The following is a 288,358-nucleotide window of genomic DNA, read 5'->3' as shown; positions in this document are numbered from 1 at the left end:
TATCTCAAAACAATAAAGGCCATAGCTGACAAGCCCACAGGTATCATCATACTGAATGGGGAAAAACTGAAAGGTTTTTCTCCGAGATCTGGAAGAAAGCAAGGATGTTCACGTTCTCCACTTTTATTCATCATAGTACTGGAAGTTCTAGCCAAAACAATTAGGGAAGAGAAAGAAATTGGAAAGGAAGAAGTCAAATTATTCTGGTTCGTAGACAACAGGATTCTAGATTTAGAAAAACCTAAATATTCCATCAAAGAATGGTTAGAGCTGATAAATGAGTTCAGTGAAGTTGTAGAACACAAAAATATCAATGTACAAAATTACTAGCATTTATACACTCCAACAGTGAACAATCTGAAAAAAAAAAAAAAGAATACATCCTGTCTGATGTATAGTTTGTGAATATTTTCTCCCATTTGCAGGTTGTCTGTTCATTTAGTTGAATATTTCTTTTGCTGTGCAGATGATTTTTAGTTTAATTAAATCACATTTGTCTATTTTTGTTTTTCTTGCTTATATTTTTGAGGTCTTAGTCAAGAATTGTTTGCCGAGACCAATATCTGGAAGAAATTTTCCTAAATTTTCTTCTAGGATTTTTATAGTTTCAGGCCTTACATTTAATTGTTTAATAGATCTTGAGTTGATTATTGTACATAGTGAGAGATTTAGGTTCAGTTTCATATTTCTGCTTGTGCCAATCCAATTTTCCCAGCACTATTCATTGAAAAAGTTGTCCTTACCCTGTCTATGTTCTTGTCAACCTTGTCAAAGATCAGTTAGCTGTAGATATGTGGCTTTATTTCTGGTCTCTCTGTTCTGTTCCATTCATCTGTGTGTCTATTTCTGTACCAGAACCAGGCTGTGGTAAATAGCTTCGTAATATAATTTGAAGTCAGGTAATATAATGCCTACAGCGTCAATCTTTTTGTTTATGATTGCTTTGGCTATTTGGGCTCTTCTGGTTCCATATGAATCTTAGGATTATAATTTTCTAATTCTGTGGAAAATGACATTGGTATTTTAATAGGAATTGCATTCAATCTGTAAATAGCTTTGGTCAGTATAGTCATTTTAAAAATACTAATTCTTCTAATTCAGGAGTATGGGATTTTTTTTCATTCGTTTGTGTTCTCTTCAATTTTTTTCATCAGTGTTTTGTAATTTTCCTTGCAGAGATCTTTTACCTCCTTGGTTAAGTTTATTCCTAAATATTTTATTTTTTAGGTAGGTACCATAAATGAGATTGCATTCTTGAATTTCTTTCTTGGCTAGATCATTAGTGGTGTATAGAAACACTACTGATTTTTGTATGCTGATATTGTATCCTAAAACATTACTGACTTTATCAAATCTGTTTTGCTAGACATAAGAATATATTATCAGCAAAGAAGAACAATTTGACTTCTTCTTTTCCAATTTGAATAATTTTTTGTTTGTTTGTTTGTTTGTTTGAGCCAGAATTGCTCTGTCGCCCAGGCTGGAGTGCAGTGGCGCGATCTCGGCTCACTGCAAGCTCAGCCTCCTGGGTTCATGCCATTCTCCTGCCTCAGTCTCCCAAGTAGCTGGGACTACAGGCGTCCCCACCACACCCAGCTAATTCTTGTATTTTTAGTAGAGATGGGTTTCACCGTGTTAGCCAGGATGGTCTCGATCTCTTGACCTCGTGATCTGCCCACCTTGGCCTCCCAAAGTGCTGGGATTACAGGCGTGAGCCATTGCGCCCGGCCTTGAATACATTTTTATGCTTTCTTTTTCCTGATAGCTCTGGCCTAAGACTTTAGTACTATGTTAAATTGGAGTGGTGAAAGTGGGTATTCATGTCTTGTTCTAGTTCTGCCAGAAAAGGCTTTCAACTTTTTCCCATTCAGTATGACATTTGCTATGGGTTTTCCATATACAGTCTTTAATACTGTTATTCCTTATGTGCCTACTTTATTGAGAGTTTTGAACGTGAAAGGATGTTGAATTTTATCAAATGCTTTTTCCCCATCTATTGAGATGATCATATGGTTTTTGTCTTTCATTATGTTAATGTAATGTATCACATTTATTGGTTTGTATATGTTGAACCATCCCTAGTATAAATCCCACCTGATGGTGATGTATTGTCTTTTTGGTGTGCTGGAATGAAGTTTTTTAGTATTTTGTTGAAGATGTTTGCATCTATGTTTATCAGGGTAATCAGTCTGTAGTTTTTGTTGCTGCTGCTGTTGTATCTTTGGTTTTGGTATCAGTGTAATAATGCTGACAGAATGGGTTAGGAAGAATTCTCTCCTTTTCAATTTTTTTGAATAGTTTCAGGAGGATTAGTGTTAGTTCTTTGTATCTTTGGTAGACTTTGGCTATGCATCCATCCAGTCCTAGGCTTTTCTTTCATAGGAGGATTTTTATTACTGTTTCAATCTTGATACTTGTTATGGTATATTCAGAGTTTTGGTTTTTCCTGACTTAATCTTGGCAGTTTCATATTTCCATAAATGTATCCATTATCCAATTTCTCCAGTTCTTCAGCATATAGTTGTTCAAAATAATCTCTCAAAAACATTGGTATTTCTGTGATATTAGCTGTAGTATCTCCTTTTTCATTTCTGATTTTGCTTATTTGGGTCTTCTCTTTTCTATTCTTGGCTAGTGATTTATCAACTTTGTTTATCTTTTCAAAGAACAAGCTTTCGGTTTAGTTGACCCTTATAATTTTTGTCTCTATTTCATTTAGCTCTGTTCAAATCTTTGTGACTTATTTTTTTTCTTTTTTTTTTTGCTGCTGTTAATTTTGGTTTTGGTCTTTTCTTGCTTTTCTAGTTCCTTGAGATACACTGTTAGATTGTTGATTTGTAAACTTTCTACTTTTTGGATATAGACACTTATTGCTATAACCTTCTCTCTTAACAGTGCTTTTGCTGTATCCCACAGATTTTGGCATGTTATGTATTCATTTTCACTTTTTTCAAGAAACTTTTAAATCTGTGACTTAATTTTTTTTGACCCAATAATCATTCATGATCATGTTGTTTAATTTCCTTGTATTTATATCATTTTCTGAGTTTCTCTTGATATCAATTTCTAGTTTAATTTTATTGTGGACTGAGAAAATACTTTACATTATTTATTTATTTTAATTTTTATTTATTTATTTTGAGACAGAGTCTTGCTCTGTCACCCAGGCTGGAGTGCGGTGGTGTGATCTCGGCTCACTGCAATCTCTGCCTCCTGGGTTCAAGCCATTCTCCTGCCTCAGCCTTCTGTGTAGTTGGGATTACAGGTGCACGACACCACCCCCAGCTAGTTTTTGTGTTTTTAGTAGAGACGGGGTTTTACCATGCTGGTCAGGCTGGTCTCAAACTCCTGACATCGTGATCCACCCACCTCGGACTCCCAGAGTGCTGGGTTTACAGGTGTGAGCCATCGCACCTGGCCTATCTTATTTCATTCAAAAACATATATATTTGAAACTTGTTTTGTGGCCTAACATGTGGTCTGTCCTGGAGATTGCTTCAATTGCTGATTAAAAGAATGTATATACTACAGTTGTCGGACACAGTGTTCTATAAGTGTCTGTTAGGATCATTTGGTCTAAACTCCAATTTAAACCCAATGTTTCTTTTCTGATTTTCTCTCTAGAGAGTCTATCTAATGCTGAGAGTAGGATGTTGAATTCTGTCACTCTTATGGTATTGCAGTCAATCTCTTAATTTAGATATAGCAATAAATGCTTTATGAATCTAAGTGCTCTGGTGTTAGACACATATATATTTAGAATTCTTATATTGTAAGAATTTAGATATTCTTTGCTAGATTAATCCATTTATCATTACATAATTGACCTCCTTTGTCATTTTTTACTGTTCTTGACTTAAAGTGTGTTTTATCTGATATAAATATAGCTACTTCTGCTTACTTTTCATTTCTGTTTGCATGGATTATTTTTTTCATCCCTTATTTTCAGTTTATATGTGTCTTTACTGGTAACATGAGTTTCTCATTAGCAGCATATACTTCAATCATATATTTTAACATCCAATTTCTCATTCTATATCCCTTAAAAGGAAAATTTAATCCATTTGTAGTTAAGGTTATTATTGATATGTCAGGCTTTGCTCCTGTCACATTGTTGTTCTCTGGTTGCTGTATATATTCTTTGTTTCTCTCTTTTTCTCTTGTAGTTTGTCATTGTGGTTTGGTGGATTTCTGTAATGGTACCATTCGAGTCCTTTCTCATTCTCCTTTGCTTTACTGGTGAGGTTTATAATTTCATGTGTTTTTTCCTTATTGTAAATATTGTCCTTTCACTTCCAGGTTTAGGACTGCCTTGATTTCTTGTAGGACTGGTCCCATGGTAACAAATTCTCACAGCATCTGTTTGCCTAGAAATTACTTTATTTCTTCATGATTTTTGAAGGAAAATTTTGCTAACTATAATATACTTGGGTGGCAGTTTTCTTCTTTTGACACTCTGAGTATATTATCCCATTATATTCTGGTCTTTAAGGTTTCAGCTGAGAAATCCACTGTTAGTCTGATGGGGTTTTCTTTATAGGGGACTAGATGCTTTTCTCTTGCTGTTTCTAGTATTTGCTGTTTAACATTGATTTTAGATAATCTGATTATAATGTGCTGTGGCGAAAACATTTTGGTGGTGTATCTTCCTGGGGATCGCTGAGCCTCTTGTATATGAATGAGTAAATCTCTTGCTAAAGTTGGGTAGTTTTTATTTATTATTATGTTAAATAGGTTTTCTAATCGTTTCTTTTTTTCACCCTGCAGTATACCAATAATCCATAAGTTCAGTCACTTTATGTCATTCCAAATGTCATTATTTTTCATTTTTATTTGTTTTTGTCTTACTAGATAATTTGAAAAGACCCGAGAATATTCCTTCTGCCTGATCTAGTGTATTGTTGAAATTGTCAAATGTATTTTGTATTTCCTTTAATGACTTCCCCAGTTCTAGAACTTCTATTTGGTTCTTTGAAAAAAATCTATCCTTTTGGTAAGTTTCTCATTTACATCCTGAATCGTTATTCTGATTTTTTGTTTTTTTTGTTTTTAGAATTTGATTGTATCTCACTGAGCTTCTTTAAAATTAACATTTTGAATTATTTATCTGAGATTTCAAAAATTTCTTTTTGATTTTGATCTATTACTAGAGATTTATTGTGTTCCTTTGGAGGTGTCATATTTTCTTGCTTTTTCATGATTGCTGTGTACTTAGAAGATATCTGTTTATCTGGTGTAACAGTCACTTCCTCCTATTTTTGAACTTCCTTTTATAGGGGAGAACTTTTTCCTGCAGATGTATCTATGGTGTTGGTTGGGTAGGGTACTTTGGCGTTGATTCTGGGTGCATGCAGTAGCTTAGTCTCTGTATAATTTCTTTGGCTTTAAAAAGCTTTGATGATCTCTACTATTTCCTAGGTGGGTGAGGCTACGGTTATTAGTGGAAACTGTGGTGAAATTGTGCTAAGAGACTAGGATGGCAGGTTGGCTGCTAGTCTTTAGGACCCAGTAGGAGCATTGGTGGACTGACCATGCCTATCTTTGTGCCCCAGGAAAGTGCTTGCTACCACTTGTGTTGGTAGTTATTGGTGAGTTGATTCTTGGCCTTCTAGGTGGTTTGCACAGATTCCAATAGTGGCAGTGGTGGATCAGATCGGTGGAAGGGTCGTCAGGCCTCTGGGTGATGGGTGCTGGCAGTAGCAATGGTCAGATGATTCTCTTGGTCTCAAGCAGTATGCATTAACATTGGCAGTAGTTGTGATGGGCTGGGCACAGGGTCTCTACGCCCACAGGTGGCTCTTACAGCTGAGGTGTTAGTGGTAGGAGTTTAGGCACAAACTCAGATCCCCAGGAAGTGTGCCCAGGTGCCCATGGTAGAGGATTATATTGGGCAATCTCCAAGACCCTGGGCTTTGTGCGCAGTCTCAAAGGAAAGGGCAAAGATGGTCCAGGTGGGCTTGTGCTCAATCCCCACAATGGTGAAAGTAGGAACCATTCATGGTGCGTGGGAGTGGGGCAGTCCTTAAACCCCAGGTGGGGTTTTCAAGTGAGGGATGGTAGCATCCATGCTGAAGAGGTGTTTCTCATTGAGATAAGGGAAGAATGAACATGTATTTATCATTGAGATAATGGAAGAAAGACACTGAGGGCATTTTGGAGATTATCAGGGTAGCCCCTCCCATCATAAGCACAGAAAGTCAGGGTTTAAGGGACAAAATGATTTCAAAAGAGGGCCCAAAGGCACATGAGGAACTTTAGCACACACTACCCCGTGCTGTCTCAAGACTCTGATCCCCATATTTTGACACAGCACTACTCACCTACCCCAGGTTTTGCTCTAGCTAGCCCACATACAGCAGCAACCTCAGTGACCACTTCTCTAATGGCACACACAGTACATTAGCCATGGGGATGTAGCTACCTTCACCTAGATTTCCAAGGATAAAGTCGCCAAAAGCCTTGGGTGCATCGCCACCATGAGAGCAGAGCTACCACAGAAAGACCCCACTAGTGCAATGCTGATGGTGCCATGAGAATGAGGCCACCCTTGAGACCCCAAACCATCAGAGCATCCTAGTGTGTGATTTCAGTTTGAGTGAGCTACAGGCAGGTGACTCCAACCCATGAGAGCTGCAGTGGAGGGACTATTATTTGATCAACTTCTAATATACCAAATAATTTTATGAATGGAGACCTCATTATATTTATAGAAATATAAGCTAACAAATTGTAGACTATCTTACATATGAAAATCCTTTGGAGGCTTGGGGGAAAATGCCAAAACATTTTATCTTATTTGCATCCTAGAAAAAAATGTCTAAATTGTCTGCTCAAATTTCCCAAACCAAAATAAATAATAAATTCTTGCAAAATGTAGTGACCTGCTTCACCAATGTAAACCAAAATAGAATTATAAACCCCTGAACCAACTAAAGAACACTTCCCTTAGCCAAGAGCATTCCAAAGTTAACCTGAAAAATTAGTTCAGGCCATGATGGGAAGTAGGGGTCGAACATGCATTATTATGCCCCCCTCCCTTTGGAATTTAGAAACAGCTGACCAGCATTAACATTAAAACAGGAACCTTAAGACTGATAGAACAGACTCTTTAAGTCTGATAGGAAACATTTACAATATATTCTCTCTGAAGCCTGCTACCTGGAGGCTTCATCTGCATAATAAAACCTTGGTTTCCACAACTTCTTATTTTAATTCAGACATTCCTCTCCATTGATTCCAGGTCTTTAGATAATAACTCTTCCAACCAAGTGTCCTTCAGAAAATCTTTGAATCCACCTATGACCTGGAAGCCCCCACTTCCAGTTCTACCAACTTTCCAGACAAAATCCATGTTCATCTTACATGTATTAATTGATTCCTTATATCTCCTAAAATGTGTAAAACCAAACTGTCACCCAACTGCCTTGGGCACATGTTCTCAGGACCTGTTGGGGTCTGTGTCATGGGCCATTGGTCACTCAAATTTGGCTCAGAATAAATCATCTTTAAATGTTTCATGGAGTGTTAGTCTTTTCATCAACACCAGGTTGTTTAAATAAATTAATAAATGGTTAAATACTAATAAAAATATAAATTACTTTAGAATGCCACATAGTAATAAAAAGGCACAAATAAGATGAAGATAGAATTAAATAGACAAAAACCACTTCTGCAATCAGAATAAACTAAAGACAGGCTTAAAAAGACCACACAGATTTCTATCTTCAGTATATAAATTATGGTACATCACAGGATATATGTTCAAACTGAAATCAAATCAATCTTATTAAAACATTTCTTTAAAAAGGCGCTGAAGAGATTGTAGGAGCAAGAAAGATCACTGTCCTGTGGTTTTTGAATTAATGACATCTTTAATTTACACTTCTCAAAGCTGCTTATTTTTTCTCATAGAACAGCCTTAAAGTTTTTGGATCCAAAAGGAAAATCAATTATATCTTCACAAACTCACTTCTTTGTGATTAAAAAAAAAAAAATTCTTTGTGGGTTAGAAAAAGTAATAAACTCTCTAATTTCCCATGAACAAGGAATGTATTTCTTAATTCCTTCTCCATAGCCTCTTCTCCTCTAGTCCTGAAATCTGTAGATTTTTTTTACTTTGTTTACTCAACCTTAATCACAAAGTTAAAACTTTGTTATTTGTTATAAAATATTTTGAATACATCTTCATGCAAAACTCCTTATCCTGAATGTTCTGTAAGTCACTGAGAAGTTATTTCTTTCTTTCTTTTTCTCTTTTTAATTTTTTAAAAAAGACAAGGTCTCACTGTCCCAGGTTGGAGTGCTGTGGCATGATCATGGTTCACCATAACCTCGAACTCCTGGGCTCAAGTGATCCTCCTGCCTCAGCCTCCTAAGAGCTAGAACAGCAAGTGTGTGCCACCATGCCCAGCTAGTTTTTGTTTTTGTTTGTTTTTTTTTTTTTTTATGTTTTGTAGAGATATGTTCTTGCCATGTTTCCCCAGCTGGTCTTGAACTCCTAGACTCAAACAATCCTCCTGTCTCAGCCACCCAAAGTGCTGAGACTATAGGTGTGCCCAGCCAGTTGTTATTTCTATTAAAATAATAATGACATAGATTTAAGACTGGTTCTGGTGATTATTTGTTAAAATGGCTACTCTAGGGGCCAAGGGAAAGCTTTCTCTTCATCCTCTGAAGTTTCACTGAAAAAAAAAAAAAACTCACAAAAGGCAGATAAATAGGAGAAATGACATACAAATTAATTATTGTGCAAAGAAAGAACCTCAGAGTGATTACTCCAACTCCCAATGGAGTACAAAACCTTGTATACCACCTTGAGGTTATAGAAAGAATGGGGGCTTGGATCTTGGTCAAAACCAGGTTATGGAAGTAAGTCAAGTCATAGTAACAAAACAGGTTATAAGAGAGAGAAACGAGGAGGCATGGCTAGCAAAGGGGTCTTGTTACCTCACAAGTAGCAGCCCTCAGAGAGAATAGGTGGTAAATGTTTCTTTCAGACCTTTAAGGTGTCAGTCTCTCAATTAATTTTTCCTAAATCTGGACAAGGGAGGGTCTCAGAGAAAACCTGATTGCATCAGTGCCAGATTCTCTCTCTTTTTTTTTTAATTTTATTTTTTATTTTTTGAGACGGAGCCTCACTCTTGTCACCCAGGCTGGAGTGCAATGGCGCAATCTCAGCTCACTGCCACCTCTGCCTCCCAGATTCAAGTGATTCTCCTACTTCAGCCTTCCGAGTAGCTGGGATTACAGGCACACGTCACCATGCCCAGCTAATTTTTGTATTTTTAGTAGAGATGGGGTTTCACCATGTTGGCCAGGATGGTCTCAATCTCTTGACCTCGTGATCTGTCCGCCTCAGCCTCCCAGAGTGCTGGGATTACAGGCGTGAGCCACCGCACGCTGGTTCTCTGAATAACCATCTCAAAATATGTCAAAGAACTACATTTTGGGATGAAATATTATCATTTCCTTCACCATAGAAAAATTAATCTTTTTCTAGAACCACAAATAACCAGAAGAGCACATCTTAAATGTATTTAATAAATCAGCAATGGTCATACTACAATAAACCTGAATCTCATAGCAGCCAATTAACAACATTCTCTTCTGAGTTACCACATTTCTAAAGCTGGCATTAGCTCACTCCTACCTTTGAAAATTTACCATTCCCTCCACACTATGCATCCCCCAAAGTCCTGTGTAAGATTAATTATCTGCTTTGCTTGAGAAGACTTTGCTGGACTCTCATAACTATTGTTTACCTAAGTAAGCAATAAATTCAGCTTTGCATTTTATTTGCATTATTGGTTGGTGGGCTCATCCATTGATATAATTATGGTTTTATTTAGTTTGTTTGTTTTTGAGATGAAGTCTTGCCCTGTCACCCAGGCTGGAGTACAGTGGCATGATCTCAGCTTACTGCAACCTCTGCCTCCCGGGTTCAAGCGATTCTCCTGCCTCAGCCTCCTGAGTAGCTGGGATTACAGGTACCTGCCACCACGCCCAGCTAATTTTTGTATTTTAGTAGAGAGGAGATTTCACCATGTTGTCCAGGCTGGTCTCAAACTCATGACCTCAGGTAAGCCACCCACCTGGGCCTCCCAAAGTGCTGGGATTACAGGGGTGAGACACCGTGCCCGGCCAATATGACTATGTTTTGTTTTGTTTGAGATGGATGGAATCTCACTCTGTCACTCAGGCTGGAGTGCAGTGGCACAATCTCGGCTCACTACAACCTCCGCCTCCTGGGTTCAAGCGATTCTCCTGCCTCAGCCTCCTGAGTAGCTGGGACTACAGGTGCATGCCACCACACCTGGCTAATTTTTTGTATTTTTAGTAGCAACAAGTTTCACCACGTTAGCCAGGATGGTCTTGATCTCCTGACCTTGTGATCCACCCACCTTGGCCTCCCAAAGTGCTGGGATTACAGGCGTGAGCCACCACACCCGGCCATGATTATGTTTTAACAAGTGTACTAACCTAGAAAAATAACCTTGACTCTGGTCCTTCTTTTCACAATTTTCTTCAATACAATCTGGATATTTTTAGCAGTATTACCTTTATTATCCTTTGCCATATTTTTTTTTTCTTGAAGAATATATAATGGCCATCTCATATTTCTATAGTCAGTAAAACTTCTTTTGACATTCGTGTCTCCATATAGGTTGGTTTCTATATACACAACTTGTCAGATCAACCAATGCAGATAGGAGCTTCCAATTAGTATTTCATTTTTATGAAATTGCTTCACTGTCTTACTGGTCAAAATTCATTTGCTATCAAGCAAAAAAAAAAAAAAAAAATCACATTCTAGAATAATATTTTTAACTCATTTTAAAAATTGAACATTTATTCAACTAAATTGAATACAGTAACTTAATTGAACTTAGTAAAATATATTTAAAATATTTTACATTAGCTAAAATTTGCAGGATTTTATCTTTGAAATAGAAACAAGGAGGGAAAATCAGATTTTATCATCAAATTCTGCTTAACTTCACACTCTTCGAAATGACTCTCAACTATTTCTCTGAAAGTAAAGCCTTTATAAGTGTGACAGTGTTCTCCATGGTACAGTTAATATTGAACTATTAAAAAATAGAATGACAAAATGAATAGATCAATTTATTCACTTATATATTAGAAAAAATAAAATTGACATTTTCCCCATTGTTGCCCATAGACCCAGGCAAAAGGAATCTTTGATCAGGGTCATAAGTTTTAGAGAGTCTCACATATCATAAATATCATTTATTTAAAAAAAAAAGGGTTCTGAATCTCAGAATTCAACACTCAGTGCTAATAACAGAATCTATAACCCTAACCCTAAACATCAGCATCAACTCTTGTGCCTAATAATTGTTCAGGCCCCAAGAAAAAGCTTTTAAACATTTCTTGCCCATGTCCTCCAAAACAAAAGGTGATTGCATCCAACTGCCAGAAAGTGTGTGAATTCTATAGCTTCCCTATCTGACACAAACACAGCTTGAGAGAGAGGAGGATATGAATAGCAGAGGTGCTTAAATAGGAGAAAAACCAATATAATTAACTAGTCAATTTCTTCTTGTCGGCATGAATACAATACATTCTCACGGAGCAAAAAAATTCCCATTCTACATACAACCCTAACAGTCATAGAAGGTAGACATGACAAATTTATTATATTAAACAATTCTCATTACTAGGTCTAGACTTAACATCATATGAATACTTCACTTTCATGTAATATGTAAAAGAGCATTATTTTATTAAATGTTTAATAGGATTTAATTAAATGAGAACATTAAATTAAAATGTTCAGTTGAATACAATGATTTGAAATATTTTTTGAAAATTATAATGTATAAGTTATATTTTGCATTTTAATTTCAAGATAAAACTTTTTGGAAAATAAGTTTTAGTTATTTTTACATTAATATATTTTGGGGAAAATGTAATTTCTTATACTGGGAAAACAATTACAGTCTTTCAGATGATTGAAAGTGAGTTTCACTTTTATGTCATAGTAGTATACATAAAAGTGAAGAGCCAAACAAGTTGAAAAAATAAACTCTTTAGAATGGTAATTTGTTTATTTTTATTTAAGTGAAAAAAATGAAAGAAACTATATTTTACTTAAACATGACCAAGCTAAGTTTAGCATACAGGATACTACAAATGATTAATTTAATGAAGATTTATTTTTTAATCAAAATAATGAAAATGAGAAAAAAAGTATCTCCTCAAATTCAGAACTTGATCAGATGAAAATCCTGCAATTTCACTTAATCATTCTTGATTAAAAGAACATTAAATGTGTCACGTGCATACAAAAAGGAGCATGTGTGTTTATTAGAACAGAAAGAAAACTGAATAAACAGCAATTTATCGTGTTCAACAATGATAAGAAAATGCCTATACAGAATATCAGTTTGAAGTTATTTAAATAATAAAATTATTTGTTCATTCTTGCCAAGTGTGACATTGATTTTGTACACAATATTTACAGAAAACAAAAAAAAAATTAGATTTTGTAGAAATGATCTTAAAAAGTGATGTGACATTAAACATGTAAACCTGATATAAATAATAAAATGAATAATCACTAGGCATAAGGAATATTTCCTGTCCCAATGCAAAAGCAAACACCACTTAGGACCATTTAGCAACACTAGGATTCTTGGCTTTGGTTCCTAATAAATATGTTAAATATACCACTAATTATTTCTGGGTTTGCCTTTCCAATCCACCAAAGTCAAATTCTCTAAGCTGGACTACTCACAGACATCCTCCTATACACTTCACTGTTTTCACTACACAGAGGAGAAGCACAGGTAACTTCAGGTATGCATCCCTGAAAATGTTCTCCCTACTGCCCTTCCCAAGGGATTCCAAGTGATACTTGACAGCAGTGCCCTGATAAGTAGAGCTCACTGACCCTGGACGCCCCACCCCTGGCAGGCCACTGTTTCTGAAATTGCACAGGTTTCTGTAGGTAGAGTATAACATTAGCAACAGAGCCCCCCTATAATCCTGTCATCCAGAACCACCTTGTAGGGTACAACTCCTAGTAAAAAGTCCCTTTGGTATTTGACTTACTGTAGGTACCTTTAAATGAGGTTCAGACTACCTGGCCATGAAGAATTCTGGTTTATCTTGTAGCAAGGGTGCATCTGCTTGTGCTTAAAAATACACAGAATGAATCTCAGCCATGAAAAAACAGGTAAACTTGCTCTATTTTACTTTTTGAGCATCTGTTTCCATCAGCAGGTAGAAGAGGCCATTTTAAATTGCAGGTTCAGTAAAATGCTGAGAAGCCAACAGACATCTCAAGACAAACTTAAAAGTGTTTTCTCAGCTTTTGCCTATTAGTAACCCAGTCTTCTGAGCCTAGAATGTCCATGGAAGAGAGGGCCAGTGAATCAAAATTCTCTCATCCCTTCTGTAAGTTCTGCTATTTAAAACAATGCAAATCAACATTATTCACAACAGCTAAAACTTGGGAGCAGTCCGAGTGCTCACTGATGGCTGGCTGGCTGGCTGGATGGATGGATGGATATGCAAAATGTGGTCCATTCACACAATGAAATATTATTCAGCCTTAAAAAGGAAGAAAATTCTGACAGATGCCACAACATGGATGAACCTTGAGAACATAATCTGCAGTGAAATAATTGAACCCTTTACCATTAAGTAATGCTCATCTTTCTCTTTTTTAAATCTTTGTTGGTTTAAAATCTATCTCGCCTGAAATTGGAATAGCAACTCCTGCTGCGTTGTGTTTTCAAATTGCTTTGTAGATTTTTCTCCGTCTCTTTACTGTGAGCTTAAGGGTGTCATTGCATAAGAAATGGTTTCTTGAAAACAGCATACCATTCAGTCTTGCTTCTTTATCCAGCTTGCCACTCTGTGCCCTTTAATTTGGGCATGTAGCCCATTTACATTCAAGATTAATATTGATATGTGCAGAATTGACCCTGTCTCAGTAAAAATACAAATGCTTCATGAATTTTTGTGTCATCCTTGCACAGGAACCATGTTAATCTTCTCAATATTGTTCCAGTTTTAGTACATGTGCTGCCAAAGTGAGCATGAAATATGAATATTTTGCCTTTCAGAATTGCCCTGTGAGTCTTCCCTGTGAAAGACAATGTTCTGTTTTAACTCCAAACTGGTTGGTTTTCTATCCTCCTGAGAGGGTTCTGATGATGATTTGATCACCATTTCTCTTACCCATACCAATAAGTCTATTGGAAACAGTAGAGGAAGGCTTCATCTCTCACAGCTTCCTCATACAACATTTGTCAATACTTCTTTCCCACACCCATGCTTATAGCTATATCTCTGATGCTCTATGGAGCCAATGGTGACCTTGCAGAACCAGAAAAATTGGCCAAATTGCCTCAAGACACTTTCTCCAAGAACAAGAATTAGACTCAGCTCTTCAGAATGAAGTAGGAGTTACAGCAGATGGTGGGGAGACCCTGTGAGGGACATTGTCAATCAGTATCTCCTGAGTAACATAGGTCCCACATGGGGGATTCGTGAAATTATAAACAACACTTTCTTTTCAAGAATCTATATCCACTCTTGGGATGGTACTTTTATGCCATTATTAACTTTAGCCCCTCCTGAAACTATGGTACAGCTGCCACTTTCTCATGTAAAGCCAAAATTCTGCTGTGGGCAGGATAAATATGCCATTTCCACTTGACAAGAGAGGCTTATTGAGTACACCTTGTCTTTTTAATCAAGACATGGACTTGACTTTTTAGTCAAAATGGACTCTGTATTAGTCCATTTTCTCACTGCTATAAAGAGTACCTGAGACTGGATAATGTATAAAGGAAATAGGTTTAATTGACCCACAGTCATGGCTGGGGAGGCCTCAGAAAACGTATAATCATGGCAAAAGGCAAAGGGGATACTTTATTCCCCATTCCAATACCAGAAGAAAAGCTGTCTACTCAACAGCCCAAGGAGTCCTCACATAGCTGAGATTTCTCAAAATACCTGAACCTGATTTACTGGCACTGCTAAACTGAAAGCTGATCATGTGTACAAGGCTTCTGCAGGTGTTCACACTCACTGCCACCTGTTCCAAACTCAAAAGAGATGTGGTTGGTCAACTTAGTGAGCAGATCTGAAGCCATTCCCAGGATCAGTCAAATACTGCCCTTGATAAACCTTGCTATACTTTCACTGACTTTTGACCTGTTGCAAAAGGCTAGGGATTTAGCCAGCCACTTGAAAAACTATGGATTAAATTAAAGACACATTTCAGATTAAAGACACATTTCTTTGGTGCCATGTAGTATGAAAACAAATTCAGGCTGCTAATTGAACTATTGCAGTCATTTTTGTAGATGGCAATGCCAAGTGTACATTCCCTGATGAAACCAGCTAGAATTATACTGCTGATCAAGATTGCATTGTCCAAGTAGCCACAATCACTACATGGATTCACCACCTTACTAATTCATGACACATCCATGATCATCAGCTGAACATAAAGGAAAGAATTCTGTTATTGACACAGAGGCCAACCAACACATGCCAGACTTGGGACACTTTCCAAAAGTTGGGCCATTATCCTAAAATGGAAGAAACCAAATTTCATGGTACTTTGTTTCTGCCCAGTCCTTACAGAAACTGTGATGATGTGCAACTTAGGAGTGGTTACGAGGCCTTCAAGTGTTTAAGGGAACTCAGTCTTTAATTGATGTAACTTGTGAGTGATGATTGTGGAAATCTATTCAAACTGGTCACTCTCAATTCCTTAGGGAAACTTCCTGGGGAGATAACTGACCTATTATTCACAAGTATTATGTGGGAAGCTTTACCTATAATGGAAGTCATTCACTTAGAAAAAGTGGTACAAATTTGTGAAATTAAACTAATGTGTGTATAGGATTGCTCATATTTTCATAACCAGCCGGCATGATCTGATACAAGTCACCATAGATTATTCTGTCATTAACATGGTCTTGGCAATCATATAGAGTATATCTGAAAGACGTAAGTACAAATTTCAGATATGCCACTTAAGAAAGGAATGACCTTGGGAAAATCAGAACCCTTCAGTGTTATAGTTTTTTTTTTTTTTACTTCTCTGAAAATGTGGATAATGTTACTGAAATGGACAAATGAAATAAAAATATCTGTCACAATTCCTGGCATTTTATAAAAGTTCTTATAAATAAATTCATTTTTCAGGCTTTACTTAAAATTTTGGATGATACAATTGTAAATTTTGTTGGGGTCCGCATGTTTCCTAAACAAAGGAATGAACACACAAGACAACACAAGACAAGACAAACATGGCGGCCGCCTCGAATGGCACACTCTGCTTTATTATATATAGTCGTTTGTGGAATGTTGCCAAGTCACAAGACACATTGTTTTTCTGACCTTTCCCTGACTTTCTGGATTTTCAAGATGTTTACACATAAACAAGGCCCCAGGGTCTGCTGTTTACAGCTGGCTCCTTTGTCCTCCCTGTTTGCAGGGGAGGAACGCCCTGCTTCGTTTGCAAGAGCAGGACTTATCGGGAACGTCTCATTTGCGAGCACATAGTCCTCTTCAAAATTTGTTCATTATTTTTCTTTGGTCATTTATTATTTGAAACTTTAAGCTTCTAACTGTCTTTAAGATGAGATAAAAAGGAGAATCTTGCCCATACTACCTTATGTACTGAAAATAAGTTGGACTTTGGAATCTACAATCATAGATACAAATTGAGCATTCAAAACCCTTTATCAGTATAAGGTTAAGTAACCATGTTACTTAAATTTCTGAACCTAAAGAAACGTAGAGATTTGAACTAAATGATCATTACTGTAGCACTGATATTTCTAAAAGAATAAATGTCTTTTTGAATACTGTGTAAGAGATTACCGAAGTATCTTTAAAAGCATTGAAATGTATTATATTTTAAAATATTTGAAAGCAGTATCTTTTAAAAATACATTGCCTATGTTCTTGCCTTCCTAAACAAAGTATTTGGAATACATTTAACCATTTATGGTAAACCAGGATTATCAATTTAGTCATTAAAAATTATAATATGGTACAGTACTAATTTATGCCTCATTATTTTTAGATTTAAAGCTATAGAAATGTAAAAACCCCTTCCAAAATCTGAAAAACATAACTCTCTTACTATTAAAATTAAGTTAGAAAAATAGTTTGCCAAATTTTATTTTTTTTATTCCAAAATATAACTGAGAGTTTATCTTTATGTTAGGTAAAAGACTATGTATTTTTGATAAAATTTCTTATATTTTTACAATTACTTATAGAAATAAAGCACATTATTAATTATTATCAAATGCTAAACTTGGTATTTTTACAAATATAGAGAAGGCAATGGGATTCTTGTTGACAAAATTTCTCATCAAACTGAACTGGAGTCTGTTTGCCCAACACACTGAGACCAGATATCCACACTAGGATTTGCAGTGGGAGAAAAGAAGGCCTTTATTTGCAGGCCATCAAGCAAGGAGGATCAGGCAGCTAATGCTTAAGTCTCAACCTCCCAAATGGCTTTCAGATGGAGGTTTAAAAGGCAGAGATGCAGAGTTTACAGGCAAAGTCATAAATCAAGACATGGAGACTACACACTAATTTGACTTGAAAAGGCGGGACATCTCAAAGGGGTAGAGGGGCACAGTTCATAGGTAGATTCAAAGATTTTCTGATTTGTAATTGGTTAAAAAGGTGATGCTTTGTCTAAAATTTGGGATCAGCAGAAAAGAATAGCTCTGGCTTGTGGGTGGGTGTGCTTTCTCCAGATCCCTCAGGATGAAATTCGTAACAAAGAATGGTGGTCAGAGTTTAGTCATCTGTTCCTCCTTACCTGAGGTCTGCCTCCCAGTGGACCAGTTTGGTGGGGATCTGGATTTCTAAAACACAATTGAAGGAATTGTGTTAAGATGTCGTCTTTAGTTTCTACAGAGAACAAAACATCTCCTGACTCTAACTTCCTTGACTATTGTTTTGAGTTACTATTACCATCTTGTTTATCAAGTTGCTTATTTACTTCCTAGGGCTAGCTAGATATCTGCAATTTCCCTTGGAGAAATTCAAGATTTTTCTTTATTTCTATGCCTGGTGGGGGGATGCCTGGCAGGCCCATAAGAAGGTCTCTGCTCCATCTCAAGCTCTAAGACATGAGGGCTGTGTGAGATTCTGAAAGGTGTTAGGTCCCTGTCAGTGAAGTGAATGTGCTGTAAGCACTGGCCCAGCTCAGGCTCCATATGTAGATTTTCACATATTAATTCCTCCAATCATGAAGTATATTCTGGAAGTTCTTTGCAGATACACAGCCAAAGAGTGAAATTAATTTCTAGGAGCCATGTTAGACCTTCTAGGGGAAAAAAAGATGGGCATTGTATGCTATTTCATTTGAGTCTATTATCACATTGTTTACTTAGTTGTTATTCAGATTTATTCAGAAGCAGATAATCACATTTCTTAAAACGAAACATCTAATTGCCACGAGTGTGGCATTTGAGAGGCTGTGGCAACATCTTTTCCAGATCACAATGAGCTAAACCCTCTTTTGTTTCCTACTTTAATGGCTTGTGGTAGGAGTAAGCCTTGGAATTGTTAAAGAAAGTGGACTTGGTGCGGAAATGATGATTTGAATTATACTCCCTAGATGGAAATGTCTGACTAGCACAAGAAAGACTGTTTTCAAACAGAAAAATTAAATGTAAAAGTGGTAACTAATACTATTTTATTAAGCATTTGAGGCAAGATACAGGCCAATTAATGATCTCTATTTATACCATGTCTTTTTTACAGAGTTCAAGGCATTCCATTGCTCACATCTCCAAGTCACTTAGGTAGAGTCACTGAAGGAATCACCTACTTAAGTAGTCTTCTTGGTTCTATATATTGAGAACTATCATTGTGGCTTCCCAGCTCCCCAACTGTATAAATTAGAACAATTTCTTTATCTAAAGCAGTGAAATAGTGTGCCAATTTTTCCATTATACCAATAAAAAGTAACTAATTTAATTACAGAAGCTCAGGTATTTTCTTATCATTTTGCTGAAAAATGTTCATGTGGGATTTACGTACTCCGAGTTCAAAGGTAGAGGCCACCACTCTCCTTGCCTTCGTAGGGGGTCCAGAGGAAAACACACGGGATTTGTTTAAAGAAGAAGGTCCAGTCAGTATGCAGCTAAGGGCCTTTTTATATAGTTGTGAGAATTGATTAAAACTCTACCTCTTCTGAAAAAGAAGGCTCCTCGCCCCATGTTCAGCTGAACAAAATAAGCCTAAGGATGAAGCTAATAGAGAAAAGAGAGAATCAAAAGCAAAGCAGGTAAAAAGTGTAGAAGTCTCACCCTGTATTTTAGTGAGAAGATTCAGTCCATTTACTTTATCATTTAGATATAGTCTGTGTTAAATTTTCTAATACAGCACCCTATAGAAGTCATTGAAATATTTTAGTTAGAGATGTATTATTATGTCTTATACTTCAGAAAGGCCATTCAAGCCACAGGTATGGAAAGAATTTGAAAAGAAGAAGGTTATAGTCAGATGACTCTCAAAAACCTACTTCAGTATCCCAGATGAGAGATGAGGAAGGCCTCTTGCAGACAATTGATTGAAGAATCAGATACCAGACATAATGAGAAAATTAAACCTATAAGACTTAATGATTTTTGGCCTGGGGAGGAGGGTTCAGCCAAAAAGGAGATTATTATACGGTTATCAATAGATTACAGGGTTTTGGATATAGTGTCTTTGATTAGACAGGAAATTCTAGGGGTCAAATAACCTTCAAGAAGATTTGGCCGTGGCAATTTTGCAGCAAGTGTAAAAAATATAAATGGAGATGTCAAATAATCACTGGATATACTCGAAGTAACCTTGGGGATTAGAACCGTGAATTTGAGAACCATAAATACCTAAAGAGTCATAATAAAAAAAGAATAAAATTCAGAAAGAGAACTAATATTTCATGCATGGGCAGAGGAAAAATTATCCAATAAATGAAATACAGGAAGTTCCCTGGAAAGTAATAGGAGAACTAAAAGGATGCTGTAACAGAAACCAAGGAGGGAAAGAATGACCAGGAGAGAATAAGGATTACCAATAAACAGAAAGCAAGAAAAGACATCAGTCATTCATTTACAAATGTTTATTAAGGTCTGACTCTGTATGAGGTGCTGTTCTGAGGGCTGAGAATACATAGTGCAACAGGCAAAGCTCCTATCTAACAGAGCTCAGAATCTGTATGGGCCATTTCTCACATTTAACAAAGCAGTTTCAGTGCAGTGGTGAGGGCAAAGTCTCAGCATTAGGAATGAAAGGAAGTAAAGACCTCAACTGTAGTGTGAAACATTGAGAATCATGGCCCTGAAGAACAGGATAAGAAAAAGTAAGTCACTCTGGAGAGGCCCGTCTCAAGACATCTTATATTTTTGAGGTGAGAATGATCATGTTTAGGCTGTGCGACAAAAGAACACTAGAGAAAAACCATTTCAAAATACAGGTAAGAAAGACAACAACAAACTTGACTCAGAGGGTTCTAGAGGACTTGGGATAAGTTTGAATCAAGAGCACAAATGGAGAAGTGTGTCCTGAATAGGATATGAAAGAGGTGGTTGACTGTTGTTTTTTTTTTTTTTTTTTTGAGACAGAATCTCACTCTGTCGCCCAGGCTGGAGTGCAGTGGCGCAGTCTCAGTTCACCACAACCTCCACCTCCCAGGTTCAAGCAATTCTCCTGCCTCAGCCTCCAGAGTAGCTGGGACTGCAGGTGCAGGCCACCAAGCCCAGCTAATTTTTGTATCACCTGACCTCAGGTAATCCGCCCGCCTTGGCCTCCCTAAGTGCTGGGATTACAGGCATGAGCCCCCACCCCTGGCTGTGGTTGACTGTTTCTGACCTTCCCAGTCAGACATAGGAGCTCTGCTCCACGGTCTTACTGAACTGTGTTATTTTTAAAGTGTTTTTCTCCCATATGAACTGTAAGCACTGAGCAACCAGCAGCGGTGTATATCACCTGTGCTTCTCCAATAACACAAGCAGTGGCTGAAACACACTACGTACTTAACAAATATGTGCTTGCAAGTGCTCCCAGGGGAGATCCGAACAGTCCCAACTTAGAGGATGATATTATAAATAAAGGTAAAATAACTTGCAAATAACTTCAAATCATTCTTGGTTTATTTCCATGAGACCTCAAGAGCCTATACCATAAAAAAAAACACTTCAGGGTTATCGTAGGGTTATCTTTCTAGCTTTTATTGGGTTTTCTTAGCATTATAGCTATTATACGAATAACATATACCAACAACTCCATATGACCTCAACTTCCACCCATGGCAATTGTCATCTGCTTTAACTGAATAAAGGTCCTTTGAATATGAAGTCTTTCTTTGCAGTTAGCTCTTTAATAAGTGTGAAAAACGCCCATTAACGAGATCTCAAGTTTAACACTACACCTTTGAGTATGCATAGCATTAGCTTTTCCGGATCATAAATAGATATAGAAATCCCATAAAGTCCTTTGTATTGATAATAAAGTTGGAACTGCTTTTCAGTTAAGCAAGATTTCTCTAATGACTCACTTCATCAATATTTTCTGTGAAGGAATGAAATTTAAAACACAAATTGAGTCTTTCCCTTTTTATAAGTAAGTACAAAATTACAGTCATCCTTCTTGCCCTTTGTCTGTTCCTCAAATGTCTCTTAATCATATAAATCACGTAAATAATCATATAAATAAAGAAAAACAGTTCATGACCCAGAACAAGAGTAATAAAATGTCTTACTTTTAAAAATCATATTGCAGGCTGGGCACGGTTGCTCATGCCTGTAATCCAAACACTTTGGGAGGCTGAGGCAGGTAGATCACGAGGTCAGGAGTTTGAGACTAGCCTGGTCAACATAGTGAAACCCTGTCTCTATTAAAACTAAAAAACATAGCCAGGCATGGTGGTGCACACCTGTAGTCCCAGCTACTCAGGAGGCTGAGGCAGAAGAATTGCTTGAACCCAGGAGGAGGAGGTTGTGATGAGCAGAGATCATGCCATTGCACACCAGCCTGGGCAACAGAGTGAGACACTGTCTCAAAACAAACAAACAAACAAACAAACAAAAAATTCATATTGTAGCGAGACCTTGAGTACCTTTGAAGTTCAAGTTACTGAACTTTTCTCACCCTTAGTTAATAAACTTGCTTTTAGTTCTGAAGGCAAGGAAAGTAGGAAAAAAATATATATAAATGTGTAGCCACTACCACTGATCCCTACAGAAGAGATTACACCCTCTATTAAGAATAAATTACTAATATTTTGTACTGCATTTCAAATCCAAATACAAACAAAAATTAATGTGATAAGTAATTATATCCAAGCTCATACCAATGATCCATTTAATTTGTTTGTTAGAAATACAAAATTTGTTCTGCAAGAGTTGCTATTATGTTACCATATTACACCCTCCATTGATCTTTTTGTATATGTGTATGTATTAGAAATGTGTTCCATTATAAGTAACAGAAAACCAAATTTATAATGACTTTCACTAGTAGGGGTTTATTTTTCTCACAGAGTAAGAAATCTGAAAGTAGGAGGTAGCTATAGTTGGCTCCGCAGCTCTATAACATCATCAAATAATTGCTTTTTCTGTCTCTTCTGTTGTGACATCTTTATCATGTGATCTTTTCCTATGAATCCCAGATTATGATCAAAATATATCTCAGACATCCTGTCTGCTTTCAAGGCTAAAAAATATTAGGAAGAATGATGTTGGCCACCACTGTTCTCTATTTAAGAAAGGAAACTCCTAAACATACAATTGTTAAGGTCTCAACGGCCATTCTTAACTTCAAAAAGGACTAGGAAAACAAAGAAGAGGATTCTAGCAACTGGATTAAACCAAACATTATGCATTACTCAGGGCTGTGATGATTGCTCTCCTGAATTCAGAATAGAAGTACAATAATAAAAAATAAGGGAAGACATGGATTTGGGGTAGGTAAGTACCATCTGCCACAGCACAAAATAAAGTCTCTATCGCCTAGCATGTTTAGAAAATGCAATCTTACTTTGTCATACTTTTACTGGTGAACAAAAAAGTTTAGGTAGTAACAATTCTACTATAAGCATCTCAAGAGCAAGGACTGTGATTTCCTCATTATTTTGTTACAACAAAGATACAATAACCAACATGAAGTGGATATGCAAAAACATCTGTGAATGGATAGAAAAATGGACAGATAGATGGATGGATGGATGGATGGATGGATGGATGGATGGATGGATGGATAGATGGATACATGTGAATTACTGATTTTGAAAAACTTGAATGCCATAACATCACTCAGTACTACAATTACATTGAATATAGATAATATTTTATGACATACTATGTAGTCGTGATACTGTCATGCTTTTAACATCTGCAAGGCCATATGAAATTTAAAGGCAGGTTTCTGTCAAAGAAAAGATGCTGAGTTGTTAAACTATCAAATATATTAAGTATGAACAATAGACTAAAGTTTTATGGTCATTGGAAGCAAGGAGGTAGGGAAGTAGGGAGAGATGAGAGGTATAGAGGGGGAGGAGAGAAGGGGAGAGGAAAGGAGGCGAGGAACAGGGAGGGGAGAAGAGAGAAGAGCACTCAAGCTATCAAAAGATTTCCTGAGTTTGGATGGTGGCTAGAGGTCTAAGAGTAAAATGTAAGCATCATCCAAAGTCCTGGGGGGAAGAAAAGGCATAGGTTGATTTAGTTGTGTCTTCTCTAGAATAAAAATAAAACCAGGATTAGATTAGTCTTTGACAATAATGCAAGTATAATGGAAAAGGCTGTTGATTATACTGACATTCTAAGCTCCTTAAATAATAATCAGAATGATATTTCCACCCTTTTAAACAGAATTTCTGCTATTTAAACAGTATGAGTCAGGCCAGAATTTTCTTTTCTCTGTTACTGTTTTTCTCCATTGCCCAACCCTCTCAACTCTTTAGATTCCACAAAAGAAAACCCCTTGATTAGACGGAGAAGAGGCTCCTAGATTGTCCAGCATCAAGCTAAGAGATAATCAATAGGAATGGTAAATAAGAGTTCACGCCATTTTCTAGACGCTATGTGGGCCTGGGATCAGCTAATAATAATATTTTATTTCTGGAAACCATATACTTGTATGACCTTGTAGGTGATACAAATGAGGAGCTACATTTTATTTGCAGTTATCTTTTCAGAGATTTAAATTTTTACAGAAAATAAAGTTTTAAAGTATCCTATAAGCTATTACTCTTAACTACACATGAAAAGACTTGTTAAACTGACAGGACTATGCCCTCCTGGTGTGAGTTTGTTTCAATTGCAAGGCAAATATGTAGGAGGAAACAAAACACCATAAATATCGTGATTCTTTGCAAATGCAAACCATAAAAGTAATGGAGAATTCAATAGTCCCATCAAAATTTAAAGCAGTATTGGACCTCAGAGAACAATTAATCTAATCTCTTCATTTTAATGAAAAATAAACTAATGTCTAAACCTATATAACCAGATGGTGGTCAAACTAAACCTACATATTCAATGGCATGTGTTTAGTCCATTTTATCACACTGTCCATTTTTGGAAAGTACACAACTGTTTCTTGAGTGAGTTTATCATTATGTCCATCAGCTATATAAGCAAATTTATGCATAAAAATGTTAGTTAATCCAAAACCAGCTTGACTGACTTTCACTGACTACTTTGACTTGCCAAATGGCAAACAGGGTTATGAATATTAAAACCGCCCATATTAAATGGGTCGTGTTGGCTTTTATTATGCACACATTATTATTCACATAAGAAATTAATGATGGAAGTTTATATATATACTTACCCATTAAATTCTAATATGCATAGTGTAGACATTTAACCTGGGGTGAAGTCTGGCAGAGGTATACTGCAGCTGGTTAATATCAAAGATACAGCTATTTATCTTCAAGTTAATTGCAAATCACTTTTTTTTTCTGAAACTGGATAGCATTGCTGCAGTTTTGCAGTCATTTTAAATTATTTCAAATTGCATGTGTGGTTGCCATAGACTAGAAAAAATATTTAATATTTCCGATGAAATGTTATGGGCTAATCACGTAAAATGATACGTGTTAATAACAAACATTATCCTAGAATGCTAACCTCCAAATTTGAGTATCAAATATTTTCTTAATTATATGGTACTATATGTGGGGTGACACAGTAAATGTCATGATGTTTTCATTTAATTAGTAATATGCAATTTATTAGAAATCGAGTGGAGATTTTATTGTTGTTCTTTGGAAGGGTATCTCTGTATGTTTTATTTAAAAAATTAGCTGACCAATATTTTATTGAACATATTAAAACAAGTCTCATATAGTTTTTTCTAATGAAAATTAGCCAAACATTATCTTATGAAACATACCAAAGCAAGTCTGATACAGTTTAACCAAACCATAGCTGTTTTTTGTGTGCAAAGTTATAGCCATGTTTTATAAAAATTCAATATTAGATGCTTATATTAGCTTGTATGCCATTCTAAAATTCCTTAAATTATCAGTGTCAATGGCAATAATATACTTCTTTTAAAGTCTTTCATGCTTCAAACATACTTAAAATACTAATTATGAATGAAGAGATAGGAAGCTACACTCTACATTCAGCAGTCTGCATTGTACAAAGAGAAAAACAGATGGTCGGGGCATTTGGTAGAGCAAAGCTGCAACCTAGAGGTACATTGAGTAGATCTACATCATTGTTATCAAGGGGGTGAAAAGAAAGTACATAGTAGGAGAGGAAAATGAGAAAATATGAGTGGGGAAAAAAAAGATGCAGAAAGTGGCACACCAGTGGGAGACCCAGTCACCTTGTCTCCACAGAGAAGATGAGCTTCGTGACAAAGACATACATTTCAGCTCTCAGCATTGTGTGCAGGGAAGAAGGGACAGGGAGAGAAGGTAATTTTGTTTGTATTTCTGTGATGATTTGATTAAACTTCATTTCCTCAGACTCTGTTCAACATTGTGTCCCCAGTCAGGTGTTCAATGACTGGCAAAGAGCTGCTTCTTCATGTTTTGTGGATGACTAAGTGAGTAAGCAAATGTGTTTTAATCACAAAGGAATAGGTTAGTACCTTATACAAAGTGTAGCCCTGAAACCAGCAGCAACATTGCCATCTCCTTCATGCTTGCTAGAAATTCACAATCTCAAGCTTCATCTAAAACTGACCAGATCAGAATCTACACTTTTTTTAAATCTCCCAAATGATTCTTATGCATTTTAAAGAAGCACTGGGCTATATTTTGAATGTCCTCCAGACTTAAGGCAGGCAGATTTTTAGAAGTCCAACAAACATAATTGGCATAATTTTATGAAATGAGCCTCTGGGGTGGAAGAGACTATATGAAAAAAAGAAAATTAGGAAGCTCTAGGAAATAAAATTTGATTGTATATATAATCCAAATGTTGAGTAAGAAGTGTGGTTCTTAACAATAAACAAACAAGCAAAAGTACCAAAATGGTGTTGCACAAGGAGTTCTCTGCAAGTGCAGGTTTTTAAAATAAGTATAATAGTTAATATTTAATGAATTTTCTGTATGCCAGACACTATTCTTGGCTCTTTATATAAAGTAACTTGTTTAATTAATTATGCAAAACCCATGCAATAGGAGGAATGTTGTCTCCATTGCATAGATGCAAACACTGTGGCAAAAAGAAGTCGAATAGTCCAAATTTAAATAGTAGATAAGTTGTGAAGGCAATATTTCAAAATCCAAAGTACCACTTCCCTACGAGTTATGAAACAAGGGAACTGACTTCTAATTATAGCATTTCACAGTCTTAAGACAAAAATGAGGCTTACTACAAGTCTACATAAAAGAAAAAACTATTCTTTTTCTTTTTTTAATTTTCTTTTGAAATGAGTTTAAATGGAATAAGATAAAGAAAGATAGTCTCAGTGTTTAGGACCAAAGGTATAATTGCTGACGAATAAATAAAATAGTAAAACTCCTCAATGGTTATTTTGTTTTTTCTCTGACAGTGGCAATAATCTTTGCAATGAAAACAGTAGAACAAGTATTCTTAGAAATGCATATAAACTCACGATAGGTGAAAGATTTAAAAACATATTCTAAATGAGACACAGATAAATTACATCTTATGGTATTAAGGAAACCTAAAATAAAAACATTAGAAAACTATAAACAATCATTTAGGAAGCATATTAAAAGGGAAAGATTTCTAAAAACTAAAAAATGAGGAAGAAGTGAACTATGTACATTTAAAAATATAATTTACAAATATATTGGCAATAACTCCAAGAAAGATATTAGAAAATTTTATATTAGATAATGAAAAGCCATATATATTATATGAATATTTATTTCAGGTTTATTTATAACAGCAAAAAATTAGAAACAGCCTAAATTTCTAATGATAAGTTCTTATGTAAATTATGTTATTTCTACATTATAAAATTATTTTTAGTCTATGAAGATGAATATGTAAAAAACTACATAACCATGGAATGTTTAAAATATTTAGTAATTCTATGTGTGTTTAGATGTAAATTTATTAAAAACTAAAATGTCAAAAAAAGTTCATTGAAGACAAAATGTATAGAAAATATCTCGTATTTATGGAAGAATTTGTGGGGATTTTTAGCATCTGACTTTTTAAACCTATGCTTCTTGAAACTTATATAATGGACATGTATTATTATCTTTAAATTGTTTAAAATCCTGTAAAGCAACATCTATAGAAGAGATGGTTTGTGAGTAGCCCTCACCACCCTATATGTGCTCACATCCAGTGAGCCCCATAGGTTTCTCTGGGAGTTAACAGATTAGGAGACAGTGGAATCAAGGCAGCCATCGTGAACTTACACCAAATAAGCAAACTAGGAATAGAAAGTAACTTCCTGAACCTAATAAAAGGGATCTCAACTTAGTTTACTGGGACTTTTAATCATAAATGCAGATTTATTTTTATCAAAAGCTTTTCTGCATTTACTGAAATGATCATATTATTTTCTCCTATAACCTGTTACTATGATGGATGACATTATTTTATATTAGAATGTCAAACCAACTTTGCATTATTTCAATAAACACCACTTGCTTATGATGCAGTATCCTCTAAGTATATAATGGAATTTCAAACATTGTCTTAGTATCCTTTTAATATTCTAGAATATGTGGTGATAACTCCTATTTCATTCCTGATATTTGTGATTGTGTTATCTCTTTTTATTTCTTTGATCAGTTTAGTTAGAGGTTTAATAATTTTTAAATATATTCTTACTTTCCTCCATTGTTTGCCTGTTTTTCTTTCTCACTTATTTTTCTCTCTTCTCTTCTTACTTTACCTATTTCCTTCCTTCTACTTTCTTTGGATTTAGCTGCCTGATATAAAACCTCAGCTTACTGATTTTTTATCTTTTTTATTTTTTATATAAACATTTAAACTTAGAGGATATTTCTTCAAAAAAAGCATTAGATATACCACACAATTTTTGATGTGGAACAAATTTTGATGTTATAGTTTAATTATTTTTATTGTCAATTATCAATTATAAGAATCAAGCATTATTGATTTCTAATAGAATTCTGTGGGGTCAGAAGATATTTAAGCATTTTATATTAATTGAGATCTTTGATTTATGGTAGAGAATACTGAAAAGAGTATTATGCTCACTCTTACAACAACAACAAAAAGCTCAGACAATCTTTAAAATTATAACTTGACTGAGATACAATGTATAACTGATGTCACAGAGCAAACAACAAACTCTGAATCTTTGCAAACACAAATAAAGCCAAGGACAAACTGGACACAAGTACTTGCTTACCTGGAGCAGATGCCAGGCACTGAAAGAAGTGACAAAATGCTCCTGGAACAACTAAGCAATTATAGTAAGGTGGCAAGATGCAAAGTTAATATGCAAAAGTTTTGCTATATAACAACAAGTAGTAAGTGGAATTTAAAATGCCATTAATATTAGCACCCAAAACCTAAAATACTAACAAATATGTCTAACAAAATATTACAAGGTCTATATGAGAAAAGCCACAAAACTCTGATAAAAGAAATTAAAGAAGAGCTAAATAAATAGAGACATATTTTATGTTTGTGGATAGGAAGACTCCATGTTGTAACGATTTCAATTCTCCCCAACTTGATCTATATATTCAATGAAATTCCAATCAAAATCCCATCAAATTATTCTGCGGATATCAACAAACTGATTCTAAAGCTTATATAAAGAGGGAAAAGACACATAACAGCCAACACATATTGAAGGAGAAGAACAAAGTGGGAGGACTAATATTACTCACCTTTGAGACTTACTGTAAAGCTATCCAATCAATATGCTATGGCACTGGCAAAAGAAGGGAACAATAGATCAATGGAACAGAAAGAGATTCCTGAAATAGAGACCCACAGGCAGTCAACTGATCTTTGATGAAGGAAGAAAGCAATATAATAGAGCAAAAATAGCCTTTTCAACAAATGATACTGGAACAATTGGATATCCACATACAAAAATAAATAAATAAATCTAGATACTAACCTTACACCACTCACACAAATTAATTCAAATGTATCACAGACCTATATGAAAAACACAAAACTATAAACTTCCTAGATAACAGAACAGGAGAAAATCTAGATGACCTTGGAAACGGTGGTGACTTTTTACATGACCCTAAAGGCATGATTCATGAAAGAAAGAATTTGTCAGCTAGATTTCTGCAAAATTTAAAATATCTGCTGTGTGAAAAGATAATGTCAAAAGAATGAGAAGACAGGTCATAAACTGGGAGAAAATATTTGCAAAAGACATACCTGATGAATAAGTGTTATCCAAAATATACGACGAACTCTTAAAACTCAACAGTAAGGAAAAGAAAAACACAATTAAAAAATGGGCCAAAGACCTTAACAGACACCTCACCAAAGAAGATATACAGATGGCAAATAAGCACATGTAAAGATGTTTCACATCTTACTTTATCAGGACAATGCAAATTAAAACAACAATGAGATACCACCACACATGTATTAGCATGGCCAAATCCAGAACACTAAAACCAAATCTGTCGAGGATGTGGAGCAACAGAAATTCTCATTCATTGCTGGTGGGAATGCAAAATGATACAGCTACTTCAGAAGACAGGATAGTAGTTTCTTATAAAACTAAACATACTCTTCCCATAAGATCCAGCAATTGTTCTCTTTAATATTTGCCCAAAGGAGTTAAAAACTTATGTGTATGCAAAAACCTTCACACAGATGTTTATAGCAGCTTTTCTCACAATTCCATAACTTGGAAGCAAACAAGCGGTCCTTCAGTGGGTGAATGGATAAACTGTGGTACATACAGACAATAGAATATTACTCAGGACTAAGAAGAAATCAGCTATGAAGCCGTGAAAAGATACAAAGGAAACTTTAATGCATATTACTAAGTGGAAAAAGCTAATCTGAAAAGTTTACATACTGTATGATTCCAACTGTATGACATTCTGGAAAAGGCAAAGCAATAGAGTCAGTAAAAAGATCAGAGATGTCCAGGAGTTAGGAAGAAGAGAGAGATGATAAATTGGTAGAGCACAAAGGATTTTTAGGGGAGTGAAACTTCACTGTATGATAGTATAATAATAGATACATGTCATTATATACTTTTCCAAATCCTTAGAACATACTACACTATGAATGAACTCTTGCGTAAACTATGGAATGAACCCTAATGTAAATTATGTTAACTGTATGGGGGCAGGAGATATATAGAAATCTCAGAAACATCCTCTGAATATTGCTATGAACACAAAACTGCTAGGAAAAAAAAATAGTTTTTCAGCAAAGAAACCTCTTGGCTAGGCATGATGGTTCACACCTAAAATCTCAGCATCCCAGTTCTTTGAGAGATAAAGGGAGGAGGATTGCTGGAGACCAAGACCAGCTTGGGCAACATAACAAGACCCTATATATATATATATATATATATATATATATATTTTTTTTTTTTTTTAATTAGCTGGTCATGATGGCACATGACTGTAGACCTGGCTACTCCAGAGACTGAGGCAGGAGGATTGTCTGAGACCAGAAATTTGAGGTTACAGTGAGCTATGATTGCACCACTGCACTCCAGCCTGGGTGACACAGCAAGACCCTGTGTCTGAAAAAGAAGAGAAATCTCTCAACTCATCATCTAAACCCAGCAAGAATGCTTTCATAAAAATAGAGACAAAAGATATTTTACACACATAGAAAAACAGAAAATTCATTGCCAGCAGAAGTATGCCACAAAAAATGTACAACAAAGTTATTCAGATGGTACTGAAACGAGAGGAGTTCCGTTATCCCCCTAGCAGGGGGTGCGACAGGGGTGTGGCTCATGTCTAGGGAGGAGAATGCAGATGGGCGGGTCGTGGGGAGCGTTTTTGGGCTCCGACCCCACGACAGTGTCTAGGAGTGAACGTTCACAGCTCTCGAAGCCCCACTGGGCTTGTGTTATAGTGTGCTTTTTCAGTTTTGCTGTCTGCAGGCGGCGTGTGTTAATCAGCTCAATGAGACCCTCTGCCTTACTGCAAAGACACAGGACTTTCTGTATCCTGGGTTCTCGCCCTAGTGTACTGGAAAAATCGGATCACACGTGGGCTTGGAGGATGGGTGAAAGGTTTTATCGAGTAGTAGAAGTTGTCTCAGCGAGGTAGGTGGGGAACCAGAAGGGGGATGGAGTGAGCAGGTGGTCTTGCGGTGGAGTTGGGCCACTCAGCGGCCGGACTCTCTTCCGACTGTCCCTGACCGAATTCCACGTTGACCCACCGTCGATGGCCTGCGGGCGTCTGTGGTGTCTGTCGGTGTGTTCTGCTCCTTTGCTCCTCTTGATGTCCAGTGCTTGCTTGTGTGCCCGCTACGGTCTCACGGGTGTATATGGCCATAGGGTAGGGGGTGTGGTGGGACAGAGTGGTCTCGGAAAATGCAACATTTGGTTGTGAAAACAGGAGTGCCTGTTCTCACCTAGATCCATGGGCACAAGCCCGAGGGTGGAGCCCTTGCCAGGGACCCCGCCCTTCTCTACCTAGCACTTCCCTGCCCCCCTGCCATATCAGTGCTAGAAACTGTTTTTTTCTTTTTGTTTTTTTGAGAGGGAGTTTCGCTTTTGTCCCCCAGGCAGGAGTACAGTGGCGCTATCTCGGCTCACTGCAACCTCTGACTCCCAGGTTCAAGCAATTCTCCCGCCTCAGCCTCCCGAGTAGCTGGGACTACAGGCGTGCCCCACCACACATGGTTTATTTTTGTATCTTTAGTAGAGATGGGGTTTCGCCACGTTGGCCAGGCTGGTCTCCAACTCCTGACCTCAGGTGATCCACCCACCTCAGTTTCCCAAAGTGCTGAGATTACAGGCCTGAGCCACTGCGCCCAGCCAGTACTAGAAACTTTCTATGAGAAATGGGAAGTGCTCCTCTTTATTCTTTTACAAAAATTGTTCTCATTACCTTATCTAGATTTTCTCCCTCTCATTGTTTCATATTTTATTACTATAGTATCTGCCCCATGTGTTGATTCTTGGGCATCTTCTTTCTCCTGTCATGGCTTTAACACTATCTATTTGCCTGTTGCCCAGAACATTATCCCCATTCTGCACTTCTTCCCTGAACTTCAGAATCTTAGATCTAATGCCTGCTAAACATTGTCAGTTAAATATTCAATAAGTATCTCAAATTTATTCTATCCGGACCTCAAATATTCTTTTAGTTGTCCATGCTAAAACCTTCCATTCAGTCTTGACTTATTCCTTTCTCTCATGTCCTACCTTTAGCAAATCTCAACTCTACTTTCAAAACATATCCAGAGTTCAATTACTTCTCACCCCTCTATTACACATTAATAAAAGATACCAACAATGTTCACATAGATTATGCCATAATCTCCTGCTTGATCTCACTGCTTCCATCCTTGTCTCTCCAGGTCTATTCTCAACACAGTAGCAGTGGTCCTGTTAAAATATGACATTCTCCCAGCACTCTGGGAGGCCGAGGCAGGTGGGTCACAAGGTCAGGAGATCGAGACCCTCCTGGCTAACACAGTGAAACCCCGTCTCTACTAAAAATACAAAAAACTTAGCCGGGCGTGATGGCGGGTGCCTGTAGTCCCAGCTACTGGGGAGGCTGAGGCAGGAGAATGGCGTGAACCTGGGAGGCGGAGCTTGCAGTGAGCCAAGATCATGCCACCGTGCTCCAGCCTGGTCAACAGAGCGAGGCTCTGTCTCAAAAAAAAAAAAAAAAAGACATTCATCTATCTAATAACATTCAGTGTATTTCCAGCTTAGAATAAAAGCCAAAGTCCTAAAATGGCCTGACACACTAAAGTTAACCACTACACCCCCAGACTTTACCTCTCTGACCTCATCTCACCTAACCTCTCCTCCTTTCAGTTCTCTTCAGCAAGACTGTCCTCATTGCTCTTCCTCTAACATACCAGGACTCTTCTAGTCCATCATCTTCGCACTTGCTGTCCACTTGATTGGAGTGCATTTTTCCCAGATAGACACGTGGCTTATTGCCTTACTTTATTTAAAACTTTGTTTATGTTACCTTTTGAGTGAGGCCTTATCCTACTGTCTGTTTAAAATTCCAACCTTTCCCATCATAGTCTGCACTCTCTACTCTTCTTTGACTTTTTTTTCTATAGTATGCTGTACAGGTTTTTTTAAAAATGTGATTTATTTTCTGTATCTTGTGCCAGAGATACTATTGCTCACAAACATTAATGTGCCCCCCTTATTTTGCAGATCATTTGAAGTTAAGCAAGGCCAGTTGGTTATATGGCCTATATTCATGTGACTAGTTCTTCTAGTCAAAATGACATGCACCATGTCCAGGCTAAACATTAAAAGTAGGGTCTCTTCCCATGCTGAAGTATTCAAGGAGGAGGCTATGTGTTCTGGAAGGCACAATTACTGAATAAAGGAGTTTCCATCAACCTGGATTCCTGAGTGACTCATGAATATCATCACCTCTAGAAACCATGATGGACTCGCAGTGTGTCCGTGAGTGAGAAATGAACTTTTGTTGTGTTAAGCCACTGAGCTTAGAGGGTTGCTTGTCACCAAAGCATAATTTAAACTATCTTGATCTTGACAATACATTCCCTCCATGAAAGCAATAATATTTTTTCTTTTTCATTTTTGTTAATGTATGTATTCCCATAACATCAGACAACTACTAACACTTAGTCGCTACATATTTGTTGAATGACTGAATAAATAATAAATGAGTGAATGGTATCCATATATTCATAATATTGTATTCCTTCACAATTCAGTGTACATTAAGCCTGTGTACAAAGGTTTGTTTAATAAGTACTCTGGATTTAGTCTGTAGGCTCACTGAAATAAAATGTGCCCAAATCTAATTAAGAATCTGATGAGAGAGATCAAAAAGTTATAAGGCATGGAAGCATTTTTTCCGGTGTGAGATGGTTCTGCTAACTGCAGAACATCTAGAATCCCAAATGTATTCCATTTGGAATTCTAGTGGTGCCTCTCTCCTTCCCAATGAATAGAATGTCCAAAAATAAAAAATAAAAAAATAAAAAAATAGAAACTCTGAAGAGTGGAACTATCCTTATCTAGAAAACTTGATTTTTGTGAAAATTACTAATAAATTGCAAAAAAAAAAAAAAATTAGCTGTCAGAAGTTTCCTCTAAAGAGAAGGAAAATGTTTTATTTAACAAAATAATTTGAAACACTGTTGGAAAATGATGTTGTAAAAGAAGTTTGATGACCTAGAAAAGGGATTGACAAATTTTTCTCTAAAGCATTTTTAGACTTTGCAGGCCACACATGGTCTCTGTCACATATTTTTCTGGTTTTTAGTTTCGTTTTGTTTTGTTTTTGTATCTTGTTTCTTTTGTCTTATTTTTAACCCTTTAAAAATGAGAAAACCATACTTAGTTCTGGGGGCACACAAAAACAGGCTACAGGCAGAGGGCAGAATTCAGTCTGCAGGCTGGCCAAAGTTTGCCAACCCCTGCCCTAGCTCTCTTCCTTTACACTCTTAAAAGTTTTTGAGGACCCAAACAGCTACTGTTTATATGAGTGGTATAATATTGACATATATAATATCAATATTTACTGTATTCAAAATTAAAGCAGAGAAAGTTCTAAAACATCAATTCCTTTTCCAAAAACCAAAGTGAATTCATTATGTAAGATATAATTAATATGTATTTATGAAAATATATTTTTTCAAAACAAAAAGAAGTATTTTACATTTTTGTAAGTTTATTTAATGTCAAGTACTAGAAGATGAATGGATTCTCATATATGCTTCTGCATTCAAGGTATATGTTGTTTTGGTTTAAATATATGTAGAAAATACAGTCTTATACAGGTATGTAGTAGGAAAAGATAAGAACATTTTAATAGGCTTTTCAGATGATTGTGAATATTATTTTTAAATGCTACATCAATACTCATCATGTCATAGTTTCTCAAAAGGTAGTTGCAATGTAAAATAGGAAACCATGTCAATGAACTTTATAAACTCTGTTACACTAAAATTTATATGCCTCTCTTGGACTTTGAATAGTTCTTTATCCAGTCATAACTTTATAAGACCACGCATTGGTCATTTGGAAAACATTGATTTACTAAGCTATTCATACCTACAAAATGTTGACTCTCTTATTACTCTAAGTTTTTAACAATCCTGTTAATTAATATCACCACCAATTCTATGATAAAAGTCTTTAAGTACTAGAATAACAAAGTGATAGACATTCTAATTTTAATTTAATTTTAGGTTGATATCTCACATCTTATTGTTGAGAGAATATTGCCATTTAATGTCCTTGAAGTGACAAGCCCATTTCATCATTTTTGACAAAAAAGTCTCAAAACTTCAAATCTGAATAAACAAACTTTCTCCATAATTTTTCCAAGTTAAAAAAAAACTTTTATTTCATGAAAGACTTATTTTAGCTTGTAATTTAAACAATGGTACACATGCTTTCTCTCAGAACAACTGTCATATTTTGGTATGTAACAAAAGTGATGACATGGTTAATGGTAGAGATTTAGTAAAATTAATATTTATTGCTTCAAGAAAGATATTCTTAATTAAAACTTGTATTTTTTTTCCTGTGACTGAGTGGTGGTAATGGACAGTGACTATTAATTGAGTTCGATTCCATTGCTTTGATTCATGCCAAGACACCATAGTTTTATCCCCATTGCTATTCCACTGTTGTTGGAAACATCAACACAGTGAAAAAAGTAAAATAACATAACACATTATTATCAAAATAATTATCATTATTATTATTATTATTTTAGCCTGTGGTAAACTTGAAAAGGTCACAGGGACTACTGTGTGTCCACAGATCACTTTAAGAACCGCTGTCTAGAAGTTATAGTTTGCAAGGAGGCAAACCCCTCCCTGCCAATCCTAAGCCTATCTTCCAAATGTTGGTGTAAGAAACTCCACAGACCCTGTCTCCAGTGAAGAAAGCATACCTTTTAAAGAAAGAAAAGTATGTGTGTGTTTGTGTGTATGTCTGCATATGTTTAAAAACTGCAAACTATCCTAAAAGCATACAGCAAATAAAGAAACATTTATTCAAGACAATCTAAATAATCACACAATAAGAAAAAGGAGCATTTGTGACATGTGAACAATGACCCATTTCTTTCCTTTCCCTCCCACCTAAGCATAGTAGAAGCTTCAATCTAGTCAGGAGCAACCAAGAACATAGACTCCCTCTCCCTCCAGCTGCAATATCTCTTAGGAGAATTAAGGTCAATTAAAATCTAGAATATCTCCCAGGAGAGGCAGGCTATCAGCGTTTCTCATGCCACCCAGCTCTCTGTTACAGTAGCCCTATTCCAAGGCAAGAATAACTGACAGTTTCAACTAGCCCCCATTCTAGGACAGAAGCTAAACCCCAGTCACAGGAGTTGCACAATGCTGAGAACTTGTTAACCTTCATCCCAGCTCACCCGTAAGTCTGAGTGAGCTTGTCCATTCCATGCTGGGAGGAACAAACTAAGAAGAACAAAGGTATGCAATCCCCACCAGTTTCCTGCTTGTAAAACAGTGTGTCACTCAAAGACAAGTGAACCAATATCCCTACACTCAGCTTTAGAGCAGTGGTGCACAGATTTTGTTCATGGGAAGAGAAGACAAGAAGAAGAGAGAGCTCTGAAACACTCCCCAAAAGACCTGACTTCATTTGGAAAAGAGTATGGGGAATTTCAAGCTTAGGGACAATCTTGAAAACAAGTAAGAGGATAATGGGAGTTCCATGAGTGTGAGCTAAACAATTTCCCATATAGAAATCTAACAAAGAGAGCTAGAGACAGCGATGGGTAGTAAGAGGGTCCTCTTGGGTTGGAATGAAAACCAAAACTGAGTCTCAAAGACTACCCTGGCAAAGAGTATCAAATTTAAGAAAAAAGAAGAAAAATATCCAAAGAAATAATGGCTGAAAACTTCCCAAATTTTATTTTATTCTTTAACTTATTTTTTAATTTGTATGAATGTAGGGGGTTCAAATGCAGTTTTGTAACACAGATATATTGTGTAGTGGTAAAATCTAGCCTTTTAGTATAATCATCATCCAAATAAAGTACATAAATAATTTCTCACCCTTTACCCTTCTCCCACTGTCCCAACCTTCCAGGTCTCCAATGTCCATTATTCCACATTCTATGTTCATGTGTATACATTATGTAGCTCCCACTTATAATTGACAACATATAGTTTTTTATTGTACTAATTACCTAATCTAGATATTTGCGTAGAGATTGTACTAATTTACATTCCCACCAACAATGTAGAAGTGTTCTCTTTTCTCTGCAGCCTCACATCTGTTGTTTTTCAACTTTTTAATAATGTCCATTCTGACTGGTGTAAGATCATATCTCATTTGGTTTGAGTTTTTATTTTTCTGATTAGTGATGTTGAGTCTTTTCTTATGTTTATTGATAATTTCTATGTCTTTTGAGAAATGTTTGTTCATATAATTTGCCCACTTTTTAATGAGGTTATTTGATTTTTAAAATTGTTATTGAACTGTTTGGATTTCTTATAGATTATGGATATTATTCCCTTGTTGAATACATGTTTTGCAAAAATCGTCTCTTATTCTGTAGGTTGTCTGTTCACTCCATTATTTCTTTTGCTATGCAGAAGCTTTTTAATTTAATAAAATCTCATTTGTTTATTTTTGGTTTTGTTAAATTCATTTTTGAGGTGTTAGTCATGAATTTTTTGCCAAGACCTATGTTCAGAAGAGTTTTTCCCAGGTATTCTTATATTTTTTTTATAGTTTCAGGTCTTATACTTAAGTCATTAATTCATTTTGAATTAATTTTGTATATTGTGAGAGGTAAGAATCCAGTTTAATTCTTCATATAGCAAACCATTTTTTCCAGTACTATTTATTGAATAAGATGTCTTTTCCCCAATGTGTGTTTTTGTTGCCTTTGTCAAAGATCAGTTGGCTTTAGGTATGTGGCTTTATTTCTGGGTTTTCCACTCTGTTCCATTGATCTATTTGTCTATTTTTATACCAGAACCACACTATTTTGGTTATTATAGCCCTGAGGTAATTTGAAGTCATTAATGTAATGCCTCTAGCTTTGATCTTTTTGCTTAGGTGTTCTATGCTGTTTAGGGTCTTTTTTGGTTCCATATGAATTTAGGATTTTTTTCTAATTTTGAGAAAAATGATGTTGATTTTTTGTACAAATTGCATTGATTCTGTAGGTTGCTTTGGGAAGTATGATCATTTTAATGATATTGATTCTTTTGATCCATGAACATGGCATGTTTTTACATTTGCTTGTGTCATCTATGATTTCCTTCATCAATGTTTGCTGTTTTCCTTGTAGAGATCTTTCGTCTTCTTGGTTAAATATATTCCCAAGTATTTTATTTTTTGTAGTGATTGCAAATGGGATTGGTTTCTTGATTTTGTTCTCAGTTTGATGGTTACTAGTGTGTAGAAATTCTACTGATTTTTATACATTGATTTTGTATCCTGAAACTTTAGATTTATCAAATCTAGGCGTCTTCTGGAAGACACTTTAGTGTTTTCCATATGTGAGATTATATCATCAGCAAACAGATAATTTGACTTCCTCTTTTTCAATTTGGTACCTTTTTTTAATCTTGCCTGATTACTCTGGTAATCAGGTTCTTCCAATACTATGTTGAATAGGAGTGGTGAATATGAGCATCCCTGTCTTGCTCTAGTTCTTAAGGGAAATGCTTTCAATTTTTCCCCACTCAATATGATGTTTGCTGAGGGTTTGTCTTATATGGATGTTATTATTTTGAACATCCATATAATTATTCTTGAATTATTCTTGCCTGATTGCTCTGGCAATCATAGTACTTCTGGTACTATGTTGAATAGGAGTGGTGAATATGAGCATCCCTGTCTTGCTCTAGTTCTTAAGGGAAATACTTTCAATTTTTCCCCATTCAATATGATGTTTGCTGAGGGTCTGCCTTATATGGATGTTTTTATTTTGAAGTATGTTTCTTCTATGCCTAGCTTGTTGAGGGTTTATATCAAGAGGATTCTGAATCTTATTAAATGCTTCTTTTGCATCTATTGAGATGATCATATGATTTTTGTTTTCTGTTTATGTGGCAAATCACATTTATTGATATGCATAGGTTAAACTATCCTTGCATCTCTGGAATAAAATCCACTTGATCATGATGAATTATCTTTTCAATACGTTATTGGACTTGCTTTGTTAGTATTAGGTTTGCTAGGATTTTTGCATCTATGTTCATCAGGGATATTGGTCTGGAGTTTTTTCTGTTGTGTTCTTGCCTGGCTTTGGTATCAGGGTAATACTGGCCTCATAGAATGAGTTAGGGAGGAATACCTCCTCCTTGATTATTTGGAAGAGTTTTAGGAGGAAGGGTATCATTTCTTCTTTGGATGTTTGATAGAATTTGGCTGTCAATCCATCTGCTCCTGTGCTTTTTAGAGGGGAAGATTTTTTAAATTACTGATTCAATTTCACTACTTTTATTAGTCTGTTCAGGATTTCTATTTCTTTATCATTCAATCTTGGGAGGTTGTATGTTCCCAGGAATTTATCCATTTCCTCAGGTTTCAAGTTTGTGCATGTATGGTTTTTCACATGCCTCTGATGATTGTTTTTTGCTTTTGTGGTATCAGTTGTAATGTCTCCTTTTTTCATTTCTGAATATGTGTATTTTGGATCTTCTCTTTTCCTGGTTCATCTTGCTAGTGATCTATCAATCTCGTTTATCTTTTCAAAGAAACAACTTTTCATTTCATGGATCTTTCGTATTGTTCTCTTGTTCTCAATTTCACTTAGTTCTGCTCTAATCTTTGTTGTTTCTTTTCTTCTGCTGGCTTTTGGCTTAGTTTTGTTCTTGTTCTTCTAGTTATTTGAGGTAAAATTTTTGGTTGTTAACTTGTGATCTTTTTATTACTTTGATGTAGGCATTTAATGCTATAAAATTCCTTCTTAGCACTGCTTTTGCTGTATCCCAAAAGTTCTGGTATGTTATATCTTGATTTTCATTCATTTAAAAATATTTTAGATTTTTTGTATTTATTTAGCCATTGACCCAAAGATTAATTTAGCCAAAGACCCAAGTGTATGTTGCTTAATTTCCATATATTTGTATCATTTTAAGAGTCCCTCTAGACATTGATTTCTATTTTTATTCCACTATGGTCCAAAAAGATACTTGGCATGATTTTACATTTTTAAATTTTTTAAGACTTGTTTTCTGGCCTAACATATGGTCTGTCTTGGAGAATGATTCATGTGCAGATGAGAAGAATGTATATTCTACAGTTGTATATTCTACAAATATATGTTAGGTCCATTTGTTCTAAAGTCCAATTTAGGTCCAGTGTTCCTTTGATGATTTTCTGTCTTGATGATTTGTCTTACGCTGTCAGTAGGGCATTGAAGTCATCCACTATTATTGTATTGCTGTTTATCTCTTTTTTAGGTCTAATAATTGTTTTATGAATCTGGGCGCTTCAGTGCTGGTGCATATGTATTTAGGATCATTATATCTTCTTGGTGAATTGATGCTTTTATTATCATATAATGACCTTCTTTGTCTTTTTTAAAACTATTATTTATTTGAGGTCTGTTTTATCTACATAAATATAGCCACTACTGCTCACTTTTGCTTTCCATTTTCATGAAATATCTTTTTCCACCTCTTTACATTCCATCTGTAAGTGTTTTTAAAAGTAAGGCAAGTTTCTTGTAAGAATATATAGTTAGTTCCTATTTCTTTATCCATTTCTATAATCTATATCTTTTAGATGGAACATCTAACCTAATTATATACAAGGTTAGCATTGATATGTGAAGTTTTTTTTCCTGTCATAATCTTAACTGTTATCTAGTTGCTTTGTAGATTCTTTGTTTCTTTTTTTTTCTTTTTGTCTTTATGGTTTGGTGTTCAAGTGTGTTGCCATTTTGTTTCTTTCTCTTTCTCCTTTGTGTAATTGTTTTGTGGAACACTATGAGCACCATGCACTTGTGTCAGCAGATGTTGTAATGGGCTGTGCATGTTGACCTGCCAGTCAGTAGGTGGCACTTGTCAGTGAAAGCCAGCTGCAGTGGTAGCAGTCGAGTTTATGCTTGATCTTTGATAACCAGGAGATATACTTGGGTGTCCCAGGTGATGGGCTGGGCCTTGGAACTTCCGGTGTTTCCAATCCTGTGCTCTGCTTCCAAGACGGGGGTGGGTTTGCAAAGCTTGGCAGGACTAGGACAAGCAAGTCTGCACTTGGGTTATGCAATGGCAGGTGCAAGTGCTGGCCCTGATGGGAGTTAGAAGGCAGTTCTGGAGAACTCTCCAGGAAGAAATGGAGCAATTGATGATGTCCTATGAGTTAACATAGGGAAGGAGGGGCAGTTTGGGCTCCAAATGTTAGCATGCAGTAGTGCCTCCATTCCATGCTCTCCACTTAGTGGGCTCCCTCCTGTGGCCTGTTACTGGTAGCAAGCTGAGACAGCCAGGCAAGTCACAAGCAATTTGTCTTCACATCATAAGACTGCTAATGCCATTAAACTCCCTGCCCAGGATAAAACCATAGCTCCCAGGCCACACGCCTCCCAGTCCAGTCCTGTGAAAGGGGAGCACCCAACAACCACACTTACAGCTGGAGCACACATCATACTCACCTCTCAGGTCTGAGTGTGGAGTCTACTCCCTGCTTAAGAATAGATTGCAAATACCCATCTGGAGACCCTCCGAACAAGTGACTGCCTCCTATCCTGGCTGGCAGGCTCCTCTCAGCCCACTCCCCAAATTTTATTAAAAACATAAATCTACATATTCAAAAGTAAAATGAAATCCAAGTAAGATAAATGCAGATCCAACATAGTCCCAAAACTATATGAAGCAAAAACTGACATAGCAGAAAAACAATTCAACAATAAGATTCAAAGAATATATTACCCCCACATTCATTAAGATATGGAACAACGAGGAAAAATATCAGTAAGAAAGGCTTGAGCAACACTATATACCAACTAGACCTGCCCACATCTATAGCACACTCCATTAACAATAGCAGAGTACATATTCTGAAGCACACAAGGAACATTCTTTAGGAGAGACAATATGCTGGGCCATAAAAACAAGCCTTTTTACTTTACAGCTGTTTTTAAATTTATTTTTATTTATTTATTTTTCTATAAGTTATTAGAGTACAGGTGGTATTTGGTTATATGAGTAAGCTGTTTAGGGGTAATTTGTGAGCTTTTGGTGTATCCATCACCCCGAGCAGTATACACCGCACCATATTTATAGTCTTTTACCCATCACCCCGCTACCTCTCTTCCCCCCAAGTCCCCAAAGTCCATTGAATGATTCTTATGCCTTTGTGTCCTCATAGCTTAGCTCCAACGTATCAGTGAGAACATACCATGTTTGGTTATCCATTCCTGAGTTACTTCACTTAGAATAATAGTGAATAAAAACATGCATGTGCAAGTATCTTTTTTGAATAATGACTTCTTTTTCCTCTGGGTAGATACCCAGTAGTGGGATTGCTGGATCAAATGGTAGTACTACTTTCTCGGTTCTTTAAGGAATCTCCACACTGTTTTCCACAGTGGGTGTACTAGTTTACATTCCCACCAGCAGTGTAGAAGTGATCCCTGTTCACCGCACCCATGTCAGCATCTACTGTTTTTTTTTTATTTTTTTCATTATGTCTATTCTTGCAGGAGTAAAGTGGTATCACATTGTGGTTTTCATTTGCATTTCCCTAATTCTTAGTGATGTTGAGCATTTTTTCATATGTTTGTTGGCCATTCATATATCTTGAGAATTGTCTATTCATTAGCCCACTTTCTAAGAGGATTGTTCGGTTTTTTCCTACTGGTTTGTTTGAGTTTGCTTCTACAACAAACTAGATATTAGTCCTTTGTCAGATGTACAGTTGCAAACATTTTCTCCTACTCTGTGGGTTTTCTGTTTACTCTGCTGACTGTTCCTTTTGCTGTGCAAAAGCTCTTTAGTTTAATTAGGTCCCAGCTATCTATCTTTGTTTTTGTTGCATTTGCTTTTGGGTTCTTGGTCATGAAATCCTTGTCTAAGCCAATGTCTAGAAGGGTTTTCTCAATGTTATCTTCTAGAATTTTTATAGTTTCAGGTCTTAAGTTTAAGTCCTTAATCCATTTTGGGTTGACTTTTGTATAAGGTGAGAGAAGAGGGTCCAGTTTCATTCTCCCACAGGTGGCTAGCCAATTAACCCAGCACCATTTGTCGAAAACAGTGTCCTTTCCCCACTTTATATTTTTGTTTGCTTTGTCAATGATCAGTTGGCTGTAAGTATTTGGGTTTATTTCTGGGTTCTCTATCCTGTTCCATTGATCTATGTGCCTATTTTTATATCAGTACCATGCTGTTTTGATAACTATAATCTTATAGTATAGTTTGAAATCAGGTACCGTGATGCCTCCAGATTGGTTCTTTTTGCTTAGTCCTACTGTTGTTATGTGGGCATTTTTTTGGTTTGATATGAATTTTAGAAGTTTTTTTTCTAATTCTGTGAAGAAAGACAGTGGTATTTTGATGGGGACTGCATTGAATTTGTAGATTGCTTTTGGCCATATGGTCATTTTCACAATATTGATTCTACCCGTCTATGAGCATGAGATGTGTTTTCATTTTTTTGTCTCATCCATGATTTCTTTCAGTAGTGTTGCATAGCTTTCCTTGTAGAGGTCTTTTCACTCCTTTGTCAGGTATATCCCTAAGTATATATTTTTTGCAGCTATTGTAAAAGGGGTTGAGTTCTTGATTTGATTTTCCACTTGTTTGCTGTTGATGTATAGAAGAGCTACTGATTTGTGTACATTAATCTTATATCCATAAACTTTGCTGAATTTTTTCTCAGTTCCAGGAGCTTTCTGGAGAAGTTCTTAGGGTTTTCAAGGTAAACAATCAGATATTCAGCAAACAGTGATAATTTGACTTCCTCTTTACCAATTTGGATGCCCTTTATTTCTTTCTCTTGTCTGATTGCTCTGGCTAGAACTTGCAGTACTATGTTGGAGAAGGTTGCTGAGAGTGGGCATCCTTGTCTTGTTCTAGTTCTCAGAGGGAATGTTTTCAGTTTTTCTACTTTCAGTATTATGTTGACTGTGGGTTTGTCATAGATGGCTTTTATTAATTAAGATACGTCCCTTGTATGCCTATTTTGCTGAGAGATTTAATCATAAAGGGAGGCTGAATTTTGTCAAATGTTTTTTCTGCATCTATTGAAATGATCGTGTGATTTTTGTCTTTAATTCTGTTGATGTAGTGTATCACATTTATTGACTTGTGTATGTTAAAACATCCCTAAATCCTTGGTATGAAACCCACTTGATCATGGTGGATTATCTTTTTGATATGTTGTTGGATTCGGTTAGTTAGTATTTTGTTAAGAATTTTAGCATCAATGTTCATCAAAGATATCAGTCTGTAGTTTTCTTTTTTGGTTATGTCCTTTCCTGGTTTTGGTATCAGGGTGATGCTGGCTTCATAAAATACATTCAGGAGAGTTCCTTCTTTCTCTGTCTTGTGGAATGGTGTCAAAAGGAATGGTGCCAATTCTTTGAATGTCTGGCAAAATTATTCTGTGAATCCATCTGCCCTGAACTTTCTTTTTTTGTGTGTGTGTGGTAATTTTTCAATTACCATTTCAATCTCACTGCTTGTTATTGGCCTGTTCAGGGTATCTAATTCTTCCTAATCTAAGCTAGGAGGTTATATTTTTCCAGGAATTTATCCATCTCTTCTAAGTTTTGCAGTTTATGTGTGTAAAGGTGCTCATAGCAGCTTTGAATGATCTTTTGTATTTCAGTGATGTCAGTTGTAATATCTCCTGTTTTGCTTCTTAGTGAGGTTATTTGGATTTTTCTCTCTTCTTAATTAATCTTGCTAATAGTCTATCAATTTTATTTATATTTTCAAATAACCAGCTTTTTGTTTCATTTATGCTTTGTATTGTCTTTTTTGTTTCAATTTTACTTAGTTCTACTCCGATCTTGGAAATTCCCTTTGTGCTGCTGGGTTTGCGTTTTCTTTGTTCTCATTTCTCTAGTTCCTTGAGGTGTGACCTTAGAATGTCAGTTTTTGCTTTTTCAGTCTTTAAGATGTAGATGCTTAGGGCTACGAACTTTCCTTTTAGTATCACCTCTGCTGTATCCCAGATATTTTGATAGGTTTTATCATTACTGTCATTCAGTTCAAAGAATTTTTTTAATTTCCATCTGGATTTCGTTTTTGGCCCAGTGCTCATTCAGGAGCAGGTTATTTAAATTCCATGTATTTCCATGGTTCTGAAAGTTCCTTTTTGAGTGAATTTCCAGTTTTATTCCACTGTGGTCTGAAAGAGTGCTTGATACAATTTCAATTTTCTTAAGCTTATTGAGGCTTGCTTTATGGCCTATCATATGGTCTATCTTGGAGAAAGTTCTATGCACTGTTGAGTAGAATATGTATTCTGCAGTTGTTGGATAAAAATGTTCTGTATACATCTGTGAAGTCCATTTGTTCCAAAGTATAGTTTAAATCCATTGTTTCTTTGTTGACTTTCTGTTTTGGTGAGCTGTCTAGTGCTGTCAGTGGAGTATTGACGTCCCCAACTATTACTGTGTTGCTTGCTGTCTATCTAATTTCTTAGGTCTATTAGTAATTCTTATATAAATTTGAGATCTCTAGTGTTAGATGCATATATGCTTAGGATTGTGATATTTTCCTGTTGGACAAGGCCTTTTACCATTATATAATGTACCTCATTCTCTCTTTTAACTGCTGTTGCTTTAAAGTTTGTTTTGTCTAATATAAGCCTACTCTTTTGGTGTCCATTTGCATGAAATGCATTTTTCTACCCCTTTACTTTAAGTTTATCTGAGTCCTTATGTGTTAGATGAGCCTCCTGAAGGTAGCAGATAGTTGGTTGGTGAGTTCTTATCCATTCTGTGGTTCTGTATCTTTTAAGTGGAGAATTTAGGCCATTTATATTAAATGTTAGTATTGCCATATGAGATACCATTGCATTCATTGTGCTCTTTGTTGCCTGTGTGCTTTTTCTGTTTTTTGTTTTTGCTTTTTACCTTGTATTTTTGTTTCATAGGTCCTGTGTGATTTATGCTTTAAAGAGGTTCTGTTTTGATGTGTTACCAGGACTTGTTTCAAGATTTAGAGCTCCTTTTAGTAGTGATGGGTTGATAATGGCAAATTCTCTCACCATTTGTTTGTCTGAAAAACACTGTATCTTTCCTTCATATATGATGCTTAGTTTTGCTGGATACAAAATTCTTGGCTGATAATAATTTTGTTTGAGGAGGCTGAAGATAGGGACCCAATCCCTTCTAGCTTGTAGGTTTTCTGATGGAGAAATCTGCTATTAATATGATAGGTTTTCCTTTATAGGTTACATGGTGCTTCTGTCTCACAGGTTTTAGAAGCCTTTCCTCCACATTAACTTTGGATAACCTGATGAGCATGTGCCTAGGTGAATATCATTTTGTAATGAATTTCCCAGATGTTCTTTGTGCTTCTTGTGTTTGGATGTCTAGGTCTCTAGCAAGGTCAGAAAAGGTTTCCTCCAATATACTCCTGAATATGTTTTCCAAGCTTTTAGAATTCTTTTCTTCCTCATGAACACTGGTTATTTTAGGTTTGGTCTTTTAACATAATCCCAGACTTCTTGGAGGCTTTGTTCATATTTTCTTATTCTTTTTTCTTTGTTTTTGTTGGATTGGGTTAATTCAAATACCTCGTCTTTGAGCTCTGAATTTCTTCTAGTTATTCAATTCTATAGACAAAGACCTCGTGACTAAAACACCAAAAGTAATGGCAACAGAAGACAAAATTGACAAATGGGAGCTAATTAAACTAAAGACCTTCTGCACAGCAAAAGAAACTATCATCAGAGTTAACAGGCAACCTACTGAATGGGGAAAATTCTTCAATCTATCCATCTGACAAAGGGCTAATATCCAGAATCTACAAGGAACTTAAACAAGTTTACAAGAAAAAAAACAACCCCATCAAAAAGTGGGCAAAGGATATGAAAAGACACTTCTCAAAAGAAGACATTTATGCAGCCCACAAACGTATGAAAAAAAGTTCATCACTAGTCATTAGAGAAATGCAAATCAAACTACAATGAGATACCATCTCACACCAGTTAGAATGGTGATCACTAGAAAGTCAGGAAACAACAGATGCTGGAGTGGATGTGGAGAAATAGGAATGCTTTTACATTGTTGGTGGGAGTGTAAATTAGTTCAACCATTGTGGAAGACCGTGTGGCAATTCCTCAAGGATCTAGAACTAGAAATACCATTTGACCCAACAATCCCATTACTGGGTATATATCCAAAGGATTATAAATCATTCTACTATAAAGACACATACACATGGATGTTTACTGCGGCACTATTCACAATAGCAAAGACTTGGAACCAACCTAAATGATCATCAATGATAGACTGGATAAAGAAAATGTGGCACATATACACCATGGAATACAATGCAGCCATAAAAAAGATGAGTTCGTGTCCTTTACAGGGACATGGATGAAGCTGGAAACCATTGTTCTCAGCAAACCCACACAGGAACAGAAGAACAGAAAACCAAATACTGCATGTTCTCACTCATGAGTGGGATTTGAACAATGAGAACACATGGACACAGGGAGGGGAACATCACATACTGGGGCCTGCCGGGGGTATGGGGCTAAGGGAGAGACAGCATTAGAAGAAATACCTAATGTAGATGACAGGTTGATGGGTGCAGCAAACCACCATGGCACATGTATACTTATGTAACAAACCTGCATGTTCTGCGCATGTATCCCAGAACATAAAGTATAATAAAAAGTACAGATAAAAAAAAATTTAAACTGACTCAAGGTGGAATAGAAAATTTGATTACATCTATAACAAGTAAAGAGATTGAATTTGTAATTAAAAATACTTCCCATAAAGAAAAGCAGAATCTCAAATAGCTTAACTGGTAATTTTTACCAAGCATTTAAGAATTAATACCACTGTGTACAAACTTCTCCACAACCTAAAAAAGTAACGTATCCTAACTTATTCTATGAGGACAGTGTTCTTAATTAAAAAGACCTTACGAGCAAAACACACACATGCACACACACACACACACACACACACACACAAACCTACATACCAATATCTCTTATAAATATTGATACAAAAGTTCTCAACAAAATACTAGAAACACAGAACCCACAACATATAGCAACATATCATTACTGAGTTGGATTTATCACAAAAATGTAAGGTTAGTTTTACCTTCAAAAATTCATTATTACAATACACCTTAATAATATAATAAAGGACGAAAGCCACAAAACCAACACCCATTAGTGAAAAACATTCAGAAAATTAGGAATAAAGTTGAACTTCTTCAATTTGATAAGAAAAAGGATCTATGAAAAGTTTATGGCTACCATCATACTTAATGGTGAAAACTTACATGATTTTTCCTAAGATCAGGGAAAAAAAGAGATATTCTCCTTACCACATCTTTTCAGTGTCATACTAGAGGTGCTGTCCAGGGCAATTAGACAAGAAAATGAAAAAATAAAAAGTAGGCAAACTGAAAAGAAAACGGTAAAACTATAACTGCAGAGCTATATAACCTTATATAAATTTCTAGGATTCTACTCAAAATTTATTAAAATTATTGAAGAAGTTCAGCAAGGTTACAGGTTATAAGATCAATCTAAAAAATTCAGCTGTATTTCTACACACTGGCAATAAATAATCCAAAAAAAAAGAAACAAAAAAAGAATTTCATTTCCAGTAGTATGAAAAATAATAAAATACTTAGAAATAAACTTAATTAAAGAACCATAAAATTTATAGTCTGAAAACCACAAACTAGTGTTGAAAGAAATTAAAAAAGACTTAAATAATTGGAAAGCCATTCCATGTTCAAGGATTGGAAGACAAAAATGGTTAAAATGACAATACTCTCTAAGTTGATCTACAAATTTATCACTATGCCTATCAAAACCCCAGTTGTAAAGAAATTTACAAGGTAATTCTAAAATTCGTTTGAAAATTTTACCATTCTCAGTCTCCAAATTCAAGAGATGGAGAATAGTAAAAATAATCTTGAAAAAGAAGAACAAATTTGGACAACTCACATTTTTCAATTTCAAAACTGATCACAAAGCTACAGTAATCAGGGAAGAGTACTACTGGCATAAGGATAAATATATAGCTCAATGTAATAATATTGAGGGTCAAACAGTAAACCCTTACATTTATGATCAATGGATTTTCAACAGGTATAAAACAATTCAGAAAGAGAATCATCTTTTGAGCAAATAACGCTGGGAGAACTGAATACTCACATTAAAGCTGGATTTCTTCTTCACATTAGATACACAAACTAATCAAAATGTGTCAAATACATGAGTGTAAAAGCTAAAACTCTAAATCTCTTAGAAGAACATATAGGAGTAAATTTTATGACCATGGCTTAGGCAAAGCCTTGTTAGATATGACACAAAAGCACAACACCATAAAAACAGATAAATTGAACTTCATCAAATTTGAAAACTTCACAGTACACTATCTAAGAAAGTTAAAAGACAACCCATGGAAAACGTGACCAGAACAATAATGAGTAAGCAGATTTAATCAGTAATAGGAAGTCTACTATCAAAGAAAAGCCTCAGGCCTAATGGCTTCATTGCCGAATTCCACCACACATTTAAAGAATTAATACCAATCCTTCTTAACTTCCAAAAAATTGATGGTGAGGGAATCCTTTGAAACTTTATTTATGAGGCCAACATTACCCTGTCTTACCAAAGCCAGACAAGGGTATCGTAAAAAAGAAAATCATAGGCCAATATCTTTAATGAACATAGATGAAAAAATTCTCAACAAAATACCAGCAAAATACTAGGAAATGGAATTTGACAACACATTAAAAGGACCATTCACCATGATCAAGTGGAATTGATACCTAGGACACAAATGTGATTTAACACATTATGATTATCACATTAACAGAATGAAGGACAAAAACCATATGAGCATCTCATTAGATGCAGAAAAATCATTTGTCAAAATTCAACATCTTTTCATGATAAAAACTCTCAACAAGTTAGTTATAGAAGGAACGTACCTCAACACAATAAAGATCATATATGATAAAACTACAGGTTACATCACACTAAATGGGGAAAAACTGTAATCCTCTCCTCTGAGATCTGAAACAAGTACAAGAATGCCCGTTTTTGCCACTTCTGTTCAACACAGCATTGAAAGTTCTTGCCAGAGCAATTAGGCAAGAGAAAGAAATAAGGCTTCTAAACAGAAAACGAAGTGGAATTTCCACCGTTCGCTGATTATATGATCTTAGTCAGCAAACATTGCATAATGATGGGAATGTGTTCTAAGAAATACATCCTTAGGCAGTTTTGTCATTGTGTGAACATCATGGTGTGTACTTACACAAACCTATATGGTGTAGTATACTAAACACGTAGGCTGTATGTTATAGCTTATTTCTCTTAAACTACAAACCTGTACAGAATGTTACTATACTAAATACTACTGGCAATGGTAACACAATGAGAAGCATTTGTGTATCTATACATAGAAAAGGTATAATAAGAATATAGTATTACAATCTTGTGGAACCCCCATCATATATGTGATCCATTGTTGACCAAAATGTCCTCATGCACTGCATGACTGTGCATAGAAAACCCTAAAGGTTTGACCAAAAAACTGTTAGAACTCTAATAAGGGAGTACAGTAAAGTTGCAGGATACTCAACTGATACACCCAAATCACTAATATTTCTATACACTAACAACTTACTTTCCAAAAAAGAAATCAAGAAAACAATCCAATTTATAAATGCTATACAAAATAAAATACTTAGAAATAACTTTAACCAAAAAGGTGAGAGACTTATGCACTGAAAACTATAAAATGTTAAGAGAACTTTCAGAAAACACAAATACATGAAAAGATATCTCATGTTCATGAACTGAAAGAATTCGTATGATGAAAATATGAATTGTGAAATGTCTATACTACTGAAAGCAATCCACAAATTCAATGTAATTCCTATCAAAATTCCAATGTCACTTTTCTTAGAAACAGAAAAAAAATCTTAAAATTTGTAAGAATGACAAAAAAATCTGAATAATAAAGACAATTATGAACCAAAAGAACAAAGCTGGAGGCATCACACTATCTAATTTCAAACTACACTACGAAAATACAGTAATTATAACAGCATGGTACTGGCATAAAAATATGCACATTGACCAGTGGAACAGAAGAATAAAGAACGCAGAAATGAACACAGGGATGTACCACCAATTGATTTTTGACAACAGTGCCCAGAATAAACAATGGGAAAATGACAGTCTCTTTAATAAATACTGCTGAGAAAACTGATTATTTAAGTGTGAAAGAATAAATCAGGTATTGTGTATCTTACACCATACACAAAAATCAACTCAAAAGATATTAAAGACTTAAACGTAAGACCTGAGACAATAAAACTACCAAAAGAAAACATAGCAGAAAAACTTCACACAACACTGGTCAGGATGGTGATTTTTTAGATTTGACCCCAAAAGCACAGGAAACAGAAGCAAAACATAGATAAAAGGGATCACATCAAAATAAAAAGCTTCTGCATAACAAAGGAAACAACAGAATGAAGACACAACCTATAGATTGGGAGAAAATATTGGCAAAATACATCTGATAAGGGTCTAATACCTAAAACATATAAGCAACTCAAACAACTCTGTAGAAGAAAAATAAATAATCTGATTAAAAAGTGGGCAAGGATCCTGAATAGACATTTCTCAAAAGCAGACATACAAATGGCCAATGTATATGTAAAATTATGATCAATATCACCAATCGTTAGGAAAATGTATATTAAAATTATAATGAGATATCACCTCCCACCTATTCAGAATGATAATTATCAAAAAGACTAAAGATAACAAGTGTTGGTAAGGATGTGAGGAAAAGGGAACCCTTATACACTGTTGGTGGGAATGTAAATTAGTACAGTCGTTAAGGAAAACTGTATGGAGATTCCCTTAAAAACTAAAAATAGAATTATTATATGATGCAGCCCTCATATTTCTGGACATTTACTCACAAGATTTGAAATCAGTATGCTGAAGATATATTTGTTCACTCATGTTTATTGTAGCACTATACACAACAGCCAAGATATAGAATCAAGCTAAGTGTTTATCCGTAGAAAATGGGTAAAGAAAATGTGGTATATATACACAATGGAACATTATTTAGCCTTACAAAAGAAAGAAATTCTGTAATTTACAACGACATGGTCGGAATTAGAGAAGATTACACTAAATAAGATAAGATAGACACAAAAGAACAAATATTACATGTTCTCACTTTTATGTGGAATCTAAAACAATTGAACTGATAGAAGTAGTGAGTATAATGGTGGTTACCAGAGGCTGAGGGCCGGGGTTAATACAAAGCCTCAGTTAGACAGCAAAAATAAGTTTGGGTTTTCTTTCTTTTCTTGTTTTTGTTTTTGAGTTCTATTGCACAGCATGGTGATAAGAGAATAAATTTCAAATGTTTTCACCACAAAAAACAATAAGTATTTAAGGTGTTAGATATGTTAATTAGCTTGATTTAATTATTCTACATTGTATTCATAAATCATATCATCACCTCATACCCCATAAATATATACTACTATAATTTGAATTAAAAAAATTTTTAAAGACAACCCATAGAATTGGAGAAAAATGTCTGCAAATCATATATCAAATAAAGGACTTGTATCTGGAATATATTAAAAACTCTTACTATTATATAATACAACTAAAAATAGACAAAATATTTGAATAGATATTTCTCAAAAGCTATACAAATGACCAATAAGCACATGAAAATATGCTCAGCATCATTACTCATTAGGGAAATACAAATCGAAACACCAGTGAGGTACCATGTACACCCAGTAGGAAATCTATAATTAAAAAGACACATTTGACAAGGATATGGAGAAATTGAAACCCTCACATTGAATGTTAAATGGTACAGATGCTTTGGAAAACAATCTGGCAGTCCCTGAACAGGTTAAATATAGAGTTACCATATGATCACCAATTCTACTCCTAAGGATAGAGATAAATTAAATACAAATATATGACTATGCAAAAACTTCTGCACAAGTGTGCATGGCATCATTATCCATAACAGTCAAAACTGGAAATAACTCAAATGCCCTCCATCTAATGAGTGGATAAATAAAAATATATGTCATTCCTACAAAAATATGGGATATCCATGCAATTCTACACTAAAACTGAACAAAGTTCTGACACATGCTACAACATAGATGAACCTTGAAAAATATGCTCAGTGAAAGTGGCAAGGTTTCAAAAGACTATAAATTATATGGTTCCAATTATATAAAATGTCCAAAATCGGCAAGTCTATAGAGATAGGAGGTAGATTAGTGGTTGCCTAGGACAAGGGGACAGACCGTGGAGAGTGACTGCTAATGGGTATGGAGTTTCTTGTTGGGATGACAAATATTATCTAAGATTGATTGTGATGTTGGCTGTACAATTCTGAACATATTAAAAGGCACTGAGTTGCAGACTTTAAGTGGGTGTATTTTATAGTATATAAATTACAGTTCAGTAAAGCTGTTATACAAAAAAGACTGTACCTGGGCTATGAGCTTCTACTAGTGAAACAGTAAAGAAGCAGAGAATGGGCAGAAGAAAAAGAACAGGCCTGGGGACAAAGCTGAGCACCAAGGTAAGGGGCTGGGATTTGAGCTGGTAGAATTGTGCTAGAGATTCTATAAAAACAACAACTCAAACTTTAAAATATTAATTGTCCACATAACTACTCTCAGCAGCATTGTTGACTTTAAAATTACATAACTATGCATACTTGTTTTTTATTAATGGTATTTTAGGGGAAAAGTATACTTTGAAATCTGTCATAAGATGGTTTCAATCCAATATATCCCACTTACTAGCTCGTTGACCCTAGGAAAAACCATTTGTAGTGTGTGAAATGGGGACACTAATACTTCTCTCTTACCCTCACAATACATATGAGGTTCCTGTATCTGGCATGGTGTTGGACTCAAATGGTGGCTGTTACTAGAAGTAGTAGTAGTAATCATTATCATACAAAGTGATCATTACTGCCAGTTTGCCATATTCCAGTGAAGCTCTGCCAATAGGATAATTCAAACTGCATTATTTAATAGGATAGTTTTCAACCCCTACTGGAGGATGTAGCTAAAAAAGCTTTTCCTTTCTATTTCATATCAAACAGTTATGAAATGGCAAATATTTTTTATTTTATATACAATATGGGAGCAAGTAAACATAAATAACTGAATTCAAGCCAATGGTAAATCATTACACGGTAACATAATTCTCTCACGGTTCTGTTACCATTTGGAAAAGAAAATAAAGTTTGATGTGTAGAAAACAGGAGACATAGAAATTGAAGTTTCAAAAAGGAGAGGAAGAGCAAGAAAAAACATGCAACTGAAAGCAAATAATTATTACTCTGTCAATATTTTAAATGGAGATTTATAGTCACGACAATAACATAGGAAAAACACACATAAACTATATATGTTGTAATACCATTCTGTGACAGAGCATAGTATACAATATTTCATAATACTTAGGCCCAAATATTTGCCTATCTATTTTACAGAGAGTTTCTCCTTTAACTTTGAAAGGTTAATTAAGCATCATGTTTTTGTGCATTCATCCATAACACCCCTGCTAAAATGGCAGTAAAGAAAGGAAATGACATTAAGCCACAGGAATGAAATAACATGAAAACAGAAAAGACAGTTCTGTATTTTTCTAGGAGATAGAAAAATTGGTAGATAATGAAAGAGAGCAGATAAATGAGTGGTGGTGCACCGTTGAGTACTCATGAAAGGCTTGGCACTAAAAAACACACGGCATCTGAAAAGGTGAGGTGTAGCACAGAGCTGAAAACAGGTTATACGTCTTTTATGCTATGGAAAACCATGGCTGGGTCCCAAGACCATGCTTTGTAGCTAGGCAGTATTTTCTCTAGTCTCATTCCAGGAGAGAAATTGGAGATTTACCAGGTACAAGGCACAGCATAGGTGGGTTAAATAAAGATCTACGTAGTAATAAAGAGTGGAATCTCCAGTTCCATTACTCCTTACTATTCCCAGAATATCTCCAAGAAAAAAAAAAAAAACTAGAAAACTAGAAGATTCTTAACTATAGTAATTGAACAGCCCAGAGAATAGCTTCTCTTTTGCTCACGGAATAACCAGCTCACTAACCAACCAAATTTAATGAAGCCCTGTCTTAAGAAGATGCACCTTGGCACACAGATCTTCTGTGTCCACTGTTGAATATGAATGGACATCCAAAGAACACCAGACATTTGAAGATACTTCCAACATATAAAGCAGAGAGTGGGTAGCTGGGTAGGAGAGGGCTATCTTATGTAACATCATTGGGTGATATTGGAAAAGACTCTTGATAACTCGTACCATTTGTTAAATACTAATTGTTTGGAAAATAGCAGCTGGTATGTCTCACTTAATGTAAAGGTTAAAGATATGTACCTGATACCTTCATTTACCCATGCATTTCAAATATTACTGAGTGACTCTCCTTTCTAGGTACTAGGCAAATTACTAAGGGTAAACAAAGATGAAAAAAACAGTCTCTCCTTAGGGCAGCGAAAACTCTGGAGGAAAAGAGCCATGTACAAACATACACACAGAGATAAAATATAATAAAGTATGACAAATGACAAAATAATAAGATAGGCATAGTGTGAGGCATCATATGGAAAAGATAATTAAATGTTTGGGAGAGTCTTCTTCCCAAAGAAGGATTAAGACATACTTTAAAACTAACTAATGCAATTACACATATAAATATGCACTTTTCAAGATCATATAAGAAAAATTGTATAATTTAGAAATATTGAAAACCTTTTCTCCCTTTGAAAACTAAAAGACTTATATGTAAACTCTATTTCAAAGAAACTTTCTACTTCATCAGATGATCTTAGTAGGACTACAATTGTAACAGTAGAGCACATTCATGTTAATCTACAGCTGGATTGGGCTGTTTCCAACTTTGTGCCATTATGATAAAGGAATTTTAAATGGTTAAAGAATTGGCAATGAGCTTTGAACAAATTGTATTAAAACCCTTCAAGTATTGCATTTAATTAAGCAATAATAATACATCAACAGCTTTAGCAAGCTGTTAGTTAATTTGTCTCATTTCACATTCACCAGAAGAATACATATAAAGATGTAACAAATAGTATTTTCTAAATAATCATATTTTTTTTCCTCCATCAAGGACACATATTAAACAATCTCCTAATTGCTAATGTTTTGGGATAATTGGGTTCCATGTCAAGCACTCAGGGTCTATTCTTTTGTTCTAGTAAAACTCCAGGAGTAGACATTAATTACACTATTTTACACATACTATGAAGAACGGGCAATTATCCAGTATGGGTTTTATCCTGATTTTTCAAAAGCATCTTTATTTTGTTTTGGTATTATCTATATAACTACATAAAAATGACCAGTAGCAATTGTGAAGAGAAGAGGGAAAAACCTGTTTACCTTATATATATATACAACTTTTCTGAATGTTATCATAGGGTACTACAATTGACGGAGTAGCCACTGGTAGAAATGCATACAAGTCACCCTATCTGGTTGTCCTGAAGCTTTATAGTAGCAATTTACATTTCTATGAAATATTTTCCCTTTAAAATTTGCTTTGTGTTGACAGGACAAAATTTTAACCCAAAGATTAGCAGATTCTAAGATACTCCATCAGGTGTTTTTATTGATATTCCAACAAAAGCCAGATGGTTTTGTTATGATTTTATTGTTAGATTCATCACATAAATTTGGTCTTATACTGTGAAATACATTACCCTTTTTACGAAAGTCCATATACTACACTCTGGTATACTCAAGGTAACTTCTGGAGATGGATAGAATTGCCTTATTCTCATATTAAATATCAGGAAGTTGAAATTGAAAGATGTTGAATTGAATTTAAATTAAGTATCTTTTTAAGTCATCAAGCAGGTTAATGGTTAAATGAAATCAACAGCCAATTTAAATCAAGTCTACTGCAAGGGTCCTTTGTGACATTTATGACCAGATTTATCATGAATGCAGAGATATAACTAAAATTTTCTTATTGCCTTACCACATACAGGATAAGTGAGAGATTATGAAATGGTATTGAAAGTATTAAGACTAATACAAACAATGACTCTAGGTAAAATACAACTATGATATAACTGAGAATAACATTAGAATTTTCAAGAGGCATGGATATACTGACATTGACTATGTCTTGAGATAATGGGTTTTTAGCTGGAGAGTTTGATTATATAGTAGTTTAGTATCATTAGTATCTATTTAATGTAAATTTGATCAACTGTTACTTTTCCATCACAGTAGATGCAAATCACATAGTGTTTAACATTTTTGCCCAGCCATATCACTCATTATCATGTGCAAAACGTTGTGCTACAATTCTTTCAGTTCTGGCACCAAGGAACACTGCAGCAACAGATAAGAGATCATTCTGATACTTGTGTTCTTTTGTTCACTACTGACCCACCCAATATTAGAGATGAGCTAACTACAGCCAAAGACAAGATTGTTGCATAATGACCCACCTGGGACCTTCTCATTCAGTCATCTCCTTCACTATCTGTCACATTCCAGACATATTGCATATGTCTGGAAAATAACTCGTAAATTTATCGAACTAGAATGGGAATGTCTATGATTTTTAACATCACTGGTCATTAGGGAAATACAAATCAAAACCACAATGAGATATCATCTCACACCAGTCAGAATGGCAATTATTAAAAAGTCAAGAAATAATAGATGCTGGCGAGGTTGTAAAGAAAAATGAATGTATTTACATTGTTGGTAAGAGTGTAAATTAATTCAACCATTGTGGAAGACCATGGTGATTCTTCAAAGACCTAGAAGCAGTAATACCATTTGACCTAGCAATCATTTTATTACGTAGATACATGCACACACATGTTCATTGAAGCCCTATTCACAAGAACAAAGACATGGAATCAACCCAAATGCCTAGCAATTACAGACTAGATAAAGAAAATGTGGTACATGTATATCATGGAATACTATGCAACCACAAAAAGGAACAAGATTATGTCCTTTGCAGGGACATGAATGGAGCTGGAAGCTGTTATCCTCAGCAAACTAACTCAGGAACAGAAAACCAAATACTGAATGTTCCCATTTATAAGTGGGAGCTGAACGACAAGAGCACATGGACACATGTGGGAGAACAACACACACTGGGGCCTGTCATTTTTAGGGGGCATGCAGGGGGAGGAAGAGCATCAGGAAGAATAGCTAATAGATGCTGGGCTTAATATCTAGGCAATGGGTTGATCTGTGCAGCAAACCACCATGGCACATGTTTACCTGTGTAACAAACCTGCACATCCTGCATATATACCCCAGAACTTAAAATAAGAATTGAAAAAATAAAATAAAATAAAAAATTTAAAAATTTAAAAAATATTTCTATAAAAAATGAATTTAAATGATAAACCCAATTTTTGGTCAGTGCTTTAGATATGATAATATTTTCTAGAGAATAGCCTAGGGATATTTTCTACTTACAAGCAAATAAAGATTATTTCCAATCCAGTCTTAACCTACATATTATGGAATTTTTAAATTATAAGTATATTTATTTAACATTCTCATATCTTTCTATTTGACTTCCTTCCAAAAGGAGAAGTAAGCAATTACCTGAATTTAATGATTGCACACAGTCATCTGACTAATTATAAAAAAAACTAAAATGTTTTTCCCATAAGCCAGGAAGCAGTTGCTTATTTGATTGCTTTTATTTGCATTGCGAATTTTTATTTTATTCTGCAGTATTTTTTTCAAAATACAGTTAAAAGGTACTTAAAATAATGCACCTAAAAATTGACCTTTTGATGTCATGGGATGAGTCAGTATATCTTATGAGATATCTGAAATGAGGTTAGTCTTCCGCAGTTAACCAAATAACTCAAGAAAAACATAAACTATTAAGAGTTATGCTATTTAGGCCTGCACTATTTGTACTAGTTTTGTCTACACTACTTACATCCTTTTACAACTTCTTGGATTTTTTTTCCTTAATTTTACACTTTGTGACTGTTTTTTACAGTTCACAGTCGGCTTAATTGAAAAGAACAAGAGAGATTCAACTTCGTCTTAAACTGAGATCGATATCACCAAATTAGTGCAATTTGTCCTTAATAAAATATCCTTTCTGCCAAAAGCTCAAAGAACAGACAATAAGTGTGTCGCCTATTAAGACATGTCCCTCATTCTGTGTATCTAAAATTAGAAATAAATAAGATCTTAAAAGCACCAGTGTTTTCTGAATCTTTCTCCTAAGCATTCGGAAAGAACTTGTCTGAACTTTAATTCACTTTAAACAACTTAAAAGCAGTGAACTTAAAAGTTAACTGAGATTCTGGCCTCTTTCTCACTGAGAGCGAGGCCTCTAAAATGTAGTCTATCTAAAGCAGCAGCCTACAGTGTTAATTCTATGGCATCCGCTACTCAGAATCCCTTGCTGAGTGCTGTGACTGTGTCCTGCCTGCCAGGTTAAATATCTGTGCACTGAATAGCAAATGGAATACCTCTAGGGCACAATGTCCTGTTGCAGCAGGCAAGGTGCATTTTCATCACCGATACCTAACCACTTTGTTTGCTGCAGCGGCAACAGCAGAAACATCTGAAACCGTATATTCCTTTTGCATCATAGATGGGGTATTTTCCGCACCTTCACTTAACATAACTACTCCCGAGATATATCGTTAAATTGTAAACTCCAACTGTGTAAGTTCAAATATGTCATCTGGAAACATCTTAAAGTTGAGGTCTTCAGTTCTCCAGATTGCAGGTTGGTTCCTATTGGACAACCTGCTGTTTGCACTATAATTGCAGAAACTCTGTGTATAAAGTGGAGATATTCCTAATCTGCTTGTTGACGAAATATAACTTTGGACTTTATCCATGGCTGTCATCTACAAGATTTGTTACAAATTACTTTCAGTTACAAATGTAAAATCAAGGCGGTCAATATCATATCTTCCAGAGAAATTACTGTGTCCTATTATGAAAGTTATAAATCAGGACTTCCTCTGAAATTATTTTCACTGTCCTCTGCTAAGAGTAGCCATAAACACACTGTCATATATTTCTAAGGGACAAACACAAGAACCGGGCAAGTCACGGGATAGGAAATTGAGGCTAAAGAATTATGTGAGAGAATTAAAACATAAAATAAATGCTAATGATAATCTGACATCATTACCCATACTTCTGCTAACATTTCTGAGTACTAAGTGCCAAGCATTATGTTTAGTGTTTGATATACGCTAGCTCGTTTAAATATATGACAACAGAAGAATATCATGGATGACTTCACCAATGGATGGAAGGTGGGCTGGAAAGCACAGGCTTGGTCTATAAGAAAGGCTCATCTAGCTAAGATCAACTTAGAGTTGGGAAATGGGAGAACAGAAAAGACCTCTCGTTAGCAGTAGCTCTCTTCTGGGAATATGAATCTAAGACAATCAATCTCAGAGTAAAACTCAGTCTTGGGAAGGTGCATCTGCGGACTACATAGGCGGTGCTCTGTCCAAAAAAAAAAAAAAAAAAAAAAACTGTCCCATCTTTCTCAGCATTGGAGACCTGCTCCAGTGGTGAAAAATTGCCACTTTCCAAGAAGCATTCAAGTTTCTAAGGTCTTTTAAAGCAGGTTTGGGGAATTCCTGGCAGGCTAACTGGAATCTTTTCAGGCTACCAAACATTAGTCGAAAAAGATTTAAGGCCAGAAACGGAAAAGTTCACATATTCTCTCCGGGTCAAAGCACTACAAGCATATGCTAAAGCATCTCCTGGATAAACCATCAGAGATGCCTGAGAATAAAATTGTGAATAAATCCTGACCCTATTCTCTTGCCTATCTTCCTTCTCATGCTCCAACACCACTTCTTTTTCAGAAAGTGCCTTCTTTATGAAATTGTGGGTAAATTAATTCCTGGGCCCACTCAAGGGCTGTTCACGATCCCACTTCCAAAGCCCGCTACCTATAATTCCCGTTTTGCTTTCTTTATCTGACGTCTCTCATTGTTAGCCACCCAGCTGGATAAAAAGAGTCACTGGGAAGAAGACGCAAAGATGAAAAAATATGAGGCAAAAATCATTTTATTTTAAATGTTTTCGGAAAAGTGATTCACGTCATTTTCAGATGCCATGAACAGATAATCTCCAAGGTACCACTCAAGTTAAAGAGACGGGACTCTTTTTCTCCCCCGCCCTTTTCCACGCATCAGTGAAAGGGGAGGGAGAAGACGGAGGAGCGAAGAGGCAGGGAGGCGAAAAAGTGACAGAAGCAAGAGAGAAAGGGAGAGAGGGGTGTTGAAGGAAGGAAGCGAGGAAGGCAAGAAGAGAGGGGTGCTAGGCGTGCTGGAGAGTCTCGGACCTCCGCTTGCCCGCAGGCGCACGGGACCCGCAAGGGCGGCGCAAGACTTCCCCCGCGCGCAGTCACCGCCGTGGCCCCGAAAGCTGGCGACAGGCGCCGCTGTCCTCCCGCCCCGTGGGGTCGCCCCTGCCCTCCCGCGCCCCGGGGCTGGGGGCGCCACCTTGCCAGCTCCGACTGCTGCAGGGAGCGCCGGGGGTGAGTGTGCGGAACAGCGCTGAGCCCGGGAGTGCGCGTCACGCCCGCAGCTGGCGCGCAGGTGGGGAAGGGGCGTGGGGACATGGGGAGTGGGAGGCTGGACAGCGCCTGCTCTCCACGGAAACGCTGGGAAGCCGGCGCCAAGTCCTTTCCCACACTACTTTGATCCAACAGCGCAGGAATTCAAGAACTGCCCTTTCCTCTTTCTGCCCACAACCCCTGCTCCCTGGGGGCGAAGTTTCGTGGTGCTAGGCGGAGACAGTGGTCAAGGCTGGGAGGGAGGGAGGGGTCTGACCCGGGCCCAAGGGCGAGGGGTGGCAGTCCAAGCCTGCGAGATCCCACTGAGGGCGCAGGCTCCCGGCGCTCCTACCTCGGGGAGCCGCTGGGGTGGAGAGAGACCGGGCACGGGCCAGAATCCAGCAGTGGAAAGAGGGGAGAGTCTTCGAATCCATCTCTCGGTGGGATCTTGGGAGGATTCACGTGGGGGACGGTAAGATAAATGTGAGGAGCTGGAAGAAGCCGTAGATCGGAAATCGCTTGCAGTTTTCCAACTTAATTTCCCGCGGGTACGAACCATTGAGGTAAAAGGGTCGGAGAGAGCTTCCACCTCGCAGCTGCAGCTTGCCTGGCTGCCGCAGGTCTGACTCAAGGTAGGGTTGTTGGCGCCTTCCTGTTTGGAGGGATGATCAAGAAAAAGAGAAAGAGGAATTCGAGAGGCCGGCAGAATGAGGGTTCATCCTCAGGGTTCCAGCCCCTAAAGGGGCTGGGAGACCTCAGGGATGAGGAGAAAAAAATGCAAACGGAGATGGGCATTTGGGGAGATTCCAATGCTGGATTTGATGTTGAGGTTATTTCAGTTTGCATGAAAGAGGTGGCCACTGATGGGGCCCTGGATAAGAGAGCCTTTCCCAAGGACAGGCACTTTGGAAGAAGCCCTAAGGAATAGATTTTGTTTTTCCTGCATGTTAATTACTTCCCAGGCGCCTTGACGATGGTAATATAGTTAAGATGATTTGTTAGGTGAATATTTAAGATGACATAAGCAGGTGGCATTAACTTCTCCCCCATCTTCTGGAACAGATATATAATTATTGCAATTTGATTAAATTTTAGTAGATGTGCTATGCCAAAAAAAAAAAAAGAGAGAGAGAGAGAGAAAACAGGAAAACAGTACAAATTTTAAAATGGGTTTCGCTCTAGTTCCGTTTACATACAAGTCTTTGAAATTTGATTTGATGATCAACAGTCTAATGATGCTTACGTTTGGTGTGCCCCATTTGTCTGTGTGTTTCTTGCGAGAGGTGGAATGGACTCTGGGCTACCTTCCACTGATAAAGTGAGGGTATCCACAGCAGAAGCAAATCTGAGGAAGACTCTGCCATCGCCTGTGGGCTTACAGTCTCTTCCTCTTCCTCCTCTCCATTTTCCCCTCCCAAAACTCATAAACAGGTCCAAGCATCACCACTTCGTGCCCTCCCGAAGGAAAGAGTCGTTCTTGCTTCCCCCCCAACCCCGTTCTAATCTTTGTTTCAAAGTCAGTCTTGAGAATGAAAGTATTTATTCACTGTTTGCCATCAAAAGGGGTTTTCTAAGCTTTGGGAGAGGTGGTTCAATGAAGGAACAAACTCGGATGTTTCTGGAATAAATTTTACACTTGCCTAATATTAACTTAGGAGTTCCTGTGAAAATAACTTATTTTACTAATTTTTAATCCAAGGAAGTCCAGTGTATTTTTCCACACATCTTTCAGTTAGTATGAATCATTTATTCAAGTTTCATCCACGTGGGCTTATTACAGAGCTAATGAGCTTAAGTTATATTAAGGGGTTGTTCCCTTTCAACAACATAAAAATAACTTATTTGTTGGAATGAGGACTTTAAAGAATAATGCACTTTCTGCCATTTTTGCCTCATTAGCCAAATTTTATTATATAAATGGGTGGGATTGAGCAACAGCACATTTGTAAAGTCAATTTGTTCACTTTTTAAAAATGATTGTTTTACTTAACTAGTTATATTAAGGTTTTATTGTTCTTATAAAGACTACTATAAAGCTGTTAATTAAAATTATACACATACTTTTCTTAGAAAATATTTTGTTTTTATTTAAAGTTGGGTGCATATTTTTCCAAAGACTTTCAAAATTATAACTGATTCTTTTTTTTGAGATGGAGCCTCTCTCTGTCACCCAGGCTGGAGTGCAGTTGCGCAATCTCAGCTCATTGCAACCTCTGACTCCCTGGTTCAAGTGATTCTCCTGCCTCAGCCTCCTGAGTAGCTGGGATTACAGGCATGTGCCACCACGCCCAGCTGATTTGTATTTTTAGTAGAGACGGGGTTTCACCACGTTGGCCAGGATGGTCTCGATCTTCTGACCTTGTGATCTGCCCGCCTTGGCCTCCCAAAGTGTTGGAATTACAGGCGTGAGCCACAGCGCCTGGCCAACTTACTTCTTAATCCGAAATAAAAGGAGTGATAGTTTAAATTTTCTTATCTAGCAAATGTGGTCTTTTTTTAATTTGATTAACTTTTACTGGAATCATTTTAAGGATGTTTGAAGGGCACTCTCTGGTACATTAGTAATAACTGGATAATGTAAAACAACATGGACATAGTGATATTTGCAAAACCATGGCAGGATTCTCTTTCTTTTCCTATATGAAAGATGGATGGGATGCTGTTTGAGGCAGGGTAAACAAGATGCTGTGTGTTGCCTTCTGGTTGTTAGCTGAAAGCACTATTAATCTTTTAGTGGCCAGGTCCAGAAACCCCTAGGGAAACATATGTAGTGATCCAACCTAGAACCACAGTTCCTGTGCCCTGGAAGTGGAAACTTTGCTTTTCCATTCCCTCAGCTTTAAATTAGAGAAGAAATACTAATTTCTGATCTAAAAGTGAAGAACCCTTGAAGTGCAGTAGGAAAACTCAAAATTGACATCTGAAACAGACATGATCCTTCCACTTGAAAAGGAACAAAAGGGACATATTTTAGAGCCTAGAAATGAACATAAATAGGCAAAAATTACATCAGTGAGTATGTAAAAGGGGAAACTCTATGAATTTCATAATCTTTCCAATTTCTTTGTGTTATGTCCTTCTCTCAGAAGTAATATGTGTCCATTTAACCTAGGGTACAGAGGTCCTGTTTTCTTCTATGTACAGTGGGAAGATGTGAAAGCATTTCAGCAGGAAACCGTTTCACCAATGACTTCTTGCTATTCTGTGGAGAGTTTCTGTTGGAAGACAAGAGGGGAAGGAAGAAGGCTGTCAGACAGTCACTAGTGTTTGCCAGCCTAGTCTTTAACCAGGATGTATTGTAGAGATGGTGAGAAGTGTGTGAATTCTGGATGTATTTGGAGGCAAAGGTGACAAGACTTGATGATAGATTAGATATGGCTGGTGTTGGAAGGAAAGGAATTGAGGCTCATGTCTAGATTTATGACCAGAGCAACAGGAAAAAAATGCAGTTGTCACCAACTGATAAAAGAAGACTAAGGAATAGTTACATTTTGAGCCGCTTACTAGATATCCAGGTGCAGGCATAACAGGGGTAGATGGGACAGAGCTCAAGGAAAAAGCCAGAGTTGGAGATAAGAATGTGTGAGTCATCATTATATAAATGGCATTTAAAAGAATGGGATTTTATGAAATAATTTCAGGGAAGAATGTATTTAAAGGATCAAGCTGAGAAAAGAGTTCTAGAGCAGTCCAAAATATGGATATTGAAGAGGGTAGGAGCCATAAAAGGAAACTGAGAAGGAGCAGTTAGTGGAATAGGGAAAAATCCAGAAGGGTGTGATATTATGGAAGCCAAAAGAAGAATTTTTTTTTTAAAGAAAAAAGGAAATGATGATCAGCTGTGTCCAATGTTGCTAAAGTACAAAATTATGTAAAGGGAAAGAATTATCTTGGAATTTTACATTACCTTCATAAAAGCTATTTCAGTCAAAATGGTAGTGACAAGATTGATCTTTAAGAGTTGAACATAGATTGGTGACCTAGTGATTCCAGTTCTAGGAATTTATCTTACAGATATGTCTGCACTTAAGTAAAATAATAATAGATGTTCACAGTTACTCTTTGCAGTTTTGTATATAAGCAAACAATTGAAAACAACATAAATACGTATACATAGAACACAAGCCAAATAATCTATATATAGTAGTCCCTCCTTATTCAGTTTCATTTTCCCTAGTTTCAGCTACTGGCAGTCAACTGCAGTCTAAAAATATTAAATGGAAAATCTCAGACATACAAAAATCATGTTGTAAATTGCATGTCATTCTGAGTATTGTTCTAATTGTTCTTTGTTATTAGTTATTGTTGGTAATCTCTTACTGTGCCTAATTTATGAATTAAAGTTTACCATAGGTATGTATGGATAGGGAAAAACATAGTGTATATATAGAGAGTTTGGAGTTATTCATGGTTTGAGGCATTCACTGGGTGGGGTGAGGGGGGCGTGGGCCTATGCCTAATAGATAACTAGGAACAACTGTATATATATTCAATGGAATACTGTCCAGGTGTTAAAATTATTAGGTAGCTTTCCATATGTTAAAATTAAAAGATCTGCAAAGTCTGCTAAGTTAGCAGAAAAAGTTGCAATGCAGTATGTTTGAAATACTTTCATTTATTACAAAACAAAGAAAAATGAGCCTTTATGTGAAAATATATTTTAAAAACAGTAGATAATAGTAGTTTTCTACAAGGAGGGAAACTGGATGGTAGGGTAAAATGATAGAAGGAAGATAAACTCTATTTTTATATACTTTAATACCTTTGAATCATGTGCACATAGATTAGCTATTCAAAACCCTAAATAAAACTTCACACATGAATCTGAAAAAAAAAAATGTAGTTTAAAATATAAAAGAAAATAAAGAATGGGTTATAAGGAAATGAATACTATGTATAACATAACTCTGAAAAAGTTTCAAAAAGAAGATTAAAAGTAGCTGGAGTGGGCCTTGGATACTTGTTTTTAAAATGGGAGTTATTAATGTCAGAAGTAAACCAATGAGGATAAACTACACAGAAGGCAAAGTTGACGGGGGCACAGAAAGGACTACTGTGGGAGCAAATCCTTTAATAAGTGGTAGGGGATGGCATGCCTGGTGCTAGTAAGAGAGGGAACTAGCAGGATGAGGAACAGGGACAGTGCCATTTCCCAGAAACTCCCAGATTTGGATCTGTCCTTTGGCCAGCATCCTACATTCCTAAAGCTAAGTGTGCTTGGGACAGTTGTATGAACGACTGCAGTTGATGGCATCATAAAGTCTCAGGTCTTGTTGTTCAGATCGTCAACCTCTCATCAAGTCTTTCTTACCATGGGTTGCCACTCCCTCCAGTTTCCCACATGCTCCAAACTAACACTGTCTCTGCCCCCCTCTCCCTTCAGTCTCAGGACGGTCCTTTACTGGGACTTCAGAGGTTCTCAGGAATGAATCTCCCTCACCAGTTCCAACTCCTGTATGTCTATCTGCTCAGCTCCTCTGCTTCCCTCCAGGTCTACTGCCATGCTGACCACCCTCTCTGCTCTGGGTCCCACAACTGCCCCCACTCCAATCTGAATTTTGCTTCATAAACAATTCTTTTAACCACCTGCAACTTGAGCCTCTTCTGTATTTCATGACTTTGTTATTTAAAGGTATTAAGATTATATCACTCCCATCCATAAAAACAGCAAAGCTGTCATGACCCTGAGCCCCCACCGCCATAGCTAGAGTCCCATTTGATCTTTGCTCAGCTATCTTCTCTTAAAAAAAAAAAAAAAAAAAGCTAATTTTTATTTCCTGTCACCAGCTCCTCCACTCCCATTAACTCCTCTCCCATCACAGGACGGATTCCACTCCCACCAACCCATGAAACTACTTTGGCAACAGTCACTATATTATTAAATCAGAAGCTACTGATCCCTGAAACCTCAGCTCACTGAACGACTCAGGAACACTGGACAGAGCTAACCATTAATCATTCATGCCTTATTTTTCCTGAGGCTCAGAGATACTTGTCTTTCCTGTGAAATCTCTAACAGCACTCTCTCGGTCCCCTTACTGGTATCTTTGATTTTTACTTCTCCATTCGTTTGGGGATCCTTTTCCATTGCCCATTCTTAGCTCTCTTGTTCATTCACTTCCATTTTACGTTTTGGTCAAAGATCCCTTTGAGAGTCTCAAAACAAAAACAGGAAAAAATGAAAATAAAAACAAACTATGTCATTTCTCCCCAAGGGAAAAATGCACATAGATACAAATATTTGCAGATAATTTTAGACAATTAGCAGACCACTGAAGCCCATCAGTGAGAGCTGGGAATCTTTCCTAGACTTTCTTATACAAAAATTTCATCAGTTACTATAATTTCAGCAACTCCAAATGAGATGATGAATCCTAGTTTGTCCAAATGTGAAGGTGACTCTCAGTTCTAGCATTACCCACTAATAGTCCCCTTTTGCGTATCCAAGTCCTTATACATACTGCCTTCATGATTTTTTTCAGACCCGCACGCAACACTATTTCTTCTTTATATCATTTCTTTAAATTGAATCATATTTTAAAATATCAATAAAAATAAAATTCTTATCAATATTGTTAATGGAAAATGGATACTACTCCAAACATATAAGATGAAATGATAAAAAGAATCTAGCAAACAACATAGTGATACTATGAAATTTTAATTAGGTATTTATTGTCAGCTAAAAGACTTGAGCCTGAGGCTAACATTCTCTTGAAGTAAAAAGTAGATGAGCAAAAGTTAAGAACAAATTTCCACCAAGTTAGAAGTCTTTGAAGTGGTTAATCCAAAGGGAAAGGAAATTGAAAGGAGAATAAAACCGTCACTATCTGATACAACATTATGTAATTCCATGAGCTTGTACAAGTAGTCCACTGAGTAGCACCAGTAGGATACATCCCAGTATTGGGGTAAATTCCCCTCTCTTCTGCATGTCCAGCCCAATCCTCCCTATTAAACTAAAAGCCCTTAAGATGGTGACATGGACAGATGGATGACCTCTATGCTCAGTTAACAGGTTCATAATTAAACTCATCTTTCTCCCCTAAATGTTTAAGCCTCATATAGTCCATACTCTATTAGAGAGACTCTCCCAAATTTCTTTTTTAAAGTTTTCCTCCAGACTCAACTGGATGCAGTCAGTCTACTGTTAGATGGGTGTCTCGAATATACTATACTTTCCTGATCATTCATTACTTATTTAGTCAATATGCTTAGCCTAGACTCTTTTAATACCTTCCAAACTCATCTCCCTGAATCTAACCTTGCCCTCATTATTCATTTTCCCCATACTGCCACCAAATTAATTTTAGGGATTAGTTCTGTCTCATGCTTAAAATCCTTTAGTGGCTCCTCATGTCATTCTGGAAACAAGCCAAGCCCTGTAGCTCATCCTTCCAAGTCCTTCTTCCTCTGAATTCCTGCTCCAACTTTACTTCCAGCCACTCTTCCTTGCCAGCCCACTAGCTATGCTCAGCAATAGGGAACTACTCACACTTCTCTGACAAAGGTTTTCCTTTCTTCTCTCAGCTCTGAATATCCTTCCTTCCACCTGGCAAATTCTTAGTCATTTGCCGAAATTTACATGGATTTGTTTTCCTTCCCAGACTTCTTCCTTTGCTAAAAAGTAATTCACTCCTCTAAACTAGCTGTGAACCTTTTGTAAATATCCATAGTGCATTCACCATGCTATTTGTATTTTATTAATTTACATATCTGTTCTCTCCAGTTAGGCTAGTGAGTACCTGGAAGGCAGAAATGGAGTCGTTTCTGTCTGTATCTTACAGACTGAATGAACTGTAGTGCTCAGCACAAACAGTATCAAAGGGAAACTTCTGTGACTCCCCTGTTGCCTAAGTTAAGAGGAACTGTAAACAAGCCATGTTATGTAACACTTTACAACTACCGTTGAGTAGGAGTGATTTTCTAGAAATCATCTCAAAAAATTGTCTTTCTCTGTTCATTGGTGACTCTGTCTATGGCATTTCTCTCTTTCAAACTTTTTCATAAAAAGACAAAATAAAACCCCAGAGAAGCTTCCTAATGTAATCTTCTGTACCTACAGTCTTTAAGACAGATGGCTGTTTCTCTTATATAACAAAATATCAAGAAATGAAAAGTATATAGCCTCACTCAATAACCCACTTTAAACTGCCTTTATTTTTTGTATACAATATAAATTTACATTACTATAGTTATTTCTATTCCTTTTTTGGAAATGAATATGGGGTTACATTTTCCTTATATCAAACTTTCATCTATTTCAAAACAATGTCAACCAATATTGAACAAAAATATCTGAGTTAAATCTGGAGTTATTAATAAGCACTCATCTTTTGCAGAGGCTTACCTTTCTAGCTTATCTAGGATTCAAAGGTCTTTGGCGCTAATTTAGCTTCAATCTTTCTTTTTCTTTTTGTGTTATCTCCTCATCTTATACCTTATAGTATATCAGTGTAGTAGCATACTTATAGTGAAAAATTAGTGGAATAAAATCTTGTTTGTGTGAACCCAGAAAATCTGAAATAGGTCTCAATTAATTTAGAAAGTTGGTTTTGCCAAGGTTGAGGGTGTGCCTGTGACACAGCCTCAGGAAGTTCTGACGACATGTGCCCAAGCTGGTCAGGGCACCACTTGGTTTTACACATTTTAGGGAGACATGAGCCATCAGTCAATATATGTAAGAAGTACGTTGGTTCAGTCTGGAAAGGCGGGACATCTTGAAGCAAGGGAAGGAAGACTAGTGGGGAGGGACCTTCCAGATCACAGATAGGTGAGACACACACAGTTGCATTCCTTTGAGTTTCTGATTAACCTTTTCAAAGGAGGCTGTCTCAGTGAGCAGAGGGATAACTTTGTATAGAATGGGAGGCAGGTTTGCCCTAAGCAGCTTGCAGCTTGAGTTTTCCTTAGTGATTTTGGGGATCCAAGATATTTTCCTTTCGTATTGGAGATAGATAGTTTATAGAAGTAAAAAGCAGTATATACATTAAACTAGTCGAGATTATATCCAAATACCTAGACATGAAAAGTCCTTATTTTATAATTATGTTTTGATCCTTTAATAGTTTGTTTTTAAGTCATTTGTGATATTTAGGAAAATATATAAAGCATGGCTTTGTTTTTCTTTCTTTCTTTCTTTCTTTCTTTCTTTCTTTCTTTCTCTCTCTCTCTTTCTTTCTTTCTTTCTTTTTCTTTCCTTCCTTCCTTCTTTCCTTTTCTTTATTTTTCTTTCTTTCCCTCCCTCCTTCCCTCCCTCCCTCCTTTGCTCCCTCCCTCCCTCCCTTCTTCTTTCCTTCCTTCCTTCCCTCCCTCCCTTGCTCCCTCCCTCCCTCCCTTCTTCTTTCTTTCCTTCCTTCCCTCCTTCCTTCCTTGCTTCTTTCCTCTTTCTCTCATTCTTCTTTTTTTTTTTTGAGACATGGTCTTGTTTTGTCATCCAGGCTAGAGTGCAGTAGTAGCATGATCACAGCTCACTGCAGCCTTGAAATTTGGGGGCCAAGTGATCTGCCCACCTCAACCTCCAAAGCAGCTAGAACTACAGGCCCACACCACCATGCGAGGCTAATTTTTCCGTTTTCCTTGTGCAGACAGTATGTCATGATATTGCCTAGGCTAGTCTTAAATTCCTGACTTCAAGCAGTCCTCCTGCTTCGGCCCACCCAAACTGCTGGGATTACAGGCATGAGCCATCACTCCTGGCTTGATTTTTTTCTGATTATCATAGGAAGCACAGTTCCTGACCATTGTATTAATAGCTAAGTAACATCAGAAAAAGACAAATTTGGCACATGCTTACAAGCAAGGGGAGATCAGTTTTATGGTACATGTAAAAGTAAATAGGTTAGTTGCATATTTTCATGCCTTTTTATTAAATAATGTTTGAAATAATAAGTCGCAGATTTGGAAAGTGCCCATTGCAACATTCTGTTTATGTTTTATCAAGTGCAGCTACCACAAGACAGCACTAATAATTCAAGGCATCTTTTGGCAGTTTTTTAGAATCTTGGCAGCTGCTTGACAAGCCAAGGAGGACCCTTCTATCTTAGTAATTCTGGTTGAAATAAAAGCAATGGAGCTGTCTATTCTTACCTTTCATAAATAAAGTCTAGATTGTATGATTTGGAGCCTTTCTGTTTTGAGAAAAGGAACCAGGATTTCAAATGCTCCAAAATCCATTTTCTCTCAAATTCATCTGTGAATTTTCCTTTCCCCTCTCTCTCCTGATTAAGTTCACTCAGTCACCATCAATTTTAGAAGATATCTGAAGAGAAAAAATATTATTTATCTTAGTCATAATCCTGGAAAGGGCCTTCAAGTGTATGGATTAAAATCCTTACAAACTTCATTTTTGTCTTAAAGAAGTTTACCAAGATTTAGCTCAATTCTATGCAAACTTCCTTTCTATATATATATTCCCGATTTACCCTCTCACTAAAAGCAGGTGCAATGTCTCATTGAACATCATTGCTATCCTCAGGATCTAAGGGGGGAAATTCTGTCCAGATTGAGGCACTTTTTAAAAAGTATATGAAAGCCAGTATTTTATTGAGGATTTTTGCATTGATGTTCATCAGGGATATTGGTCTAAAATTCTCTTTTTTTGTTGTGTCTCTGCCAGGCTTTGGTATCAGATGATGCTGGCCTCATAAAATGAGCTAGGGAGGATTCCCTCTTTTTCTATTGATTGGAATAGTTTCAGAAGGAATGATACCAGCTCCTTCTTGTACCTCTGGTAGAATTCGGCTGTGAATCCGTCTGGTCCTGGACTTTTTTTTGGTTTGTAGGCTATTAATTATTGCCTCAATTTTAGAGCCTGTTATTGGGCTATTCAGGGATTCAACTTCTTCCTGGTTTAGTCTTGGGAGAGTGTATGTGTCCAGGAATTTATCCATTTCTTCTAGATTTTCTAGTTTATTTGCATAGAGGTGTTTACAGTATTCTCTGTGAGAACACTTGGACACAGGAAGGGGAACATCACACACCGAGGCCTGTCGTGGGGTGGGGGCAGGGGGATGGGATAGCATTAGGAGATATACCTAATGTAAATGACGAGTTAATGGGTGCAGCACACCAACATGTCACATGTATACATATGTAACAAACCTGCACATTGTGCACATGTACCCTAGAACTTAAAGTATGATAAAAGAAAAAAAAAGTTATATCCCAAGTTTCTCAGGTCATGGTTAAAATTAATGAAAAAAAAAAAAAGTATATGAAAGCATCATACTATTGTGAAATTGTAAGTAGACAATTTCACTTCTGCAGTGATATTCAGAAAGGTTACGGTAAAACCAGTGTCATATATGGGAACATTACTCAGAATAAGCATCTAATTTGACATAAGATACAAAATATGTACAATTCGTGTTACAGTAGGGAAGTGCTTTCTGAGTGAATGAATTCTAAAGCATATAAAAGTCAGATCAGATCTTCCAAAATGAAAAGTAGAAGGAACTCTTCTGCCTAGTATACAAACAATTGAGTAGGTAGAAGAATAATATAGAACTATATATAATTCCATGAGTACAATCATGGTAACTTGAGAATAAACTGATTATTTTTACGGTTTCATTTAGATATTTTATTACATGTTATTTTCAAGGGTGGACAAGAAGGATTATCCCCATTTTACAGAAGAGGGAAGTGATTCCCAGAGATGGTTTGTTTTATAGCCAAGAGCAGATAAATGGTGAAACTGGGCACACAAATCCACATTACAACTCAGTCCTATCATTTTCCAGCTATATATTTTGTTGCTCTTTGACCCTAAGTTACTAGACAAAAAACTGTATTCTCCTTTGATTTCATTTATGTGTTTTATCTTTTTATTATTTGTCAGGTTTAAAATAATAATGAACTGCAATATTTACACTTAAAACTAAAAAGTATTTTGTTTCTCATTTCTCACCGTGCAGGTGTTTCTGATATATAAAAATGTGATTTTATTTTAATAACATTTTCTTCATTGTTGAAAACATGCATATATTTATGAAACTTTTTAAATAATAAAATAAAAGCAAGGCCTGGTGGTGCATGCCTGTGGTCCCAGCTATTCGGGAGGCTGAAATGTGAGTAATGCTTGAGCCCAGGTGTTGGGGCAGCCTGGGAAACACAGCAAGACCTCATTGCTCAAAAAAGAAAAAAAATTCTCTAAAATTTTACAACAACATTCTCAAAAAACAATTGAGTATTATTGAGTGGTATATCTTAGCTTTATAAAAAATTTTGCTGAGTTGATAGCCAAAATTATATATCTCAATTCTTGATTTTAGTATATTTCCCATTTGATTATCTAGAAAGTTGAATATCAGTATTTTTCTTATTTTTGTTGTTACCTGAATTCCTCCTTTTTGAGTTATCTGGCAGTGCTTTTTGCTCATATTACTATAGAAGTATTTGTTTTTCCAAAGCTTTGTCTGTTGTATGCTGCAAATTTTCTCCTCCGTTGATGTCTTTGAACTTGTTTCATGGAAATTATTGATGATAAGTAATTTTAAATTTTATGTAGTTTAACATTTCAACTTTTTTACTTTGGTTTGGTTTCAGTTTTCTAAAACCAACAGTAAGCTTGCAACTTTCCATCTAAAGATCTGTTGGGCATTTCTTTATATCTTCTGATTTTTATTACCTTATTTATTTTAATTTAGACTTTTGATGAAGCTGAAATTCATTTTTATGTATCATGTGTGATAAGTTGTTATCATAATCTTTTTTTCTAGAGTCAACACTAATGCCATGTCTTTGAAAGTCATTCTATCCCAACTGTTATGAAACATTAATTTTACCATCTACTGGGTGTTTCTGTTTAACATGATGAGTTCTATTTAATTGCTCCCTTATTTGATTGTTGCAGCAGGAATATATTACTTTTAGTTATTGTAAATTTTATAATATATTAACAACTTGTAGAGCAAGGATTTTTTTTACCACTCTTCTCCAAAATTTTCTTTATTCTCTTCTGTTTGTTCCTCCTTAGTGAGCATGGGCAATTTTGTGAGATAGCAAAAAAGTTAAGATATTTATTAGAATAGCAGTTTGAGTATAGATGAATGTGAAATGACTGACTGGATTTCTCACAGGGAAATACATTGTCTCTCAATTAATTTAGATGTTTCATGTTTGTCAATAAAGTTTTATAATTGACTTCCTGTGAGTTCCACACATTTCTTATTCGGGTTTTTCCTGTGTGTTTCATATCATTTTTTATTTTAAAATTGATGTATAGTATTTTACATATATAGAGAGTACATATAATATTTTGTTGCATGGATAAAATGTGTAATGATCAAGTCAGGCTATTTAGAGTATCTATCAGCTTGGGTATTTATCACTTCCATGTGTTGGGAACATTTCAAATTCTTCTAGCTACTTTGAAATATGAATTAGGGAAAATAGCTAATGCACGCTGGACTTAATACCTAGGTGATGGGTTGATAAATGCAGCAAACCACTATGGCACACATTTACCTGTGTAACAAATCTGCACCTCCTGCATGTGTACCCTGGAACTTAAAAAAATAAAATAAAATAAAAACAGATGTGCTGTACACTGTTGCTAACTATAGTTACCATATTCTGCTATCAGACATTAGAACTTATGCCTTCTAACTAACTGCATGTTTGTACTCATTAACCAAACACTTTTCTTTGCCTCATTTACACGCACATTCATTTCTTTTACGAGATCAACTACTTTTAGCTCACACATATGAGTAAGAATGTATGAAATTTGTCTCTGTGTCTGGCTTATTTCTCTTAACATAATGACCACCAGCTTCATCTATATGATTGCAAATGACATGATTTCATTCTTTTTTATTGGAAAATAGTATTCCATTGTGTATGTATCCCACATTTTCTTTTTCTGTTCATCCACTGATGGACAATTAGGTTGATTCCGTATCTTTGCTATTATGAATAATGCTGCAATAAACATTTAAGTACAGGTATGCTTTGATATACTAATTGCTTTTCCTTTGAATACATATCTGGTAGTAGAGTTGCTGGATTATATTTTTAGTTTTTTGAGAAATCTCCATACTGTTTTCCATAGTGGCTGTACAATTTATATTCCCATCAATGTGTATAAAAGTTCTGTTTCTCTGTTTCCTTATGAGCACCTGTAATTTTTTGTCTTTTTAAAAATAGCCATTTTAACCTGGGTAAAATGATAACTCACTGTGGTTATGATTTACATTTTCCTTGTCCTTTGCCCACTTTTTAATGGAATTATTTGTTTTATTTTTTCTGTTGAGTTCATCATATATTCTAGATATTAGTCCCTCGTCAGATGAAGAGTTTGCAAATATTTTCTCCCATTCATCAGGTTGTCTCTTCACTCTGCTGATTAATGCTTTGCTGTGAAGAAGATTTTTAGTTTAATATAGTCCAATTTTGTTTCTGTTGTCAATGCTTTTGAGGACTTAGCCATAATCTCTTCCTAAACCAATGTCCTGAAGTGCTTTGCCTGTTTTCTTCTAGGAGCTTAATTGTTTTGAATCTTACATTTAAGTCTTTTTTTAAAACTTTTTTTAAACTTTTTTTTGTTATAATTTAAGTTCTAGGGTACATGTGCATAATGTGGTTTGTTACATATGTATACATGTGCTGTGTTGGTTTGCTGTGCCCATTAACTCATTTACATTAGGTATTTCTCCTAATGCTATCCCTCACCAATCCCCCTACCCCATGACAGGCCCTGGTGCATGATGTTCCCTGCCCTGTGTCCAAGTGATCTCATTTTTCAATTCCCACCTATGAGTGAGAACATGTGGTGTTTGCTTTTCTGTCCTTGTGATAGTTTGCTCAGAATGATGGTTTCCAGCTTCATTCATGTCCTTGTAAAGGACATGAACTCATCCTTTATATGGCTGCATAGTATTCCATGGTGTATATGTGCCACATTTTCTTAAGCCAGTTCTATCATTGATGGACATTTGGGTTGGTTCCAAGTCTTTGTTATTGTGAATAGTGCCGCAATAAACATACGTGTGCATGTGTCTTTATAGTAGCATGATTTATAATCCTTTGGGTATATCCCCAGTAATGGGATGTCTGGGTCAAATGGTATTTCTAGTTCTAGATCCTTGAAGAATCACCACACTATCTTCCACAATGGTTGAACTAGTTTACAATCCCACCAACAGTGTAAAAGCGTTTCTATTTCTCCACATGCTCTCCAGCACCTGTTGCTTCCTGACTTTTTAATGATCGCCATTCTAACTGTTGTGAGATGGTATCTCATTGTGGTTTTGATTTGCATTTCTCTGATGACCAGTGCTGATGAGCATTTTTTCATGTGTTTCTTGGCTGCATAGATGTCTTCTTTTGAAAAGTGTCTGTTCGTATGCTTTGCCCACTTTTTGGTGGGTTGTTTGATTTTTTTCTTGTAAATTTGTTTAAGTTATTTGTAGATTCTGGACATTAGCCCTTTGTCAGATGGGTAGATTGCAAAAATTTTCTCCCATTCTATAGGTTGCCTGTTCACTCTGATGGTAGTTTATTTCACTGTGTGGAAGCTCTTTAGTTTAATTAGATCCCATTTGTTTATTTTGGCTTTTGTTGCCATTGCTTTTGGTGTTTTAGTCATGAAGTCCTTGCCCATGCCTATGTCCTGAATGGTATTGCCTAGGTTTTCTTCTAGGGTTTTTATGGTTTTAGGTCTAACCTTTAAGTCTTTAATCCACTTTGAGTTGATTTTGGATATGGTGAGAGAGATTAATTTAGTTTCACTTTCTACATTCAGTTTTCCTAGACCATTTATTGAAGAGACTCTTTCCTCAATGTATGTTCTTGGAACCCTTGACAAAAATCAGTTGGCTGTAAATATGTAGACTTATTTCTGGGTTCTGTATTCTATTCCATTGGTCTCTGTGTCTGTTTTAGTACTATGCTATCTTAGTTACCATAGCCTTGTAATATATTGAGTTCAAGTAGTGTGGTATCTCCAGCTTTGTTCTTTTCGCTCAGGATTGCTTTGGCTATTTGGGCTCTTTTAGGTTCCACACAAATTTTATGAATTTTTTTCTATTTCTCTAAAAAATCTCATGGGTATTTTGTTAGAGATTGCATTGAATCTGTAGATCACAAGGGGCAGTATGATCATTTGAAGGATATTTACTCTACTGATCCATGAGCATGGACTATCTTTCCTTTTGTGTCCCCTTTAATTTATTTCAACAGTGTTTTGCAGTATTCCTTTTAGAAATCTTTCATTTCCTTGGTTACATTTATTCCTAGGTATTTTTTATTTTTGTAGCTATTGTAAATGGGATTGCCTTCTTGATTTATTTATTAGTACATTAATTAGCATATAGAAATGATTCCAATTTTTATACACTGATTTCGTATTCTGCAACTTTATTGAATTTATCAGGTCTAAGAGTTTTTTTATTTAATCTTTAGGTTTTTTTATATATAAGATCGTATCATCAGCAAAGAGGGACAATTTGATTTCTTTTCCAGTTTGATTGCCTTTTCTTTCTTTCTCTTGCCTGATGGCTCTTGCTAGGACTTCCAGTAATATACTAAATAGGAGTGGTGAAAATTGTCAGCCTTGTGTCTTGTTCTGGTTATTAGGGGAAAGGCTTTCAGTCTTTCTTCAGTCAGCATGGTTTGTTAACATAACAACCTGGGGTTTGTTATGTTTGACCTTTATTATGCTGATGTATGTTCCTTCTATGCCTAGTTTGTTGAAAAATTTTTCCATGAAGATATGATGAATTTTATTAAATGCTTCTTCCATGTCTATTGAGATCATCATGTGTTTTTTGTACTTCAGTCTGTTGATGTGATGTATCATGTTTATTAATTTGCATGCATCAAACCATTCTTGCTTCCCTGGGATAAATCCCATTTGATTGTGGTATATTATTTTTTTATGTGCTGTTGGATTTGGTTTGCTAGTATTTTGTTGAGAATTTCTGTATCTATGTTTATCAGTATATTGGCCAGTAGTTTTCCTTTGTTGTGCCCTTGTCTGGTTTTGGTATCAGGATAATGCTGGCATCATAGAATAAGTTAGGTAGAATTTTCTCCTCTCCAATTTTTTGGAATAGTTTGAGGAGAATTGGAGTTAGTTCTTCTCTGATAGTTTGATAGAATTTGGCAGTGAAACCATTAGGACCTGTACTTCTGTTGTTGGGAGACTGTTTATTACTAATTAAATCTTATTGTTATTGATCTGTTCACATTTTTAATTTCTTCCTGATTCAATCTTGTTCAGTTGTATGAGTCCAGGAATTTATCTATTTCCTCTAGATTTTCTAATTTTTTAATGTATAATTGTTCATAATAGTGTCTGATGATCCTTTGCATATCTGTGATATCAGTTGTAATGTCTTTTTTTCATATCTGATTTTGCTTGGGCCTTCTTTCTTTTATTTCCTGGTTAATCTATCAAGTGGTTTATTTATTTTGATTATCTTTCAAGACACAAACTTTTCATTTCATTTATCCTTTGCATTTTTTCATTTGCCTCTACTTTATTTAGTTCTGCTCTGATCTTTATTAGTTCTTTCCTTCACTTATTAGGGATTTGGTTTGTTCTTGCATTTCTAGCTCCTTAAAGTGCATCTTTAAATTGTCTATTTGAAATCTTTCTACTTTTTTATGTGGGCATTTATTCTATCAGCTTTCTTCTTAGCACTGCTTTTGCCGTATCCCATAGATTTTGATATGTTGTGTTTGAATTTTTGTTTGTTTCTAGAATTGTTTTGATTTCCACTGTAATTTCTTCCTTGACCCAGTGGTTGTTCAGGAGCAAGTTATTTAATTTGTATAGTTTACAAAGTTGCTCTTTTTATTGATTTCTAGTTTTATTGTAGTCTGAGAAAATATTTTGTGTAATTTCTATTTTTAAAAGTTCGTTGAGAGTTGTTTTGGGTCCTAACATATTATTACATTTTCTTTTGATTTCGGCTAGTTTACAGAAAAGACATATATTTTTATTCATTTACCTTTTATCTATTTAATTTGCTTAATTCTTATTAATATGAATAGATTTTTATTTGATTTTCTTGGCTATTTAAACCAGTCAATATATCATCACATAGAAAATGGGGTTAAAAATAATAGACAATATTTTGAATGTAAAACTTTTAACTCAGCAATATTTTTTCTGCTTCATGTACTAAATAATAGCATATAATTATATTTAGAGAGCTAGCCCATTTTAAGTATTATAAATCACTCTCAATCGTGCAAACCAAATAGTGTGTCCTTCAATTAAGGGTCCTTCTTTGACTCAAAAAGTTATTTTTAAGAAGCTATTTCAAACATGCATATTTGGAGTTTTATGTTTAAGTATTTTCAGTTGATGCACAGTTTTAATATTACATTTTGGCTAGAAAATGTAGTTAGCATGATTTCTAATTGACATGCTTAACTAAGCTTTTCTTTTTTGATTTATATGCATTTAATTTGTAATAAGTACCACTGTACATTTGACAAACAGCAAATTACATACTGGATACTACACTGATAACACAGCATTGTATTCAGCATTCCATATTCTTATGTTATTGTATATGATTGCTAGAAATGCACTGAAGTCTCCCTCTATAATAATATTTGTCTATCTTCCACTGGACTTAACCATCTTATGCTTATTTGTATGCTATGGTGTTCGATTTGGGGGCACTTAAAAATACATGATTGTCCGATATTTCTATGAGAAATTTACTTTATTTTATTACATTCATCTTGTCTAATGTTAGCCTTATTATTTTTCCTTTAAGTCTGCCTAAAGTTTGTGGGCCTGAGTCATTTTATTGAATTTTTCTTAAAAGCAAAATATTGTTAAATTTTTTTACCCAATCTGGATACACAATCTGGTTATGTTTTTCCTTTCAGTAGATGAACTCACATTATTTTTTAATTAGCTACCATAAATATCAGGTTCCATTTTACCTGATCAAACAAGTTTCAGTGTTTTATTTTTTCTTTTGTCATTTCTTTCTCTTTTGTCATTGTCTCTTTTTATGGATGAATAATTTCTTCATTTATTTCTTCTTTTGGAAAAAATACATGTTTAGTCAATTTTAACTTATAGCCAAATGGAGTTTATATGGATTCTACTAGAAACTGATATAGGTCATGCTTTGAATTCCTTAGCATTTTCAGATCTTATAGCCTGACAGGAAATGGAGGGAAAAAACAGTCCCAAAAGAAACTTCTTTCATCGGAAATGTCATTGTTCATTCCATTTGATGTTGCTGTCTTTACTATAATAAACTTTAGCAGTGCCTCATTTTACGCTTGACCAAACCACACATTTCTGGATGTAGGCATTTTTCCCAAGGTCCCAAGCAGACAGTGGGCATAGAAATGACTTCCATTTCTCCCCATACTTTCTTTTGATGCCATTCTTTGACCCATTCACTCAGGGTGTGGAAGATTGAATCAGCCAGCATTATCTTTATCTACCTTCTAGACAGCTTTTTTGAAGGTGAAATTTAATATTGTTATATTTCCATCCTCTGTGGCTTCCATCAAACTGAATCACACTATTTCAATGGAAATTCCTGAAACTTTGACCAGGAAGATATTGGTATCACTAGTCATTTTCTAAAAATGGCTCTGTTGTTTCCTCTTTTACTGGTTTATAAAGTATTTCAATCTGAACTCAGGTAGATGAGGAAGTACATGCAATCTTGAAAATATGTATGTTCCCCAACTTGTGACTTTGACACAGTTTATATTTCATGTGAAGAAGAAATCACAGTTACTTTGCACAGGAGTTAATTTTAAGAAGCATTTGACTAGTATGTGTATATACTGACATGGAACTCATCTGAGATAGATCTTCTATCAGCTCTTGCAAGCTTAGAATATTAAAACTTCCTCTTGCTATTCCCCAGATAACTTGACTTTGTTTTTATGTGCCAATAGGCCATATAGTAGGTACTAGAAAGTAATCCTGATTTCAGATAACTTATTAATTTGTTTTTTCCCTTAGTTCAGAAATGTTCCTCATTTCATACTTCTTGGATTATCATATATTAAATACTTAAAATTATATATGAACCATAGTGGCAAAATTGGAGATTATCCAGTACTCTGGCTCACTGGTTTCTCTGAATGATTTACCATAGATCTACCCTTGCAGTTCATTTACTTCCAGGTTATTCAATGGAATTCTATTTTAATAAAAAAAAAAAAAAGCCTCCCTACAGACAAACACTCAAACTACTTCAATGTGATAGTTCTTGGCAGGACTGCACATTGAAACTGCAATTTTAAAAAAGAACAAAGGAGATCTAGGAGTAAATAGGGAAAAATTGAAATTACTGGGCTTTTTTTTAATAATGGGATGTCTTTGAAACATAAAGGACATGACAATGATTTCTCAAATGTCAACAGATGAAACAGTCCTGAATTGTATATAATAGCAAAAGAAAAGTGTTAATATTAAAATTATGAAAAGATGTATTCCAAATGAAAGTGTTTTGACTAGTGGTGTTCTGGGAAATGTTTAAAAACAAAGCTTGGGGAGAAAGAGGAAAAGCCCTGATTCATGAAGTTTGCCAATTTCCATAGTGTAAATATTCCCAACATGATCAATTTCAAGCTCTCAGCATGAAGTCACTGAACACAGAGTCAGAAAGAAATGCACCCAGTGATTCTCATGAGCCAGTGAAAGTAATCTCCAAATGATATGGTATGGCTCTGTGCCCCTACTCAAATCTCATCTTGAATTGTAATCCCCATGTGTTGAGAGAGGGAAGTGTTTGGATCATGGGGGTAGTTTCCCCCATGTTTTCTCATGATAGTGAGTGAGTTCTGATGAGATCTGATGGTTTTATAAGTGTTTGATAGTTTGTCTTTCATATGCACTCTCACCTGCCACCATGTAAGAAATGCTTGCTTCCTCTCCTGCTGTGATTTTACATTTCCTGAGGCCTCCCCAGCCATGCAGAACTGTGAGTCAATTAAACCTATAAATTACTCAGTCGTGGGCAGTCTTTTATAGCAATGTGAAAATGGACTAACATAGTTAATTAGTACAAAGAGTGGGGTACTGCTATAAAGATACAGAAAACGTGGAAGCAACTTTGGAACTCGGTAATGGGCAGAGGTTGGTAGAGTTTGGAGGGCTCAGAAGACAGGAAGATGTGGGAAAATTTGGATCTTCCTAGGATTATTTAATGGTTTTGACCAAAATGCTGATAGTGATATGGACCATGAAGTCCAGGCTGAGGTGGTCTCAGGTGGAGATGAGGAACTTCTTGGGAAGTGGAGCAAAGGCCACTCTTGCTATGCCTTAGCAAAGGGACTGGTGGAATTTTGCCCCTGCCCTACGGATCTGTGGAACTTTGAACTTGAGAGAGATGATCTGAAATAGGAACTTAGGTTTTAAAGGGAAGCAGAGCATAAACGTTTGGAAAATTTGCAGCCTGGTGATGCAATAGAAAAGAAAAACTCATTTTCTGAGAATAAATTCAACCTGCTGCAGAAATTTGCATAAGTAATGAGAAGCTGAATGTTAATCACCAAGACAATGGGGAAAATATCTCCAGGGCATGTCAGAGATCTTGGTGGCAGCCCCTACAATCACAGGCCCAGAGACCTAGGAGGGAAAAATGGTTTCTTGGGCCTGGTCCAGGGCCACTCTGCTCTTTGCAGACTCAGGACTTGGTGCCCTGTGTCCCAGCTGCTCCAGCTCCAGCTGTGGCTAAAAGGGACCAAAGTACAGCTTAGGCAGTTGCTTCAGAGGGTGCAAGCCCCAAGCCTTGGTGGCTTCTACGTGGTATTGGGCCTGCGTGTGCACAAAAGTCAAGAATTGAGGTTTGGGAATCTCCACCTACATTTCAGACAATGTATAGCAATGCCTGGTTGTCCAGGCAGAAGTCTGCTGCAGGGGTAGGGCCCTCATGGAGAAACTTTGCTAGGGCAATGTGGAAGGGAAATGTGGGGTCAGAGCCCCCACACAGAGTCTCCATTGGTCACTGCCTAGTGAAGTTGTGAGAAGATGTCACCATCCTTCAGACCCCAAAATGGTAGATCCACTAGCAGCTTGCACTGTGTGCCTGGAAAAGTCACAGGCATTCAATATCAGCCTGTGAAGGAGCTGCCTAAGGCTGTGGAAGCCCATCCCTTGCATCAGCATGCCCTGGATTTGAGACATGGAGTCAAAAAACATTATTTTGGAGCTTTAAGATTTAATGACTGCCCTACTGGATTTCGGACTTGTATGGGGCCTGTAGGCCCTTTGTTTTGGCCAATTTCTACCATTAGGAATAGAAGCATTTATCCAATGTCTGTATCCCCGTTACATCTTGAAAGTAACTAACTTGCTTTTGATTTTATGGGTTCATAGGTAGAAGGGACTTGCCTTGTCTCAGATGAGACTTTGGACTGTGGACTTTTGAGTTAATGCTGAAATGAGTTAAGACTTTGGGGGACTGTTGGGAAGGCATGATTGGTTTTGAAATGTGAAAAGACATGAGATTTGGGAAGGGCCAGGGACAGAATGATACTGTTTGGCTCTGTGTCCCCACCCAAATCTCATCTCAAATTGTAATCCCCATGTGTCAAGAGAAGGACCAGTAATACTCACATGTAGAGAGAGGGAAGTGATTAGATTATGGGGGTGGTTCCCCCATGCTGTTCTCATGATAGTGAGTTCTCATCAGATCTGACGGTTTTATACATGTTTGACAGTTCCTCCTTCATATGCTGTCTCTCCTGTCACCATATAGGATATGCCTGCTTCCCCTTCTGCCATGATTTTAAGTTTCCTGAGGCCTCTCCAGCCATGTGGAACTGTGACTCAATTAAACCTCTTTTTTTTTCTTTTTAACAAATTATCCAGTCTTGTGCAGGTTTTTACAGCAGTGCTAAACAGCCTAACACACCAGAAAACCACTGGGATAATCTTTACAGCATTTTAAAAAGTGGTTACTAGGCTAGATAAGATCTAATTGGTAAAGGTAAAAGGTGTCTTGTGCCTAGTGGTACTCACTTTCACATTTAAAGTAACGAATGAGGCAATGTGGTAAAGTTGAAAATGATTGAGATCATAAAATCAAAAACTCACAGATTTGAATCCCAGCATCGTAACCTAGTATGCGATTTTAACAAAATTACTTACTTTATCTGTCTTATTTCATTTATTTATTTTTAATCGACAAAAACTGTATATATTTATGGTGTGCAACATGAAATATGTATACATTATGGAATGGCTACATCAAACTAATTCACATATGTATTACCTCATATATTATTTGTGTTAAGAACTCTTAAAATCTCTCTTAGCAATTCTCAAGTATAGAATACATTGTTATTACCTATTGTCACCATGTTATACAATAGAGCTCTTGAACTTATTCCTCTTATCCAACTCATATTTTTGTGATCTATGACCAACTGTCATTCTCCAGCCCCTGGTAACCACCATTCTATCCTGTTTCTTTGAGTTTAATCCTTTTTGATTCCAAATATTAAGGCTTCAATTATCCATCTGTAAAATACTGCAAGATTGGAACTATTTAGCAAACATCTTAAAATGATTAAAAGACACAATAAAGCCAATAAACATGAATGTATCTGGTATATAAATAGGAATTATTATTTTTCTTCCAGCTTCTATACCACTTGTTTCCTTCTAGCTGTCCTTACTCAATAGAAAATATAAATTGAAGTCAGAATATGAATTATAATTAGCAAGGGAATGATATGACTCTAGTTGTTAATATACCTACGTAGCTACTTGAAAATTACTCTTATATAGGAGGGAGAGTTCATGAGAAATGCAGGCACCAAAGGAGGAATTCAGTACCAAAATTCATTTTCCTTTCCATCTTTGACAAAATTTAAAAAGCTATGGGCAATGACACATGGATAATCTTCATGACCCGATTTTGTTACTTATTATTGTGTAGCCTCTATGATTCAGGAAAAGGAAGTCAAAGAATGTGGAAGGGGTATTGAGTGGGCCAACCTATGGTATTTGCCACAAAAATACAATTCTGTAAAAGGTGGGAATGATGTGTCATGGGAATTCATGAAAGAAAATAACTTTTGGCTATAATAAACAGGGGTGATTTTAAAACCTGACATTAAAAATATGTCTGCAGTGTTTTAATGAATGAAGATGGTCAGATTTAGAACATTGTGGGTGAATCAAAAAAAAAATATATATATATATATAAACTGATACAGAAGTAGAAAAGATTAATTTTTAATTAAAAGGTAAGTCGCTTAACATATTCCAAATGCAAAGTAAGCTTAGGGTAGCATCAGGAAGTGTACTAGCTTGGTACTAGGTTAGCAAATGAGCCTATGGATCTGTCTTTTATTTCCTATATAATGACCATATTTGAAGATGCATACACTGTATTAACTGCTTTATTTATGTTTTATTTAAATCCCAAATGATACTAAAAAGAAAGCATCATGACATTTGTATAGAAGAAGGAACTGATGACCAGTTTACATTGATGATCTAAGGTTATACAATTTATCACTCAAGAAACATTGAAAGTTTTTGACAAGGGAAGTAACATGATGGAAAATGTAAGTTCCTGCAGTTATTTGACATTCTCAAATTAAAATTCTTGCCTTACTTTACACTGAAGGCAAATTTAGAAGCTATTGATTACTATAGATGTCAATGGTTTATTCTTCATATAGCATATGGTAATGTCTTAGTAACATTCCTTCTAAAAACAAGAGTGACACCCAGCCCCCAGCATTTCACTCACCTCCCTCGTTGCAGCATATCAGTGAAGGGGCTTTTGCCTTTTCTGGTATATAAAACAAAAGTTATCTAGGCAATTATTAAATGCAAGTTTTCATTGAGGGATAAGTTAATCTATCTACTCTCATGAAATGCACTAGTTTAGATTCATTTTTCAGTTTCATGTGCAGAGAAGTGAACCTTGAGCAAATTTGAAACATGACAGGAAAATGTAATTAAGGAAAGAACTAAGTTTCCAAACACAATTCTATGCAAGAAGAGGGGCTTAATTGAGTGGCTATGGAAATACCACTCTCTTCTGAGTGTTCTTACTGAAATCTTCAGTCACCTCCAAATTGATAAATGCACAAAACAATCTTCAGCCCTCATCCTGTCTTATCATTTGGCAGCATTTGACCATGACTTACAGAAACTATTTCTGGAAATATTTTTAATTAGTTTCTATAGCAATGCTCTCCTGACTTTTTTTTTACATTTTAAGCATTGTTTCTATATTTTATAGAATTTGTTAGCTTGTTTGTTTTTTGTTTTGGTAGTACTTGGAGGTCAACAGGAAGTGGCAAAAAGCAAATGGGTAAAAGAGTGAAAAATCAAATATTCTTAACCTGATGTAAACATTCTTTACAATCTGGCCCCGTGTGCATTTCCAACTTTACCTCTAGACCAGATTAATTTACCATTTTGATTTTCTCAGCTCAGAAGTACTTAACAATCATATTCTCAATAAAAGCTACCTAGAGTGTCTGCAGAAATTGCTAGTTAATTTACTGGGATTCTACAGCTGTTATTTATATAAATTTATAATTGAACTTACTATATGTATGTATAGTTTATGTCTACAAAATATCTCCCCCATCCTCAGTCTGAATGAGCAAAGAACATGCCTTTAATCCTTCTGTACGTAGTGACTAGTGACTAAAATAAGGTTAACAGAATCAGCAAATGCATGTTTAACTAGAAAATGAAAGCTCAATGAACTAATACTACCTGATCTTCTTATTAGTAATACCATCTTGGTCAAGTCTCTAAACTTTTTTGTGTTTTCATTTACTTACCTGAAAAATGAATATAATAATTATGCTCCCCCCTTTAAAATCTCATAATATTTTGGCATCAAAATAACAATATTGGTTACAAAGGTATTTATAAATGTAAGGTATTATGTGTAGAAAAATAGACCAATTTGAATGTTAGGAGCTTATAGTTTTACTAAAGTTTCAGATAGCCACACATGCACGTGTGAGTGCACACACAAGATATCCCACAAATAAAATGAAATGTTGCTGGATTTCCTATCTTTATTAATTCTTATATGTATCAATGTGTGGAAAAATTATCAACTTTGCTGATTTGGTACCCCCATACTTGAATGCTATCATGGGGGAGACAGTTATTCCATTTGACAATGTGTTTTAAATCATATTAACCTACATCATTATTATCTTATATTTTAAATTCTTAAAAGATGATAAGTACATCTCTGTATAGTGTGCAGTATATCATTATACAAAAACAGTCAATACCAAGTGTCTTGGATAGTGAGAATAACTTTCTGAATGGTAATAGACATGATCAAAAGCAATACAAAGTTGATATTCAATTAGAAAAGTCAGGCAACAGTTCTTACCATTCCCACTGCAAATTCCTACACAGAATGGTATGCATTTTAGCTAGCAAAACATTATTTACCAGTCCTTGAAACCGTACCAGTTGGGAATACTACACTTGTTGCATTACTGAGTGCTCTGACATTTTGTTGTCGTTTTGAATATGAACTAACCAACACTTTCGGCAATACTGCAAACTTAAATTTTACAAATGAGACACATAGCTTAAATGTGACTTTGCTGCTGTTGTGAGCAATCTTGTAGATGCCTTTACTCCAAGTGACATAAAGAAAGTTTAAATTTAAAAAGTTTAAGTAGACAAATGGTAAGACTACTGAGATGATATAACTGTATGGCAAAGTTTTCATCATTTATTGGTTTGCCGATGCCACCTCAGTACTATTGCTCATGTTATTGACAAAGTTATGCTATATAAAGCACAGCTCTATCAAATTCAAGAGAGTTAGTAGAGAAATATTTTTCATCAAAGATGGAATTGACAAGTACAAATTCTGTGGAAACTGATAACCTTCAGAAATGGCACTCTACAATTTTAGGTTTTAAGAAAAACAAGAGTTATTGTAATTTATCCTTGGCTGTTTTAATGAATTATACAAACAGTTTAACTTTGGGGATTCTGCACATACTATTTGCATCTTGTTGAAGAAGCTCTCAGCAAAGAGACTTTGGCTAAGGTGTAAAGCAGCCCTCTGAATGAATCATACCACCTGCAAAGAGCTGTACTAAATACATTCATATATATGACAAAAGCTTCAAGTTTTTTCTAGCATTTACATTATCGATACAAATCAACATACAGACCAGAGAGTTTTAAACATAACAGATGCACAAGGGAATGGGCATAAAGGAAGGGTGACAATGGAGCAGCTTCAGGCCCACTGTTTGGCACAGCAGGGTTGCATATTTCCTATGTCAATTGAAGAACCTAAAACATACCTCTATTTAAGCCATCCTGCCAAGTACTGCACCAAGAAAGCTACTTGCAAAGTGAGGCTTCTCCAGCAGCAGAAAAATCTGGGGAGCAGTAGGAATGGTGGAAGATGATGGCTCAAACCTAAATGTCATCCTAGATGTGCACCTGATCCACAAGAGACCTGCAGTCCTGCCATGCCAAACAGTAGGCAAACAGGCTCCTCCACTGCCCCTCTCTTCTCAGAACCCTGTCCTCTATTTCCTTAGCCCTGCTTCTCTCAAATTATGCTTTCCCCTGTTTACCCATCTACAGGCATATCTTATCAAGTCTACAGGCCAAACCCTTGTCCAATGGGAAAGAAGCCTAGAGTGCAAAATTTATGAAGGCACTCACTCAGGGTTGGGCAAGTGCTTCTTTAACTTTGCACCCTACACCCCTCATTTGTTCACCAGAGTCCCAGGTGTTGGAGGTAAAGCATGGTATACCTGGGTAACTTGGAATCTACTCCTTAAGCTCTGCAGGAATTTGACCAGCCTCAACAACTAGCACCTTATTGCTGGTTTAATAAACATATATTGCATACTCGTTCCCCTCCGTCTTCAGCTTTGGCCTACAATTCCAGGAAACAGAAAAAATATCCTGCAATATCCTGTTACATACAGAACAACAGAGAGACTTTACTCCCAGTTTTTCACTGTGAAACACAGTTCAGTGACTTATCTCATGTGCACACTGTTTTACTTCATTTAAATTATCTCTGCATGTTTAGTATCAGCAATAAGATTATCAGCAATAATCTATCAGTAATTTGGGGGGAGGCATTGCATACTGCCAAGGTTCTATTTAAAATAATGTTACCAATTGTCACTATGAACTTGCATGGTTGTTTTCATTTTCCCACAACCAGACACACATATAGGTATTCGTGTTTGTGGTATACAAATCCCATTGTTATACAATAAGAATTTTTTTTTTTTTTTTGCTTAACTGTGGAATATGTTACATGTTTATGCTGGTTGTTTCATCTTTTGACTTATTTCTAGAGGGCAGTTTTATTTTTCATCTTGTTTGTATGTTTGAATATTCTGGCATCCTGGACGAATACTAGCAAATTACCTCATGTTAACTAAATTCTCAGTTTTGTTTTCTCTCTTGCCTTTTTTTTTTTAAAAAAGTCTTTGGATATCATCATTATGCTATTCCTTTGTTACAAATAATTTTTCTGCTTATTTTCCACATTCATACCTATGCTGAAATTCAGCAAGTTGTATAAAGAATTAAAATTGGAATATGTGAATTATTTATTAATGAACAAACTTTACAACTGACCAGTATCTCCATCATGCCAATATATAAGGTTATAAAGTTTTAAAATGCATATAAGATAAAAGAATATTAGCTAATAGGAGCAAAAATATTTTCATATATTATAAATTTCCCAAAGTGAGACTCAATATTAATTAGTTTTTCAACCAAAAATTTATTACTGTTGACAAACTACAGATTTAAGTACAATGAGAAAAAAGTTAAATAGTAAATGCAAACAATTTAACTCTTAAAATTATTGCACCTGTTTTCAAGGTTATTACAATGCTATATATAAATTTAATTCTTAATTTTAATATTCTGCTTGTTTTTTTATTATTTATTTATTTTTTTCATTTTTTTTATTTTTTTTTATTTTTTTTTTCCAGTTTTTTTTTTTTTTTTTAATTTATTTATTCTTATTATACTTTAAGTTGTAGGGTACATGTGCATAACGTGCAGGTTTGTTACATATGTATACTTGTGCCTTGTTGGTGTGCTGCACCCATCAACTCGTCATTTACATCAGGTATAACTCCCAATGCAATCCCTCCCCCCTCCCCCCTCCCCATGATAGGCCCCGGTGTGTGATGTTCCCCTTCCTGAGTCCGAGTGATCTCATTGTTCAGTTCCCACCTATGAGTGAGAACATGCGGTGTTTGGTTTTCTGTTCTTGTGATAGTTTGCTAAGAATGATGGTTTCCAGCTGCATCCATGTCCCTACAAAGGACACAAACTCATCCTTTTTGATGGCTGCATAGTATTCCATGGTGTATATGTGCCACATTTTCTTAATCCAGTCTGTCACTGATGGACATTTGGGTTGATTCCAAGTCTTTGCTATTGTGAATAGTACCGCAATAAACATACGTGTGCATGTGTCTTTATAGCAGCATAATTTATAATCCTTTGGGTATATACCCAGTAATGGGATGGCTGGGTCATATGGTACATCTAGTTCTAGATCCTTGAGGAATCGCCATACTGTTTTCCATAATGGTTCAACTAGTTTACAATCCCACCAACAGTGTAAAAGTGTTCCTATTTCTCCACATCCTCTCCAGCACCTGTTGTTTCCTGACTTTTTAATGATCGCCATTCTAACTGGTGTGAGATGGTATCTCATTGTGGTTTTGATTTGCATTTCTCTGATGGCCAGTGATGATGAGCATTTTTTCATGTGTCTGTTGGCTGTATGAATGTCTTCTTTTGAGAAATGTCTGTTCATATCCTTTGCCCACTTTTTGATGGGGTTGTTTGGTTTTTTCTTGTAAATTTGTTTGAGTTCTTTGTAGGTTCTGGATATTAGCCCTTTGTCAGATGAGTAGATTGCAAAAATTTTCTCCCATTCTGTAGGTTGCCTGTTCACTCTGATGGTAGTTTCTTTTGCTGTGCAGAAGCTCTTTAGTTTAATGAGATCCCATTTGTCAATTTTGGCTTTTGCTGCCGTTGCTTTTGGTGTTTTAGACATGAAGTCTTTGCCCATGCCTATGTCCTGAATGGTACTACCTAGGTTTTCCTCTAGGATTTTTATGGTATTAGGTCTAACATTTAAGTCTCTAATCCATCTTGAATTAATTTTCGTATAAGGAGTAAGGAAAGGATCCAGTTTCAGCTTTCTACTTACGGCTAGCCAATGTTCCCAGCACCATTTATTAAATAGGGAATCCTTTCCCCATTTCTTGTTTCTCTCAGGTTTGTCAAAGATCAGATGGCTGTAGATGTGTGGTATTATTTCTGAGGACTCTGTTCTGTTCCATTGGTCTATATCTCTGTTTTGGTACCAGTACCATGCTGTTTTGGTTACTGTAGCCTTGTAGTATAGTTTGAAGTCAGGTAGCGTGATGCCTCCAGCTTTGTTCTTTTGACTTAGGATTGTCTTGGAGATGCGGGCTCTTTTTTGGTTCCATATGAACTTTAAAGCAGTTTTTTCCAATTCTGTGAAGAAACTCGTTGGTAGCTTGATGGGGATGGCATTGAATCTATAAATTACCTTGGGCAGTATGGCCATTTTCACGATATTGATTCTTCCTATCCATGAGCATGGTATGTTCTTCCATTTGTTTGTGTCCTCTTTGATTTCACTGAGCAGTGGTTTGTAGTTCTCCTTGAAGAGGTCCTTTACATCCCTTGGAAGTTGGATTCCTAGGTATTTGATTCTCTTGGAAGCAATTGTGAATGGAAGTTCATTCCTGATTTGGCTCTCTGTTTGTCTGTTACTGGTGTATAAGAATGCTTGTGATTTTTGCACATTAATTTTGTATCCTGAGACTTTGCTGAAATTGCTTATCAGCTTAAGGAGATTTTGGGCTGAGACAATGGGGTTTTCTAAATATACAATCATGTCATCTGCAAACAGGGACAATTTGACTTCTTCTTTTCCTAACTGAATACCCTTGATTTCTTTCTCTTGCCTAATTGCCCTAGCCAGAACTTCCAACACTATGTTGAATAGGAGTGGTGAGAGAGGGCATCCCTGTCTTGTGCCAGTTTTCAAAGGGAATTTTTCCAGTTTTTGCCCATTCAGTATGATATTGGCTGTGGGTTTGTCATAGATAGCTCTTATTATTTTGAGGTACGTTCCATCAATACCGAATTTATTGAGCGTTTTTAGCATGAAGGGCTGTTGAATTTTGTCAAAAGCCTTTTCTGCATCTATTGAGATAATCATGTGGTTCTTGTCTTTGGTTCTGTTTATATGCTGGATTATGTTTATTGATTTGCGAATGTTGAACCAGCCTTGCATCCCAGGGATGAAGCCCACTTGATCATGGTGGATAAGCTTTTTGATGTGTTGCTGAACCCGGTTTGCCAGTATTTTATTGAGGATTTTTGCATCGATGTTCATCAGAGATATTGGTCTAAAATTCTCTTTTTTTGTTGTGTCTCTGCCAGGCTTTGGTATCAGAATGATGTTGGCCTCATAAAATGAGTTAGGGAGGATTCCCTCTTTTTCTATTGATTGGAATAGTTTCAGAAGGAATGGTACCAACTCCTCCTTGTACCTCTGGTAGAATTCAGCTGTGAATCCATCTGGTCCTGGACTTTTTTTGGTTGGTAGGCTATTAATTATTGCCTCAATTTCAGAGCCTACTATTGGTCTATTCAGAGATTCAACTTCTTCCTGGTTTAGTCTTGGAAGAGTGTAAGTGTCCAGGAAATTATCCATTTCTTCTAGATTTTCCAGTTTATTTGCGTAGAGGTGTTTATAGTATTCTCTGATGGTAGTTTGTATTTCTGTGGGGTCGGTGGTGATATCCCCTTTATCATTTTTAATTGCGTAGATTTGATTCTTCTCTCTTTTCTTCTTTATTAGTCTGGCTAGTGGTCTGTCAATTTTGTTGATCTTTTCAAAAAACCAACTCCTAGATTCATTGATTTTTTGGAGAGTTTTTTGTGTCTCTATCTCCTTCAGTTCTGCTCTGATGTTAGTTATTTCTTGCCTTCTGCTAGCTTTCGAATGTGTTTGCTCGTGCTTCTCTAGCTCTTTTAATTGCGATGTTAGAGTGTCAATTTTAGATCTTTCCTGCTTTCTCTTGTGGGCATTTAGTGCTATAAATTTCCCTCTACACACTGCTTTAAATGTGTCCCAGAGATTCTGGTATGTTGTATCTTTGTTCTCATTGGTTTCAAATAACATCTTTATTTCTGTCTTCATTTCGTTATGTACCCAGTAGTCATTCAGGAGCAGGTTGTTCAGTTTCCATGTAGTTGAGCGGTTTTGATTGAGTTTCTTAGTCCTGAGTTCTAGTTTGATTGCACTGTGGTCTGAGAGACAGTTTGTTATAATTTCTGTTCTTGTACATTTGCTGAGGAGTGCTTTACTTCCAATTACGTGGTCAATTTTGGAGTAAGTACGATGTGGTGCTGAGAAGAATGTATATTCTGTTGATTTGGGGTGAAGAGTTCTGTAGATGTCTATTAGGTCTGCTTGCTGCAGAGATGAGTTCAATTCCTGGATATCCTTGTTAACTTTCTGTGTCGTTGATCTGTCTAATGTTGACAGTGGAGTGTTGAAGTCTCCCATTATTATTGTATGGGAGTCTAAGTCTCTTTGTAAGTCTCTAAGGACTTGCTTTATGAATCTGGGTGCTCCTGTATTGGGTGCATATATATTTAGGATAGTTAGCTCTTCCTGTTGAATTGATCCCTTTACCATTATGTAATGGCCTTCTTCGTCTCTTTTGATCTTTGATGGTTTAAAGTCTGTTTTATCAGAGACTAGTATTGCAACCCCCGCTTTTTTTTGTTCTCCATTTGCTTGGTAAATCTTCCTCCATCCCTTTATTTTGAGCCTATGTATGTCTCTGCGTGTGAGATGGGTCTCCTGAATACAGCAGACCGATGGGTCTTGACTCTTTATCCAGTTTGCCAGTCTGTGTCTTTTAATTGGAGCATTTAGTCCATTTACATTTAAGGTTAAGATTGTTATGTGTGAACTTGATCCTGCCATTATGATATTAACTGGTTATTTTGCTCGTTAGTTGATGCAGTTTCTTCCTAGCCTCGATGGTCTTTACATTTTGGCATGTTTTTGCAATGGCTGGTACCGGTTGTTCCTTTCCATGTTTAGTGCTTCCTTCAGGGTCTCTTGTAAGGCAGGCCTAGTGGTGACAAAATCTCTAAGCATTTGCTTATCTGTAAAGGATTTTATTTCTCCTTCACTTATGAAACTTAGTTTGGCTGGATATGAAATTCTGGGTTTAAAATTCTTTTCTTTAAGAATGTTGAATATTGGTCCCCACTCTCTTCTGGCTTGTAGAGTTTCTGCCGAGAGATCTGCTGTTAGTCTGATGGGCTTCCCTTTGTGGGTAACCCGACCTTTCTCTCTGGCTGCCCTTAAGATTTTTTCCTTCATTTCAACTTTGGTGAATCTGGCAATTATGTGTCTTGGAGTTGCTCTTCTCGAGGAGTATCTTTGTGGCGTTCTCTGTATTTCCTGGATTTGAATGTTGGCCTGCCCTACTAGGTTGGGGAAGTTCTCCTGGATGATATCCTGAAGAGTGTTTTCCAACTTGGTTCCATTTTCCCCCTCACTTTCGGGCACCCCAATCAGACGTAGATTTGGTCTTTTTACATAATCCCATACTTCTTGCAGGCTTTGTTCATTTCCTTTTCTTCTTTTTTCTTTTGGTTTCTCTTCTCGCTTCATTTCATTCATTTGATCCTCAATCGCTGATACTCTTTCTTCCAGTTGATCGAGTCGGTTACTGAAGCTTGTGCATTTGTCACGTATTTCTCGTGTCATGGTTTTCATCTCTTTCATTTCGTTTAGGACCTTCTCTGCATTAATTACTCTAGCCATCAATTCTTCCACTTTTTTTTCAAGATTTTGAGTTTCTTTGCGCTGGGTACGTCATTCCTCCTTCAGCTCTGAGAAGTTTGATGGACTGAAGCCTTCTTCTCTCATCTCGTCAAAGTCATTCTCCGTCCAGCTTTGATCCGTTGCTGGCGATGAGCTGCGCTCCTTTGCCGGGGGAGATGCGCTCTTATTTTTTGAATTTCCAGCTTTTCTGCCCTGCTTTTTCCCCATCTTTGTGGTTTTATCTGCCTCTGGTCTTTGATGATGGTGATGTACTGATGGGGTTTTGGTGTAGGTGTCCTTCCTGTTTGATAGTTTTCCTTCTAACAGTCAGGACCCTCAGCTGTAGGTCTGTTGGAGATTGCTTGAGGTCCACTCCAGACCCTGTTTGCCTGGGTATCAGAAGCAGAGGCTGCAGAAGATAGAATATTTCTGAACAGCGAGTGTACCTGTCTGATTCTTGCTTTGGAAGCTTCCTCTCAGGGGTGTACTCCACCCTGTGAGGTGTGGGGTATCAGACTGCCCCTAGTGGGGGATGTCTCCCAGTTAGGCTGCTCAGGGGTCAGGGACCCACTTGAGCAGGGAGTCTGTCCCTTCTCAGATCTCAACCTCCGTGTTGGGAGATCCACTGCTCTCTTCAAAGCTGTCAGACAGAGTCGTTTGCGTCTGCAGAGTTTTCTGCTGCTTTTGTTGTTGTATAGTTGTGCCCTGTCCCCAGAGGTGGAGTCTACAGAGACAGGCAGGTTTCCTTGAGCTGCTGTGAGCTCCACCCAGTTCGAGCTTCCAAGCGGCTATGTTTACCTACTTAAGCCTCAGCAATGGCGGGCGCCCCTCCCCCAGCCTCGCTGCTGCCTTGCCGGTAGATCACAGACTGCTGTGCTAGCAATGAGGGAGGCTCCGTGGGTGTGGGACCCTCCCGGCCAGGCGTGGGATATGATCTCCTGGTGTGCCTGTTTGCTTAAAGCGCAGTATTGGGGTGGGAGTTACCCGATTTTCCAGGTGTTGTGTGTCTCAGTTCCCCTGGCTAGGAAAAGGGATTCCCTTCCCCCTTGCGCTTCCCAGGTGAGGCAATGCCTCGCCCTGCTTCAGCTCTCGCTGGTCGGGCTGCAGCAGCTGACCAGCACCGATCGTCCGGCACTCCCCAGTGAGATGAACCCAGTACCTCAGTTGAAAATGCAGAAATCACCGGTCTTCTGTGTCGCTCGCGCTGGGAGTTGGAGACTGGAGCTGTTCCTATTCGGCCATCTTGCTCCGCCCCCTCTATTCTGCTTGTTTATACTTCTGTGTAGATGTGTGAATTTCTTTTGGAGGAATAGAAACACTTTAACCCAACTTCAAAAGATAATAATAATGAACAAGTCCAAATCCTAAAACATGATGATCAAAGATAAAATAACAGATATGACTAAAGATTCCAATAACTTGGTTTCCTAGAATCATGACCCATTTTAACATGATTTATGCCCAAATATGTATGTCATCAAGATGTCAAGAAATATGAAACAAGATAGTTAAATACCATCAAAGATGTAATTAGTCATTTGGATATATGCTAAAAAGTTTTAGAATAATTATTCAATAGTACTTCATAAAATATCTTCACATTCTTTAAATTTAAAAGGTAAATTTTACTAAATTTGAGAGTTGGTATGCTCTCAAATACTTGAAAGTATACAATATTAGTATACTTGATTAAAACCAATTTAATAAATTTATTATAATTAGCATTACCAGTTTTCTTTCTTAATTGGGAAGGAATGAACATAAAATAAAGTGGCTAAGATTTACAGATTCACGTAACAATGGTATTTATAGCCTTATTTATGTTTTGTAAAGTTCTGCATGACTATTAACAGGTAAATCAAATTAAAATTTATCTTGAGTGGTATATGATTAAATCAAAAGTCAGTCAGTAAGCATTCTTGAATATGTCAAATCAACTAATTGTCTTTCAACTGAAGGTAATAATTGACTTTTCAAACTGATTTAGACAACAAATAATAGAATTCCCAATGAATAAACCAACCCTTTGGTAATATTTGATATTTCATACCAGTTGTGCTTTATTCAAGATTTTACTTCTACCTAAAAATACTAAAGAATGAATGATGTATATTTTTGGTGCACAGAGATTGTTTAAATTAAATTATATGAAATATATTGTTTAGATTATAAGATCCATAAGCTTTCTGCACTGTTTTTTAATTGAAAGCCCCTGTAAAGAATTCCAGAAACCCCTAAGTTACATTTTTGTTTGAATCTTTTATTTTCCAAAGTGTTTCCAAGTACCTTACCTGCATTGATGCTCATGTCTACTCTATGAAATAGAAAAGGGCAGCGTCATCTGTTTGTTTTCATCTTCTCATGAGAAACTAAGCCTATCTTACATATCCAGTCTTCATCTTATGATACCCTACTTTGAATCCCACAAAGCATAGAATGTAGCATGCCATTAGCTTATTTTATATTAAAATGTTCGTAATGTTGATAACGTGATGTCCCTTACTTTCTAGATATATTTCCATCATCCCTCAAATCCCAAAATATTAGCGATTGACTTTTTAGTTATTTGATAACACTGTTCCCGCTCCCCTGTGTCGGGGATGATAGTGCCACAAGGAGAGAAACCACTGTCCCAAATGTCATAGTTAAATTTAATTCCAATTATCTAATTTATTCTCTAATCAAATATCTAATAGATAGTAATAAACGTTAATTACAAAAGGAATAAGCCAAATGTTCTCATTTAGTTTACATTTTATAATGCAGCTATTACAGCTGATCTTCATCTCCCCCCAAAAAAGACTTTTTTTTTTTCTTTTCTTGACTTCTAAACCTGATTATTTTATTTCAAAAGTGGTTAGTGGTCAGAGAGGGGAAAAGAAAGGTAACAATTGTTTCAGTAGATCAGCCAGGGTATATTATGGCTGGGAAAATTTCAGGAGAATAGAAAAGAAATAATTTGTTTCACTCTTTTCTTTTTTAAGGCGTTTAGGGGAGAATGAATTGGACCGTCAGCCTTTCATGAACTTCTCAAAAGAACAGGAACATGAGGAGGCAAAATGGTGATGCAAATGCACAATTCAGTCTACCACAATACGGTAAGCATTCCCAGCTTTAAACCATGAAGAAAACTAAATTGACAATTAGTGGGGGGGAAAAAAAAGTGGTAAATCAAAGAACATAATGCAAAATGGACTCTGGAGGGATGAAAGTCCATATGGGTCCTGCTTCCAGGAAAGGCCAGTCCCACTGATCATTGGTTCACTAATGGCCAATAGTGTTTCAAGGTGAAAGGAAGGCTGGGTCCGGGAGCCAATAGGAAGAAAACAGGGTGGAGACTTGGAAATGGTGTTAAGAGAACATTTGGGCAAGTGAACATAAATCAAAGAAAAAATGAATTAAGAAAAATGCTTATAGAAAATGAAAGGTAGACATAAAATACTAAATCAGATAAAAACCTGCAGATTTTATATTTAGCCATCTTCTCAATTATAGTAATGATTTTGAAAATTTAATGTTTTCTTTTATATGATTTGGCAGGGTGATAATTACCCTCAGTGAGATGACAGACTGGTTTTAACTCTTACATCTCCATGTTTCAGAGTTTATTTGAGGCAAAGTCTGATTTTTAAGAACAGCTACTGCTTATTTTGCTCAGGTTGCTTATTGCCCAGTGTGATGGGACCATTCATGGCTTATCCATGTGATGCACAACCTGCACAACCCATACGTGTTGCCTCCAATTATATGTGTACATAAGAAATGAAACAACATAATAAATGTTACTCTTGGGAACAGCAATGGATTAGGAGCCCTAATATCTTCATTCAGGCCACAGATCTGCTCGCTCCTAGCTGGATAATACTATTCATATCAATTAGCCTCTCTGAATCCAGAGTGCTTCTTAGGGAAATGGTGACAATAATATTTACCTTCCCAATCTTACACAGTTTTCTGGGTTAGTCAAAGAATGTTTTGTAAAATTTTAAGTTTTATATAAATGCACATTATTATTTAGAAGATTAATGCAACCATAGGATAGTCACTTGTCACATATATGGATTTTAATATCTTTAAGAGACAGCATGACATATGTCACGTAAGCTACTGTCACAAAGCTAAAAGTATATATTTAATAAATGATTTTTTAATTAAATGGTTGACAGTAATGTACTGTCTATTGCAAATGTTGTAAGTTTATAGTAATTTATAATTCTACACATTAGATTTTGAAAATCTCAATGGTACCCATTCTCCTTAGTATTCTTTTTTAAAAGTTTTTATTTTCCAAGTACACTGATTCTCAATTATGATGGAAAATATCAACAGTTACTGATTCAAGACCCGCTTGCCCCTGCAAAGTCTACTTTGTAGCTCATCTTCCTTTTCAAGACCTCTAGATGTTGGAACACTTTAGGAATACATCTTCAGCCCTCTTCCTTTCTTTATCCATATCTCCACTCAGGTTTTCTCAATGGGTCCCATATATATATTTTTTGAGACATGGTCTCATGCTTTCACCCAGGCTGGGGTGCAGTGGCACAGTCACAGCTCGCTGCAGCTTCCACCTTCCAGGATCAAGTTATTCTCCCACCTCAGCCTCCCTAGTAGCTGGGACTACAGGCATCAGGTGTGTACTGTTATGCCCAGCAAAGGCTGGTCTCGAACTCCTGAGCTCTAGTGATCCATCCCCCTCAGTCTCCCAAAGTGCTGGGATTACAGGTTTAAAAAAAAACAAAAAAACAAAAACAGGCCAGGCACGGTGAGATTACACCTGCAATCTCAGCACTTTTGGGAGGCCGATATGGGTGGATCACAAGGTCAAGAGATGGAGACCATCCTGGCTAACATGGTGAAACCCTGTCTCTACTAAAAATACAAAAATTAGCTGGGCATGGCGGTGTGCCTGTATTCCAGCTACTTGGGAGGCTGAGGCAGGAGAATCACTTGAACCCGGGAGGCAGAGGTTGCAGTGAGCCAAGATCGCGCCACAGCACTCCAGTCTGGTGACAGGGTGAGACTCTGTCTCCAAAATAAAATAAAATTTAAAAAAGCTAACATATGCAAAAGTCTCCCAGATATTTATCCAGCCCTGAATCCCCTATGATTTCTTACTTAGATATCAAAGAGCTATAAATCTCTCCTTGTATGTCTACTTAATGTTTCAAAATAGATATCTACTAAATTAACTATTTGATGTTCCATCTAAACTTGTTCCTCCCCAAATCTTTCCTATTATAGTCCTACTATACCCTTGGTTGCTTAGACCAAAAATTTGGGGGTCTTACCTATGTCCAACCCATCAGCAAATCCTATGTGTCCTACTCCAATACATACCCCTAATGATGCCCTTTAAAATGCTACGTGATTGGATCCCTGGCCAGTGTTTCAAGCTTGTTTACATAAAACAGGCCTTTTTACTTATCACTCTTCATAGCACATTATCCCTCCTAGAAATTTTATTTCTCTGTTAATTTACGTTTCTCTCTCTATTAGGAAAATATTTTTTTTCAGTTTTATTCTTAAGTCAATATATTGAACTGGAATAGTGCCTAGCATAATTATGGTAAGCACTCAATAAACCTTGCGAATGAATGAATGAGTTGATAGCTGTAATATGAATCCCTGAATGAAACAGGCCTAGAATTGATGGGAATGAGATTGACAGCTGCACATGACCATCAGCGTCCTAGACTGGGACATGTGTATAGGTGTGTTTTCATATGCACATTATTTCTTTATGAAATACATTCTTGGCATTACTTTTGACTTCAGAGTCAAAAATGTCAAATTATTTCAAATAAATAATAAAATTCTGTTTTCAACTCAAGATAATTCTATAAGTATGAAAGCTCCCAAAACAAGGCAAAAGAAACTGTTTTTGATTCTATTTTGAATTTTTCATGTTTCCAGCCACCCCTCTCTAGCTTCTGAATTTTTACACTGATGAACAGATTTTGTGTCTTTCTTCCCATAACTAAAAATGATGTTCAGACTTGATAATAGTGATTATAAGTATTATTATGCCAATTATTTCAAATTGTGCAATAGTCAAAGCACATAAAAATATGTCATGGCAATAAATCTGTTTTCCTACTCTTTGTAATGTCTTATTTGCCCTAACAACCTTTCAGACAACAGCTATAATAAGTGGACTCTCAAGCGTGATTTGCATCTCTCCCATCACAAGAGTGTGTCTGTTTCAGAACTTACAGTTGTGTATGGTATATTTAAACGATCCCAAATAATCGTCCTCAGAGCTGTCCTGACCTCACTGATAATGAGTTTTACAGCCCTTTATATTGTAGTTTGCCTGGGCCTGAAATATATTAATTACCAGACATATATGAAATGTGTGGTTGTAAAATCCCTGACTTCTCTCTCCTGAATCTAATAATCACTAAAATATGTATTGTTGCTTTCATGTCACATTTACCTGGTGCTTGTTTCCCTTTCTATATTCCGTATGTTGTTTGATGGTTCTTTCTCCAGTCTCTCATGCCAGAAGAGACATTCCTTAATGCCTGGCTTTCCTTCATTTCATATATCCAGTTGGTTACTTTATCTTCTCAATTCATCATACAAAATGGTTCTGGGATTTATGCTCTTTTCATTAGTACCATGGCTGCCTTTAAAAACTAACCCATTTTAGTCTCACAGAGGTGCACTCACCTGGCTTCTAACACTGCCACCACTTTGCCATAAAATCAGAGAGGAATTAGCTTAGAATCATGTCACAAAGCCTTCTCCCTGAAAGCAAAATGGTTGTCTTGTTGCTATATACCCAACGACAGAGGTACCATTTGAGACAGGAGATTCTACAGAAAGAGTGTAAGTTGTGATACCAGACAGACAGGCAGGGTTTTAGATCCCATTTTAGGGGCATACCACCACCTCTATCAGTGGTGTAGTATTGGATAAGTTTGCCTCTCTGGAACTTAGTTTAACTGTGTTTTACTTTGAGATAATAATTCATATTTCATAGGATTGTTGTGAAGACTAAATAAGATCATGTGTATTAAAAAATATTTGCTGTAATGTATTGAACGCTCACTAGAGGATAATTTCCTTCTTGCATTCTCCTACCACTTCTAGGCACCATCAATGGTACCAGAACCTGTCTGCAGAAACTCTGCCTGCTTTCCTAGTTCTCCTGTCCTGCCATCATTTGGCGACCAAGGATATCTTTATTTCTCAAACAGTATTAGAGAACCTGTGTGAGACCATATTCTGTCTCAGGGAACCTGTTTGATCAATGCTTCTGCAAATCTTCTTTCTATAATAGCTGGAAACTGTTTCTCTTCATGCCATTTTCTTGCTCATATATCAGTGATTGATTTCCCCTAGGTTACAAGCAAAAATAAATATTTCATAGCTTTTTCTACTCTACCCTTGCATATTTTTATGAAATCAGCTTTGCTAGTCATTCTTTTTGCCTGCTTGGCTTCCTCGTAAAGTCCGTGTTCTTTTAATCCTCGGTACTTTCCACAGCCAGCATCTCCAATTAGAATGCTTTTCCCTGCCTAAATGTGCTGTCAACGCCCATTATCCTCAGATCAAGTCCTCTACAAAGCATTGCCAATCTTTGCTTTATCTCAGAAAGTAGGTGTTCTCCAGCTTAGTGTTCCTATCCCTGCAGTGCACTTTGATACATCTCTTTAAGCCTGTATCTTGCCATATTGGTACTATTTGTCTTACCCACTATCCTGTAAATTCCTTGAATAGATAACAGACCACAGCATCTAGAATGTACTTGAAAGTCCACAAGTAGCAGATAATGGAAGGTGTTGCTATAATTGTTACTATTTTGGAGACATGGTCTTGCTCTCTCACCCAGGCTAGAGTGCAGTGGTGTGCTTTTGGATCACCATAACCTCTGCCTCCTGGTCTCAGTAGATCCTCTCACCTCAGCCTCCCAAGTACCTGGGACTACATGCATGGGCCACCATGCCTGGCTAATTTGTGTATTTTTTGTAGAGACAAGTTTTTGCCATGTTGCCCAGGCTGGTCTCAAATGCCTGAGCTCAAGTCATCTGCCAGCCTCAGCCTACTAAAGTGTGGGAATTACATGTTTGAGCCACCTCTATCATTATTTTCTTTATTAATGTTTTTTTTTTTTTTTTTTTTACTTTAAGTTCCAAGATACATATGCAGAACAAGCAAGTTCATTACATAGGTATATGTGTGCCGTGGTGGTTTGCTGAACCTATTGACCCGTCCTCTAAGTTTCCTCCCCTCTCCCCCCAAACCTCAACAAGCCCTAGTGTGTGTTGTTCCCCTCCCTGCATCCCTGTGTTCTCATTGCTCAACTCCCACTTCCACTATCACTATTTTCATTGCCCTTATCAAGTTAATTTTTTTTTCTTTCCCAGGCAGTCACATTTTTAGCTGAATTTTCTTTGTCAAACTGTGCTACCATTTTGTATCCTCTGACATAAACAAGTGTAATTTTTAATGCAAGCACTATTTTTATATAATTCTAAACACCAAGACTTTAAAACCTAGAAGAAAACTGCAGTATGTGTGCTTCTCTCATTTGCATGAAAATAGCATTGCATAATTGAGATTTCAAGTTGAGAAATTCTAAAGCCTTTGTTTAAAAAATCCTTAGAAAAATTAATCATATTTTTCCAGTTTTTTAAATAAATGAATTGGAAAGCAATGAAGCATAATTTAACAACCTTCCAAATACGCACTCACATTCTATTCCTAAATTCTTTTATATTGCAAGTTGGTGCCAGAAAACATAGCCCTGCCATGACGGTCCTGGGAGAAAACCTCCTTGCTTGGAAAAGGGTGAGGTGATCTAGGAATAACTCGCATTCAGCTGTTGTATCATAGTTTCAGTACAACTAGGAAAAAAGGCACCACACATTCACAGGAACTGTACCCTTCTCTCCTGGGGTAACTTAATGAACTTCCGTGGCTACCTGTACAGGATCTTCATCACTCAGGTAAGGGCCAGAGAGAGCCGAGCATTTAAATATGTAGCAAGCAAGCCTACTCTATGGTAGATGTGTACTAGGTTTGAAGAGTTCTATAGTTCCATTCGGGTAGAGGAGGGTAATTGCACTGTTCTCTCCCATATCTGTGATGTGTTTATATTATTTACTTCATTATAAGATCATTTTATAAATTCTGTTCCATTTCTCAAAAAGTCTAGTAATTTATAGCTTGTCTCTGCATTCTGCATTCTTCAGTTGGTAGATGAGAACTTTCAAAAACCCACTTTGTAAAATAACTGACAAAATGAGGAACTTATATTTCCTGGCATAACATAAACTGGGAGTGTCATTCAAGGTCGATTAGTTATGTTTTTAGCCTCTTTCTCTTACTTTAAAAGGAATTTTCTAACAAATTCAGTTTAAGTATAAATACAACTTTTAATTATCCACAACAACCGGGAATGGAAAATTGGAATTTAAAGATATTTCAAAATTTTATTTTAAAGAGCACATTAAACCTTTGCTCCCAATGAGCTCTTAACATTGCTTAGAGCTAAGAATTAATTTGTGTGGATTTTATCACCTTTTATTTGATACCTCACCCAAGGAAGAAATGCTGATCAGCAGTAAATTAGGTACTGAATAGAGCAGCCAGAAAGACGGAAATCAGAAACCTGAGCACTTGAATCAACCACAAAGTTTACATCTAACCCTTGAACATTTTAAATGAAGTATATCTTCATTTTAGTTTTATAATAGCAATAGATGTTCTAAGACAGAACTAAATACAAAACATTTTTTGAGTGTGTGGGTTTTCTGAAAAAGATGTCCTGTTCTATTGTTACTTGAAAACATAGATTAATATATTTAATTCAGCCTTCTGGATGAAACAGTGCTAGAACTATGTCATACTTTACCAAATCCATCCCTTCCCAATAACAAAACAAATAAATGTTTCCCTTTTCTTCCTGGATTCTTCAGGTGCTTTTCATCAACAGAAAATCACTTGCTGACATGTGGTTCATTTCTAGGGTGGACAAGTAATTTTTTTAAATGTATTGTGGCAAAGTCAGCATACCAAAAAAAAAAAAAAAATCAAATAAATAAATAAATAAAGGATCTGTCCTATGCTGTATTTGTGAGGCTGTGAAGGAGACTTCTGTGGCTGTTGCTGTGTTGGATTATCTTTGTTTTACCACTTGGTTGAGTGATGAGCCTTTTCAAAGAGAAAAGAACCAAAGACACGTTCTTCTGCCTGTTTGCTGCACCTCAGTTTGGTCTCCAAACTCTGATATTATTGTTGGTTACCTTCATGAAAATTATCCACCAATTTCTTTTTAAAAATCAGTTTCACTGGGCCTGGTGTGGTTACCTTCATGAAAATTATCCACCAATTTGTTTTAAAAAATCAGTTTCACTGGGCCTGGTGTGGTTACCTTCCTGGAAATTATCCACCAATTTCTTTTAAAAATCAGTTTCGGCCGGTCGCGGTGGCTCACGCCTGTAATCCCAGCCCTTTGGGAGGCTGAGGTGGGCGGATCACGAGGTCAGGAGATCGAGACCATCCTGGCTAACACAGTGAAACCCCGTCTCTACTAAAAATAAAAAAAAATTTAGCCGGGCGTGGTGGCGGCGCCTGTGGTCCCAGCTACTCGGGAGGCTGAGGCAGGAGAATGGCGGGAACCCGGGAGGCGGAGCTTGCAGTGAGCCGAGATCGCCACTCACTCCAGCCTGGGCCACAGAGCAAGACTCCGTCTCAAACAAACAAAAAAAATTAGTTCCATTTATTATCATTTAAATATAAGTAATATTCTACATTTGTATGTAACAAGCAGAATCTGAAATCCAGTACTGAGACTGTCAAATGAAGCATATGTGATATTCAGAATGTGCCTAAAACGCTGTGATCTTCCTTAAAACGCTGAAATCCAAGTCCTCCAAATTTGGCCAAGGAGAAAGCCTCCCCATTCAGGAGAAGGCAGTCGGACCACTAGCCTTCACGGTCATTACTCTGGGATTCCCTCTTTCCTTAGGGATCTCTCTGACTGCATTTGCACATTCACACTGTCCTGAGGGACTTAAGGAACTATTCATCTATGTTTGCACACTTGTGCTCCACTCACCAAACATGTTATTAACTACTCTTTTTTGCTTCAAGTGAACCAGCCACTCATTCAAAACACACTTTTATGCTCATAGAGATAATATATAGGTCTTCCTTTAGAAAAGGAAATTTGCAAAAATAATGATGTTACTTAATAAAATAAATAACATCATTTATCCTTGTAATTTACCGTTATTTAATCAAAGGTATATACAATTTGTAAGTATGTCATAGATTACTGATATGCTCAATTAAAGTCAGTAATTAATATTTGCAACGGAAACATAACTATGATCTTTAAAAACTGACTAATCACTTTTCCTTGTTTAAAATTTTGTATCCTAAAATAATCTTTAGTCTGATATATACAATAGTATTTCCCTAATTTAAGCATTTTTTAGTCTTATGTACAAAATAAATTGAGTCCTATATTTCATTTGAAAATGAATTTTTATTTTGAAAATAATTTGGTAGAACATAAAAACAAAATCTTGGGTAGTTAAATATTTAATGTTGACATAGTCTTTTTGTGACATATTTGTTTCACCTGGAAATAATTCTAGAGAGTCTGTAAGTTCCTTGAAATTGTGTGCAAAAATATGCGTGTCCTGGTATTATATCATTCTGGTGTAAAAGGTAGAACAGTTTTCCTCAGAACCATGACATAAAATGAAATCTATTCAATCATGTGTAAATTCCTCCAGGCAGTATGTTTTTTAATACTGAAAAAATATGCATATGTATGGACTCACTAAAGCACATGAAGTAGTGATAAGTCCATCAGCATATGCACATCAGTATATTTTCAGAATAATAGGAATATTCTTGGTCATGTCATAAAACTATGTATTATAATGATATAACTTTAATATTCACTATCTCATTTTCCTATGCTCTGGTTTATCATCATGAAGACATTAATTTCTCATGATTTCTCACGCAATCTATGGAAATAATCCTTTATTGAAAAAATAAGTATCTTGAAATTAGTGGCAGCAAAATAGATTTGAGAAGATCTCATTAAAGTGCATTTAGCAACATCTCACTGAATCTTGGTTACTTTATATTTTTACACAGAAAAACGTTTTGGATGTTTTAGAAAAATAATGTGTAGCATTAGAGAGCTCTAACTGTGAACACCAACACCGTATCACCACCTGTATCTTGCATTAAGAGACAGATGGACTTGCACCAGAGATTTAAAGTCAAGTAAAGAAGTTCCTGGGTGAAAATCAATATTACTGAAAAATATTTTACAGTGAGTTCTTTCTCTAAGCAATGTTTATGGCACATGTATTGATATTTGAAGTAGAAATTAGTTTTAAGTAACTACTACATATAAATCATATTACATGGAGTTCCATGAAAGAAGGGACTGTGTCCTATGCAGTGTAATATCCTCCAAGGCTGAAACTGAATTAATAGTTGATAAATGGAAAATTAATCAATGAATCAATCTATGGAGATGGTAAATTCATAGCTATTTTTCTGGCTTCTGGTAGTGCATGGTCTCAGTACACCCTAAATAACTCTTTAAATATTCTTATATATATGAGAAGAATTTGCTAATATGATGGACAAACATCATACTCCAATGAAGTAATAATCTAAGGTGAATAAAATATTTTGGTCTACAAAATAAATAAAATGCAAATATTAGTAACTAAGTTTAGTAGCGTCTTTGTACTTTAAAAGATATTAAGAATTTTTTTTTTTTTTTTTTTTTTTTTGAGACAGAGTCTCACTCTGTCACCCAGGCTGGAGTGTAGTGGCGCGATCTCGCCTCACTGCAAGCTCCGCCTCCCAGGTTCCCGCCATTCTCCTGCCTCAGCCTCCCGAGTAGCTGAGATTACAGGCGCCGCCACCACGCCCAGCTAAGTTTTTGTATTTTTAGTAGAGACAGGGTTTCACCATGTTAGCCAGGATGGTCTCCATCTCCTGACCTCGTGATCCGCCTGTCTCGGCTTCCCAAAGGGCTGGGATTACAGGCCTGAGCCACCATGCTTGGTCGAAAAATTATTCAAGACATGTAAACAAGAGAAGGGGTGCACTTTCAGTATCTAACAGGCCCACTCCAAATTATTTCATCATCTAGGAAATACAATTTGTTAAATTCACTGCTACTGAGGAAAATTTCAGACTTCGTGAAGTTCCATGTCTACTTGTAGATTTTTTTTCCCAACACAGCTACAAATTATTTCTATCCAGAAGAAAAACAAACTTCAGTGCTATAGATTATTATCCCATAGGGCATCATTAACCAGCTTTGACTCATACGCAGAAATCTTATACTAATATTTTCTCAAAAGGCCTATAAATATTCAGATCTTCAAAATGCTCTTTGAATCAGCCTTGCCATCTGATTGGTTTATTCATTAATTAAGAAATGGAATAATATCTTTGACACGTTTATTTTATATTTTCATGAGCCACACTGCTAAATTTTTGAAACTTAATGGATTATTGTAATCTTCACAACTGCATGAAGTAGGTACCAAAATCATCGCCGTGCACTATTATTACTATTAACAGTATGATAGGTACTAGTTTCACCCCCATAAGGAAACAGAATTAGGAAGATTAAATTACTTGTCACACAGGTGGTAAGAATTTCAAGCTCTCTAATGCCAAGAGCCTGTGTTCATAACCACTATACTGTGCCACCTGCTTAGAAGCTAAAAGAGAACTCGTATCCAATAACTAAAGCTAAAATCCATATCTTCCATGTGTCTTAAAAGCATTGTCAAAGGCAAGGATAATTTAGAAAAGTATTCTTCACTAAATTAATGTGATAGGAGAAATAATTAATTATAGGTAATGTAGATGTATAATATGTATTATACACACAAACACACACAGAAGAATTCCCCTTCTTCTTTTTTTTTTTCTTTTCTTTTCTTTTTTTTGAGACGGAGTCTTGCTCTGTTGCCCAGGATGGAGTGCAGTGGCGCGATCTCAGCTTACTGCAACCTCCACCTCCCGGGTTCAAGCAGTTCTCTTGCCTCAGTCTCCTGAGTAGCTGGGACTACAGGGGCACGCCACCACACCCGGCTAATTTTTTGTATTTTGTATTTTGTATTTGAGACGGGGTTTCACCCTGTTGCCCAGGCTGGTCATGAACTCCTGAGCTCAGGCAATCTGCCTGCCTCAGCCTCCCAAAGTGCTGGGATTACAGGCATGAGCCACCGCGCACGGCCAGAATACCCCTTCTTGTAAGAATTGCTCATCACAGTAACTAGTTCACGAATGAATTCATGAATATAGACAAAAACTTTCACCTCTTTGGGAGAATCAAGCTGCACGCATCATTGTCAGATAGTCAGAGTTTCTTTCACATTTGCCATTATCAAGATTACATATTAGTAACAAAATAATGTTTGAAAGTTATATTTGGGTTATTTGAAACTTATATTTGAGTTATTTGAAACTTATCAAGAGTTCCAGGAATGAAAACCTTCTGTATAATGAGTAGATAAATAGAGAAAATATTTGCCAAGTTTTATTCTGTCTGTTGTTTTGTTTGCTTTTGTATTCAGATTCTTGTAACAGGGCTTAAGTGTCTTGAAATCACAGTTTCCTTACTCAAAGGTTCTTTAAGGTGTGAGGGTCTTAACGACACCTTTCTCCAGCCGTCAAGGAAAAGCTGCATATGAGAGATTTTTGCCTCTTGCTTAGAATTTTTAAGCTGCAAAGGATAACACTCTGTTCTTCTCAGCAGTGTTTTCTTCTGGCCCCAGTTCTGCTTGCAATATCGTCATTGTTTCCACCAGCAGACTCTGCTTCCTTCCGGAGGTGATTCTAGATAAAGGCATATCGGGTGAAGAGACTTCTCCTTCCCTTAAGTATCCAGAATGTCGCCAAACTGGAACTCGGGAAATATAAAAAGTGAAAACCTTCACTATTTTTCTTTTAAAGCCATTTCCCGAGTGTTGTCCTTGAGCTTGCTATATTAAAATATCTTAATCTACTTGTTTAAAAGAATGCAAATTTCTTGGCCTCATTCCTGACCTTTTGGGTCAGAACCTCTGAGCTGGAACCAGGGAAACAGTATACTGTTTCAACAAGAAACTCAGTTGACCCCACGTTGTATTTATAAAGCACTTAAAAAAAAATAGGGACAGGGTCTTGCTGTATTGCCCAGCTGGAGTGTAGTGGCATGATTGTAGCTAAGTGCAGCCTTGAATTCCTGGGCTCAAGGGATCCTCCTGACTCAGCCTCCCAAGTAGCTACCACACCTGACTAATTTTTTAAAAAATTTTATGTAGAGCTAGGGTTTCACTATATTGCCTAGGCTGGTCTCAAACTCCTGGCCTCAAGCAGTCCTCCTCCCACCCCCAAGCAGTCTTCCTACCTTGGCCTCCCAAACTGCTGGGATTACAGGCATAATCCACCACATACCTGGCCTATAAAGCACTTTTTTTTTGTTTTTGTGGTTTTTTTTTTTTTGAGACGGAGTCTCGCTCTGTCGCCCAGGCTGGAGTGAGTGGCGCAATCTCGTCTCACTGTAACCTCCACCTCCCCGGCTCATGCCATTCTCCTGCCTCAGCCTCCCGAGCAGCTGGGACTACAGGCGCCCGCCACCACACCCGGCTACTTTGTTTGTATTTTTAGTAGAGACGGGGTTTCACCGTGTTTGCCAGGATGGTCTTGATCTCCTGATCTCGTGATCCACCCGCCTCGGCCTCCCAAAGTGCTGGGATTACAGACGTGAGCCACCGCACCCGGCCTAAAGCACTTTTTTTTTAAGTCCTTCTTATATTTGTCTGTAGTTGATACTTGCACAAAGATTCTAAGCTTTTTTCTCTGAAAAAGTATTGACTTCCATTTTCAATTAACTCTGTAATCAGAGCTTACATGTTCACTTCTGATTGTCTTTAAAGAAAAATTATCTTTTATCTTCAAAAAATATATAGATTGGCTGCTCTACTCAGGTGCACATTTTGTGTTACATATGGCAAGAAACTACTTAATAGGATGAGTATTCCTAATTGTTACAAACTATCCGATAGTACTGTTTGTAATTTATTTCAGTGGTTGTTATTTCTAGGACAGGGATGATATATTTGGATATAAAACCCAAGCTGGATTCCTCTAATCACTATGCTATACATGCAATGTGATTGAATTTCTAATTCAGAATTGTAAAATACTGTGTGTGTATTCATATATGTACATGTACACATAAGGTGTGAATAATACATGTATATGTGTGTATATGTATGTGTATATATGTATATATATGCACACAAATACTCATATAAATGTGAATATATACATATATTAAAAATGAAAACAATTTGGGACTTAAAAAGCAGATGCTATTTTAGGAAAGACTTAGCTCTCTTTTTTCCCCAAGCTATTTCCCATTAGTTTGTTTTCATTTGTTTGTTTAGGCCTGGGAAAGTCAACATGAGGTAGCGCTTAAGAACTTCAAGGTCTACATCATACAAATCCATGTCCTTTGATCCCTAATGCCTAATCCAGTTATAAACACACTTTGAACAGTGATGAATGGACATATGAATGAATGAAAACCAATAGCGTAGACCAGAAGTCTGAAAAGTATAACCTGCAGGACCAAATCCAGCCTGCTGCCTATTTTTACATCCCTGGTACTAGGAAGGGTTTTTACATTTCAAAATTGTTTTAAAAATCAAAAGGTTGGTAAGATTTTATGACATATAAAAATTATAGGAAATTCAAATTTCAGTATCCATGAATAAGGTTTTACTAGAAAACAGCCATGCTCATTTGTTTAAGTATTTTGTATGGCTGCTTTTGTGCTGCAATGATAGAGTTAAGTAGCTGCAACAGAGACCATATGGCCTGCAAAGCTGAAAATATTTAATATCTGACCCTTTACAGAAAGTCTACGGATGCCTCAGTTTAGAAAGATTGTCTTGCCCAGAGGGCTACAAAAATGTAAATTATGTATCTGGAATCATCGATAGGTGTTTGAACTCCGAATTCAATGCCATTTTCTCCGTACTTCTCTAAGCCTAGAAAATGGATTTTCGTTCTGGACCCTACATCTTGGTTCCTGCTCCAGAGGTTCTTGGTGTTAGGCAGAACTGGATTTAAATCGTGACTCTGCTCAGGACTGGCTACATAACTTGTGGGGCTCAAGGCAAAAGGAAAATGTCTGGCAATGGCGAAGAACCCTTACCCCCAAGAACCCCCTCCAAACCCAACCCCACCCCCAGGGCAGACAGGAGTGAAATATGGAGATGGCATCTAAATTCCAAAACGAAATGACTAAGAATCTCAAGATAGCAACCACAGGGCATTAAACCCCAAGTGTGGGACTTCTCTGAGCCTGGTCACACTGGTTATAATTCCATGAAGCCAGATTACAACATAATGAAATATGATGCCGTCACAAGTTAAAGAAGCTATCTGAACCCCTATTTTCATAGTGATGCCATGTAGTTGATAATATCTGTCTCAAAAACTTTGGAAGTCACAATAGACCATGCATAAAAAGCACTTAGCAATGTTCTTGGCTGATTATTTTTCAATTTCCTCTACTTCCTTCTAGTATTAAATCAAGAAGTAGCATTCCTATCATAAAAGACTAAATGTCATTTCCCTATTCTTGAGACCAAATTCCTTTTTAGCATGAACTTCATCAATGGTTGGATCATACATTACCCTAAAGAGACATCCAAATTACAGATAAATTGAGCCATTATTTAGAGCCATTTTTGTTCTTTGTGAATAAGGCTTTCCCTGGGCACCTATCAGCTGTCTGTACCCTCTGGGTCTGCACATTATAAAGCAAATGAGGAACATTCCTTGGGGCATTTTCAGACCCTTGTGTGGGGAAAAGAAAGAGAGATTGGACTGTTACTGTGTCTATATAGAAAGAAGACATAAGAGACTCCATTTTATTCTGTATTTGAGATGCTGTTAATCTATGACCCTAACACCAACCTTGTCCTTGCAAGAGACATGTGCTGTGGTGACTCAAGGGGTAACAGTCTGATCTCTCTTTCTTTTCCCCGCACCCTTGCATTAGCTGTAGTGTGCCAGTGCAAAGGATCCTAACGTGATAATTTTATGGTCACAAGAACTAAGCCTACACCGAACCAACACTAAAACTACACTAAACCTATAAAAATTCTAGATATTATTCTCCAGGATTCCACCCAGCAGAAAAGGAGATATCATTCTTTTCTTTCTTTTTTTTTTTTTAAATTTATTTATTATTATTATACTTTAAGTTCTAGGGTACATGTGCATAACGTGCAGGTTTGTTACATATGTATACTTGTGCCATGTTGGTGTGCTGCACCCATCAACTCGTCAGCACCCATCAACTCGTCATTTACATCAGGTATAACTCCCAATGCAATCCCTCCCCCCTACCCCCTCCCCATGATAGGCCCCGGTGTGTGATGTTCCCCTTCCCGAGTCCAAGTGATCTCATTGTTCAGTTCCCACCTATGAGTGAGAACATGCGGTGTTTGGTTTTCTGTTCTTGTGATAGTTTGCTAAGAATGATGGTTTCCAGCTGCATCCATGTCCCTACAAAGGACACAAACTCAACCTTTTTTATGACTGCATAGTATTCCATGGTGTATATGTGCCACATTTTCTTAATCCAATCTGTCACTGATGGACATTTGGGTTGATTCCAAGTCTTTGCTATTGTGAATAGTGCTGCAATAAACATACGTGTGCATGTGTCTTTATAGCAGCATAATTTATAATCCTTTGGGTATATACCCAGTAATGGGATGGCTGGGTCATATAGTACATCTAGTTCTAGATCCTTGAGGAATCGCCATACTGCTTTCCATAATGGTTGAACTAGTTTACAATCCCACCAACAGTGTAAAAGTGTTCCTATTTCTCCACATCCTCTCCAGCACCTGTTGTTTCCTGACTTTTTAATGATCGCCATTCTAACTGGTGTGAGATGGTATCTCATTGTGGTTTTGATTTGCATTTCTCTGATGGCCAGTGATGATGAGCATTTTTTCATGTGTCTGTTGGCTGTATGAATGTCTTCTTTTGAGAAATGTCTGTTCATATCCTTTGCCCACTTTTTGATGGGGTTGTTTGTTTTTTTCTTGTAAATTTGTTTGAGTTCTTTGTAGGTTCTGGATATTAGGCCTTTGTCAGATGAGTAGATTGCAAAAATTTTCTCCCATTCTGTAGGTTGCCTGTTCACTCTGATGGTAGTTTCTTTTGCTGTGCAGAAGCTCTTTAGTTTAATGAGATCCCATTTGTCAATTTTGGCTTTTGCTGCCGTTGCTTTTGGTGTTTTAGACATGAAGTCTTTGCCCATGCCTATGTCCTGAATGGTACTACCTAGGTTTTCCTCTAGGATTTTTATGGTATGAGGTCTAACATTTAAGTCTCTAATCCATCTTGAATTAATTTTCGTATAAGGAGTAAGGAAAGGATCCAGTTTCAGCTTTCTACTTATGGCTAGCCAATTTTCCCAGCACCATTTATTAAATAGGGAATCCTTTCCCCATTTCTTGTTTCTCTCAGGTTTGTCAAAGATCAGATGGCTGTAGATGTGTGGTATTATTTCTGAGGACTCTGTTCTGTTCCATTGGTCTATATCTCTGTTTTGGTACCACTACCATGCTGTTTTGGTTACTGTAGCCTTGTAGTATAGTTTGAAGTCAGGTAGCGTGATGCCTCCAGCTTTGTTCTTTTGACTTAGGATTGTCTTAGAGATGCGGGCTCTTTTTTGGTTCCATATGAACTTTAAAGCAGTTTTTTCCAATTCTGTGAAGAAACTCATTGGTAGCTTGATGGGGATGGCATTGAATCTATAAATTACCTTGGGCAGTATGGCCATTTTCACGATATTGATTCTTCCTATCCATGAGCATGGTATGTTCTTCCATTTGTTTGTGTCCTCTTTTATTTCACTGAGCAGTGGTTTGTAGTTCTCCTTGAAGAGGTCCTTTACATCCCTTGTAAGTTGGATTCCTAGGTATTTTATTCTCTTTGAAGCAATTGTGAATGGAAGTTCATTCCTGATTTGGCTCTCTGTTTGTCTGTTACTGGTGTATAAGAATGCTTGTGATTTTTGCACATTAATTTTGTATCCTGAGACTTTGCTGAAGTTGCTTATCAGCTTAAGGAGATTTTGGGCTGAGACAATGGGGTTTTCTAAATATACAATCATGTCATCTGCAAGCAGGGACAATTTGACTTCTTCTTTTCCTAACTGAATACCCTTTATTTCTTTCTCTTGCCTAATTGCCCTAGCCAGAACTTCCAACACTATGTTGAATAGGAGTGGTGAGAGAGGGCATCCCTGTCTTGTGCCAGTTTTCAAGGGGAATTTTTCCAGTTTTTGCCCATTCAGTATGATATTGGCTGTGGGTTTGTCATAAATAGCTCTTATTATTTTGAGGTACGTTCCATCAATACCAAATTTATTGAGCGTTTTTAGCATGAAGGGCTGTTGAATTTTGTCAAAAGCCTTTTCTGCATCTATTGAGATAATCATGTGGTTCTTGTCTTTGGTTCTGTTTATATGCTGGATTATGTTTATTGATTTGCAAATGTTGAACCAGCCTTGCATCCCAGGGATGAAGCCCACTTGATCATGGTGGATAAGCTTTTTGATGTGTTGCTGAATCCGGTTTGCCAGTATTTTATTGAGGATTTTTGCATCGATGTTCATCAGGGATATTGGTCTAAAATTCTCTTTTTTTGTTGTGTCTCTGCCAGGCTTTGGTATCAGGATGATGTTGGCCTCATAAAATGAGTTAGGGAGGATTCCCTCTTTTTCTATTGATTGGAATAGTTTCAGAAGGAATGGTACCAACTCCTCCTTGTACCTCTGGTAGAATTCAGCTGTGAATCCATCTGGTCCTGGACTTTTTTTGGTTGGTAGGCTATTAATTATTGCCTCAATTTCAGAGCCTGCTATTGGTCTATTCAGGGATTCAACTTCTTCCTGGTTTAGTCTTGGAAGAGTGTAAGTGTCCAGGAAATTATCCATTTCTTCTAGATTTTCCAGTTTATTTGCGTAGAGGTGTTTATAGTATTCTCTGATGGTAGTTTGTATTGCTGTGGGGTCGGTGGTGATATCCCCTTTATCATTTTTAATTGCGTCGATTTGATTCTTCTCTCTTTTCTTCTTTATTAGTCTTGCTAGTGGTCTGTCAATTTTTTTGATCTTTTCAAAAAACCAACTCCTGGATTCGTTGATTTTTTGGAGGGTTTTTTGCGTCTCTATCTCCTTCAGTTCTGCTCTGATCTTAGTTATTTCTTGCCTTCTGCTAGCTTTCGAATGTGTTTGCTCTTGCTTCTCTAGTTCTTTTAATTGCGATGTTAGAGTGTCAATTTTAGATCTTTCCTGCTTTCTCTTGTGGGCATTTAGTGCTATAAATTTCCCTCTACACACTGCTTTAAATGTGTCCCAGAGATTCTGGTATGTTGTATCTTTGTTCTCATTGGTTTCAAAGAACATCTTTATTTCTGCCTTCATTTCGTTATGTACCCAGTAGTCATTCAGGAGCAGGTTGTTCAGTTTCCATATAGTTGAGCGGTTTTGATTGAGTTTCTTAGTCCTGAGTTCTAGTTTGATTGCACTGTGGTCTGAGAGACAGTTTGTTATAATTTCTGTTCTTGTACATTTGCTGAGGAGTGCTTTACTTCCAATTACGTGGTCAATTTTGGAGTAAGTATGATGTGGTGCTGAGAAGAATGTATATTCTGTTGATTTGGGGTGGAGAGTTCTATAGATGTCTATTAGGTCTGCTTGCTGCAGAGATGAGTTCAATTCTTGGATATCCTTGTTAACTTTCTGTCTCGTTGATCTGTCTAATGTTGACAGTGGAGTGTTGAAGTCTCCCATTATTATTGTATGGGAGTCTAAGTCTCTTTGTAAGTCTCTAAGGACTTGCTTTATGAATCTGGATGCTCCTGTATTGGGTGCATATATATTTAGGATAGTTAGCTCTTCCTGTTGAATTGATCCCTTTACCATTATGTAATGGCCTTCTTTGTCTCTTTTGATCTTTGATGGTTTAAAGTCTGTTTTATCAGAGACTAGTATTGCAACCCCTGCTTTTTTTTGTTCTCCATTTGCTTGGTAAATCTTCCTCCATCCCTTTATTTTGAGCCTATGTATGTCTCTGCGTGTGAGATGGGTCTCCTGAATACAGCAGACTAATGGGTCTTGACTCTTTATCCAGTTTGCCAGTCTATGTCTTTTAATTGGAGCATTTATTCCATTTACATTTAAGGTTAATATTGTTATGTGTGAACTTGATCCTGCCATTATGATATTAACTGGTTATTTTGCTCGTTAGTTGATGCAGTTTCTTCCTAGCCTCAATGGTCTTTACATTTTGGCATGTTTTTGCAATGGCTGGTACCGGTTGTTCCTTTCCATGTTTAGTGCTTCCTTCAGGGTCTCTTGTAAGGCAGGCCTAGTGGTGACAAAATCTCTAAGCATTTGCTTATCTGTAAAGGATTTTATTTCTCCTTCACTTATGAAACTTAGTTTGGCTGGATATGAAATTCTGGGTTGAAAATTCTTTTCTTTAAGAATGTTGAATATTGGCCCCCACTCTCTTCTGGCTTGTAGAGTTTCTGCCGAGAGATCTGCTGTTAGTCTGATGGGCTTCCCTTTGTGGGTAACCCGACCTTTCTCTCTGGCTGCCCTTAAGATTTTTTCCTTCATTTCAACTTTGGTGAATCTGGCAATTATGTGTCTTGGAGTTGCTCTTCTCGAGGAGTATCTTTGTGGCATTCTCTGTATTTCCTGGATTTGAATGTTGGCCTGCCCTACTAGGTTGGGGAAGTTCTCCTGGATGATATCCTGAAGAGTGTTTTCCAACTTGGTTCCATCTTCCCCCTCACTTTCAGGCACCCCAATCAGACATAGATTTGGTCTTTTTACATAATCCCATACTTCTTGCAGGCTTTGTTCATTTCTATTCTTCTTTTTTCTTTTGGTTTCTCTTCTCGCTTCATTTCATTCATTTGATCCTCAATCGCTGATACTCTTTCTTCCAGTTGATCGAGTCGGTTACTGAAGCTTGTGCATTTGTCACGTATTTCTCGTGTCATGGTTTTCATCTCTTTCATTTCATTTAGGACCTTCTCTGCATTAATTACTGTAGCCATCAATTCTTCCACTTTTTTTTCAAGATTTTGAGTTTCTTTGCGCTGGGTACGTCATTCCTCCTTTAGCTCTGAGAAGTTTGATGGACTGAAGCCTTCTTCTCTCATCTCGTCAAAGTCATTCTCCGTCCAGCTTTGATCTGTTGCTGGCGATGAACTGCGCTCCTTTGCCGGGGGAGATGCGCGCTTATTTTTTGAATTTCCAGCTTTTCTGCCCTGCTTTTTCCCCATCTTTGTGGTTTTATCTGCCTCTGGTCTTTGATGATGGTGATGTACTGATGGGGTTTTGGTGTAGGTGTCCTTCCTGTTTGATAGTTTTCCTTCTAACAGTCAGGACCCTCAGCTGTAGGTCTGTTGGAGATTGCTTGAGGTCCACTCCAGACCCTGTTTGCCTGGGTATCAGAAGCAGTGGCTGCAGAAGATAGAATACTGCTGAATAGCGAGTGTACCTGTCTGATTCTTGCTTTGGAAGCTTCCTCTCAGGGGTGTACTCCACCCTGTGAGGTGTGGGGTGTCAGACTGCCCCTACTGGGGGATGTCTCCCAGTTAGGCTACTCAGGGGTCAGGGACCCACTTGAGCAGGGAGTCTGTCCCTTCTCAGATCTCAACCTCCGTGTTGGGAGATCCACTGCTCTCTTCAAAGCTGTCAGACAGAGTCGTTTGCGTCTGCAGAGGTTTCTGCTGTTTTTGTTATTTTTACTGTGCCCTGTTCCCGGAGGTGGAGTCTACAGAGACAGGCAGGTTTCCTTGAGCTGCTGTGAGCTCCACCCAGTTCGAGCTTCCCAGCAGCTTTGTTTACCTACTTAAGCCTCAGCAATGGCGGGCGCCCCTCCCCCAGCCTCACTGCTGCCTTGCCGCGATATCGCAGACTGCTGTGCTAGCAATGAGGGAGGCTCCGTGGGCGTGGGACCCTCCCGGCCAGGTGTGGGATATGATCTCCTGGTGTGCCTGTTTGCTTAAAGCACAGTATTGGGGTGGGAGTTACCCTATTTTCCAGATGTTGTGTGTCTCAGTTCCCCTGGCTAGGAAAAGGGATTCCCTTCCCCCTTGCGCTTCCCAGGTGAGGCGATGCCTTGCCCTGCTTCAGCTCTCGCTGGTCGGGCTGCAGCAGCTGACCAGCACCGATCGTCCGGCACTCCCCAGTGAGATGAACCCAGTACCTCAGTTGAAAATGCTGAAATCACTGGTCTTCTGTGTCGCTCGCGCTGGGAGTTGGAGACTGGAGCTGTTCCTATTTGGCCATCTTGCTCCGCCCCCCCATTCATTTCTTTTATTATCTGCAAAGTGGTGAACATGTACGCCCTTGGCCAGATGGATTCCATGCTAGTGTTCAGCTTCCTTTAGGGAATCTTTGTAATTCTAGTCAACCAATTCACCATTTTAGGAAAGGCAATAATTCTATTCTGTTATCTTAGAGATCTGAGGTTGTCAGTAAACTTAATGTACTCATAAAATTATCATTAGCAAGAGAATACTCTCATTCATTGAGATGTTGAGTTTTTTGATATGAAAAAGGGTATTTTTTCTTTTAGCTTTTTTTTTTTTTGCTAAGAGTCATAAAATAATGTGTTCTAGTAAACAATTATTCAGAAGATTTTATTTTTGTTTCACGTTGAGTCACTCAATTTTATTTAGAAAATAATTTTAATATCCATAAGTGGTGTTTCAATTTGTTATGAATAATAGATTCATCCAGTAAGTGTTGAATAAAGGTGAAGCTACAGAATTTCCTAATATTTTAAATTTCATTCGTTTGCAATTTATTAAAGACTGGTATTTCTTGGAATGTTGACATCTCCCGTCGAATTATAACTCCAAGTTATATTCAGAGTGTCCCAATCTTAGAAAAGTTCACAGCACTGACGAGAAGAAATTCAGTGATCTTCCAGATACCTCTCTGAGGAAAAAGTTTTAAATATATGTACCAATTGTCTCCTACATCTTCTAAAACTAAGGGTCAGAGAGCTTGGGTGAAACATGAGAGAAAAACGAAAAACAGGACAAAATCTTGAAGCCCATATTTTCCTCTTATATTTCAGTATCTACTTATTCCTATCCTTAGTTCCACAATTAAAAATTAATTATAGTAAGTTTTATCTTTAAGCTATTAATATAGTATCATTAAAATAAAATGATACTTTGTAGATTACGGGAAGAACATTTCATGTCAGTGATATATTGTTAGTTTTTTATGATAAGAAACATCAAATTTTTTCACAGATTTATTATGTTTACAAAGAATTCAGAAGGACTTTTTTCCTTAACATGGTTTACTAGTCAATATTAATTTCCTAAATTTCACGGATATTCACTTTCACTACTATTAAATAGACTTTTTTTAGTTGCAATTATTAGCAAACCAATTATTCTGTTAATAAAGAAGAAAAGGAATTTAGCTTACATAACTGAACAGGTCAAGGAATCAGAATCTCACAGTGTCATAATTCTTCTTCCATATTCTCACTTCTGCTTTCCTCTGTGTTCACTTTATTATGAATTATTTTATAGAAATAAGGCAGTCGTCAGCAACTCCAGGATCACACCTTACTAGTTTAACAATGCCAACAGGACAGGGGACCTCTTTCCTTACAGGTCCAGCAAAAATCTGAAATTGAGCATCATTGTAATTATTTGATGAGCCAATCTGAGGCAAGTTCACAACCTGGAAGCTGAGTATGTGTCCAACATCACACAAACCACAAGGGAAAAAAATAGAGAGGAATATTTCCCTCAGGAAAATAAAGACACCATTACTCACAGAGAGGAAACTGGATCCTCCACAGAGGAAAACAAAAATGTCCTCCACAGTTTAACAGTAGAAATACATGAATATAAAGGATTCTAAATACATTGGATAATCTGTTATTAATTTATTATTATTAAAGGCATACTATATAATGTGTGACAATTTTCTAATTTTTCACCTCATATTTTCTATTGGAAATATCACATATATTTTAAGTGGAAGGTACTTAGCCCATTTTCTGGCATTAAGTGGCATTGAATGTGCTACAGCTCTTCCTTGACTTTAGACAATAAAATATTATTGTTGCAGTATAGCTATTATTGAAAAATATTTTATCTCTTATCCATAATCAATATGTTTCATTTCCATTTTCTTATATTTTTAGAATTTCTTATTTCTTTCTCAAATGTTTTTAGATTTTATCCATGTGGATACTATATGGAAATAATAACTGAGGTTATGGAACAATTTATTTCAGAACATAAAATGCTTATTTACTTTAAGATCTCTTGAGAGAAACCAGAGTCAAACTTCAATAAAGCTACATTCATTAAATAATAAAGAAAAAGAATCTTAATGATATAATAATTGCTAATAGAAATTGACCATTAGGGAAGAAAGATGTTAAGGGCTTATCATCTGGAGTATTTGCTGAAGGAAGTGGCTACTAGTCAAAACACCACTCCTATAATGTTCTATCTCCTGTCAATGGTAGAGGGACCCTACCCGTGTCAGGATAAACATTTTCTCTTTGTTCTGTATTCCATCCCTGCCAGCCACTTCAGGGACCCTAATCTACCAAATATCCCCTGCCCCCATTTATCTTCAACCTCTCTCCATAATTCTTTCTTTTCTGCTCATAATCACTACTCTGTTTTCCATCTCTATAATTTTGTCATGTTTAGAAGCTATATGAGTCGAATAATACAGTATGTGAAATTTTGAGATTGGCTTTTTTTTTTTAAATTTTACTTAACGTAATACCCTTGTGATCCATTCAAGTTATTGTATATAGCAATAATTTTTCCTTGATTGCTGTGATTACCTTTTGTTACATTGTAGCTGAAGAATTTTACATTTAAATTGTTGCAATATCCTCTCAATAATGGACTGAAATGAAAACCAGTTGAACTGTGCACATGCATTATGAAAACACAATTGGAATAACTCCACTTTCTTCAAATCTAATGGCAAAATCTGGAAGGAATGAACAGTTTCCTTAATGCCATAATCTGAGTCTGAAAAGTTCCTTCCTAAAAAAAAAAATTCTTAAATTATTTGCCCATTTTTAAGTAAGGCTGTTTCCTTGTTGTTGAGTAGTTTGAGTTTCTTGTATACTTTTGATATTAATTGCTTATCTGCTGTATAATTTGCAAATATTTTCTCCCAATCCAAGAATTGTCTCTTTATTCTGTTAATTGTTCTTTTTGATTTTTTTTTTCCTGTGTAGAAGCATTTTAGTTTGATTTAATCTTTTTTTTTTTTTTCTTTTGCTTGTGCTTTGGTTGCTTGTGCATTTGGGTTCATACTCAAAAAAATCATTGCCTAGATCAATGTCATGGAACTTTTTTGTATATCTTATGTGTTTTTTTCTCAATAGTTTTACAATTTAGGTTTTATGTTTAAGTCATTAATTCATTTTGAGTTGCTCATTGTAGATAGTGTAAGATAGGGATCTAATTTCATTCATCTGCATGTAGATGTCCAGTTTTACCAACACCATCTACTGAAAAGACTTCCCTTTCCTCAGTTTGTATTCTTGGCAACTTTATAAAAAATGTATGGATTTACACCTGAGTTCTGTATTCTGTCCCAGTGTTCTGTGTGTCTGTTTTTATGCCAGTACCATGCTGTTTTGATCATTATAGTCTTGTAATATATTTTGATGTTGGCTAGTGTGATGCTTCCTGCTTCGCTCTTTTCACTCAGGATTGCTTTGATGATTTGGGGTCTTTTGTGATTGTAAGCAAATTTTAGGATATTTTTCTTTTAAAAAAATGTCATTGGAATTTTTTGTTTGTTTTGTTCACTTTTAATTTTTACTTTAGAATCAAGGAGTACATGTACAGGGTTATTACAAAGGTATATTGTGTGACGCTGAGGTTTGGAGTATAAATGAATCTGTCACCCAAGTAGTTAGCATAGTAACCAATAGGTAGTTTTTTTCAACTCTCCCCCATCTTGTATTTTCCAGTGTCTATTGTTCCTATTTTTATGACCATGTGTGCCCAGTGTTTAGCTCCCACTTGTAAATGAAAACATGCAGTATTTGGTTTTCTATTTCTCCATTAATTTGCTTAGGATAGGTTTCCAGCTGCATCCATGTTGCTGCAAAGGACATGATTTCATTCTTTTTTATGGCTGCATAGTATTCCATAGTGTGTATCTACCATGTTTTCTTTATCTAATCCACCACCGATGGACAAATAGATGGACACCTAGGTTGATTCCATTTCTTCACTGTTGTGATTAGCACTGTGATAAACAAATTGGTGCATGTGTCTGTTTGGTGGAATGATATATTTTCCTTTGAGTGTGTACCTAGTAACAGGATTGCTGAGTCTTCTTTTCAGAAGTGTTTGTTCATGTCCTTTGCCCACTTTTTAATAGGGTTATTTGTTTTTTGCTTGTTGACTTGTTTAAGATCCTTATAGATGCTAGATATTAGACCTTTGTCAGATGCATAGTTTGTGAATATTTTCTATAGCAGTCATATAAATGGCTGACAGATATATGAAAAAATGCTCAACTGTAATTATCAGAGAAATGCAAATTAAAAATACAATGAGAGATCACCTCACATCTGTAAGACTGGCTATTATGAAAAACATGAAAATAAATGTTGGTGAGAATATGGAGAAAAGGGAAGCTTTATACTGTATATAAAAGGGAACACTTATACAGGGTTGATAGTATTGTAAATTAGCACAGCCATTCTGGAAAACAGTAAAAAGCTTCCCACAATAATAATAATAATATTAACATATGATCCAGCAATCCCACTACTGGAATATACCAAAGTACTTGAAATTAATATGCTGAAAAGATATCCACACCCCCATATTTACTGCAGCATTATTCTCAATAACTCAATATTGCTTATCATTAGATGAATATTTTTAACATGTGGTGTATATATGCAATAAAATATTATTCAGCTTTAAAAACACAGGAAATTCTGTCATTTGCAACAACATGGCTGAGCCTAGAGGGTATTATGTTAAGTTAAATTCACCAGGTACAGAGAGACAAATATTGTATTATCTCACTTGTATGTGGAATCTAAAACATTGAACTCATAGAAGTAGAAAATAGAAAGATAGTTACCAGTGGCTCTGAAGAGAGTGTGGATGGGAAAAGGGGAGATGCTGGTCAGTGGCTACAAAGCTGCAGTTAGATAAGAGACACACAGTTTTAGTGTTTCATTGCACAGCAAAGAAAATATAATTAATAATTATGTATTATTTATTTTAAAGAGAAGATTTTAAATATTCTTGGCACAGAGAAATGATAAATATTTGAGATCATACATATGCTTATTAGCCTGATTTAATCATTCTACATTGTACACTCATGGCAAAACATTACATTGTACACCATAAATATATAATTATTTGTCAATTGTTATTTGTCAATTATTAATAAAATTATTATATGACAAAATTATTTGTCAATTAAAAATAAAACTTTTAAAAATTTAATAAATAAAAAATAGAATCTCTTGTAAACATTAAAGCAAAACTTCTCTAGGATTTTCTTAGTCCCTGAAATTCCCATTGTTAATCAATCCTTTTAATCAAATCTGGCAGTGAATATTCTTTTTTACTTACAATTGCATTATATGTTTAACAGGAACTAAAATATTAATCCATTCTCCCACTAATTGTATTAACAGATATATGAAAGTGCAAGGGGAGTTGGGAACTCTGTCAATGGAGCAACTAGTTTAAAGAAAATGCATCGTCTATATGGTATTTGAAATTCTAGATTTCTGTGAAGCTCAACGACCTTAAAAAGTAAACTAACATAGGACTGGGTGTAGTGGCTCACGTCTGTAATCCCAGCATTTTGGGAGGCCAAGGCAGGCAGATCACCTAGGGTCAAGAGTTCGAGACCCACCTGGCCACCATGATGAAACCCCGTCTCTACTAAAAATACAAAAATTAGCCAGATGTGGTGGCACGTTCCTGTAATCCCAGCTACTCAGGAGGCTGAGGCAGGATAATCGCTTGAACCCTGGAGGCAGAGACTGCAGTGAGCTGAGATCATGCCACTCCACTCAGCCTGGGCAACAAGAGCGAGACTCCGTCTCGGAAAAAAAATAAAATAAAAAACTAAACTAACATAAATTTCATCTTTTGAAGATTTCCCAAGAGCTTCTGCTTAGACTTTACTCCTAGTAACGTTTTTCCCCTCTCTTCCTGAAATTAAAAGTTGATTAGATTGGAAAAGAATTTCTTCATTCCCATTAAGCTTACATTGTATATTCATTCTTCTGTAAAATGAAAAATCTCTGAACATTAGCAATTCAGCAACTCAAACCAGTAGGTTTGTTTTTTGTTTTGTTTTGTTTTGCTTTGTTTTTTTTTTGAGACGGAGTTTCACTCTGTTGCCCAGGCTGAAGTGCAGTGGCGCGACCTTGGCTCACTGCATCCCCCGCCTCCCGGGTTTAAGCAATTCTCTGCCTGAGCCTCCCGAGTAGCCTTTCATTAGGCTTTTTAAATATTCAGATCAATTCCACTCAATAGATTTATAATATGTGCTTCGACTTCAGATTCTCACTCTACAGACTCCCACTCTGTTAGTTTCTTTGTTTGTTATAGAGGTAAACTCATGTCATGCGAGTGTGTTGTACAGATTATTTTGTCACGCAGGTATTAAGCCTAGTACACATTAGTTATTTTTCCCGATCTTCTACCCACTCCCACCCTCCACCCTCAAGTAGGCCCCAGTGTGTGTTGTTCCTCTCTAATTGTCCATGTGTTCTCATCATTTAGCTCCCACTTATAAGTGAGAACACGCAGTATTTGGTTTTCTGTTCCTACATTAGTTTACTAAGGATAACAGTTTCATCCATGTTCCTGCAAAGGACATGATCTTTTCATTTTATGGCTGCATAGTATTCCATGGTGTATATGTACCATATTTTCTTTATCCAGTCTATCACTGATTAGCATTTAGGTTGATTCCATGTCATTGCTATTGTTAATAGTGCTGCAATGAACGTTTGCCTGCATGTGTCTTCATAGTAGAACAATTTATATTCCTTTAGGTTTATACCCAGTCATGGGATTGCTGATTCGAATGGTATTTCTGTTTTTAGGTCTTTGAGGTCTTTGCTTTCTACAATGGTTGAACTAATTTACACTCCCACCAACAGTGTATAAGCGTTTCTTTTTCTCTGCAACCTTGCCAACATCTATTGTTTTTTGACTTTTTAATAATAGCCTTTCTGACTGGTATGAGATGGTATCTCATTGGAGGTTTGATTTGCATTTCTCTAGTGATTGGAGATATTGAGCTTTTTCTCATACAGTTGTGGGCCACATGTATGCTTCTTTTGAAAAGTGTCTGTTCATGTCCTTTGTCCACTCTTTAATGGGGCTATTTGTTTTTTTCTTGTAAAATTGTTTAAGTTGCTTTTAGATGCTGGATATTAGACCTTTGTCAGATGCATGAATGACTGCTTCTTAAAAGCCAGTAAAATTTGGCTATAACTCTATGTTATCCTGGTACCTTTTCAATGTCATCATTTTAATATCTGTACATTTATTTCTACAGCAATCGTTCACTTTGTTCATTTCTTATGCTCATCTTAGTAATTTATATTTTTATAGAAAATCATTTATGTAGAATTCAAACCCCATTTCCAATATATTTCATGTAGCATTTCCTGAAAATTATTTTAGTGTTTCTATTTAAAAGAATTATAGTTTTAGGACTCCTTTCTCTTTTTTCATAGTTGTGATTTTCTATTTTCTTGAATGTATTTATTTGTGTCTTATCTACCTCATTAGTTGTTTTGAGTTATAAGAATCAGATTTGAGACTTGTTTTTAATTTCCAAGATTTTTTCTAAATAATTGATTTAGTTTTTATCTTCACTGATTCCTTTTTATCTATCTTTACTCCTAATATTTATTATTTCTTAGTCTGACTTCTTTAATACTTAGGGTAAGCATGGCTATATATTTGCTTCTGAGTACAATTTTTGTTGCTTTTCATTCATTCTGATGTGAAAGTTTAAATGTTTAATTCCTTAAAAATGTAATGCCGGTTTTGATATCCTCCTTTCTTCTTAAATTCTATGTAGTAACATATTTGGAAAAACACAGTTTTATTATGTATTTTCATTATTACTGATTATAGTCAGAAAAAATAAAAATTTCTTTGCAACAGATGAAATTGAACCTACTGGTATACTCTTTTTGCATTTTTGTTCTGTGGTTTGAGACATTCTTCCTCTTGAAATTTCAGCCCACTAATTTAAGACGTGTCTTGACATTCATATCTATTAACTTTTTGTTCAAAAATTATGTTTGTCATTCTAGAAATGTTATTGTTTTGTTCCTGAATGTTTCAGATATCTGTTGTGGTTGCTGTTTTTTGGTCAGGTTGCTTTATGTCTCCTCAAGCAGATCTATTCATTAGAGCATCTTTCCTAGTTGTATGTTCTCTTTCTCTCTCTCTCTCTCTCATTGTTATCTTCTCCCCACTTAGACATGTTATACATTTCTTCATATATTCAATGGGCTTCTGCTCCACTTGCCCAGACAGTCAGTAGTGGATGGTGCTATGGCAACTTCTCTTGTATGAAGTGGTACATTAGCATCAGCTTGTCAGTCTCCCAAAGCATCTGGAGGTGACTCTCTGCTCCTCTGTTCCCTTGTGCTCTTGAAGCCTTAAGTGGGGATAGAATTTAGATCTCACCTGTTTAATTACTCTTTGGCTTGCTAAAGACAGAACATGGAGATCTGAGGAACTTTTATTAATCTTTTCCTTTTCCTGATAATCCAGGGATCCTCATGGATCAAGTTCTTCCTAGAAAAAGCTTTGTTCAGATCTTTACCCCAGAGGCCTCCAAGGCTGCTTTCCACGCCTTTCTCCAAAACAGAGCATGAAAATCCTCCAATCGCTTTTTCTGTAACTCCCCCAGCAAGTCTGAATGGTAGATTGAATTTGATTTGATATTGACAGTGGGAGAAAAGTGGGATACATTAGGGGGCCATATTTTTAGAATCTTTTTTTCTCTGTCCATTGTATTACTTATACAGTTGTTCTGTCTTATCTGCTGTTCTGTTGTACCTGGTGTCAATTACCCATAATCTACCATGGTCTGAAAATATTAAGTGGAAAATTCCAGAAACAAACAATTCATAAGATTTAAGTTGTACGTCATTGTGAGTGGCATGATAAAATCTCTCTCCATCCTGCTGTGTCCCTCTCAGGAATGTGAATCACCCTTTTGTCCAGTGTATCCACACTGTCCACACTTTCTGCCTATTAGTGACTCAGCCCTCTCAGTATTAGGTTAACTCTCGCAGTATCACAGTGCTTGTGTTCAAGTAACACTTATTTTTCTTTATAATGGCCCTGAAGCACAACATTAACGATGTGTACCAGCTTCCACTGATCCTGCCAATGTTTGCACAGAGTTACAGCTTATGTCATCCTGTTATTTCCCCAGACTTATTAGTGTTTTTATTTCTTGCTGTATTTCTTTATGATATGGCTGTACCTAGGACTGTTCTGTGAAACCAAGAAATTATTTTATTATTTATTATTATTTTATTTTTCTGCTTGAAGAGCATAATGAGCATCAGGCAGAATGGAGACAAGCAGAGAAAACTGTCTCAGGTTTCTCAGAAATACAACTTGACAAATATTTTTATGTTGGAGTAAATTAAAATATTTTCCAATAAACAGAAAAAATTCTTACCAAACATCTGGTTATGGAAAAAAAATAGAATACAGATTACTAAATCATTACAATTTGCATTCCAAGTATAGAGAATACTGAATAGGAAGAATATAAAATATGTAATTCATGTTTTTAAAATTAGTATTTCCACCTAAAGCCAGTCATGCAGATTTATGACATATGACAAATACCTTCCAAAAGAAAGAATAATTCTAGTGATATTTTTCCTTAATAAATAGACCCAAAATAGAAAAACAGGGAATAGCTCATTTTAAAGAAGATATTTTAGTATGTCTTGTAAATGTCCATGATCTCTATCCCAAGTCTTTTTAAAGACTCTTCAGAGTAATTTAAGGCTCACAGAAAAAATAAAAGGAAGGTACAGAGATTTCCCATATTTCCCCAAATATGCATAGCCTCCCCCATTAGCAACATTCCCCACCAGAGTGGTACATTTGTTACAACTGATGAACTTACACTGACATTTCACCACCCAGAGTCCATCGTTTACATTAGGGTTCACTCTTGGTGTTGTACATTCTATGGATTAAGGCACATCTGCAAATTCCCTTTCGCCATGTAAGGGAACATATTCACAGGCTCTGGGGATTAGAGTATGGAACTTTTTGGGGGGTTATTACTCTGCCTACCACAAGATATGGTAATATCACTACTATTTTTATTATTCAATTGAATTGCTTCAGTATTCTTATGTTGTAAAGTTAAAAAATCATAATAATAAAGAAAAATGGTAAAGTGTATTATTACTCTATCAGTCCTTTGGTAGGGATTGCAATAGTAAAAGGAGAAAACGAATTTTAATCTATTCTCTACCCTAGTCCCACAAACTCGGGCTCTGTTCTGATTATTTTCAGTAAACCTTAAATGATTTGTTGTAGACAAAGGAGTTTATGGCTTGATAAATACACCCGATCTGTTGAGTGCAAGTCTACAATTTTACTGAGCAAAGGCATGTATAGAGCACTGTAAAATTTTGTGTACCTCAACGGGTACAAAGTGTGCCCAAGACTGAATAGTTCTATGTCATCATGGCCTGTGATTCTCTGTGAACGTCTGCAGAAGCCTGTCTATGTTAGGACTGGGTCAAGAAAAACTTCACCCTCAGCCATCATGTTACATTGCTTTGCCCAAGAAGACAGATCTGTTCTTGTGAGCTTGTCTGTCGACGTGGCGTGCCCTTCACATCAGTTCAGCTTTTTTCCTCTCCATGGTTTACTTTTTATAGATTCATCCTAATCCCGTGTCTAACATGAACTCTTTCTTGAGAATCAGTACCTATATTTTGGGGGACTAAAGTACTACATTTATGGATGTGGTTGATTCAATTCTTGCAAGCACCTGTAGTTGTTTGTAAAATTAATTTTTCTGAAATAAATGGATATTCTGGGTTTTTTTTTTTTACTATGGTATCTTTTGTGTAACTTTCATTCATAGCCTCCTTTTTGCCTAAAAGCAAGTGTGATACCTTTACTAAGAATGATAAAGAAATACTTTACCATAAAAGTTAGCACATTCTCTGTAATGGGTCACGTTATTTCTAGTTCCTTTACAAATCCGGCTGCAGAAATTACAGATCTGAGACAAACAGTTTTTGTTTTCACCAGTGCATTTCCGTTGTTGAGTTTAAGAAAATTTGGGCCAGGTGTGCTGGCTCATGCCTGTCATCCCAGCACTTTGGGAGGCCAAGTAGGGTGGATCACCTGACCTCAGGAGTTCGAGACCAGCCTGGCAAACATGATGAAACCCTGTCTCTACTAAAAATGCAAAAAATTAGCCAGACTTGGTGGCGGGTGCCTGTAATTCCAGCCTACTTGGGAGGCTGAGGCAGGAGAATTGCTTGAACCCAGGAGGTAGAGGTTGCAGTAAGCCAAGATCATGCCTCGGCAACAAGAGTGAAACTCCATGTCAAAAAAAAAAAAAAAAGTTAAACTAAAAAAGAGAAATTTTGGCACAGGAATTTATTGTTGCTGTCCATCACTATAGTGTATTAGTCTCAAGTAAACAGTCACTCAGTCTAAAAAAAATACTTCATACTTCTAAATTGTCCCAACTCAGGGTTCTGGGGGTAGGACAAGAAGACCAGCTGGTTTATTGATATGTAGTGTGCCACTCTACAGACAGCAACAGGAATGAGGTACTAAAAGAATGCTGCTTCTACAGTAGAACCACAAATCAATGTCATCTGTAGAGCCATATGATATTGATTGTTTTTTCTAGATAAAATCCTAAGGATACACTGAAGCCATAAATTAAAGGAACATTCTTTCTCCCATCTCCTTTAGCTAAGGAATTGTATTATCTACTACTTTGATATTTATTCCTAAGGATTAAGTTCTTGCCTAAAACAGTGTCACTATCAATATGCCAGATAGCAATATAAATCTCATTTCTGAGGAAGGGGTTATGTTAGAGAAAAGTTGTTACATAAATTGCTCTGAAGTGTGGTCTCTGACACATTAACGTTACTTAGGAACTTAGTAGACAACGTTGGCATTACCTAGGAGCTTACAAAGCATTTAGAACCTTGTCCCAATCAGAATCCGATATCTACGTTTTAAAATATCCCCAGAAGATTCATTCAACACATTAGAATTTGACAAGCACCACTCTAGAGAGTAGTTTTGTGGTGTATGTAATTCTACCAGAGAAGCCAGACCTTTCTTTTCTTGCCTTTGTTTTATACCTACCCAGCTTAATAGGTGTTCCTCTTTTTCTAATTTCCGATAATTATTTTCTGCACAATTAATTTTGCAAGTAAATCACATACTGTTCTGTTGTTTCTACTGATTTCATCTGTATCTGCTGGTAGCACCAAAAGTAATATTTTACATATCATTGATTAGGTGATTGAGGTTGTCTTGCATGTACATTTATCCTGATTTTAAAATTTTGCTGTAGATAGTGCTTTAATACTAACTTGAATAACAGTTATCATTGCTTTGGAAGCTAAGTACTTCAGCATTCTTTGCCCCTTAATAAGGCACTTAAGATTTACCAAATCAAATTTTGTAGGAACAATCACACAATGAAAGCATATTAACAAAATTGTAATCATTTCAGGAAATGAACTTATATTACCTACGTGTCCTTGGAGCAGCCTGGCCTATTGCTGGTGATTCAGCAATGCTCAATGAACTTAAAAAGCTGCTGAAAGTGCAACATCTGGTGTGGCAAGCATATAAGCAGCATGAGGTTTCCTAGGCAGAGCCTGTGTGCTCTCCACAGTGGCTCAGCCTCCATCTTGCTGCATTCACACAGGCACACACCACTACGTTTTAACTTAATTCATTCAGCCTAGGCCATATCTTGATAAAAGCCAACAAATTCTGAATCGTAACTGAGGCAAGCTCAATCTCCTTTCAGGTTGCAAGTCTAGTCCTCAATAAAGCTGGGGAAAGAATTAGATATTTCACTCTGCATTTTCATCCAGAGATCAAAATCATGAATATTTATGCCTTGACCTAAATTGATATCTTATTAGAAATCCAATAGACTCCAAAACAAGAATAAAAACAACAATAATAACAAAAAGAGAGAAATATGAACATTTAATTTTCACTGCAAATGTGGTTCCTAAGGATGTAATCTTTCAGAAGTGGCCAGTTATGAAAAATATACACTTTGGCATTGAAGGTAACTTAGAAAATTTCAAAATATTCTGCATAGATATAGAATTTTGCTGAGAAATCTGTATCATAATAATCTGCATATACCATTTTACATTAATAACATTCTAGGTAGCATATGCATTTTTAAAGTGGAAAATTGAAAGTTTTAAATGAAATTAAGTCACTATAAAATCAACTCTCTTTTCTAGATTGAAAGCAATAATCATACTTTAAAACTTACTATAGCAATTGATAAATACGAGGGTGCTTCTACAACATGTAAATACATTGTGCCGTGACACACTGGGTTATAGTTTTTGTTGCTATTTAATTGAGGCATAACATACACTGGATTGTATTTTTGCAGAGAACATTATGTTGGGTTGGGAATTATTTCACTGTCCTTTCTCAATAGAACTCTGACATCAGGCCACATCTTTATTCAGACATGCTTCCTTTGGCACTCACATTTTTTCCCTATGAATTGTTATTATTTTCTAAATTCAAAGCCATTCTTAGTTGCTTTGAAAAACTAACGTGTATATTGAATTTTATATTAAATTTTTCCCTCTCGTCATCAGTGAAGTAATACACGTAGTGAGATATCCATTTTTTTCTATTTTATTAAGGTTGAAGCTAAGAATCAGAAAAGCATATTGAATTCTTCTCAATCATAGTTCAGCATTCATTTGCTTGCATAAGGACATGGCATAATGACTAGAATATTTAAATTTTGTGTTCAGAAATCCTTAGACTCATTGTTAGTAAGTGAGAAGTCAAATAAGTAACTGCATAAGAGAATGCCAAAGTGACTTACTTTGACTTACATAAAAAATATTAACATCAGGCCAGTTGCAGTGGCTCATGCCTGTAATCCCAGCACCTTGGGAAGCAAGATGGGCAGGTCACTTGAGGCCATGAGTCCAAGACTAGCCTGGCCAATATGGCAAAACACCATCTCTACTAAAAATAAAAAAATCAGCCAGTCGTGGTGGCGGGTACCTGTAGTCCCAGCTAGTCGGGAAGCTAAGCCATGAGAATTGATTGATCTCAGAAGGTAGAGTTTGCTGTGAGCCAAGATCACACCACTGCACTCCAGCCTGGGCCACAGAGTGAGATCTCATCTCAAAAAAAATAAAATATTATTATCAATTAAGAAACGATTATATCTAAGAAAGTTTGCAATTTTGGATTTTGTTCATCAGTAAAAAGTTGAGATGGTGATTCCACTTGTTTTACTAAGAATTAAATTTACTCACTGAGAACATTTTGTTCACTCTTCCTATCACTGTGAATACTAAATCCATTTTGAATACAGTCTAAATAATTACATTAGAAAATGAGGCCCCACAAGTAAGGATGAAGAGCTTTACCTCCTTGAAAATGACAATTTTCCTTAATCTTCAATTAGAAAAAAATCAAAATTATTGCCACATTCATTTTATACTTTCCAAGGACTGTATTTCCATACATATATGATACTAACAATTATTATTGACTTTTACCAGCATAGACACACAATTCACTTTCTGTGCTTGTACAGAATAACAATATTTAACATGCCTCACAGTTCTTATTATATAAGATTTAAATTTCTCTTGCTAAAGTTTGAGGCCTCGGAGCTCATAAATACTTTAGAAAACACATAAATAGCTCTTTTCCATTGCATGGTGAAAATTAGATGGCCAATTCCTTTCCATAGCTCTTCTATTTACATCAATTTGTGTTTTTCTAAGCTTTTGCTGATATTAATTTTTATATATTATTTTTAGGTATAATTCTTTGAAATAATGCTAGACAAGTGCTCTAGTGATTCCTAACTTTTCACATTCTAGTTACAATTAATATTATATCACTGTACATAAAATATCAAAACCATATAGCCATATAGGTCCATTTATTTCTTTATCCTTTATTCCATTCAGGTATATCACATTTAAATATGTTATAAATCCCACAATCAAATGTTATAATTTTTCTGTAAGCAATTAATGGTATTTTAAACAAATTATAAGGAGGAAAAATAACCTCTTATATTTAACCACATATTTACCATTTCCAATGTGTTTTATCCCTTCCTGAAGAATCATCTGGTATCAATTGCCATCTTCCAGAATAATGTTCTTTTGCATTTTTTAATAATGCAAATGTACTGGTTTTCATTTACCTGAAAATGTCTGTAATTTACCTTTACTCTTTAAGAACGTTTTCAATGGATATAGAATTCTTGGTTGATAAGTTATCAATCCCAAGCAATTTTGAAATCCAACCAAGTAAACGTCATTTGTTTTTAACACCTGAAAACAGTTTTCTATAATTTAACAATCTGCCCTCTGGGATCACCGAACCCTCATGAACAATCATTCCCTATTGTGAAAGATAATATGTGTTTGAAGCTGAGTAGTTTTACCATCTTTTATCTTACATACAGAATCTTGGAAGACAAACAGCATTCCTTTATTTTGTACTCTTTCTGTACTTTTTAACTCAAACTGGCAGTGCTTCTGCTGATATAAAATTTTCAAGACCAATGCATGGATTTCCAATATATGTCACACACATTTACTTCATTAGGCGAGTGCCTCTTCCACGGATCTTTTCTAGAAACCAGCACTTTATGGTCTGCTTTCTCCTGACTTCCACTGTCTCTAATGAAAAGTCTGCAATCATTGAAATTGTGTGTTTTTCTCTATATAATGCATCATTTTTCTTTAATTTCTCTATTTTTGACTTCTGTTGAAATGGCTAATCTGACTCATATACTTATTCTTTTCTTTTAATTATTTTTCTTTTCTCTTTGAGACACAGTTACTCACTCTGTCACCCAGACTAGAGTGCAGTGGTAGAATCTCAGCTCACTGCAACCTCAGCCTGCTAGATTCAACCAATTCTCCTGCTTCAGCCTCCAGAGTAGCTGGGATTATAGACATGTGCCACCACCACCACTAATCTTTGTATTTTAGTAGAGGTGGGGTTTTACCATTTTGGCCAGGCTGGTCTCAAACTCCTGACCTCAAGTGATCCACCCACCTTGGCCTCCCAAAGTGTTGGGATTACAGGTATGAGCCACTGTGCCTGGCCACATACTTACTTTTTTCAAAGAGTCTTTTATATGAATGAATTTTATGACCTAATCATCTTTCTGAAGGATTAGCAAAAGGTCATCCAACCATACCCTCACTTGCTTTGAGTTTGGGGGTGGTTTTATTGGTTTGTTTCCAGAGCACATTTTCCTGACAGTTAATCTTTTAGTGTCTTTTGCAATCTGGATAGGCTGAGAATTTCCAAAGTGATCAAATCCTAGTACTTTTTGTTTAATGATTTTCCAAACATTTTATTTCCTTCCACTCATAATTTACTATAAGAAGCAAAAAGAAATCAGAGCCCAGTTTTGACGTTTGCTTGGATGAGATAGCCTCAGCTACATATCCAAATTCATTACTTACAAATTCTACTTTCCATATACCTGCGGAATATAATTTTGCTAGATTTTCTGCCACTATATATCAGGGATTTATTTTTTTCCAGTTTCCAATAACATGTTCCTTATTTCCTTCTGAGTTTTCCCTAGCAGTTATTAACATCCATATTTTTACTAACAGCCTTTTCAAGGAAATCAGTTTTTCCATAATGGTCCTTAAAATTCTTCCAGCTTTTATTGCCCAATTCCAAGGCCACTTCTACACTTTTAGATATTTGTAACAGTAGTATCCCACTTCCAGTACAAAAAATCTGTATTATTTTCTGTGGGTTTTATAACAAATTACTGAAAATTAAGTGGATTAAAATAATGCATATTTATCTTACAGCTCTGGACATCAGAAGTTTGAAATGGTTCTCACTGGACTAAAGCCAATGCACTAGCAACACTGCATTCTTTTCTGAAGACCCCCAACCCAGAATATATATATATATATATATATATATATATATATATATATATATATATATATATTTGTCTTTTCCAGCGTCTAAGAGCTGCCCACATTCCTTGACTCATGCCACCTTCCATCTTCCAAGCCGACAATGGCTAGTCTATTCTTTCTCATATTGCATCACTCTGCAACTGATACTTCTGCCTGCATCTTCCACATTTAAAGACCCTTATGATTACATTGGGCTCACTCATGTAATCCAGAAAAATTTCCCTTTTTCTGGGTTAAATGATTAGCAACCTGAATTCCCTCTGCTTCCTTAATTCCATTTTTTCATGTAATTTAACATATTCACAGTTTCTGGGTATTAGAACATGGAAAGTTTGGAAAGCTATTATTTGGCCTACCATAGCCAGTTTAAAGTTCAAACTACCTTCTTTGCAATGGTGGCAGCCCAAATCTCAGTTCACTCCTTTAGCGTGAGATATGCTTCTAGGAGTCTGCACCACATATATGTTGTTCAGGTCAGCCAGAAAACTGCTAGAGTTTATACATAGAATTCAGGACCCTCCCTTACAGGTTCTCTTATTTCCAGGATCTTATCTGACATTATTCAGCAACTATGGTTGACCCAAACTCTGTCCTCAGGTTCTTCAAGCTAGAAAGATTGTAGGTTTTCTACTGGAGTTTTAGCTCCCCTACAAGATGAAGACTGGTGCCTGTCATCAGTTGAAAAGCAATATATCGGTCGGGCATGGTGGATCATGCCTGTAATCCCAGCACTTTGGGAGGCCCAGGAGGGCAGATCGCCCGAGGTCAGGGGTTCGAGACCAGCCTGACCAACATGGTGAAACCCCATCTCTACTAAAAATACAAAAATTAGCTGGGTGCGGTGGTGAGCATCTGTAATCCCAGCTACTTGGGAGGCTGAGGCAGGAGAATCGCTTGAACCTGGGAGGTGGAGGTTGCAGTGAGCTGAGGTTGAGCCACTGCATTCCGGCCGGGGTGAATGAGCGAGACTCCATCTCAAAAAAAAAAAAAAGAAGAAGAAGAAAGAAAAGCAAAGCAATATATCTGGAAAACTCATTTAGCATAATTCTCTTCTACAAAGTTTTTATTTTCTTCTAGCATCTGTCTGCTTTTTGACAGTGTCTACTGTCTTCAGGAAGTTTTGTCTTTCTTCAGAGATAAAATATAACTGTTATCTGCACGAAGGTTGGTCTAAGGGTTAATCTGAGTTATTTGGTCATACCAGAAGCCCTGATATTCATTTTTAAACTTGTTGGTGACTTTATTTACTTGCTTCAATATGTCAAATTCAAATAAAACAATGTTTTTTTTTTTTTTTTTTTGCCTTACATCATCACCTGTATCACTCATTTTCTTTCATAATAACTCTCTTAGTACCTAATGCAGTCTCTCTTGCTGTCAGATATTTTTAGGAAAATATTTTTATTGAAATTCAAAATATATTATGAAAAATGCACAGATAACAAGTGTACCACTTGATGAATTTTTCTCGAGATAAACAGACCATAGTAGCCAACATCCAGATCAGGAAATAGAATATTATCAGTGCCACCAACAATCACCTTATGCCATCTCCCAGTCACCATAAACACTCTTCCCTAAAGCTAATAATTATCTTGACTGCTACCATCACTACTTAGTCTTCCTCATTCTAGAACTATATATGAACACACAATAAATATGAATTTTTTGTGTGTTTAGTTTCTTTCACCCAGCATTATATTTCTGAGAATCATAAAAATGGTTTGTATGTAGCAATGGTTTATTCAGTTACCTTTATTCATTTTAACACTATTCCCAAGTGTATAATATTCTCCCAAGTGTATAATTTCTCTCATATAAAAAATTGTATTTTATGTATCTGTTCTACTCTTGGTGGATATTTTGGTTGTTTCTGGCATGGGACTATTACAGATAGGCTACTATGAACATTTTGGTGCATGCCTCTTAGTGTTAATGTATATAAATTCCTGTTGCATATATATCCACCAGTGGAACTGCTGGCATATGGGGCTTGCATATGTTCAGATTTAGTTGATACTGACAAACAGCTTACCAAAAAGCTGATTATCAATCACAGTAATGAATGAGGGCTTCATTTGCTGCACATCCTTCCCAATACTTCCTTGCTTTTATGATGCAATGCCAGAAAATTTTTCCAATTAAGTTTTTCTGTTCTAGCCTCCTTAACCCAGACATTTTCTCTCTAAAAGGAGGACCAATGAGGAACGTGAGGAAAATGAAAAACGTTTTGTAAAATAATTTCCATAAATCAATAATCCAGTGTCCTGAGACAATGTCAAATAATTGTTCAATATTTCCAACTAGAATACTTAAAATAAAGGAGTCAAATGCAAAAGCAGATATTTTGCATTGAGGTGTTACAAACATACGCCCCATCAGAGGTAGGGTCCGAATGTCTCCTCAGGTAGGATTTAGAGCTGCTAGTCAGAGCATGACTTTGGATTCAGAGTCCTGATGGAAAGAGACTGATCAGGCAGTTATCTTAGCTCTAATGCATCCATAAGCAAAGTTATAAATCCTTTGACTGAAAAATAACTAGCTCCTTTAGAAGGCTTTTGGAGAATATTAAAATATGTCTTTATCTGTACTACAAGCCATCGCCAGATTTTACCCAACACTATGACCTTTACACTGTAAGGGAATTCAGTAACTAACCTACAGGGACACTTCAGAAAACAAGGAGTTTGCTAGTTTGATTACGCTTTCCACTCTATTGTTTCTTGTAGCCAGTTTTTCTCTCATACTTGCAAAACAGAAACCCCAAACCAAAAAACTTCAAGTGCCTTTCCTGCAAAATTGAATGTTTGTTTTCTTACAGTTATTGACTACAGTTTCTCTTAACCTATTTCCAAAGGGCAGGAAAACTGTTTGGGTTAGAATTTATTAGAGCACATTATTATACATGAGCACCAGTGTGTGCGTGCGTGCGTGCATGTGTGTGTGTGTGTGTGTGTGTTCAGGGAGCAGCGTTGTTAAGGTGGAAGAAAAGGTGCATAGTAGCACTTTTCTATATTTCTTTATGCTTTCCCCTGAGCAGTATTTCTATTAAAAACATCAGTTTGAACCTGAAGTAATAGCTTAGATAATGAAGTTTATAAATAAAATATTGATGCAATATGATTGTTGCAAAAAACTGAACTGATCCATGAGAAGTATTATAGAATTCAAAAACTTAATACTAGCTCGTAATGTGTCAAAGTATTTTTTCAAACGCCAAGCCATGAAATCTTCCAGAACTCGCTAGGAAATTCCCTCTTCAATCTCATTGCTTCCTAGGGCAGCACATTTGCACTTTTTGTGTGCATCAATGGTGTTGGCTTCACATTCTTTGGCATTTTCACCGTTGATAAGAATGTGGTAGTAAAAACAGCAAGTTCTTGCAGAACATAGAGGTATCAAACTTTTAAATCTCTCATTGCACATTGAAATGTTCTATCTTACCTTTCTCTCTCTCTTTGTCTGTCTCTCTCAGGTTTGCTCTTTTTTTCACACACCCATGCAGATCTCTTCAGAGTAGTTAAAATGGCAGGAAAAACAAGACTCAATTTTCATTTTTTCAAAAGTGGCAAAAATCGAATATTTATTCCAAAATATCAAAGTAAAATATATACTCCAGGAAAATTAATTATATATTTTTTCTCTGAGTGACCACCCCCTGAAAACCAACGTATATATGTCTCCAAGATGTATGCAGTCCTCACTACAGGAAACTAGAGGTCTGCTATCCAGTGAAAATCTGTCAATTCTTCTATGCAACTTGGAGTTTCTTTGTTTAAATAATATCAAATTCTACTTAAATCATATTACTAGAAGTGTTCTAATTTTCTTCACTGGAGAAATACACTACGGTTGAGGTTTAAAATGGTACCACATTGTACACAATAATAGGGATCTTGATATATAATAATTCCATCAGAAAACTTCATATCTGGATTTGATTTCATAGTTTCCCTTTATTCTTTTCTAAATCATGAATTAGAAGTTTATATTTAAACGGTGATTCTGCTGTACAAATGGAATAAACTAGCTCTAAATAATATAGATGATTTTACTATGGATTATGATCTGGTTTGCCTTAGAAGATCCATTTATTATTTTAGGTTTTTGCATTTTCTTCCGTGTTATTTTTTAATGCACTACTAACCGTTGTCTTTCTCTAGTTAAGCACATCAATTCATCAACTAAAATATGTACAACCTCTGACACTTTCTTTAGAAGATGATTTTGTTGCCATAGTGGCTTTTAGCTTGGAGATTTCTGACATTCATGGGATCTCATTGTGTCTTCTAGCCCTTTTAATTTTTTATTGGATAATAAAACCAATGACTTTCACTCAGATTAACAGTTAACCAATTCATGAAAAACTATAAAGAACTAATTGCATTAATTGTATGACTTTTTTCTCTGATTGAAATTTGGGTTAGATGTGATTTCACTTTATATATGGTAGCTACTAACACTTGTTAAAGGATTTTCTTAGAGAAAGAAGTGGCTAAGACAGGCATGATTAAATAGAAGAATGAATGCAACACAAATATTAGTAGCAGGTTTTCTTAAAGTATTTTTTGTCTTTATTCACATTTGGTATCTTGATTATATTCTGTTTTTTAGGTAAAATATTGCCTATCTAAATTATCATAAAATTTAAACTTTTCAAAACTTCAGGAAAAAATTAGAATATATATTTTAGATAAGAATTAAATAAAATGAAACTCCAAAATAGATAGCCTTACCAGAGAATTAGAGAAAAACCTCTGTCTGCTCTTAAGCCTGCATCTATCATGCAAACAATGATATTTATTATTTTCATTTTTTCTCTATAAAGTGCATAGTTCAGTTAAATCCTCTTAAGGATCTAGCAAGTCCATGAAGTTAGCTTAATTGCACTGCGTATCAATGTACATTTACTTACAACAAACATTCTAGTCAATTATCTGAACATTATGCAGTCTTGACTTTTTAAATTATTGGTAATCCATGAACAATAATAAATATAAGGTGTTGATTTTTAATATAAGGATTAACAATGTAAAAGAAAGAAAAATCGAAATAGCATTGACCTTTGAATTTTTTCAAATGTTGCTATCTATTATACATGTGCATTCATATTTGAATAAACAATAGTAAGATAACGAGGAAGAAAGTAACTTCCCTCAATCCTTGAACTTTATTGTTATCACAACCTAAGAAACAGTCTTAAATTTTGCACATACAACTACGAATATATATAATAGAACAGCTTTATAATGCAAATAAACTACTGAAACCCATAGCACTTACCCTAAATATATATTAATATGTCCAGCTAATTCAAATAGGCCCTTGTAAGATATCTCCTAGTTTAATTATCATGAACATTATTTGAAAGCTGTCCATACCATAGTATGTTAGGTGAGTGCTTTAGTCAGGGTTCTCCAGAAAAAAACAGAACCAATAAGAAGGTAGATAGATAGATAGATAGATAGATAGATAGATAGATAGATAGATAGATATTCTAAAGAGCTGTTTTATACAACTGTGGAGGCTGAAAAGTCCTAAGATGTTCAGGGTGAGTCGATAAACTGGAGACCAGTGAGAGCTGATGATGTACTTTTAGTTCAAGTTCAAAGGCCTAAGAAACAGCAGAGTTCTACTTCAAAGGTTGCCAAAATCAAGACACAAGGAGAACTGATACTAAGCAGGAGAAATTTTGTTACTTGTGGGAGGACAAGCCTTTTGGTCCTATTTAGGATTTTAACTGATCAGATGAGGCCTACCCAGGTTAGGAAGAGCAATCTGCTTGGCTCAGTCTATTGATTTAAACGTTAGTCTCACCCAAAACAACCTCTCAAAAACATCTAAAATAATGTGTGTTTAAATATCTGGATACCATGTGGCCCAAATTGACACATAAATTAATCATCATAGATGCGAATGAAAATTTCCTATTCTAATTCATTATCACATTTGATCAAATAAGATACAATTCTCAATTTGCTATCCCATCATTAGTAAGCTACAGTAAAAATTATTTCTAAATTATGTGTTTTCAATGATTGCTACATATAAAATGCAATGAAATTCTGTTTACATTGAAACATTTTATTCTTAAAGGGGAAGAAGCCAAATATTTACTGAGCACCATCTATGTGACAGGTATTGTACATACTTCACAACTGAAAACTATAAGTGAGTTTTCTATAATTATTTTAATAATAAAAGCAAGATCTATATTCCAAGTGAGGAGTATGTAAGATTCATTGTCAAAACTTTCCTCACAAGTTATCATTATATCTCAAGGAGTATTCTCAGGATGCTCCAGATTTTGTGTAAAGAAATCAAACTTTCAGAGCAACAGTAGCAAGACGGAAAAATTCTCCAACTAAGACTGTAACTTAATAACAGTATATTAGCCAAAAAGCTTTACAAGGACTTCAGAAACCAGCTTAGAAGTTGCCATACCCAGAGACGTGCATCAAGCCGAGAACAACTGAAATGAAACAATTCAGAGAAACTATTGGATTTCATTCATAATAGCCCTTCCCAAACCAGCACAGCTTGGTGCAATTAAAAAAAATGCCCAATTGACAGCTTCTCTCTTGGGAGAGAGAAACAAAGTAGAACACACAACAAATGTTCTGGCTTTTCATGGGGCTGCCTGAGGAATTGGTTTCTGTCTCGTCTGACTCAGAGCACTGATGGAGATACAGCATACGTTGGATGCCTAGAGGTCACTAAGAACAAAGAAGAGCTCTGGAGTTTGTGGCAGCACCAGAGAAACCACAGTAACACAGGTAGATGCTAGAAGAAGCAAGTTATTACAAGATTCTGAAAAAGGATCCAACATACATCTCTAATTGGAAATTTGTATACACAATTCCAGAGAAAATGCATGCCCCGAAAAGTTTGAAAGGTCCCCAGAATCACTGGCTGGGATGATAGGTGAAAGTCTTCTCTTGTATGAAGCCAGTCCATGAAGACTGGGAGAGGTGATTGCTTTATCAAATACTCAAATCTCAGCAAAAAAAAAAAAAAAAAAATCATGTGAAGAAACAGAGAAATATGGCTCAATCATGGAAGCAAAATAAATCTTCAGAAACCAACCCTAAAAATGGAGATCAATGCATTACCTCACAAAAAATTTAAAATAAATATCTTTAAAATTCAGTAAGCTACAAGAAAACACAGATAGATAGAAATCTTAAAAATCAGGAAAATAATGCAGAAACAAAATGAGACTATAAATAAAGAGATAGAAACTATTAAAAAGAACTAGACAGAAATTCTGGAGCTGAAGAGTACAACAACTAAAATGAAACATTTACTACAGGAGTTCAACAGCAGACATGATCAAGCAGAATAAAATCAGTGAATTTGAAAAGACCTCATTTCATAATATCAAGTCAGAGAAGGAAAAAGAAAAAAGGATGAAGAAAAGCCTATGGGACTTATGGGGTCCCATATATAAATATATATATATTTTTTATATATATATAAATATATAAATTTATATATATATAAAAAATATATAAATTACTGGGGAAGTATATAAATTACAGAAGTCCCAGGAGGAAAAGAGAAAGAGAAGGGGTACAAAGAGCTTATGTGAAGAAACAATATCTGACCACTTTCCAAATCTGAGAAAGAAAATGGACATCTAAATTCAGTAACATAATGGGTTCCAACTAGGATGAATCCACAGAGGCCCACAGCTAGACAGACACATTATAATCAAAATGTCAAAAATCAAAAGCAAAAAAAAAAAATATCTTGAAAGCCACAAGAAAAAAGCAACTCATGACATATAACAGAGCTCCCATAAGATTATCAGTGACTTATTCAGCAGAAATTCTATAGGCAGAAGGGAGCACGCAAATATATGAGGCAAATATTGAATGGAAGGGAGAATAGGAAGCAGCACATTAACAGTAGGTGTTTTCAGTATCTCACTTTCAATAATAGGCAAACAACCAGGCAAAGGGTCAATAAAGAAACAGAGAACTTGAACAACCCTACAGACTTATTGAACACTACAGACTTATTGGACCTAACAAACATATATACAGAATATTCTACCCAACAACAGTGAATGAACTATTTCAAGAGCTCACAGAACATTCTTCAGGATAGGTAATATGTTAGGTCACAAAGCAAGTCTTAACACATTTGAAAAGACTGAAATCATGCAAAACGTTTTTTCAGACCACAGTTAAATGGACATAGAACCAATAACAAAAGAAATATTGTAAAATACACAAATATGTGGAAATTAAACAACATACTCTTGAACAACCAATAAATCAAAGAAAAAAATCACAAAGAAAATTAAAAACTATTTTGAGACAAATGAAATGGAGAACTCAACATGCCAAACTTATGTCTGAAGCAAAAGCAATACTAAAAGAAAAGTTTATAGTGGCAACTGCCTACATTAAATAAAAAGAAAGCTCTCAAATCAACAACCTGACTTATTTTCTATGCAAGTTTCTTGTTACTATGCAAGTAGCAAGAAAATAAGGACAAAGTGAACTCACAGTTAACTGAAGAAAGGAAATAATAAAAATTAAAGCATAAAAAGGTGAAACAATAGAAAAAGTGATAGAAAATAAACAGAACTCGGAGTTGGATTTTTGAAAAGATCAATATATTTGACAAACACCGAGCTTGTCTAACTAAAAGAGAAGACTAAATAACAAAAACTAAAAGTGAAACAGCAGACACTACAGCTAATGCCACAGAAATAAAAGGGATTATAAGAGACTACTATGAACAATTACATTGCCAAAAAATTGGATAACCTAGAAGAAACAGATAAAGTCCTAGAAATATACAACCCATCAAGACTGAACCACGAATAAATAGAAAATTTGAGTAGACCTATGGTTAGTAAGGAGATTAAATCGGTAATCAGAAACCTCCCAACAAAGAAATGCCCAAGATCAGATGGCTTCACAAGACAACTCCACCAAATTTTTAAGACACATGCACACGTATGTTTATTGCAGCACTATTCACAATAGCAAAGACTTGGAAACAACCCAAATGTCCATCAATGACAGACTGGATTAAGAAAATGTGGCACATATATACCATGGAATACTATGCAGCCATAAAAAAGGATGAGTTCGTGTCCTTTGTAGGGACATGGATGCAGCTAGAAAACATCATTCTCAGCAAACTATCGCAAGAACAGAAAACCAAACACCGCATGTTCTCACTCACAGGTGGGAATTGAACAATGAGATCACTTGGACACGGGAAGGGGAACATCACACACCAGGGCCTGTTGTGGGGTGGGGAGAAGGGGGAGGGATAGCATTAGGATATATACCTAATGTAAATGATGAGTTAATGGGTGCAGCACACCAACATGGCACATGTATACGTATGTAACAAACTTGCATGTTGTACACATGTACCCTAGAACTTAAAGTATAATAAAAAAGAAAAAAAGAAAAAGAAAAATTGACACCAATCCTTCTCTAACTCTCCAAAAAAAATGGGAGGAAGGAATACTTTGAAACTCATTTTATGAGGCAAGAAATATGCTGATACAAAAGCCACACAAAGATACTACAAGAAAACTACAGACTAGTAACCAATATTCTTGATGAATATTTTATTAGTCAAGGTTCTTCAGAGAAACAGAATCAATACGATGGATGAACACACACACACACACACACACACACACACACACACACACATATATATAGAGAGAGAAATATATTTATGAGATTTATTACAGGAATTTGTTCATATGCTTACAGAGACCAAAAAGGGCCATTATCTGCCATCTGCAAGCCAGAGAACTAGAAAAGCCAGTGGTATAACTTAATCTAAGTCCAAAAGTCTGAGAATCAGAGGAGCCAATGGGGTAAGTCCCAGTCCATGTCCAAAGGCTTAATAACCATGAGAGTGGAGGGAGGAGATGAATGGTGTAAGTACGAGTCGGAGTCTGAACGCCCAAGAGGCAGAAACACTAATGTCTGAGAGCAGAGAAGATGAATGCTTTACTTCAAACAGGAAGAAAATACCCATTCCTTTGTCTTTTTCTTCTATTCAAGATATAATGTATTAGATGATGCCCACCTGCATTGATAATACATTACGTACATTATGTATTATGTACTCATAATACATTATGTATTATGAGTAAAGATGTATTATGAGTAAAGATGATAAGGCCAGTCATCTTTACTCAGGCTGCTGATTCAAATGCTAATCTATTTCAGAACCACCCTCATAGACACACTCAGAAATAATGTTTTATCAACTATCTGGGCATTCTTTAGCACAGTCACAATGACATATATAATTAACCATCAAAAATATTGATGCAAAAATCTTTGACTAAATACTAGCAAACTGAATTCAACAGCACATTAAAAGGGTTATACACCATCACCAAATGGGATTTATTCCTAAAATGCAAGCATGGCTCAGCTTACAAAACTCAGTCAATGTAATACACCACATTAACATTAAGGATAAAAATTCTATGATTATTTCAATAGATGTGGAAAATGTACATGACAAAAATTACCACACATTCATGAAAAGAACACTCCACAAAATAGGAATAGAAGGAATTACCTCAATATAATAAAAGCCATATATGACAAGCTCCCAGCTAACATCATACTCATTGGTGAAAAAGTAAAAGCTTTTCCTGTAAGTTTAGGAACAAGACAAGGAGATGTCCACTTTCATGACTTCTATTCAACATGATACTGGAGTTCCTAGCCAGAGGAATTAGGCAAGAAAAAGAAAAAGAAGTGACCAAATTGGCAAAGAATAAATAAATGTATCTCTGTTCACAGATACTATGATCTTCTATGTAGAAAACCTTAAAGATTCTACGCATACATATAAATTTAAAAAAAAAAAAAACCTGTCAGAACTAGTGGAATAATTCAACGAAGTTGCAGGATACAAAGCCTACACACAGAAATCATTTGTATTTTCATATCTTAACAATGAACAATCTGAAAACGAAATTAAGAAAATTAAGAAAACAGTCCCACTTACCATAGCACCACAAAGAATAAAATACTTGGGAATAACTTAACTAAGAAAGGAAAAGGCTTGTACATGGAAAACTACAAAACATGGCTGAAAGAAATTAAAGATGACAAAACAAATGGAAAGACATCTCATATTCATGAATTAAAAGATTTATTAACATTGTGAAAGTGCCCTTATTACCCAAACCAATATACAGATTCAATACAATCCCTACCAAAATCCCAATGGCATTTTTTTTTTTTTTGCAAAAATAGAAAAAAACCCACAAAATTTATATGGAATCTCAGAGGACAACAAATAGGCAAAACAATCTTGAGAAAGAAAAACAAAGCTAGAAATCTTACAGTTCCTGTCTTCAAAACGTATTACAAAGCTACAGCAATCAAAACTCTATGGCACTGGCATAAAGGCAGACATATAGACCAGTGGAACATAATAGAAAGCCCAGAAGCATATGGTTAAATAATCTCCAATAATGGTGCCAAGACTACACAATGTGGAAAGGGTAGTCTCCTCAACCAAAGATGTTGTAAAAACTGAATATCCACATGAAAATAATTAAGTTAAATTCTTACTTTACACCATATATAAAAATCAACTTAAAATGGATTAAAGACTTAAACGGAAGACCTGAATTTGTAAAACTATTAGACGAAAACATAGGGAAGAAGCATCTTGACATTGGTCTGGACAATAATTTTTTGGATATGACACCAAAAGCACAGGTTAACAAAAGCAAAAATAGAACAATGGGATTACATGAAACTTAAAAACTTCTGCACAGCAGGCCAGGTGTGGTGGCTCACGCCTGTAATCCCAGCACTTTGGGAGGCCGAGGCAGGTGGATCACTTGAGGTCAGGAGTTCGAGATCAGCCTGGCCAACATGGTGAAACCCCGTCTCTACTAAAAATACAAAAAATAGCCAGGCGTTGTGGTGGGTGCCTGTATTCTCAGCTATTTGGGAGGCTGAGGCAGGAGAATTGCTTGAACCCAGGGGGCAGAGGTTGCAGTGAGCCAAGATCACATGCCTATACTCCAGCCTGAGTGACACAGCAAGACTCCGTCTCAAAAAAAACAAAAAAACAAAAAAACTTCTGCGCAGCAAAGGAATCAACCAACAGAGTGAAAAGGCAACCTATGAAGTGAGAGAAAACACTTATAAAACACATATCTGATAAGCAGTTAATACCCAGTATATGTACAGAACTCAGAGAACACAACAGCAGAAAATCAAATAACCTAGTTAAGAATGGGCAAGACTTGATAGACATTTCTCCTAAGTTATACAAATACTCAATAGGCTTATAAAAAGATGCTCAACATCATGAGTCATCAAGAAATGTAAATCAAAACACAATGAAATATCACTGCACACTCATTAGAATATCCACTATTTAGAAAACTCATAAAACAACAAGTGTTGGGAGGATGTGGAAAATTGGAGCCTTTGTGTGTTGATGATGGGCATATAAAATAGTGCAGCTGCTCTGGAAAGCAGTATGAACATTCCTCACAAAAGTAAAATTACCACATGACCCACAAATACCATTCCTGGGTATATATATCCAGAATAATTGAAAACAGGATCTTGAAGAGATGTTCCCACACCTATGATCACTGAAGCATTATTCACAATAGCCAAGAAGTGGAAGTTACCTAAATGTCCACTGATGGGTGACTGGATAAAGAAAATGTGAAAACAAGAAGAAAATGTGGTATATACATACAAGGGAATATTATTCAGCCTTAAAAAAAAAAAAAAAAGATGGCTGGGCGCAGTGGCTCACGCCTGTAATCACAACATTTTGGGAGGCCAAGGCAGGCAGATCAGGAGGTCAGGAGATCAAGACCATCCTGGCTGACATGGTGAAACTCTGTTAAAAATACAAAAAGAATTACCTGGGCATGGTGGTGGGCACCTGTAGTCCCAGCTACTTGGGAAGCCGAGGCAGGAGAATTTCTTGAACCTGGAGGGTAGAGGTTGCACTGAGCCGATATCATGCCACTGCATTCCAGCCCTGGTGACAGAGCGAGATTCTGTCTCAAAAAAGAAAAGAAAAAAAGACATCTTGTCACATAGTAAAACATAGATTAACCTTGAAGACATTATACTAGGTGAAATAAGCCGATCACAAAATGACAAATGCTAACTGAAATAAGCCACAAAATGCTAAGTGAAATAAGCCAGTCACACAATGACAAAGACTGCATGGTTCCACTTATATGAGATATACAAAATAGTCAAACTCTCAGAAACTAAAAGTGGAGTAGTTATTGCTAGGGACCAGGGAGAGCTGTGAGACAGGATTTGTTGCTCAATGGACATAGAGTTTCAGTTTTTCAAGGTGTAAATTGTATAGAGATCTATTGAAGAACAACATATATATATATATATGTTGTATATGTTGTGTGTATATATATATATATAGTTCATATGTATATCCTAGATTCGCAGTCTATTCAAACTTAACTTGTTTCTTAAGGCCCTATTCATTCCCACTTTTTCATTAAAGCCACATAAAGTTCATATATATAAAACTGTACTGTACACTTAAAAATCATGAAGGTGGTAAATTGTGATTAGGATGGTAAATTTAATTATATGTGCTTTTTACTAAAATAAAAAAAGAAATAAACATTTCAAAAAGTAATTTTAGGCCTAGGATATTAAATATATAGTCTACAAAGTTATTTAGAATGAATCATCCTATTTTCATAGAGTCATTCCATTTATTTCAGCTAAAAGAGGAGAACAAACTGATATAGAAGAATACAAGATTTGTAGTGAGTTAAAATCTCCGGAAAGAAACCATCATTTTGCCACATACAGGTTCTAGGACATTAGCCAAATGATATTACTTCTCCAATCCTGTTTTTTGTTTGTTTGTTTGTTTTTTTGTAATAAAAGAAAATAAGATAATGTTACCCACTACTTAGTATGTGATAAGGATTAAATGGAGTAATGTGCCTGAGTTTTCTAGCCCTGTGCTGTGTCTGATCATAGGAGACAATGAATTTTATTTGTCCTTTCCCTTTTCCTTTCAACTCACTGAAAATTGATTGGGTACCCACTCAATTTTCAGTGAATTGAAAGAAAAACCATTCCAAAACTATAAATGGAGGATTTATTAGTTACATAAGAAGTTATTTAATAAATTATTAATTTTTATGTAAAAGTTAATGATGAGTAAGTTATTACAATGTGCTAAGCACTTTATATATTATTGCTTTATATCATATCATTTTGACAACAAACATGAAAAGGGCACTATTATTATTCCCATTACCAATAAGGAACCTGAGGTTTCAAGGATCTAAGTGATACCCAAGGCCCCAGCCATTAATAGTAAGAGCAGAGCTTCATCTGACTCTGAGTTAACTCTAAAACTCAAGCTCCCAGCTGCTGCTATACTATACTGTACATGGAGGATGAGCCCAAATGTGTAAAGCAGGCTTGCATAGAAGAAGAAATCAATGAAAATATGAACAATGTTTATCTTTGGGTAAAGATAAGAGAACGGAGAAATGTCTAGCAAAGCTCCTTCCCTTCCTGTCCACTTGTAAATTTCCACCTCTTTCAGACTTCCAACACAATGAATTTTATAAAGTTTACCCAATTTCTCTCTCAGTTTTAATACCTCATTATTTAAGGTCTTCTAAAACGATTAACCAATAGGAAATAAGTATAGACTTGAATGACTGATAGTGGTTTTAATGAAAAAGAGAGAATGGACAAGGTCTTGAGAATGGATTAAGTTTGAATAGATTAAGAGTCTAGGAACGGGCTCTGAGGTAAAAATAAGAGGACTTTTGTAACCAATAACAAAATTAGTCATTCTAGAGCAGAGGTTTTGCTTTGAAAAAGTTCAGCTGAAACATGTCAGGAGTCCAGTACGCAATTTCAGACCATTTATGATCCAGATCATTGAGCGTTAAATCATCTTGAAGAACAGTAGATGTTACTTAAGATGGTTGTATTGCAACAGTGTCCAGAGTAGTGCTCCCAGAAGAAGCCTGGTATACCCAGGAAGTAAATGCTAAATCATTTTATGTGTATGTGAAATGTCTAATTGAAACAGAAATGTTGATAAAAAATTATTTCCAGCAGGACAAAGATAGAATAAAAGAGAATTTCTGCCCTCCTCAAATGAATCAGACTCTTACTTTTGCTCATTGTTTTGTTTCACCTAAAATTGTAGGATGAGGCAGAGGCAGTAAGCTTTAAAAAATGCCCATCATATCTCTAAGTAGAAATGAGGAGGCATTGTGCTTTCAGATCTACTCTGTTGTATTGATCTTGCTCTTTGAAAGTATACACATGCAGACGCCACACACACGCAAACACACACACACAGAGATTTTTTTGAAATGGAGAAAAGTAAAGAGAAAAATAAAAACAAAAAAAAATATGTTTAGACTGTTTTCCTCCACTAAGTAAAAGTTATGTGTTGCTCGTTGGTTTATGTCTTGCTTTAGATCTTTGCTTGAACTATAGTTCATCTCATAGGTGTCATATTGTAGTTGAGAAAAGCAACATTCACTTTGTTAATATTCTGAAACACAGTAGGAAGTCTGTTATTCTTTTCATCTTTCTGCAGAAATTATGTAATTAACACCTAAAACAACTGTTAAGTATATGTAAATATAGATAGAAATATTTTTAAGTAGAAAATAAATTTTGATTTGTGCTATTTAAGTATCTGCACAGTAATCATACAGAACTTTTTCAAATAGTATATACTGTGAATCTTTTCCTGATTACCTGAAGATTTCAGCTAAGTAATTTCTTTTTCTTTAGTTTAAAAGAATGCTAAAAGTCAAAAGTGGTAACATAATCTGCAATCTAAGTGGAATCATGTTGTATAGCATTAGTAATTGTTAAACAGAATTAAAATTTGACTTATTGCAATAAAAATTTGCAAATTCCCAATTAAAATATTCACCCTGAGAGTATAATGCATTTAATCATATTTTAACTTCCCATTTTTGCTTGTACAACATCATTCTTAGTACTGATGTATATCAAGATATTAAATATCTTTTTTTTTTTTTTTACTTACTGGGTATTAACCCATTACTCTCCATAGCTTTACAGAGGTTCCTTATGCGTAAAATCACCTTATTGCAATGCCAACCTGGTAGTGCATTAGCCAAGAATCTTCCCTAGCACACAACCCCTCTCCCTTCCCACACATACCCTTGAATGATATTTTTAATTAAATTTAACTGTAATGGCATCATAACAACATTCTAGGATATGTAGAATTGTTCATTAAAGAAAAATATGCCAGTTTCTCAAGATTCTTAAATTTTTACTTCAAGAAGCAAATTTTTCATAATTTATTCTAATACATTATAAAGTATCACCCATATTTCCATAAAATGAATATTTCACTGTCACATAAAACTGACACATTAATTTGTAAGTAAAGTTTAGTTAAACTAGATTTTTTTAGCTTCTATACTTACAACATCAGCCTATCTTATTTCTCACACCATTAATAATACATAAATTGTAATGATAGCATATTTTTTTCTGTTATCTACATAAATTGTAATGATAGCATATTTTTTTCTGTTATCTATTCATAACTATAAAATGTACAAACAGAACATTACGAATTTCCTGTCTGGTGATTCTAATATATTTCCTCCTATTTAAAAGAGATATAAAATTTAACATCTAAACAGTATTTTTCATATAAAATGAAAATCTGAGAGTTAAGGCCCAATAAAATTAACTTTTCTTACTGAGTGCAAAAAGCTAGGCACAAAAAAAGTTGATACATTGTGATTCAGTTTACAAAATTTTAAGAACTGCAAACTGCTCTATAGTGGCATAAAAACAGGTAAGTGATAGGCTGGGTGCAGGACAACAAGAATGATGGACTGAATAGGGGCATGAGAAAACTTTGGGGAGTAAGAGAAAACTTTCGTATCTTAATTGTGGTGTGGTTTAAAGTTGTATATGTCTTTAGAAAGTATCAAATTGTATCTTTAAATGGATGTAGTTCATTGTACATAGATTAATCTCAATAAAAAATTTTTAAGGATAATTTTCATCAAAATGAATCAACTCTTTAAAAGACATCATCAACAAAAATGCATACAGAAAATGCCAAAAATATAAATTGAATAAAGGAAAACTTACTTTCTTAGGATAAATAGTGAGTATTAGAAACCTGGCATAATTAAAGGATTGCTTTTAGAAATAATTAACTGGATTACTCTCTTTACAGGAGTAAATTCTTTTCAAAAAATATTTCTTCAATTTATTCATTGATACCTAAAATTAAAATTTGCAACTAACTCTTAAATTGTTCAACTACAAAGTGTGTCTGTGTCTGTGTGTGTGTGTGTTTGTGTATGTGTACTGAGGAGTATGTCCATATATGGTGGGCAGGCAGAGAGAGAGAGAGAGAGAGAGAGAGAGAAGCTGACAGAGAGACAAAATAGAAAGCAAAGTAACAAAAATAGGTAAGCTTATATGAGTTCTCACTTTACTACTCTTTTCAGTTTTTCTCTAGTTTTGGGATTTTCAATGTGAACAGTTGTAAACTGTAATCGGAGATTTACCAATTCATCTTAATGAGCCTGCCCACTGGAATTGTAATAACCCAGGAAAAGATAATACTGTCGTATGAGAACGTATTTTATAAAGCATTAAAATAGAAGTATGAGTGGTTCCAAGATGGCCAAATAGGAAGAGCTCCAATCTGCAGCTGCCAGTGTGATTGATGCAGAAGACGGGTGATTTCTGTATTTCCAACTGAGGTACCTGGTTCATCTCACTAGGACTGGTTGGACAGTAGGTGCTGCCCATGGAGGGCGAACTGAAGCAAGATGGGGTATCACCTCACCTGGAAAGTGCAAGGGTTCAGGGGATTTCCCTTTACTAGCCAAGGGAAGCCATGACAGACTGTACCTGGAAAACACGGGACATTGCTGCCTAAATATTGAGCTTTTCCAGTGGTCTTAGCAAATGGAACACCAGGAGATTATATCTCGCACATGGATCAGTGGGTCCCAAGCCCACAGAGCCTTAGTCACTGCTAGCGCAGCAGTCTGAGATCCACCTGCAAGGCAGCAGCCTGGCTGGGGGAAGGGAATCCACCATTGCTGAAGCTTGAGTAGGTAAACAAAGCAGCCTTGGAAGCTCGAACTGGGTGGAGCCCACTGCAGCTCAGCAAGACCTGCTGCCTCTGTTAACTCCACCTCTGGGGGCAGGGAATAGCTGAACAAAAGGCAGCAGACAACTTCTGCAAACTTAAACATCCCTGTCTGACTGCTCTGAAGAGACCAGTGGTTCTCCCAGCACGGTGTTTGAGCTCTGAGAACAGACAGACTGGCTCCTCAAGTGGGTCCCTGACCCCCATGTAGCCTAACTGGGAGACACATCCCATTAGGGGCTGACTGACACCTCATGCAGGTGGGTGCCCCTCTGGGACAAAGCTTCCAGAGAAAGTATCAGGCAGCAATATTTGCTGTGCTGCAATATTTGCTGTTCTGCAGCCTCCACTAGTGCTACTCAGGCAAACAGGGTCTGGAGTGGACCTCCAGCAAACTCCAACAGACCTGCAGCTGAGGGAGTTGACTGTTAAAAGGAAAACTAACAAACGAAAGGAATAGCATCAACATCAACATAAAGGACACCCACACCAAAACCCCATTTCTAGGTCACCAACATCAAAGACCAAAGGTAGATAAAGCCACAATGATGGGGAGAAACCAGAGCAGAAAAGGTGAAAATTCTAAAATCCAAGGCGCCTCTTCTCCTCCAAAGGATCACAGCTCATCACCAGCAAGGGAACAAAGCTGGATAGAGAAAGACTTTAACGAGGTGACAGAAATAGGCTTCAGAAGGTCAGTAATAACAAACTTCTCCTAGCTAAAGGAGGATGTTTGAACCCATCACAAGGAAGCTAAAAACCTTGAAAAAAGATTAGATGAATGGCTAACTAGAATAAACAGTGGAGAGAAGACCTTAAATGACCTGATGGAGCTGAAAACCATGTCATGAGAACTACGTGATGCATGCACAAGCTTCAATACCCAATTTGATCAAGTGGAAGAAAGGGTATCAGTGATTGAAGATCAAATTAATGAAATAAAGCAAGAAGACAAGTTTAGAGAAAAAAGAGTAAAAAGAAATGAACAAAGCCTCCAAGAAATATGGGACTATGTGAAAAGACCAAATCTAGGTTTGAGTGGTGTACCTGAAAGTGACGGGGAGGATGGAACCAAGTTGGAAAACACTCTTCAGGATATTATCCAAGAGAACTTCCCCAATCCTAGCAAGGCAAGCCAACATTCAAATTCAGGAAAGACAGAACACCACAAAGGTACTCCTTGAGAAGAGCAACCCGAAAACACATAATTTTCAGATTCACCAAGGTTGAAATGAAGGAAAAATGTTAAGGGCAGCCAGACAGAATGGTCGGGTACTTACAAAGGGAAGTCCATCAGACTAACAGCGGATTTCTTGGTAGAAACTCTACAAGTCAGAATAGAGTGGGGGCCAATATTCTACATTATTGAAGAAAAGAATTTTCAACCCAGAAATTCATACCCATCCAAGCTAAGCTTCATAAGTGGAGGATAAATAAAATCCTTTACAGACAAGCAAATGTTGAGAGATTTTGTCACCACCAGTCCTGCATTACAAGAACTCTTGAAGGAAGCACTAAACATGGAGAGGAAAAATAGGTATCAGCCACTGCACAAACATGCCAAATTGTAAAGACTATCGATGCTAGGAAGAAACTGCAATAATTAATGGGCAAAATAGCCAGCTAACAGCATAATGATAAGATCAAATTCACACATAACAATAATAACCTTAAATGTAAGTGGGCTAAATGCCTCAATTAAAAGACATAGACTGGCAAATTGGATAGAGTCAAGACTCATCAGTGTGCTGTATTCAGGAGACCCATCTCACATGCAGAGACACACATAGGTTCAAAATGAAGAGATGGAGGAAGATCTGCCAAGCAAATGGAAAACAAAAAAAGCAGGGGTTGCAATCCTAGACTCTGATAAAACAGACATTAAACAAACAAAGATCAAAACAGACAAAGAAGTCCATTACATAATGGTAAAGGGATCAATTCAACAAGAAGAGCTAACTATCCTAAATATATATGCACCCAATACAGGAGCACCCAGATTCACAAAACAAGTCCTTAGAGACCTACAAAGAGACTTAAACTCCCACACAATAATAATGGGAGACTTTAACACCTCACTATCAATATTAGACAGATCAATGAGACAGAAGGTTAACAAGGATATCCAGGACTTGAACTCAACTTTGCACCAAGCAGACCTAACAGACATCTACAGAACGCTCCACCCCAAATCAACAGAATATACATTCTTCCCAGCACCACATTACACTTATTCCAAAATTGACCACATAGTTGGAAGTAAATTACTCCTCAGCAAATGTAAAAGAACAGAAATCACAACAAACTGTCTCTCAGATCATAGTGCAATCAAATTACAGCTCAGCGTGAAGAAACTCACTCAAAACTGCACAACTACATGGAAACTGAACAACCTGCGAAGAAACTCACTCAAAACTGCACAACTACATGGAAACTGAACAACCTGCTCCTGAGTGACTACTGGATAAATAAAGAAATGAAGGTAGAAATAAAGATGTTCTTTGAAACCAATAAGAACAAAGACACAACGTACCAGAATCTCTGGGACACATTTAAAGCAGTGTGTACATGGAAATTTATGGCACTAAATGCCTGCAAGTGAAAGCAGGAAAGATCTAAAATCAATACCCTAACATCACAATTAAAAGAACTAGAGAAGCAACAACAAATTCAAAAGCAAGCAAATGGGAAGAAATAACTAAGATCAGAGCAGAACTGAAGGAGATAGAGACACAAAAAACCCTTCAAAAAATCAATGAATCCAGGAACTGGTTTTTTGAAAAGATCAACAAAATTGATAGACCACTAGCAAGACTAATAAAGAAGAAAAGAGAGAAGAATCAAATAGATGCAATAAGAAATGGTAAAGGGGATATCACCACTGATCCCACAGAAATACAAACTACCATCAGAGAATACTATAAACACCTCTATGCACATAAACTAGAAAATCTAGAAGAAATTGATAAATTTGTGGACACATACACCCACCCAAGACTAAACCAGGAAGAAGTTGACTCTCTGAATAGACCAATAACAGGTTCTGAAATTGAGGCAATAATCAACAGCCTGCAAACCAAAAAAAAAAACTCGGGACCAGATGGATTCACAGACGAATTCTACCAGAGGTACAAAGGGGAGCTGGTACCATTCCTTCTGAAACTATTCCAATCAATAGAAAAATAGGGAATCCTCCCTTACTCATTTTATGAGGCCAGCATCATCCTGATACCAAGGCTTGGCAGAGACATGACCAAAAAAGAGAATTTTAGACCAATATCCCTGATGCACATCGATGCAAAATCCTTAATAAAATACTGGCAAACCGAATCCAGCAGCATATCAAAAAGCTTATCCACCACGATCAAGTCAGCTTCATCCCTGTGATGGAAGGCTTGTTCAACATTCACAAATCAATAAATATAATGCATCACATAAACAGAACCAATGACAAAAACCACATGATTATCTCAATAGATGCAGAAAAGGCCTTGGACAAAATTCAACAGCCCTTCATGCTGAAAACTCTCAATAAACTAGATATTGATGGAACATATCTCAAAATAATAAGCGCCATTTATGACAAACCCACAGCCAATATCATACTGAATGGGCAAAAACTGGAAGCATTCCCTTTGAAAACTAGCACAAAACAGGGATGCCCTCTCTCACCACTCCTATTCAACATAGTGTTGGAAGTTCTGGCCAGGGTAATCAGACAGGAGAAAGAAATAAAGGGTACTCTGTTAGGAAAATAGGAAGTCAAATTGTCCCTGTTTGCAGATGACATGATTGTATATTTAGAAAACCCCATTGTCTCAGCCCAAAATCTCCTTAAGCTGATAAGCAACTTCAGCAAAGTCTCAGGATACAAAATCAATGTGTAAAATCACAAGCATTCCTACACACCAATAACAGACAAACAGAGTCAAATCATGAGTGAACTCCCATTCACAATTGCTACAAAGAGAATAAAATACCTAGGAATTTTGACTTACAAGAGATGTGAAGGACCTCTTTAAGGAGAACTACAAACCACTGCTCAACGAAAAAAGAAGAATACAAACAAATGGAAGAACATTCCACATTCATGGATAGGAAGAATCAATATCATGAAAATGACCATACTGCGCAAGGTAATTTGTAGATTCAATGCCATCCCCATCAAATTACCAATGTCTTTCTTCACAGAATTGGAAAAAAACTACTTTAAAATTGACATGGAACCGTAAAAGAGCCCACATTGCCAGGACAATCCTAAGCAAAAAGAACAAAGCTGGAGGTGTCACACTACCTGAGTTCAAACTATACTACGAGGCTACAGTAACCAAAACAGCATGGTACTGATACCAAAACAAATATATAGGCCAATGGAACAGAACAGAGGCCTCAGAAATAACACTACAGATCTACAACTGTCTGATCTTTGACAAGCCTGACAAAAACAAGCAATGGGGAAAGGATTTGCTGTTTAATAAATGGTGCTGGGAAAACCGGTTGGCCATATGTAGAAAGCTGAAACGGGATCCCTTCCCTACACCTTATACAAAAATTAATTCAAGATGGATTAAAGATTTAAATGTTAGACCTAAAACCATAAAAACCCTAGAAGAAAACCTAGGTAATACCATTCAGGACATAGGCATGGGCAAGGACTTCATGTCTAAAACACCAAAAGCAATGGCAACAAAAACCAAAATTGACAAATGGGATCTAATTAAACTAAAGAACTTCTGCACAGCAAAAGAAACTACCATCAGAGTGAACAGGCAACCTACAGAATGGGAGAAAACTTTTGCAATCTACTCATCTGACAAAGGGCTAATATCCAGAACCTATAAAGAATTCAATCAAATTTACAAGAAAAAAACAAACAACCCCATCAAAAAGTGGGCAAAGGATATGAACAGATACTTCTCAAAAGAAGACATTCATACAGCCAACAGACACATGAAAAAATGTTCATCATCACTCGCCATCATAGAAATGCAAATCAAAACCACAATGAGATACCATCTCACACCAGTTAGAATGGCAATCATTAAAAAACCAGGAAACAACAGGTGCTGGAGAGGATGTGGAGAAATAGGAACACTTTTACACTGTTGGTGGGAGGGTAAACTAGTTCAACCATTGTGGAAGACAGTGTGGCAATTCTTCAAGGATCTAGAACTAGAAATACCATTTGACCCAGCCAGCCATTCCATTACTGGGTATATACCCAAAGGATTATAAATCATGCTGCTATAAAGACACAGGCACACATGTTTATTGTGGCACTGTTCACAATAGCATACACTTAGAACCAACCCAAATGTCCATCAGTGATAAACTGGATTAAGAAAATGTGGCACATATACACCATGGAATACAATGCAGCCATAAAAAAGGATGAGTTCGTGTCCTTTGCAGGGACATGGATGAAACTGGAAACCATCATTCTCAGCAAACTATCACAAGGACAGAAAACCAAACATCGCATGTTCTCACTCATAGGTGGGAATTGAACAATGAGATCACTTGGACACAGAGTGGGGAACATCACTATATGGGTGCATAAAATCAACATGGCACATGTATACCTATGTGACAAACCTGCATGTTGTGCACATGTACCCTAGAACTTAAAATATAATAAAAAAATAAAATAAAATAGAAGTATGAAATTACTAAATACATTGAGTATGAGAAAAAAACATTGTGAGACAAAGAATATGGACTTTATGGATTTTCATCAAAATTCCATCTGATGTCACAAATGTTCATATTGGGAAATGCAGTTATTGAATTATATTGTGGAAGTATAACACTAAATAATTAGTGGCTATGAGCATAAGCTCTGTGGTCTGTTTCTTGTTCATTCCTTGCTGTCTAACTTCCTTTAAACTGACTGACCTTATATGTGAAATGGGGAGCATAAAACTACCTACCTTAAGGTTTTTGTAAAGATTAAGTGAGATAATGAGCTTAAAGTGTTTAGCACAGTACTTACCACAAAATAAGGACTCAAAAAAAAATTAGCATCTGTAATTACTCTTATTTTAGGAAGAACAGAAAGTGCTATAGTTTGTCTCTTCCAATTCTTATATTGAAATGTGATCCCCGTTGTTGGAGGTGGGACCTAATGGTATGTGTTTGGGTCATGGGGGAATTTCCTTCATGAATAGATTCATGCTCTTCCTGGTGGGCAAGAGAGTGAATTCTTACTCTTAGTCCTCATGAGAGCTGGTTGTTACAAAGAGCCTGGCACCTCCCCAACTCTCTTTTGCTGCTTCTCTGGCCATGTAATCTCTGCACACCCCAGCTCCCCTCCACCTTCTATCATGAGTGGAAGCAGCCTGAGGTCATCACCAGATGCCCAGTCTTAAACTTTCCAGCCAACAGAACCATAAACTAAATAATCTTCTCTTATTTATAAATTACCCAGCCTCATGTATTCCTTTAGCGCAACACTAAACAGACTAAGGCAGAAGTTATATTCATAAAATTGTGAATGACTAAATTTGCAATACAAAAAAAATATATATATTTCATCTTATCACCTGCCATTCCCCAATTATAACAGAAGATTATTTCATGTTTAGATTTTAGGATATTCAAACAAGTCTCTTCACTGTTTCTAAAACACAAAAGATCTAATTTTATCAATTTAAGCATAGAGAACATCTCTTTTTTCCTCCAAATTAGGACAAGTGTTCTGACTAAGAAGATTTGGAGGTGAAAAAAAACTCACATATCTGGGTTTGAGATGTCACAAGGAAAATGTTAGGCAGTTATTTAAAGATCCTTTGAAAACAAGGGCTGTTTTGCCTGATAATCCAAACCATATAAAATTTGATTTTTTTGTTTCCTTTAAATGAGCCATGTTTGGTAATTTGACATTTACCATTTTATTATTTAATGTCTGGAAACCTATTGCACTCAGTAATTGCCAACTTGCTGAATCTGACAAGTAAAATTCTGATATGAAAATGAGACTAATAATTTAACTGTCATTTAGACATGATAGCCTTTGAGTTTAGATCACAAGTGTTGCACCAGGCACCTCCATTGAAAACATAATTTGGATTTTATGAAAGTAATAACACATTCTAAAATGTCATAAAAATGCTTTATAAAATATTTCCTGGTATCAAATTGTCAAAAGACACAAAGTGATCTTATTATTTCAGTGGAAAGTTTAGAACCCTGTGGTGTGTACTTGTATACCCAGATATATACCTTGTATGTACCCAGGTAATATAAGGTAAACATATAAGACCTATGCAGTGTGCTTCTTTTAAAGAATGTGTCATCCAAATCCACAATCTGCACTTCATTGATGAAGGATTTGCTCTTCGTATCAACTGAAGGAAGCAAAAATAGTTCAAAGTGATATTCAGTGCATTAACACTAAAATACAATTTACTCTTATTTTTACATATATATGTTTATACTTAATCTCAGAAATATACCTGAGGGAATATAATCACTTGCAACTTCTGCAGCTTTTATAAAATGTTTATCTCTATTATGGGTCCTCACAACAATCTTTTGCGGAGTGAAGCGTGAGTAATGTTAGAGATTAGGGTTCTAAGAGGTTTAGTAAACAATTGCAAAACAAGAAACAAAGCTTTTATTCCAGAAGAATTCCAAACAATGTATGTAAATAACTACCCTCTCCAGAAGGTGAAATTTAGCTCCTGATCCTTTTTTTTTTTTTTTTTTTTTTTTTTTTGAGTATGGGCTAGATTTAGAATAGAGTATTAGATGGGAAAAATATAAACTGTACAGTGGAGAAACTTGCAAAACTACCTTAACTTAGTAATCAAGATAAACACCACCAGTAATGTCATATGGATATCATGTACCCACTGACATGATGGGATGAGAAATGCAAGTCTTATTGTTTCAAGTTATTCCAAAATGAGTTTATTATTTTAAAAAGTACACAAATACTGATGGTAGGACTAAAGTTCCAGCTGAAAGCGATCCCTGATTTGACTACAAATCAATTATTTCTTTTCTTTTCTTTTTTTTTTTTTTTTTTTTTTTGAGACAGAGTCTTGCTCTGTTGCCCAGGCTGGAGTACAATGGCATGATCTCAGATCACTGCAACCTGGGCCTCCCAGGTTCAAGTGATTCTCCCATCTCAGTCTCCCAAGTAGCTGGGATTACAGGCACCTGCCACCAAGCCTGGCTGATTTTTGTGCTTTTGCAGAAAGGGGGTTTCACCATGTTGACCAGGCTGGTCTTGAACTCCTGACCTCAGGTGATCCCCCCGCCTTGGCCTCTCAAAGTGCTAGGATTACAGGCATAAGACACCACATCCGGCTCAATTATTTCTTAATGTCCAAGACAATTTTATGCATATGTACACAAAAGAGTACTTACAGTTACTCACTTTAATTTGAATTCAATTTGTTAAAATTATAATTTAAATTAATTCTTTTCAAATCTTCAAAGAGATATCTAGTAAATGTACATATAAATTGAGTGTTTTTGTTAAAGTAAAAAAAAGTCGTTCTCCCTTTTTTTCTTTGATCAGTGCTCAGTTGACATAGTCGACAGGTTAATTTTCCCTAAACATTTAACACCACTTATGAACCTCATTAATTCAATTTCTTTATACATTTTAAATTTCAATTACAAATTTTAACACCTAAATCCTTCAAGCATTTCAAGCACCTAACAAGAATAATTTACAAATCTAATCTAAGTTCCTTTCTTTTAACAATGGAACTTTCCAAATGTTCTCCTTTTCCTGCAAAACCCTTACGTTACTTTTCATTGCCTGAAAAGAATTTGGATTCAGTATCCTTAACTCACCTCAAAGAATCTGCTTATTATCCAGTTGTCTTCTAAACCCTCTTTATGTTTCACTTTCTTGTTTGTCAGACCCATCATTATTTCAGGTCAAGTGACTGATACTTGGTTGTTTCTCGATATGTTTCTCTCACTGAGCTCTTTTTCATGAAGGAATGTTCACAAAATCAGGTCTTTCAGTGTCTGATTAGTCATTATGTCTTGTATGTCACATTCTTTATCCCATTCATTCAGACATAATTATTTCCAGGAATTTTTCAACTTCATTAACTTTATAATCACCACTGTAATTAGTCTCTGACTACTGTACAACGCCAGGAGAGGGAGAAACACAGACGACTTAAGGCAAGCTCACGTTCCTGTCGAGCTGCCAACTCAAGACATATTTTCACCCTCCCACATAGTAGTATCTTCTCTTATTTCCTGGATCTTGCAGAAACCTCAAGGGGAAAAATCAAATTAAACTCACATGAGTGTTTTAACCCCATCTTTGGTATCAGCCTCCTTTTGCCTTTTTAGAACCTATCAATAGCTCTGTGACTTCTGTTATTATTGGGGATAAACTGTATCACTGGCATAATTTTATTTAATTTAGATAAAAAGCCAAAGATTTGTAATCAGGGAAATATTGTTATGATACAATAAAGGCATAGATAAATTTGTGAAAGCTATAAAATGGAGTATGCTGCAAAACAGCAAAAATTAGTTTAGTTCTGTTACTGGCACTTTCCCTAGGAGATGTTAAAGCCTCTATCTGTTTCATTTAACATTTTTATTTCCAATGATTATTAAAATTTTTCAGTTTAATATCCAGATCCATTGTTATGTTTGTTTGCTTTACAATTACCACAAAGGTGGCAAGACACAGTGGAAAGAATTTGGGTTACAAAATCAGAGACCTGAATTCAAAATCAAGATATTTTTATATAACTTCTCTGACCTTCAATTTTCTCATCTTGAACAAGGGGATAAAATCGGGCTTGAAAGGAAACAACATCTATAAAGCTACCCAGTACACTCGTAGGCACATGGTAGGTGTTCCAGAAATGTTAATTTTCATGGCATTAATTTTCAACTTAGATTCACTTGTGGTTTTAATTATCTAGAAAATACTGCGTGTTCAAATGCATAAAACACAATTAATTATATCATTATGCACTCTTTTTGGGCTATTTTTTTCCTCTATACTGTAATAAAGGTCATTTAGTTTGCATGTGGATCTCTTGGGCATAGCCGCAAATATTTATAGGATGTAGCTAATATCACAATTGTTAAATAAAAAACAGTTTGCTACCATCATCTGTCAGGCCTACCTTTGTCAAAATTTCCTATGAATAATTAATTAATTTCCTGAAAGGAGAAGGGAACATACCAAAAAAGGAAAAATATATACATGTGTAAGTTAAGTATGATTTATTATAGAATGTTTTACAGTGTAGATCTTTAAAGTTTGTAATACAGTTGATAAAGTTTTTTAATTGTAAGGGACAATTGGCTAAAAATATAAAGGGATTTGGTCCTGATGCACTTTAATTTCTAGTCCAGTGACAGTACATCTGAAGAGTGAGTGATATATACACAAACATTACTAGTATTTTTTATCTATAAGTCACTTACTTGGAAACTCAAACCTATCAAGTATAATTAAACAAAATAAGTATATTTCTGAATCGCCAAAATTGTTGGTATCAACCCCAAGCATGAATTCTAGTACATGTATGAGTCTGTTCACATTGTTTATCATTCCTCAAAAAGATTCCACCTACAGTTACGTGCTTAATTTACAATGCTAAATTGAGTAATATATTAACTCATTTTTTTAAAAAGTCAAAGAATCCTAATACATCCTTAGATTCTACAATTTTGCAGATTATTATTTGAGAAATATCAATCCATTGACTCATCTATTTGATACTTGATTTCAGCATACCAAATTAAAAGACTGCTAGAGGTAGGCACAATGTCAACAGCAGCAAGTGGCTGGCCAGAATGCCTGGCCACGAAGAAGACGTGTTCAAGTGCAGTGGCCTGGGATGATTTAATGCTAGTACGAATAACCTTATCCATGGCAGTGGCTCTTGACAGCATCTTTGCTTTGCAATCCGTGACAATAACAGGTGTTCTTTCATGAGACTGTTCCTAAGTCATCTCAGAAAGTTATGCTCTGCATTCTTCTCTAAGAAGACAAAGCAAATATCCATCTAAAATGATTACAAGTTATGTCATTAATTTTGTTATAATGCTACATAAGCAAAGGTGCATATGCTCCTTGAGACTGGCCACTTGTCCATACACATTGCATTACAGTCCTTACCTGGCCAATTTTATCCAAATCATCTTCCTCAGTTTACCTAAATTTTGTGAGTTGTTTGCTCATTTTTTTCCTTTCTGCTTTGGATAGCTTTTATTTATTTATTTATTTATTTATTTCCATAGGTTTTAGGGGGAACAGGTGGTATTTGGTTACGTAAGTAAGTTCTTTAGTGGTGATTTGTGAGATCTTGCTGTACCTATCACCCAAGCAGTATGCATTGAACCCAGATGGTAGTCTTTATCCCTCCTCCTCTTCCCACCCTTTCCGCCTGAGTCCCCAAAGTCTGTTGTGTCATTCTTATGCCTTTGCATCCTCATAGCTTAGCTCCCACTTATGAGTAAGAACATGCAATGACAGAGTCTCACTCTCATCCAGGTTGGAGTGCGGTGGCATGATCACTGCTCACTGCAACCTCTGCCTACCGGATTCAAGCCATTCTCTTGCCTCAGCCTCCAGAGTAGCTGAGATTATGGGCACACACCACCATGCCTGGCTAATTTTTGTGTTTTCTTATAGAGACAGGGTTTCACCATATTAGCCAGGCTAGCCTCGAACTTCTGGCCTCAAGTGATCTGCCCAACTTGGCCTCCCAGAGTGCTGGGATTACAAAGGTGAGCCATGAGCCATGGCGCCCATCCTCTTTTTTTTTTTTTTTAGATGGAGTCTCTGTCTGTCGCCCAGGCTGGAGTGCCCAGCCTCATTTTCAAAATGAAAGTAAAGAGCAAGGACTCTGGATCCATGTGAATCTCATCTCTGCATTTGCCTGTTGGGCTATCTTAACCAAGATAACTTAGTCTCCTTATACCTCAGTTTCCCTTACTGTAAAATGGGTATAAAATAATACAAATCACATGAGGATTAAGACAGTTAATATGCTGAAAAAACTGCTGAGAAAAGCCACTAGCAAATAAGAATGGCTACACAAATGTCGGTCATTTTAAATACCTCAAGGAGTTTTTGAAAGGATAGAATAGTGTGTACTGCATTATTAGCGTGATGCCTGGCTCACGATTAAGGCTTAGTGAATGGTATTATTACTACTATCACTATTGAAAAGGCAAAATAGTAAATTGGGTATTATTCCTAAAGGATTAAAGGGGGTTAAGTAGTTTGCAAACTTCAAAAACTGAAAGGGTATCTACTCAGACAGGGGTGATGAAAAGAGCACAGACTTGAAGTCACAGATGTAGGTTTGCCTTTTACTAGGTGGATAACACTGACCAAGCTATTTGATTTCTCTCTTAATAACATGAAGTGTATCCCCTATCTCATGGATTCTTGTGAAAAGTAGATGAAATAATATGTGTGTAAATATTTATATATACACTTTATACAGATTAAATACACATTTAATACACATTAAATATACACATTAAAACTGGACAAAGGACTTGAATAGACATTTCTCAGAAGATGCAAAAATGGCCAACAGGTATATGAAAAGAAGCTCATATACCTGTATTATATATACATACATATGCACATATTATTTGTGTACATATACACACAAATAATATTGATGAGATACCAACTCTCTGTTGGGTATTATATGATCTGAATATATTATACTAAATGATCTCTCTCTTCAAAAGAATTTGACTGTTAGGAATGATTTCCTCATGATACAAAATACATCTTTGGATTGTACCAGATTAATAGCAAGTTCAAGTTATAGAAGAAAAGAAACTAAGTTTAAGCAATTTCTGCACCTCATAGTTTTCAACCATCATCTTTACATTGCTCATTTGCCAGATTCAATGAGTGAATATGTCATCCTTGTAGATAGAAAAACTTTTCCTTACTTGAGCATTTATCATTTCTAGAAACTCCTTAAAATGAAGTTAAGACTTTGGTGAATTTCTGACATCTTTCTAACCGTTCATAACATTTGGCACAGGTAAGATAAGAGTTAATAGCTCTGGAACCGATAAAAGACAGGCAGGGAGAGAGAAACACTGGCAGGTGGTGTGATGAGTAAGTGATTTATAGTAGCAATGAATTGAAGCCCTTCCAAAAGATGTATTTATAAGAAGAGTGCTTTAAAATATCTATATTGTTACATTAGAAATACTTTTTAAAATAAAATGGGAAAGAGAAACGGTTATGAATCATTTATTTCCCCCACTTTGAAACAGTGACATTGCTAAGGACAACAGATGGCCTTCTTATCTCTCAATGTTGCTGTCTCCTAGTGCTGCTCAACAAGGACCACTCTGACTATTCACCAGTCAATCAATCTCACCTCAGGGACATTAACTGAAAAGACCTTTACCTGCTCAATGCATACACCAATAGTCATAGCAGCAGCCTGGGCCTCCTTCTGAAGAGTGGGAAGGAGCCTAGAGCCTAACCAGGCTTCAGAGAAGGGACATACAGTCCATCTACTGTTTCATCTGAGTTTCTAATGTGTGCCAGGTACTGTGTCTGACAGTTATAATCACATCGTTACATGATGTTGCCCAAGATAGAACATGTTGTGTATCTTTATTCAAATTAATTAGCTCAAAGAACACTAAGTGATTTAAACTTAAAAGTAGGTCTATCTAACTGGCCTTGGCAGTAATTTCCTGACTATCACACCAAAAGCTCAGGGTAAATGAGCAAAACTAAATAAATGAGACAACATCAAACTGAAAAGCTTCTGCACAGCAAAGGAAACAATCAGCAAAGTGAAAAGGTGATCTATAGATTAGGAAAAAGTATTTGTAAATCATAGATCTGAAAAGGGATTAATATCCAAAATTTATAAAGAATGCATATAGCAACTCAATATCAAGAAAATATGTAACCTAATAAAAATGGACAAAGGACTTAAATAGACATTTCTCCAAAGATGCGAAAATGGCCAACAGGTATATGAAAAGTTGCTCAACATCACTAATCATCAGGAAAGCGTAAATCAAAGCCAAAGCCACTATACCCATCAGGATAGCTGTTATCAAAAAGACAAAGATATATGTTGGCGAGAGCGTGGAGAAAAGGAAACCCTTGTGCACTATTGGTGGGAATGTAGCTTATTGCAGCCCTTATGGAAAATAATATGAATGTTCCTCGAAAATATTCAAAATAGAATTACCATATGACCCAGAAATCCCTCTTCTGGATATATATTCAAAGGAAATAAAATGACCACCTGTTGAAGATGTTGTGCTCCCATGTTCACTGCAACATTATTCGCAATAGCCAAAATGTGGAAACAACCTTGGTGCCTGCCAATGAGCAGTGAGCAAATGGTTACAGAAACTGTTTATATAATATATAAACATATATATATGTTATATATAGTATATAATTCAGCCTTTAAAATGGAGATTATACCATTTGCTACAACATAGACATAAAAAAACAGAATGCTAAGTGAAATAAGCCAGACACACAAAAAAGGAAAATATTGCATGATCTCATTTATATGTGAAATCCAAAAAAAAGGTCAAATATATTTCTTCAATAAACAGGCCATATATCAGTGCAACCTTGTCAGATAAGAGGGCTTATTCAGTTTTGTTTAAAAGAAAAACAAAAACCATTTTTAATTTCTTAATGGATATTGTGATCCATGAAAATATTACTTTATTCATTTTGAGCTTATTAACTCATATCTGTCCTATGAAGATTTTACATTAACTTAATAGTACCCACTATGGCATATAAAACCCTTCATGATCTGATGACACCAATTTATCCAGCCTAAATTCTTCTGACCTCCCTGTTTCCTGCCTCTCCGTGAAAGCACACGTGGACTTTCCCAGAAGCAACAATTTGTTTTATCCACTCTTCATGTTCTTTCACACTCCTGCATACATCACTTCTTCACTTCCATTCTATCTTCCCACAGTGTCCTGAAATTCTTCCTGGTACCTCCTCTAGGAAATTTTTCTTATCTATCTCCAACCAACTTTGGGATGCATATTACTTTATGCAACCTGCTTATTATACTTATTTCACTATATTATAATTGGATTACATGCATGTCTCCCCAACAGTGTAAGCCTGACACAGATCAAGTGATCAATAATTAGTTGATGAATAAATGAGCAGATGAATAGATCAAAGGATGGATGATGAGTGGATTGTTAGATGAATAAATAGGTGGATGAAAAATAGATGCATGTACCACTAGATGGATAGTTGGATGGGTGTAGGTAAGACAGAGTGGAAATCCCCTTCCAGTATTACCAAGGAACAAGATGGGCTAAAAATAAATAAGAACCCAGATTACAATACAGTGTGATAAGAGCTCTGAGCGAGATTACTACAGATCTATATCAGGTGAGTTATTTGTGCAGTCTTAGAGTTGTGGGATGATAGAGCCTGGAATTCATCTTAGGTCTTCTACTCCTAGCCTTTTATTTTACAGATACAGAAAATAAGGCCCAGAATTATGAAATCTCTTGAGGCCTTGTGTAGGTCATTTAGTCTTTAAAAGTTGTTTTAGCTCATGCTGATGTTTTTTTCTAAGCAAAGCGAGAATGGGTAGGAAGAAATTGGCATATGTCATAAAACTAAAACCATAACTCACGCCTCGACAGATTAACTATTAATAAGATAAAGGTATAATGTTACTGTAATGTGATTCAATTCTTCTCTAACATTGTAGTTTAATTATAAAAATAATTTTATATGGAAGATGAATTTATTTTTTCATTTAGAAATATAAAATCAGTAACTACCATACACTAGGCTAGCAGATATAACTAGTTAGATATAGTAGCTGACCAATATTTTTTTTTCCTGAGGGGTATTTCTTTTTTTAAATGTTTTCAATTTGCATACATATAACATTTTATGTATTCATCTTAGTTATTTCTTGCTGAAATTATTCCTATAAGAAATGTTGCTTATTTATAAGCAACTCAGAGAAGTCCAAATTGTATTTTAAAAATAAATGTTTGGATATTGAAAGTGTTATACGAGTTATTTCTGAGGCAAAACATTTACTTTTGTGTATGTTTTTCCTACCTACCTAAGATACACAGTCAGTCTCTTTACAAGGAATCTATTTCCTTTTCTGTTCTGAAATTCTAACAAGATTCTGCTGTGAAGAACAAAACAGAATATATTAACATGCTCCAGGAAGTAAGCGTTGACATTACATTTTCTGTGAACTAATTTTTATCTTCTATGGCCCTCTTTCAGCCTTATGAATTTTTCATTCTCAAAATTAATTTAAATAACTTCAGTAAATACCGTCCTTTGACAATGCGAGGCAAGCCAAATAATGTATCAAGGAAACTAGAACAACTTATATCCTCAGTCTCAGACACAAAGGTGACAATCCTCAGTATTTTTGTGTCATCAGCCTTGTTTATACACTGTGGTATAGTTTAGGTTCACTTTTCTTTAGCCATCATAAATACTACCAGAATTCTTGCATTAAAACAGCATTTTAGAAATTCCCACACCTCCCTATTCCTGGTAGCTAGTTTGTTCATTTTTGTTTTTACTTGTCATAACATGGAAACCAGCTGAATACCTTTTAATTTACGTAGGAATTACTTCTATATGTTTATAAACATTAAAGCTCTGTAGGAAAGCTAAATCCTTTTGTAATTTCTATAATTTACATAGTAATTTTAAATAGCCTAATTATTGCATTAAGGCAGTATATCATGGCCGGGTGCGGTGACTCAACGCCTGTAATCCGGCTATGGGAGGCTGAGGCGGGCAGATCAGCTGGGGTGAGGAGTTCGAGACCAGCCTGGCCAACATAGTGAAACCCCATTTGTACTAAAAATACAAAAAATTTAGCCAGGCATAATGGCTTGTGCCTGTAATTCCAGCTACTCGGGAGGCTGAGGCAGGAGAATTGCTGGAACCGGAGATGGAGGTTGCAGTGAGCCAAGATTGCACCACTGCACTCCAGCCTGGGTGGCAGAGCGAGATTCCTAACAAAAACCACAGTCTATCATTTATATGTGGGGAATGCATCAATGAGTCAAATAAATAAAAACTACTATCTACATAGGCTCTACACATGTGTGCAGAAAGGCAGATAAAAACCAAAATAATTCAGTTCATTTGATAGTATTTTCAATGGGATAAGTAGTATTAATATAAAGAAAAGGAAGTAAGGAGGCAAGGGAGTAGTATAATGTTATAATTTTAAACAACACAGTCACACAGTCTCGTGGATTGAATGCCATTTAAACAAAGATCTGAAGGGGGCAATAGAAAAGATATATTGTGATATATTGGAAAGAACTTTTAAGGCAGAAGAATCAAAAAGTACACTCCGTCTCTGTTCAGAGAATAGCATGGAGGCCCATCTAGCTGGAGCTGAGTGAAGGAAAGAGTTGTCAGAAATTAATTCAGACAAGTTTGGGGGAATCAGGCATTGTAGAAACCTTTAATTTAAACAAGATGGGAAGTAATTGGAGGATCCACAGCAATGGAGGGGTATGATCTGACTTACATTTCAGCAGGGTGACTCTGACTGCTCCGTCACTGAAGGTGGTAAGGGTGGAAGCAGGGAAAAAATTAGCAAGAATATAACATAAGCCTGGGTGCAAGAGATAATGGGAAGTGGACTTGAGAGATTCTAGAGGTGGCAGTGAGAATTTGTTTCTGAATATATTTTAAAGTTAGAACCAATACAATTTGCTGATGGGTTAAATATATACGGCAAAAGAGAAGAAGAAGAGTTCAGGAGAGTCCCCATGGGTTTTATACTGAGCATCTGAAAGAGTTACTACTAACCAAGATAGCAAGAGAAGCAGGTTTGGAGGAAGGAGCAGAAATTTGTTTCTGGACTTGTTACATTTGAGATGTGTATTATCATCCATGCAGAAATTTTAAGTAGATAGTTGTGTTTATATGTATAGGATCCCAGAATAGGTAAGTTTGGAAGTCATGAGGATATATACATACATAGTAAGAAATGCCATGATAGTACACATAGAGGAGAAAGACATCCAAGGACTGGGTCTAGGATAGACGTACCAACAGAAGGAAAGAGAAAAAGCACAGTATCAAGTGTGACTTTGCCACAGTGCACTTATTTTACAATAACACAGTTGTTTTAGAGTACAATTATATGGCTCAGTTAAACATCTGAAAAATATTCTGTTACTTTAGTTTGTTTTCATACCCCATCATTTGTTGAAATTATGGCAAGAAACCTTTTCCAACATCCAGGGCTTCAGGATGTGACTGTATTCGAGATAGGGGCTTTAAAGTGGTAACTAAGATAAATTGAACTCATGAGTTGGGTTCCCAAACCAGTATGACTGGTGCCCTTATCAGAAGAGGAGATTAGGACACCATCACACAAAAGAAACACCACATGAAGAGATGAGAGAAGAATAGCCATCTGCAAGCCAAGGAGAGAGATCTTACAAGAAATAACCATGCTGACACCTTGATCTGGGACTTCAAGCCTACAGAAGTGAGAAAAATACATTTCTGTTGTACAAGCCACCCAATAATTAGTAGTGGCCTGAGATTTTCTAGACTTCTTAAGGGGCTTACTTCTAGCTTCAACTTTCTATTATTATTACTATTATTTGTAATATTAAGACAGGTGTAGGGAATGAAATTAAGCTAGCTGCTTAAGTGATTATGTATTAGATATAATTGTTCCTTAAATATTAACAATTTACATATATACTCTCCAAAAATGGAAAAAAAAAAAAAGGTCTCTACTTAGTATTCTATGAGAATAACTATTTCTGTAGGAGGATATCTAGTTTCCTCTATCATCTGTTTCCAGTCTGGAATGACTTTTCTAGTGACATATTTTATTTAGGCTCTGATACATTAGCTTCAAAAGTATCCAGTACTTAGGATTAAATCTAACAAAAGATCAGCATGACCTCTGTAAAATAACTGCCAAACATTACTAAGATAAAGATCTGAATATATGCAGTAATAAACCATAGTTAGAAAGCATCAATATTATAAATATATTAATTTTTCACAAATTGATCAAAATTATTTCAGTTAAATTTAGGTGGAAATTGGAATCTAAAATTTATATATAACATACTCTTCAATACATAAAACAATAAAAACCACACATCTTAAATGATCACATATCAAATACATAAACCTGCAGTAATTAAGATTAGTGGTGTTGTCAGGACAGGAAATTAGCACAATAGAACAAAACAGAGACCCTAAAAAGATATTCACTCAGAAATAGTCACCTGATTTATAATCAACATACCACCACTATGCAAAGGGGGAAGTTATTCTTTTCATGAATTGCTCCAGAAAAATTTAATTTCACTGGAGAGAAATATGAATCTTGATTCCTACCCTAAAGGATTGGGGGGGGAAAAAAAGGCAATTCCAAATAAATCATAATCCTAAATGTAAGAAGACAGCAATAAAGCATCTAGAAGGTAACATACTTCATGACCTTGGGTAGGTCAAAGTTTTATAAACAGGACAAAAAGAGGGAAAAAAAGACAAAGATGGACTTGATTACAGCTAATCATGTCTAATAACCAAATGATTATTTAAGAATGTTAAAGTTAAGCCATGGTTACTAGATGGTTGCAATACATCTAGCTGATGAAACCCTTATATGCAGAATATATTAAAAAGTTCTAAAAATAAAAAAGAAAATCTAGTTAAACACAAAATGAGGAAAAGACTTGAACCAATATTTCACAAAAAAGGATAGGCAGTAGCTAATAAGCATTTAAAAAAGGTTTACAGCCTCATTAATCCTCAGAAAAAGACCACAATGAGATATCACTGCACACCTAACAAAATACCTAAAATTTAGGAGGCTGACAATTCCAAGTGTTCATGACAATGACAAGCAAGTGGAAATCTTACTTTGCTGATGAGAGTGTAAAAAGGTTTAAATTCGTTGGAGAGGAGAAAAGGAGGAGGTGGCACCAAGATGGCCGAATAGGAACAGCTCCAGCCTCCAGCTCCCACCGTGAGCAACACAAAAGACGGGTGATTCCTGCATTTCCAACTGCGGTACCGGGTTCATCTCACTGGGGCATGTCAGACAGTGGGTGCAGGACAGTGGGTGCAACTCAATGAGCGAGAACTGAAGCAGGACGAGGTATCACCTCACCCGGGAAATGCAAGGGGGAAGGGAATTCCCTTTCCTAGCCAAGGAAAACCATGACACACAACACCTGAAAAACTGGGTTACTCCCACCCTAATACTGCGCTTTATCAAGGGTCTTAGCAAACTGCACACCAGGAAATTATATCCTGCGCCTGGCTTGGAGGGTCCCACACCCACAGAGCCTCCCTCATTGCTAGCACAGCAGTCCAAGATCTAACTGCAAGGGGGCAGCAAGGCTGGGGGGGCGGTGCTCGCCATTGCTGAGGCTTAAGTAGGTAAACAAAGTGGCCAGGAAGCTCAAACTGGGTGGAGCCCACCACAGCTCAAGCAGGACTGCCTGCCTCTGTAGACTCCACCTCTGGGGACAGGGCATAGCCAAACAAAAGGCAGCAGAAACCTCTGCAGATGTAAATGTCCCTGTGTGACAGCTTTGAAGAGAGCAGTGGTTCTCCCAGCATGGAGGTTGAGATCTGAGAATGGACTGACTGCCTGCTCAAGTGGGTCCCTGACCCCTGAGTAGCCTAAATGGGAGACATCCCCCACTAGGTGCAGACTGACACCTCACACCTCACATGGCCGGGTACACCTCTGAGACAAACCTTCCAGAGGAATGATCAGACAGCAATATTTGCTGTTCAGCAATATTCACTCTTCTACAGCCTCTGCTGCTGATACCCAAGCAAACAGGGTCTGGAGTGGACCTCAAGCAAACTCCAACAGACCTGCAGCTGAGGATCCTGACTGTTAGAAGAAAAAATAACAAACAGAAAGGACATCCACACCAAAACTCTGTATGAGACCATCATCAAAGACCAAAGGTAGATAAAACCACGAAGATGGGAAGAAACCAGAGCAGAAAAGCTGAAAATTCTAAAAATCAGAGTAACTCTCCACCTCCAAAAAAATGCAGCTCCTCACCGGCAATGGAACAAAGTTGGATAGAGAATGACTTTGACAAGTTGAGAGAAGGCTTCAGACAATCAAATTTCTCCGAGCTAAAGGAGGAATTACAAACCCAGCACAAAGAAACTAAAAACCTTGAAAAAAGATTTGACAAATGGCTAACTAGAATAACCAATGTAGAGAAGTCCTTAAATGACCTGACAGAGATGAAAACCATGAAACGAGAACTATGTGACAAATGTACAAGCTTCAGTAAATGACTCGATCAACTGGGAGAAAGGGTATCAGTGATTGAAGAAAAAATTAATGAAATGAAGTGAGAAGAAGAGATTAGAGAAAAAAGAGTAAAAAGAAATGAACAGAGCCTCCAAGAAATATGGGACTACGTGAAAAGACCAAATCTACGTCTGATTGGTGTACCTGAAACTGACGGGAAGAATGGAACCAAGTTGGAAAACACTCTGCTGGATATTATCCAGGAGAACTTCCCCAACCTAGCAAGGCAGGACAACATTCAAATTCAGGAAATACAGAGAATGCCACAAAGATACTCCTCGAGAAGAGCAACTCCAAGACACATAATTGTCAGATTCACCAAAGTTGAAATGAAGGAAAAAATCTGAAGGGCAGCCAGAGAGAAAGGTCGGGTTACCCACAAAGGGAAGCCCATCAGACTAACAGCAGATCTCTCCGCAGAAACTCTACAAGCCAGAAGAGAGTGGGGGCCAATATTCAACATTCTTAAAGCAAAGAATTTTCAAACGAGAATGTCATATCCAGCCAAACAAAATTTCATAAGTGAAGGAGGAATAAAATCCTTTACAGGCAAGCAAATGCTGATTTTGTCACCACCAGGCCTGCCCTACAAGAGATCCTAAAGGAAGCACTAAACATGGAAAGGAACAACCGTCACCAGCCACTGCAAAAACATGCCAAAATGTAAAGACCATTGATGCTAGGAAGAAACCACTCAACTAATGAGCAAAATGATCAGCTAACATCATAATGACATGATCAAGTTCACACATAACAGTATTAACCTTAAATGTAAATGGGCTAAATGCTCCAATTAAAAGACACAGACTGGCAAAATGGAGAAACAGTCAAGAACCATCAGTGTGCCATATTCAGGAGACCCATCTCACGTGCAGAGACACACATAGGCTCATAATAAAGGGATGGAGGAAGATCTACCAAGCAAATGGAAAACAAAAAAAGGTAGGGGTTGCAATCCTAGTTTCTGATAAAACAGACTTTAAACCAACAAAGATCAAAGAGACAAAGAAAGCCATTACACAATGGTAAAGGGATCAATTCAACAAGAAGAACTAACTATCCTAAATATATATGCACCCAATACAGGATTACCCAGATTCATAAAGCAAGTCCTTAGAGACTTACAAAGAGACATAGACTCCCACTCAATAATAATGGGAGCCTTTAGCACCCCACTGTCAACATTAGACAGATCAACGAGACAGAAAGTTAACAAGGATATCCAGAACTTGAACTCAGCTCTGCACCAAATGGACCTAATAGACATCTAAAGAACTCTCCACCCAAAATCAACAGAATATACATTCTTCTCAGCACCACATGGCACTTTTTCAAGAATTAACCACAAAGTTGGAAGTAAAGCACTCTTCAGCAAATGTAAAAGAACAGAAATTGTAACAAACTGTCTGTCAGACCACAGTGCAATCAAACTAGAACTCAGGATTAAGAAACTCAATAAAAACTGCTCAACTACATGAAAACTGAACAACCTGCTCCTGAATGACTACTGGGCACATAACAAAATGAAGGCAGAAATAAAGATGTTCTTTGAAACCAATGAGAAGAAAGGTACAACATACCAGAATCTCTGGGACACATTTAAAGCAGTGTGTAGAGGGAAATTTATAGCACTAAATGCCCACAAGAGAAAGCAGGAAAGATGTAAAACTGACACCCTAACATCACAATTAAAAGAACTAGAGAAGCAAGAGAAAACACATTCAAAAGCTAGCAGAGGGGAAAAACAACTAAGATCAGAGCAGAACTGAAGGAGATAGAGACACAAAAAACCCTTCAATAAAATCAATAAATCCAGGAGCTGGTTTTTTGAAAAGATCAAAAAAATTGATAGACCGCTAACAAGACTAATAAAGAAGAAAAGAGAGAAGACTCAAATAGATGCAATAAAAAATGATAAAGGGGATATCACCACCGACCCCATCAGAGAATACAAACTACCATCAGAGAATACTATAAACACCTCTATGCAAATAAACTAGAAAACCTAGAAGAAATGGATAAAATTCCTGGACACATACAATCTCCCAAGACTAAACCAGGAAGAAGTTGAATCCCTGAATAGACCAATAACAGGCTCTGAAATTGAGGCAATAATTAACAGCCTACCAACCAAAAAAAGTCTAGGACCAGTCGGATTCACAGCCGAATTCTACCAGAGGTACAAGGAGGAGCTGGTACCAGTCCTTCTGAAATTATTCTAATCAATAGAAAAAGAGGGAATCCTCCCTAACTCATTTTATGAGGCCAACATCATCCTGATACCAAAGCCTAGCAGAGACACAACAAAAAAAGAGAATTTTAGACCAATATCCCTGAGGAATATCGATGCAAAAATCCTCAATAAAATACTGGCAAACCGAATCCAGCAGCACATCAAAAAGCTTATCCACCATGATCAAGTGGGCTTCATCCCTGGGATGCAAGGATGGTTCAACATATGCAAAACAATAAACGTAATTCAGCATATAAACAGAACTAAAGACAAAAACCACATGATTATCTCAATAGATGCAAAAAAGGCCTTCGACAGAATTCAACACCCCTTCATGCTAAACACTCTCAATAAATTCGGTATTGTTGGACCATATCTCAAAATAATAAGAGCTATTCATGACAAACCCACAGCTAATATCATACTGAATGGGCAAAAACTGGAAACATTCCCCTTGAAAACTGGCACAAGACAGGGATACCCTCTCTCACCACTCCTATTCAACATTGTGTTGGAAGTTCTGGCCAGGGCAATCAGGCAAGAGAAAGAAATAAAGGGTACTCAATTAGGAAAAGAGGAAGTCAAATTGTCCCTGTTTACAGATGACGTCATTGTATATTTAGAAAACCCCATCATCTCAGCCCAAAATCTCCTTAAGCTGATAAGCAACTTCATCAAAGTCTCAGGATACAAAATCAATGTGAAAAAATCACTAGCAGTCTTATACACCAATAACAGACAAACAGAGAGTCAAATCATGAGTGAACTCCCATTCACAATTGCTCCAGAGAGAATAAAATACCTAGGAATCCAACTTACAAGGGATGTGAAGGACCTCTTCAAGGAGAACTAAAAACCACTGCTCAATGAAATAGAAGAGGACACAAATAAATGGAAGAACATTCCATGGTCATGAATAGGAAGAATCAATATTGTGAAAATGGCCATACTGCCCAAGGTAATTTATAGATTCAGTGCAATCCCCCATTAAGCTACCAATGACTTTCTTCACAGATTTGGAAAAAAACTACTTTAAAGTTCATATAGAACCACAAAAGAGCTTGCATTGCCAAGACAATCCTAAGCCAAAAGAACAAAGCTGGAGGCATCACGCTACCTGACTTCAAACTATACTATAAGGCTACAGTAACCAAAACAGCATGGTACTGGTACCAAAACAAATATATAGACCATTGGAACAGAAGAGAGCCCTCAGAAGTAATACCACACATCTACAACCATCTGATCTTTGACAAACCTGACAAAAACAAGAAATGGGGAAAGGATTCCCTATTTAATAAATGGTGCTGGGAAAACTGGCTAGCCATATGTAGAAAGCTAAAACTGGATCCCTTCCTTTCACCTTATACAAAAATCCATTCAAGATGGATTAGAGACTTAACTGTTAGACCTAAAACCATAAAAACCCTAGAAGAAAACCTAGGTAATACCATTCAGGACATAGGCATGGGCAAGGACTTCATGTCTAAAACACCAAAAGCAATGGCAACAAAAACCAAAATTGACAAATGGGATCTAATTAAACTAAAGAGCTTCTGCACAGCAAAAGAAACTACCATCAGAGTGAACAGGCAACCTACAGAATGAGAGAAAATTTTTTCAATCTACTCATCTGACAAAGGGCTAATATCCAGCACCTACAAAGAACTCAAACAAATTTACAAGAAAAAAACAACCCCATCAAAAAGTGGGCAAAGGATATGAACAGACACTTCTCAAAAGAAGACATTTATGCAGCCAACAGACACATGCAAAAATGCTCATCATCACTAGCCATCAGAGAAATGCAAATCAAAACCACAAGAAGATACCATCTCACACCAGTTAGAATGGCAATCATTAGAAAGTCAGAAAACAACAGGTGCTGGAGAGGATGTGGAGAAATAGGAACACCTTTACACTGTTGGTGGAAGGGTAAACTAGTTCAACTATTGTGGAAGACAGTGTGGTGATTCCTCAAGGATCTAGAACTAGAAATACCATTTGACCCAGCTAGCCATCCCATTACTGTGTATATACCCAAAGGATTATAAGGCATGCTGCTATAAAGACACATGCACATGTATGTTTATTGCAGCACTATTCACAATGGCAAACACTTGGAACGAACCCAAATGTCCATCAATGACAGAGTGGATTAAGAAAATGTGGCACATATACATCATGGAATACTATGCAGCCATAAAAAAGGATGAGTTCATATCTTTGTAGGGACATGGATGCAGCTGGAAGCCATCATTCTCAGCAAACTATTGCAAGAACAGAAAACCAAACACTGCATGTTCTCACTCATAGGTGGGAACTGAACAATGAGAACACTTGGACACAGGAAGGGGAACATCACACACCAGGGCCTGTTGTGGGGTCGGGGTAGCGAGGAGGGATAGCATTAGGAGATATACCTAATGTAAATGACGAGTTAATGGGTGCAGCACACCAACATGGCACATGTATACATATGTAACAAACCTGCACGTTGTGCACATGTACCCTAGAACATAAAGTGTAATTAAAAAAAAAAAGAGAGAGAGAGAGAAAAAAAAAAGAGATGAGAAGTATGGACTGGCAATTAGCAAGAATACCAGGAGGCAAAAATGTAACACCAGCAAAAAGGCATCCACTCCAGCTATTCGATGCATGGCATAGTGGATACAATGCAGATTCTGAATCTCTGTTCACTGCTTCCTGGCTGAGTGAACCCAGGTAAGTCACTTAAAAAAATTTTTGTTGGAAAACTGTTTAGCAGTATCTGCTAATTGGGACACTCAATACTCTTTCATTAAGCAATTTCATTGCTTTCTATTTACTCAACAGAAATGTGTACATATATATATATATATTCTCCAAAAGAAAAGTAGAAGAAGGCTCCTAGCAGCATTATTTTTAATGAAGCAAAAACTGAAAACAACCGAAGTGTCCATCAGTAATAAAATGAATAAATGAACTGTGGTATAGTCATACCATACAATACTGCACAGCAAGAAAAAGCACTACTATTGCATGCAACAATATGAAACTCACTATCACAATGTTGAGCAAAGGAAGCCAAGTGCAATAGAATGCATACACATTATACCACATTATTCCATGTTTCAAATACCAGTAAGCTAATCTAGATTGATGGAACTTAGTATAGTGGTTACATTTTGTGGAGGCTGAAGTGATAATGTTTTGGAGGACACATAGGGATACTTATTATTTTGACTGCTTATAGTGTCCTACAGCCTGATCTGAGGGGTGGCTTATAATATTTTTCCTTCATAAAAATTCATAAAAGCTGTGCAGTGATGAATTATGTATTCTTCAATATAGTTTTGTTTCAATAAAAGTGTTTGTCCAGGCCTGGTATGATGGCTCACACCTATTACTCCAGCTACTTGGGAGGCTGAGGTGGGAGGATAGCTTGAGGCCAGGAGTTTGAAACCAGCCTGAGCAACATAGCAAAACCCCATCTCTTAAAAAAAAATTAAAAATTAGTTGAACTTGGTGGTATATGTCTGTAGTCCCAGCTACTCAGAAGGCTGAAGCTGGAAGATTTCTTGAGCCCAGGAGTTCAAGGCTGCAGTGAGCTATGATCACGCCAGTGCCACTCTAGCTTGGGCAACAGAGTGAGAACGCCCCTCGAAAAAAAATTGTCTAAAAAAAATCACCAAGAAAAGGAAATTGGTGCCATTTACATTAATTGTTGGCTTAGACTCAACCAAATTCTCTACTCAAAACCTGACTTTTTTCACTGACATTTTCATTGCCCCTTAATTTTTAAAACATGTACATTTTCTTTTTCATGAGTATATAGGTTGGTTAGTAGTAACAGAAACTTTGTGCAGTCTACACAAAGACATAATTGCTATCATAACAAATTGTAGAAAGTTGGGATGCCCCCTTTGACAATACTGACTGTCACTGAAACATATTTTTTGAAATGAATTTCTTCTAAAGAATGTTATCACAATTTGTCTCTGTTTTGTGTGACTATGAGAGCAATGTAAATTCCATTCAAGGAGGACTCAGAGGTGTAACCTTTTCTAAAGAATTTATTTAGCAAAAAATAAATAATAATAATAAATGGAAATTATCATTCTAATCTTTCTTCGGAGAAATTGGTGCAAAGACAGCATTTTTTAAAGCTTTGAAGTAGAATGTTTGAAGACTAAAATGTGGTGCCTATGAATGCACATTTGGGTGATAACTGCAAGGAAACACAGAGATATGATATGGATTTAAGTCAAGACAATGATTCCTGTTGGAGGAAAAATGAAGGCAACTGGGATCAGGAAAAAAGGAGGACTTTGGGATGGCTGGCGAGGTTCAATTTCTTGACCTGGATGATTGTTACAAGAACATTCACCTTATAAGGATTAATTGAACTATACATTATTGTGTTGTGCTTTATTTTACAGTAAAAGAAAAAAGAACATAAAATGCTAAATTGTCATTTGGGGAAAAAAAAAGCATTCCAATATATAATTCAGGGTAAAAATACCAAAGGTTAAGGCTGTAGAGTAACTTTTGAAATTTGGTCTTCTGAAACTAACTTTAATTGAAGTTTTTTTTATGTATAAGGCCTTATGTGAAACTTGCCTGCCCTTCTTTATCTGTATTGAAACTGTATGCATTGTAAAAAACAAGCACTTTCAGGAAACTAGAAATAATATGATTGAACAAGTCATTATGTGATTATTATGATAAATATTTCCATAATTCCTATAGAGCAAAGAAAGAGAATTTTATAGTGTTTTCTCACATTCAATTTTGAAATAAAAATCTTTTCTTGTTGACAGTCTCCTGATAAATAATGCTGCCTACCAAACTGAACTATAATTAATGAAGAATTCTTTTGACTTTTTTCTTTCTTTTTCTTTATTTCAATAGGCTTTTGGGAACAGGTGGTATTCGGTTACATGAATAAATTCTTTAGTGGTGATTTCTGGTATTTCGGCGCACCCATCAACCAAGCAGGGTACACTGTACCCAATGTATAGCCTTTTATTCCTCACCCCCCTCTCACCCACTCCCCCAGGTCTCCAAAGTCCATTGTATCATTCTTATGCCTTTGCATCCTCATAGCTTAGCTCCCACTTGTAAGTGAGAACATATGATGTTTGGTTTTTCATTCCTGAGTTACTTCACTTAGACTAATGGTCTCCAGTTCCATCCAGGTTGCTGCAAATGCCATTATTTTGTTACTTCTTATGGCTGAGTAGTATTCCATGGTATATATATATACCACAATTTCTTTAGCCACTTGTTGATTGATGGGCATTTGGGCTGCTTCCATATTTTTGCAATTGCCAGTTGTGCCACTATAAACATGTGTGTGCAAGTATCTTTTTTATATAATGACTTTTGTTCCTCTGGGTATATACCTATGAGTGGGATTGCTGGGTCAAATGGTAGTCCTATTTTGGGGTCTTTAAGGAATCTCCACACTGTTTTGCATAGTGGTTGTACTAGTTTACATTCCCACCAACATGAAAAGTGTTTCCTTTTTACCACATCTATGCCAACATCCATTTTTTTTTTTTATTATTGGTCATTCTTGCAAAAGTAAGGTGGTATTGCATTGTGGTTTTGATTTGTATTTCCCTGATAATTAGTGATGTCGAGTGTTTTTTCATGTTCTTTGGCCATTTGTATATCTTCTTTTGAGAATTGTCTATTCACGTCCTTAGCCCGCTTTTTGATGGGATTGTTTGTTTTTTCCTTGCTGATTTTTTTGAGTTCCTTGTGGATTCTGGATATTAGTCCTTTGTTGGTTGTATGTTTAAACACACCAAAAAATATGAAATCAACATAGCTATGTTTTCATAATTAAAAGATTAAAATGTCGTTTTGTCTAAAACAAAATTGATTTGAAAAATCATGTTCAGGCACAGAAAATTCATGAGATGTTCAAAAGGTAAAAGTCATCATAGTCCCCATTTATCCTAGAAATATTCACACCATATCCACCATGAGACAGACTCTTGTTTAAAAGGCATACAGGAAAGTCGTTGCTCTCAAGAACCTACAGTTTAAAGGAATAAAGTAAATATTACTTAAATAGATTGGAGGCAATAGAGTAAAACAAAATCACAATACTAGAATTAAATATAGGTAAGTAATAACATGGTTTCTGAATAGAGAAGTACCTTCTCAAGATGAAAGCAATGGAATAGCAAAGAAAGAATAATTTTTGATAAAGTTTTTAACCAAAATAAAGAGCCATCAGTAGAGTGCTCATATGTTGGAGTACAAATTAGCATAAGTTTCTGTCTGGAAACAATTTGAAAGTATGTGTTGAATTTATTCTTTTAAATTTATGTTCTTATAAATTTGAACTCATATTGCCATTTCAAGTCATCTATCCTAAGAAAATAATCCGGATCTGGAGAAATACTTTTTCAAACCTTTCCAGAAGCATTATACCAACACATATAGAACATAAAAGTATAATTGGCAACCTATCTATTGAGAAGTTTCCCATCAGAGATTTTATTCAATTTGATATTTGAAATATAGCCTTATGTTACTATTAATCTGTCATAGGAGATTCTGATACAGTGATACTTTATGTAGAACAGTTCAATAAATACCACGTAAGAAAACAAAAGAAGTAGATTGATATCTCTTAAATTAAAAACCAGTGAATTTCTATTTTGTGGAAAATAACCATATTGCTAAGTTATTATTATGAAATGTGTGTGCAGCTAGCTAGAGTCAGCTGGTCAGGAAAGTCTTCTCAGTACCTTATTCCCAGAGATTCTGACGTGTTTTCTTAAATATATTCTGTTAAACGTTTCCCAGTTGGGATGAATGTCACTGTGATATTTTTAATCATAGTAATATAATTAGTTTCCAAGAACTATCTGGTAACGTAAATGTATTTGGAGATTATAATGTAGTTTCTGTATTTTGAATAAAATTCTATTTAGAGAAAGAATTTTAGAAATATTTAGAGTCATGTCCATTTCCCCTTTTTAAATCTGGCACCCTGCGTTCTAACTTCAATAGGTTTCATCAGAACCGCACTTAGCAGATGCTCAATCAGTGTCTACAAAATGAATGGATGAATAAACTTGTGTGGGTGTTTGTTAATCTTTAAGATTTAGTGCTCATCTGTTTCTTAAACAAAGAGACTTGTTATTTCTCAGTTAAAGTGTCTTTCACCTGCTGAAGAGAGATTAATCTTGTAGAAATTCTCATCTGGCAATGGTTTATTTTGTTCTTTTTTAGAGGAAAACCTTTCTAAAGAAATTAATTTAACAAAAGATAAAAACGTATTTGTGCATTGAAAGTGTTTGCACAGGTTATTTTATGTTTTAGTAGCGTAGTAGATATAATTAATGTTTTTAAATATCCAGCTCTTTCCTACTTCTGTGTATGAGGAAGCCTATACTGCTTCCTTTCTTGGAGTTAGTCATGTTCATGTAACTAATTCTAGCAAATGAGATGTGAGGGAACATGTGAGTCACCAGTGGTAAATACTAGTGCCCAACTCTTTAGCCCATTCTTCCCCTGCTGTGCAAAGGAGATAGTATAGGGTGTGGAGTGACTATATGGAAAAGAATCCGCAGTCAAATCATGCTGAACATGTATAGTGAGCAAAAATAAGTTGTATTGCTTTGAGCTACTGAAATGCTGGTGGTTTACAGTGTAACCTAGCAAATGTGCTTCAGTATACCTCTGGTCAGTATCTAATTACAAAATCTTTCTTCATGACCACACATACTTCCATTAACGGTCAAAAAAGTCAACTCATTAAGTGCTCACGATATGCTTCCTCTGCTTAAAATAAAAGCAGAACAACTCACTGATATGCATTGAAAAGACAGTGCATCAAATCAGTTTCCCATTCTCTTTCCCTTTGGAAGCCTACTAGTGACAAACACTTTGTAAAATTCAAGAGGCTTGGAGATGCAAAATCAGTTTTATCAGAAAGAACAAGTTCAGCTGCATAAAACAGAAATAAAAAATAAGATTTTCTAAACCATGATAGAAGTTTATTTTTTCTTTTATGTAAAGAAGCTAAGCTTCAAACCTAGGTCTAAACTGACAGTGCCACAATGTCTTCAGGAATCCAGGCTCCTACCTTTCTGCTATAGTCCTCGATTCATGACTTTATTTTCAAGGTCTCTCAGTTGGTCTAAGAACTGCTGATGCTCCAACCATTACACTAGCATGCAGGTCTTCAGCGAGAGAAAAAGGAAAATGACAAAAGAGTATACTATCCAGCTTTCTTTAAGCATACTCCATGGTCTTTTATTCTTCTTATTATTTGATTAATACATATTAACTGATTAAGAGATGAATCTATTCTTAATACAGAATAACTACAATCTGTACCATACTTCCTGCCAAAATTGTATCCTATGTTATCTATAATAATTTTCTATATTATATATTCTTTTAGCTGTTTAAATATCTAAACATATGCCTTCTTATTCTTCATATACCTATTGATATTACTCTTCTAAGTATACATTCTCTCTTTTCTTGATAAATTTAAGGAAGCTTTTTATCCCAAATTATTTGGCACCAATTACAACTTGAAACTTTTCCTGTGTTGTATGAAAGGAGAAAAGGTTACCACACTCCTTGACAAGGATGGAAGAGCCCCTCGGGCATGACAAGACATACATGGTTAAGACATTGCCACCTATTTTGTGGCATCTAACCATCATTATTTTTCAGGCTTGAAACCAACAAAGATCAAAAAAGACAAAGGAGGGCATTACATAATAGTAAAGGATTCAATTCAACAAGGAGACCTAACTATCATAAATATATATGCACCCAACACAGAAGCACCCAGATTCCTAAAGCAAGTTCTTAGAGATCTACAAAGAGACTTAGACTCCCGCACAATAATATTGGGAGACTTCAACACTTCACTGACAGTGTTAGACAGATCATTGAGGCAGAAAATTAACAGAGATATTTTGAACCTAAACTCAACATTGGACCAAATGAATCTTACCTGCACCTAAAAACAACAGAATATAAATTCTTCCCATCACTACATGGCCCATACTCTAAAATTAAACACACAATCAGACATAAAACAATCCTCAGCAAATTCAAAGGAACAGAAATCATGCTAAACACACGCTTGGACTGCAGAGCAATAAAAATAGAAATCAATACTTTAAAAATTGCTTAAGACCATCCAAATACATGGAAATTAAACAACCTGCTCCTCAGTGACTTTTGAGTAAATAATGAAATTAAGGCAGAAATCAAGTTCTTTGAAACTAATGAGAACAAAGATACAACAAAGCAGAATCTCTGGGACACAGCTAAGGCAATATTAAGATGGAAATTTATAGCACTAAATGCCTACATCAAAAAAGTTAGAATAATCTCAAATTAACAACTTAAGATCACAACTAAAAGAACTAGAGAAGCAAAAGCAAACTAAAAAGCTAGCAGAAGACAAGAAAAAAACAAAATCAGAGCTTAATCGAAAGAGATCAAGACACGAAAAAACACTCAAAAGATCCACAAATCTAGGAGTTTGTTTTCTAAAAAAAATAACAAGATAGGCCACTGCTAGACTAATAAAGAAGAAAAAAGAGAAGATCCAAATAAATAGAATTAGAAATGGTAAAGGGGATGTTACCACTGACCACACAGAAATACAAACATCCATTAGAGGCTACTATGAACACCTCTGTGCACACAATCTAGAAGACCTAGAAGAGATGGATACATTCCTGGACACATATACCCTCCCAAGACAGAACCAAAAAGAAATTGATTCCTTGAATAGACAATTAACAAGCTCCAAAACTGAATAAGTAATAAATAGCCTATCAGGACCAGACAGGTTCACAGCAGAACTGCACCAGTTGTACAAATAGCTGGTTAACATTTCTACCAAAACTATTTCAGAAAATTGAGAAGGGATATGAAGTCAGCATTATCCTAACACCAAAATGTAGCAGAGACACAACAAAAAAGGCCAATATCCTTGATGAATATTGGTGCAAAAATCCTCAATAAAATATTCACAAACTGTATCCAACAGCACATCAAAAAGCTAATCCACCACAATCAAGTAGGCTTTATCCCTGGAATGCAAGATTTGTTCAACATAAACAAATCAGTAAATATGATTAACCACATAAACAGAATTAAAGATAAAAACTGTGATTGTCTCTCAGTAGATGCAGAAAAGACTTTTGATAAAATTCAATTTCTTTTCATGTTAAAAACCCTCAATAAACTGGGTATCGAAGAAATATACCTCAAAATAATAAGAGCCATCTATAACAAACTGACAGCCAACATCATACTGAATGGGCAAAAGCTGGAAGCATTCCATTGAAAATCAGCATAACAAGAATGTCCTCTTTCACAACTCCTATTGAACATATTATTGTAAGTCCTGACCAGAGCAATCAGGCAAGAGAAAGAATAAAGGGCATCCAAGTAGGAAGAGAGGAAGTCAAACTATCCCTGTTTGCAGATGACATGATTCTATATCTAGAAAACCCCATAGTTTAAGCACAAAAGCTCCCTGAGCTAATTAAAAAAAAAAAACTTTGCCAAGTTTCAGGATAAAAAATTAATGTGCAGAAATCACTAGTATTGTTATAAACCAACAACAGCCAAGATGAAAGTCAAATCAGGAGGGCAGTCCCATTCACAATTGCTAAAGAAAGGATAAAATACCCAGGAATACAGCTAACCATGGAGGGGAAAGATCTCTACAAGTAGAACTTCAAAACACTGCTCAAAGAAATCAGAGATGATACAAACAAATGGAAAAACATTCAATGTTCATGGATAGAAAGAACTAATATCATTAAACTGGCCATACTGATCAAAGCAATTTACAGATTCAATGCTATTCCTGTCAAACCACCAATGACATTCTTCACAGAACTAGAAAAATAAACTATTTAAAAGTTCATATAAAGTTTAAAAAAAAAAAGAGTCGGAATAGCCCAGGCAATCCTAAGAAAAAAAAAAAAAAAAGCAGAAAGCATCATGCTAGTAAACTTCAAGCTACACTACAGGGCTACAGTAACCAAAACAGCATGGTACTAGTACAAACACAGACACATAGAACAATGGAACAGAGTGGAGAGCTGAGAAATAAGGCTGCACACCTACAATGATCTGATCTTTGACAAAGCTGACAAAAACGAGCAATGAGGAAAGGACTCCCTATTCAATAAATTGTGTTGGGATAACTGGCTAGTCATATGCAGAAAATTGAAATTGGACCCCTTCCTTATGCCACATAAAAAAATCAACCCAAGATGGATTGAAGACTTAAATGTAAAACCCAAAACTATAAAAATCCTGGAAGACAACCTAGGCAATATGATTCAGGACAGATAAATAGGCAAATATTTTATGATGAAGACCTCAAAACAATTGCAACAAAAGCAAAAACTGACAAATGGAGCCTAATTAAACTTAAGAGCTTCCACACAACAAAAGAAACTACCAACAGACTGAACAGACAATCTACAGAATGGAAGAAATTTTTTGCAAACCATGCATCTGACGAAGGTCTAATATTAAGCATCGATAAGGAACCTAAAATACTTTACAAGAAAAAAAAAACCATTAAAAAGCGGACAAAGGTCATGAACAGACACCTTTCAGAAGAAGATATACATGTGGCCAACAGTGATACCAAAAAAAGCTCAACATCACTGGTCATTACAGAAACGCAAATCAAAACCACCATGAGAGACCCAGTAACACCAGTCAGAATGGCTATTAATAAAAAGTAAAAAAATAACAGATGCTGGTGAGGTTGCAGAGAAAAAGGAGCACTTATACACTGTTGGTGGGAGTGTAAAGTAGTTCAACCATTGTGAAAGACCGTGTGGCAATTCCTCAAGGACCTAAAAATAGAAATACCATTTGACCCAGCAATCCCATTACTGGATATATACCCAAAGAAATATAAATTGTTCCGTTATAAAGACACATGTATGCATACGTTCATTGCACCACTATTCACAATAGCAAAAAAAAAAAAAAAAATGGAATCAACCTTAAGTGTCCATCAATGGCAGATTGGATAAAATAAATGTGGTACAAAAAAATACACCATGGAATACTATGCAGCCATACAAAAGAATGAGATCATGTCCTTTGCAGCAACATGGGTAAAGCTGGAGACCATTATTAGGAAACTAACACAGGAACAGAAAACAAAATATCAAAGGGATAATGGCAGACAGGAGCCAGGACTAGATTGCAGCTCCGACTTGGACGGACAGAGCAGCATGTGGAGGCTCCCATCATGAATTTTTGCTCTAGAACGACTGAAGGAATAAATCAGGAAACCTGAGAAGATCCGCAGACCCCCTGAAGGAAGTGGATTGCTCCTGCAGGACCCGGCAGACACCCCAAATACTGTGATGCCCAAACTGTGGAAGTGGGAAAGGGAGATTGTCCAGGAAGCTGAAGGCCTAGATTACAAGAGAAGATTTTGACCTTACCTGGAGCTCAGTCAATTTAGAGAGCCCAGCATAACACAGGGGTAGAGGAGGCAGCAGGAAAACCCCTGGAAGCTCACTGGGTCCCTTACCAAGCCGCTTTTGCCTGACCTCACAGAGGACCTTCAGGAGGGCGGCCAGAAGCACTGGGAAAAGGCCACAGGAGAAGGAGATCTCCAGCTGAATTTTATAACAATTTGAACTGATCGAGAAGCCTCCTGGCCAGAACTCGGCAGAGGCCATCAATTTGATATGCAGATTCCATGGGCAGGAGAAGAATCAAAGCCCTTTTCTTTCACAGCGGAGGTGGGTATCCTGGGGCAAGTTCTCAAGCCCTGCTCACCCACGACCTAGAAACACACTCAGTGCTGTTAGAGAGGGCACCGTGCAGGTCAGACCAGCCTTTCAGATTGTGTGGGGGACAGGTGAGGCCTGTAACTGCCAGTTTTCCCCCACTTCCCTGACAACCTGCATGACTCAGCAGAGGCAGCCATAATTCTCCTAGGTACACAATTCCAGTGACTCGGGAACCTCACCCCCATCCTCCACAGCAGCCCCAGCAAGACTGTCCAAAGACAGTCTAAGCTTAAACACACCTACCCCTGCCCCCACCTGGTGGGCCTTCCCTACCCACCCTGGTAGCTGAAGACAAGGGGCATATACTCTTGGGAGTTCTCGGGCCCCGCCCACCACCGTTTCCTCCCCATACTGCCACAGCTGATGCTCTACGGTAAGCAGCACCCCCTGGCAGGAGGCCAGCCAGCACAAAAATAGAACATTAAACCACCTAAGCTAAGAACCCTCGCAGAGTCTATTTCACCTCCCTGCTACCTCCACCAGAACAGGTGCTGGTATCCAGGGCTGAGAGACCCAAGGATGGTTCACATCACAGGACTCTGCTATGCAGACAACCAACCCTCAGTACCAGCCCAGAGCCAGGTAAATTTGGTGGGTGGCTAGACCGAGAAGAGAGACAACAATCACTGCAGCTCAGCTCTCAGGAAGCCACATCCATAGGAAAAGGGAGGGAGTACTACATCAAGGGAACGTACTGTGAGACAAAAGAATCTCAACAACAGCCTTCAGGCCTAGACCTCCCCTCCGATAAGCTTACCCAAAGGAGAAGGAACCAGAAAACCAGCTCTGGTTATATAACAAAACAAGGTTCTATAACACCTCCCCCCAAAAAAAATCACACTAGCTCACCAGCAGTAAATCCAAACCAGGAAGAAATCCGATTTACCTAAAAAAGAATTCAGGAGGTTAATTATTAAGCTAATCAAGGAAGCACCAGAGAAAGGTGAAGTGCAATGCAGGGAAACCCAAAAAAAAAATGATACAAGAAGTGAAGGGAGAAATATTCAAATAGCGAACATAAAGAAAAAACAATCAAAACTTGAGGACACATCGGACATGTTTATAGAAATGCAAAATGCTCTGGAAAGTCTCACCAATAAGATTGAACAAATAGAAGAAAGAAATTCAGAGCTCAAAGAAAAGGTCTTTGAATTAACCCAATCCAACAAGGACAAAGAAAAAGAATGAGAAAATATGAACTAGGCCTCCCAGAAGTCTAGGATTATCCTAAATGACCAAACCTAAGAATAATTGGTGTTCCCGAGGAAGAAGAGAAATCTAAACGTTTGGAAAACAAATTTGGAGGTCTAATTAAGGAAAACTTCCCCAGCCTTGCTAGAGACCTAGCAATCCAAACACAAGAAGCACACGGAACACCTGGAAAACTCATCGCAAATACTATAACCGCTCAGCCACATGGCCATCAAGTAATCTGAAGTTAAGATGAAGGAAAGAATCTTAAGAGCTGTGAGAAAAAAAGCACCAGGTAACCTATAAAGGAAAACCTATCAGATGAACAGCAGATTTCTCAGCAGAAACCTTACAAGCTAGAGGGGATTGGGGCCCTATCTTCAGCCACCTCAAACAAAACAATTGTCAACCAAGAAATTTGTATCCAGAGAAACTAAGCATCATACATGAAGAAAAGATACAGTCTTTTTTCAGACAAACAAATGATGAGAGAATTCACCATACCAAGCCATTACTACAAGAACTGCTAAAAGGGGCTCTAAGACTTGAAACAAATCCTGGAAACACATCAAGAAAGGGCCTCTTTAAAGCATAAATCACACAGGACCTATAAAAAAATACAAGTTAAAAAGCAAAAATAAAACAAAACGAAACAAAACAAAAAAACAAGGTACACAGGCAACAAATAGCATGATGAATGGAATGGTAACTTAGTTTCTCTGGATACATCTCTATACTAACCTTGAATGTAAACGGCCTAAATGCTCCACTTAAAAGATACAGAACTTCAGAATGGATAAGAACTCACCAACCAACTATCTGCTACCTTCAGCAGACTCACCTAACACATAAGGACTCACATAAACTTAAATTAAAGGGGTGGAAAAAGACATTTCATGGAAATGGACAGGGGTAGCTATTCTTATATCAGACAAAACAAACTTTAAAGCAATAATGGTTAAAAGAGACAAAGAGGGACATTATATCATGGTAAAAGGCCTTGTCCAACAGGAAAATAACACAATCCTAAATATATATGCACCTAACACTAGAGCTCCCAATTTTATTAAAAAAATTACTAATAGAACTAAGAAATGAGATAGCAACACAATAATACTTCAGTACTCCACTGACAGCACAAGACAGGTCATCAAGACAGAAAGTCAACAAAGAAACAATGGATTTAAACTATACCCTGGAACAAATGGACTTAACAGATATATACAGAGCGTTCCATCCAACAACATTCTATTCAACAGCGCATGGAACTTTCTCCAAGATAGATCACGTGATAGGCCACAAAATGATTCTCAATAATTTTAAGAAAACTGAAATTATATCAAGCACTCTCTCAGACCACAGTGGAATAAAACTGGAAATAAACTCCAAAAGGAATCTCCAAAACCATGCAAATACATGGAAATTAAATAACCTGCTCCTTAATGATCATTGGGTTAAAAATAAAATCAAGATGGATATTTAAAAATCCTTCAAACCGTATGAAAGTAATGACAAAACCTATGAAAACCTCTGGGATACAGTCAAGATGGTGCTAAAAGGAAATTTCATAGCCCTAAATGCCTACATCAAAAATTCTGAAAGAGCACAGACAATCTAAAGTCACACCTTAAGGAACTAGAGAAACAAAAAGAAACCAACCCATACCCAGCAGCAGAATGGAAATAACCAAGATCAGAGCAGAACTAAATGAAATTGGAACAAAAAAATACAAAAGATAAATGAAACAAGAATCTGGTTCTTTGAAAAGATAAGTAAAATTGATAGATTGTTAGCAAGATTAACCAAGAAAAGAAGAGACAAAAATCTAAATAAGGTCAATAGGAAATGAAATGGGAGATATTACAACTGACACCACAGAAATACAAAAGATCATACAAGGCTGCTATGAACACCTTTATGCACATAAACTGGAAAACCAATAATAGATGAATACATTCTTGAAAAGCTACAACCCTCCTAGCTTAAATCACGAAGAGTTAGATACCCTGAACAGACCAATGATAAGCAGAGAGATTGAAATAGTAAGTAAAGAATTACCAACAACAACAAAAACATGTCCAGTACCAGATTGATTCAGAGCTAAATTCTACCAGACATTCAAAGGTAAATTGGTACCAATCCTATTGACACTATTCCACAAGAAATACCCAAAGGATTATAAATCATGCTGCTATAAAGACTCATGCACATGTATGTTTATTGCAGCACTATTCACAATAGCAAAGACTTAGAACCAAACCAAATGTCCATCAATGATAGACTGGATTAAGAAAATGGGGCACATATACACCATGGAATACTATGCAGCCATAAAAAAGGATGAGTTCGTGTCCTTTGTAGGGACATGGATGCAGCTGGAAACCATCATTCTCAGCAAACTATCACAAGAACAGAAAACCAAACACCGCATGTTCTCACGCATAGGTGGGAATTGAACAATGAGAACACTTGGACACAGGGTGGGGAACATCACACACCGGGGCCTGTCGTGGGGTGGGGGGAGGGGGAAGGGATAGCATTAGGAGATATACCTAATGTAAATGACGAGTTAATGGGTACAGCACACCAACACGGCACACGTATACATATGGGTACAGCACACCAACACGGCACACGTATACATATGTAACAAACCTGTACATTGTGCACATGTACCCTAGAACTTAAAGTATAATAAAAAATAAAAATAAAAATAAACTATTGAGTAGTGCATTTCAGTGACAAAATAATCTCTACAACAACCCGCATGATGCGAGTAACTATGTAACAAACCTGCACATCTGTCCCTGAACCTAAAATAAAACTTTTTTAAAAAAATACACTTTTTCTAAGATGATACTGTGCCCTCTTGCTTCTCCTCTTTCTTTCTGATTATCCTTTCTTTAGGTTTTAATTTACTATCTTACTGTCTCACATGGCATCCCCTAAAGCTCAATACTTGGTCTTTAATGTTATTCTGTATATTATATACATGACACACTGTTTCATTATAACTGAAATAGTGAGGCTATCTAGACACACTGTTTCATTATAACTGAAATAGTGAGGCTATCTTCCATATTTGTTGATGACCTACAAGTAGATGTCTATTGCTAGAGGTTGGAGGTGAATCATTAAAATTCAGATTAAACCATTCAATATAACAGAATGTAATTCTGTCTGTTGTGTTAACAGCCTATATAAAAATTAAAAATGACAGGGCATCTAGTGTTTAAATACGTTGATTGGATTTACCTTACACTCTTTCATGTGAGGAGTAGATTATCATTTATCATAAGAATTTGGTTTCTGTTTGATATTAGCCACAAAGGCAAAATATTAACTACTGGATTATTGTATGGTTTATGTGCAAGGCAAGTTCCAGAAGGTCATGAACATTTTAACTTAAGATATAACATGGGTTTTTTTATACACATGCTATAATTGTATATGTTTATGGGGTACAGTGTGATTGATATATCCATATAGGTTTACAATGTGTAATGATCAAATCAAGGTAATTAGACTATCCATAACCTCAAACCATTATCATTTCTTTGTGTTGGGAAGATTCAAAACCATCTCTTTAGCTATTTGAAACTATATAATAAATAATTGTTGAGTCTCATCATTCTACAGTGATGTAGAGCACTAGAATCCTCCTATCTAGCTGTAATTTTGTATTCGTTAACCAACATCTCCCTACCCTTTCTCCTCTCTATCCTTCCCAGCCTCTAGTAACAACTATTCCACTCTCTACTTCTATGATTGACTTGTTTCCCACAGAAATATTAAGTGAAAACATTTTGCTATTTGTCTTTCTGTGCCTTGCTTACTTTACTTAACATAAAGACTTCCGGGGTTGTCCATGTTGCCAACATTGATAGAATTCACTTTTTAGTGATTGAATAGCACTCCATTATGTATATATAGTATATTTTATCTATCCATTCATCTTCTGATGGACACAGAGGTTGATTCCATCTTTGCTATTGTGAATAGTATTGCAATTAACATGGGAGTACAGATATCTCTAACATACTGATTTCCTTTCCTTCGGATATATACCCAGTGGTGGGACTGCTAGATCATATGGTAGTTCTACTTTTAGTTTCTTGAAGAAAGTTCATACTGTTCATCACAATGAACATGCTAATTTACATTTCTACCAGCAGTGCATAAGAGTTTCCCGTTCTCTCCATCTTTGTCAAAATCTGTTATTTTTGTTTTTATACAATAGCCAGTCTAACTTGGATAAAATGATATGTTATTTTGGTTTTGATTTGCATTTTCCTGATTAGTGGTGTTGAGCATTTTTTTCATATACTTCTTGGCCATTTATAGGAATCTTTTCAGAAATTTTATTTATATCAGTCCCCATTTTGAAATCAAATTTTTTTTCTTTTGAGTTGTTTGGGTTTCTTCTATGTTGTAAATATTAAGCCCCTGTCAGATGAATTGTTTGCAAATATTTCCTCCCATTCTGCAGATTGTCTCTTCACTCTGGTGATTGTTACCTCTGCTGTGCGGAAGCTTTTAAGTTGGTATAATCCATTTATCTGTTTTTGCTTTTGTTACCTGTACTTTTGAGATCTTATTTATAAAATTCATAAAGTTTTTGCCCGGGCCAATGTCATGCAGCGTTTATGTTTTCTTCTAGTCGTTTCTTAGTCTTACATGTAAGTCTTACATGTAAGTCTTCAACCCATTTTGAGTAAATTTTTATATATAATGAGAGATGGGATCTAGTTTCATTCTTCATCTGGATATCCTGTTTTTCCAGCAACATTCATTAAGACTGTCCTTTCCCTAGTGCATGTTCTTGGAATATTTATCTGTCAGTTGGCTGTTAATATGTGGATTTATTTCTGTGTTCCCTATTGTGTTCTATTGGTCTATGTATCTTTTATTATGCTACTGCTATGCTGTTTAGGTTACTATAGCTTTTTAGAATATTTTGAAGTCAGGTAGTATGATGCCTCCAGCTTTCTTCTTTTGCTCAGGATTCCACTGGCCATTTAAACTCTTTTGTGGTTTCCATATGAATTTTAGAATTTTTTTTATTTTTGTGAAGCATGTTATTGGTATTTTAATAAGGATTGCATTGAATCTGCAGATCTCTTGTGGGGCATGATCATTTTAACAATCCATAAATACAAGACATTTTTCCATTTTGGAGTCCTCATCAATTTCTTTCATCAGTGTTTTATAGCGTTTATCATAGAGTTTTTTTGGTCCTTGATTACATTTATTGCTAGGTATTTTTTATAGCTATTATAAATGAGATTGCTTTTTCTATTTTTTTTAACTCGTTTGGTATTGGTATCTAGAAATGTTACTGATTTTTGAATGTTGAACTTGTACCCTGCAATGTTACTGATTTTTTCCCTCAGTTCTAAGAGTTGATTGATGGAATCCTTAGGTTTTTCTACATATGAAATCATGTCTGCAAACAGGGACAATTTGACTTTGTTTTTTACAATTTGGATTTTATTTGTTTCTCTTGCCTATGTGTTCTAGCTAGGACTTCCACTGCTGTGTTGAATAAAAGTGATATGAAAGTGATCGTCTTTGTCTTTTTCTACTTCGTAGAGGAAAAGTTTTTAATTTTTCCACATTCTGTATGATGCTAGCTGTGGGTTTGTCATATATGAACTTCATTGTTTTGAGGTATGTTTCTTTTACACCTATGTTGTTAAGAGTTTTTATCATTAAGGGATATTAAAGTTTAGCAAATGCTTTTTCTCCTTCTGTTGAGAAGATCTTATAATTTTTGTCCTTTCTTCTATTTATGTGATATGTCACATTTATTGATTTGCATGTGTTGAGCCAATCTTGCATCTTTGGGATATATCCCATTTGACCAGGTGTATACTATTTTTAAGTGCTATTGGATTTGGCTTACTAGTATTTTGTTGAGGATGTTTGCATCTCTGTTCATTGAGGATATTGGCCTGTAGTTTTCTTTTTTATGTTGTGTCCCTGTCTGCTTTTGATATCAGGGTAATGCTGGCCTTGTAGAATAAGTTTGGAAGCATTCTCAAGTTTTTAATTTTTTAAAATACTTTGAGAAATATTGGTAGTAGTTCTTCCTTAAAAGTTTGGTAGAATTCAGCAACGAAGCCATTTCATCCTGGGCTTTTCTTTTTCAGAAGACTTTTTGTTAATGATTCAATCTCATTACATGTTCTTGGTCTGTTCAGGTTTTCTGTTTCTTCCTGTTCAGCATTGGTAAATTGTATGTGTCCAGGAACTTATTCATTTCCACTAGGTTGACCAATTTGTTGATGTATAATTGTCCATGGTAGCCTATGATTTTTATGAGCCTTTGTGTTTTTATGGTTTCCATTGTAATGTCTCTTTTTTCATTTATGATTTGATTTGTGTCCTCTCTCTTTTTTTCTTATTTCTTCTAACTAATGATTTGTTGATTTTATTGTTTTGACAAAAACAACTTTTGTTTCATTTGTATTTTGTAATTTTTATTCTCAATTTTGTTTACTTTTGCTCTGATTTTTATTATTCCTCTTCTTCTACTAATTTGAGGTTTGATTTGCTCATGCTCTCCCAGTTCCTTGAGATTCAGCACTAGGTTGTTTTTTCAGCACTAGGTTGTTTATTTGGTATCTTTCTACTTTTTGTTGTAAATGTTTATTTCTATAGATTTTCCTTTTAGTACTACTTTTGCCATAGCTCATAGGTTTTGGCATGCTATATTTCTGTTTTTATTTGTTTCAATAATTTTTTAAATTTTCTTATTAATATGTTCATTGACCCATTGGTCATTCATCAGTATGTTGTTTAATTTCCATTTATTTGTACACTTTCCAAAGTTTCTCTTGTTACTGACTTCTAGGTTTATTCCATTGTGGTCAGAAAAGATACTTGATATGATTTCAATTTGTTTAAATTTGTTGAAACTTGTTTTGTGGCCTAACGTATTATCCATCCCAGAAAATGTTCTTTGCACTGATGAGAAGAATTTACTATAGCAATTGGATGAAATGTTCTATAAATGTTTTAGTTCTATATTGTCTATAGTACAGTTTGAATCCAATGCCTTTTAGTGAATTTTTGTCTAGATGCTCTTTCCAATGCTGTAGAGTGTTGGAGTTTCCAACTATTATTACAGTGGAGTTTATCTCTCCCTTTAGATCCAATAATATTTGCTTCACATATTTGGGTGCTCCAGTTTGAGATGCATATATGTTTACAATTGTTATATCCTCTTGCCAAATTGATCTCTTTATTGCTATAAAATTACTTTCTTTGTCTCTTTTCATGGTGTTTGACTTAAAGTCTATTTTATCTGATACAGTTATAGCTACTGCTGCTCATTTCTGGTTCAGTTTTGCATGAAATATCTTTTTTGATCCTTTCCATTTTAGTCCATGAAATATCTTCACTCATGTGTCTTTATAAGTGAAGTGAATGTCCTGTATGAAGAAGTTGTGAACTCAAAATATCTGAGACAGGTCTCAGTCAATTTAGAAAGTTTATTTTGCCAAGGTTAAGGACACACCCATGGCATAGCCTCAGGAGGTTGTGATGGCATGTGCCCAAGGTGGTCAGGATACAACTTGCTTTAATACATTTCAGGGAACCATAATATATTAGTAAATACATGTAAGATTTACATTAGTTTGATCTAGTAGGGCAGACACCTCAAAGCAGGGGCTTCCAGATCATAGACAGATTTTAAATTTTTCTGATTGGCAATTGGTTGAGTTATTGTCAGTGGAAGGGAATGTCTGGATATTAATAGGGGGTTATGGAGACCTAGGTTTTATCATGCCGAGGAAGCCTTCAAGTAACAGGCTTCAGAGAGAATAGATTATAAATATGTCTTATCAAACTTAAAGTCTATGTTAATGTTAATGCTGGAGGGATATAATGAGGCATGTCCAACCCCTTCTTCCATCATGGCCTGAACTAGATTTTCAGGTTAACTCTGGTTAACCTGATTTAACTCTGTTAACCTTTGAATGAGAGGAGCGGTCTATCCAGATGGTTGAGGGCCTTGCAATTTTATTTTTTATTTACAAAGCATACAATTAGGTTATGATTATTTAATCCATTGACTTAGTATATATCTTCTAACTGGAAAATTTAATGTTTACTTGTAAGGTTCTTATTGATAGATTAACTTGTATAATTAATTCCATTAATTGTTTTTAGTTTGTTTTGTGTAGCTTTTTTTCTTATTGCTTGCCTTTCCAGTTTTGTGACTTTCTGTGGTGACAAGGTTTCTTTCTCAGTTTTGTGTCTGCTCTACCCGTGAATTTTATATTTTCATGTGTTTTCATGATGGTAGTTATTGTCCTTTTACTTCCAGATCTAAGACTCTCTTAAGCATTTCTTGTAAGGCTGGCCAAGTGGTGACAAATTCCATGTATTTGCTTGTCTGGAAAAGACTATTTCTCCTTAGTGTCAGAAGGATAGCACTGCTGGGTGCACTATTCTTGGCTGTCAGTATTTTTTCTTTCAGCACTTTGAACATATTATCCGATTCTCTCCTGGTATGTATGGTTTCTGCTGAGAAATCTGCTGTCAGTCTAATGAGGGTCCCCTCATATGTGATTTGATGCTTTTCTGTTACTATTTCTAAAATTCTCTCTTTATCTGTGACTTGACAATTTGACTACAATGTGCCTCAGAGAGGACATTTTTGGGTCGAATCTATTGAGGAATTTATTAGCTTCTTGGATCTGGATGTATTTAACTCTCTCAAGACTTGGGAAATTTTCAGTTATTATGTCATTAAATAGGTTTACTATGCTTTTTAATATTTTTTTTTTAGTTTTGGTCTCTTCTCCTTGGAACTCTCATAATGTGAATATGGTGCTCCCTAAGTCCCATAGGTTTTATTCATTCTTTTTTGTTCTGTTTATTTTCTGGTCTCCTCATGATTTCTTCAACTGTAATCAACATCAGTGGTAACTGTAAATGCCCCAGTGACCTAGCCTGTGGGTGTTTGTTGAGGCAGCAGTGTGGCTTTGCTAAGGGATGGAGCTGCTGAGCAAGCCAGTTCTTAGGCTCTGGAAGGCTCCACTGGTCAAGGGAGTGGGGCCACCAATGGTGGCAGATGTTGGGCAGGCCAGTCCTCAGGCTCTAGGGGGCACATAGAACAATTTTCTGGTTGTGGAGGCAGAGTCACTGGCAGTTGTGGGTGCTGGGTGGTCAGTCCTTGGGTTCTAGAGGATGTGCATATCAGTTACTTGGGTCTTGGAGGTGACCTCCCTGCTGTGCTGGACCACTTCTTTTGGGGGATGCAGGGGACTGTATGGCCTTAAGTACTACAGTCACAGTTGTACCACTGATCTAACTGGGGTAATGGTGTTCTAGCCTTTGGCGTGGGCATAGGGAAATAAAAGTGGAACGAAAGGAGGGTCTTAGGAATGTGGAGATGCAGGAGCTCCCAGGTTACAATGCACCATAACAATGTCTCTGTTCTCAAAATGAAGCCATGCCATAGCAGCTTCCATCCTGGAGAGTAGGGGGACCCTGCACGGCTTTCTTCTCTGGAGTAGTGCAGCCACTTGGACTCCAAAGATCATCTTATGTGGCTCAGGGCCTGCATGGAATGTGGTCTTTTTCTGTAGCTATGATTGCAGGTATCTGTAGTGGTATTGGACACTGCTAGAGAGCTCCCCTTTACCATTTCTTCACAATCTTGGCGGGGTTCTTTACTTCTCTCTATGCTGCCATCTTGAGTCTTTGTGCTTCAGAAGACTGTGCTGCTTCTTACTGAATTCCAGTGTTCTCCCTTAGATACTTTACTTGAAATGTAGTTATGTATTTGTTGTTTTTGTCATTTTTTAATAAGGAAAGATGAGCATTGGACACCTCCAATCAGCTATCTTGATATCATCTATTACTTACACTTTGCTTTTCCTAAAAGCAGATACATTTATTTCATATTTTAAGACATAGGCTTAAATCCATGTTTTTTACAGAAATGTAATTGTATTTACATATTCACATGCTTTTGACATTACTGAAATGAGAGTATGTCAGTGGATAAAGTTGGTATTAATAGGTCTTCTACCTTAAGTTATATACAAGATCCTTTTAAAAAGTACTCACTGCAGTTCATTCAGTGTTGACTCTGAAGTTTAATAGGGACTTTAGATTAACTAGATATTTTAGATTAGACAGTAGGATATGTACAGAGAGAAAATTCCACTTGGAACATATCTTTACTATTTCACACTTATCAGCACAGTCTCATGTAGGTGACTCTCCTCTATGCTCCCATAGCATTCCATTTTTCTCTTTATCAGAACACTAATAATATTCTAATGATTAGTTTATTTATATGTCCCCTAACCTGTGAGCTTGTTTTGATGAAACATTGTTCATTAATCTTTGTATTTTAGACAAAGCATAAATGCCTACTACATAGTAAATTTCAAAGAAGTAAATGAAAAAGAATTATTAAATAACATTGATTTCTTCTCTTTTAGTCTCTGGGAAAAATATTGCCCTCATATAGTGTATACAGAAAGATCGTTTTATACTGAAATATCTTTAAGCTAGAAAAGAGCCATTGACCTCTACTGGTAAGATTTATTGTCACTATACCCACGGGGGTTCATAATACTAAATTTAATAAAATAAAAAAATATTGTTTCACTTAGGAAGAGTTGCTACCCACACCTGTTCAACAATCAGGAAGACAGGGTGATAGGTAAGGTATCCTGGCACTGCTATCTTCTCTTCTGAAGATTACTCAGTAAAATATTTCTCCTCAGGATCTACTAGGAAATATAAGTTAGTTAAAATGGCTCAGAATCAAGTCTGAGAATTGGGAGAGGTGATAAGAATGGCAAGAGTTGCTGCTTTGGTAGAATCTGCTGCCACTGCTTTGATGAAAAGAGAAAAGAGAAAAATTGCCAGGGGAGTGGTGGAAAGCCACAGCCTGGGCTTTGTAGAGGACTCTCAGAAGACTTGCCCAAACTCAGAAATTCCAACCTGTCGGACAAAAAAACTAGTACCATGGGTATATGCCACAACTTAAGTGCAGATGATCACCGGTGAGTCTGCAAAGGATGTGGTTACAATAAGAGCCTGAAAAATAGCTGATTGATTAAAAGATGGTTATCTCCTGGAGCACGAGAGAGGATTGTGAAAGGAAGGGGAAAACAAGACCCCTAATGTTGATCACAGGTCGTTTGACGTTGATTACAGAAAAATATCTATTCATCTTGGTTTTAAATGTAAATATAATTTTTTAATATTTTAAAAATATGCTCAGCAGTCCATATTTTGAATGTTCCCAGTGAAAAGAAGTACATGTAATACAGATCCATAAAATATGTCATAAAAAAATAAGGCTTCCATTGATCTCTATAATCTCACTTAAAAAAAGGTATATTATACCATTTGAGTTTCCTAAATGGTATATTATATTTAGAAATCTAAATAATCACATTTTATAGAGCTACCTTTACTGGAAAAATGAAAGAAAAAAAGAATATGAACCTTTGTAGTACAAATTTATTCTGACATTTCTTTCTAATCATTCGTACCACCTCTACAAATACCAATCAAATATTTCAACTAAATTATTGCATATGTTTATTTATGCAACACATACTTATTCATGCCTACCTGTACAAAGCATAGTGCTAATTACTGGAGATACACACATAAATAAGAGAGATGCTATCATTCTTCTCACAGGTAAAAGTGCATAACAAATGGGACTTCAATAAACTGCATAAATATTAATACTAGTTAAATAATTTTACAGAGGATGATTCTCCAGTGCATTAATTTTAAAGCTTTTTAAAATTTTTATATCAAAGGTAATCAAGAAATATGTAAATAATCTCCATTAGTGCCATAATAAACTTAATAAATGATTTCATAAATCACTCTCTATGCCTTAAATTACATGTACAAATATCAATAGTTCAATATCTTTATCTGCTTTTTTTTTTTTTTTTTTTTGAGATAGAGTCTTGCTCTGTCACCCATGCTGTAATGCAGTGGTGTAATCTCGGCTCACTGCAACCTCTGCTTCCCAGGTTCAAGCAACTATCATGCCTCAACCTCCGAAGTAGCTGGGACTACAGGGATGCACCACCACGCCTGGCTAATTTTTGTATTTTTAGTAGAGATGGGGTTTCACCACATTGGCCAGGCTGGTCTCAAAATCCTGCCCTCAAGTGTTCCACCTGCCTTAGGCTCCCAAAGTGCTGGGATTACAGGCATGAGCCACCACACCAGGCCCTTGATTTACTTTTAATTGAAAAATATGTATGGTTTCTTCAGCTATATGGTGAAATTTGTGAATTGAACATTTTATTTGGACAGCTGTGGCATTTATAAGTAATAATATAGGTGATTTTGTATCACTTGTTCATATACTATTTTATATTTTTTTATTTCATGACTAAATATGATTTTGTGTGTCCCTAAAAATGAATATTTTCACTTATACAGACACATTCATTTGCATAATCAATCTATATTCCAGACCCAAGTCCTGCTATTTGCCATGGTGCACACATAATTATTTGAACCATTAGTATCAATGCTGAAATGAACCACCTTCCACAGCTTTTGATTCTCCTATTTTATGTTTTGGTTTTGGACTATTCATTCTTTCATGTACCCATTTGTCTTTTATGAGCTTACTTTTATTTCTACAAGATAATACAGAAACTAAGCAAGACCACTGATAAACAGGAGGAAAAAAAGGAAAACATTAACTTTTAAAGAAGAAGAAATAAATATACATTCTGTGTGTAAGGGTACAGCATTTCACTTCCAGTGTAATCCAGGTACCAAGAAAGCCGTCAGTGAAAAAGAGCTGTCTGAGCCTAAAAGCTGCTCTGAGCAACTCTACTGGTGATAATGTGATAAGATCATATCCACTTTTATTTACAAGAAGGTAGTATGTAAGTTTGGAGAAATGAGACATTTTTCTCCTCATATCACCTGTCAGCTGGAGGTAAAGAAGCATACAAAGTATGACAGATTTAGATTTGGTGAGTGAGAACTCAAGTCTAACAGGAATTAGCTATTGTCTGGAAACAAATGAGGTGTTCCCCCCCAACTTAGATGATGTTGGTAGCTGCAGTGAGTGTAAAAGTAACCAACAGCCAAGAATAGAAAGCACATGGCACCTGGCATGTCACTAGTAGAGAAAAATGCACTGATTCTCAGCAAAACAGTTATGAAGCTCTTCTTCAGGGCAAAGCCTCCTCCTGTTGCTGGCTCCACAGTAATATAATTGTATACAAGCAACATATAACATATATTGCAACCAGATTACTTATATCTGGTTTCATCTATTTTTAGATGAAAATCAGCTTCAAAATTTACTAGCTGTTTAACTTTTTTTTTTTTAATTTATTTATTATTATTATACTTTAAGTTGTAGGGTACATGTGCATAACGTGCAGGTTTGTTACATATGTATACTTGTGCCATGTTGGTGTGCTGCACCCATCAACTCGTCATTTACATCAGGTATAACTCCCAATGCAATCCCTCCCCCCTCCCCCCTCCCCATGATAGGCCCCTGTGTGTGATGTTCCCCTTCCTGAGTCCAAGTGATCTCATTGTTCAGTTCCCACCTATGAGTGAGAACATGCGGTGTTTGGTTTTCTGTTCTTGTGATAGTTTGCTAAGAATGATGGTTTCCAGCTGCATCCATGTCCCTACAAAGGACACAAACTCATCCTTTTTGATGGCTGCATAGTATTCCATGGTGTATATGTGCCACATTTTCTTAATCCAGTCGGTCACTGATGGACATTTGGGTTGATTCCAAGTCTTTGCTATTGTGAATAGTGCTGCAATAAACATACATGTGCATGTGTCTTTATAGCAGCATAATTTATAATCCTTTGGGTATATACCCAGTAATGGGATGGCTGGGTCATATGGTACATCTAGTTCTAGATCCTTGAGGAATCGCCATACTGTTTTCCATAATGGTTGAACTAGTTTACAATCCCACCAACAGTGTAAAAGTGTTCCTATTTCTCCACATCCTCTCCAGCACCTGTTGTTTCCTGACTTTTTAATGATCGCCATTCTAACTGGTGTGAGATGGTATCTCATTGTGGTTTTGATTTGCATTTCTCTGATGGCCAGTGATGATGAGCATTTTTTCATGTGTCTGTTGGCTGTATGAATGTCTTCTTTTGAGAAATGTCTGTTCATATCCTTTGCCCACTTTTTGATGGGGTTGTTTGTTTTTTTCTTGTAAATTTGTTTGAGTTCTTTGTAGGTTCTGGATATTAGGCCTTTGTCAGATGAGTAGATTGCAAAAATTTTCTCCCATTCTGTAGGTTGCCTGTTCACTCTGATGGTAGTTTCTTTTGCTGTGCAGAAGCTCTTTAGTTTAATGAGATCCCATTTGTCAATTTTGGCTTTTGCTGCCGTTGCTTTTGGTGTTTTAGACATGAAGTCTTTGCCCATGCCTATGTCCTGAATGGTACTACCTAGGTTTTCCTCTAGGATTTTTACGGTATTAGGTCTAACATTTAAGTCTCTAATCCATCTTGAATTAATTTTCGTATAAGGAGTAAGGAAAGGATCCAGTTTCAGCTTTCTACTTATGGTTAGCCAATTTTCCCAGCACCATTTATTAAATAGGGAATCCTTTCCCCATTTCTTGTTTCTCTCAGGTTTGTCAAAGATCAGATGGCTGTAGATGTGTGGTATTATTTCTGAGGACTCTGTTCTGTTCCATTGGTCTATATCTCTGTTTTGGTACCAGTACCATGCTGTTTTGGTTACTGTAGCCAACATTCACTTAACTTCTGTGTATTGGGAATGGTAATAATAGGAAATACTTTATAGATTCAATTTTCTGCATATGGATAGCCAGTTATCCCAGCATCATTTATTGATTAAGGGGTTCTTTCCCCATTAATCGTTTTTGTCAGCTTTGTGGAAGATCAGATGGTTGTAAATGTGTAGACTTATTTCTGAGCTCCCTACTCAGTTCCATTGGTCTATGTGTCTGTTCTTGTACAAGTACCATGTTGTTTGGGTTACTGTAGCCTTGTAGGATAGTTTGACATCAGGTAACATCATGCCTCCAGCTTTGCTCCTTTTGCTTAGGATTGTCTTGGCTATTCAGGCTCTTTTTGGGCTCCATATGACTTTTAAAATAGTTTTTTCTAGCTCTTTGAAGAATGTCATTGGTAGATTGATAGGAGTAGCATTGGATCTATAAATTACTTCGAGCAGTATGGTCAGTTTAATAATATTGATTCTTTCTACCCATGAGCATGAAATGTTTTTCCATTTGTTTATGTATCATCTCCGATTTCTCTGAGCAGTGTTTTTGTAGAGAATTTTCACCTCCCTGGTTAGCTGTAATCCTAGGCATTTTATCCTTTTGGAATTGCCTTTCTGATTTGGCTCTCAGCTTGGCTATTGCTGTTTTATACGAATGCTAGTGATTTTTAGACATTGATTTTGTATTGTGAGACTTTGCTGAGTTGTTTATTAGCTTAAGAAGCTTTTGGGCTTAGACTATGGGGTTTTCTAGATATAGAATCATGTCATCTGCAAACAGAGATAGTTTGACTTCCTGTCTTCCTATTTGATGCCCTCTGTTTCTTTCCTTTGCCTGATTGCTCTGTCCAAGACTTCCAATACTATGTTGAATAGGAGTGGTAAGAGAGGGCATCTTTGTCTTATGCTGGTTTTCAAGGGGAATGCTTCCAGCTTTTGCCCATTTGGTGTGATGTTGGTTGTGGGTTTGTCATCGGTGGCCCTTATTATTTTGAGATGTGTTCCTTCAATATCCAGTTTATTGAGAGTTTTTAACATAAAAGGATGTTGATTTTATCAAAAGCCTTTTCTGCATCTACTGAGAGACAATAATGTGGTTTTTGTTCCTAGTTCTGTTTATGTAATGAATCATATTTATTGATTTGTGTATGTTGTACCAACCTTGCATCCCTGGAATGAAGCCTACTTGATCATGGTGAATAAACTTTTTTATGTGCTGCTGAATTCAGTTTGCCAGTATTTTGTTGAGGATTTTTGCACTTTATAGACTTGGTGAGGATTAAATGAATCAATCATATATGTAAAATATTCAGAACACAACCTACAGAATGGGAGAAAATTTTTGCAATCTACTCATCTGACAAAGGGCTAATATCCAGAACCTACAAAGAACCCAAACAAATTTACAAGAAAAAAACAAACAACCCCATCAAAAAGTGGGCAAAGGATATGAAAAGACACTTCTCAAAAGAAGACATTCATACAGCCAACAGACACATGAAAAAATGCTCATCATCACTGACCATCAGAGAAACGCAAATCAAAACCACAATGAGATACCATCTCACACCAGTTAGAATGGCAATCATTAAAAAATCAGGAAACAACAGGTGCTGGAGAGGATGTGGAGAAACAAGAACACTTCTACACTGCTGGTGGGACTGTAAACTAGTCCAACCATTGTGGAAAACAGTGTGGCGATTCCTCAAGGATCTAGAACTAGAAATAACATTTGACCCAGCCATCCCATTACTGGGGATATACCCAAAGGATTATAAATCATGCTGCTATAAAGACACATGCACATGTATGTTTATTGCAACACTATTCACAATAGCAAAGACTTGGAATCAACCCAAATGTCCATCAGTGACCGACTGGATTAAGAAAATGTGGCACATATACACCATGGAATACTATGCAGCCATCAAAAAGGATGAGTTTGTGTCCTTTGTAGGGACATGGATGCAGCTGGAAACCATCATTCTCAGCAAACTATCACAAGAACAGAAAACCAAACACCACATGTTCTCACTCACAGGTGGGAATTGAACAATGAGATCACTTGGACACAGGAAGGGGAACATCACACACCGGGGCCTATTGTGGGGAGGGGAGAGAGGGGAGGGATAGCATTAGGAGATATACCTAATGTAAATGACGAGTTAATGGGTGCAGCACACCAACATGGCACATGTATACATATGTAACAAACCTGCACATTGTACACATGTACCCTAGAACTTAAAGTATAATAATAATAATAATAAATATTCAGAACAGTGCCTAGCACATAATTATCACTATATACATGTGAACTACTACTACTATTTTTTTACATACATGCCTATACATATACACTTATTTACATACACATCTATACATTTTGTTGATGTTTTACAAGAACAGAATTATATTACACACTTTTGTACATCTCGGTTTTTCACTCGATAAGTGAATAAGACCTTCCAGAAATTCCTCTGAGTCAAATAACTCTTTTTAATGACTGCATACTGTGCCATAGTCTTTCTTTAAACCAACACACAGGGAAATTAATTCCATTCCAGCTGTTTGAAAGTCATGGGCAGTAACGTGCTCTGCCAAGATACTTTCCAGATTATAATGAGAAGACAAGACTTCCTGGGATCAGCCTACACATGTATTCCACTGGCATCATTTTATATATTGCCACCTTAAATTTCTATTGGTCAGCTTTTCCAGTCCCTGGGAAAACTGTTCCTGCTGTATGTCACTTCATAATACCTGGTTAGTCTTTGGCCCACATTCTTAGTCTTCTTCCCCATACTTCTTTCTAACCACAAGCTATTCATCAGTGAGCTATCTTGACCTACTTGAACCCATGAACAGTAACAATCAAAGCATATCAAGAAAACACTAGTGAAGTAACAGTAATAAAGAATGAATGAAAGAGAAAAATAGTGTGAAAAATAACAATAAGGGTTAACACATGCTGCGAGTTTAACATTGCCAAGCACTGTGCAAAGTTGTAGCATACACTGTTGGTGTTTCACCTGAATCCTGTCATATCACTAATGCCCACCCTCCGTCCCCACTCCAACAGTCCACATCTCTGACTCTCCATGGAGGACTGCCCTTCCCTTAACCATCTGGAACTGCTTTGTCTCTGTAAAAAAACCAGAAGTGCTTGGGAGTTTTTATTCCCTGATCTCAAGGCAAAGGCTAATGACGGGCTAGTGCAGTCATGAAACCTCAGCTCCTGTGGATCAGTCATGACTATTCTAAGGTGCTATTTAGGGTCATGCAGAAACTATCCTCAGTGGGACTTTACAAGAAGTCACACCTTTGCTTGACTTCGTCTCTGACTCCTTTGTTGGTTTCTCCCAAGATGACTTCAACGATCACGTCCGTGCAAATCTTCATTCCAGGATCTGTCTCTGAGTAATCAAACATAAGACTGAAGCACTTTGCAATGCTGTATCTCTTTTCATCTTCACATCACCCCCAAGAGGGAAGTTAAGCAATTTACTTCACAGCCTAAGAAGTACAGTGTTGCATTAAAAACTCGGAATGTCTGAATTTAAAGCTCATGCTCTTAACTGTTTTTGGTTTTCATTTTGAGACAGAGTCTCACTTTGTCACCCAGTCCAGAGTACAGTGGCACTATCACAGCTCACTGAAGCCTTGACCTTCTGGACTCAAGTGATCCTCCCACCTCAGCCTCACAGGTAGCTGGGACCAAAGCCCCGTTCCACCAGACCCAACTAATTTTCTTCATTTGTTTATGGAAACAAGGTCTCACTACATTTCCCAGGCTGGTCTTAAATCCCTGGAATCAAGTGATCCTCCTGACTTGGCCTCCCAAAGTGCTTGGATTATAGGTGTGAACCACCATCTCTGGTTCTTAACTGTTACTTCACAAAAGCTGGACTCTAAAGGCAGAGACAACAACATGAGAAGTACTAACAAGGACCCAAAAACTAAGAGAAAAAAGAGAAGGAATGTGGGTAGCATCCTACTTCCTCCATACTCCCATCATTGTCTCTCACCAACAGGCTCCATTGTTAGTGACTCTGCATTGCCTTGACTGCTCTTTAAGCATCAGTTTCACTCTTCTTTCCTCTCAAAGGAGAGCAGGCAACTTATCCGCATTTCCCACAGTTTTTACCTAAATAATTCCACCAGGATGAGGCTCCTGCAAGTATCTTATCCTCATTAAAGATCTTCCACTAAATGAGAAACAAGAATTAAAAAAAGGTCTTCCACTAAATGAAACTGCTTCATTCAGCCGAAAGACCTACCTCCAAAATTGGAAATCAACTACTTGAAAATCCTAACTGGGTTAAAATTTTCTATCTAATGTACTCAAATTAAAATTTAAAGTTAGAGAATAATCTAAAAACAAACCATTTCACTGTTTAATTTTCCATTTTTTTGAAAAATATTCTGAAATCATAAAATTATGAAAGGTTTTATTCAACATCTTTGTGTTAGAAGTTTTATGGGCTGCAAGTGAAATGCTTTGGACAAATAATTATTCTCTCTGAAAAAATTTTGACTTAATAATATTTTCCCACATTTTTAGGAATTTTTTTTTAGATGGAGGCTTGTTCTGTCACCCAGGCTGGAGTGCAGTGGCATGATCTCAGCTCACTGCAACCTCCGCCTTCTGGGTTCAAGCGGTCCGCCTGCCTCAGCCTCCTAAGTAGCTGGGATTACAGGCACCCACCACTATGTCGGGCTACTTTTTCTATTTTTGTAGAGATGGGGTTTCACCATATTGGCCAGGCTGGTCTCAAACTCCTGACCTCGAGTGATCCGCCTACCTCGGCCTCCCAAAGTGCTGGGATTACAGGTGTGAGCCACTGCGCCTGGCCTGTTTTTAGGATTTTTTAATGTTTGCTGATGCCTTCGGTCTATCACACACCTCAAATAATATATTTTATACTTTGAGACGTTTTACACAAGAATAATTTTCTAAAAGAATACAATTGTGCATTCAGTATTCTAAAATTAAATTTTTTGTCCTCTATTGTACTTTTTAATATAGGAAGTTAAGCAAACAAAGGTAAAAGATTTGTAAATGACACTATAGAATACAATTGTATTCAATTGAAAGATTAATAATTTTGCTTCCTCTAAGCCACTTGGGTTTCCATGACTGCTTTAGGATTTATCTTTTTTAAAAACTTATCATCTAGTTATTGACCACATTACAAAATATAATAAACACTTAATGTTTTAATAAATGAATAAATGAATTAGAAAAAGATAATTTTTATTATCTTTTATACATCTGTGATGTTTCTGACCACGGTTTCAGCAAAAGATCTATAAGATGGTAAATTATAAAATATAAAATAAGAGCTAGAGTGACCTTTGAAGCACAACAATCTATAATTTAGTTGATTTCATACATTAAATCACAGCATAAACAACTGAAATGTTTTGTTTGGGGATTCAGGATAGCCAGAGCTCTTAAGCAAGCCTGTTTACTACCCACTAGGAGATTTATACACACAAGTCCATTCATTTGACTGAGATACGCATTTCATTTCAGAACATCTCTATGCACACAAACTAGAAAACCTAGAAGAGATGAATAAATTCTAGACTCTCCACCCTCTTAAGACTGAACCAGGAAGTAATTGGTTCCCCGAACAGACCAATAATGAGCTCCAAAATTGAATCAAAATAGCCTACCAACCAAAAAAATCCCAGGACCAGATAGATCTACGACAAAATTCTACTAGATGTACGAAGAGAAACTGGTACCACCCCTGTTGAAACTACCCAAAAAAATTAAAGAGGAGGGACTCCTCCCCGACTCATGCTATGAGACCAGCATCATCCTGACCTGACAGAAACCAACAAAAAGAGAAAACTTCAAGCCAATATCCTTGGTAAACATTGATGCAAAAATCTTCAACAAAATACTTGCAAACTGAATCCAGCAACACGTTAAACACCATGATCAAGTAGGCTTCATTCCAGGGATGCAAGGTTGGTACAATATACATAAATCAATAAATATGATCGATCAGGTAAACAGCACTAAAACCAAAATCACATGGTTGTCTCAGTAGATGCAGAAAAGGCTTTTGATAAATTCGACATTCCTCCATGTTAAAATCTCTATACTGGGTATTGAAGGAACATATTTCAAAACAATAACAGCCATCTATGACAAACCCACAGCCAACATCATATCAAATGGGCAAAAGCTGGAAGCATTCCCTCTGAAAACCAGCACAAGACAAGGATGCCCTCTCTCACCACTCCTATTCGACATAGTACTGGAAGTCCTCACCAGACCAATCAGGTAAAAGAAAGAAATAGGGCCGGGCACAGTGGCTCACACCTGTAATCCCTGCACTTTGGGAGGCCAAGGCAGGAGGATCAGGAGGTCAGGAGATCGAGACCATCCTGGCTAACATGGTGAAATCTCATCTCTACAAAAAAAATACAAAAAATCAGCTGGGCATGGTGGCGCGAGCATGTGGTCCCAGCTCCTCAGGAGGCTGAGGCAGGAGAATTGCTTGAACCCAGGAGGCGGAGGTTGCAGTGAGCCGAGATCGTGCCACTGCACTCCAGCCTGGGTGACAGAGTGAGACTCCACCTCAAAACAGAAAAGAAAGCAAGAAAGAGAGAAAGAGAGAAAGAGAAAGGGAAAAAGGGAGAAAGGGAGGAAGGGAGGAAGGGAGAAAGAAAGAAAGAGAGAGAAAGAGAGAGAAGGAAAGAGAAAGAAAGAAATAGAGGGCCTCAAATAGGAAGAGAGGAAGTCAAACTAACACTGTTTGCAGATGACATGATTCTATATCTAGACAGTCCCATAGTGTAAGCCCAAAGCTTCTTAAGCTGATAAACAACTTCACCAAAGTCTCAGGATACAAAAATCAATGCGAAAAAAATTACTAACATTCCTATACACCAACAACAGGCAAGCGGAGAGCCAAATCGGGAAGACAGTCCTGTTCACAATTGGCAAAAAGGATAAAATACCTAGGAATGCAGCTAACTAGGGAGGTGAAAGATCTCTCCAAGTAGAACTACAAAACTGCTCAAAGAAATCAGAGATGGTTCAAACAAATGGAAAAGCATTCCATGCTCATGGGTATAAAAAGTCAATGTCATTAAACTGGCCATACTGCTCAAAGCAATTTATAGATCCAATGCTATTCCTATCAATCTACCAATGACATTCTTCATGGAACTAGAAGAAACTATTTTAAAATTCATATGGAGCCTAAAAAGCACCTTAATAGCCAAGACAATCCTAAGCAAAAAGACCAAAGCAAGAGGCATCACCTTACCTGAAGCGTCGATGGTTGCAGCAGACCACCAGGGCACGTGTACACCTATGTAACAAACCTGCACGTTATGTACGTGTATCCCAGAACGTGAAGTATAATAAAAAAAAAAAAAAGTGGGCAAAGGACATGAATAGACACTTTTCAAAAGAAGACATACACAAAAAACTAGCCGGGCGAGGTGGCGGGCGCCTGTAGTCCCAGCTACTCGGGAGGCTGAGGCAGGAGAATGGCGGGAACCCGGGAGGCGGAGCTTGCAGTGAGCTGAGATCCGGCCACCGCACTCCAGCCTGGGCGACAGAGCGAGACTCCGTCTCAAAAAAAAAAAAAAAAAAAAAAAGAAGACATACATGCAGCCAACAAGCATATTTTTAAAAAGCACAATATCATTAGAGAAATGTAAAACAAAACCACAATGAAATATCATCTCACACCAGTCAGAATGAATTGTTATTATTGAGAAGTCAAAAGATGACAGATGCTGGCGAGGCTGCAGAGAAGAGGAACACTGATACCCTGTTGGTGGGAGTGTAAATTAGTTCAGCCATTGTGGAAAGCAGTAAGGTGATTCCTCAAAGAGCCAAAAACAGAACTTCCATTTGACCCAGCAATCCCATGATAGGGTAGATACCCAGAGGAATGTAAATCATTCTGCCATAAAGACACATGCACACAAATGTTCATCGCAGCACTATTCACAATAGCAAAGACATGGAATCCATGTAAATGCCCACAAATGACAGATTGGATAAAGAAAATGTGGCACAAATACACCATGCAATACTACGCCACAAAAAAAATAATAATAATAAGATCATGTCTTTAGCAGGAACATGGATGGAACTGAAGGCTATTATCTTTAGCCAACTAACACAGGAACAGAAAACAAATATCACATGTTTTCACTCGGAAGTGGGAGCTGAATGATGAAAACTCATGTACAGAAAGAAGGAAACAACAGACACTGGGGCCTACTTGAGCGTGGAGGGTGGGAGGAAGGAGAGGAACAGGGAAAATACCTTTGGGTACTAGGCTTAGTACCTGGGCAGTGAAATAATCGATACAACAAACCCCCATGGCATAAGTTTATCTATATAGCAAGCCTCCACATGTACCCCTGAACCCAAAATAAAAGTTTAAAAAAAATTATAGTGTTGATTATGGGAATTTTATTTCTCCTTTCCAATGATCTGTGGTTTTCATATTTCTGCGGGTTTTTTATTTCGTTTTGGTTTGGTTTTTCCCTTCCATATTTTAATTCTTGTTTTTTAAGTTTACATATTTTGTAATAAAAATGTCTTCAATAATTGGAAAATAATGTTTCTAAAATATACGAAGCATGATTGATTGACTCACAAATGTTTTTAATAAGGACTTACGGAATCTTTATTGATACTTGGGGAAATACTGACAATATATTAGTTCATATAAACTATACAAATATCATCCTTTTAATAAGAATCAAAGAAATGAAATTTGAAAATACTGAGTATTAGCACGGAATTTAAAGGATTATACTTGATTTTACATAATAAATATTCTGTTATAATGTCATACTTAGAATATTGAAATGTCTCATGGTTTTCATTGTACACATCGATTATTCACAGAAAAATACAGTAATTTGGTAAGGAAGGTAAAGAGATAAAGCTACAACTGCAATGCCAATATGTTATTTATTTTTCCTAGTATACTGATTTGTTTTGAAGTTCTATAAATTTGAAAAATAATTTAAAAATATAATCAAATAAAAGAACCTGAAGTCTTGTACCCAATGAACATAACATTTTCTAATAGGCAAAAATCATTTATTTTTATTTATAAGAATAAAACAAATATAAGTTTTTCTAACTTTTCTAAAATCAAATGCTTATCTACACTAAAGAAAATGTAATGTACCTAACACATATAGATGAAAAGATAGAGGTAATTTACATATATATTATTAAATCAGAGAAAGGAGTGAGGAAGGAGCAATAGGTCTGTCCCTAAATACTCTGAAAAGTTAATTTCATTATTTAATCATTGTGTTGAAAACGGTTGTGAATATTTTGAATCTAAGAATAAATTTTGCCTTTCTTTTCAAGTGTGTCTTTCAATAAGTAGCTTTGAATTCCTATTAAAATAAAACATATTTTAAACTCAGCAATTTGTAGTGTTTTTAGCATATTTTTGCCTTTAAAGTAATATCAATGCTATCATATATTCTTCTCTTCATTCATTCAGAGAAATTTGAAATTTTTATTACGGGAAGGACTATGCTAGATAGAAGTCTTCTACATTCAAATCTTATTAACTTACATGTCAAAGTACAGAAAAAAAGATGACACGATTATATGTGGAATACTAGAATAGTTCTCTCTTCACAAACAAGTGAAAAATAAAATTTTCCTCTCCAAGTCTGAAGTTGTAATTGTAAGTGTAGGAGGAAATTGATAATTTTCTTTTTTTCAATGAACTTTAAAGGAACTATTTTCATATACAGTATTACATAAAGTCATAACATTTAGAAACATAGAAATGTTTCTCAGTTATAACCACATACGTCAAAGGTACAAAAAATATAAGAGAGCATCTATAGCATGGTATGGAAAAGCTTGAGTACTGGACCCAAAAAGGCCAGCAATAGCCACTTCCTAGCTGTGACCCTTTGGATAAAATGAGATAACAATAACATCCACTGTGTAGGATTTTGGGGTGAAGATTAATTGACATAATGTATGTAAAAACCAAAATGTGGCCCAGCACGTTGGCTCACGCCTGTAATCCCAGCACTTTGGGAGGCAGAGGCAGGTGGATCACGAGGTCAGGAAATCGAGACCATCCTGGCTAATATGGTGAAACCCTGTCTCTACTAAAAATACAAAAAATTAAAAAAATAAAACTAGCCAGGCGTGGTGGCGGCGCCTGTAGTCCCAGCTACTCGGGAGGCTGAGGCAGGAGAATGGCGAGAACCGGGGAGGCGGAGCTTGCAGTGAGCCGAGATCGTGCCACTGCACTCCGAGTGAGACTCCATCTCAAAAAAAAAAATAATAAAATAAAGTAAAAACTAAAATGCTTGACACAAAGTAACTGCTCAAAAATATTAATCGTCTTCATATTTATTATATAACTATTATGTTTATTGATAAGCATAGTTATTAAATTTGGTTAATGAAATGCTAATATATTTCTTAATACACTCAAATAAAATAATGTTGATATGTCACTTTAAATTTGTCTTAATAGTGCAAAATCAACATTTGAGTTGGTCAGGCTGAAATTTTCTGCTATTTTTAAAAATATATTAAACCACTCATATGTATGTTTTTGTCAATGAGTGAAAAAAATCCTATCTAGTATTACTAATCTTGGATGTTTATTCCATTGAAAAAAATACATTCTGAAAAATGTTATAAAACATTAAGGCTTATCCTATCATCTTAGAAAAGTAAAGTAAAAAAAGTATTTAGCCTTCAATTTTAAAGATTCTGAATCATAAATTTGACTATTTTCAGTGCTTCATTCATTTTTGCTGATCTGTTCCCCAATTTCAGAGCATCCTAACTAATTATTATAATACCTTTTGTGAACTAAATGAACTTGAAAGACCAAAAGGTAGCTATACTTAATTAGAAAGGCAGAGGTCACTAGAATAAAGAGGCTCCGAGACATTGTATTTTATTGTATCTAAAAATGTATTTATTTATCCTGTTAAATTACTTCTTCATTACATTTATTTATGCATAAATTGAAAGTCTCAAGTAAGAGGAAAGGCACATTTCAATTCTCCTGGCAGCTAGAATTCTTTTTTATATGCTTTTTTTTTTAAGACAGGACCTCACTCTGTTGCCCAGGCTGGAGTACAGTCGCACAGTCACAGCTCACTGCAACCTTGACCTCCTGGGCACAAGCAATCCTCCTGCCTCATCAGCCTCCCAAGTAGCTGGGACTACAGGCTCACACCAAGCCCAGCTAATTTTGCTTATTTTTTGTAGAGATGGTTCTGCCATGTTGCCCAGGCTGGTCTCGAACTCTGGGGTTCAAGCGATTTGCCTAACTTGGCCTCCCAGTTCTGTGATTACAGGCATGAGCCATTGTACCCAGTCTTTTTAATATACTATTATTTTAATATTACTATTTGAGAACTATTCTGAGAAGACTTTAATTTTAAATGTTATGCCATATTTTTAGTACCAATAGCCATATTATGGAACCTTGCTTTAGAAGTACTGAATAATGCACAATAACAACCCTCTTGAATGTGCTAAACACTAAAGTCTTATTCAGCAGTATATTTATTTTCAGATCAGTTTCATAAACCATTCTGTTGTAAACCAAATTGTGTATCTATTTATATCCTATCAGTGTTTAGCTCTGCTTAGATTTTGGAAATGACTGTTTAAAAAAAAATTCTCGAACTAGACTTGAATTTGATAAAGTGTGTATGTAAATTTGTTCTTCAAAGCCAAAAGAGTTTGTATATACACAGACAAACACACACACACACAATGATAGAAGCTAATTGTATTGCCAAGTAGAGCAAAGATCCTTTAGGGTAGTTTCTAACACTGTCTTACAAATAATTTCATTTTAACTACTTATGCAATTATTAATTACCTAAGTACCTCTACTTCTGACAGCTCAGTCAGTTTCTAATAGCAGCAGTTTAAAAGTCTGACACTGCATATCTAGAAAAGGTCTTTGTAAGGTATAAATCAAAGCTTTTTCTACCCAGTGCTTAGGAGAAGAGGACTCCTTCAGAAAGACAGGCGCCTTTAAAGGAACACAGATTTCCTTCAAGTCTGATGTAGGTGTTAGGGAAAGAAGTGACATTGAGAAAGCAAACAGTTTAATTGCAGGTTATAAAGTTCAAATAAAAGCCACAATTATCTCTCCTTTTTATTTCTTGAATCCAGAAGGGATGACTGACAGTCTTTTTGTTTCTTATTGCCACTTCCAGACCTTTGCCTTCTCACCGTGACTCCAAAATCCCCTCACTCTTGAAACCCATACCATCTCCTTTTACATCACCCTTCCTGTAACCACTCTAATTACCATCTACTGACCTAAATATCAGAGACCATAGGTTTCAAGTAAACCTTCATTTTCTTTCATTTTCTGTGAGAGCCCTTGGGAATTCAAAACATAAGACAGGGTCACCTCACAGTTCCCAATTCGAACAATGTCTTGATCTACTTTATGTTGCTATAAAGGAGTATCTGAGGCTTGGCAACTTATAAAGAAAAGAGGTTTATTTAACTCATGGTTCTGCAGGCTGGACGAGAAGCATGGGCGGGTATCTGCTCACCTTCTGATGAGGGCTTTTGTGCTACCTCAAAACACCGCAGAGAAAGTCAGAGGGGAAGCAGGCATCTATGAGAAGGAACCAAACCTGAGGCTCACCCTAGCTTTGTAACAGTCTTCTCTCCCAGGAACTAATTCATTCCCTTGAGAACCAATGTACTCTTACAAGGCAAGAACTCTTTCACTACTTCAAGAATGGCACCAAGCAATTTATAAGAGATCTGCCCACACAACCCAAACACATCCCACTAGGCCCCGCCTCCCAATACTGCCAAACTGAAAATAAAATTTCAACATGAGATTTGGTGTAAATAAATAAACTATATGCAAACCATAGCAAACAACTTTTGTGTATATTCTATTTTGTCCTCTCAAAAGTTCTGTCTTGGACTTCCTTATTACACCACTCTAATCCACTGAAAACCTAATTCCAAAATCTGGTACTCTAAAACCATCTTTTCTTTTTTTCTTTCAACGCTTCATTCATACATAACCAAGTCTTGACTCCTTCCAGTTCTTCAGTTGATCAGGATGCCCTGATGTCATTTTTTCACAGATTTATCTTAGACCTCAATAATGATAGTGTCCACTTGCAAAAAAAAAAAAAAAAAAAAAAAAAAGGAAGGAGTAAAGAGTATTATTTCTAAATATATTGGGTTTACTTGAGAATAAAAAGAATGATTATAATCTGGAATGCATGGAATAGCAAGCCATCAGTACATTTGGTATGGGAAGGGGAAAGGGGAGCTTTTATTGCAAACAAAAAAAAACTATATGTGCTGCTTAGAAACAGAGTTCATTGGTTTCAGAGTTTCACAGTCAGAGTTGTTGTCAATTCATTGGTGGAGATGTCATTACTGGTCAAGTGTTCTTTAAGAACGCTGTGTCTAAATTAATGCAGTCCTAAATAATGTCTAGTGATAAGCCTTATCAAAGCAGGAAATGCATTAAGGGTATTTAGACAGTCCTTGGAAACAAGTTCTTATCTCAGATATAAATGTGTCTCCTCTCCTTCCGTCCTTCCTGGCCCTGTTTTGTCTGGATCTAACAAAAGTAATTTCATCCTGGTATCTGCGACTTTCACATTAGTTCTGCTTTCAGAAGCCTCCACTGTCTCAAATTTCCCCATCCGACAGCCAACCTCCAAGACTTGGAAAACCCTAACAACTGTTTTACTCTCACTCCAATACTGCTAAGTGCAGGTGGATTCAGGTTACATATGATCTCTGTGATTTCAGACTGTAAGTTTTTGCACACCATTCTATCAAAGATATCAAGCATAATGTCTAATACATATAACAGCATTACTATGAACAATAGTAATATACTAAAGTTTACTATGCGCTAGACACTGTACAGTTCAGATGCATCATTTTAGTTAATCCTCTTAGCAATCCTATGAGGTCAATACCATTACCTTTCTCATAATAAAAATAAGTAAAATAAGCATGAGGAAGTTGATACCATTCAATAAATACTTACTAAAGAAATTAAAGTGTGTTGGTACATTACCGCAGAATTGTTTTAATAGATTTTACTTTTAGAGCAGTTTTAGGTTCACAGAAAAATTGGTTGGAAGTTACAGAAATTTCTCACATACTACCTGCCCCATACATGTATAGCCTCTTCCATTATCAACATCCCCCACAAGAGTAGGATATCTGCTACAACTAAGGAACCTACATTGACACATCATCATCAAGAGTTCATAGTTTACATTAGGGTTCACTCTTGATATTGTACATTCTATAGATGTAGGCAAATATATAATTATATGCATATATATGATGGATATATATATCCATCATTTTGTATATGATAGATATATATACATACTTTTAGTATCATACAGAGTAGTTTCACTGGCCTAAAAATCCTCTATGCTCTGCCTGTTCATCTCCTCCTGTTTCCTGGCAATCAGCGATCTTTGTACTGACTCCATAGTTTTGCCTTTTCCAGAATGTCATGTAGTTGGAATCATGCAGCATGTAGTATTTTTGGATTGGCTTCTTTCATTTAGTAATATGCATGTACATTGCTTCCATGTCTTTTCATGACTTGATAGCTTATTTCCTCTTAGCGCTGAATAATTGTCCATTGTCTGGATGTACCACAGTTAATCTATTGAGCTACTAAAGGAAATCTTGGTTAAGATTGTTTTCAAAGTGGCATTAACTCATATCCTCTCAAGTTGAGTCCTGATATCAATATTTAAAGTAGACAAGGTCCCATTCTACACTGACTCAGGTTAGACTTGAATGAAGTGTGTTTGTATTTTACTAACTTGCACCAACAAAATGGAACTATTTTAAAATTTATTTTTTAACAACAGCAATAATTAGACCTTTTTAATATTTATCAGTTTTTATACCTGGCCTTATAGTTTCTAAAGCATTTAATTCATCCCCAAAGAGCAACTGAGGCTACCAGAATTTCAGAATCTCATTAATACAACACAGATGTTGATATGGAAACAGGCAGACTTTGGGAAACCTCTTTGAGCCTCACTTTTCTCGTCTATAAAATGGGGATTAAAAATAGTGTCTTCCTCATAAAAGTATTTTAAGATGTAAAGACAAGTACAAAAAGTGCTAAAACATTACCAGCATCAGTAAATTGCAATCAGCCCTAAGAGCAATAAAGGACATGATAACTTCGCATAGAAATTTAAAAACCTGTTTCTCAAATTGTTTTGCATCATTTGCAATTTACACGTGTAATTTCTGACAAAATTCTGAAAATGGTTAATGCATAGAATAAAGCAAGTCACCAGGAACTTTTGTTAAATATTTATAATCAATATAATGCAAGCTTTGGGATGGTGAAAAGCAATGGTCACCCGCCACGTCTCTTCTAAATCCCAATTGCTTTCTCCAGAGGCGGCTACCTCTATGCGTTTTAACTTGTTTTTTCCCATGCTAATTACACCACATTTTCAGCCATACAAGGACACATAAAAGCTAGCTCATGTATATTTTCTACAATTACTTGAGTATGTTTCTCATCAAAATAAGTAATAACTAAGAAAAATGAGGATACAGGTTTACAGAAATCATATAACCAATCTTTATATATCTCAACATATATAAAAATCAACTCAAAATGTATTAAAGACTTAAAACACAAGACATGAAACTATAAAACTACTAGAATACATATAGAGAAAACATTTCAGGACATTAGTCTAAGCAAAGATATTATGACTATGACTTCAAAAGCTCAGGCAACAAAAACAAAAATAGAGAAAAATGAGGCTATATTAAACTAAAAAGTTTCTGTACAGCAAAGAAAACAATCAACAGATTTAAGAGACAACCTGTTGAATGGGAGAAAATGTTTGCAAAATATTTATCTGACAAGAGATTAATACCAGAAAATATAAAGGAATTGATTTAACAGCAAAAAAAAAAAAAAAAAAAGAAAAAGAAAAGAAAGAAAGAAAAGAAGTGAGCAAAGAATCTGAATAGACATCTCCCAAAAGAAGACATACAAATGGCCAGCAGATATATGAAAAACTGCTCAACTTTACTAATCGTGAGGGAAATGCAAGTCAATAAAATATCATCTAACCCCAGTTAGAATGGCTATTACCAAAAAGACAAACAAAAATGCTGGCAAGGATGCAGAGAAAAGGGCATACTTACATGCTGTTAGTGGGAATGTAAATTAGTACAGCCATTATGGAAAGCAGTGGGAGATTTCTTCAAAAACTAAAAATGGAACTACTATACAATCCAGCAATCTTACTAGTAGGTATTTATCAAAAGCAAAGAAAATCAGTATATCAAAAGGATACCTGCACCCCCATGTTTAATGCAATGCTATTCACAATAGCCAAGATATGGAATCAACCTAAGTGCCCATCAGTGGATAAACAGATAAAGAAAATGTGGTAAATACACATAATGGACCATTATTCAGTCATTAAAAAGAATGGACTCCTGTCATTTGCAGCAATATGGATGGAAATTGAGGTCATTATGGTAAGTAAAATAAGACAGACATAGAAAGACAAATGTCAAAGCTCTAACTCACATGTGGAAGTTTAAAAAGCTAATCTTATGGAGGTAGAGAATAGAATGATAGTTACCAGAGACAGGGAATGGGTGGTGGGGTGGTGGGGAAGTGGAGACAGCATAGAGAGGTAGGTTAATAGATACAAATGAACAGTCAGCTAGAAGGAATAAGTTGTACGTTTGATAGCACAGTGAGATGACTATAGTTAACAGCGATATACTATATATTTCAAAATAGCTAGAAGAGAAGATATGAATGTTCCCAACAAAAATAAATGATAAATGTTTGAGGTGATATATATCCTAAATCACTTGACTTGATCATTACACATTATATACATGTATCAAAATATCAAATGGACACTATAAATATGTATATTATGTATCAATTAAAAAGTGGGAAAACTAGAAACTCTAAGAAAGACAAAAGCTGATAAATGAGACGTATAATATTAGTAGCCACTGGTTCTGCAATAAATAATATTTACATAGCCACGATTATGTATTTGACTTTTTAGATTAAACCTGTTCTAAGCTATGTAAACTTAATAATGATAAGAAAATTGAGAAATGTTATGAACCTCAACAATGTAAAAGAAGAAATTCTGTAGTATAAAGCAAAAGAGGCCAGGCGCGGTGGCTCAAGCCTGTAATCCCAGCACTTTGGGAGGCCGAGACGGGCGGATCACGAGGTCAGGAGATCGAGACCATCCTGGCTAACACGGTGAAACCCCGTCTCTATTAAAAAATACAAAAAACTAGCCGGGCGCGGTGGCAGCGCTTGTAGTCCCAGCTCCTCAGGAGGCTGAGGCAGGAGAATGTCGGGAACCCGGGAGGCGGAGCTTGCAGTGAGCTGAGATCCGGCCACTGCACCCCAGCCTGGGCGACAGACGCTCCGTCTCAAAAAAAAAAAAAAAAAAAGCAAAAGAAAATTTAAGGGATCAATAGGGGTTGATGAATATCATTTCACACAGTACAGAGTCAAAACCTACATTTTGTTGTTAATGAAAACAAAGAGAAAATTGATAGGCTGTTACTGAAAGCCATGAAGATAACCAATTAAAACATTTTAAATACTGGTACAAACATATATGGAGAATGGGGCTTAGCAGGTGGAATAATGGAAGTAATAAACTAAGTCATCATCTATCACAGCAAAAATTCAGTAGGCTATTTCTGACACAAGCTTTTTTAAAGTAGTGAAAGGAACTTATTAAACTTTCAACTCATTTTCCTGATTTCAACCCCATTCAACATCACAAGTAGTATTGGTAGATCTTCTGGTGTCTCCAAGATACACTTGCTCTACTTTATGCTACATTCTGCTTGGAGAATGTTCTGGACTCTAGCTACCCCTGCTTTACTGTCTCAGTTGTTTGGTGTCCATCTGTTTTGTTTTTTGCCTCACCAACTTTATGGAGGAATAATTTGCATAAGTTAAATTATATTAATTTAAAATGCAAAATTCTGTGAGTTTTAATGGTTATGTATATCCTGAAGTCACCACCATAATCAAAATAGACATTCAAACCACCTTTAAAAGATTCCTCAGGTTTCTTTGCAGTCCTTCCCTGCCTTTGTCTCTGGACCCTGGCAATCATTCATCTGCTTTTTTGCACCCATATTAGTTTGCATTTTATGTAAATAGTATAATACAAAATGGACCCTTTCTATGTCTGGCTTCTTTAACTCTGCATAATGATTTTGAGATTCATCCATGTTGCATGTATCAGTAGTTTGCTGCTTTGTACTAATTGATAAGTAGCATTCAATTGTGTGAATGGCACATCTTTTTTATCCATTCACCATTGATGAATTGGGTTGTTTCTAGTTTGAGGCTATTATGAATACAATGAACATTCATGTACAGGATATTTTGTGGACATATGCTTCCATTCCTCATGGGTAAAGTCCTTGCAACGGAATGGCTGGGTCATATTGTCAGATATATATGTTTAACCTTTTTTTAAAATGCCAAATAGTTTTCCAAAGTAGTTGTACCATTTTATATTACTATTAATAATGCATGAAGATTCTGTACACCCCATATTTCCACCAATGTAGGTATTTTTCATCTTTTTATCATCAGCCATTCTAATGAGTATAAACTGGTATTTCGTTATCAATTAAAATTATATTTCCCTGAAGACTGTGATGTTGACCACATTCCCTGAGACTTGGGCTATTCAAATATCTTCTTTTGTGAGGTATCTGTTTAAATTTTGTGTCTATTTTTTAAGTGAGTTTTTTTAATGAATTATTAGTCTTACTGTTAACATATAAGAGTTCTGCATATGGTCCGGATGCAAATATTTTATCATGTAAATAATTCTCAAGTCTTACGGGTATTGTCTCCCATTCTGTGGCTTGACTTTATTTTTTAACTGTTTTTTAGAAATCAGAAGCTTTATTACACTTTGGTAAAATCAAATTTAATTATTTTTTCCACTATAATTTGTATTCCTTTATACTAAGAGACCTTTGCTTAATCTAATGTAGCTAAAATTTTCTCCAATGTTATATTTGATATGCTTTATAGTTTTGACTTTTATGTCTATGATTCATTTCATGTTAATTTTTGTGTATCTGTAAAGAACTGATAATCATTATTTTTCATATGGATAACCAGGTATTTAATAGACTTTCCTTCACTCCAGTGGATTATCTTGGCACCATCTTCAAATATCAATTGAACATATATCTGCAAGTCTATTTGAGGACTCTTTAAAGTATTGCTATGACGTACGTCTCTACTCTTCACCAATACCACACTGTCTGTATTACAACTTTAGAGTAAGTCTTGAAATCAAGAACTGTGTATCTTAAACTATGTTCTTTCTTAAAATATGTTTACATTTCCATGTAAATTTTGGAACCAGCTTGCCAGCTTCTAAAGACAACCCCACTTGAATTTTGACTGGGACTATGTGGAATCTAGAGATAAATTTCAGAATAATTAACATTTTAATTACACTGAGTCTTTAAATATAGGCCTTCCATTTATTTAGGTCTTCTTTAAGTTTCTCTCAACCATGTTCTATAATTTTCAGAGCAGATGGTTTGTATATCTTTGAAAAATTAATTCCCAAGTACTTTATGATTTTAGTATTCTTAGATATGACTTCTAAAAAAATTCATTTACCAATTATTTACTGCTATTATATAAAACTACAACTGATTTTTATTAACGTTGTGTCCTGCAACTTGGTAAAATTTGCTTACTCTAACAGTTGATTTTTAGATTCCTGTAGATTTTCAAAGTAAACAGATTCATCATTTCCAAATGGAGACAGTGTTATCTTTTCTTTCTGATCCTCATGAATTATTTTCTCTGGCATTTTTAGCCAGGTCTATGACATACAATACTGAATAGAAACGGTAAAAGTAAGCATCTTTGTTCCCAGTCTTAGGAGAGTACCATTAAGACTTTCAGAAGGAAACATGATGTTAGGTGCAGATGTTTTATAAATGCCTCTTATCAGATGGAGGCAGTTCCTTTCTATTCCTACTTTTCTAAGAATTTTTTTTATCAGGAATAGATGTTAAATTCTATCAGATGGATTTTTTTCTGATTCCAGTGAAATGATATCATGGTATATCTCTTTCATTCTCTTAATAAGTTAAATTATATTGATTGATTTCTTAATCTTAAGGTAACTTTTCATTCCTGAGATAAATCTCACTTGGTCAGGATATGTTATCCTTTGTAAATATTGCAGGATTCAGCTGCTAATGTTTTGGTAAGGATTTTAAAGTTTAATTTCACGGGGACGGTGGGTCTTTTTCTGGTTTTGTTTTTTGTGTCTTTCTCTGGTTTTGGTCTCAAGATAATTCTGAAATCAGAAAATCAGATGAAAATGTTTCTCTTCTATTTACTGAAAGCGTTTGTATTAAATTTATATTGCTTCTTTTTTAACTGTTTGATAGAATTTACCAAAGAAACCATATGGAATCATAGTTTTCCTTTTGGATAGGTGTTTAATGACTAATTAAATAAGGTTCTCCAACTTAACTATTTTTTTTTCCAGTAAACTTTATTACTTTGCATCTTTCAAGGAATTTGTCCATTTTATCTAAGTTGCCTAATTTGTTGACATTAGTGCTCTTAATACTCTCTTTTTATCCTTTTAATATTCATATGATTTATGTCGAAAACCCGTTTTTCATTTCTGATATTGTTGACTTGACTTTTTTTAATCCGTATAGTTAGAATTCCATTACTTTTGTTGATCTTTTTAAAGAAACATCTTTTGACTTTTTTCTTTTGTCTGTTGTTTATGTCTTTGATGTCAGCTCTTATTTGATTATTTTATTTCTTCTACTTGGATTTAGTTTGCTCTCCTCCTTCTAGTTTATTAGGATAAAACCATAGGTCATTGATTTCTAATATAAATAATTAGCTCTAAATTCCTTCTAAGAATAATTTAGTTGTCTCCCAAAATTTTGACATACGGTATTTTTATTAACATTCAGTTTAAACTATTTTAAATTCCCCTTGTAATTTTTTATTTGAGTTGTGGATTATTTAGATATATGTTGTTCAATTTTCAAATACTTACGATTTTGTTAAATATCTTATGCGTATTCTGCAGTTGTTGGGTGTTCTAAATATAAATTAGACCAAGGTGGAAAATTGTGTTGTTTAGATCCTTTATATATAAACTCTTTGGGTGATTGTTTTTTTTGGTCTTGTTTTTTTTGGTTTTGTTTTGTTTTGTTTTCTGGTCTAATTGTTCCATCATTCGCTTAGAGAAGAGTTTTTTAAAACTTCTAATATGTTGGAGTGACTATTTGTGTCTCTTTAATTCTGTGTGCCCTTGAGTACACTGAATCCCCAAGTAGGGTTGTTAGCTCATTAAAAACATGTAAAACCCTTGAGCAGCACATGGCTTATAGGAAGCACTCCACAAACATTAACTAATTATAAACAGACACTTTTTGTTTATTCTGGAGGCTAACCTAGTCTCCATTTTAGCCCTACAAGGATATTAAAATCATTCTTTAGCAGATTGCTAATGACTTTCTAACTGCCAAATCCAGTATCCCTTTACCCACACTTTATCCTAGTCCAGTTCTGCCGCATTTGACACTGCTATCACCATTCCTTTCTTAAAAACATCTCTTCTCTTGGTTTCTGTGATGTAGTCTTTTTGTTATTGTGCCATCTTTCTTGCCAATCCAATTGTGCCTTATCTGCGTCACAATTAGAGGTGTTCCAACAAGATCATATGTTAAAACTCTTTTTACTTTATATTTCCTCCCTTATTTTATCCACTGCCACTTTCTCAACCATGAGCACCATGCATTTGGTACTCCGTCTTCCTCATCTCTGAACTTTCAAGTGATTGTCAGATCCATATTGTCAACTGACTAATGACTGTTTTCTCAGGTAAAATCCCTGCACCCAAATTAAATATGTCTAAGTATAAACTTATTACCTTGATACCCTACTCTGAAAGTTTTAATTCACTTGAGTTACATATCTATGTTGTTTGATGTAATCAATCTCTTAGTCACTCAAGCAGAAAATATTATCATTCAGAGGAAGGCAATGACATATAATGGTTAGTACCACAAGCTCTAGAAATGAGTTCAAAACCTGCTCTCTGAGACTCAATTTTCGCATTTGTATGGTTGGAATAGTAATAGTACCTAAATGCTAGTATTATTAGGAGTTTAATGAGACTGTAATGTATAAGGCAATTAGTACACCATACATTTTTGCCCTCCTTCTAATATCCAGATTATCCCTTGCTTCCTACATCCATTCATTGCCAAAGCCTGGCAATTAGAATGCTTTGTTTTCAACCCATTGTATGATCACTTTATTACTTTAATATTTAAGTAGATTATTTCTAGTAGAAATCTAATAGAGCCTCTTTTTCTGCAATTTTGCCAATTAGAAAAAAAATTAACTTCCAAAATTAAAGAATGGTTTGAAAAATACTGTAGTTACATCAAGAGAGTGGTACTTTACTTAAATTCACTTTGTTAAACCCTCAACAACGTCAATATGAGAGAGACAAATATGAGATGTAAAAAGTGCATTGTTGAAAGGATTTAAGACATTGATTTAGGGATAGCTCATGCTGCTCTGAAAATGTGAATTTCTTAGTGTAATAATTAAATCTATACTGGGATATGATGTGAGACCGCCATGGTTTTGTTTTAGAATTATGTGTTTTACAGATTAAATAAGAATGACTCAGTAACCTAACTAGTGAAATAAGTACATATTTAAACAGGTTCCCCAAATGAATACAAATATCATTTATATAGAAAAAGACATCAAACTTTAAATTGTTTATTTTCCACCTGAAAAAGTCCTTAAATTCAGCAGCTATTCAAAACATTGGGCTTGTTAAATAAATAGTAACATTATTTCTTTTACTTCTTTATGGAAATACTTACATTCTCATCTTGATTCCTAAAAAACAATAGTTCTCAGCCTGGCTACACATTAAAATCACCTAGGTAGTATTTTAAAATCCCAAGTCCTTTGCCATACCCCAATCAATTAAATTGGAATTTGTGGGGCTGAAAAGCAGGCATCAACATTTTTAAAGGTCACTAGATGATTCCAGTGGCAGCCAGCAAATTGAGAACAGCTGCCTTTTCACTACTTGATGAGCCTTCATTTACCCCTGTGAGTGGTTACTAATACGCAATTTGGAAAACATCCTAAATAAATCACAAAAAGAAGTGGTCATTGTAAGTATCAGAAAATAGTAGCTGCCCAGATGGTTTATAAATGGAAGAATCATTGCTTCTTTAGACAGTAATTCTCGAAACTGAAGGAGTAGTCCAGGTCCTTCTAGGAATAGCAGAAGCCAAAGGAAATCGACTTTAAGTGGATTTTTGTGAGTAGGGAAAGAATATGCGTTTGAAGCCTACAGAACCTGTATTGAATTTCAGTTGTGCAGTTTTAACTGATAATGGGACAATAAACAAATCACTAGACCATTCTGAGTTCCCTCATCTACATAAGGCTATATTTTTGTTGTGAGGGTATTATGAAGTCATAATTTATATAAATTATATAAAAGCATCTTGCATGGATTCAAGTGCCACAGTAAGTGCACAACAAAGATTAGCTCCAAGTTTCTCCTACCTCTATGCCTTTCCCATTCTCTGTTACTTGGACTTGGGTTTATTAAATTTAAATTAACCCATCTGTAATCAGAGTGAGCCATTTGAAATCTGTCATGTTGATGCAGCCCGACCTATATTGTGGTAGACTGGTTACTAATGACTTTCGTGCTAGTTTACTCTTTAAGCCACTTGTGACCTGGAAATCAGATAAAAAGTTGCTGGAACCCTCTTTAGAATTTCCTAACTGTGTTTTCTAAAACTCTTAATGTTGCAAAAAAATGTACTTGGTATGGTATGCGCGTGCACACACACAGACACACAGACACACACACACACACAAACTTTCTGATGTCAAATAAATTAGAGAAAAGCAGTATACTGCGGTTCTCCTATTAGTGATGTCCAGTGAAAAGTAAAATACTGAAGTTTCAGAGTTCTTCAGTCAAGATGCCTTTTTTACCCAGGATTTCCCAATTTTATTTGACCACCCCTTCCCCACTACAAGCACCAATCAACAATTATAGTAGTCCAAGTGCAAAGAGCACAGATTGAGAATACTAATGAATTATATTATTGATGACTAGTCAAAAGCAAGAAAATTAATTTGATATACTCCTCCTTGTCATTGGAAGAGACCACATTCCAAGCCAACTCTAATCAAAGGAGGAAGCCAAAAAGGTGTAGGAGAGATTTTAAATTTTGAGACAAAATGTTAAACTAGAGATTTAAAGTTGAAAGTGTCATCAGTATCCTGGCTACTTGTGCTGTTAAATTTTTTTATAACTTCAGCTGGGCTTTGTGGCTCACATTTATAATCCCAGCACTTTGGGAGTCCTAGATGGAAGGAATACTTGAAGCCTGGAGCTTGAGACCAGCCAGGGCAACATAGTGAGACCCATCTCTATTCTGAATGAATGGATGAATGAATGAATGAATGAATAAAACATAACTTAAAAATTTTTTTGAACTTTAATGTATTACATGTGAATATAGTATCTAATATCTCACCCAGCGAGACAACTTCACTGTGTGACAAAAAATTATACAATCAAATCCATTGTTTTCTTATTTTGTAACCTGAAAAATGGAAAATAATGGAGATAGTATAAAAGAGAGGTGATAAGATCTAAAAAAAGAATAGAAGGTTAACAGAAATTCTACCAACTATGACAAAATGTATAAGGTTGTCAGATAAAATATAGGACAGCAGGATAAATTTGAATGTCAGATAAACAATACATATTTTTGTCAGTATAAGCCTGTCCCATGCAATATCATAGACATACTAAAAAATTATTCATTGTATATCTGAAATTCAGATTTAACTGAGCATTCTTATTTTTTTATTTGCTAAACCTGGCAACCTCAATGTGCTATCTACATTGCATCAAAAATGACGTCTATTGAATATAAGCAAAGAAAAACAGATACTTTTCTAGTTTTCAAACATTGGCATGCCAAAAGAGAAAAAGAAAGAGAGACAACTTGGATTTTTTGCAAACAGATGATGAAAATTAGGACCAGTCTGAGAATTCAGAATAGCTGATTTGGCTACTACTTAGGACAGTAATATTCAAGGGGGAAAATGGAAAACTAAAAAGCAAATCTTAATTAAATTTTGCATGAACTGCTTAGAGAAATAAAGATTGACAGTGTGAAAAATAGGTACAAAACCTATTTCAAACTGCAATTTATTTGTGTTACGAATCAATAAATAGCTTTTATTTGAATAAATGTAAAATTCTTTTAGCATAAAACTAAAGATAAGCCAAGAGAGAAATTTATGCACAAAAGAGACGACATGAACTTCATTATATTTAAGTCAACATGTGAGAATTGTGCTGTCAGAGAACTATTTCTAAAAATAAAAAAGGAAGTTAAATGTATGCCAGTGTTATGAATTCATTCATTATAAACATAAGAGATGTTTTTCTTTTATGTTTATATTAGCAGGATATGAAGTAATCAGAAGTTCCTTTGAAAACTACAAATGGTATTGATTTGTATTTTAATGTTTGTACTCTTCAGTTTTATATAGACAGAATACAGAATCTCTGAAGTATCCCACTAATGGGAAAAAATGGAAACACACAATACAACTGACAATTTACTTTGTCCTTGCTTGGAAAGAACATTTTAAAATAATGAAAATTAAATTATTTCCAAATAACTCTTAAGCAAATGCAGACAACCTTCCCCTCACCAGATATTCTCTCTTTGGTTGTAGTTTAACCTAGTGATACTAATAGACAATAAATATCATTTTAACAACACTGAAAATTACATTTTTTACTTTCTTGATAAATTCTTAATAGAGCAAATAATCATGTGTAATTTAATCCTCTTCAGTAATTTGCTAAAGATTAAAAATACTGATTTATACTCTGATAATGGTATTTTACAAAATTTGTTAATACATGGAAAATTAATGGTCTTGGGCAAGGGTTAGTGACATTTTTAACCTTCTGGCTAAATAAATGTACCAAATGTCAATTATTGGACTTTTTCTTTATTGAAGCATCCTTGTTTTCTTGATTTGGTTTTCATAGTTGATAATTTAATGTACAAGCCAAATCTATCCTAAGAATATTTTCCTGTGCTTCTGGACAATAATCAGAAACAGTTATACTATTTCTGAGAAAGTATTGCACTGTAAATAGAGCTGTTCCTGCCACAACTATCTCTAGGAAAGCTTCTTATAATATATTAGTCAAGAAGAAGATGCTGAGTTATCCTGATGTGCCTAATTGCCTAAACATAAAGAATTTTTAAAACTCAGAGTTACTTTCACTAAATCTTTATTTGTCCCAAAAGTGAAACTCCACAAGGAATAAAACAATGAGCCATTTGCTGTGTATTGTCCTCCAGGATGACAATAACTATCCTCTCTCCTCCAACGCAGCAACCTCCAGATTCTATGCCTTTCGACATTTCTGTGGGCCTCAAACGTTTTCTACAATATTAGGTCTTTGTAGGAAATCCATGATTTTGTAGTTGAGAACCAAGAAGCTCTGAGTTTATGATCCCTCATCTTCCCAATGGAAGTGAAAGGATTTGAGAAAAAGCATCTATGCTGGCACCTCAGGGTTAGAGATCTTAACTTTCTGTAAATGTATGGCATGGTTTATCCCAACCTATCTAGCAACATATGCGCTTTGTGTTTCCAACTGAGTTGTAAACCCTTTGGAAGCAAGGTCTATACTTCATTCTTACTCTTCAGAGCCCCAGAGCACCAGGTTCGTACTTGGTGGGAGTTCCTTAATAATTCAGAAATTAATACTAAGGAATCAAATGCATCTTTCTTTCATTTAGCTCCAGGAACTTTCTCCAGTCCAGGCCAGCTTTCCTTGCTTTCCTTGCAGCAGGACTCAGGAACCCAAACTAATGTCTTTTTCCTCTAACACCCTCACAAGCCCCTTGAGGCTCTTTTTCCCTAAAATTGGCTGCGAGGTGCTTTAACTCAATTATCACAGTTCTCCACTTACTTCCACCTAAGGATTTGGATTAACTATAAAACTGCTATATAATTGTCCTTGAATACTAGAATATAAAACGATAATATATTCCTCACCCTTAATCTGAATTCCTTCCTTCTGGGTATACATGAGGCCAAAGTAAATCACTCCTATAGCTCTGATGTCATTTATTTACCCTGGCCATAAGCATACCAATAAAAAATAAGCAGTATGGAAGTAATAAAATTCTAAAACACTATTTGATATTTAAAGTTAATCAACATAGTTTGGAGTAATCGCTCCTTCTTTGAAATTCCTTTTGCTGCCCTCCTGACTCCACTCTCCAGATGACGTCTGATAGCACCTTACTCTGAAACCAATCCAAACCCTCTTCTCAGAGTTTACCAATAGGACAGAGAGCTATTGAGTAAATTAACTGCTGGATGAAGCCACACAGTTGAACAGAAAGGTTATACAACACCGGGGCCAGGACTGAAAACAGAGGGTTAGTAAAGGGAAAGAGAAGCAAAGAAAAATGTGGATGGGAGAGACCACTAGGATCTGGAATGATAGTAAGAGATCTTCCTTTCCAGTTTCCTTTCCAGTCCTCTGAGTAGCCCAGCTATACTTTGTTTCCCACCTGATAAGGTATGGCTGTGTCCTCACTCAAATCTCATCTTCACTGTAGCTCCAATATTTCCCAGGTGTCATGAGAGGAGCCTGTAGGAAGCAATTGAATCATGAGTGTGGATCTTTCCCATGCCGTTCTCGTGATAGTGAATAAGTCTCATGAGATCTGATGGTTTTATAAAGGGGAGTTCCCCTACACAAGCTCTCTTGCCTGCTCCCATGTAAGATGTGCCTTTGCTCCTCCTTTGCCTTCTGCCGTGATTGTGAGGTCTCAGCCACGTAGAACTGTGAGTCCATTAAATCTCTCTTTTAAAATAAATTATCCAGTCTCAGGTATGTCTTTGTTAGCAGCATGAGAACAGACTAATATACTGTCCCTGTGTGTTGTGAAGTCACTTGTTGACGACCTCTTTTTCTTAAGCTGATTTAATTGGATTTCATTTTTTATAAACAGTAATGTCTTTCATAAACCCAGATTAATTCAGTTAATAACATGAACTTGCAGAAAGTCTGAATTGGTGACATACATTTCTAAGCAAATAATATTCTACATTATGGAGTCTAAAAAGATGTTTCAAAATCTGTTTGATACACATCTCCTATCATTTTTTGCACAATTCACATTTTTTCACATATATTGCAAAACTAAATATCAATCCAAAGGACATAAGTGTTGTCAAATTATGAAATAGGAGGATGAAAATTGTGAGATTAAATTGGACTAAAGCAAGATTTGAAAATGGCACATCATTTCCTTTTGGACCTTCCATACACTTAAAAAGCCTTTTGATAGTATGCTGGCTTCTTAAAAATAAAGTCAATAGACATATTCCAGGGACACAAGGTAATAATGTCTTTAAGATAATAACTGATGACGCACCTTATTTGGAACAACTTTTGCAAGAAGATACTAAACAAGCACAGAATTAACACAAATGCCTGAGATTATATCCTCAAAGCACTAATTTTAGATAGCTTACACAATACAAAATTTAGCAAGGAGTGTTAAGGCAAGAAATGTGTCTCTGAATTGTTCTTCAAATCAATGCCAAAAGCTTATTGACTAAAGCTGTTTATACACAGATTAGAGCCACATCAGCTGAAACTAACACTACACCCTCTTCGCTTAGCTCCCTTGCATCTCAGATGGCTTATTAAATTCTTTACTAAAATGTCCCTTAGGGACTTCATATTATGTCTTCCTCCTCCTAGACATAATAGGACATTAAAAGAGCCTCTTATGCCATTCAGACTACCATAACAAAATTACATAAACTGAGTGGCTTATAAACAACAGAAATCTATTTCTCAGAGTTTGTAGGCTGGGAAGTCCAAGAGGAAGGCACCAGCAGATTCGGTGCCTATGTTCCTCATAGACAGCCACCTTCTCACTCTAACCTCATGTAGTAGAAAGAGTCAAGGAACTTTCTCAAGCCTCTTTTATAAAGAGAGTAATCCCATTCATGAGGGCTTTGCCCCCATGACCTAATCACCTCCCAAAGACCTCACCTCCTAATACCATAACCTCCGGAGTAAGGATTTCAATGTATAAATTTGGGTAGACATAAACAATTCACAGCTTGGCAGAAAGACACCAGAACTGTTATATAACTAACTTCTGGATCAGTCTTTCCCACTTTTGTGAGCTTTTTCTATCCAAAGAAGAAAATTGATGGCTAAATGTGATGTCTTATGTCTGTTGCATGTTAAACTTCACCTTTGATAGAAAAATAATGGTCTGTCACTTGGACACTTTTTGCATTGTACTTTCTTTAACCTTGTTTTATGACAATTAATATTGGACAGAAAATGGTAAATGAGTTAAATTTTAAGTTGATGACTCAATTCAAGTGATTTTTATCATCTTCATTAGTTATCTAAGAATTAAAGTAAATACTTGCTCATTAATTACATTACATACTTCTTAAGACTAATAAAAGATAACTGCTTTGTCATGGCATGGAAAATTTCTTAAGTACATTAGCTCACATACTCTTAATTAGGTAAGAGTAGAATGCCATCACACGTTTTACAAAAATACCTTGTGCTGCCCCACAGCAAGACATATAATCCAACAGTGTTCCTTTTCTACTCTCATATGGCTACTGAGGATTTCCAAGAAATAATTTGCATTAACTCATATACTCCCATTTTATGCTATTTAGTAGTTAAGAGTATATGAGTTAATGCAAATAAATTAAACCTACAAATGAAGTTTGCTTACAGAATTATTTACATAATGTATTGGCTGAAAAGTTCTACTATGTACAATGAAAATATTAAGTCTATCCTAATAGTAAAGAAATTTAAATAGAAATGGGTTAAATGACATTTATTTAACTCTTTTTCTTATAGTACCCCTCCTGAATGAAAACATCAAGACCTCAGCCAGGCACGGGGGCTCACATCTGTAATCCCAGCACTTTGGGAGGCCAAGCCAGGCAGATCACTTGAGGTCAGGAGTTTGAGATCAGCCTTGCCAACATTTTGAAACCCTGTCTCCACTAAAAATACAAAAATTAGCCAGGCATGATGGCACACTTCTGTAATCCCAGCTACTCAGGAGGCTGAGGCAGGAGAATCACTTGAACCAGGGAGGCGGAGGTTACAGTGAACTGAGATTGTGCCATTACACTCCAGCCTGAGTGACAGAGTGAGACTCTGTCCCAAAAAAAAACAAAACAAAACAAAACAAAACAAAAAAATACACAGGGAAAGTGGTACCTTGAGGAGTGATATGGCTTGACTGTGCCCACCCAAACCTCGAATTATAGCTCCCATAATTCCCATGTGTCATGAAAGAGATTCAGTGGAAGGTAACTGAACCATGGCAGGGTGGATAGGTCTTTCCCATGCTGCTCTCATGATAGTGAAAAAGCGTCATGAGATCTGATGGTTTTATAAAGGGGAGCTCCCCTGCACATGCTTTCTCTTTTGCCTGCCACCATGGAAGACATGCCTCTCACCTTCTGCCATGATTGAGTGGCCTCCCAAGCCATGTGGAATGTAAGTCCATTAAACCTCTTTTTCTTTATAAATTGCCCAATCTCAGGTATGTGTATCAGCAGCATGAGAATAGACTAATACAGTAAATATGTGCCAGTATAGTAGGGCGCAGCTGTAAAGATGCCTGAAAATGTGGAAGCAACTTTGGAACTGGGCAACAGGCATAGGTTTGAATAGTTTGGAGGGCTCATAAGATAGGAAGATGTGGGAAAGTTTGGAACTTCCTGGAGACTTGTTGGATGGCTTTGACCAAAATGCTGATAGTGATATAGACAATAAAGTCCAGGTTGAAGTAGTCTCAGATGGAGATGAGGAACTTGTTGGAAGCGGGAGTAAAGGTGACTCTTGCTATGTTTCAGCAAAGAGATTGGTGGTATTTTGCCCCTGCCCTAGAGATTTGTGGAATTTTGAACCTGAGAAAAATGATTTAGGGCACTTTGCAGAATAATTCTTTTTTTTTTTGAAATGGAGTTTCATTCTTGTCACCCAGGCTGGAGTGCAATGGCATGATCTTGGCTCACTGCAAGGTTCACCTCCCAGGTTCAAGCAATTCTCCTGCCTCAGCCTCCCGAGTAGCTGCTATTACAGGTGCCTGACATCACACACAGCTAATTTTTGTATTTTTAGTAGAGATAGGATTTCACCATGTTAAGCAGGCTGGTCTCAAACTCCTGACCTCAGGTGATCACCTGCCTTGGCCTCCCAAAGTGCTGGAATTACAAGCATGAACCACCACACCTGGCCAGGTAGAAGAAATTTCTAAGCAGCAAAGCATTCAAGAGGTGACTTAAATGTTAAAAGGATTCAGTTTTATGTATTCACAAGATATGGTTTGGAATTGGAACTTAAGTTTAAAAGGGAAGCAGAGCATAAACGTTTGGAAAATTTGCCACCTGACAAGGTGGTAGAAAAGAAAAATTCGTTTTCTTAGGAGAAATTTAAGCTGGCTACAGAAATTTAAAATAACTAATGTGGAGCCAAATATTGCTCTCCAAGACAATGGGAAAAATGTCTCCAGGGCGTGTCAGAGACCTTTGCAGCAGCCCCTCCCATCACAGGACCAGAGGCCTAGAAGGCAAAAATGGTTTCCTGGCCTAGGCCAAGGGCCCCCCTGCTGTGTGCAGCCTAGAGACTTGGTGCTTGGCATCCCAGCCACTCTAGCCTGGCTAAAAGGGACCAAGGTAAAGCTTGGGCCATGGATTTGGAGGGTGCAAGCCCCAAGCCTTGGCAGCTCCCACGTGGTATTGAGCCTGCAAGTACACAGCAGTCAAAAATTGAGGTTTGGAAACCTCTACCTAGGTTTCAGAGGATGTATGGAAACACCTGGATGTCCACACAGAAGTTTGCTGCAGGAATGAAGCCCTCATGAAGAACCTCTGCTAGGGCAGTGTGGAAGGGAACTATGTGATTAAAGCTGTCACACAGATTCCCCACTGGGGCACTGCCTAGTGGAGCTATGAAAAGAGGACCTCTATCCTCCAGACCCTGGAATGATAGATCCACTGACAGCTTGCATCTGTGTGCCTGGAAAAGTCACAGACATTCAATGTCATCCCGTAAAAGCAGTCGGGAGGGAGGCTGTACCCTGCAAAGCCACAGGAGCAGAGCTGCGCAAGACCATAGGAACCTACCTCTTGCATCAGCATGACCTGGATGTGAGACAGGGAGTCAAAGGAGATCATTTCAGAGCTTTAAGATTTGACTGCCCTGCTGGATTTCAGACTTGCATGGGTCCTGTAGTCCCTTTGTTTTGGCCAATTTCTCCTATTTTGAATGGGTGTATTTACCCAGTGCCTTTACCCCTACTGTATCTAGGAAACAACTAACTTGCTTTTTATTATATGGGCTCACAGGCAGAAGGGACTTGCCTTGTCTCAGATGAGACTTTGGACTGTGGACTTTTGAGTTAATGCTGAAATGAGTTAAGATTTGGGGGAACTGTTGGGAAGGCATGATTGGTTTTGAAATGTGAGGACATGATATTGGGAGGGGCCAGGGGTGGAATGATATGGTTTGACTGTGTCCTCACCCAAATGTCGAATTGTAGCTTCTGTGTTTCCCACATGTTGTGGGAGGGACCCAGTGGGAGGTAATTGAATCATCGGGCACATCTTTTTCATGCTGTTCTCATGATAGGGAATAAGTGTCAAGAAATCTGATGGTTTTATAAAGGGGAGTTCCCCTGCACATGCTCTCTCTCTTGCCTGCTGCCATGTAGACATGCCTTTCACCTTCTGCCATGATTGTGAGGCCTCCTCAGCCACGTGGAACCGTGAGTCTTTTAAACCTGTCTTTCTTTATAAATTACCCAGTCTCAGGTATGTCTTTATCAGCAGTGTGAGAACAGACTAATTCATGGAGGATGAGAGGTAAATGTAGGTTGCAAAATTAAGCAGCATAGTGGGAATTTGAGCAAAGATTTGAAGGAGTTGAAGTTAATTAACGGGAATTTGAGCAAAGATTTGAAGGAGTTGGAGTTAATTAACCAAGTGGTTATCTCAGGTAAGATATAGGGGAACAGCTAGAACAATGGTTCTAAGTTAAGCATGTATCAGAATCCCCTGGTGGGGGCAGGGGTTAAAACACATTGATGAGTTTCATTCCCAAAGTTTCTGATTCAGTGTCAGGGATGGGGACAAGAATTTGCATTTCTTAAATTTCCTAGGTGATGCTGATGCTGTTGATCCAGAAACTACACTTTGAAAATTGCTGAGGTAGAGGAAAAGCCCAAAGTGGGAATGTACATGAGAAATATAAATGTTTCCCTGAGCGAGGGCCGTGCAGGAAATAGCTGGAACTATTCTAAAATAATTTTACTCAAGAGGGCTCCCTTCAGAGCCTATGGGATGAGAACCAAAAAATCGTGGCCTGAGGGGAGAATTTTTGTGATCAATCGGAAAAGATAAGAGCTCTGCCTTGAAATTCTCACTTTCTCTCAACTAATGAAATTCACCCTTGTTTTCAAGACACTGATTCCTTCCCTTATAATCTAAACTTATTTCCCTATTGATGTCTTTATTTACATTTGACTTTAGCTACTTTTTTGTTAATATCTTCAGCTCTCTTGTTACCATGTGCTTCCCCACAGCAACATATATAATCCAACAATGTTTCTTTTCCACTCTTACATGGCTACTGAACACTTCCAAAGAAAAATTGCACAGTAGTATAGATTGATGCCTATTCAACTTTAAATGATACACAGAATTCGTTTATCTGCCTTTGTTCACCTTCCTTCCTATAGCAACTGTGCTGAATGTTCCTCTACCTTCATGATCCCTGCTTCCTCCCCTTCCACAGATGACACTACCTTCCATCCAAAGAGAAAATAGAAATTAGGACACATGAAAACCCTTAAGTTTCTGCCATTTTCTACCACCACCTTAACACATACATGCTCACATATTCACCAGCTGTAAATTTACTTCCTTCACTTACCTTCTTCTTTCTGACCTCAAATAGGACAAGGTAAGGTACTTGGAAAAGTATTTGACACCAATCGAAGTATTCAATACATTTGGTTGGTTCGTTTCACTCTTTTTTTTTTTTTTAAATAGGTAGCAATGGCCAGGCATGGTGACTCATACGTGTAATCCTAGCACTTTGAGAGGCCGAGACAGGAGGATCACTTGAGCCCAGGAGCTTGAGATTAGCCTGGGCAACATGACAAAACCCCGTTTCTATAAAAATTAGCCTGGCATGCTGGGGAGTGCCTGTAATCCCAGCTACTGGGGAGTCTGAGGTGGGAAGATCACCAGCGCCCAGGAGGTTGACTCTGACATGAGCTGTGATCATGCCACTACACTTCAGCCTGGGTGACAGAAGGAGACCCTGTCTCAAAATTAAATTAAATTAAATTAAATTAAATTAAAAATAAGTAACAAATCTATAATGGGTGCAAAATTTTAGAGTCTATCCAAACTCTTTTCTTAGACATACATTCCCTGGAGACAATCACAGTTAACCACCTCTTGTGTATCTTTCTAGAAATATTCCATATACAAATAAGCAAGTACATTGTTTTTACATAAATAGTAACCTGCCGTGTACACTTTTCAGCACTTATTTTCACTTTAAAATATGTTTTGGAAATTCTTTCATATCAAAATATAAAGAGCTGCTTTGTTCATTTTAAGTATATACAATAACTTACTTGCCTACTTCTATTGATATACATATTCATTCATACCACATGCAAATTTATTTATAGGGAAAGTTTTTAGAATGACTGGATCAAAATGATTGCCATATTGTCTCCCTGGGGTTACCAATCTATGTCAGCAATGTGTAAGTGTGCATGCTTTTCCTAACCCTCAATTAACACACAGTGTTTTTCATTCGCTTATTCATTTATTAAACAATTTTTGAGTGACTAGTGGAACCAAATTTTGTTCTAGGCCCAGCGATTAAAGTCTCCACCCTTCTAGATCTTACATTCTAATGAGGGAAGACATATAATAAATTATAAATGGGGGTTAAATTTGTAATTCAAATTTTTACTTTGCCAGATTTAGTTCCGTTACCACATACATATATCAAAGTATCTTCGTGTTTTAAAAAAATCAATTTTCTCAACTTTCCATCTATTGTTTGCCTTTTTTCAAATTTCTAAATTTGAAGTATTTTGTTAGTAACCAAATCTTTAAATGAACACTTCATATATATTTTCCCGATTTCTTCATCTTTTATTCATCCTTCAATATATTGTCTTCACCAATCTCTGGTGACTATAGATGCACAAGGTTGTGATTAATCATTTATGTGTTTTAAATTACATTTCAATCCAGATCTGTCTTCTAGACAACTCCATGTGGGCTATCTCATGATACCTTAGTCTCAATGTGTTTGAAACTACTTATTACTTTCCCTGACCCTATATCCTTTTCAATCCCTTCTAAACCTCCTTTTCTTATGTTCCCAATCAGGTAAACGACATTATCATCCACTAGTTGTCCACTGAGTAACGTAGGAATCAAACCTCCTTCTTCCTCAAGTCTCACCTTCTCCCCTCCAAAAATAAGCTATAGAATTGTGTCATACACTTAAGAAGCTGAAACCTGTTTTCTTTCTCTCCATCACCTTGTTTCATTTTGTTGGCTAGAGTCTCATTGTCTGTCATCTCAACTACTTAATAATAATAACTGGCCTGGTGTGATGACTCACACCTGTAATCCCAGCCCTTTGGGAGACTGAGGCAGGCAGATCACCTGAGGTTAGGAGTTCAAGACCAACCTGGCCAATCCCATCTCTACTAAAATACAAAAAGAAAATTTAGTCAGGCATGGTGATGTGCACCTGTGATCCCAGCTACTCGGGAAGCTAAGGCAGGAGAATCGCTTGAACCCGGGAGGCGGAGGTTGCAGTGAGCCAAGATTGCACCATTGCACTCCAGCCTGGGTGACAAGAGCAAAACTCCATATCAAAAAGATAAGTAATAATAATCCCTATCGTGGTCTCTAATCTTTTACCTATTCTGCTTCATCTTCAGTCGCTCTCCATTGCCTCCAGGATTGTGGTATGTAAAGAGCTTCTTTTCCATTCAACTTTTCAATCCTCAGCTGCCATAACCTATTCAAATTATTCTCCTACCATACTCTTCCTGATATTATAACTTTGCAAATTCTATTTCTTCTCCCAAAAAGACTCTCTCTGCAGCCTACTCCCCCCAACAATCTATTGAGTCAATAAACTAATTACCCAAGCCTAGCTTAAATTTAAAACTTCAGTGTAACATCTTTTCTACTCCTCCCAGGCAAAACTGCCATAACCATCTATGCATGATAATGGCTTTTAAAAAACACATTCATTAATACATATAATGCATAGGCTACTTCAGATAATAAATTGTGCTTTGTGTCTCATGTGGATGCAAGGGATTTCAAGAGATCCAGGCTTAAATACTCACTGCTGCCTGTCCAGAGAGAAAATAAAAATAAAAATTACTTCCTGGAAACTCCTGTAAAATTACTAGGATTTACTTGCCTTTGGACACATGCCCTACTAAACTAATCATTATTATTAGTTAACAGTCATTGCCAAGGAGTTATGATTTTTATTACCCATCAGGTTCATAATGGGAAATACCGATGGCATGCTCAAATTCAGATAATGCAGAAAGAACATATTTATGTAAGAACTATTTATAAAGATGTGGTGTGGGTAAGGGAGCTTAATCAATAGTCTAGACGGGATGCCTGTTCACTGTGGCCAGGTATGAACTTAGATGTCAGAATTACACATGACCTGGACCCAGAGACAAGTCCCAACGAGCCACCAGTGCCAATTTGGTGTGACAGACAACTCTCGAGCAGCAGATGATAATTGCTTATGCCACTGCTGAAACCTCGTCTGCTCAGCAGGCAACCAGGGAAACTAGTTTCCATGCAGAAGCCATGCCCAGATCCTATTTCCCACCTCATTGTGGCCAACGGGCAACATCTTTGCAGAACTTGTGGCCTCAAGTAGAGAAAATGTCTTAACAGCAGCTATGTTGTTCATCATGCGGAATCCTCCCTCAGCTTCTGCTGAGATATCAGCTGAAGCTGGCCTTTAAAATCTGCCAAGACTTTTCCATATTCAATATTTCTATTATCAATGGATGTTAAGGGAACAATTTTTCTGTAGTTGTTTTGACTGGCTTGTACTAATGAGTCTACTTCAGAGTTCATGTTATTAAATTTACTGCTTGTTACAGTCTTAATATTTTATTTACCAACTGGTATAGAAGCATTTGTATATTTTTAACAACAAATATGGCTGCTAGTATCTCTACTAGTATAAGAAAAACAGGTTTAGATGCCTGGTAATCTTTTTTTAAAAATGACTACCAGAATGCCTTTATCTCATCGTATTGCAGTGATTCCTATATGTAATAGTGAGCTATTTGAGAAAATGTTTTAGGCCATATTCTTTTTATATCCAGAGTGCCAACTATAATGGTGGATAAATAAACGTTTGCAGAGTAGGTGTACGTGTCTTTTCCTAAACTACTGATAAGCAATGTTCTTCCTGATTGTATGAGCTGCATCTTTTATGCACATGTATTACATATAGAAACTAACACACACTGTATTGCTTAATAAACATTGAATGATTGATGCTCCAAACTTAGGAAACAAGTTCAAAGGTTTAGCATTTATGTTCTCCAGTATTTTTTAATTCCATTGAGATGACAGTTCAGATTTGTTCTGTGCTAGGGAATATATAAATCCATCATCCTTTAACCATGTCATTTCTGAAATATCCAACATACTCTATAATCTTTTATAATTTTCTCTAAAACATAAGAATTTTATTAGTATCTGTCTCAAGTGTACTTATGTATTAAAATACTTTCAACCTAGAGATAATAATTGCTACTCTTACAGTAGTAACCAAAGTCAACGACGTCCAGAAGTAATCAGAGTAACTGCATAAGAACTTCTTAAGTTTAAAATGCTAGTCCAAAAATCTTGGAGAAAACGAACACTCCAAAAATCTCCAAAAAGGAGAAAAAATCCAAATCTCAAAAAAAATCCAAACCTTGCAAAAATCCAAACTTTGGAATCCAATATTTGGATTTTTCTCCAAAAATCTTGGAGAATTGATACTATTTGGTATCAATTTCAGTATTCTCAAATGGTAAAAAGAATGTTAAGTCAAAGTACTTGAAGAAAGTTCTCCTTTCTTGTCATTCAAATACAGACAAATGCGTCCTAATTATCTTGGAGCTGAATCTCAAAACGTTAGTATGTTAATTATGTCCCGTCCTTCAGTGTGTATCTTTGCATTCCATGATAATTTACTGTATAAAACAGGAAGAAACAAGATATTTTATTCTACAGCATTAAGTAAAGCCAATAAAATAAAATAAAAATAGAAAGATACCCTTCTTATTTAAAATCATGGCCTTTTTCAACTTTAGATAAAGCCAGTGTACACTGATACTAAACATACTAAACAAGTCTCAGCCAATCACTGCCTGCCTTATCCAAGTTTAAAAGGTAAGTTTTTCCTCATATTTTCATTGACAGCCTTGGTTAGTGAGCAGACTGAAAGACCAGATTGCATATGAGCAGAGCTCCAAATCATGACCATATAACATCTGCCTTGTGTTGAGTGCTGAACATTCTGTAATACCATTAATTGAAGATGACAAATCAACTGCCCAATTTCAACTGAGAGCAATTAGCACTCACGCTATGTTACTAGACTTCTGCTGTCTGCACCAGCCCCACCAAGCCATGAGTGCCCGATAAATGTCAGTATTAATCATTTGTCTTATTTATGCTACTCAGTTAATCATCTGGTACTTATTAAGCCTACCTGATGTAAAATGCACTTTCAGTATAAAGCTTAAGAGAATCAAAAGAGAAAAAGTAGATTGAAGACTAAAGAAGAGAATGAATACTTTTAATTTAACATATTTTCAAAAGAAAAATGGAATACAATGGAAGAGCTTACATTATGATCAGGTGAAATACCTTTTATTCCATTAATTACATTTGTATAAAATATAAGTAACAGTCTGGTGCTAGTAAAAAACAAAAATAAAAGAGAGGGAAATAAATATGTTGTACTTGAAATTGCTTAAACTTTGCCAGCTTAGCTTGGTTCACTAATTATTATTGATCCAAAAAAAATCTAGCTGGACACCACGGCACACGCCTATAATCCCAGTTTTTCAGGAGACTGAGGAGTTCAAGTCAAGTCTGGGCAACATAGGAAGACCCCCATCTCTTAAAAAAAACTGAAATTGTTAAATCAAATATCATCACTAAAATTAATTTTCTTTTAAACATCACAACAGCTTTCATTAAGTTTTAACACACCCTAAGCATGTCATTTTTCTAAATAATTTAACATAATGTTTTTATTCATGTTCAAGAAAAATAGCTATTGTCACCCCCCATTTTGAGATAGACCTTGTCCAACTCAATATTTTTCCCTAGATTAAGATATTTATCAGATAGCTAACTTTACAAACAAAAGTTTTAAAATATTTTTCATATCTTGCACATAGTTAAATAACAACGTTTTAGTAACTTTCCAGTAAGGGCACAGAATACCCAGACCCTTTGTGTAGTTCCTGGTGATAACCACTTACATAATCTATTATTAGATCCAATGTCACCGTGGAGAAAACTATTTGCCTTGTTTATTACTCAAGGAGAGGGAATGGTAGTCAAGGCGGAGGAAAAGATCACGACCATAAGCTTTCAAAATTTCCATCTCTAGCTTGCTAAAACATTACCTGTTTTTCATTTTAACTTACATAATAGGAGAGAGTACCCCATTCCTCATGTATGGTAATTGTACCGTATTTCCTCCCACCATCCCCTTTACATATTGTAGAATTAGAAAACTTGATATTAGACAATGATGGTACTACAGATACTATCAAAGGAAGACTGGGGTAAAAATTAAAATGCTTTTTACCCAGCTAGACTTATTTCATAACGATTAACAACATTAACCTCAATCCTAAAGGTAGAGTTGCTAGCCCTATACTCCAGATGACAAATAAAAATATTAAGTGTTTTAGAAGCCAGGTACCTAACAGGTTTATATATAATCTTCAACAACCCTTCATAATGTTTGACATTTATTTTTTCCCTCTAGAGATAATGAAGTGGAATCTTTTTTTTTTTTTTTTTTTTGAGACGGAGTCTCACTCTGTCACCCAGGCTGGAGTGAGTGGCGCGATCTCAGCTCACTGCAAGCTCCACCTCCCGGGTTCACACCATTCTCCTGCCTCAGCCTCCCGAGTAGCTGGGACTATAGGTGTCTGCCACCATGCCCAGCTAATTTTTTTTTTCTTTTTATTTTTTGTAGAGACAGGGTTTCACCATGTTAGCCAGGATGATATCGATCTCTTGACCTCGTGATCCACCCACCTTGGCCTCCCAAAGTGCTGGGATTACAGGCGTAAGCCACCGCGCCCGGCCGAAGCTGAGTCTTTTAAAGTTGAAATGACTTTCCTGAGCTCACACTATTATGTGGGGCAGTCACTTTAAATTAATTTTTCTTGAAATCTAGTGTCACAGGATCTTTAGGGTGTCGCTTTTCCAGCCTGAAGCCAATGTGGCTAGTGGCGTCTTTGCGTTAGTTTTACTCAGACCCACTGGACTTGTTCTTCCCACTCATCCTGGAAGGCTGCACTTAGTTCATACAACTGGACCAGATCCCATGCTTGCCAAGGGAGAGCTAGATGCATAGAGGCAAGGGGTAGTGAGTGAGTGAGCGCAGGGTCCAGCCATTGCACACAGCTGCAACTGCAGAGGGGCGGGCAGCTCCAGGAGCTGGCATAGGTGCCAGCTTCATATAAGCCTGCAGCTGGATTAGATGCACCACAAGCAGGTTCCACTGTGGGCACCCACCTCTGGATGAGGGGAACATGATGGCACTCAGAAGCTGGAAGACTCCAGAAATCGCAGAGCCCCAAAGAGCGTGTCATCTCAAGTGCACCGCTCCTTGAGTTCCCAGATGGGTCACAGTTCTTCCTTCCTTCTCATCACCCACAACCTGATGAGTGGGGGAGCTGTGTTTCAGCCCTGTTTGTGTCACAGCTCTTTCAGTTCCACCATTTGACAGGTCCTGAGTTCTTGTCCCACGTTTAGGAAGAATGATAACTAGAGAGTGGGCAAGGTGAAGGGCTGCTTTATTGAGCAACAGTACAGCTCTCAGTACAGTACAGCTCTCAGTACAATACAGTAACAGTACAGTTCTCAGTACAGTACAGCTCTCAGTACAATACAGTGACAATACAGCTCTCAGTACAGTACAGCTCTCAGTACAATACAGTAAAGTACAGCTCTCAGGAGACCCAGAGTGGTTGGCTCCTATCCACAGGCAGGTTGTCTGTGGCTCTCAGGGGAGAAGAGACGCAGTACCTCCTATTTACAGGCAGGTTATCCTGACATTTGTGTGGCCCTCAGCGGAAAGGAGTCCAGGAACGGATAGCTCCTCTCCACAGGCATGTCGTCCCAATGTCTCTGTGAGTCTGGCAGAGTCCAGGGGTTTTTATGGGCTTCAGAAGGGAGGAAGTGAGTGCTGATTGGTTTATGGGAGGACCTGGAAAAAGCACCACAAGTTCTAACTCCAGGCCATGGAACAGGGAGCCCAGCCCCCAAGCTTCAGGTCAACCCTGACTTGAAGGTGAGGTTTTACCAGGTACCTGCCCCTTTCCACACAGGAGCCTGTCTGCCTCCTACTGCCATCAATCATGTTGTCCATGGCACCAAGGCTGTTCGTGCCAAGGGTTGCCTGCAGGTCCATGCCAAGCCACCATCAGCCCATCAGCACCCCCTCAGCCTCCCTCTCATGCTCGTCAGTGCCCAAAGCCCAGCGGGGTCCAGAGTGGCAGGGGGCTGTCAGTGCCAACCTGAGTGCACAGACACCCGGTCAGGTCACGACAGAGCCTGGGCTCAGCTTCGACTTTGCTCTGAAATTGGAGCAGGTGCTGGGAGCAGGGTGCCAGGTGCCAGGCAGTAGGAGCAGGCACTTCTGAGCCTGAGGGGGCAGGGGAGCTTCCTGGGCCCTCAAGAGTGCAAGGATGCCCAGGTCCACTGCTGCAGCTAGACAGTTACAGCTGCTCCCAGAAAGGTAGGACGCCCACCCCAGCAACTCAGAAGGTGGCAGGTTCCCACCTGTTCCTGGCTCCTGCTGGCTTCGTGGAGCACATGGCCCCAGTCGCACCTTCTCTGCTGTAGCTGGCACCTTCCTGACAGCTGCTCCAGACTGGCTGCCACTGCCATCAATTCCCACTCTTAAGAAGTACATACAGCTGCTGTTAGGGTGGATGACCACTTTCAGGAGGTTCCCTAATGCACTATCCAGCCCCATGGCCTGTTTCTGCAGCTTCCTCATATCTGCGGCCGCCTAAATAATACGTATAATAAGTTCACACTTCAGGATTAGTTGTCCCTCAACTGAATTAGGAGAGAGGTGTGCTTTACCAAGGGCCCTCTTAGCCTCTCCAGGGAGGCAGTAGGCACTAAAAACAACGACTGCTTTTAACTGCTTCATGCTGACAAGGGGCATTGTTTTGGGGAAAATGACAGTCAGATCTCTCTCAGATGCCTATTCCATTAAAAGGGAGTCATTGTCCGAGGCTCCAGTTGCATGACCACTTGGAGTTTGATGGCCTCTAGGTGAGAAGACACAAATTTCACAAGGAGGGTAAGTATGCATGGACCAAATATGAGTATTATAAAAAGAGGAGCTAAAAGGAAAAAATCTTAAAAAAAAAAAAAATGGACTAATTATTTGGAAAACAATATTGTGGCTAGAGCTGTTTCACCCTAGTGGAAGAAATTGAATTTTGTACAGGGACAATTAAATTTTAAGAGAGAAATAGCTATTTAGGGGAGTAGATAATCCTTTGGGAATTCAGTATTAAAGAGTCCTTGACAAAAACACCTTATGGTGAGAAACAGAACAAAGGCGAGAACAATAAGCAAAAGCTCTCCCCAACTACAACTAAGGGGTTGGGAAAAATAGCAGGTTAAAGGTTTTCCTGAGATACGCCCCCATGATCATGCTAAGAGAGGCAGGGGGCAGACTGGAGAAGAGAACTCAAATTCCTGCTCCAGTGTCCAGGGAGAGGTCCAACTTCCTCCCTTCAACTTCTGAACCACTGGAACCAGGGAGAGGAGCCCTGGGACCTGTCAGTCCTGCTGGACGATTTGGGCTGGACCCAGAGACCTGTGTCTCTAGGGACAATCCACCCTCCAGTGGTCCCCATTGCAAATTGGACAGGTTCAAGGTGGCTTCCTCCTGCTGTCTGGACAGTCCTTCCTAAAACGCCCTGGATTGCCACATTTGTAGCAGTTAACAGATGCATCCCAAGGACCCTGGGGTTTGTGAGCCTGTTAGGTGGCTGTTAGAGCCTTTGCCTTTTTCCTGTGTCTCCTTTCCCTCTCTTGGGCCTCCTCCTGATTCCTATTGTAAAATACCAAGATGACCACTTTCAGGAGGTTCCCTAATGCACTATCCAGCCCCATGGCCTGTTTCTGCAGCTTCCTCATATCTGGGACTGCCTAAATAATACGTTCACACTTCAGGAGTAATTGTCGCTCAACTGAATTAGGAGAGAGGTCTGCTTTACCAATGGCCCTCTTAGCCTTTCCAGGAAGGCAGTAGGATTCTTATCTAATCCCTGGAGTATCATGGGTAGCTTGGAGTAATTGAGAGGCTTAGTTCTAGTCCTACGTCAGCGCTCCCTCCTGTATGCCCACCTGAAAGTGTTTTCTCTTCCATTCTCCCATTTCATCACTGGGGACCCATTTAAGGTACTCTAATGGTACTGCTATTCTTCCAACTGCATAAGGCTCATCCCATTCCCTGGCACTACGTGAGATACAAAGCTCATCCCCAGAATTTTCTGCCACTTGCAGAACAGCCTGCTTTTCCATGGTAGTCAGGATCTGATTCAAGTAACATGACATCTATCCAGGAGAGTTTAAATACTTGGATTAAGTCCTGGAAAGCCTCTATATACCTGACAGGGTCATCTGAAAACTTGCCAAGATCCCCCTTAATTTTCATTGCTTCTTTATCATAAGCAGGTGACACTGTAGAACCAAGTCCTCCCAAACAAGGGAGAGAAAAGGAGTCCTGGGAATTGGGGACCTGGCCTAATCAGATGCTTCCCAAAAGGAAAAAATCAATATCTCACATAAAAAAGCTCCCTGTATTCACAGGACTGTATTGACTCCTGACATAGTGGAGGAAAGAAAGAAACAACTTGAGTGCAGAGGAGGGAAAGGTGCCTGGGGGGAAAGCCTCTTGCCCTATGCAAATGGGTTCCTTTTGAGTATGGGAAAGAAAAGTCTCAATTGTGACATCCTCCTTGCTTCTAAAGATAGACAGATACTACACTGTTCTGATTTACACTACTGATGACAGCCAAAATCTCATTCTACCCAGTGATATTATCTTTGTGGTGTGTAACAACACCCTTAACATTGTATGTAAAGAAGAGGACAGTGGCCATGGCAGTCTTGAAAGAAAAAGAGAGAGAGAGGAAGGAAGGAAGGAAGGAAGGAAGGAAGGAAGGAAGGAAGGAAGGAAGGAAGGAAGGAAGGAAGGAAGGGAGGGAGGGAGGGAGGGAGGGACGGAGGGAGGGAGGGAGGGAGGGAAGGAGAGATGGAGGAAGGGAGGGAGGGAGAGAAAGAGAGAAAGAAAGAGAGATATGGGAAAGACTGAAGGTCCTATTGTTGCACCCTAATGGGCAATCAGGGACTGGAGTGGAAGGAATGATGGAAGGAAGGATGGGAGGGAGGGAGGGAGGGAGGGAGGAAGGAAGGAAGGAAGGAAGGAAGGAAGGAAGGAAGGAAGGAAGGAAGGAAAAGAGAGAGATTGGAAAAGCTGAGGGTCCTATGCTACACTCTAATGGGCAATCAGGGACTGGAGAGGCAGGGAGGAAGGGAGGAAGGGAAGAAGGAAGGAAGGAAGGAAAGAAGGAAGGAAGGAAGGAAGGAAGGAAGGAAGGAAGGAAGGAAGGAAGGGTGGGAGGGAGGGAGAGAGGGTGGGAGGGAGGGAGAGAGGGTGGGAGGGAGGGAGGGAGGGAGGGGAAAGACTGAGGGTCCTAGTGGTATACCTTAATGGGCAGTCAGGGACTGGAGTTAGTCCAGGGGCTTTTGGATAACACCAAGGAGTAGCCTCAGCCATACCTTCAGTTGCCCCAGGACCTCCTTCCAATCCACACAACCACTAGACCTCCATGAAGAGAAACTGGATTGGAACAAATCTCACATTCCCAACACCTGAGGGTGACGGGGGATTGACAGTGTTCTCCCTGGCAAGCCTGTCCTATGTGTCCTAAGTCCAGCAGCAATGATAGTCATTTCTAGTTGGCCGACAGAGGCCCAGTATTTTCCTTTCATTCTGGTGATTGTAGAGTTTAGGGACTCTGAAAACTGGACATAAAGCAGCAAATCTGCTAGTACTCACCCCTCCACAGATCCTGGATGAGCCCCCAAAAATGTCACAGGATCCTTAGGTTGTCACTTTTCCAGCCAGAAGCTTCTGTGGCCAGTGGCACCTTTGCCTGAATTTTACTCGGCCCACTGGGCTTGTTCTGCCCACTCAGCCTGGCAGGCTGCTCTCAGCTTGGCTGTCAGCCAAGACTCCATGCCTTCCAAGGGTGAGCCAGGCATGGAGTGGAGCAGCAAGGGGTGCATAAGCAAGTGAGTAGGGGATCCAGCTACTGCACACAGCCAGGCATGCTGTCTGCTGTGGCAGGGCAGGCAGCCCCAGGTGCCACTTCTGTGCAACCCTGCAGCTGAATCAGATGCTCTGCAAGCAGACTCTGCTGTGGGCACCCACATCTAGATGAGGAGAATACAGTGGTGCCCGGAAGCTTGAAAATGCCAGGAACTGCAGAGCCCCAAAGAGAGTGTCACAGCCCTGGTTCAGGGAGCCCTTAGGTCTGGGCTCCTGGAAAGGCCACAGCTCTTCTCTCCTCATTGCCCACACTGTGGCAAGCAGCAGGGTGTGATTCAGCCCTGTTTGTGTTACAGCTTTTTCAGTTCTACCATTCAGTGGGTCCCAAATTCTTGTTCTGCTTCAAGGAAGAATGAGGTACATGGACAACTGGAGAGGAAATAAGGCAAAGGAGTGCTTTATTGAGCAATATTACAGCTCTCAGGATACCCAGAGTGGGTAGCTCCTATCTGCAGGCAGTCGTCCTGATGGCATCTCTCCACCCCTCAGCAGAGAGGAGACCTGGAGTGGGTAGCTTCTGCCTGTAGGCAGGTCATCCCAACATCTGTGCAGCCCTCAGTGGAGAGGAGACCCAGAGTGGGTAGCTCCTATCCATGGGCAGGTCATCCTGTCATCTTTCCAAGTCTGGCTGAGTCCAGGGTTTTCATGGGCTTCAGAAGGGAGGAAGTGCATTCTGACTGGTCCATGAGCAGCCATGGAAAAAGCACCATAAGTTTTCACTCCTGGCTACAGAACAGGCAGCCCAGCCTCCAGGCTTCAGGCCATCCCTGACTTGAAGGTGGAGTTTCACTGGGGGCTTGCTCCTTTCCACCCAGGAGCCTGTCTGCCTCCTGCCACCATCAGTTACATCATCCATGGCACTCAGGCTGTTCATGCTGAGAGGCGTCTGCAGGCCTGCACCGAGCTGCCCTCGGTTCCCCCTTGGACTCCCTCCCATGCTTGTCAGTGCCCAAAGTCCAGAGGATGCCAAGGTGGCAGGGGGCTGACATGTCAGCACTGCTTCGAGCATACACACAGCACTTGGCTCGGCTTCAACTCTGCTCCTAAATGAGAGTGGGCACTGGGAGTAGGGAGAGATCAGGCAATGAGAGTAGGCACTTCTGAGTCTTCGGGGGCACAGAGGGTTCCCATGACCCTGAGAGCATAGGAATGTCCATGTCCACAGCTATAGCTGGGGGCTGCTGCTGCACCTGGGGGATGGGGCTCCCACCCTACCAACTCAGAAGGGTGCAGGGTTCTCACCTGCTCCCAACTCCCACCAGCTCCCTGAAGTGCACAACCCAGCCTGCACCGCACCTGCCACAGCTGGTAGGTTTGCGGCAGCCTCTCCAGATGGGCCATCACTGCCATCACTAGCACTTGTGGGTTTGTTTTATGTTTTGGGTTTGTTTGTTTGTTTGTTTGTTTGTTTTGGAGACAGAGTCTTGCTCTGTCGCCCAGACTGGAGTGCAGTGGCACAATCTCAGCTCACTGCAACCTCCACCTCCCAGGTTCAAGCAAGTCACTGGCCTCAGCCTCCTGAGTAACTGGGACTACAGCCACACACTGCCATACCTGGGTAATTTTTTTTTTATTTTACTAAAGATGGGGTTTCACCATGTTGCCCAGGCTAGTCTCGAACTCCTGAGCTCAGGCAATCTGCCCACCTCAGCCTGCCAAAGTGCTAGGATTACAGGCGTGAACCACCATGCCTGGCCACAATTGTGCGTTTTATTCACAATAGTTGATAGTCTCTTAATTAGCCGAAGTCATAATCTCAGGAATAAACATCAGTTTCTGTTACCTTCACAACTCCACTTCTGCCATATCTCCCCACCCTTCCTTTACGTTCCACCCCACATTCTCAACTTCTTTTCTCTTTAGGTTTCAGCAACAGTCAAACAAAGCAAATAGTACAACCTACTGAGTCTGTACACGTGTATTTGCTCTCTTTTCCACACCAGGTACTCCTGTAGCTGGTTTCAGTGTGTTCATTGAATGTGGTGTCATTTTCTCTAAGATTGTCATTGTTGCAATTTATTTTCTCAAGTGTAGCAGACTACCAAGCAGGTGTCTCTTGAAAACAATAACCAGATCCATCTGAGCAATGAAGTGTGTGTATATGTAAATTCAATTTAAAATTAGAATGCTTTCTTCTTTCCAATTTTTTTTTTTTTAATGTCCCACTCTGTCACCCAGGCTAGAGTTCAGTGGCAGATCTCAGGTCACTGCAACTCCACCTCAAGCAGTTCTCATGTCCAAGCTTCCCAAGTAGCTGGTATTACAGGCACCTGCCACCACACCTGGCTAATTTTTGTGTTTTTAATAGAGTTGGGGTTTCACCTTGTTGACCAGACTGGCCTCAAATTCCTGACCTCAAATGATCCACCCACCTTGGCCTCCCAAAATACTAGGATTACAGGCATGAGCCACTGCTCCCTGCTCTTTCTAAACATTTTTAAATATCTAGATATTTTTAAATATCTCAGATATTTTCTACATATCTAAGCTAGAGAAAGGGACTTCTAAAAATCTTAAGGGTGTTGCCCCACAGCCCTAATAGTCTAAGAATAGTCTGAAATCGTCTGAAAAAGAAGAAAGTCTGTCCTGGAAAGAATTATGCATATGACATTTGGGGCATGTAGTGACTGTCAATCCAATTCATAGAGAGACACAAAGTTTTGAAGAAAACTATACTAACTTGGACTAAAAGGGAAAAAGCTCAAAATGAAAAGACTTTCTGTCGGCAGAAAGCAGGCTAAGAAGGCTATCTAGCTATAATCCAGACTGCTTTCCAGAGACCAGACAGGATCTGTTCAAGAGCAGAGTCAAGAGCCTGGAGAGGGTTTCAAGAGCCGTGGAGTGCAGTGAATTAGAGAACCAAATCAGGAAGCAGAAGTGGACACTAATGACGGTGAATTTCTAACCCTCAGAGGAGAGCACTCTGATAATATTTGTCTGGGTGAATTTCAGGTCAGTGGCCACTATGTGTTTCCCGTTTCCTTATCTTTTTGAATGGAGGTGTCTATTGCAATTATCCTGCCCTCAACTCACCATTACATATAAAGGATTGGAGAACAGATAAAATGCCTGTGTAGTTCACAGCTCTCTGAGTCAAGTGGCATTGCAGCCTCAAGTGGAGCCTCATCTGTTTCTTCACCTGATACAATACATGAGATCATGGACTTCAAGACTGGTGCCATGATTAGACGAGATTTGGGGGAGCTTAGGGAGCAGGTGAATATATTTTGCTTATGAAATGGATGGAAGGCATTGGAGCCAATAGACAAACTAAAGGGAAGATACTTCATAAACTAAGAAGGAATAGGTCAGACATCTAGGAAACACAAGCACACCCCTAAGTTGGACATGGACGGTTAAAGCAAGACATTGTGGGAAGGGATGAGTATTCAAAGTCAAAAAGTTAAGTGTACAAATCTGAGAAGTATACGTCAGGATCCTAGAGGCCAGATCCAGCAGGCAGTGATTTTAAAAATATAGGGAAAAGAAAATGTATACATATACATGGCAAATATAGGCAAGGTTCCATGGACTGAAGTGCTGTAAAAGCCTTGCGGTTTCCCATCTCTCTCTGTAAGCAGGTCTTCACTGGTACAGAAGAGTTACACAGCAATCCTACACATTTTCATACTCCAGCCCTGCAATCGTTCCCTAAATTCAAAGCTCTACAATCCCAGGCTCAGAATCTAACTACAATCTCATCTTTTTTTCATCCTTGCACATTACCTGAGCCCACTTTACACCTGCTCCTGAAGCTCATCAGGACCATCAATGCTGGCCTATTTTCTCAGCATGTTGCCCTCTCTGGCCAGCTGTTTTATGAAACTAGTACTGATCCAGCACACCCACCAACCTTTTCCCTTGGCCTTGGACCCCAGTCTGCAGCCCAATTCTTGATCCAATCCTGAATAAATTGAATTATGTTTTACTTAGCAATACAAACCCTAATTTTCAAGCACTAATGGAAGAGTAAAAAAAATCGACCATTTTTATTCCAGTTACCTTTTGAAGGTTATAATTTCAGCTATATTCTCGAAAGCGTTCTTTAATCTTTTGCTTACGCCTTTCTCTGGAGCAGCAGCACCACTCTCTTCAAGCCGTACCTTGCCACCTACACACCCCACTCTGCCAAAACTCAGATATCCCTTCACTTACCTTCTTAAACATTGCTAAGACTTCTGACTGCCTACAAAATAAAACCTAGTGTCCTCGTCATGGCATGCAAGCCTCCTCTTTGTCTTCCTCAGTGAATTTTCATCTCTCACCTCCAACTCTAGCCCTAAAGTGCCTTTGCAGTAAGTAGGTAGCACATCAGACTGCTAATTTCACATGTCTGATGCATCCTGCATTTTTATGCCTCTGCTTCTGCTCACACTTTTTCCTCTACCTGCAAAGGCCTTCCCTGTTTAATCATGGTATGATTAATTAATTCTCCCTCACCAGTATTTCCAGGATACTTTATATATATCTCCATAATGCCCTTATTGCATGGTATAATTGTATTATAACTATATGTTAAGAGGTTTCATTGCCAAAGCTAGCTTCTTAATGACAAGTACAAAGTGTTGTTTTGTTTTGCTGTTTTGTTTTGTTTTGTTTTGTCCAGGGGTAGATTTTTCTTGGTGGTGGTAGGAAAGAGGTTTTTTGTTTGTTTGTTTGTTTGTTTTTGAGACAGAGTTTTGCTCTTTTATTTCTGTTGCCCAGGCTGGAATGCAATGGCACAATTGTGGCTCACTACAACCTCTACCTCCCAGGTACAAGCAATTCTCCTCTCTCAGCCTCCCAAGTAGCTCAGATTACAGGCATGTGCCACCACACCCAGCTAATTATTTGTATTCAGAAGAGATGGGATTTCGCCATGTTAGTCAAGCTGGTCACGAACTCCTGACTTCAGGTGATCCACCTGCCTCAGCCTCCCAAAGTGCTGGGATTACAGGTGTGCACCACCACACCCGGCCAAAAGAGGTATTTTTATAACTCTCAGATTTATTTATTAGCACAAAAATAACACTCACTAAAAAGGTTCTTAAAGTAATAAATGAAAGCAAAGAAATATAAGAGCAAAAGGTAAGTCTCAGAGTTGAAAAGGCAGTAAAAAAAAAATGGAAAGAGCTATGAATACATTCCTACTGTTACAATCAACACATGTAGACCTGGTTGCTACCTTAAACATTAATTTTATTGGATAATTGCTTACATTTGAACACCCTTCTCATTTTATTATATAATCTTTATTTTATAGAAAAAGTAGTTACTTGAGGGCCGGGCATGGTGCCTCACACCTGTAATCCCAGCACTTTGGGAGGCCAAGGCAGGCAGATCACTTGAGGTTGGGAGTTCGAGACCACCCTGACCAACATGGAGAAACCCCATCTCTACTAAAAATACAAAATTAGCTGGGTGTGGTGGTGCATGCCTGTAATCCCATCTGCTCAGGAGACCGAGGCTGAAGAATCACTTGAACCCGGGAGGCGGAGGTTGTGGTGAGCCAGAGATCACGCCATTGTATTCCAGCCTGGGCAACAAGAGGGAAACTCCGTCTCAAAAAAAAAAAAAAAAAGAAAAGAAGTAGTTACTTGATAAGCCTCATGACTGAAATACAACTATTCAGTAATACATCTCTGACAGAGAGAAAAATGATGGTAGAAGAATAGATTTTTCTACCAATTATTTGTTGTGTTGTCATTGTAGAGATTATTAAACATCTGTGCTTCAGTTATCTTATCTATGAAAAGAAAGACAATAATTGTACCTGCCTCAGAGGTTAGCTATGAGGATTAAATGGGTTAGTGCATGGAAAGCACTTAGTACATTGCATGCAGAAGTAAACACTCAGGAAAGATGAATGTTATTGTTATTCTAATTAAAACAGCCAACTTGTAGGTATTCATGAGGTCTCGACAGAATTGAATTTTACTTCACAATGTTATTACAAAAACTATTTGTGTATGACAGCCCTCTCAGGCTATTTACAATATAAAATGAATTAAACTGTGTGGCTAGGAGCTAGTAATTTAATCTTGAGGACAATATAATTGGATATCAAGATCAAACAAACACCTGAATGTAAATAAGCATTAGATTTTAAAAACTGAGTAAGCAGAGGAGTAAATGCATCATGCAGCTAAATCAACAAATTGGCAAATATTCATGTTGAATAAAACCTGGGGAAGTCTTCTTTCTCTGTTATTATCAAGAAGGCTGTATATAACACATGAGACTGAGGGCTCTACTTACAAACTAATCTTGATTCTTTCCCAGTGGAGACATTCAAATATAGAATGCAGTCTATGTTCTAAGAGTAGGAGGGATATATGTAACATACTCTATGTCCAGTAACCCAGAAGTAGTCACTAGCACCATAAGGATGCACAGTAGGAACTTAAGATATAAAGGAACATAAAAAAACCTGGTCAGAGGCCATGTCTAAATTAATAAAGGTAGATGGTTTATTACATTTATCATCGTAAATAGCAAGAGAAATAGGAGAAAACTAAAAATAAAACCCAATGTCATTGGTTGCCTTTGTTTTTCTATTTTCTTTGTTGTCTATAAATACAACTATCAGAAGATTAATTACAGTTCTAAATTTAACATTAACAAGATTTCTGGAAAGCTACAATATAATTATATGACAGATAAATTTTGTCATATAATTCTAGAATATGACCCCAAATGTTTATTTTTTTTTCTTGGCATTAGGTACCATTTTATTGAGCTTAATTTAAATGCTACAACTTGATGCTTAGGGAAATCCATTGAATTATCAACTAATTCACCTTCTAATTTTAAGCTTGTCAATTTTGCTACATAATTAATTTTTATTCTGGAAACTCACATAACTCTTTCTGACACTTTCTCTTGTTTAAAATTGTATTCAAAAGGTAATTTCAGAATCATCTCTTGAAGAGCTCTTATCAGGCAAATTAAAATGAAAAGTTATTTTTGCTCATATTATGAAAACTGTCAGCACTTTTAAATCAATTCCCATAGCACGAAATAAACACCATTGCAGGCTGAGTATGGTGGCTCACACCTGTAATCCCAGCACTTTGGGAGGCCGTGGTGGGCAGCTCACCTGAAGCCAGGAGTTCTGAACCAGCCTGGCCAACATGGTGAAATCCCGTCTCTACTGAAAATACAAAAAATTAGCCTGGCGTGGTGGCAAGCGCCTGTAATTCTAGCTACTTGGGAGACTGAGGCACAAGAATTGCTTGAACCTGGGAGACAGAGGTTGCAATGAACCAAGATCATGCCACTGCACTCCAGCCTGGGGTATAGAGTGAGACTCTGTCTCAAAAAAATAAAATAAAATAAACAAAATAGATAAACAAACACCATTCCAAAGGAATTAACCAATTAAGAAAATATTCAGTTTTTTAAATTTAATATTTAGTGCAAATTTTATGATAAGGGAATAGAGGAAATATTGGAAGTAAAGTAGAAATTAATTTGCCACATTACTAATACATCCTGTTGACTTTGAAGTAAGCATTTTACATGTAATCACTGACCTTCTATAAATGTTTCCAGGGAAAATAGCTAAAGACTGTGAGGTTCACTGATACTAAAAACACATATCAAGAATTTTAATTTCTGTCCTGATGGTGCCTAAGCACACCATTACATCATAGGCCCTGTGATCCAATACTAATTTTAGGAAATATGGTCAGAGCATAACTTTCATATTGGCTGAAAAGAATAGAAATAATATGAGAGAAGGGGAGTTAAAAGACCCAGAAAATAAAGTCCAAGAGCTGGATGAAGATAGCAATAAAAATAGGGAAATGCATATATATATATACACACACACACACACACATATATATATGTGTGTATATATATATATATATATATGCATGCCAGTGTAAGATAATTTATTTAGGAAACTCCAAGAAATAAGAATGTAAAAATGAGAGACACTGAAAAAACTGTATAGCATGAAATTCAGAGGACAAAAATCAAGAGAGAGAAACCCACAGATGTGGCAGCATTGAAAAAAATTAGACAAACCGATGAGAAACAACCTGTTGATTATGCCCGGAAACCTGACTCCCTGGACCGACAGCATCAGTATCATCCGGGAACTTGTTAGAAATGTAGATTTTAGATCCCCAGGCTCACCAGACTTACCGAGTCACCAACTCCGGAGGGTGAGACACAGCAATTTGCTTTAACAAGCCCTCCAAGTGATTCTGAGGTACTCCAAATTCAAGAACTACTGGTTTAGAATTTCTAAGACTTTAACCTCCATTCTTTACCAGGAGTTGTCTTAGTTGCCCTTTAAAACTGGCTAAATGTTGACATAAAAAAAAAATAGAAAGACAACTACTTCTCAAATACCCAGTAGACAATCGCTCTTTTTCAGGTATTCAAATTTCTTCTGCCACTCAATTTGCTTAACAGCACTTGCCTTCAGTGAATGTCTGAAAATAAAAATTAAATTTAGTACTGTTAACCCAAACAGTTACTAAAAATTAAATTTAGTACTGGTACCCAAAGTAGAATAGAATAGAAAATATGCTGCATTTCAAGGTTTTCTGTTTTGTTTTTTTGTTTGTTTGTTTGAGATGGGGTATCGCTTTGTCGCCCAGAGTGGAGTGCAGTGGCATGATCTTGGCTCACTGCAACCTCCACTTCCCAAGTTCAAGTGATTTTTCTGCCTCAGCCTCCGAAGTAGCTGGGACTACAGGCATGTGCCACCACGCCCTACTAATTTTTTTTTTTTTGTATTTTTAGTGGAGACGGGGTTTCACCATGTTGGCCAGGATGGTCTCGAACTCCTGACCTCAAGTGATCTGCCCACCTCAGCCTCCCAAAGTACAGGTATTACAGGAATGAGCTACCAGGCCCGGTTCAAGGTGTTTTATAATATACCTAACCACATTATATGTATGATTACTCATATTCTTATGAAGTACTTGATATAAAAATATTAAGTATTTTAAAGTATTATTTTATCAGTGCCAATAAAATAGAACTACTTTAAAGTTAATTTAAGGAATATGCAAATATACTAATAGCTCTAACTAAGAATAAAATATCAGGTCTCCATATTGTCCTTTCCTAAAATATAGGTAACTGCTAAAAAGTTATTAAAGAGAAGAGGATTGATAAAAAATAATATGCTATTTATCAAAGATATTAATCCTATTTTATTATAGTCCAAATGTTCTTAATTGACTTGTAATTAATATCACAGACTAAAGCAAAACTTATAAGCCATGAATGGAGAGTCCTTTTTCAGAAGCAAGGTAACCCGGACATTACAATGGTGACTTATACAGAAGAAGAATTTCTATTTCAGGGTGAGTGCCATTAGGAGCTGTCCTTACTAGCAAGTTTCTTTGGTAACTGAGTTGTTTGGTCATAGTAGTCATTATTATAATGGGTAGTGTTGTATAATTATTTGACTCCAACTAATCTTATTTTATCTCTTTAAACCAAATTAACTACTTATATCCATAAAGACAAGTAAGCACTCTGACAGTTTCCTAATTTCATACAATGATCATGGAATCCTAAGGATATACTAATTTTTTTTTTTTTTTTTGCTATTTCTCTTTATATAACCTCCTTAGCTTGACATAAAATATATTAAAAGTTCCTTTAGTCTCCACAAGCCTAATGATAATGTTCTCTACGTAACTTTCAATTAAGTACAAAATTGTTTATTATTTTGAATACTGTTTTTAATATAATATTTTCTCATATTACATCATACAGTGCACAAATGGCACGTGCTTTTGTTCCCGCACCAAACCGAGGGTCGGGCTGCTATTTTCACAGCCCAGTAACGAGATGCAGATAAACTGGGGAGGAAGAGAGTTTTCATTTCTGTAACCGGTTACAGCGAAAAGACCTGGAAATCACAACGTTTTCCAGATCTTAAACGCCTTCTAAGCTATATGTCTGCGTGTAAGTGTGCATTCATCTAAACACAAAGAAGATTAACTTCTTTTCATTTATAGCTGAGGCCTGAGTCCTGAAGGCCTTCTTCTGGAGCCTCAGTAAGTTTACTTAATCTAAATGGGTCTAAGGTGCTGGGGTGATGACCGTTTTCTTGTCTCCTGCTAAATCATAAAGGCTTGGGGAGTTCCTTTAGACCCCAGTAAACTCGTTTGTGGAGTTTCTTCAGACCCCCAATAAAACTTGTTAGTCCTAAATGGATCCTGTTAAGAATTCCTTTGTTATTTTGTCATGCTTCAAGCCTAGGAAAAGCCTAGGCAAAACTCTTGGTGGGCTCTTTGTTATATTCCAGTCTTTGAATAAGGGCACTGACTCTATCAGCTTTGAATATTTAACTTAACTACTCAGTCAGTAGTACTGAGACAGATGTTATGGAGGCCTGTGTTAGTGAGACCGGGCCTGCCAAACTTTTACTGACATGGACAAAGAGAAAAACATAGCAAGAGTTAATACAGTTTTAAAAACCAATTCTATAATGCCAGAGATTTCACTGAGTAACAAACTAGTGTATCCATTAAAAATTATTGTATTTAACCTATATTTTAAGAATGTTTTGGAATTTACTGGGTTTTTTTTTTTACTGTTCTCATTGAATTTCTTAAATTAAATAAAAAGGAAAACTAAAACCTCCCATCTGAACTTCATTTTTTTCATATATAGAATATTCTGGGAAAACATAACATACACTTTTTAAAAATTATTCCGAAAGGAAAAGTTCTTGAAGCCTTCTCTGAACTGTTTTTTCTCTTCCCTTGTTACAGGTATCCATTTTTCAGCAACACTAATCTTTTAAAACAAAGAAAATGGATTTCTTAAATTCATCGGATCAAAACTTGACGTCAGAGGAACTGTTAAACAGAATGCCGTCCAAAATTCTGGTGTCCCTCACTCTCTCTGGGCTGGCACTGATGACAACCACTATCAACTCCCTTGTGATTGCTGCAATTATTGTGACCCGGAAGCTGCACCATCCAGCCAATTATCTAATTTGCTCTCTTGCAGTCACAGATTTTCTTGTGGCTGTCCTGGTGATGCCCTTCAGCATTGTGTACATTGTGAGAGAGAGCTGGATTATGGGGCAAGTGGTCTGTGACATCTGGCTGAGTGTTGACATTACCTGCTGCACGTGCTCCATCTTGCATCTCTCAGCTATAGCTTTGGATCGGTATCGAGCAATCACAGATGCTGTTGAGTATGCCAGGAAAAGGACTCCGAAGCATGCTGGCATTATGATTACAGTAGTTTGGATTATATCTGTTTTTATCTCTATGCCTCCTCTATTCTGGAGGCACCAAGGAACTAGCAGAGATGATGAATGCATCATCAAGCACGACCACATTGTTTCCACCATTTACTCAACATTTGGAGCTTTCTACATCCCACTGGCATTGATTTTGATCCTTTACTACAAAATATATCGAGCAGCAAAGACATTATACCACAAGAGACAAGCAAGTAGGATTTCAAAGGAGGAGGTGAATGGCCAAGTCCTTTTGGAGAGTGGTGAGAAAAGCGCTAAATCAGTTTCCACACCGTATGCACCAGAAAAGTCTTTAACTGACCCATCAACAGACTTTGATAAAATTCATAGCACAGTGAGGAGTCTCAGGTCTGAATTCAAGCATGAGAAATCTTGGAGAAGGCAAAAGATCTCAGGTACAAGAGAACGGAAAGCAGCCACTACCCTGGGATTAATCTTGGGTGCATTTGTAATATGTTGGCTTCCTTTTTTTGTAAAAGAATTAGTTGTTAATGTTTGTGAAAAATGTAAAATTTCTGAAGAAATGTCCAATTTTTTGACATGGCTTGGATATCTCAATTCGCTTATAAATCCACTGATTTACACCATCTTTAATGAAGACTTCAAGAAAGCATTCCAAAAACTTGTGCGATGTCGATGCTAGTTTTAAAAATGTTTATTATTGAAGGATGGGGGTTTTTGAGGGGAGGAGTAACTAGATGAATGCTGAATAATAAAGCACTTAAGCTTTTAGAGGGAAATACCTGAATACTGCTAAAATGATAAGGCTATAATTTATATTTTAATAGCAATGTGAATATAAAATTTATTGATCACCATTATTCTAGGGGACTCAAAATTAGAAAATAATTTATGTAGGTTATAAACAATATTTTGCCTATGCAATGTTCCTAAAAAGTTGACTGGAAAAAAAAATACATATATACACAATATTAATGACAGTGATTTTCCATGTTTATGTCTCACAATAATTATAGAGGAGTTTTCAATTAACAACATACCTCCCTCCATAATTTCTATCTAGTCTGTCTCACAATAATTATAGAGGAGTTTTCAATTAACAACATACCTCCCTCCATAATTTCTATCTAGTCCTATTGTTTTATAATATAATTCTATTATTTTGTAGAAGAAAATATAATTCATCACAAAGCACACATTTCACCTATCTCCATTCTTGTCCCTTCTCCATCTCACCCTGAGCAAAAGGGAGGGGGAAGGAGGCAACTCTTACTTAGTGTGACTGGAGAAAATGTAAAAAAGTCAGAGCTTGAAATTGTCCTTGTGTTTAGGTAGTAAAGAGTAATCATAAAGTGGGTTAGGTACAGCAAAATAATTTGATACTGAACTTGTGCATATTTAATATGTTTGTTTAAATAAACTTCTAGAATAATATTACCATATCCATATATTATCAGCATTTGAAATCAAAGCCTTACCTTAGTAACAATAACTCAACAAAGGGGCATGGGTGACGTTGTTATAATTGCTCCTTGTTTACTTAGGAATCAAATTTAAGGCACTAAATATCATAGATTACTCACCACAGTTATTATACTCTTAACATCTTTTTAAAAGTATAAAATGTATTTCATTTCTGTTAATGTTAATAAGCTCAGTTACTAACTAAATTGTCTGTGGTACTTTGCACTTCAGTATTTCTGTACTTTTGATTTAAACATTATTTCCCCTTTATTAGACAGAAGGTAATGGAAATTTTTAGAACTTTCCCTTGACTTTAAAATATTTCTACTTTTCCAACTGATAGAAATGAACAGGCAAAAAGACTCATATTGCACTAATTAATACATGTACACACTTATATATGTTTTTATAATTAGTCACTCTACTACTTCAGTGAACCAAAGCAATTCCATAAGTTTTTCTCCCATATTTACATAAGGATTTGAAAACAATAGAACCATGAGTTTGAGAGAATTTTATTCTATTTAAACCAGCAAGGTCATAGACTATCTTTGGGAAGACGTATCATCAACCAAGATCATTTGAAAAACAATATATACCTTTTTTTAAGTTGTACCTTTATGTGCATTGTAAATATTCCTTCCTGATGGTGTGCTTAAAAGCACATTACATCTATTTTATGTATGTGTATGTGTCTATATATATTTACAGAGTTCCCGTTTTATACAAGGCATTGAGACATATACTAGATAGAAAATACAGGAAATAATAAAATACAGGTTTTTTCCCTGAATATGTTTACAGTCTAAAAGGAGAAACAAGAAAAATTAAAACTATCATAGAAAAGAGCAAACTAAAATCTAGCATGGAAGTTGTTTACACAGTTATGATGGTACAGAGGAAAAACTGATTACATCTTGTTTAGAAAAATCAGAAATGTTTCACAAAGAATGTATCTGGAACACATGTCAAGTACACAGCACTGGGGCAAGAGAAGTGGAAGAGCACACTCCAGGTGATGGCAACATCAGGATACAAACTGCACCACGTAAGTATTTGGTGGGGCATGTTCATGAAATAGCAATGAGTTTGGCAACTATTTAGAGCAATAGAGGAAAAGGAGCCTAAAAGAAAAATTGGGCATTTTTGTGGCTGACTTTGAATGTCAGAACAAAAAGTCTACAGTCAATTTTATTGGTAATGATGGGTAATCACTGATACTTTTTAGCAAAACTATTACAAGTCTAGAGTGAATCTAAGCAAAAAAAGAAAGAAAACTGGTTCTATCTCAATTCCATCAGAGAGAAAGCAGAGTTATTATTGATATAATGACTTCCTGTTAGAAAGCAAATCAATAATCCAGGCAAGAGGTGATGAAGTCCTGAACCTGATTCTAGCAATGGCAATGAAAAGAAAGAAACAGATGAACGATGGAACGAAAGAAGTACAATCCTCAGGTTAGAACAAATTCTTTAATAAGCAAGCAGAGGGAGAGACGTCAGTCACTGAGATGACGTCCTTAACCAAAATGAAGAACCCAACAGAAAGGGCCTATTGGTGAAACAGTTACTTCTTTTTTGGGTATGTTAAACACATAAAGACATGTCAGAGCTCATAGATACTAATGACCACGTCTGGCTCAAGCAACACTGACAGGTAGATGAGGTTTCTCTCTGACCTCAAAACTGACAGGTAAACGAGTGTCCCAGCCATCTCTTTTGTCCTCACTTCACTTGACCGCCCAAGGGCCCTTATGCTATGTTGACAGGCCAATGTCGGCCATAGTCCCTGTCATTCTCTGCTTACTTCTCTTTCCCTTCTCTTCTCGCTTACCAAAATTTAATTCTGTGATTTCTTCATTCAATGACTTTGCTAAAGTTAAAATTATCTGTTAAGTTAACTTATTTATACCCATCTCAGACATTTATGTATTTGTACTGGGAAACTAAGCGACACAACCCATCAACAACCCAAGCTGAGTAAGGCTCACCCAAATACAGATACTGCCCTCTGGTCTGAGTTGGACTGAGACCCAAATCAAGAAAAATAACACTGTAAGTGACAAAGTCATAGATCCCTTCAGAGCTCAGAGGAGAATCAAGTTTATCATTACTGTGTATGATCCAAAGGACCACAACAAATTCCAATTATTGTCACTTCATCTATGTGTTTCCCCCACATACTGAGGGTACAGAACATGCCTTCCTTCATCAAAAAATATGAATATGAATATTTAGCTATTTTATTTTATTTTATTGGGTCAGGGTCTCACTGTTGCCCAGGCTGGAGTACAGTGGTGTGATCTTGGCTCACCGCAACCTCCGCCTCCTGGGCTAAAGCCATTCTCCCACCTCAGCCTCCCGAGTAACTGGGACTACAGGCATGCATCACTGCACCTGGCTAAGTTATCTATCTTTTGTAGAAACGGGGTTTTACCATGTTGTCCAGGTTGGTCTTAAACTCCTGAGTTCAAGTGATCCTCCCACTTCAGCCTCCAAAAGTGGTGGGATTATAGGTGTGAGCCACCATAACCGGCCCATTTTATTTTTCTAGAGACAAAGTCTCATTCTGTTGCCCAGACTGGAGTACAGTTGTGCAATCACTGCTCACTGCAATCTTGAACCCCTGGGGCTCAAGTGATCCTCTCACCTCAGCCTCCCAAGTAGCTGGGACTACAGGCATGCACCACCACACCGGGATAATTTTTTTTATTTCTTACTTTTTGTAGAGATGACATCTTGCTATGTTGCCCAGGCTGGTCTCAAACCCCTGGCCTCAAGTGATCCTCCCACCTTGGCCTCCCAAAGCATTTGGATTACAGGCTTGATCCACCACACCTGGCCTCTCTTTAATATCTTTAAAGTGGTAGGGTCAGGTGGGTTACGTAGAGATTAATCATCTATAATTTGTACTTTCTTTGAAACTTATGAAGGACAGATTACAATTAACATGATATATTTCTCTGAATACGCAGGATTTCAACGAGATTTTTCTATCATTGAAAAATCCTCCAAGTTACTAATAGCTAAGCATTTTTACAGAAATATATATATATATTTGGCACCTATAACAAATATAGCAATATAAGAATTTATGTATTTAACTGATAAGGTAGAAAAAGAAAATATAAATATCATAGAAATAGCTAAATCCTAGATAAGGAAGAGTTACCTCCTGCTAGAATTTTAAGTATACTGGCACTAGAAAATTAAGTGAAAATTTTATTTTTGCTCCACTCCTCTAAAATTTATCAAGTGATGAAAGGCATGGAAAAGAGACCAAAGAAAGGCAGAAAGTCACACTACTAAAAACTAAATTCACTCCAATACTCTACCATGAGACATACCTATGTAAAAATTAGGCTTGAAAATTCACTTCTGCTTGTGAAATATGGTCTTAACTGTAGAACTGGTTTAAGTATATGGATTGTCTAAGTTAATTGAATTTTTTTGGTTTTGGTTTTGTTCTATTTTACAATAAACACACAGGGTCAAATCTATAGCACAGTTTATCCAAGTCCTGGCAGTCGGTGGGTCCATCCTTAAGTAGAGCCGATTTCCATTTTGAATCTCCAAAACCAGTTTCCTTTCCCTTTTGTAGTGACTTTGATTCCCCACCCACCCATCCTCAGCTTGCCCTAAGTGGTATGTCCCTTGTTTATATCAGTTATGTCAGTTCCAAATTTTAAAATTCCCTTAGCACAGAATCATCCCCACATTCACAGGCTCAAAGTTAAGCTTGTCCCTCTGTACCCAAAGAGTCCTGTGTCAAAACTAAATGGAGAATTAATCGGAAGCCAATTACTAGGCAATGCATTGATTTGCTCCACCCAATAGCATGAAAGTGGAGATTATCATAAGGTTATTGCTGAAATACATTCCTCTACGTCAAGGAAGAAACCATTTTCTGATGACTTTATACCAGACTATTTTTAACTTATAGGTCAAAGAATTAGGTTTACTGCTTTGCAGTACAAAGGAAGTAAGAAAAATATTTCCTTAACATATCCTGAAGTCCTTCAAAAGTAATCCTGCTCAATTCAAAACGTGTCCATATTAATTTGTTTCAGAAAATGTGGTCCTAGACTCTAATAACTAGATAACTAAAATGATTATATTCAGACCTTTATTTTGCCAGAAAATATTCTAAAAACAAACTAATATTTTTGTCATCAATAAAGTAAATATTTTCTTATGATATTGTGATAATTTTTCTTGCTCTTTTGAGTCAATATGCTTTCTCTCATTATTTTAAATGAGAGAAACTTATTGTTGAGAGAAATATTTTCCAGCATTATAATAAATACTGAGTTATTCATACAGAATATCTTCTCCGTACAAAATGTGGCATGCTTGAAGTCAATCTGGGAAGAATAGAATTTTTTCAAAGAATTTACACACTTTGGTTAGGCCAGAAACGATAAAATTTTTGTTTGAGTAAAAAGCATATTATTTTATCAACAGTAACAATGGTAAATCTTGTCAAAGCAATCTTTCATCAAAACTTGTTTTTAGTTTCAGTTCCAATTTTTACCACAGAGTTTCTTCCTCTGCAAGGACACTAAAATTACCTTACTGATTTATATAGACATAGAAAACCAAAGCAATGTGCATAAGAATCACCAAAGATGCTTGTTACAAAGGTAAATTCCAGATTTGAAATCAGAAAAGGCTGAAGTTGAATTATGGTTCTTCTGCTAATCATTAACTTGATGCTAAGCAACTTTCATCTAACCTGCTTTCTTCAGATTAGAGATGAACAACTACGGAGATAAAGTGAAATAAAGCAAATGCTCTTGAAAAAATGCTAAAAGACTACAAAATAGGAATTTGCATTCTTTATCACTATTCCCCCTACTAAGGAGTGAGTCAGAGGGCATTTGACATGCAACCTGGTGTTCTGCATTATGTGTTTCCTGTTTCTGAGTGTGGAGAAGAGCCGGTAAGTCGTCGATGGCCTTCTGCTCCTGGCTCTCCATGGTAGAACAGTAACTCCCAATAACCCCATACACAGCCACAAATACCACCCTGTGGGTACTCACAGTCTTTTCCTTTGCTCTATACTGCCATCCTTATTACTAAAAGACTGGCATGCTCAAAGCTTGTTTAGCTTTCTAGAAAAATGTAATGCTACCTTATTGAATTCATAACTGCAATTATTCCAGGAGCAATTTCTTCTATTGATGCATTCAGAGACGTTTTTTCATATGTTCTAGATTAGGGCTTTATTTCAATCCTTTAAATAATAAAGGTGAAATTTTCATTTGAAATGAAAATTCTAAGTTGATGAAAACAAGACTAGAGGTGTAATTTCAGGTTCTATTAAGTATTAGAAAAAATACTACTCATTTATATGCAAATATTAATACTTAAGAAACTACTCAATATCAGTGTCTCTCTGTTGCTTATTTCACTGCATCCAGACTCTCTTGCTTGGCTTTTAGGGTCTTTATAAGCAAAGTACACTCTCTGGAAAATCTTACTTCCCACTGTCCTCCTTAGTCCCAACAAATGCTATCTTCTCCAGTCTGGTCCCTCTCTCCCCTGTCCTCACCATGTGCCTTCCTCATTCTTGTCTCCATTGCTCTTCAGGCTTTTTGTTTTCCTCTCCCACAAGAAGTGCCCTCCACCTCCTTGATGTTAAGCAACTTATCCTTCAAAGTACAGATTCAATTTCACTTCTTCCTTGAAACTGAATCCATACTGCGCTTGAAGTCAGTATCTCTCAATATTATTTCCAATAATTCCTTATTTGTTTTAAATATCTCCAATTTCTTCATGAGTGTTTGGTTTTTATACCAACTATAAAGAGTACTGTAAGTTACTTAAAGGACATGTGTTTATTTCTGTCCCTTCCACATATATCCCAAATGTTTATCTTCACTTCTATATGTAATAAAAGAAATACAAGTGAGCTCTTATCAAAAAGGAAACTGAGAGGTTGCTAAAAATAGAAAAGCAGTGCTTATTTTTCAAGGATTAGAGAATACCTTACTGATAATGAAATACATAAAATTCATAGAACACTAATTTTCTGGAAATGTCTATGCATAATGATAAATTTCAAAAAGCTGCTTGCTAATCATACATTATTAATCATTTATGCAATATATAAATATGTTTTAAATCACCTATTTTAAAGACAATATTTTTTATTATTGTCTTTATAATTATTATTATATTAAAACAGATATAAATAATAAATAATCTACTTGGTCACATTAAAATTAAGCTATTGGCTTCCAGCCCACCTAGTGTGAAATTACTTTTCTTCATAACTTCCTTGCTGGCCCCAACCCCCTCTGTTTCACAATTTTTGTGTGGATGAAAAGAGGATAACATTTTTAAGTAGGGAAATATCTCTGCAATGAAATAGGAAATGTGATATGTTCTTCAGCTCAAAAGAAACAGCTCTTACCTCTTGAGGAATTATAGAACTCACTCCATATATTTTTAAAGGCTAGAGAAACAACTTACCAGTTTCTTATGAGTTTCGCTTAACTCAAGCATCTTAAAAGATCAAATCTTAATGATATAAAAGATTAGATCTTTTACATTTTAAAAAGTTAGATCTTAAATTTCTTAAGGACTTAAGTCCCACACCTGTTTCACCATCCTATATGATTATGGTACAAGCACTATCAGGTTGACCAAACATAGAAATGCCAACCCTTTAACACTGCCCAAATTTACAGCAAGCACCTGAGAACCACACCAATCACAGGAAACACACTATATGTTAACTCTGGCAACTGAACTGGACTCGCCTTGTTCTCCAAGAAGCCTGTTCGTCATGGTTGTCCCTCTGTTCACAAACTTGTATTGTCATTACATATCCTAGAAAAAAGGGAATAAAAGGTAAATTGCAAGTTTATAGATTGATTTATTGTGTTTCTATTCGTTTCAGTGTTTCAAAATATGAAACTGAACTCAACAATGACTTTTTGTGTTAAGCTTTGGGGTTTTTTCCTATTTTGTCATCCTATCAATCTAAAGGTTTAAATACTATCTATTCTACTTGCCATACTTACACAAACATAACTTCAATTATAAATGCATGCATATATTAGGAATTGACTGTCCTTTTCCCTGTTCTTATTAGTATATCATATGCAAAATGTTTAGAGGCTCAGGTTGAACAACAGATTTCTTATATTCGTATTTTCTGTTGAGTATTGTCTGAATGAGACTTGTGTATGTATGCAATTAAACTTGAGCCAAAATTTAAATGCATTTTCTTTCTCAAAATTTTCCCATTAATGAAAAATAATATATAGTAGTTGTTTTCTTTCATTTAAAAAAAGACAAGAAAAAACAGTCAAGTTTATTTTAACAATTTTAACACCAATTGCCCAAACTACAGAGAATGTTCAAACATGAATTTTAGGAATCTATGAGGTATAATCTGCTCAGTTTGTTGCTGTTGTTGAGGGTGGGAAAAAAATAAATCTATGCTGGAATTTAATGTTGCTTAGCCCAAAAATATAATATAATATGAAATAAACCATGTTCTTCAAATAACGAGTGTTGGCTTTAACTTAATGATTTCAAAACATCCTATAGCATCCTGTTAAGAAAACTACAAAGGAAGAATAACGGTGTGCAGTAGACATGAATTTAAAGTGTCCAAGTGTTTGTCCAAAGTGTTTGTGGCAGCCTGAACTTTAAAATGAGTCTCCTTCATTTGACCATGAAACCTACCATAACTTCACCTCTGGTCCTTCACCTCACTTCACTAAAATCAAAAGAGTTAGCATTCTCATTTTTAAAACTCAATATAGAACAAAGACAATTCCTTTTATTTTTCTGAAATGAAACAAAATTCAGTAAATGTAGTTACTGAAATATCATAACTAAATAATATTCTAGACAATTCCTTTTTTAAATTTTTAAAAAATAAGTAAACATAGTTACTGAAATATTATTAAATAATATTCTGAATTCAAATCTTGCAAGAACAGTTTTGAATGTAATCACGTAGAATTATGTATTAAATTTTGAGAAAGTTTCCTTCAACTTTTCCCTCCCAAAATAAATCTTGACAGAGAAAAAGCGAAAAACATTGTTGGCATTTAAGAGAATGAGAAGAAAAAGTTATAATGAATGCTCTTTGAATAAGTATGTTTGCAAGTATTCAATAGAGAAAGGTATACCTTCATTAATTATTAAGGAAACTATGTTAAAAAATTATTTTAAAGTAAATCTTTGCGCCTATTCCCAAATATTTGTGAACAGGTAATTGTACTTACTCGAGAAAAGTGAAGTTTTTTTGCTTTTATTTGTATCTTTGTATCCCCTTTTCTCCCCTCTCCCCCTCCTCCTCCTTATTTTGATTATAGTATCACTTCCGTATATACAGCTGCGGTTTAGAGGGTGGAGCTTTAGAAGGTTCCTGCGACTTGCTTGCTGAGATGTTAAATGGACTATTTTTCTAGCTCTGCAGGGACAAAACCCACAACCACATCTGCCCCCTTGCGCTAGCGTTGGCGGTAGTCTTCGTTCAAAGGAGGTTGTGGGCTTGGAGCTTAGAGCATGCGCAGTCACAGGAGCCTCAAATTCCCTAACTACGCTGACCCCTCCCCTTCACATCAGCGACTGGGTTCATGCAGAAGTAAATTGACTGTAGAATAACCGGACTGTTTATTGCCTGTTACTCAGCTTGCTGGTAACCATTATGCCGCACGGTGGTTTTCTCAGAGCAAATTGTATCTTGTACGTTGTCAGCTTAGCTCAGCTGAATTTAATTTTGTGATACTAGCACAAACGTAATACCACGTTTACCTGTTCAAAGATAGAGGTGTCCACATCACGTCTTGACACTGCTCCAGAAACATCTAACAGGTGTCAACTAAGATAAAACCTTTCTAATTGACCCATACCCCCCCCCCAAAAAAAATGTTCTCATTTTCTTTTATTCAGGAATACGATTTACAGTACAGGTTTTTCTAGCTCTTGTCCAAGTATTTGGGGAAAAGAATAAGACAAATTATTTCTTAGAGACATGGCAGGAAATGGGATTTGGATAAATTTCTTACTCAGAAAAAATTCCATCAAATTTTTAAGAATATTTTCCTCTTTTTTTCTATTTTTTTTTCTTCTTTCTTGTGTAATGATTTGCAATTTGCTGAACCTCTAACTTTGACTTCTCTTAAGTTATCCTCGTTCACTAGAGTTCCTGGATCTAATGCTTGTTTTATTCCACAAGTTCTAAAAAGTTCTCAGTATCTTCAAATATAGCTTCTACCTCATGTTCTATCTCTATCTCTCTCTTCTTCTATAATCCCAACTGGATAAATATTAGACCGTCTTATTCTGTCCTTCGTGTCTCTTTTGTATTTTCTGTTTCTTTACAACTCTGGGTCTCAATTACAGACAACTTTGTGTAAAATCGTCCATTTTCATTATATTTTTCATTTCTAGAACGGCTGGGTTTTACACATCTATTAACTTTTTACTCACCATTCTATATGTTTGTGTGAAACATTGTAAACAAGCTTATTTTTATTTTTTCAGTTTTAGAATTCCTACATATGAAGACTTTTGAGCCTTAATATTGTTTATAGTTGCTCTCATTCACAGTGTCTTGTTTCCCTATATATTTAGTGATTTTTTTTCTCCTTACTTTGAGCTTTCTCATTTTCTTCATTTTCTTTTCTTTGTTTTCTTTTCTGTTTGTTTGTTTTTTGACAAAGTCTCACTCTGTTGCCCCAGTTGGAGTGCAGTGGCACGATCTTGGCTCCCTGCAACCTCCGCCTCACGGGTTCAAGCAATTCTCACGCCTCAGCCTCCTGAGTAGCTAGTATTACAGGCGTCCACCACCATGCCCGGCTAATTTTTGTATTTTTAGTAGAGACAGGGTTTCACCATGTTGGCCAGGATGTTCTCAATCTCCTGACCTCTAGTGATCCACCCACCTCGGCCTCCCAAAGTGCTGGGATTACAGGCGTGAGCCACCGTCCCTGGCCTGAATTTTCTCATTTTCATTTGAACTTTATCTGTGGACATTATATGAGGCCTGAGATGAAAGTGGATTTCTTCATGGGAGGATTAGCATTTGCTTCTGTCAGGTATTTGTGGACATTATTAGTGCTGCATCAATTTAAACTAAATCATTGGCTTCAGGTTTCTTGCTTGAGTGTGTGTGTGTGTGTGTGTGTGTGTGTGTGTGTGTGTGTGTGTGTGTTACATAACACCAGGTGGTGTGAATTCTGGATGCAAACTTGAATAGAAGCCAAATTGTGGTTGCAAATCTTCAGGAGAAATTCTTTCCACCTCCCAGGAGAATCAAGGTTGAATAATCAAGTTTCAAGACAGGAAATTTTTTGTTTTGTTCCAGTTTACTGTCAGAGTTTATTTCTAATGCATTCTTAAACTCGGAGTATAACACTAGGTTCTGGTTTTGTTTAGAAGGAATCTCCTGATATAATGTCAAACTTGAGTGGGTCATAGGCTTTGTCTTCCATTCATGAACCCTTAACAACAAATGCTTGAGATCTTCTGTGCTCAGCAAATGCCACTAAGGCAAAAAACCAATGTCAGTGCTTTACTTTTCTCTCATGGTTTCTGCCTTAAACTTATTTAAGTGAGCGAGTCATAGTTGTCTAGAAAAAAAAAGCTCTAGAAGTACCAGAGGAATAAAGAGCTACCAAAAATAAATTTGACTACGTCTTTTTCACTGTCAGCCCAGCATTTACTTTTATTTTTTTTAAGTAGCCACAAAAAAATCTTTCTTACGTCAAAAAAACCTTTCAGTATTGATTTTAAGTAACGTAAACAAGCATTCATGCTTGCATAATCAATTGCTACTACCAAACCTGAGGTCTAAACCTTTAAAGAACAGGGATTTGCACTGCTATTTGCTGCCCTCTGCAGGTGAATCTAAAACTTACAGACAATATTGGAATTCTGGAAAACACAGAAACTTCTGTATTCTTTCTAATGCAGATGAACATTAGTAAACTTGAAATAAGACTGTTCATGAAATTGCAAAGTATTTCTGTTTCCATTTCATATATGCCATATGACTGGGAAATTTTACATGTTGGATGATTGAGAAGTAGGTATTTCTCTTTTGAGAAGATTAGCAGTAAAAAGAAAAGAGAAATATACTTAAGATAGAAGTTATGTGTTGGTTTGATTTTGATTCTTAAATAACAGTGTAGTTGAACATGTAGGTCAAATTGTAAATCATTGCTTGATTCATATTGAATCATTTTTTTCCTCTAAATTCCTTTTCATTAGTTGACTAGACTACCCCTCATTCAAGGAAACTTTTCTGGAATAAGTGCAAATATCAGCCCTCAAGTTCAAAAGCCTCGTAAAAGACTGTATATCTCATTTAATTCCTCCAACTATTAAGTTTCAAAGTATAGGTATGGATAATAGAAACCCCCAGAATATATGAAGGACTGTAAAAGTGAACGGTTTCTGAGCCTACTTTACTTATGGCACCCTGAGCAACTGAAATATTCTATTCCACAGAATATTTCCACATAATTTTCTTTTTGAGGTGAATATAGGTTCAATTTCTTAAATATAGCCACACAGGATATAGGGGCTGTAAGAGATCTGATGCAGCCCCAGTGAGCATCCTATAGCCCGGTTTGGCTTGGGGATTCTGAAAGATTCCAGAAAGGATGTAAAAGTTGGAGAGACAGAGAGAGCGCGCACGTGTGTGCACGCCCATTAGCTGCCCTGCAGAGGTCCTCTGGAGCGCCAGAAGGCACCACAGCAGATCACATCTTGGTTGTACTCACACCTTGATATTGATGTCAGCATGGAAACAGAACTCACGAGTACCATATGCAATGAGTTATGTTTCAAAGATGACAACACAGCATTGAGACAGCTCCAACAACAACAGTTGTTTCCTAACCCTAAGGTGAACGAGTGTTAGGGAGAACAGATTCTGAATTTGAGTCAAGTGAAACACTGAGAAATCCATGGAGCAATGAAGTCTACTTGAAAATCATTAAGCTTTATCCTTCAGACAGAAAAGGGTATGGAGATAGAGATTTTATCCAGATGAAAGAAAAACATTACATTCCACACCAGCGTTTGTGATGGGAAAAAAATAGTGAAAGATTTGAAAGAAGTTTCTGAAGAAATGTTGCCAGCGCAATCACTGGGCTTTTGTCCATCCTTTCACTAGCATCTTACTCTCTGTTTATGTTGGGTGTTCATCATTTCTTCTGTTCTACCTAACCCCTCCCTTAGTTTGGATAACTCTCCCCTCTAAAGCAGAGTACCCCAAGAACAGGTATTAAATCTATTTTGCTTATCCTTTGTCTCAAATACCTAGAACGGCCCTGGTTATGGTACGTACTTGATAAATACTTATTAAAATGACATAAAAGTTTTTATTAAACTAGATGGCTAAAGCACAGATGAGAAACCAATCTTTTGATAGAAATACCGAACTAAGGCAAGATATTACTTTTACCTTTAATGTATTCATTAATGGTATTCATTCATTCATTTTACTTTTAATGTATTCATTAGTGGACTGAATACATTTTGTAGATACTTGGTTTATGGCAGTTACTAAGACCCAACTTAGAAAAGAAAGTCACCATTTGTCAGCGTAAAAGTACTGCAGATTTTATCCTGTTCTTACTATTGTAGTTTAAATGTTATAATTTACTCTTTTCCCTTTAGAATATCCCTTTTATCCTCAATCTCTCTGACTTTAACATCAGTAGGAAGAGTGAGACAGGAGTCAGAGATTTATTCATTAAACAAAAGAAGAAAAGGACAGATTCCAAATTACTGTACAATAATGGCTTAGTATTTCCAACAAACATTGTTATTTGCTGCCCCTTACTGGTAAGATAATACAATTGCTAAATCACATTTTTAAAGTGTAGTCCTTGGCCACTAAAATCTTATTTTGTAAGAAATAGCTCCTTTACCACAACAAGAATTGTACCGGTTGGTTGTGTCAAATAACAGAACACCGTATGGGAGGAGTTGCTTAATAGAGGCCGTTTCCTGGCCATCACTTGGATAATTTACAGAAAAGTTAAGTAGAAAAAAATACTAAAGTAAACCCCATAAATATAAGGCATCCTCCTTTGCTTGAAAACTTGACATTTATCATTGACAACAAATACTATCAGTCGCTTTCTTGAAGTAACAAGTTCATTTCATTCATTTTTGAGAAAGTATTTTCCAAATGCACACATCTGAATAACCATGGTCTGTCTGGCAGTCACTCTTTCAAGTAGAAAAAACATTCCATGGTAAGAAGCAGATAATTCAGTTGCAATTCAAACTAGATCCCTAGTGATTTTCTCAAGATAACCATCGTCATACTCATTGTTCAACAAAAGTGCTTTATGCACACTTCCCATGTCATCACACAAAACATTAGAAAACAGCAGGACTGAACTGCTGGAAAAAAATGCCTTAGTGGGTGCTTTAGAATAAACCACAGTGTTCTGACAGTTTCCAGAACTGTGGAGTTGCGCCTTTGGATGCAGAAACAGCAGTTCTGCCCTGGTCTCTATTACTGGTTACTGGGCCCAGGGATTCTGGTTATAAGAGTGATGTTTTTCTGCCTCTCATGACAGGTTAGCTAGCCGTGGGGGATGTTAATTTGAGCACAAACTGGCCATAGTTTTACCAAGAAGGTATCCAGAACTGTAGGATAACAACCTAATGTGTGGTTTTTAGTAGCTTAACTTCAGTAAACAGCACATAGATCCTGGGACGGCATTGAAATAATCCCAAGACAGTGTGTCCCAAGAAAGTGTATACAAAGGACCTAATTTTTGGCCAACAAGTAGACAAGATTATGGATAAGAAAACAATGCTGAAAATCTAGTCTAAAAGGCAAGACAAGGTTGAAATGGAAAGTGAATAATGAAGTCAAAAGTCAGTAGAGAGAAAACAAGTAAAAAGACAAACAATTGAAGAATCGATGTGTGTAAAAGCTGAGGAAATAAAAGCCTCCGACAGCACAGGATTCTGGTAATCCTCTCTACATGGTACCTGGTATTGGTAAGAGATTCAAAGGTGGCTCCCTAAAGGAGGGAATTATGCAGGGCTGAAGAAGATAACTAGGCAGAAAAAAAAAAAAAAAAAGAAGAAAGAAAGAAAACTACCTAAAATTCAAAGGAAATAGGATCAGAAAAAGTGGCCCCAGGAAGCAAGCTACAGTCAGATGATAATTCCAAGCAGAGGCATGGAAAATTCTGTACTGTATCAGAGATGCTTAATATCCTTCCCACCAGAGAGAAGAAAAACAGCTCTCTTCTCTTCCCTTCCTATTAGAAAGGTATTTCTACTAAACTATTAGAAAGAATAATACTGGTCGTGCACAATGGCTCACACCTGTAATCCCAACACATTGGGAGGCTAAGGCAGGCGGATTACTTGAGATCAGGAGTTCGAGACCAGCCTGGCCAACATGACAAAACCCCATCTCTAGTAAAAATACAAAAATTAGCTGGGTGTGATGGTGCATGCTTGTAGTACCAGCTACTCGGGAGGCTGAGGCAGGGGAATGGCTTGAGCCTGGGAGGCAGAGGTTGCAGTGAGCTGAGATCCCACCACTGCACTGCACTCCAGCCTGGATAAAAAAGCAAAGCTATGTCTCAAAAACAAAAAGAATACCGTCTTCCCCTCCTCATTTTCAGCCAGTTCACTCAAACTTCATCCCCCACTCTCCACTGAAAACAGTAAAATAGAATAAAGCCATCAATGGCTTTCTAACTGAAGCACACTATAGACTTAACTTATTTTAATCTTCATGTTGCTAATTCATTTCAATCAAGCCTCTTCTCAAAACTCATCCCATAAGAAAGGCTTTCCCTGACCACCCTAACTAAAACAGTACTCATTATGGCTCTGTTGCTTTCCCTGACATTATCCCTTTTTTAATTCTATTATAGAGAATTTCAAATATAGAGAGCCAACAGTGCCAGTCATTCACGTGTGGTCAAGAATAGTGCTTATGCCCATGAGTCAGACTAGAAAACCCTATGATTCATAAAACATTGGGAAGAGTACATAGAAAGGTCTTATCTCAATGAAAGGGATTAATTAGCACTAGCCTAACTACTGAGCTTGTCTCATCAAAGAAATCTAACATTCGAGACCCAAAAGCTCAAACTGTTTTCAAGTAACATAGCTGTAACCCAGAACAAAGCTCAAAAATTCTTATAGGAATGCAAAAATATTCAACACCCAACGAAGTAAAATTTACATCATCTGGCAACCCATAAATAATTATTAGGCCTGGAGAGAAGTAAGAAAATAAGTCACTCCATCAAAACCAAGCTAGAATGGTCAGCACATGTTAGAATTAGCAACCAACAATATTTTTAAAATTATAGCTGTATTCCACACATTTGAAAAGTTAAATAGAGATGTAAAAGATATTTATAAGACCCCAACCAAAGTTTTAGAGCTTAAAACCACAATGTGTAAAATGAAAATGCTGAATGTAGTTAATGGCAGATTAGCATTTCAGAAGAAGAGATTGGAAGATTAGTAAGCTTGCATATACAGCAATAGAAACTATCCAAAATAAAACCACAGAGAACAGGGAACATTTTGTAATGAACAGATCTGTGAGCTGTCACGCAATTGAAACCGACTAATGTACACATATTTATAAGTGCCTAAAGGACGTTTCAAAAGGGGGAAAAGAAAAATTATTTCAAGAAATACAACTGAAATTTTTCTAAATTTGATGAAAACTATAAAGCCACAGATCCAGGAAGTTCAACAAACCCCAAGCACAAGAATCATGAAGGAAAATACACCAAGGTACATTACAATCAAATTGCTCAAAACCAGGGTAATCTTTTTTTTGTTTGTTTTTGAGAGGAGAGTAGGCTTTATTATTCTTTATATTTTACAAATGAAGAAACATCCATTTCTCAGTCAGTGAGTCAATTGGACAACATTTATCAAGCATCTGTTCATTCATGCTGCAATGTGAATGTATCGTGAATGATCACATCTGTGAATACAGAAAAATAACAAACATACCATTCTTGCCTTCAAGAGCTCGTAGTCAGGCCACATTTTTCATTTTCTTTCTGAAAGGCAAATATCTTCTCTAATAAACGATGAATTGTACTTGGGGTTTTCTGTAAGAATCTCAATCTAAATGCAGAACACAAGTCCAAAGAGATTTTTTTTAAAAAAGGTTTAAAACCTTTAAAACCGTTAATGTTACAAAATCATTTCATCTTTTATGAACAGGTCGTGATGTGTACATAGAGATGTTGGCTTCCTGGTTCAGAATCAGTAACCACAGAACCACGTGAAAACTGCCCACGAATCCCTGATGGCATCACATCCAGAAAAGGAATAGAGGCAAGACTTGAGCAGAGAGAAATGGCAGGCCACATCTGCAAGTCTTTGGAGACATGAGTGTAACTGTAAATATTAAGGGTCTATAAAAAGTCAATGAATCAATTAGAGATAAAATTCTGTTTCATTAAGATAAAATCTTAATGATGGATTCAACCAACCACAATTTTATTGTTTTATTCTGTGAATTCCTTTCAAAAAAACTTTTATTTTAGGTTCGGGTGTACATGTGCAGGTTTTTTATGCAGGTAAACTCATGTCACAGGAGTTCATTTACAGATTATCTCATCACCCAGGTACTAAGCCTAGTACCTAATAGTTATTTTCTCTGCCCCTCTCCCTCCTCTCACCCTCAACCCTCAAGTAGGCCCCAGTGTCTACAAGGCAATCCTAAGCAAAAAGAACTAAGCTGGAGGCATCACGCTACTTGACTTCAAACTATACTACAAGGCTACAGTAACCAAAACAGTGTAGTATTGGTACAAAAGCAGACACATAGACCAGTGGAACAGAATAGAGAGCCCCAAAATAAGGTCACACACCTAAGACCATCTGATCTTCAACAAAGCTGACAAAAACAAGCAATGGAGAAATGATTCCCTATTCAATAAACAGTGCTGGGATAACCGGCTAGCCATAGGCAGAAAATTAAAACTGGACCTCCACCTTACACCATATACAAAACTCAACTCAAGATGAGTTAAAGACTTAAATGTAAAACCCAAAACTGTAGAAGACCTGGAAGACAACCTAGCCAATACCATCCTGGGCATAGGAACGGTCAAAGATTTCAATGACAAAGATGTCAAAAGTAATCACAACAAAAACAAAAACTGACAAAAGGCAAATGGGATCTAATTAAACTTAAGAACTTCTGCACAGCAAAAGAAACTATCAACAAGGTAAACAGACAACCTACAGGATGGGAGAAAATATTTGCAAACTATGCATCTGACAAAGCTCTAATACCCAACGTCTATAAGGAATATACAAAAATTTACAAGAGAAAATCAAACAACCCCACTAAAAAGTGAGCAAAGGACATGAAGAGATACTTTTCCAAAGAAGACATACATGCGGCCAACAAGCATATGTTAAAAAGCTCAACATCACTGATCACTAGAGAAATGCAAATTAAAACCATGATGAGATACCATCTCACACCAGTCAGAACAACTATTATTAAAAAGTCAAAAAATAACAGATACTGTCAAGGTTGCAGAGAAAAGGGAACTCTTATACACTGTTGGTGGGGGGTGTAAACTAGTTGAACCATTGTGGGAAGCAGTGTGGCAATTCCTCAAAGAACTAAAAACAGAACGACCATTTGACCCAGCAATCCCTTAAATTGTGTCTAAGTTCATTCACTTAGATAGCGTCTATGGCTGCTTTCACATTACAACAGAAGAGTAGGATTTAGAAGGAAATTGGCACTAGGTGCCAATATTTTGTAACAAATGAAAATGAAAACACCACTAAAGCAGTACTTAGAGGAAAATCGATAGTACTATGTGCCATTATAAAAAAAGAGAAAGGGCTGGGCGCAGTGGCTCACACCTGTAATCCCAGCTCTTTGGGAGGCCAAGAGTTTAAACCAACAGTTTAAAGCCTTTAAAATCATTAATGTTACAAAATCATTTCATCGAATGATTTTGTATGTGGATCACTTGAGGTCAGGAGTTCGAGACCAGCCTGGCCAACATGGTGATACTCCATCTCTACTAAAAACACAAAAATTAGCCGGGCATAGCAGCAGGCACCCATAATCCCAGCTACTCAGGAGGCTGAGGCAGAAGAATGGCCTAAACCCAGGAAGCAGAAGTTGCAGTGAGCCGAGATTGTGCCATTGCACCCCAGCCTGGGTGACAGAGGAAGGAGAATGTCTTAAAAAAAAAAAAAAAGAAAAGAAAAAGCATCTTGAATAAATGATTTCAGCTTCCACTTTAGGAGTAGTATAATGTGACACAGTATCTAGGGCCCACAAAGCCTGAAATATTTACTATCTTCTCTTTAAAAAAAAAAAAGTTTACTGATGCATGATATAGAATATTAGAATTTGACCTAATAGACATTTATGAAGTATGCCATCCAACAATAGCATAATACACATTCTCTTTAAGTGTACATGGAACACTTATCAAAAGAGACTGTATTCTGAGACATAAAGCAAGTCTCAATTCAAATGGATTAAAGCCACACAAAATGTGTTCACTGGTCGTGATAAAATCTAATATCAAAAAGTTATCTGGAATATTCTCAAACATTTGGAAACTAATTGATACAACTCTAAATAACTTAGAGGTTAAAGAAGAAAACTAAAGAGAAGTCAGAAATTATTTTGTATTGAATGTGAAAACAGAACATAACAAATTTGATGAAATACCAGTAAAGTATTACTTAGGAGGAAATTTATTATAAGAGCTAGTATTAGAAGAGAAAAAGATCTCAGATAAATTACTTTAGCTTCCACCTTAAGAAACTATTTTAAAAGATTAAATTAACTCAAAGTCATAGAAGAAAGGAAATCATAAATACCAGAGCACAAACTAATGATGTAAGAAAGAGAAAAATCAATGAAACCAGAAGTTGGTTATTTCAGAAGATTGATAAACTTGATAAACCGCTAGCCAGATTGATCATGAAAAAGAGAGAAGATACAGTGAGAGAGGGAACCTCATGAAAGAATCTACGATTACTAAAGAATGATAAGGAAATACAAACAATACAAACAACCTTATGCCTACAAATTCACACCTTAATGAAGTGGGAAAAAAAAGAAAATCTTGAAAGACAGAAACTACCAAACCTCAATCAAGAAGAAATTACAACCTAATAACCATATATCTATTAATAAATGTGAATCTATAGTTTAAAATTTTCCCATAAAGAAAACCCCAAGCCACTTTGCTTCACTGTCAATTCTACCGAACATTAAAGGAAGGAATAATACAAACTCCTCACAAGCTCTTCTAGAGAACTGAAATGAAGACATGTTCTAATCACTTCCTACTCACCCTGTTCGTTAAGGAGGGGTCCCCTCCCTGAGTAGAACAAGATGGCCAAACACACAACACCTAACACTGCACAGATGAGACTAAGAGATTAAGAGATTAAGATTAGTCACATATACAGTACTCACAGACTGGGGAAAATGATACTGCAAGCCACATGGCCACATGAAGCTTGCACTCAGGAACAGAGTAAAGCAGGAACTGTGGGAGGCAGGCTATGTAGGGAAAACAGGGTGGGGTGACCACTGGTCCCTATGGGAGGATGTGATTGGTTTCTTTGAATAATTTTACAAGCTGACAGGGAGATAAAACCTGTTAGGTTGAAGACTAGGTAGAGTGCAATTGGTCCAGCTAATAGAAGAACTAGTTGGACAGAGAAACTTTCACACTGGTGGGAGGCAGATCTGATAAGAGCACAGGAACACGCAGCTAGGCCTTGGAAGCCCAGGAGGCTTGAAGATGTCAAGGCAACCCATGGAATCTCAGGCCTCACAGTGTAAGGGAATGCATACCAGTCCATTCTGTGATGCCAGCATTACTGTGAGGAAAAAAAAAAAAAAAAAAAATTATAAGGAAAAAAACCATGGGCTAGTATTTCTCACATAGATTTAAAATTCTAAACAAAATTTTAGCAAATTAACCCAACAATATATAAAAGAAAAATACACCATTTTTTTTTTATTATTGTTTATTTGTTTTCTGTCACCCAGGCTGGAGTGCAGTGGCACAATCTCGGCTCACTGCAACCTCTGCCTCCCAGATTCAAGCGATTTTCCTGCCTCAGCCTCCCGAGTAGCTGGGATTAAAGGCATGTGCCACCACACCCAGCTAATTCTTGTATTTTTAGTAGAGATGGGGTTTCATCATGTTGGCCAGACTGGTCTCAAACTCCTAGACTCAAGTGATCAGCCCACCTCAGCCTCCCAAAGTGCTGGGATTACAAGTGTGAGCCACTGCACCTGACTCACCATTGTTTTTCAAGTGTGGTATTTATCCCAGAAATACAAGGCTAGTTTAACATTTTTAAAAATCCAAGTTTTAAGAATTGTATGTTCATCTCAATAGATTTGACAGCACTCATTTCTGATTTTAAAAAAACAAATAAATCTTAGTCTTAGCACAGTGGCTCACGCCTATAATCCCAGCACTTTGGGAGACCAAGGCAGACAGATTGCTTGAACCCAGGAGTTTGAGACCAGCCTAAGTAGCATGGCAAAACACAGTCTCTACAAAAAGTACAAAAAAAATTAGCCTGTCATGGTGGCGCACACCTGTAGTCCCAGCTACTCCAGAGGCTGAGGTGGAAGAATCACTTGAGCCAGGAGGCTCAGGGAGCTGAGACTGCACCATTGCACTCCAGCCTGGGCAACAGTGAGACCCTGTCTCAAAAAATAAAATAAAATAAATAAACGGTAATCAAATTAAAAAATGTTTAAATCTTGGTAAAAATAGAAATAGAAGAGAAATCCTCAATCAGATATAGAGCATTTATGAAAAATCTATAACTAACATCATACTTAATGGTGAAAGATTGAATGCCTTCCTCCTAGGATCAGAAAAAAAAATCACAAAAATTTCTACTTCTATTCAACATTGTGCTAGAGGTTCTATTCAGTGTGAATAGGCAAGAAAAAATAAATAAGAAGCACTTGGTTTGAAAAGAAAGAAGTAAAATTCTCTTTATTAGCAGTTGAGTAGATAATCTATTTATTAATAAAATCCAATAAAATCTTCAAAAAATTTATGAACATATAAATTAACTTAGCAAGTCTACGGAATAGAGGAATAATACACAAAAACTGATATTTCTATAATCTCTAAACCACAAACAAGCATAACACATTTGCCAATTACATATAGAATAAAAAATTTGTATTCAGACAGTCTGAAGAAACTCAATAGTAAGAAAATTAACAGCTCAATAAAAATTGGCAAATGATTTGACCAGAGACTTTATCAAAGAAAATAGCACATGGAAAATAAGCATATGAAAAGACGATCAGTATCATTAGTTATCAGGGAAACACAAGCCAGAATCATTGAGATACAACTCCACATCTATTACAATGGCTATATTTAAAATAAAATTTAAAACTGATTATATCAAATGTAGGAGAGAATGTGGATGAACTGGAATGTTCTTAATACTGGTGGGAATAATAATAGTGGGAATATGCAATAGTACAAGCACTTTGCCAGTTTAGGCAGTTCAATTTCTTTAAAAGTTTGTCATACACCTACTCTAT

The 288,358-nt window shown here is 36.6% G+C and overlaps 1 protein-coding gene, 2 long non-coding RNA genes and 2 other non-coding genes across 9 annotated transcripts; 2 read left to right on the top strand and 3 right to left on the bottom strand.

Annotated features, from left to right (window-relative positions):
* Positions 1-13,964: 13,964 nt before the first annotated feature.
* Positions 13,965-14,071, bottom strand: LOC123571984 (U6 spliceosomal RNA). Its single transcript, XR_006696341.1, has one exon. It is a non-coding gene; the product is annotated as a U6 spliceosomal RNA (small nuclear RNA).
* Positions 14,072-62,227: 48,156 nt separating this feature from the next.
* HTR1F (5-hydroxytryptamine receptor 1F) lies at positions 62,228-269,901 on the top strand. 5 transcript variants are annotated; one of them, XM_065539299.2, is made up of 4 exons: positions 62,228-62,364; positions 99,224-99,337; positions 263,324-263,429; positions 264,852-266,083. In XM_065539299.2, the coding sequence occupies exon 4, from the start codon at positions 264,894-264,896 to the stop codon at positions 265,992-265,994; it is 1,101 nt and encodes a 366-aa protein (XP_065395371.1). In that variant the 5' UTR covers positions 62,228-62,364; positions 99,224-99,337; positions 263,324-263,429; positions 264,852-264,893; the 3' UTR covers positions 265,995-266,083. The 5 variants fall into 5 exon arrangements, with proteins under 5 accessions (XP_065395371.1, XP_065395372.1, XP_005548456.2 ...); XM_065539300.2 differs by having other exon boundaries at positions 62,228-62,854; XM_005548399.5 differs by lacking the exon at positions 263,324-263,429 and having other exon boundaries at positions 62,228-62,854; positions 264,852-269,901.
* On the bottom strand, positions 148,326-236,100 carry LOC141409743 (uncharacterized). Its single transcript, XR_012431766.1, has 2 exons — positions 235,919-236,100; positions 148,326-150,665 (listed from the first exon to the last, which is right to left on the bottom strand). It is a non-coding gene; the product is annotated as an uncharacterized lncRNA (long non-coding RNA).
* On the top strand, positions 187,923-188,048 carry LOC123572080 (U6atac minor spliceosomal RNA). The gene has a single exon (XR_006696420.1). It is a non-coding gene; the product is annotated as a U6atac minor spliceosomal RNA (small nuclear RNA).
* Positions 269,902-272,409: 2,508 nt separating the features above from the next.
* Positions 272,410-275,118, bottom strand: LOC135969428 (uncharacterized). The gene is made up of 2 exons (XR_010584690.2): positions 275,025-275,118; positions 272,410-273,612 (listed from the first exon to the last, which is right to left on the bottom strand). It is a non-coding gene; the product is annotated as an uncharacterized lncRNA (long non-coding RNA).
* Positions 275,119-288,358: the final 13,240 nt, after the last annotated feature.

This window comes from Macaca fascicularis, chromosome 2, assembly GCF_037993035.2.
Source record: "Macaca fascicularis isolate 582-1 chromosome 2, T2T-MFA8v1.1".
Classification (NCBI taxonomy): Eukaryota; Metazoa; Chordata; class Mammalia; order Primates; family Cercopithecidae; genus Macaca; species Macaca fascicularis.
The sequence above is the reverse complement of the archived record's forward strand: the minus strand, read 5'-3'. Positions and strand labels throughout refer to the sequence as shown.

Coding starts and splice junctions, on each gene's coding strand:
- HTR1F (XM_005548399.5), top strand. CDS start 264,894: ATGGATTTCTTAAATTCATCGGATCAAAACTTGACGTCAGAGGAACTG.